The sequence below is a fragment of the Platalea leucorodia genome (assembly GCF_965183815.1).
Source record: "Platalea leucorodia genome assembly, chromosome: W".
In the NCBI taxonomy this organism is placed as follows: domain Eukaryota; kingdom Metazoa; phylum Chordata; class Aves; order Pelecaniformes; family Threskiornithidae; genus Platalea; species Platalea leucorodia.
In genome coordinates, this window is record NC_138859.1 from 31,393,560 (window position 1) to 31,681,917 (window position 288,358).

At 42.6% G+C, this 288,358-nt stretch overlaps 4 pseudogenes across 4 annotated transcripts; 1 reads left to right on the top strand and 3 right to left on the bottom strand.

Annotated features, from left to right (window-relative positions):
• Positions 1–29,593: 29,593 nt before the first annotated feature.
• LOC309601675 (protein hinderin-like) lies at positions 29,594–187,738 on the bottom strand (annotated as a pseudogene). Its single transcript, XR_014230903.1, has 11 exons — positions 187,687–187,738; positions 183,209–183,244; positions 181,382–181,518; positions 177,587–177,681; positions 168,014–168,137; positions 110,926–111,045; positions 83,265–83,952; positions 80,334–80,429; positions 61,876–62,060; positions 54,732–54,840; positions 29,594–29,807 (listed from the first exon to the last, which is right to left on the bottom strand). The product of XR_014230903.1 is annotated as a protein hinderin-like (transcript).
• Positions 187,739–188,116: 378 nt separating this feature from the next.
• Positions 188,117–207,952, top strand: LOC309601667 (tubulin polyglutamylase complex subunit 2-like; annotated as a pseudogene). The gene is made up of 7 exons (XR_014230904.1): positions 188,117–188,232; positions 193,234–193,313; positions 199,731–199,818; positions 201,525–201,656; positions 203,327–203,443; positions 204,955–205,115; positions 206,503–207,952. The product of XR_014230904.1 is annotated as a tubulin polyglutamylase complex subunit 2-like (transcript).
• Positions 207,953–209,749: 1,797 nt separating this feature from the next.
• LOC309601893 (aquaporin-7-like) lies at positions 209,750–219,148 on the bottom strand (annotated as a pseudogene). Its single transcript has 5 exons — positions 219,059–219,148; positions 215,679–215,805; positions 213,244–213,412; positions 210,813–211,089; positions 209,750–209,909 (listed from the first exon to the last, which is right to left on the bottom strand). The product of its transcript is annotated as an aquaporin-7-like (transcript).
• Positions 219,149–257,207: 38,059 nt separating this feature from the next.
• Positions 257,208–262,071, bottom strand: LOC309601923 (phospholipase A2 inhibitor gamma subunit B-like; annotated as a pseudogene). The gene is made up of 4 exons: positions 262,023–262,071; positions 259,683–259,832; positions 259,401–259,541; positions 257,208–257,431 (listed from the first exon to the last, which is right to left on the bottom strand). The product of its transcript is annotated as a phospholipase A2 inhibitor gamma subunit B-like (transcript).
• Positions 262,072–288,358: the final 26,287 nt, after the last annotated feature.

The following is a 288,358-nucleotide window of genomic DNA, read 5'->3' on the forward strand; positions in this document are numbered from 1 at the left end:
ATCGGGACCCATAGACTTATGTACGTTCAGGTTCCTCAGGTGGTCACGAACCTGATCTTCCCTTACAGTGGGAGGACCTCTGCCCCCCGATCCCCGTCAAATGGTCCATTGACTCGGGAGGTGTGAGGAGAGAGGTTGCCAGTGAAGACTGAGGCAAAGAAGTTGTTGAGTACCTCAGCCTTCTCCTCGTCTGTTGTTACCAGCTCGCCAGTACTGCTCATCAGAGGGGGTACGCTTTCTTTGACCTTTCTTTTCTGGTTGACGTACCTGTAGAAGCCCTTCTTATTATTCTTTGCATCCCTCGCCAGGTTCAGCTCCAGCCGAGCCTTGGCCTTCCTGACCCCATCCTTACACAACCGGGCAGTGTCCCTGTACTCTTCCCAGGATACCTGTCCCTGCTTCCACTGCCTGTGCAATCTCTTCTTGCCCTTTAGTTTGACCAACAGGTTATGGCTCAGCCATGCCAGTCTCTTCCCTTCCTTGCCTGATTTCTTGCACCTGGGGATCGAGAGCGCTTGTGCCCTATGGAAAGCATCCTTAAAGATCTGCCAGCTCTGTTCTGCTCCCTTGTCCCTGAGGGCCATTTCCCAGGGGGTCCTGTTGATTAACTCCTTGAAGAGCTGGAAGTTTGCTTTCCTAAAATTCAGGGTCCTGACTATACTCTTCACCTGACCCTTATCTCTCCGGACTGTGAACTCCACCAGTGCGTGATCACTACAGCCGAGGCTGCCTCCAATCCTGACATCACTGATGAGCTCACTTGCATTGGTGACCACCAGGTCCAGTATTGCATCCCCTCTGGTAGGGCTGTCCATTACCTGGCTTAAGAAGTTATCCTCAGTGCATTCCAGCACTCTCCTGGATTGCCTACAGCTCACTGTGCTACTTTCCCAGCAGATGTCGGGGTGGTTGAAGTCTCCCAGCAGGACGAGAGCCTGTGAGCGCAAAGCTTCCTGCAGTTGAAGAAAAAAGGCTTCGTCAATAGGCTCCCCTTGATCAGGCGGCCTGTAGTAGACACCAACCACGAGGTTCCCTTTGTTGCCTCGGTCTCTAATTCTTACCCATAAGCTTTCAACCTGCTCGTGGCTATTCTTTAGAGACAGCTCTTCACACTCTATCCATTTCTTGACATAGAGGGCAATGCCTCCGCCCCTCCTTCCTCGCCTGTCCCTTCTGAACAGCCTGTAGCCTTTGATAGCCACACTCCAGTCATGGGATTTGTCCCACCAAGTTTCAGTGATGGCAACCAGGTCATAACTTTCTAGCAGCATGGTAGCTTCCAGCTCCTCCTGTTTGTTGCCCATGCTGCATGCACTGGTGTAGAGGCACTTCAGCTGGGCTGTCGGCCATGTCACCTTCTTGGAGGAACACCCCTTAATTCCTTTGAGGTATTTCCCTGGTGTTTCCCTGTTGGCTCCTATTACCTCAGAACCCCCTGGCTCATCTCTCTAAGACTTCAATTGTGCTGCAGTGTAGCTGGCACATCTCAGTTCAACAGGCTGAGGGCCCTCACTAGCACCCTGTCCCTCTAACCTTGGTGTGTCATCCCACAGCTTGTCACAGGCAAGCTTGATATTATCCCCTCCCACTCCAAGTCTAATTTAAAGCTCTGTCAATGAGCCCCGCTGGCTCTAGAGCAAAAACCCTCTTCCCCCTTTGAGAAAGGTGAATCCCGTTGGATGCCAGCAAGCCTGGTGCCGTGTAGGCCATCCCATTATTGAAAATCCCAAAATTGTGGCGGTGACATGAGGCACAGAGCCATGTATTAATGGACTGGGCCTGTCTGTTTCTTCCAGTGTCGCTGCCCGCAACTGGAAGGAGAGAAGAAAAAATAACTTGTGCTCCAGATTCCCTTACCAACCGTATAACCTTCATACAGGTCTGCTTTCCTAGTGTGTTGTTATCATTAAAAACACCAAGGGAAGACCTACAGGATATTTTCACTGTCTTTAAAATCCAAACCTGGATCCCAGCTGGATGGTAAGGGAGCCTTCATCCCCAAATCCTTCTCCTCTGTCCTGCTTACAGCACGTGACTTGGCTAGGCCACTCTAGTGTCTTCATCCCAGGAAAACAGGTTTCTCTTCTTGCCATCCTCACCTTGCAGAGCCTTACATCTCCTCTCCTTGGCACTGGCACTGTCGTGGGGACAGGCTGGGCACAGAAGCAGCCTCGATGCAGCGCTCTCCACCTTTTGGCAAATTCCAGTTGGCAATTGGCCATGGGAAAGATGGAAAATGAGCTAAAGGATGTATATTCACTTTCTTCAGTGTGTAAAGGGCTGTGTGCGTTGGGGTGGCAATGGGAGGAGAGAAGGTGAAAGGGGAGTTGGAACTGTGAAGTTTGAAGGTGAAAGAAGTCTTTATATCTGGATTAGTGGAGTCCTGGGGCCTTCAAAAATAGCTGAAATTCCCTTTTTTGAGTAATGGAGAAGTAGTTTGCATTGATCTTAAGAATTTGCTTATAGTTTTCCCTGGAGTTCAATGTACTGGGGAGTGCAAAGCTGACACAGCTCAAAAGTTTTATGAACCTCAGGTAACAGTGTGAAAGGAAATTTTAATAAATATTACATTTATTTAAATTTAATTTTTTCCTTGTTAATAATAAAAGCCAGCCTTGGTCTTCTGGGCTTTTTCTCATATGCCTGCTTAATACAGCAGCCGAATCATGGAATTATTTATATTTTTAACTTCGTTTTCAGTAAATTGTCAGTCATTCACCTTTCAAAAGCATTAAATTCAGAGACGAACAGCAGGGGAGAGGAAGTCTGAAACAAATATTGACTTTCAGGGGTTTGTTTTGCATTTTTTTAAACACAGGTTTAGAAATAGAAGCTGTCGTGGATTATGAGCAAAAGCACAGAGAAAGGAAAAGACATTTGTGCCTATAGATTTCTTCCCATTATAGACCTGCAGCTCTATTTCTGCTTCATTTGCAGGAAGCCACAGCAGTACCAATGGGTAGTGGCCCTTGCTGGCTTAAAGAGGCACTTGGCTGAAAATCTGGGGTCTGGTCATCATTGGGTGAATGGTCTTCCTTACAGAGGATACCTGCTACTAGCCATGGATACTGGTATTGTGAGCAATAGATGAGATCCCAAGGAAAATCCAAGCAAAGGAGGCATGATAGAGTTGAGAAATCCATCAGGATTGCCATATAGTAACCTTTATGTTATGCGAAGACTCCAAAGATTCTTCCTTTTAAGTTCAGCAGCCCAATCAATACCTAAAGATAATGACAGACTCTTGCTACTGGTCTCTCCTGTCCCCTGGGACAGAAGGACTACAGCCAGCTAGCTGTCCCCTTGGGTGCTCTAGAAGCCTTCTGTAGGGTTCTTGCCTTCCTGTGAATGAAGGCACCTCTTCAATCCCCAAGTAACATCTGCGACATCCACCCTCCGCACCAATCTCCCCTGTTACTCCACCCTCTGACCTACCTGAAATCCAAGCCCATGCAGGCTAAAATGCAGCAAGAGAGGCTACCCACAGCCTGTCAGCTACATGGAGAGCAGGCAAATGCCATACATCATGTGTTATGCTCATGACCACTTCAGGGACCACTCTAGTCGGAGCTAAAGACTACAGCAAGAAGAGCCCAGCCTGCAATCTTGGCCATCACAGATCACAACACCGCAGTGAGTCACCTGACAAGTTGGGCTCAACTACAGTTGCACAGTCTTGATTCAAAGACATCAGGAGATGAAATCTCTACCAAGATCTTCAGCAATTTGTTCCCAGAGATAATGACCAACAAAACAGGTGCCTGGATTCCTGTTCATGTCTATTTGTGTTCAGCTCGCAGGCACTGGCCTGTCTTGTGCCTTTCTTTCTCTTTTAGATTAAAATCCTTTTATAGCAGGTGCATACACACAGCAAGTTGCCACTTGAGCTTGTTGATGAGCTGAACAAATTGCTCTCTTGGAAGCATTTTCTCCAGCCCAGATTTGTGTGGGCTTCTGCATCCTCTCCGATTTCTCATTGTCCCTGACAAAGCACGTGTCCCCAAACTGGAAATGGGTTTCTGTTATCTGTATCCTTGTGACTTACACTGAGCTAAAATTAGTCCTGTCCTTTCACCAGTCTCCTTCAAGGTGGCACTAGTTGGTCCCACCACCATACTGAGAATACAGGTCCAGATGAAGGACCTTCCTTTAGGACCTCTCAATCTTCTTCAGAGTCATTGCCTTCCAGAGGGACTCCCACACACCACTGCACACTGGGGGCTGGTCAGCTGGAAAGCAGCTTTGCAGAGAAGGACCCGAGTGTCCTGGTGGACACCAAGTTTACCATGAGCCAGCAATGTGCTGAGATCTGGTGGGGGCAAGTAAAGAAGACAGATCCAGACTCTTCTCAGTGGTGCCAGTGAAAGGACAAGATGCACAAACTGAAATACAGGAAATTCAATTTAAATGTAAGAAAAAGCTTTTTTACTGTGAGGGTGCTAAAACACTGCAACAAGTTGCCCAGAGAGGTTGTGGAGTCTCCATCCTTGGAAATATTCAAAACACAACTGGACGTGGTCCTGAGTAACTTGCTCTGGTTGACCCTATTCTGAGCAGAAGAGGTTGGAGCAGATGATCTCCAGAGATGCCTTCCAACTTCAGCTGTTCTGTGATTCTGCTGTTCACCACTCCATAGCTTCAACCTGTCCTCCTGGTTCCTATTCTGTCTCCCAATTTGATGCCATGAAAATGTATGCTCTACGTGCCTGGACTGCTGATGGACCCAGAGTCCTTTCCACACATTCTCAAGCCATATTAAGCACTCCTCCAAACTTTAGGTTATCTGTACATTTTAGCCAGCAGCACTGTTTTTATTTATTTCCAGACCATTGATGGAAACATTAAATTGCATCTAAGCTATGACTGCCTTCTCAGGAATGCCACAGAAAAGTGCTCATTAAACAGATTTCCTGCTTATAATTTCTGTCCAAGATCTGTCTTTGTGGCCCTTTGCTGGACCCATTGCTTAATCTATTGAATATTAGCACATAAAAACTCCATAGATTTCTAGTCCATATAGTCTCTATGTCCCTTTTCTGTCCATTAACAGCAACAGATGCCTAGGAAATGACTGCAAGAACTGTGACACATCCACCCACCCCCCACATATTCTCCCAGCTTCTGACAGCTGGAGGTTTAGGAGTTCTTGTGGCAGTGGTAGCAACCAAACCATTGTATCCTATGGCCAGCAGTGGACCTGAATTAGTCTATTTCTTTTTAACCTGTTCGCACTTTAGTTGTTCACTGTCACGATGAATTCTCTAACAGGATTGTATGCCCTGAGGAAAACTACTTCTCATCTTTTGTTTTAAACTTGCGTGATATTTTCGCTGGATGTCCTCTCCTCTCTGTGGTATGGGAAGCAGTGAGTCATCTTGCCTTCTTCATGTAATCTCTAGCACTCAAGATTTCATAGCCTTCCATTCAGGCCACCTTGCTGAGACTTGTCAATCACCTTGTGATAGACTTGTTGCCAGGGAAGAGAGTCTGTCCTTCCCACTGCTTCCTCAGAGCTGGCATTAGACTTCTGCAGGTAGACAAGCAGAGCTTCATCCTTTGCAGCCAGGGCTGCCACCCCTCCCCACTGCCTTTCCAGCTCCAGCTGGCCTGAAACCACCTCTCTCTGGGTTGCATCCAGCTGGAACAAAACATTTCCTTTGGAAGCGGGACAAGGAACCTCTGGTTCACAAGGAAACAGGGCCTGGAGCCCTTATAAGCTTCTGCCCTTTGCAAAAAAGCATTCTCCTTCCCTGCTGCCCTCCCCAGGCAGGCAGGCAGCAGCTCACCATGTGAGCAAGCAAGCAAAAGGGGAAACAAAAGTTAAACAGAGGTTAAAGGAATAGGAGAAGAAAAACAGGTGACCCCCTGGGAGTCTGGGGCCGAGTGGCACAAACAGTAGGAGCCCCTGAAAGCCAGCTCATCCATGCACACTGCCCTTGCTGCCTTCCAGTTCCCAGGAGGGGGCCTAATAATTTTTACAAAAGAGCAAACAGCTGAAAAATGCTCATATTTAAAAATATATTGAGAGAATTTGCATGTCGTTCCCTTTTGCGGGGGAATGGCATTTATACACCCGGCGTTTCAGCAGCATCGCATCTCAGAGCACTTTACATAGCAATTAATTACACACTGATAGTGCAGTGACTGTCTACAGGCAACCTCATCAGCCATTATCCACTCAGCAACATCCAGCATACAGCTGTGAATATTTGCATTAGCAGAAAGTCATCTCAGCTGCCATTAGCAAGGTGTGGGAATGTCAGGGAGGATGTTAGGGGTCAGCTCACTCCCCGCTCCTTCCCGAAAAGCCTTTAACAGCTACCATTACAGCTTTCATATTCAAGCTTGTGACCCTTCCCTCATTTCACCCCAGCTTTGGACCAGGGAGATGTCATCAGCTTACAGCACACTGCAGTCCAGATCCTGCACCATAATGCCATCTTTTCTTATAACACAGGAAACACTCTTAGATGGGAGACTTCTGAGATAGCACATAAAAGTGCAAAAACCAAATCTGTACAAGGGATAGCTTTGTCCATAGCCTGTGCAAGTTTCTGTTTCATATCCTTGGTGTAGCTAGCCACAGTGCAGCCCCTATGCCCCAGGATTACTTTCAGCACTTCTCAGATCTCTCCATAAATCACCCTGGAAAGACACTGCACACCTGAATGACCAGCTTCTGACAACTTCCATAGCCTCAATGCTATTGTGAAGTACTTTGCAATGCCAGATTCTCTCCTGAGTCCCTTTTTGCCTTTGCTTTGCCCACACCACAGCAAAACCAGACATGCGACTGCCATCCAGAGATTAGAGGAAGCCTGTCGGCAATGGGAAGAATCCCAGCAGTGCACTGACCTTCAGAGGGGACCTGAGGACAAGAGACTGATAAGCATTACTCACAAAGGACCTGGAGGTATTCTTGCTAGAGCTATAACATAAACTCCCAGGCTACATCTTTACCACCAGAATGAACAGTTGCAAAAATGTCCCTGGACATTAGAACTTGATCTTCTGTATTGTAAAAGTTGTTAAAACACTACCTGGCATGTTTTTGGCACAATCTAACTAGCATTTTCCCAAATGATGCCTAGACACAGCCTGGGAATTAGCACAGACTAGTGCCCATTCTCAGTAGGCAATTTGGATGCAACCCCCCTTTTTTGGAGGGTGAGAGAATTTAATAGTACAGATGCAGGATATCCTGTGCCAGCTGGCCTCTGCACAAGAGAGCAGACCCAGCTACAGGTATAGATGCAGCCTCAGAGTCCTGGACAACATCCAGCCGATGATTGCATCCTCCTCCTTTCAATTCCACCAACCTGAAATGCAAAACAAAGCCACAATGCTTCTAATCTTTAATTGCTGCTGCGTACCATTGAAATGTTTCTGTTTTTTGATCCTGGACAAGGTGATTGAATTTCTGCAAGTTAAGGAGTGTATGAAGTCTTTGGTGTTCCTTTGAAGGGCCACAGGAGATATGATTGCAGCACAAACCACTTGGGTCTCTTTTCTTTCTATCTTGTTTTTGTTTCATGTGTGCTAAAATATTCAAAACAATATTTCATTTTGCAAGACTGGCATGTCTGTCTTGCTGAGCCCACCAAGCCAGCTCTGGTCACCAGAAGACCGCAGAGAACCAACAATCAGAATCATTATTGTCATTTGGCAGATAACAAATCTTATCCAAGCTGGAGATATAAGAACAATCTACAAACCTGTGTCATGGTAGCACAGATCTCTTTCCAGTTTATGATTTATAAGAACACAAGTTGGATGGATGGGAAAAAAAACTAATGGACTTGTGAGGATAAATATGGTCTTCTTACAAGTGCTGTCTTCAGTATGCAAACTCAGCTCTCCAGCTTTGGGCTTCCTCTCACCAAAAGCCAATAAACCAGGGTGCTGGCAGCATGGGGCCATTGCCTGAATGCAGAACAGGTCTCCCTGCTCAACCCTCCTGTCTACTCAGTCCACAGCCTGCACTTGCTGTCCAGGACTGCAGGACCTGTGGCACTAAAGGTGAGCAGACACAAACTCATCCCAGACCTTTTTGCAAAGAGGAGAAGGGAATCAATGTTGCAGTGACTAGAGAGGGGCAAAATTCTTCCAAGTAGCTGGTTTACAGCAAAAGAACAGTCTTTGGAAACAGAATAAGATAAACTCTCTGGGGTTTCCTTTATCTTGTCTTTGCTGCCAGAGGTAATTTCCTGATTTTTAACCCCTCCTTGAGATATGCACAGACACATTTTAATGAGCTTTTGGGAGATAGGGTGCTTATCCCACTCCTTAGGGCAGGCTGGATCCCATTCTGTGCTTGCCTGCTATTAAGTTCATCTGCCTTTAATTACTCACTGGTTTCCTGTGTGACTTCCCAACTTCTTCCCCAAACACACCCCAAACCCTAAACTCCTTCAAAACCCTGGCAACCCACAGAAATTGCTAACTGCCATTTGAGGTTTCAGTGGTGTGTCACTGTTCAGGGAGTTCATTGCAAGCAGTGAAACAAGTCAGGAAAATGAAAAGGATTTTCCTGAAGAGATGGAGGAAATGGGAACAGTAAAGCCCACAGCTATCTGTCCTCAAATCAGATGTCCATGCAGACTTCCCCTGAGCAATCAGCCACCAAGCTTGGCTTGGCAGGACTCACCTTGGCTTGGGGGGTTCACTTCCCACGAGCTCCTGGAACAGTTTCTACAGCCAAAGCAACATTTTTCACGTTAGCACTACAGGAGCTGATATTAGACTTGTGTATTTTCCTGCCCAGGTATTTATATGAGAACAGCTATAGGGAAGTGTGGCTGATCCCCTATCCCTTACCTGCTGGTGGTAGTCCTTTCCACAGTTGTCTTCCAGACAGAGGAGGAGAGCTGAAGCTGCATTTTCTGTGATGTACGGCCATGTACCAAGAAGCAGAGCTGAAAACCACCAGGCAATTTCACAGATTACACTAGAGACCATTTCAGACAAGTCACTGGGCTTGATAATGCTGATTTGCATAGCGGTAAAGCTTCCCCCCGCCACGGGAATTGCCGGGTGGCGTTCTCTGGCCTGCGCAATGCTGGAGGTCAGGCTGCTGATCAGAACAGTCCCATCTGGCCTGAAAAATCTATAAATTCAGATCTGGATGAAATTGGGCAATTTTGGATTTGGATAAGCATTCACTAATTTAAATGAATAAATAATAATATAATAATAAATCATTCATCTCGCTGTCTAGCGTGTGAGTCCCCTTGACGACCTGCAGTTCAGATGCAGCCAAAGTTTGACTACTTCTGCAATTAGAGCCAATGAATTTTAAATGAGGGGGAGGGAGGGGAAAAAAACAAGAGAAATTAAATGATTTGGGGGAACGTTTATTCAAAGTGATTTCCCCCTCCCTGCAGGCCATACAAGGACTGGATGCTAACAAACTTGTCCCACTGCTGGCTCAGGGTAGCGGCACCAGCGAAAGCTTCCATCTCCCACTACGTATAGTCAAGACAAGCAGGACCCATAAACCCAGATAGTCCCAGATCTGCCATGCCAATAGAAAGCTTGCTTCTTCACAGCTAGCTTCACTGGGCTAGACTCAAGAGTCCCTGATTCAATCCCAGGCAACAACGTTGGGCAAGTACATTTCCTTTTGGTTAGTTATTGTTGAAAAGAGCTTTGGGCAGTGATTTACGCTGCTGCAGAAGCTGTAACAAAAGGCCCTTCTCACCAGGCCAATGCAATGCACTGCTCAGATTCAGGCTTTCTCCCATGAGTCAGAGGTAAATTTATGGGCAGTCACCACAATGGAGAGGAGAGGAGACAACAAGCTGGGCTATGCTTATCACGAGCAGCCTCCACACCTGATCTCTCTCTACCAAAAGCTCTCTCTTCATTCCTACTGATGGGCCTTCGCCAGCCACTCGCTGCACCCAAACACCTGGCACTGTTTTATCCTCCTCCTCCTCACCCCCCTGACTGTTATATTCCCTTGATCCATCTCCAAACAAATTCTGTCCTGATTCTCCCTGGTGTGTTTCTGCCCTCCCCAAACCTTAGTATTTTATTTTCTCTCTAAACCAACTCTTGCAACTTTCCCCAGTTTAGGGTCCTCTACTCATTTCATTAACATGCTGTTTACTTCTGCTTGTAGATCATTAGCAACAATATTAAACAACTGGCAATTTTCCCAGGAGGCTGCTATCTCTGGGGTTAATGACTTGTTTTATTTTCCCTCCCTGAGAGAGCAGCAAAAGTGGCAGAGATGGGTGGATGTGGAAAGGCCTGAGCCATGAGCAGAGATTAGAGAGGCGGCTTGCTTGCCTTTACTAGTAAATCTCCCACTCTGCTTTGTCTTTAAACTCCTCGCTCAGGTCCTCCTCTCATGGATGGAAATAAGCCCCTGCCACCCCTTCAGCCCCTCACTGGAGTCAATGAGTCCATATCTAGGACTGAATTTTAGGGCAATCTCTTTCCAGGCTCCTTGTATCACAAATCCCTCCTGCTTTCCAGCTGAAAGCTGAGCCAACAAACTTATTGACTAATTTCAGCCCATTGTCTAACCTGCTCTGGCTCAAGGATTTGCAGGAAAACCCACCTCCACGACTCGGACTCTTGAGGTTTTCATGTCCTTCCTTCAGGCAAATTCCTCCAAGGAACTTTGCAGAGATGCAGGAAAAGTTTAGGTTCAACTCAGGAACTCAGAAATTCTTTTTAGTAATCCAGACCAAGTATGAAATGAACCCAATGCAATCTGAGGAGCGAGGATGAAGCTCAGACAAGGGCGAGGGGGCTTGGTGCCCTGCAACGACTCTTCTGTTGTGAACAGAGCAGAGAACTGGATGCAAATTTTCATTAAATATTCATCCCTTTTCTTTCTAATATGATTTTTTTTTTTTGCCAGGAAAAACTGGAGGGAAGGAGGGGTGGAGGGAAATTGACGCATTCAAAATCTTCCAATATCTGGCAAAAATGTCAACAGAAAAGTCACCAGAAAATCCTAATTCAGACGATTTTGACCATCTCTGATCATGATATTTCCAGTGCTGCCACACTGGCCCCTTGGACTGTTGGCCATCTTCTCTTTGCACACCTAGACTAAAAGTACTATCCACATAGGACTTGCAGGGATCTGCTGTTAAAACCATTCAGCTCCTGTTATCACCGTAATAATTTCCAATGCTAATTCTGAGCCATCTTCAGAACATGATCCTTCTTCGCTCCTTCTCTTTTCAAGATGAGGCTGTTGCCAGCCATCACCACAAAAGGGTTGGAAAACTACTTCTAGCTTCCTCACTCAAGACCAGTTTACACCAGCTTGTTTCTGCTCTAGCATTGCCATAAACCTTTTCTCCTCCCCTCTGCCCACAAGGGTACTTATGGGGAACCACTGGATCCCCTCTTGGCCCCCAGTTAGCTAGGTTAAGCAAGCCAAACTCTTTAGACCTTCTCTACCTGAAGTACTGTGACTCTCAACCCACGGTTCAGCAGATCCTGCCATTAGGAACTGACATGGTGCATTCGAGTGAAATGCCTCTTTTCCCAATTTTGTGCAGCTGCTTCTAAATGTCCCTGTTCTGTTCAAGTAACTCTCCCCCTGATGCGCTGCAATTTCAAACGTGCTTGGCAGTGTTTTTCACTCAAAGGCCTTCCATCAAAGGCCACTCGTGGGGCACAGACCTCTTTTGCAGTGTTTTTGGCATTACTTATAATTTTTCTTCTCCTCCACCTTGCTGCCAGCCTTCCCAACACCTTCTTGGCCAAAGGCATCACACACTATTCCAGATGTGTGGTCCTGTGTCCACCACCCTATGGACACAGACTGCTGCGTCCCAACTTTCAGCAGTTTATGGCTGAGCTGTATGACAGATAGATAGAAGTTGAATTTGCTCTTCAAGTCCACCCCCAGGCACCTAAATATCCTAATGTGGCCTTTTATCTCTGCTCCCCTGCCCACTTGTATTCCTTTAAATTATTCCCAAGCCAAACGTCAAGCTGTAATTCCCTGCTTGTCTTTCCAACCTCCCCAAATCCTTTTGGTTTATTTCCTCTGTCCAAACCAGATCCTCTAGCTCCTCCCAGTTTAGCTTCACCCACACATTTCATTAACATGCTGTTTACTTCCACTTCTAGATGATTAGTGAAGATATTAAATGACTGGCAACCTGCCCAGAGAGACCATTACCTTAGGGGTTGATGACTTGTTTTATGCTTCTTCTCTCAGAGTGGTGAGAGCAGCAGAGATCAGCAAGCCTGGAAGCTCCCAAGTCAGTGGGGGCAAAATCCACATCTCTACATGTTCACATTTTCAGTGCACTGGTGGGTTGGTGCTCTCATCCCATCACCATGCAAAGCCATCGTGTGCCCTGGGAAAGCCCCAAGCAGTGGCCTCTTAACTGGGTGCAAGCAGACATGAAGAAGAGAGATGGGAGATGATAGAGCTACTGTTTCTCAGGGATCTCTGCTCCCCAAAATAGGGGGAAAGAGGGGTAGCAGCTAAACAGAAGCATACAGGACATCCTCTGGTGCTGGTACACAGTGCTCTTAGCACCTGTAACAGGTGGGGAGCAATGCGACAGCATGACGCTTGTAAAACCAGTAAAACTCTACATTTCCTCCTGGCCACACATAAGGGTGGCAGGTTCCCACAGGCTGTGAGCAAGGCGCGTGTTTTAACTCTGACTGAGCTGAAATTGGTTCTTTTGACAAAATACCAACAGGGCACTGAGGTCTACCCGAAAACTGGGGAATTGGGTAAAATTCCTTCATAGAGCCTCTCAGCCTTCACAAGTCCAAATTTCAGGAGGACCAAGAGCTGTCACTTATGTATTGTGGAGGGGATGGTTTTACCAAGCACCCTGGTGGGTCCTAGGACAAACATGGGAGCTGACGCCTGGACCCCTTCCAAGCTGCAACCTGGGATCTCTGCTTCCAGGCCACTTCTCCTCCAGAGGGAAAGACACTTTCCTCTGAAAGAGCTCACCTTCCCAAAGCATTGCCCAGCACAGAAAACCCTCCAGATGGCAACTTACAGCTGGGAAACCTGTTTCTGATGGTCACCTCACTTGATTCAGCAGTCTTTGGAGCCTCTCAGCCTGCAAGATTAATCTGGATTGTCACCAGAGTGTCTCAAAGCAATGATTTTGATCAGCAGCTCTTGAGTACAACAGTGGTTCCAAGCCAGAGCCCTTCCACACATGAGGAGTCATATTTCCACTGGCCAGGCTGCTTCAGTGCAAGGAAGATGCTGGTCACCCTTCCAGAAAGGCACTGTCTTTGGGGGCTTTTAGAAATACAGATCTTACCTGCCTTTTACACTCCTTTAAAGAATGAGATGCAAAGTGATCTCTTCCCCAATGAATAAAATCACTGAATTGAGAAAGGAAATGTACCAGGTGGCTCCCACTCTTTCCCACCTTTAAATAAAGAAAAAAAGAAAGAAAGATAAAAGGCTTTGAGCTGTTCTTCAAAGGCTGTCTGATTTGCTTTGAATAATATAAAATGATGATGGAGGGAAAAAGAGAATATTAAACTCAAGGCTGTAAAAGCTCTGCGCTCATCCTCAGCCACTGAAAAAGATCCACGTACACTTTTCATAAAATAACCACAATGATCCCTTCTTTTCTCTGTAACATCTGGGGGATCAGCGGCAATGCAGAGCTGGGTCCAAACATGGCATGAATAACAAAAGTCAGGGTGCTTCTTCCCAGGAGATGTTTCCTCTCCTGGTTACATCCAAGTGCCCCATGCCTCGCTGTGGGTTTCTCCACCAGCCTCCCCGACATGGACCATCCCTGGGGCAGAGCTCCCAGAGACAGGAGGCCAGATGCAGAGAAGAGGGAAAGGAGAGACACACATAAAGAAGGGGAAAATGAACAAAAAAGTATTTTCTTCTGAGCTCCCCTGAGAAAACTAGTGCAAAGCAGGAAGGAGCTGATTGCTGTCAAGGCCTGCCAGAGCCCAGATAGCTGGCTGCAGTCCCCAGGTGCAAATGTGATAGCCAACAAGCTAAAATCATTAACAGTAATGATTGCCTCTGAAAAGACCCCAACACCTAGGAGGAAAACACAGCGACAGGAGAGGAAGAAAAAAAAATAAAGGGAACAAATGTAATTCCCTCTTAGCATTTCTGCACTCTGCTTTCCATAACCCTCTGATCCCAATAAATACTGCCTCATCTAGTTATGGCTCAGTCCAGCTTTCCCCAGCCACCACTCCTATGAGCATTTCTTCTCCCTTTATTTGCTGGTGGGAGAGCAGAGGGAATGAGGGTGAGGGAGGAGATGGAAATATTTGGTGAAAATAGCCATCACCTTTAGCTGGCTCTTAAGGATGCTAACTGATTAAAAAGGGAGCTTCTAGTTCATGGCTGGATGATCCCAGCCCACACGATAAACAGCTGGGTTGTTTCCACACCCCATGGCATGTGACACAGAGGGAGGGGAAAATCTAGTTTTTTCCAGCAGATCTCTATGATTGCTTTGGAGGCCTTGTAGGTGGTCCTGCACAAGCCCATATCTGCCTATCTGGAGAGCAGATGAGCCCAAAACTCAGCGTATCTCCCCTTATCAACACTGAGCTCCACCAGCCAGAGAGCAGTAGATGCCATTTACATCAATATTCTTGGATCCAAGCTAGGACAGACAATCTGGATGGGTGCACAACCATATAGGTAAAAAGATGGTTGAATGGCTGGGCTTAGAGTGCCACAGTGAAAGCGTCATGCTCCACATGGAAGCCAGTGATAAATGGAGTACTGCAGTGGTCTATTCTGGGACCTGTCCTGTTTCACTTCTTCAGCAATGACTTGGAGGAGGCAACAGACTTTGCAGATAATGTCAGACTAGGGGGACCAGTCCGAGCTAAGCTGAGACAAGAGAGGTTCAGGCTGGATAAATGGAAAAATTTCTTCCCCATTAGGACAGTCAAGCATTGGAGAAGGCTGCTCAGACAGCCTATCCATCCCAGAGCCTGTGTCATCTCCATCCCTGGAGATTTACAGGACCCAGCTGGATAAAGCCTTGAGCAACCTGGTCCAAACTCATAGCTGACCCTGCTTTTAGCAGAAGGTTGGACTAGACACTTCCTGAGGTCTCTCCCAACCTGAATTATCCTGTGATCCAGATCAGATGCTGATACCTCTCCTCCTAGGTAGCCCTCTGGGTCATGCAGCCAGCTTCACCAACCTTGCTCAGCCAGGGCATCTCTGTCCACTCCAACATCCTGATGCTCCTGGGAATGGCTCTTTCCTACTGAGAAATTCTTCTGTGACAACCAAAATTGGGAAGGAGACCATAATTAGTTTGAATGCTCCTCCTGCTCCGTGTCAAAATGAAATGTCCTCAGATTAGCCCCTCATTTGCATAGTCCCCTTTAGCAATTCATGTACCACTCTATGAGAGCTCAAAGAATTTCCTCTTGCTTCTCAACTCCTTACCCTGTCCAGGCGTTCTCTTTTTTCATTGTTCTCTCAAAGCAAACTCCATGTGAGCAGGTGTTGGTCAATCATCAACTGCTTCTACGAGGAAAAGAAAATAACATTAACTTTTAAAAGCAAAACCAACAGTCTTTGGCTCCAGTTTAATTTGTGAGAACATTTATCTGGCACCAAGGTATGGGATTTCATGCTTTATCTTGGTACAGTCCCATGTACCAAGCAGCTGTATCCCATCCAGGGGTAGATGTGCCTGGTGATGAGAAGAGAGAAAATTATGAGGCTGCTCCTAAAGCATATGGCCCAGAGCACACTCTGCACAAGGCAGTGCTAATATTAGGGGGAGGGGAGTACACTCACCCTAAAAATCCCCAATATAATGCAAGGCTACATTTACTATGATTCTCTTTGGACCCATTTGCCTTTTTGCAAACAACAATTCTCTGCAAAGCTGTGGCCAACATTCAGGAACGAGCAATGAAGTGGAGCACCAGGAGCTGTTTGCACCAGCCACTGAGCCCACTGCTAAGCTGCTTTGTGCAGAAGTTGTAGAAATCACATCCCACACTGACATTCACCACCTTGGGGAGCTGGCGGGGAGGACTGGGTTCCCTTCCAAAGATTGTCAGGGCTCAGAAAAGCATTTAGCAAAGCCACACTGAACCTGTTTGGATGCAGTTGGAGTTTGTAAAATGGGGAACCCTTCTTCCAAAATTAATTTCTGGCTTTGGATTCACCTGATGTAAAGAGTATAACTTTTCAGCTCAGAAAACTCTGTGCTGTTCCTCTAGTGAAGGGATGGGAAAGGTCCCCAGTTTCACTGCCGAGGACCAGTAAAATCACCAATTCCCAGGCTGTTCCTGAGTGGTTTCCTCCTGCAGCTCATCTGCCCCATAGAGCATCTCCAAGTGTCCTTCAATACAAAGTCCCAGTCTCAGTCTTGTGCTAGATGAGCATAGTACCAGTTCTTTTCCTCTTATAAAGAAGTGTCCATGGATACTTTACAGATTGTCTCCAAGACATTGAGTCACTCATATCAGATCCCCAGTTTGAAGGGATCTGATTTCCAGAAGAAAACAGAAAGGGGGAAATAAAAAGATAAAAGTAAACAGAAAACTTCTTGTATCTTGAAATGGGAACCAAAAGGTGGAGAAATCCCACACCACCAACTCCATTCAGAAATCTTGGCAAAGGCTGAGACAGACTTCACAGCCAAGTAACTGATGGCAGGGATAAGAATCTGTCAGAAGTGTAGATAGTGCACACATCACCTTGGTATCTAATTAGCTAAAGGAGTCTGAGCCTTCACTCAAAATTAAACTTTTCCCAATGTTCAAAAAAGCTGATTAAACTTTAAAAGAAAAAATTAACAAACAAGAGATCCCAATCAAGGTGATATGGGACAAAACTCGGTCACAACAGCAAACATTTTGGGGCTATTATCTCCAGTTTACCTTCTCTATTGAGATTTCCCATCCCAGATGAAAGACCTGCAATTTTGATTTTTTTAAGAGTATGTCTGGGCATTTGCTCAACCTGTGAAAGCTCCACGGCATCACTGTGGCTCTGTACAGACCAAGATTGACTGTCTCATTTTATAGCGCATCCTGCTTCTTACACACCTTCTATCTCCCCACAAAACAGCTGGGAAGGCAGATATTCCCAGTATAATCACACCCAGTCTCAACATCTCAGGGCTTGTCTACATTAGGTCATTCAGTCTGAATTAAATAAGGTATAATGTAAAATGGATTAGTCAAACCACACCAGCAGCTCCTTGGACACCCTCATTTGATGTCAAAGAGGTCTCTCATCTCTTTCAGTTCATTCCCTAAAATGTAAATTAAAGGGGTCTTACTTCAACTTATCTTAATTCTGAGTGCTGAAACAGGGTCCTGATGCAGTTTAATTAATCCCCTTTAAAAGTGAATTTGAGTTAATTCTCCCATGGGTCTCAAAGTAGACAAGTGCCTAGACATCACTACATGGCTTAATGTTTAGCATGAGATGAAATACAATAGCATCTGCAAAACACTAAGCACTAGTTGAATAGACCAAATGCTTCAGAAGGGAGCCAGAAAAATGTTCATAGCAAAATTTACCAGCCCTTAAATTTAATTACAAATCCAGAACTAAAACTGTGTTCAATGAAAATTTCACTGTGGTGTGTATAGTAGAGATGGGCCTGAGCCAAAAGGTAGCAAAGCAGCAAATTCAGACCTCAGAGATGTGTCTCAGGCTGGGAGCCTGTAGGTTGCTCTGAACATCACAACTGTGTAACAAGACTGAAAAACCTAGACCCAAGCACCTCTTAGCTTGGAGAACTCAAAATCTGTGTCAGACCTGAAGCTCCTCAGCTGAATAAACCTAACTTGCTTTTGCATGAAGTGGAGCCACACTATGAGAAAGTCAGATGAGACTCATCAGCTTTGGCTGCATTTCACATCATCTCTCTGCTTTCCAAAAGAATCAGTTAAATAGCAAAAACTATTCTCTCACCCAAATTCACAATACACCACATCCATTAGTCATGTTGGTTGACATGGGTCTGTACCATTATATATTGACTCACCTATAACTTTGATGGGAAAAGTGTTATTTTTTGTATGCCTGATGTAAGTGAACAGGCGTTCCAGTTTTGCCTGTGTTTGGTCACCAAGGGTGGCCAAAGAATATTTTCAGAGCCGAGGGACCCACTGCAAACCCAGGCGCACTGCCTGCACCCCCATTCCCTCCCACAGGTGCCACCACCAGCTCCGATGGGGATTGCCAGGGCCACTGCAAATTTGAAATTCAGCAGCACCACACGCACAGAGTAGGCAGACAAGTGAGATCTGGCACATACCAACAAATCCACATTGATAAACATTTTTGAACCAGTCCTTGCCAACAAAAATCTGACTTTTCCTGGCTCGCTCTTTTTCTGTCTCTCCAATACCTGCCCACCTCCGACCCAGTGGCCAAATCCACAACACCTTCAGTAACTTTAAGAAAACTCTTTTTCTTTTTTTTTTTTTCTCCCTCTACCCGATCTCATAGGGGTTTGGTTGCCCAGTATCTCTGTTCAGGGAAATTAAAACAAGAAAATGAAAAATCAAAGGCAGGCCCCTCCACCCATGGCAGCCTGTGAGCCTCAGCTGTAGATAACACCAGGCGCTGGGTCACGTGCAGTCCTGTTGTGCAGAAATTGTCTAGCAGAATAGCAAGACTGTCTACATTTATTAAGTGAAATCACTGCCTGTTTTCTGCAGCATTAAAAGTGAGCTGGAATACAATATATTTATTGATCACTACTAAACACACCCTGGACCTTCCTCCAGCTCCCCCTCTCCTGTTTATTCAAGCAGAGCCCAGAGCACACATAGACATCTCCATCCCCAGGATGGGCTGTCCCCTGTCCATGGAGCAGGGGACCAAAAACTGCTGCCCAAACCTCTGTAGTTCATCTCTCAGCAGTGGTGATCTTCCACAGACAGGAACCAGGGAGAGGGAGTCACAGGGCAGGAGAGGGAGAGATGAGCTAGTGATGAGCCTGCTGGGCAGGCAGGACACATCTACTGGAACTGGCAAGGAGAAGGCAATGGGTATTAGACCCCTGGGATTAAAAGGAGAAGCACAAACAAGGAGGAACCAGCAGAGAGGCTGATGGAGGTATCTCCACAGCTTTTCCTGGGCTGAGTATCAGGAGCAAAAGCAGGACTGAGCCAGCTAGCAGCAGAAACAAATGCCAGAAAGGGCACTCAACATTGCACAGGGTGGAGGGGACAGAACAGAGAAGCCCAGATCCAGGCACAGCTCATAAGCCCTGATTACCCCAGCAGTGACTCACACTTTGTTACTGCACCCTGAGGACCCACAGCAGAGAAAGGAGCCCTTGGATTTATTCCCCTTTTCCAATTAGCCTCCTTCCCTTTCCTCCTCTCCCTCCACCCAGCTGGAATCAATCCTCATCCTGGCATTTTAAAGGGCAATGTGCACATTTTATGGCCATCCCCTATAAAACCATTCTACATGATAACATATCCAGCCCTTTATTAGGGATGTTTGGCAAGTTTATTGGCCAGACAATTTTCTGTGCTGACAGATGAGGTCCTGCCATCACTTCTGTGAGCACGCAGGGCCCTCTCCAGTCCCTTCCTTCCCCTCTCCCCAGCCTTCCAGCCTCATAGTGGGGGCAGCCCACAGCCATCCTCCATGCACTGCCAGCCCCATCCCCGGGCAACTGAAGTCCTCGGGTGTCCTACATCTCACCTGCAGTCAGGTAGGGCCACCCCCCCCACTGGAGAGCCAACAGCCTTCAATTACCCCCTGCTGCAGACACATCTACCAAAGACCCATTAACTCTTTAGAGCCAGGGAAATGCTCTTGTCTCCATCCACAGGCATCCTGAGGGGCAGATTTTCACATCACAGCAGGATGGCTCTGCACAACTCCTCATTTCTCTACAGCAAGTCAATGGGGAGCTGGAAGGCTTTTAGGTATCTCAGGAGGGTAATCGCTCTCATTAGATACTAAGGAACCAATTGGCCTTTGCCATTTTGGGCACTGTGATGCTTTTCCCCACTCAACCCCGATACCAAGATCACCACAAACATGAGACCCCATTCCTGCAGCACTCCATGAAAAGATGAAGCAGGCTGGGACACAAGCACTCAGCAGATGTTTACATGGTACAGAGGGGCTCTGCTTTCCAAGAAAGCCACAACTGCGCTGCCAAAGCAGATTTGTCTCAGACCTCAGACGCTGGCATCACCAAGGCTGCCTCTGTGCCCAGCTCCTCCTCCGCCCGCCCATAAGGACCCCTATGAAGCCAGGAGGACGTGATGTAAAGCCAGCCACGTGTTTTATCATCTTGCATTCACAGCCATCCACGTGCATAACAGTGAGTAGCAGGGCCAGCAGAGGTTTAATGAGGGGTCAAGGATTAAAAATGGCAACCGAAATTTATTTAAGTGCTTACCTGGTGCCTCCTCACCACACTTCAGGGGCGCTGGTGGCTGCTGAGGGATCTGTTCCCCGTGCACCATCGAAGCCAGGATGGACAAGGTCCCTGGGAAAGGGCTGCGGTGGGTGCCCAAGGTCAGGAAGAGGAAGGTGACCCCAGGCTGGGAAGCAAACCTCTGGCTCAGGTCCCACTCTGATGAGGCAGCGGTTCAGCAGCTGCCCTCCCAGGTCACAACAGACGGTCCGCATCACCTTTCAGATGTTTCAATCGTGTGTTGCACAGTAAAATGGAGGCAAATATAAGGCTGTGTTGTGATTCCCACCCTGCAAGGAGCTTTCCGCCCAGCTATCAGTTTTGCTCGCTGATCTTGACCTGTTGTCGCTCGTTTAACTCTCGGCCATGCCACCGGGAGCGGCGGTGAGCTCCCCGCACTTGCCAGCCCTCTGCCCAGTGTTGGTTCACATGTCACATTCCCAGGCTGTGTTATTCTTTTAAGTACTGTAAATCTCTCGCTATTATTCTCCCACTTGATATAGTGAGCTGTGTCATTTTGAAAGGAAATACATAACAGTATATTAAAGAAATCATGGATCTCCTCATTCATGTTTAAAACAAATTTATTACAATGTAAGAAAGAAACCCTGAATAGCATGAATTTATTATAATGATTTAAGGCTTCTGGCACTTGACTTTTTTTTTTTTGCTCACCTTTCTCTCCCTTCCACCACCCTAGGCTATGTCTGTTCTGTGAAAGTCAGGCTAATGTGAAATGGATGAAAGCAGCTGTGGCCTTTGCACACAGGTATCATTAAAAAAGAGCGGCTACTCTGCCATCAGACTCAACAAACGCCGCTCTGATATTTCCCTGAAGTGCCTCTAACATACACAGCCCCGCTGCTTTTGGTAGCGGTGTTTTGACTGCAAACCCAGGAACCGAGATGTCTCCAACTTGGCTGCCTCCAACTCTACCATGGTCTCTCAAGTCCGGAGCAAATCCAGGGGTCTCTCCTCTGCAGCACTGGGGACTGTGCGAGACAGCCATGGTCTCAGTCAAGGTATTAAATAACCCTCACCGTAAGGCTGCTGTGTAATTATTCAGATGGGCCAGCATGCCACCTTCCCTCTTCTCAGGGGTCTCCAACTCAGAAAAACCAGAATGCAATGGCTGCTCATGTTTGTCAGGATATGTGTAAAAATACATATTTAGTGGGTTTTTGCAAAACTACAGGGGAACTACGTGCATGAAAAAACTCTATGCATGAACACCCACCCACACCCAGGTGCAGGGATCCCCATGGGTGAGGTAGCGAGTCAGGCCATGTCAAGGGGAGAGCCCACCTGTCCCCCAGGGCTGGATCCCGCTGCATAGGGGCAGTAGGAAGGAAAACGAAACCCCACGCATGGCCATAGCCATCGGTGGGACCGGCAGGGTTTTGGCTGGCACAGAGCTTGCCCCAAGAGCTGTCCGTGGAGCTCAGCAGCTCTTGGGAACAACAGCCTGTGCACATCTGCGTGTGCTAGGAAGCAGTGGGTTTGCTCAGCTGTGTGCACAGCTGGGTGCCACCAGCACCTACCTTGCACAGAAAAAGGCTCACACTTGCTCCCTCTGCATGGACCTTCCCACTGGACAGGTCACCGTGTGGGCAGCAAGAAGGGCTCAGCATCACCAGCTGAACAACCTGGGAGTCCTTCCCAATCAGCCCTGCTCTCAGCAAAGTCTTCAATGGCTTTTTTACTTTATGAAGGTCTAATTTTTTTTCCCTTTACTGTCAGTGTGTCAATTTTTTTCCACAACACGGCTGATTATTTTTTTAAACAAAGTACAGTACCAGTGACATTCTGACAGTGTCAATACAGCCAGAGTACACCCACCTTAGCTTTTCAACATGGGAAGTTAGGGCTGTTAAGAGTCAGACTGACAGCTTTGGTAAATTCAAGTCCTCTGTACAGCAGATGACAAGAAGTTATTAGATACAGACAAGGCTTTCAGGTCACACAGTCCATCTCCCACCATACCTTTTAATTGTCTCTCTTACCCAAGCTATAAATATCTGACTCTTCTCATCTTGTTTCCTCATTATGTCAATTCTAGCAGTCCCTGATCATTTTTATTACTCCTCACTGAAACCCTTCCAATCTGCCAGTAAACTCTCTGGTAATGAGATCCCTGTGCTGAAAGCACTAGTGCAAATAGAGGGGCACCAGACCCACTGATGAGGAGCCATTTCCTCTGCAATTTGGAGATGTCATCGCCTCCTCACCTGCAGCTCAAAAGTCTTCTCATCTGTTTTTGTTGCTATCAGATAGCATCGCCTCATGCTTTGTTCACTCTTCCCCTTCTGAGGGTTTCTGCTGTCTGGGTCTCCCCCATCCCATTAAGCATATGTCTTTCAGATTGTTTTCAAGGTGGCTGAGTTCACAGATGCTGCACCCCCAGGTTCATGCTCCATCCCAAATTGAATCCTGCAATCTTTTTTTTTCTGCTTGGTATTTCTACTTCACATTATTTCTTCTTCCTCAACTCTTCTAAATTTAGCAGGGTCTCCTGGTTTCACTCACAGACTTTCTGCTTCCAAGAAACAGAGCCATGATCTGAAGTGCAATGAGACCAAGTACCCAGCCCAACACCTCCAAACAAGGCTCCTGAAAGTGTCAAAAGGGAAATAAATACTGCACAGATGAGGCCACGCTGTTGTCGCAGTGCAACATCGCACACAGCAACAGCACCTGCTCTAGCATAAACCCTTCAAGATGCATAAATGCTGGAGAAAGTTCAAAAACAGGCCCCCCCAAATCATCCAGGGGCTGGAAAACAGACATTAGGACACAAGGCATAAAGGACCTCATCTTGTAAAAGAGAAGGCTGAACCGGGAATTTATCACTGCGTGTGGGGTACTCACTGTCTGACAACAAGGAAACTTTGCAATCTTGCTTCTGAAGGCACAACTAAGTCCAGCAGCTGGAAATTAAAGTTAGACAAACTCAACCTCAAAATAAGGCAGTTTTGTAGCAGCAAGGATAATTAAACACTGGAAGATTTTGACAAGGTGCTTTTAAAATTTCAGTGCAACTTCCTCGCAGTCAACTCTAGCTTGATAAAGAACCAGCTTTTGTGTCTGTGAATTCATCTTGTCCTTTCCTTCCTTACCAGGTCTAGCAGAGGAGAGGAGTTCCCACATTGTCCTTAATGCTCACGACACTGGACACTTTGTGTTTGGACAGTGGCTTTAATCAAATCCACACTTCAAGGTTTTAAGGTAGTTGCCAGTAAGCAACCAGGAAAGATAGATAACTTTTTCCAATTTTTCACTTTCCTCCTGTCTGCAGACAGGAGACCAGAAAGGATGAACTTATGCTCTAAGACTGGTTATTGAATGCTATGAGTGAATAAAGTGGTTTTTTTCACATATTCAGGATGACTCCTGAATTTAGGAAACTAAGAATTTATGGCTCTCGCTGCAGCTTGTGGATTGGTTTGTCTGCTGGGACCGCCTGGGCATCTCTCACCTCACATATGTCAGGGCCTCATCTGTCAGTGACATCTGAGTTTCTCCAGTTTAGCTCCCCAGTGCCTGAAATGATCCCTTCAAGCCTCAAAATACATGAAGTCTGAGAGCCTTGGCTTCTGTTAGATGGGAATGACTGGCTGATATGCTTCTGCTCTAACAGCTTACAGTTCACAGACAAATTGTTGGTGGATATGTCCAATGCCTTCTGCTGTGGGCACAAATATAAGTCACAGCCCCTCTGAGATGTGGTAGTAAACACACTTCACCAGCAGAACCCAAAGCATGCTGCAGAGGGAGGCAAAGTGGCTTCGCCAGAGCTGGGAATCAAATCCAGTTCCTCCATGTCCCCATCCTCTTGCTGCAGTTGGGATGCAGTAGCATCCCCTGTGAACGACTGTGGGAGTCATCAAGCACCAACACTGACCAGACCAAGTTGGGTTTCTTGTTCTTTTTTAGCTGACTTCTGCTTCCAAACACCCTCCCCAAGGATCACAGCGAAAGCTCTGCTACACAACTATGCCCAAGATGCTCAAGGTAGCCTGTTCTCTCACAGCTACATGAAGCCACAATACTGTAAAACGTTTATTATCACTGTGAGCAGATAAGCCTTCAAGAGATGCAGGGAGAAGCTATGGATCGGGAGAGGCATTTTCCAGAGGAGAGCCACCCAGTCAGAGCAGACTTCTCTGCTTCTGTTGGTTTAAATCACCTCATTCAATATTCTGTGTTGTCTTATATAGCATGCAGTTACGTAAATTTATAAATCATACACTAATTAGCACACAATTTCATAAATTTAGTAATGGTGAAAAAGGAGGTTTCTAACTAACCAGGCTGTGCTCTCTCCCCCTCAAATGGTACAAATTCAAACACCGCCTGGAGGTCGTATTTCAGAAAATCTCTGCTGCAACTTTTGGAGTTTAACCCCAGGCTCATGTGTGCTTTCAAGGGATATCTTTTAGCTATCTCAGGCTCAATCTTTCTCAAGCATAGCTAAGCCCTTTCCTCTCTTTCCTTAACACCAAACCTCCATAGCTCATTGGATCACTGCAAATTTTGTTTTGCTTATTCAGATTCTTGCTATATCCAGTCTCACATTCTTCTGTCATCTAAGTCTACAACACCATCCCTTGCTAGCAATTAAATTCAGTCCATGCCTGGGTTATACCTGGGTTCTACCCTATTAACCTCCTTGTGCTCTGGCCTCCCTGTCTAGCTACTCTAAAGGGGAGCAGCTAAAGTTAGGTCATTTCTTTCTTTCACTCATTTACCAGGTATCCTTTGGACAGTAGTTCCCCAAATGCAGGAACATGATTTGGAAAAGGAGTGGGGAGTCATAAGCCTCTTCTGGGAACTGGCGCTTGAAGACATTTCTCACTCCAGGATATAAGCACAAAAATTCACCTTCATCAACTTACTATATTTTAACAACTCGTCTCTACCTTCTGGCTCAGCTCCACTCAACCTATACCTTCTTTCATCCTTTGGTACAGTTCTCTGTCTTGCATCCTTGTCCTTTCTTGCCTTTACCTCCATCCTTTCTTCCTTACTCTTTAATTCCACCTTTTTGTCCCAAAGCATGGTGCTGGCTCTCCTCTTCTCTTTTGTATTCTGAGACCTCTCCCCCACTTCATGCTCCAAAAGAGGTCTTGCTCCTTTTCACAGCAAAACCTATGTCCTGGAGAGGAAGAGAAGGCTTAAAACAAGTTCCTCGTCTATCTTAGCAAACTGGAGATTCAGAAGATATATGTCATGATGATGTGGAAAGTGGAACATATTGTCAATGGCAGAATTGACATCTGAGCTGGACAAAACAAACCAGGAGATAAGTCAAATAAACAAAAGTCTGGAAGATTAAACAAACCCCCAGATAATTTATTAGATTAAGGCCTCACATACATATATAAATATATGTTCAAGATGGGATTCAACAGTGAGACTGGAGAGGCTAGAAGCGGAAAGGGTGTGATTGCTACAGGTCCACGGCGTGCAAGGTGCACAAAAGCAATGACTACACAAACACTCAGCAAGTATGTGTGTACGAGCCACTCGGGAAGAACACAAAGTGATGGCATGGGTAGGAGCCTTAGCAGAAGTCATGTTACTCCACAAAGCCTCATGTAAAACACAGCCCGACGTGTAGCTGAAGCATATTTAACTGAGAACACTCTGGACAAACAATCTATGGCTGGACTAACTCCCCAGCGGCAGCTTCCTAATATAGGAACTTAAACTCAAAAGGACACTGTCAAGTGATTGCTTTTGCTAGTTTAATTTTTGCATTTCCTCTACTGTTTTAGCAGATGGAAAACAATTCCCCTCCCAGTCCCAACTACTGATTTTGTCCTTTCCTATTTGACAATCATTGATTTTTTTTTCTAAGGCTATAAATGTTTTAATAACTTCAACTTTGTAGTGCCTCATAGAAAAATATCTTTGCTTGCACTGACCGCTAAACACTTTTCCTAATGTACTGCTGATAACTAGAGCAAGAGCCAGCATTATAAAAAAATATTTTTCACAGGGTCTACCAAATTAATAGCTTTTGTTTCTTCGTCCGTATCTCACAGACAGTTAAAACAGGCAGGTCTTTACCCATGGGACATTTCAACCACCTTAATTCCAGAATTCTTGGCTTTGTAAAGGTATGCCTCTCGTGTAGCTCTGACTGATGGACAGCACCTTGAGCATAGAGCCCACAACCCTGACAATGTCCTTTTAAAAAGAGCTACTACCAAAATATAGATTCAAGTCAAAAGTCACTGTCAGGATTAGAATTGTTAATGAACAAAATGGATCATAGGAATCCTAAAGCAGTTAAATACTGGCACCCATAAAGAACCAAAGAACAGAATGCTCCCATGCCGTGTTCTCGACTGGGTACACAAAGGCACCTTTCAAGAGATATACATATATTTTTTGCTGTTTCAAAAGGTCAGTTAGCACTTATTAGAAAAGGCAATTAAAGTTTCAGTCAAACTAGAAAAGAGAAGAGAAGCAATTGGACTGAAATCAGAGAGCTGTTTCTTTATAAATGCCAAATCTTAACAAAAAAAAAACCCCAACAAAACTAAAAAAAAACCCAAAACCAACCCAAAACCCTAAGATCTTTGTGATGGTCATTTCTTCATGGTTTTCCTGCTGCTCCTTATACATTTTTCTCTTCTTTCCCCTCCCTTTCCCTGCCCTCTTAAAGAAGCAGAATACTCAGCCAGCAGAATGAGAAAACCTGTTTCCCCACCTGCTATACTTGGGTCAGGGCACCAAATACATCTTTGGGGCTTTAAGCAGAAACCTGTGCCTTTGCAGGCTCAGGGAGTAGAACAAGAGGGACATTCAACAGCAGACGGACATATTGGAAAGAACTATAATAATACTTCACTGACAGCAGGACAGACTAAGCAGGGCCTTTCCACAGTAGCCATTTTCTGGTCCAGTAATGCTGCTGCCCTCCTTTAAACTCCTCCAAGCAGCTTTTAAAATTCAGCTGGGATGCAAGAAAAGTATGTCACCTAATTTGTGATTAAGACTGGGCCTGAATGAAACAGCTCAGAGTAACCTGAGGTTCATCTTCCCCTTCATTCTCCTTTTGTTTCATTGCTATAAGAGCACGGTGCTGCCAGGGGCGCGTGCTAGATATCCTGCGCTGACGCTCTCATCAGAGATGCACTGCGAGCCTCATATTGCCGAGTCTTGCTAGCTCCTCACAGAGCACCAAGCATTGCACAGGAGCGAGCATGTGGGAGGCAGGCAGCAGCAATACCCCAAGGATCAGTACAGCCACTTGCTGCCATTAAGACAAGCAGGGTTGCCTAAAGAGACTGTCAGAAAAGCTGTACTGGCCCACGAAGTGGTGTTTGGGAGCAAATGGCCTAGAACTTGCTCGTACTGGCTCAATTCTACCTTTCCCTCACTGCAATTTTACTGTGCAAAATGAGCATTTTAGCCTCATATTTCTAGGAACACATGCTGGTGGCTACTGTTACAATAAAATATGACCACTGCATTGTGGAGAAAATGACCATTAATCCTGTAATTTGCAGTCATTTTTACCAATTCAGCACATTTCTTTAAATAACCAAGTACATGCAGTAGATGGAAGTGCATTTAAATAAACTGAAATAGATACAGCATGAATAATTAAAGCTGGAAGGGAAATGTGCATTGCGAGTGGAAATAATTACTGATTTGTCTTATTTACATTGGAGCCTGGATACAGGATCAAAATAGCACAAGTTAGTGAAAATGTCTTAAGACTGTTCTTATACTACCACTACTATATATTTCATCTTGAAAAACACATCAAATAGGTTTTGGACCACTACACTTTCTGACTGTGTTCTGCTATTTCAGGGTTCATAGAATCATAGAATGCTTTGGGATGGAAGGGACCTTTAAAGGTCATCTAGTCCATCCCCCCTGCAATCAGCAGGGACATATACAACTAGATCAGGTTGCTCAGGGCCCCATCCAGCCTGGCCTTGAATGTTTCCAAGGATGGGGCATCTACCACCTCTCCGGGCAACCTGTTCCAGTGTTTCACCACCCTCATCGTGAAAAATTTCTTCCTTATATCTAGTCTGAATCTACCCTCTTTTAGTTTAAAACCATTACCCCTTGTCCTATCACTATTGGCCCTGCTAAAAAGTTTGTCCCCATCTTTCTTATAAGCCCCCTTTAAGTATTGAAAGGCTGCAATAAGGTCTCCCTTGCAGCCTTCTCTTCTCCAGGCTGAACAACCCCAGCTCTTTCAGCCTTTCCTCATAGCAGAGGTGCTCCATCCCTCTGACCATTTTTGTGGCCCTCCTCTGGACCTGCTCCAACAGGTCCATGTCCTTCCTGTGCTGAGGACTCCAGAGCTGGACGCAGTACTCCAGGTGGGGTCTCACCAGAGTAGAGGGGCAGAATCACCTCCCTCGACCTGCTGGCCACGCTTCTTTTGATGCAGCCCAGGATACGGTTAACTTTCTGGGCTGCGAGCGCACACTGTCGGCTCATGTCCAGCTTTTTGTCTATCAGTACCCCCAAGTCCTTCTCCTCAGGGCTGCTCTCAATAGGTTAGGTTACCCAGCACATAAACTCTGTCAAATAGCACTGATTGATTTAAAGAGGAATTTATTTCAAACTGACGCCTAGTACATCAACCTGCAACATCGTCTATTAATGTTACTAGACACTGTATAGTTGAGCTTACGATATACCCCCTAAAAACCCAGCGTGTTAAATATCAGAATGTTGAAGGAAAAAGTAGCTCATAAAATCACTGAAAAAAGTACTAAAATGCTTGTACCTTTATAATATGCCAGGTTTTAAGCAGACTTGTTTAATTAGAAAATAATCTACTTTGAACATGGCAGTTCTTGAATGTTAGGCTGCTTTAGAGCTAAAAATCGATAATGCAATATACTTCCGATATGAGGCTGGCAAAACTGTGACTTCAATCTATTAGAAATGTTGTAGATATTAAAAAAAATTCTATTTTAGAATGATTACTTGGCACATGAAAGGTTTAGGAAAAAAAAGTTAACGCTTTCTGATTGGTCTACCCCAACAACGTTCTTGCACCATGATTACTAAATCCAAAATGAAACTGGATGCTAATTAGCTATGTTTTAGAAGAGGGAAGACAAGCAGTTGTCACTCAAATAATTTAAAAATGGTACTTTAACACAAACAAATCAGCAATAAAAAGGTCCCAAAAATTCTACAGAAGGGCTGTAGACCAACAAGGTGTGTCAAATGAAGAAAATCTCCTCAAGGAGCCATCTCTCCTCTAGCTCATCTGCTCTGCTTCTGGAGCTGCGATGGGTCTGGTACCAAGACGACGGCCTGTGGCTCACATTACGAGGCATATGCATTTTGTTCCTGTCATAAGATTCTCTGCAAAGGTGTCCTGGGGCAGATATCGGACTCATAGCTTCAACCAGGTCAAGAAGACAGGCTTCATACCTACAGAAACACACCAAGAAAACGGAGCTCCATTAAGCATCACAGAATCATGCAGGAATTCAGTCCAGTCTTCCTGCCTTCATAATTCAGACTAGATTTGTCTGATGGGGGCCACCAGCACAGAACGAATTTTGCTGTATGGGTTCCTATGAGGAATACCAACACAGAGGTAGTGAAAAAGAGGCAAGCAAAGCATGGGTGCTCAGGTTATTTTAAGCTGTTTCATTAGCTTTTCCATTTGAGGTGTGTAATGTCTTAGTTGCACTCCGGAGACTGAGGACAGACCTCAGAGATATGACAGCCAAATACACCGAACAGGTACAAGGCAGACCCACACAGGTAATGGTAAAGTGACTTATACACATGCTGCACTTTTTTGAATAGACGTCTACACTTGATTTAGTTTCCCAGGGATTTGAAAACAGCAGGAGACTTTATTGCCACAAACTACACATGCTTCCTGTAAATCTCTATGCACTATATGGAGTCTGTCTAGTGGAAGCACTGAAGGAATATAATCCAAGCAAGGCAATACAAAATCAAAACGTCAGGCACCAAGAGAGAAGGCAGAGGTGCTCAACATTACTCAGGCTGTCCTTTAAGTGTGAGTACAGATGTGGGGGAAGGTTGCAAGCCAATGTTAGCTGGTAATGCACACTGAACAATGGCAGTTACTTCAGACAGAGACTTCTTATTAATATTCACACAAGACAAGACTTGATCTAAATACCAGCACAGAAATGATCATTGCAATATATTTCCTCCTGTTCAATTTTAAATGTCTTAATACCGTTTCCACTGCTTCCCCAAGGAGGCTATTCTACAGTCTAAGAGATATCACTCAAGAGTTTTACCCAAAAGTCCTCTTTGTTCCATCCTGTTAGCATCAATCTGTCTAATGTTCCCAATGCTGAAATAATTCACACATTCATTGACTTACATGCACAGAACATTATTCACAGCATCCAACCTAAGGCATTAGTGTAGCTGGTTGGTTTCCATAGGGTCCCTCTCTTGTAAGCAGAAAGAGTTCATCCATAGGGTGAGGAAACAGCTCAAGCCGTTTCCTGCTTTGAGTCCTGGTGGAAAAGCCTCATTTTTTCCTTTCAGGACAGTGGGAGCCTAGGAAGACTAAGCAACTAAGTCAGACAGCTGGGGTAGGTTCCTCAACTCAGATAGGTTGAAAAACTGTTAAGTACAAATATTCACAACAGTTTATTGATGCGAGATTAGCAGTGGCAAACGTATTGCCCAGAGACAGACTACCACTTGTGCAGTCCAACAGCACCATGCAGCAGCAGCACCAGGTAAAAAGACTTCCTTCCCTAAACTAGCAACGCCACGCAAAATATCCTTCATTAGCTCCAGCAGTGAGTGTTATGTCCCAACCATCATCAGAAAACTAACCATGACAAGGTAACTTGTAGTTATGTCCAAGACACAGAAATACTTCCTCAGTTCAAAGGAGTTAACTGCGGTACTGATGGGTTAATGCTGATGTTAATGGCAACCATTGGAGTTACACTATGATTGCTTGGAAAAGTCATATCTTGTATTACGTTCAATTTTTATTGTTTCTTCCAATCTGATGGTCGCCATTGTTTCTAACACAGTCCGACTCAACATTACTGCCTCACAGGGCTCTCTCCTCTGTTTGACTACCTACAGATTGTTTTATTTTCCTTCAGATGTACTAGCTTGCATTTCACCCAATCAGAACCCCATTTTGCAAATTTCTTTTTCACATTTTAAGCTTGTCTACATGTATTTCTATTATCTGTCTGTTTAAATCACCCCTAATAGCCAAAAATGAGCGAATCAAAACAAAAAAATACAGCTTTAGTTTTGTTTCAATTGGACCATGTAAGTCGTTAACCCTACTCAAATGTGATGCCTTACAGTTAGTTACCCTAACCAAAAATTTCAGAAACACATGGGGGTTTTGGGTAGCCAAGGAAGACCATTTTAGAGAGGCCTGTTGTTTGCATTAGCATTTAGAAAGTACCCTCTAAAAACTGAGGCTCCTTAAAGATATCTCCAACGCAAGATGGAATAAGCCACAGTGATAGTGAGCACTAGCACATAGCTATATTAGACTTTTCACGTAGAGAAAGTTTTGGACTAGGCTCTATATAGATATACACAGATGCTTTGAACCCCAAAGAAACCCAGTTAACACATACACTGGTTTGATTAGCGTCCTGGTTTCAGCTGGGATAGAGTTAATTTTCTTCTTAGTAGCTGGTATAGTGCTGTGTTTTGGGTTGAGGATGAGAATAATGTTGATAACACACTGATGTTTTGTTTCTTGTTAAGTAGTGCTAAGCTGTTGCTAAATAGTTGCTAAGTAGTGCTTACACTGGTCAAGGACTTTTTCAGCTTCCCATGCTCTGCTGGGTGCACGGGGGGGGGGGGGGGGGGGGGGGGGGCTGGGAGGGAGCACAGCCAGGACAGCTGACCCAGACTGGCCAAAGGGCTATTCCATACCATATGACGTCATGCTCAGTATATAAAGCTGGGGGATGAAGAAGGAAGGGGAGGGACAATCGGCGTGAATGGCGTTTGTCTTCCCAAGTAACTGTTACGCGTGGAGCCCTACTTTCCTGGGGATGGCTGAACACCTGCCTGCCGATGGGAAGTAGTGAATGAATTCCTTCTTTTGCTCTGTTTGCGTGCACGGTTTTTGCTTTACCTATTTAACTGTTCTAATTTATTTTACTTCAATTATTAAACTGTTCTTATCTCAACCTGTTATAAGTTACTCTCGCTTAAATTAATTGGAATAGAGAGTTGATTAAACAATAGAAGCAGTTTATTGAATTAAGTAAGCAGCCACAAGCAAAACAGCACTGGGCGGCCGGGGAGTCACAGCTCCGCCTAGGCGCGCGCTCTTCTTACGACGAGTCCTGTTTTTATAGACCGCGGGTTCCGGGACACGTTGGCACATCCTGGTCCGTCTTGCGCATGCGTGGGCTGTTGCTAGGGGGTCGTCTCGAGTCTCCTGGTGGTCGCGAAGAGGAAGGCTGTAATCTTCCTCGGTCTTTTGACTTCTGCATACCTTCTTATCTGGCTTAAGACACAGCATGAGCCGTGAAGCAGGATGTTTGCGGTGGGCCGAGTCCCTCAAAGGATTACACGAGCTTATACTTATCAGGAAGTTAACATGGTTTGTTTGCCTATCCCCGTGTCTCCACTCTGGTTATTGTGAAACCTTGCCCCCCTCGGCAATCTTCCCCAAGTTAAGCAATGAACAAACATTTACAAATTTATCACAAACCCACGAGCTTTCCGACTTTCACCCTTCCGATTCTCTCCCCCATCCCACCGGTGGGGGGAAGTGAGCGAGCGGCTGTGTGGTGCTTAGTTGCTGGCTGGGGTTAAACCACGACAATTAGCCATACTGAAAGGGTTAAAGCCAAGATAGACAAAGCCACTGCCTCAAAATGCCTCCTGAAAGAATTAAAGTCTAGGGGCAAGGAGGATATTTTAAATATCTTAGTCACTTAACTAAACAAAAGAAAGGCCTTTGTGATTTAGGGAGCAGTTAGAATGGTTGTAAGATAAGGGGGCTCCGGGATAATCCCATCCCAGACAACTGGGCCTTGGGAGAACAAATGCACCGAAGACAGGAGGTCACAAAAGAATGACAACAGCCTTGAAGGACACCGTTTACGTGATCCTAGGACTGAGTTTGCGCAGAAGCAAAGGTCAGTCAGCGAACACAGTGAAGAAGACTACGAGCCTTCATCTGAAGACCCCCAAAGACCACCTGAAGACCACCACGGGAGACGACTGCGCATGCGGATCGGACATTTGCATATGTTAATAAGTTCCAGGAAATCTCATGTTTATGTAAATGATTTCTCGAAACCCGGTGAATATGTAGGATTTTATAGTATATAATCTCTGAAAGTCTACCAGATCGGTGGAGCACTTATGGTGGAGAATCCCCAGTGCTGCCCAGCACTGCAATAAAGGATACCTGCTTAATAGTAACTTCGTTGCTATTGAGTTTCATTTCAGGGACTCTCTGAATGCTCCATTTCTCCCTTGGGGAGATTCGGACTGTGAGGAGAAGCATCCGGGAATTTTTGTATCAATACCTAAAACTTCTTTTTAGATTAATCTAGCCTAGCATACAAATGCTTATCTCCTCTGACTGTAGTGCTATCATAAAATTTCAATTTTTCCAGCAGCCACATTCAATCAATCACAGATTAGATAGGGAGAAACCAAACCAGCCAGTGCATTTACAGCAAATGTGCAGGCCCTAGATTTCAGCAGTACCTTTGAGTTAATTTCTTCTACAAGTTTATCTAAGTTTTACAGTGTTTCTGCTATCAGGAAGGCTAAATGATTTGGCAGATTACAAGCACAGCAAATAGCAAAGATTATGTAAAAGACCAGGTGTTGTAAATCAGTCTATTTGACACCACAGTTATATATGCAATAAAGTGAATGAACTCAGCTAACAGAGCACTATCTGATAAAGAGAATACTCCTTGCAGGTATTTAGTGTTTAATCCCATGATAATGGTTTGCCCTGGTTTGTCTAGGCAACATCAGACAACATCTGGCTGGAGGCAACAGAGTAGACCTAGAATGGTTTGAAGCTCGCAAAGACAATTTTCTCCCCATTAATTTCTATCCAAATATTTAAAGAGACACAGTCAGAATCCTTGATACAAAAATTCCCGGATGCTTCTCCTCACAGTCCGAATCTCCCCAAGGGAGAAATGGAGCATTCAGAGAGTCCCTGAAATGAAACTCAATAGCAACGAAGTTACTATTAAGCAGGTATCCTTTTATTGCAGCGCTGGGCAGCACTGGGGATTCTCCACCATAAGTGCGCCACCGATTTGGTGGACTTTCAGAGATTGTATACTATAAAGTCCTACATATTCACAGGATTTCCGAGAAATCATTTACATAAACATGAGATTCCCTGGAACTTATTAACATATGCAAATGTCCGATCCGCATGCGCAGTCGTCTCCCGTGGTGGTCTTCAGGTGGTCTTTGGGGGTCTTCAGATGAAGGCTCGTAGTCGTCTTCACTGTGTTCGCTGATTGACCTTTGCTTCTGCGCAAACTCAGTCCTAGGATCACGTAAACGGTGCCCTTCAAGGCTGTTGTCATTCTTTTGTGACTTCCTATCTTCCGTGCATTTGTTCTCCCAAGGCCCGGTTGTCTGGGATGGGATTATCCCGGAGCCCCCTTATCTTACAACCATTCTAACTGCTCCCTAAATCACAAAGGCCTTTCTTTTGTTTAGTTAAGTGACTAAGATATTTAAAATATCCTCCTTGCCCCTAGACTTTAATTCTTTCAGGAGGCATTTTGAGGCAGTGGCTTTGTCTATCTTGGCTTTAACCCTTTCATGCTCAAATCCTGAAATGCAACTTTCTCTAAAACCAGGATATGTATTCCTTGCACGATCTGAATAAATGCATAAATAAAAACAGGTTTCATCATTATTATTATTAATATCACACTTAATGGCTTCAGTGCAGTCAAAGCTGCAGGATGAGGCACCCAAGAGTTAGAACATTTCAAACAAGAAAACTGATCTGGCAAACTTGGCTTGTGAATACTGAATGCTCTTTTAATGCAAATTAACTGCCAAGGGTGTGCTTGTATTGTTCATACTTCCCAAGGAGAAAAAAATTACCAAATGTTCTGCAGAAGTACCAGCACTGTACATTAAGCCACATACAGAAATTCCTCACGTATAGATGTTCAACCAAGCAACCAAATGTCCCATCAGTGCTAGATGCTTAGACACATTTTCTCTGATGGGTTTTGCCCTCTCAACAGAAGGAAAATGAGGTGGGCAACTGTCCCTTTAAGGATGGTGATAATTCAGTCTGTCTTCACCTTTTTGGTACATTTGCCAGCATGCAGGAAAGTCAATGAGCACCTCCATGACAGACTGGAAAACAATATCTTTTCTAAGCCTGGTTTTGGCACTTCCACAATGTATATTTTTTCATCTAACTTTCATGAGCTTGAAAGTCTGCATGTTTCATCACAGGAGAAGAAAATTTGTAAAGTCTACAAGTTTGGATTAGAAGTCTAACTACTTAGACAGCTAAAGTTTGGTGAAAGTAATCTTATCATAAAGTCTCCAAAAATTCCATCAGGAGAATGAACACAAAGAATTAGTGTACAAAGCGTGTATTTTCCAAAGGCATCTCAAAGTTTCTTAATTCTTAAAGAAAAAGATCAGACTGCAGAATATTTCAAAGCAATTAAAAAAAGATCTGAGCCTTTTATTTAAAATACATCACACAATGTAAAACAATATATTTACACAGTGTCCTCAGCAAGAGCCTCCCAGAGTGCTGTAAAACCCACACCCACATAATAGAGAGCTTACAGTATCAGAGACTTTTAGAGAATTCTCCGAGGCAGTATTCACAGAATCATAACCTAGAGAAGGAAAAGACTTATTTATTAGATCATCCAGCCATCTCCCTGCTGACCAAGAACTATTCCCTACAGTGTGCTTCCTCACATTTGTTGCTAACAATCAGCCTCTCGTTATTCTCCTTGGGAAGTCATTCCACAGCCAAATATATCTCATGCTATCATTACCATTATTACTTATTTATAGGCTACAGTATAACCTAAAGGGCCTTGATCGGGATCAGGGGGACACACTTTACAACCACTTGTAAGAGCAATCCTCTCTCCAAAAGAGCACACAGTCTATATAGATAAGGCAAAGTCCAGGGGGAAAGATATAACATAAAATTAAAGAGATCAGAATAGCATGGCAAGTGCCACAAATGTTCCATGAATTTTTGCTTCGGAGTTTGGTAGGAGGAAAAGGTATATGTTACAAACAATGTTTCTGATTGATAGTCAGCTAGAGATAAACAATGAGGATTTTCTTCCTCCCAGCTTCACGCTATTAGTTATAGCTAAAGATCTGGCACGGTACTGAGAAATCCGTCTCCTTTTTTGGTGCAAATACTCCTTAAGTATTTGAACAACATTACATTTATCCCTTGTGCTCCAGTCTCAGTCAACATTTATCTGAGCCACACGTATTTTAATCTTCTCTCATAAATCAATACCTCTAGCATAGCAACAGATTTTGCCACTCTCCTCTGATCTTTGACAATATCTTTCTAGTAAGCGATCACCCAGAAATGAGCACCACATTCCCCTGGTGAGGTTACACAGAAGCAGAGAGGTGATTAGCTCCCTCCAGCACTCACGCAATGCTTGTCTGTGCGGACTCGGATGACAACAGCCTTTTTGCTGCCGCTTCATCGCTCCGCACATCCCTCTCTCACGTGTGTATTGATACACCACACTGCAACACATCCCTGTATGCTGCAAGACCTACAACGCCAATGAACTCAATGCCTCGTTTTGTAGGGTTACTAACAATTATCACTAAATCTTGTTAAAAAAGGAATCAGAGATTACAGTCTTGGCACAGGAGAATTTGGAGAGAAGCAGCAGAATTGGGTAACAACACCACACCTTTGCTAACTGAAATGAGCCATGCTTGGCAGTGTTATGGGACAACCCTCCATCCTCAGTGTGATAAACAGTAGTAAAGAGCTAAAGAGGACTTGGTCTTGAAAGGGGCTGAGTGCTGCTGGTTTGCCCTTGGCCTTTTGCATACCAAGCACAGCCAGTACACTAAAGGACACTGGATCCAGCAACAGCATCTCAAAAAACTTGTACCCTAAGGCAGGGCTGATGATAAGAGATTTTTCTTCCTCAGTTTTCACCCTGACTTCACCTATGATAGCATCCAACCAGCTGTCATTACTGAAATAAGAGTTACTGCTGCTCTCATTCCTCCTTGCTACACAAACAGGCCATTTTCACTTACCTGGTAGTCAGAAACCAACACCTGCTTTCCTCACCTTTCCCTGCACTCCCGTCTCAATGCTCCCAATCCTCTGTTATCCTACCTCTTTGCTCCTGGTAACTCAGCTTTTTCTATTATTTCCTCATTGGACTTTCACTCAGACCCTGCTGCCATGTTACCAACCTGTCAAATACAACTGAAAGGGCTTCTTCATTGTTTTTGTTTCTGTGTGCTTTTAGTAGCTAAAAAACAACAAAAAAACCACCCAGATATTGTTTCTTTTAAGGTATGGCTGCAGGCAGCTGAATTGGCATAACTGAGGTTGTAATAATTCTGGAAGGGGAGGGTGAACAAAGACATGAGTGTTGGGAAGTAAAGAAACCTTTTAAATCAGATCTGCCAGTGACAGAAGAATAATTTAGAATGAAGTTTTAGTATAAAAGAAAGAAATTACAGAACCACGGAACTACCATGGAGTTTAACAACCACCTCTGCAATCACTCTGTTTGTATTGTCCTTTTCTCCCACACACCCGTTTCTGTCTCATCAAGTCTGAAAGCTCTTCAGATCAGAAAATGAACCTCAGTATATGTACAGCACCCGGGGCCCTGACTTTGCTGTGATATTACATAATAACTTTGCACTTCAGAGCATGCTTAGCTTTTATTCCCTTTAAGCACTCTGTCATCATAGCATATCTTCAGCAAGATTTTCACGCTTTATTGTTCTGGGCCAAAACTAAGCTGTCACCATCTTTTCTGCCATACCTCATCCCCCTACTTCTCCTGCCTTAACAGCCTTTCTTCTCAGTTTTTTGCTCTTACAAGTTTGTCCCTAAGCATCTTTCCCCTCAAAGCAAACTAATTCAAGGAGTCATCTTTAAAATTATGCTTTTTCTTTTATAATGTACTAAAGCCTCTGACAAAGGGTTGCATATGTAAGTCACAGTGCAATTCTGAACCTCCTCTCTGCCAGTCTCAGTGTTGCCCCTTAGTTTTGATTTCTTTTCCACTCTTTTTCCTAGTGTGCTTTTGGCAAAGCTGGGACTACCTTACGCCCTGTACACTGCCTAGAACTTTGTTGGTACTAAATAAGTAGAAAACAAATTTAAGGGGCAGGGCTTAGGAGAAAAAAAAAACCCACCACATACAGCTTGCAAAGTCCATCACCATTTACATGGATTAGCAATCTGTCTTTTTCACAAGCTCAGTCCAAATTCCCAGCCTGCCAGATAATAAATCAACTTTTTGCTTCAATTATACAGTCACTGGGAGATCTGCATAGTTTTAGGTCAAGCACTTATAACCTTTTATGATTCCAAAGTTTCTTACCTTGTCATTTAGTTACTGAACTGTGAGCTTTCATTGACTTTCTAACCATTGTGGCAAGAACTGCTACTAGCTGTGCAAGATTTAAAACCTCATTGAGCAGAGGAGCAAAAATTGGACCACAGTAGTTTTAAGTATATATTGGGGTGGAATCATGACCCTGTGGAAGCCAATAGAAGTTCTGCCATTGGTTCACTGGGGCTGGGTTTCTTCCCAGCCTGCTGCCATCTGTTGTGTCGGGGTGAATAAGTATTGCAAGCTCTCTACTTTACACCCCGGAAATGAGATGCCTCAGTGAATGCTTGGAAATTATTTATTTTACCTTTTTCTTTTCTTTTTTTTTCTATCCTGGTGAAATATTTTACATACAGTCAATTGCCGTACCTAAACACCAACTCTTCCTGTGGATCTGTACGATCCTTCCTCTCCTGCTTGTCAGCTTAATTTCTTCTGCTGTGGCATGGAGTGTTTAATAGCAAAATCTAGCACTCAAATTCTTCTGTTTCTTAATTATCTCTGCCCTGTCAGCTATATCAATGAAAATAAGTTATCGTTAGACAATTCAGATACCAGTAAACACCAAGTTGTGATAATATAGAGTCTTGTATTACTGTCATTATGAAAAAAGCTGTTTCAGGGAGGTCTAAAAAAATTAAATAAGCCCAGCACTTCTAAATGGCCAAAAACCTAAAGATATCATAATTATTCTTCAATATCTTAATCATTCTGTAGAATCATGATCTTGTATAATGGCCATTTTAAATGAAAGGTTTGCTGCTTTGCACAGTTGCCACTTCCTTCTAATTGTGAATTAAAGCATAATTTAGCGTGGCTCTGTGCCAGCATGACTAGAAAAATTTACAGAAACTAACTCTGGTTGAAATAGGGGGGGGGGGGAAAGCAGTTAGATTTCTTTAAGTAACAGAAAATCACTCACCAAGTTGTACTTCAAAACAAAACACTAGAGCTTTAAGTTGACAAACTGACTTGAATTAAACCACATAAAAAAGGGCTTGCATTGTAAATCTTACAGGACAAAAGTGATGGTAGGTTATAATTCTGTTTATTAGCATGCACTTTGGAGAGTTCAGGGCAAGTGTGGATACACACCCATTCCATTTTATGCTGCACATTACTGAAAACACATTCCCTATAAATAATTCATAAATGCATTGTCTGAAATTTCAGATTCCAAAAATAAAACACAGTTTTCAACTTTATGGTTGCTTGGTCTTCAAAACAGAAATAGACAATTGGATGGATGGACTTGGCAAACCTGATAAGAACCCATCAGTTAGAATTACACTCCAGAAGTAAATGCAAACATCTCCCAGCTCCTGATCCCTGGAACAGCAAGGCCATGATGATAGCCCTTGTGCTTGTGCTAGCAGTCCCTTGGTAGGGAACAGGGAGAAAAAGAGAAAGGGCAGAAGTAACCAAGTAGTGAGAAGAAAGTGTTCAGTCAGAGGCTTGATTTTAAAAAGAACATTTATTAGAAAAAACAATGCCTTGCTGTTCTCTGTTCATGAACTGGGTGCATAGCAGGAGAGTTAGGAGAGAAAAGGACGTTTTACAGGATGGTGTGGTAGGGAGCTATTGGGGTTGAAACTACCTAGAAACCCAGAGGAATTAAAATTTGAAGTATAGTAATAGTTAAAATACAGGGAATGGACCTACTTTGCCTTGCAAAAAGCCCAGACTGCACCACAAACATGAGCTCTGCTTGTTGCTCTCAGCTTTTAATTGGTATCACTTCCTTAATGCTAATGGCATAGTAGCTGGCATAAGAGAGGTGAATAGAATCTTGTAGTTCATCTAAAGTCTAATTTCTGCAGGGAGCAGAGTGACCACAACACCCACTGAAGAAACTGAAGTATGCTTCATAGGCTAGAGCGCTTAAGTTTTATATGCTTTGTGATTCTATATCTTGCTGACATTATATATGCAGTTTAGGCTAAGTTTCTTCTTTTTCCTTCATAACATACTCAGAAGCCTTACATCAGATAGCAACTGCTTTTCAGCCAGATTTGCATTCACTTGCTCTGTTCTACTCACTGTCTGTTGAGAGGCACACACAATTTTGGATAGATTATCTAATGAAACCCTTGGTGCCTAGCCCTAACAGAACAGCCCACGATCTCCCTATTGACCAGCTCTTTATTTGAACTCATTCACTTCAATTTGCCCGAGAACAAACATTGCAACTGAGCTCAAATACTTGGCATCCCAACGTATTGATTGCTTGAGTGCAGATCATACGTGAAGAAACAACGCTACCATAAAAATTGTATTCCAGTACCCAACAGCTGTAAAACTTCCTACTCTGCACTTGGTGTGGAAGGGTTGGGACTATCTGTCGCTCCATTCATTTCCAGGTGTGCTGAACTCTCTGGGGTAATCTTTAAATCAGCTGAGATTTCATACATCAAAGATGAGGATACATAATTCAAGAGAAGCCACTGAGATAAAACAGTAGCTGTAAAAAATAGAGCATGGTGGTGGTGCCTGGCTTAGCACGTCAAAGAGGGGCGACTGCTGGCAAGGAGTTGCACGCAGTCAGCACAAGAGCCTGCTGTGTGGCAAAGCAGGTAGAGTAGTTGTAAGCTTCCTAGGGACACAGGCACTGAATGGGCTTGACACTGTTCAAGTACCAAGTTAGAAGGCATCCTACAGAAAAAGCCAGCAGTAAAGCATGGAGTACAATGCGCTCAGGCCTGGTGTCCCTTGGCTGTAGTTATTGCACGCTAAAAACCTCTTTCAAAAACTTTACACAGGTGGTAGGTGTCCCACTGAGATAAATTACCTACTTTCAGTTGCCGAACAGATGGGCAGGGAAGTGAAATTTTAGTTTGTTCATTCCCAGCAGCAACTAGCAAAGATGATCTTGGGCTCTGCAGGATTACTTTTTGATAACCATACACCTGCAAACAGTCCACGTTTCTGTCAGAAACTACATAAGGTCATCATTGATATGCTACAAAATAAGGCAGGGCATTTAATGGCTCAAGAGACTGATGCTAAGTCTCTCATTCCCATATTCTTCTGAATATATTCTAGGCTGAGAGGGGCCAGAAAGTGTACAGAGAGGGACCTCAACAGACAGGAAAAATGGGCCCACAAGAATCTCATAACATTCAACAATGGGAAATGTGAAGTCCTGCACTTGGGGAGGAATAACCCCAGGCACTAGTACATGCCATGGTTGACTGGCTGGAAAGCAGCTTTGCAGAGAAAGACCCGGACACTTGCTGTCCTGGTTGACAAAAAACTGAACATAAGCCAGCAAAGGCCAGCACTGCCAGCAGGCCAAGGGAGGTGATCCTTCCTCTCGACTCAGCACTGGTGGGACACAGCTAGAGTGCTGTGTCCAGTGCTGGACTCTCCAGTATAAGAGAGACATGGACACACTCGAGTGAGTCCAGTGAAGGGCAACAAAGATGATTAAGGAATTGAAGTATCTGACACAAAAGGAACGTCTGAGAGGGCTGGGACTGTTCAGCCTGGAGCAAAGGAGGCTCAGGGTGATCTTATCAACATGTATAATACTTGATTAGGGGAGGAAAGAAGATGGAGCCAAGTTCTTCTTGGTGGTGCCCATTGAAAGGACAAGAGGTAATGAGCACAAACTGAAATACAAGAAATTCCATTCAAATGGAAGGAAAAAAGCTTTTTTATTATGTAGGTGGTTGAACACTGGCACAGGTTGCCCAGAGAGGTTGTGGAGTCTCCATCCTTGGAGACATTAAAAATCTGACAGACACAGTCCTGAGTAGCCTGCTCTAGCTGCCCCTGCTCTAAGCAGGAGCTTGGAGTAATGATCTCCAGAGGTGCCTTCCAACCTCAGCTATTCTGTGACTTCACAGTGGAGTATTTCTCTTCATAAACACATAAAACCTCATGGACAGCATATGACAAAAGGGCAAGGACTGACTAGCAAGGACCGGACTCTGACTTACCCATACAGTACAGGCATGGTGCAACCAGGGAAGCTTAAAATGCCAATGCCTGCAAACCAGGAAGCGCCATTAACCATCCAAACATTAACTAAGGGCTTCAGCCCAGAAAGCTTTGCAACTCACTAAAATCAGATCAGATGCATGGGAAACCTGACAACATATTTAAACAAGGGTTTTCCCTCCCTTCCCCACATACTTTACCAAATCACTTGCATCTATTCATGTACAAATATATCATAGTGTAGTGCACAACCCCATACACATTTTTTTCTTTTTGAATAAGATGGTCATAACCACACTGTAAGAAACTTTTAGTAAAAATATTTTTAGTATCTTCACTTTAAGCTTGCAAATATTTTTCTGGCAGAAATCCCCAGCTAACTTTACAGCAAGACCTCTCAAAGGAAACAGAACTCTTACTTAAAAAAAACAAACAAACCAACCAACCAAAAAAACCCCAAACCAAAACACACTACAAAATGAATGCGACCCAGGGGCTTACCCTTCTATGCAACAACACGAGCAGAGTGCACAGAGACAGTGAAGTCTGCAGGGTGTGAAATTAAAATTTTCACACAGATACAATGAAGTAATGATACAATGTTATAACCTTGGCACAAAAATCTTCTGGTTTGAGTAAAGTCAATGTCATGTGATGTTACGGTTTGTGCACTGGTAGAAATGGTCTGCTGCTAAAAAGTTCGTAACAAAACAGAAGGAGTGAAAACAAGAAAATTGTATGGATAATTACAGTAGGCCTATACATTCTAGTGATCTCGACGTTCCTTAAGATGCTCATCACAGTAGTATCTAGCTGTCACTACAGGCTGAGTTAAGAAAGCACACTTTTCTTTCACGTCTAGAAATCTAGGAGCTTAGATGGCATCAGGAGATAGGAAAAAGAAGATTGAAAGAGATTTGAACTTGGCAAGGAAGGGGGAGAGAGAGGACATCTCTCTTATTAGGTCGGTTTGTTGCTTATGAACGAGGTGGATATGAAAGTTCCAAATTCCAAGCATATGGATAAGAACAGGGATGCACAGAGCAATTAACAGAGTCAAGCAGAAGCTGGGATAAGCAGCAGCTGGAGCACTGTTAAAGTCCTTCTAGGAATTGCTTCACCTGTTACAGTAAAAAGGGAAGGCAGTGCTGGAACAACATAGGCTCCTCAGCAAGGACAAGGTCATCGGAACAAAAGTGGAGCTTGAAAAATTCCTGGCAGATCCACATACAGGGACACAGACACAATTAGAAGAACCTGCCACGTCAGGCTCAAGACTTACAAAGCAAGTTACAAACTGCACCCTTTATACTACAAATATACCTACACAGTGCAACACTGAATTATCAGATAATCTGCACGGAACAGGAAGCATTTTATTTCTAAGAGTATGAAAAAGCCTGAAAACTCATAAATCATAAAGCTGCTTGTACATTATGATGTTTCACAGATACCTGATAGACTGACAGATGTGCACACACTCTACAAAATATATTTATAGATCTGAACTATGGGGGGGGGGGTGTCTGAATTCAGTACTTCTGCTCATCTGAAACCACAATTTCATGATCACAGGCACAGAAGTTACACACACAAGAACTATTGGTAATGTGTTTCCAGTAACCCTTCTGGAAATGTAACAGAAAAAGTCAGTCTAACAGTGCAAATCGTTCCTTACAAGGCGTTTCTCACCCTACTGATCCAAGACGGTACACACAGAGAAACATACAGCTAAATGTGACTTAATAAAATCTTCAAGTCTCCAGCTTATTATTTTTTTTTTTAATTTTTCTCATTTCATTCCAGTGATTTCATTAGGTTAGACTTCTTCATCTTTATTAAAAAATAATCAGAACTGAAATGTTTCAATAAACCCAATTTCTGTTTTAAGTAGTAAAAGATGATTCAATACAGATGAAGCAAAAATGAAAGTTAAAAGTACAATGGCATTAGAGGCTTTGAGAATCTCCTTTAAAAGATTTTAAATACATAAATTATATATTAGTACTCTGGAATGTCTTTGTTTTTTACAGAAAAAAGAACTTTAAAAGCAATTTTTTTCACTATGTTCTCCAGCTGTATGTATCAAAACAAAATCCTTTAAAACTTACGGGTGGGATGAACCAAAGGAAAAATACAACGCTTAAGGCACCACTATTAAAACAGACAGAGCTAACTTTCTATAGGGCAGAAAACAAAGATACAATATTATTTTCAGTAAAAGGTTTAATTTTCCATTATGTTTTCAAATTATTTCCCTCCAACATATCCAGACTAAAGGAAATAACTTCCCCTCCCCCCACACCACCACCAGAGGGCCATAAATGAAGTACCACCTCATAAACAACACAAAATGGATCAAATTATCATACGTGATCCCAAATTACCTAGGAGCTAGAAGCAAGTTGCACTGAGAAATTTAAATGCTAAATATAATCAATATTTACAATGAAATAAATGGTGAAAAAACCCACAAGATACTGTTTTCCTTTAAGGTTATCTAAATGTTGAGGAGAGAACTTCAGTGCTCTAGTCACAGCCCATCACAAAGCCAAACTTAACAATATTCAATAGCATGCATTTTTGAAAAGGAAATTTGGTCTAGGAAGAGAAAAAAGTCACACCTACAGTAAAAATTGGTGCACTCAGCTTGAACAAAGATCTGTAACCAGGGACTACCCCATCAACTCTTTGTTTTCTTCAAATATGTATCAGAAAACTAGAAGGTAAGTTACATGATTCAGGGTTCCCAAAAGTAATGCTGGAAAGCCTACAAAACAAAAACGTATTTAACAGTTCAATAGTCTTTACACTGAAACACTGCCATGACTTTCCTTACCCAAATGTGGAAGATACCTTGGTTATTTTATTATCCTATCCAGGAAAAATCAGGGCCCAAGTCTTCTGTTGTTATATCTTATTGTAATTCCACTTGCGTCAGTGAACAAATTCCAGATATGTAACACTACAAGATTGAGATTTAAGCCCAGATATTGTGTTTTTCCACATCAGAAATGTCTTAACAAGGATGTTAAGAGATGAATGTGTAGTTATTTTAAAATCATTATTACAATCCATATATTATGGATGACTTCAGCTAAAAAGCTGTATAAGTTAGAGAAAACCACAATGACACAGTCTTGGGGTATGTGGAGTTAAGAACACAATAACAAGAAGTCAGGATACGGGCTAACTGGACCTCTGGTCTCTGTCTAAATGTTGCACGCTCTGAATGTGCCATCTCACAATTCTGTCTGATGGCCACCAGTTTCTCCAGTAGACCAGACAATAAAGAATTGTTCCCTATTCGTTGTCTGCATCACTTATGATTTTATGAAATTTTAAGGTATCCTAAACATAGTTACCTCTTTTCCAATCTGAGAAGTCCTAGTCTGTTGGGTTGCTCGTTCCACAAAATCTCTCCCACATCTGAGCAGTGCAATGGACTGTTCAGATGTGACAACCAAAGAGTAACAACATACATTACGTACTTAGATTCAACATCTCTATGGAGCAAAAATTTCCTATAGCAGTCTTTCACTTCAGAAGTGGAAACATAAAAATGAGAAAGTTTGTTAAAAAGAAATTAAAAGGGGCAGTCAAAAGGGTAAAACATTTGCAAATGGCACACATTTGTCTAATAGTCATACTAGGGCTCCAAAAAAGGACACATGACCTATGGAGAAAAACTTCAGAAGGATGAACTGGAGTCATACCAGTTAAGTGGAACAGTAAAGTTCAGTCAGGTCCAAATAAAGAAAATAGCAAAGAACAAACTGATAGTTCAAGAAAAAAAGAAAAAAAAAACCAAAACCACAACCAAAAAATCCCCACAATAAATTCCAGCTAAAGACTAAAGGTTATCCTGCTAAAAGCATAAGGTCTAATAACAAATTACACTTTAAATATATAAAAAATAGGAAGTCTGAATATCTGTTAAAGCCAAGAGGAGATAAAGTTATAAAGGAGCATGTAAGGATGATAAGGCCATAGCAGAAAAGCTCAATGAGCTGACACATATTCACCATGCAGGAACTTAGGAAGTTTCTGAAGCCACAGAGGACACGGTGGAAGACCTGTCTCAAGTTGAAGTGTCGTATACATACATTACAGAACAAATCAACATGAATGAACAATAATAAATTGCTGGGATCAGCTGGTACTCGCTCAAACTTCTGAAGGAGCTCAGGTATGAAATAGCTGAACTATTAACTGTAGCACATAACTAATTGCCTAAAACTGCCTCAGTTCTGGGGCAAATTTAGGGTTTTTTTAAAGTGATCTGGAATGATACAGAAATCTACAAAGGAAGAGGTCTGATGTTTAGAACAAGCAGATTGATAGAAATTATAATAAAGAATCGATAAACTTGACATATCGGCAGAGTCTTTAATATTAAGTCTTAATTCACTGGGGACCTCTACTAGATTTGTAGAATTATTATGCATCTGAAAAAGGAAAATACAGTTTATATAGTCTATCTGGAGTTCCAAAAGCTTTCTAGCAAATCTATCACCAAAGTTGCCATAAACTGAGAGGAAAATCCATTAATGGGTTGATAACTGGTTAAAAGGCAGGAAATAAAGAGAAAACATTAAAATTGGTCTGCTATAAAGTGGCCAGGGAGGTCACCAGTGGAGCCTCACAGAAATCCGTTAGGGCCTGAACTCTTTAATGCATTCATAAGTGGCCTACAGAAAGGATAAATAATGAGACGACATTTGCTGCTGATACTATGCTATTCGTGGTAGCAAAAACAAAAGCTGGAGGTCTTCATTGAGGCAGAGAATTAGAATATCATGAAGGAAAAAAAAAAAAGTACATTAAAAACTGGAAATGGGGCAAATGAAATAGTATAGAGCGCTGGTTAATGTCCTTAAGTGACAGAGAGGCAAGAATTTCTTTTGTAAGTAGGCAACTCATCAGCTGGAAATAATTGAGAAGACAGAGCTGTGTCCGTCTGCTGAGACCATCTCCTGATGCACACTACGTTTGACTAGCAGAGGTGGGAAATGACTGGTGCAAGGCCCTGCTCAGACCTCAGAAACACTGCGGTATCCTGGTCACCTATGTTTGAGTTACAGCATCACCACTTTGTGTCACTTTTTAAAAGGATTCTTTCCAGCTTTCCATCACCACAATTTTTATTAAACATGTTACCACATCCCAAGCTCACATTCCACTGAGGAAGATACTGTATGTTCACAATCATACACATCCGCTCCCTCTCCCAGAGCGTTCGGTACCTAAGCCCTTTGATTTAAAATGCGAGCATTAAAACTGTATTAATAATCAAAGCACGGACCATGCAACACATAGGTTAAACCTGCATTTGCCTCCAATCCGTAATCAAAATATGAATGACAAACAACTTATTTTTAATTCCGCATATCCAGCTAAGGTGAGGGTGGAGGAAGAAAAGATAGTCAAATCAGGTTTTTTGACAAAGGGGCAAAGCACAGCACAGAAGGAACCTGAAAATATTTTTTAAAAAAGTATTTTGAGACTAAGTCTTAGGGACATGGTTTAGAGGTGGACCAGGCAGTTAGGTTAACGGTTGGACTCGATGATCTCAGAGGTCCTTTCCAACTTTAATGATTCTGTGATTCTAAGTTTTCATGCTGTGATTACAAGTGCAAACAGGAATCGCATCCAATGAACCAACATTCAAGATTTAACGTGGTATTTGAGAACCTGCAAAAGCACAGGGGAAAAAAGTAATTAAGATAACAATGAAGATGATGGTAAGAAGCAGACTTAAAGAGTTAAGTCAGCTTCATAATATGATTTGTACTCTATTTTCCTTTGCTTATTATTACTTTCAAACTACAATCAAGTTATTGTCATACCACTGAATGATGGAAACCTTGCCAACTACTTCAAAACTGACACGTTTTCTGTTGCACTGAACGTTCCCAGAAGACGTTACCCCTCATTTTAATACAAAATCCTGTCAGATCCAGAGAGCTAAATAAAAAAAATGTGTAAAGGATATGTAGCTGTAATAGACTTCCCCCAACTAGTCAACTTTGGAATAAAAGATGATCAAAAAAGACTCAAAGATCCAGTGCTAGATTAATGCAAATATCTGCCTGTTTGCAAATGTACTTTTTGATTAAACTAGCACACATCAAGTACAATTAGAAAGGTTATTTATAACTAAGAAATACATAATTCTGCTTTTTAATGAGGGTGACAATTACAGCCAACAGTTGCTAATTATCATTAATCCTTTGGCACTGCAAGTCAGAATTTCCCAATATGATTTTCATTGTCAGCAACAGGCACACCAAAACTGTTATCACAAAGCAGCTATTAGGTAGGCTGCTTTGACACAAATAGATGTTCCTGTTACACACAGTAAAGAAAAAGAAGCTGATGATGTGTTAAATTTGATAACTTCAGATGTAAATACAGAATGTCATTTCAAAATTTACTTGATGTCTACAACATGAAATATAATCAAGGCTTATAATTTTCATGGCTGAACCCAATTCCAAGTTTCCTAAGAGCCAGGCTTCACAGGTGAAATCTGATTTCAACACAAGCTTGAAATCTCCCATTGTTAGATTTGGTTTTGATCCCAGTCCTGGGTTCACATCTGCATTTCATCCCTGAGACTTCAAAGCTTTTAGTGGTCGTAACCAAACAGCGTTGATAAGGAGTAGTGTTTGCCCAGTCTGTACCAGTTTCTGAAGCAAAACTCTGGAGCAAGTACTGAAGATAGGAACGATTACTACTGATTGATTTCCTACTGTAGCATAGCCTTATTGCAAATATTTTTCTTACGTAGAGTATCATGAAAATTTTGGTTCTCAAAAACACTGAATTTTAAATCCTAACTTTCCAAAATTGCTCTAATGTATTTCTATTCATTGGTTAAAAATTTCTCTGTAAAATAAATGCCAAGTCTATAATAACAACTGTTGACCTAATTAAACACTTCTATTTCTGACAGCCACAATCCTCTAAAACAGAGATTATTTAGATTTGCTATGCATGTCTTTCCAAAAGAGAAGTTATCTCTGTTTTAGCCTTTCAGCCACCATCTTTTCAGACAGAAGCACTGGAAAACTCTCTCTTTTCATACTGGTCTTTAACAGGAAGAGAAACCTGGTCCAAACACCATCAGAGGCAAAAGATCATAATGCAGCCAGTAAATAAAGCCTTTAGAAGAGTGCTGAGATGCTCACCATCTGGGTCAGGCAATTGGAGTGGGATCAATGTCAGATATAAGTAAATGAGAAGGCAGAAAAGGAGAATTGTGAGCACTAAGCAAAGAAACCTATAATGCACTTCTTACAAAGTGCTGTAAAATTTACATTTATTTTTTAAGTATGAGAGAGATGGGTTATTTCTACATACAGAGGTGCCCAACTAAAATCAAGATAAGTGATATTAATGTCCTATGGTCAGTATTATTGAACCTCGAAAGCAATAAAGTATGAGTCAATAAATATTACATTTGCAACATAGTTAACATTCTTCTACTGCCTCTGGCACTTATTACACATTGTAACCGCAAGTCTACAATACATTATTCATATTTGGGGTGTCACTGAGTGATGGATTACTGTAAGAGAGGCTGTCCTTTAAATAAATCAACAAATAAAAATGCAAATGTTAACATTTTCAGCCACAACTTTTTCCGTCTTGATCGGGGAATGAAAATTTCACATTATATCGACAGCCAGTAGAGAGAACAATTAACAACCTACACTGTGAATAAGAGAGATTAATTTGCCAACGTCTGGTTTTATCACTTGCATATGGAACTATATAGGACTTTTTGTGCTGCTGGGAGTAGGCAAAACTTGCATCTCCTACCACGTTCAACACCTAACTCACCACCCCACTCCAAACACCCTTTAAATGTTCCTAAGTTAGATCTGGAATGAAAGTTTTCTCCTCCTTGTCCTCCTTTTGAATCATGAATGGTGTCTGATCCTAAGGGGGAAAAAAAAAATCTATTTCTTTGGCACTGCTTGCTTAGACTCTACAGTAGAAAGAACTTCATCATATCATCTTAAGAGCAGAACCATATTTAAGCATCCAACATGCACTGATCTGAAAGACAACTACTGTGTAAGTAAGGCAAAAGCTTAAATCTCATCACTGTCGTATTTCCTAACACTCAGCATAACAGATCTACTCTAGACTATTCCAGTGTGCATTATTAAGTATATAACTCTGCACATTATATTTTACATCAGATATTAATTTACTTAAAAGTCCCTGAATACACATTCACCTGAGATGTGCTAGGCAATTGGGTAAATAGTTTTGTTTTTAAAATGTCCCTAAACACAAATTTACACAATACAATCTTTTTATAAACACTCCAACGGGCTATTGTAGTCTAACAGATAATAATATAGCTTGAATACAGTATTCATATTGCAGGAACTTCTAAATCACTTATTTTAATGGCTACAAGAAACTTCACTCCAAGACAATGCATTCAGCTAGCATTAAAGCTCTGATTTAAAACTGCAACAAGAAAACATAGGCTTAATGCTGAAATCCCAGACTATCACTCAATCCCTTAATTTACCTAACTGTTCTTAAATTCACTTCTTAGATGCCCAAAGTGAAAAATGTTACAGGAGAATTATCTGTTTCCATGGTGAGCAGAACAACCTTTGCCTGTGTCTTTTTAAGTGCTTGATTATCTGCAGTGTTATAGGACTTACTGTGCCAAACTCGACACTACAACTGTTTCTGTGTGGGGAGAGCCTGACAACTGCACCAGGGCTGTGATCAAATTAAATGGTCTTTCACAAGGCACAATTTACAACACTTTTTTTTAAAAAAAGAATAGCTTAATACTTTGATTTAGAGCAGTTTAATTTCTGTTTTGCAACACAACACTTGTTTTGCTGAAATCAGTACCTGATTATACCTAAGGTAAGATCTAGTTCATGTAAAAACTTCTTCATTACTAAATGAAAGCATACAAATGCCACTACCTCCCCTTTCCAGCTCCCTTCCAGCTCACAGCCAAAACCCAGAGTCTTTCTTCTAGGCAAATGACAGTTATGGAAAAGATGTCCTTGGTTACCAAAAAGGTAGCGTTTAAGATAGTCAGAGGAACTATACTTTAGGGGTAAGGAACAAACTCTTCCAAATTTGCCCAGCCCCAACCTTGCCTGTGATTTTTTTTCCAAATGTATTAGCTTTGGTCTAGATAAATAAGCACATGGAGTAGAAAAGCTTTCCAGACCTGCTGTGAACATAATTTCAAGGGTCTCATGCAGGTGTAGACACTTGGCTTAAGAACACTGGATAACCAAACATGCAATGCTTGGCTGTATTATGAAAAACAGTGACAGACATGCATAGAAGCATGATGGGCAAACAAATCCACTATTAGCCCAACTCAGGATGCCGGATAAAGAAATGTTATTTTTCTTTCAGAGATATTACTGAAACCACCTTGTGCACATTCATTCTGCAAGTCTGGTCCTTCTACAGGTCTAGCACTAAGGCTCTCAAAGCACACACCTGTACCTTCTAGGGACACTTAATTCTTGTCCCAGACATGATTCATTCTGAGAGAGAGAGAGAAGAAAGCAGGATTGCAGCATTTTGTCCTCAAGCAGGAGGTAGCTGTAACACACTGAAGCCTCCGGTTGAGCCCTGCCAAGACAGGCTATCAAGCCAAGGCATCTTCTACCTGCCATGCCTGCTTATCCAGCCAGCCCTCCCCAGAAGCTGCGCTAGCACCCTGATGCCTCGTGCTGGCAGGGAGCTTCTGTTGCTTTCCAACACCTTCTCCCTGGCAGGCTTTCCGTTGCTGCTACCGCTGGGTGCCAGGGTTTGTGCTAGTTAAAGCTGGCACAAACATGAGTTGAATCTAGTCCTATAAATTTAAACAGTCAAAAGTAATTAGGTTTACACATACTGCCGAATAAATAAATTTGCTCTTAGGCTAGGGCTTTGTGCTGCAAGTTTCAGACCCGCGCCAACTGTTGTGGTTAAGCTGTTAACTCCCCCCAAATCACAGATTATAACGAACATGCTGACAAACCCTAACTTTAGTGGCACAAAAGCAGAAATAATTCTCAGTATTGATTAATTTAGTTAGTTACTTAAACCTGCAGTCTAAGCTTATAACCATTCAGTGATAAATTGAGACCGACCTGCTGCCCAAGCAGGTTTTTTGATGAAGGATAGGATCAGCTTTAGGTCTCCATAGAAATACTTGTCCATTTACCATTTTTAATTAGAGAAGGCCATGAGTAAGGGAAAGTACAACATGTCTGCTTAAACAGGTCAATTATACTTACAGCACCAATGGAGAGAAAGCAAGCAAGGAAGCGTGGGAGCACCCTAGAAATACAGGATTTTTCAAAATTTGTCATCAACTGGTAAAATAAACCTTTACGGATGACAGATAATCAGACTCCTTTTACTGATCACTTTATCTGATATGATTTCTAACAGCATATTTCAACAAATATTTTACTCCCCTCCATGGAAAAGAATGGACCCATCAATCCTCTTGAATAAAATTCCTTTTTCTGAGCAGTTGTTGTATGATGTGAATAATTGTATTTACTCCTCACTGCTTGAATGGGATCTCAGCTTATCACTATTAGACAGCATCAAACAGTATCTTTACACACTCTTTATCTGATATTACCATCTTGCAAAGGTAACCCATGCTTGTAAGAGAAATGCTTAGGCAATCTTGTGGTTTCTGTTTGTTTAAACATACAGTTACTTGTGGGAAACAGAGCCCAATCTATTTCACTTCTTAAATCCTCCCAGAATTATCATCCCTTCCTTCACAAGAAAAACAAAGTGTTTCCATAGCAAGTAAGTACAAATTTGTCAATATTGATAGTGGTGTTTCACCTATTACATATCACAAGTTCTCTCAGAAGACAGAAATAAACTGCCAGCTGCTGCCAAGAATACAGGGACAAGCATACACTTTCCTAGTCCACTGGGCCAAGAGAAGATTAAATCTGACTCAAGCCCTCTCGTTTGCCAAGAAACATTTAACTGTTCTTATGAACAGTCATACATTCTTGTCATCCCACTGCACAAAGTCATCTAACTAGTGGTGTAAAATACAGCAAATTCATACTTTAATCTGCGTTTACTTTGTTGCTTAACTAAAGATTTTACTATGAGAAAATGTGGGATATGATAAAGAAAAGCAAGGATTGTATGCTGTTTTTCTAGGCACTTACTGCTAGAATTGTAATCCTAAAGAAGGCAAGTTGTTTTTAGACTCGTAAGTCTAACAACAATACTGCTTTCTGTTTCTTCATTGGAACAGAAGTGATAATGCTGCTTTTCCAGTGCATTTAATGCAGATATATAGTATAATCAGGAATTGCTGACTTAATGTGAATTTGTTGCTTGTCATTAAACATAAAATAACTCTGGTACAAAGCATTTTAAAAGAAATTCCATTTGATAAAATATGAGGGGGAAGCGAAATCAGTGGGATTAAAATCTTCAAGTGGATTTAAAACCTAACAGGGGTTAACACCATCCATTCAAATTATTTACAAATGTATTTAATGTGTCAGGACTTGGAACATAAAATACTTTCTGTTCAAAATCTAAGTAAAATTAAAATGATAGAACTTGGCATATTCCTGCTTTTCTTATTCTAACAAGCAATTTAAGGCTTGCTATAAATGTTAAAAGGATATGGCAGTTTTTAGTTTATATTATCCAGCTCATGCTAACATGAAATATCATAGAAATTTAGCCACTTCCCTGCATCTAGGAGAATTTGATGGTTGTGTTTGCAGAATCTTAAACCAGAGATTACCTAGCGGCTTACCATGAAGTGTCATGTTGGATTAGTGATGTGGCTGTGGTTGCAAGGTTTTTGCTGCTGCCTATCAGCAGAGGAGATGTGGCTGCATCCTTCCTAGGTCCTGAAGTTGTCCCTGTGGAATGAAGCGAAGACAAGTCAGACATCAGAGGCTAGTAAGTTTTGGACAGATGTTTCATGATTCTGCATTATTACAGAACACTGGGACTAAAAGTTGCAACATTTTTGGAGTGCCATATATACAGTGAAATGGCAATCAAAGAGCTCATCAGTTGACAGTACTATGCATAGCATGCATTTCAGGATCACGAAGAATCAAATCTGTAGAATAAGTCATACTCTACAGCTTCCATCTTACTGCCCAAAGTTTGGCAGACTTGCACTGTTATCATTTCTTATAGTGGTCCACAGGATTCAGCTTGTTTCACAGATGCAGTTCTCATGACATGCTACAAGATGGTAGTTTTCCAAGTGTAAATATCACTATAACAGTATTTGCTTTCAATAAAATAGAACTGTTAGTCTATTCCTTCTTCCCCCCTCCCAATAACTCTTGAATTACAAAATAATCTAGGTTGAAAGGTGAAGTCTAGAAGTCACGTAGTCCAATCCTCCATTCAAAGCAGGGCCAACAAGATCAGGTTTAAGGCACTTGTCCAGTTAGGTTTTGAATGTCTCCACTGATAGTGAACCTACCTCTCTGGGCAACTTCTCCGGTTCCAGTGTTTGACCACCCTCATAGTGAAAAATGTTTTCTGTATAGCTAATCAGAATTTCCTGAATTGTAACTTTTTCACATTGTCTCTTGCTCTGTTGCTGATGACTTCCAAGAACAGTCTCATTCCCTCTTCTCTACACCCTCTCCTTAGATAGCTGAAGAAAGCAGGAAGATCTGTGCTGAATCATCTCTTCTTAAGGCTGAACACACTCAGCTTTCTCAGCCTCTCCCAGTAGGCCATATGCTCCAGCCCCCTGACTGTCCTGGTTGCCTCTGTTAGACTTCCTACAGTTTGTCAATGTTCTTGCCCTGTGGAGCCCCAAACTGGACATAGCACTCTACAGATACAGTCTCACCAGAGTTGATCAGAGGGGGTGTCACTTCAGCAACCTGATGACCACAATTTTGCTATTATGGCCCAGTATGAGGTTTGGTTAGTCCATCACACAGGCACACTGCTGACTTGTGTTCAACACTTGCTGTTCAGCAGGACACCCAGTTCTTTTCTGGCAAAACTGCTTTCTAGGTTGTCAGCACCCAGTTGGTCCTGTTACATGAAATTGGTCCAACCCAGTTGAAGGAACTGACATTTCCTTTTGTTGAACCTAAACAGGTTTCTGTCAAACCATTTTCCCAGCCTGTCAAGGTCCCTTGAATACTGGGCCCTACCCTCCAGCTTATTGACTGCTTCCCCAGTTGGTGTTGTCTGCAAACTTGCTGAAGGTGCATCCTGTCCCGCTGTCCAGGTTATTATTGTTAAGCAGTTAACCACTAGCAACTAGCTGTCAGCTGGACTGATGACAACCCTTTGAGGCTGGTGGTCCAGCCAATTTTCCACCCATCTTCCACCTTTCACCCACTCACCTGAGAACTGGGTTTTATAGATAGGATTTAGTTAGACAACTTGCATACAGGTAGTCAGAGGTAAGTGGAATAGGCAAATTAGGAGCAATCTGATCTACTACACAAAAGCCCGTGGGTTTGGGCTTTTTTAATCTAGCCTAATTAGCTCTGTCCAACCAACATCACTTAACTAAATAGTAAATATAGGGAAAGCTACAAGTCTCAGCAAAAATTAAAGTCAAATCAGTGTTTAGCTCTTTAAGTAATTCTGTCATGCCTAAATATTTCTCAGCTCTGTGAACAGCAACATTATCTATCATCCATGCTGAAACATGAAGCAACACAACAAGGTTGTAATTCCAGCTTCAGCGCAAAATTTACAGATGTCCAAGGGATTAAGATTATTTAAAATACTGCATTGATTTAAGATGTATACAAATATATACAATATAGTAAACCCGCATGTTTTAAGGTGTATTCTAGGGAGACTAACAAAAAAAATGGGTTCTTATCACCCTGCTATAATGCATTGTGCTTCAGTACCATGCAGTGAAAAAATCTCGCCTAACAAAGAATTAATTATCAGCGAAGGAACTCTTAGAAATATCATGGGGATATATGTTGATTGTGTGTCCCTGGTAACTTGATAGTGTGCCAATCCATGATGAGAAGAGTGGGTATGCATATAAAGACTGGAAGCCTCTTGCTTAGACTTTTGGCTTTATGATCGAATACGAGATACTTACTTAGAAATCATTTCACGTGACAGTGGAATGAGGCAGCTGGATTTTAAGAAACTAATACCAAACTAATAAAAACCTGGTGAGCATGGGAGAATATATTCAATTCCTAATATGAGAAAAGGCTGGCACACTGTCAACATGCTACATTCATAGCAAAGTAGATGTATTTCTCCGAAAAAGAAAATATATGGACTAGGAAGTGGCCAATACAGCCTCAAGGGGACTGTTCAAAGACTGCTTGAAAATATTACCAGGGCTAGAAATGGAAAACAAGAAAAGGAACTAAGTATGAATATACTGAGGCTGTTAGGCTGCACAGACATAAAACAGGGTTAGCAAGAAATCCTGAATAAGTGCATATCTAAACAAAAAAATGTTTAAAAATACATCTTGAAAAAGGCACGCAAGTCAATTGAGGGAAAAGAAACACCAAAGAGCAAGCAGGTCTATGAATATACGAAGAAGATTAAATCAATATTGATCCTAAAATGGCCAAGCTAATAATAATTTTAAAATATACTATGAGAAAAAAGAAAGAAAAGGAATATTGTCAAGTAGGAGATAATGAAGACCATGTTGATGTATAATACCTGCCTATATAAAGCTGATGAAAAGAAATTATCAGGGTGGGAAAAAAAGATACAAATTCTTTAGTCTGAAGGATATATATTTCAGGGCTAAAGGGAATTAGTTAATGAATTTATGAACTGACTGGTAATTATTTATGAATAGTCATAGAGAACTGGGGTGATACAAATGACAGCAAATTAATTAGATTTGCAGGTGTTGGAAGACAGTATGAGACTGGAGACCTTGCAGATGATCTAGAGAAGCAAGAAACATGGAAAAAGAATAGCTACATTCACCCTTGAAAAAAAATAAAGCTCATATATGGTGTGATAATCTAAATCCTGACACCAATGGAGAGAATCTGGAGTAGCAAAGAATAGCAAAAAACAAACTAGATGTAAGCTTGCAAGGCAAGCTACCCCCAAAGCAATTATAGATCTCTTCTAAATGGTAATGTTAAGAATACTATTTTCAATTTGGTTAACTTGGTATAAGAATGATTTAAAGTAGATTAAAGACTCAATTGAGAAAATTCAAATAGCTGTATATTTCTGCTTGAGAAACAGACAACTAAAACATGAAGAAAGTGGGGAAATACAGCAGTCTACATTTTGAAAGTGTAAACACTAAAAACGAAGAAATACAGTTGAGGCTGGTTCAAGCAGCAAGGGATGAAAGCAAGCAAAGGGAAATCTAGGTTGATAATCATGAAAGAAATCTTTATGAATTGAATAATACTAATATTCATAACTTACTTAACATTTATATAGTACTTCACATCTTCAAAGCGTTTCACTAATATTAACTAATTGCTCTATTCAATTGTAGGGAAGAGTCTTCCCTCAAGGGAAGAAGTTCCAGATCCTGAATCCCTAAGAAGCTACATTAGAGAACCTACTGAAAAACAAACACTATACAGAAAAATCAGCCCCTGGAAAAGTACAGATTCTATGAGCTAAAATAATTTTCCTTCTCTGGCTTTTTCTTTTACATATGGAAAGGAAAGCTATGCATGCTATACAATATCATGCAGATGCTATGTCCCCCAAAGAGATACAAAGGGAAAAATAGTTCTTTCTTGGTTTCAATGCAGAGATATTTCAGGAAGGGTGTGAAGGGGAAGACTTTAAACAGAAATGTAGAGAAGTGCCCAATATTGCAGAATGCAATGGATAGAATCTAGTTTAGTTTCCCAGCCCAAAAGCAAAATTTTCCAGGGCAGAAAGGAAGAGAAACACACATTTCTGTACTCCAGTGCTTTTTAACTAGACAAGTTGTTAGACTGAAGTACAAATTGACATAGCTGCTGGTGACACCAATAAAAACAGTTTACTGCTGAAAAGATCTAAGACTTGAGGATTGTTTCATTTGCTTAAAGTTTTGCTAATAAAACTAAAAAAGTTTGGATACAAGACACAAATACCTGCTAAAGCACAGGAATAAAAATTAAGGAGCAAACAGAAATAGGAGACAAAAAGCAACAGTGAGAGAATAAAAGCTGATTGCCTAAGCTGATCCAGTAAGCTTCTACCTTGAAAAGAGAGCAGAAGTGCCCCTTTCACTCCACGAGGTGATGGGACCAGGTTAACAATGCTCTTCTCCCCATTACTAAACATCTGCAGGGAGAAAGGAAAAGTGGGTTTATTAGGAAATCACCCTTTCCAAACTCACTGCACTCACAGTAAGCCAGCAGTCCTGTGGGCAGTAAAGCCTTCCACCATTCAAGCATAGTAATGGTTTCCTGATTAATCATTTTATCTTCTCGGAAAAAAAAAAAAAAACAAACAAAAAACAAACATCTAAGAAGACAAAGGTAGCTGAACAAGACAACATCAAATCTGGTACAACTGCCTATGTTGCTGTGGAGGGACACTATCATGAGTTGCACTGTCCCCCAGATGCACCCACTGTTCCCAGTGGTACAGGGAGATTATACAGTGAGCCCAAAGACCCACATCAACACTGGCACTGCACTAAGGTGTGCTTGGAGAGAGTCTCCATCCTGAAGAATATACAATTTAAACAGACAAGACAGATCAAGGTATGAGAAAAATAAAACTCTGTAGCAATAGGTTAACATCTGTTTAAGTTTTCAGTGGACATGTTTCTGTACACAGTATCCAGCACTGCTGTTTTCTGACCAAAAGGCCACATTAAGGTATGTGGCTAAATAACATGAAGTTTCATGCCTCAAGATGTCATCTTGTTGACTTTATTCCCCTTTCCCATATCACATGGCTTAGCTAGAGCTCAGGTAAATGCACTGCAGTAGAGGGATCACTTCGTATTGACACAACAGGTAGTGAACACTGTCCGAGACAGACCTCCAGGCTTGCCAGCTCAGCACTCTGACACAGTAAGGCAAATACCATATTTTTATAAATTTCACCACAGAAAACAATGTTAGCATCCCTCGTTTTATTTTTACGAGATGCTACATAATTGCTTCCTAATAAAAAAATAATTTCTGAAGCAAAAATCCCAGGTCAGCAACAGATGGGAAGATCCAGCAGAAGCAAGGACAGAGACAGCTAAGTCCAGAGCTAACTAGAATTAAGAAACTTGACATTGTGCCCTGGTGATCCCCAAAGATGGAAAAAACACTTTACAAGTATGTGTGTATGCTTGTTAAAGGAATCCAAACATATAACAGAGGGAAGCCAATTAAAAAGGTACTAAATACAGAAGACTTCAACTTCAGTGATTAGTGCTAGGTAATTAGGCCTTGTGATAAACAAGCCATTCAAATCAGTAACAGACCTGAGGTTGTTCCACAGCTTGAAAGCATTTCTCTGAACTTTATCTGGTATCACAGCAAGTGCCAATGTTTATAAGTTAAATTTTGCCATGCAGCTCTACATCTTCAAAGCTAGCAATCCCAGTGTTTGTGAAAGATACCCACCATCTTCAGACATTATGCTGACCACTACAATCACTAAATCAGCACAGGTGCAGCTCAGTTGCTATATGCAATAGCCAGGTGCAGCTTGTAACTTCTCCTAAGTACTATAAAAATGAAATGAATGAATGAAGAAGAGGCCAAGTTAGATTTTTTTTTTCCCAAATCTATGGAAAATAAATTACTTTTTAGGGACTATCCCTATCCAAGGAACAAAACACATCATTCAACTGTGAAAAATCTCAATTTCATCACTACAGTATTGAGAAGGAGGGGGGAGAAGGAAGAGGAAAAGAGAAGAAAAAAATAATGATAGCTGAAAAAAACATAAAAGAAAACCATCAGTGAAAATTGCCCCTGAAACTTTGCAGAATTGTAACGGCTTTCTCTTGCTTAAATTGATTGGTGTAGCAATGTTATAAAATGACTATTAGGATTCATTGTGCACAGCAGAAAGTGTGAAATGTCAGCAGACTATACAGCAAAAGTAATGGGTCCTGAACCCCTGTTAGTCAAAAATGATTTTGTTTCAAATTAGAAATTGACTTTTTTGGACATAAGCCCTTTACAGGATTCCAATTTTTGTAGCTGTGCCTTGGAAGAGATTAACTTCAGCCACTGTTTGGGTCCAGGCTGATGATACCCTTTTGAAAGTTTCTTCACAGGGACTGCTTTTTAATGTTGGTACGGTATTAACCAATAACACAAGTTATTTGTTCCTTTGAGAACTGCACCACATTTCTTCTCATTTTGCCATTTTCTTTATTTTTATGCAGCAAACTGGCTGACAAGTTAAAATAAATAAGAAAAAAAAAAAGCTAGCTCATAATTGAACCAAAGATTATGTTCAAGGCTTGGCAGTGAAACATCCAAGCTGCTTTTGTTCCCAACCCTTTCTCTTCCTAAGAGAGACTGCTTCTCTGCTCCTTAAGTGGAGGTACTAAGCTAAAAGCAGGATAGATTCTAGCCGTACAGACATCCCTGTGTGGCAAAATATCAGGTTGTGATGGTGGAGCCATTACTTGGGGAGGAAAAGAATGCGAAGAAGATTACATTTCAAGAGCAAGCCCCACTGCACTTATTCTCTCTGCTTGCTAGGAAAGGAAAAAGACTTGTTGAAGTAGCTTTTTGAGATTAAAGAGCTATTTTTTCCCTTCCATCAGGAACACCAGCCAAGAAGATCACTTGCTATTTACAAGGCTTTCTATGCTTTTTATTACTTTAAATGTAGCTACCTTCTCTTGGGTTGTTTTAAGCAAATTGCAGTCCTCTCCCTCTAATTGTGAATTTTACTGATACGCTCCTGAACACACATATACAATTTCTAAATGCCATCAGCACACTCATGGCCCTGCAATACAGCATGCTTCCCCTTACCTTTCCTTGACTTGGTGCCTTCCCTCTTGGTTTGCATCAGTAGGCTTTGCCCATCTTCCAAGTTTGCACCAAAACCAACCATTTTCTTCCCTGAACTGCTCCCACCACTGCTCCCTGGTGTTCTGGAGGTTTTGCTCACTGGAGATGTCCTCAGAAAATAATCTTCATGTTTCAACACCGGTACACTGGGAGGAAAGATCATGCTATTACATGATGCATTCAGCCCTTTTAACACTGCACCCAGCCCTCTCCCCCACTTTCACTCTCCAGAAGCATAACCGTCATGCTGCTGGTTGAGCTCTTGTTGAATCCATTTACAATGCCTGAAAGCAGGATGCCTAAGGATTGAAGAGTTACCAACCTACTTTATCAGAAGTCTTTGGTTATCAGCAGCTGGCAGCACTCTGACAATATTATTTGGAGTTTTGTGGCATTTGGCACATTCCCTAAAGCATTAGGTCCTGGATTTCCTGAGTGGTTAGGACAGGACAAGTGGGATGAAGATACAGAAAGTACTTTGTCCAGCACAGTGGAGCAAGGTTGGAAGAAAGAGTAATTAAAAAAATGCTCACTTTGCTAGGATAAAGGGGAAACAGAGAAGATTATGTGAAGAGAAAACTGGAGTAATGGTTTGCAAAAGGGAAGCAGATCATAGAATCATTTAGAATCATAGAATTGTTTAGGTTGGAAAGGACCCTTAAGATCATAGAATCCAACCATTAACCTAGCACTGCCAAGTCCACCACTAAACCATGTCCCTAAGCACCAAATTTACACATCTTTTAAATACCTCCAGGGATGGTGATACATTGATTAAAGAAGAAAAGGGATGAGAGGAGATGAGACAAAAAGAGGTGAAATGAATGAACAGAGGTACTTGTAAGCAGGATAGAGAATGTATGAGCAAACTGGTGGGAGTATCTGGTGCAGCAGTTTGAGTAGAGTAAGAAAAGAGAAAGCTAACCAGAACCATTATGGTTCAAGATGAACTTCAGCAAAAGATCGTAAACGCTGCACAGATAGTGCCAGGAGGCAAATTTGGTGATGTGGAGCAAGCATGACTTCAGTCTCTGCAGACACAGGCAATCACAAAACATTTTGGGAAGGCAGGAGGCTATGGAGACCCATCTTTCTCCCAGTAAAGACAACCTACTGCTTTCAAATTCTGCTCTCTGGGAAACAACTACTGCTTTAAATGAGGATTCCCAACATGTATACATCATTAGCCCCATCACCATTATAAAAAGCAATTAAAAACATAAAAAAATCTCTGGGTTATCCACATTAAGAAATACAATTCATCCCAAGATTATACTGCTCTACTCGCAATCACGGGAGTGACATACAGCTTTCCTAAGTTAACAGAAGATTAAACAAATCTTTTTCCTGTTTAAGCACCAATTTTACATGGGCAACCCAAAGACTGCCACTGAGTTTGTATTATTTGGGATACAGTTTTGTGGAGGTTGATTCACAAGAATCTTTTACCTAAAACTTACACTACTAAAGTTACTGTACATCTGAGGAAAAAGCAGATATCTGACGTTCCCATCAGAAAATGATAGCTAAATTAAAAGTTTCAAATCAATGTGCTGTATAAGCCATTGTTTAATAGGGCCCACTGCACCTGTTGGACAATTAGTATTACTCCTGTATTATTAATGCAGAACATTTATATAATGGCTTATGACCTGAAATAACTGGCTGAAGTTACTGGCTGAAAACGTCTCTGAATAACCTCCGTTTACTTTAGGGCTTCAAACTGTGTGGCCACTAACAATACTGCAAAGTGTTATTAAAATTTATGGTGGACTAAATTAGTATCTTATTTGAATTATATGAAATTATTAACCTACTAATTCCTGCAACCCAGAGTACAGCAAGAGGTGGGTTTGGACCCTAATAACTGTTTAAAGAGGCTTAAAGGTATAATACTTGACCAGATTTCTCTGATAATACAGGAGTTGATATTCCATTTGCCTGTACTTGAACGATTAACAGCATTTAAAAACACTGAGGTTGTCATTATTTGGATGCTTTCTGAGTTTTTAAAGTACATTTAATTGCAACCTACAGATCTTCTGTGAAGACAGTGACCTTTGGCTTGTAGATGAGGAGGCGATTACTCAACTGGTTCACTGCAATACCTTTTACATGGTGCGGATACCTCTAGAATACCAAGTTCTGGTTTAAATAATGCTATGGCAGAGGCAATTCAAACAGAAACAGACACCAAGAAGAAGTTACAGAAGCTAATTTATGAGGAAATAACAAAAGCAAGTGTATTTGCATTTACAGCTCACTAAACAATTAATTAGAGCCTGGTTCTTTAGTATTTAATAAAAGAAAGCTCACGCTAAAGTTTTGCTCAAGTAAGGACAGAGAGTCCAATCTTAAAATGATAAACAATCTGAGAGGTGTGCAGACCAAGGAGGGAAAGGGATAATGCAGAGATACAAAAATTCAATAATTAACAATGTACCAAACTTAAACAAAGAAAACATAAGGAAAAAAAAAAATCTATTTCAGAACATAGTTACTCATTCAACTCTGGAATAATTAGTAAAATGAATGATGTGACTATTGCAACCTGGAAAATTTAAAACTAACATATGGTCCAAAGGGATCAGTTATGTATAGCTAGAGAGATTAAGCGACAAAACAGGTCCTTCTCTATTTTCAAATCCAGCAATCCATCGTATCACTCAAATGCAGCTTGGTTAGTAGAACTTCCTGCAGGGCACCACAATATCCAATGAATTTTCATGCTATTCCCTGAAACAGAGAAGACTGTCTAAATAATGACCTTATTAACCTACCTAACCTACATACTAAGGCAGGAGTTGTAGAGTAGCGTCGACAGAAAAGTGAGTCTCAGCACTGCTGCCTCCTTATGAATATCGAAGTACATCACCAACAAAGAAAAACACACCTTGAATGTTTTTTTCCATTTTGTCTGAGCCTCATATCGCGATATTCCTGCTGAGCGTGAATAGCAAATTTTAAATGTCATTCAGGACCCATTGAATACTGCTAGTATTTGCATTCCTTAAAAGTAGAAAAACATTAACCTTTTGTTTTATTGAATTAAAATGCCATGAAAATGCTGATGTAGTCTTCAGAGACTGAAATACTTTTACAAAGAAGAATAGCTGTCATTTATTAGACACAAAGAACAATTACTTGATAGGATGCTTTCTGACAAAAAGCAGATTGGTATTCTCATCATAGAAAAGGCATTGTAAAAAAACCCAGCACAGACCTCTGAGACTTGAATAATTTAAAGCTGCATTTGGTGCAATTTGAATTTTTCTTTAGGGAGGCAAAGTTAAATACCTTTAATTTGTTCTAATTATTTCAAATTTGCAGGTTAATTATGGATGATCATTAAATAACAAAAAGGACTATCATCTCCACAGAGTTTTACCTCCTACCCTCTGCATTACTTGATAGATTTTAGTATGCATGAATTAACTTTCTAAATAATCACACGGTTTGACTAAATGGCTCAGTAAAATGAGCTCTGATCCTCAGAATGAGCATTAATGGACATTAGAAAGGCTATTGGGACCCATGTTACTTACATTATAAGTATTTTTAATGAGGTCTTATTTACTAATCTTTATGTACTGTTCAAGTTAGAGCGCCATATAGATACATTATTCTGCTTTAATAGAGGAAAGTCAGTTCTTCAAAATACTAAAACAAATGTCCATTTAGAGCCAACTAAATTCATTTTTAAATTAATGCATGAAAACTCTGATAGAATTTAACTTGTTTTAGCTGCTCAACCTGATGAATCAATCCAACATAATGGTAGCCTTGGTCTGCAAATGGAGTTTTAAAGATCTATTGAATCGCTAAGCAACTCAAGCAGCTAAGACTCTTGCCACAGAGTAGCATTTACTACCAGCATGTGTACACCCATGAGGTTTCATCTCTCCCCTGCTCTGTACCTAGCGCTCATCTGACGGGTTCCCAGTCATCGATACCAAATTTGTATGCTCACCTTTCACTGAACTCTGATCCATGCATTTTTCAGTGCAGATCAGTGGCATCCAGAGAACACGACTACGTTATAACTAGTCAGAAACCCAAAACGCAAGGCAATTCATGCTTCCAGTATATAAGTTCAACAGATGGCTGCCTTAATGGTACCCTACTGCACCCTGTTGAGGCAAGGGCTTGCGAGTTTAACCATTATCAAACTAACAGATTGCTGTGGTAGGTTAGTTCCAAAAGCAAACATGTTGGAATGTTATTTTCCTGTTCTGCAATTTCTGTTTTAAAAATAAAATAATTAGCAGTTCATGTGTGCAATCTGCTGCAATTATACCAGGCCAAGAACACATAACACTTAATGATGCAAAACTGGTGATAAGTAGACAACCCAAGCAATACGTTTTTGTAGTTGGAACCTGTATTGCCATTTCAGATGCAGTTTGACAAACAAGCTGAAAATTGCTTCCCCCCGCCACTTTGGCTGGGAGAGTTTTCAGCCAGATCAGCTTCCAGAGTCAGCTCAGTATAAAGCAGCAGTATCACAAGTGCTGGGACAAAGAAGAAGGTGTCAATATATCACGGGATCTTCTTTTCAACAGGGGTCCAAATTTAGATCAGTTTAAATCAAGTTATCAAACCACACTTTTGAAAACCACCAGTTCCAAAGTGGGACTGTTTGGGAAGTCGGTTGTCTGCATGGCAAATAAAAAAATATTCGCAGGGAGAAAAGGAGGACTGTAGACTTTGGATGAGTGGATCTAAGAAGCAACAACAGTGGTCTCCTGAACAACCACAACTTTTTCAGTCCTCTCAAGTGTACTGTGTTACTCTTTGTAAGCCCCTACTTCCAGAACTACCAAGTGCCACAGATTTTTCAAGTGTTTTTTTCCAACAACGTGTCAGGTAGGGCAGTGTGATTACCCTAATCCGCAAGGCAAAGAAGATGATAAACTGATGCAGTAAAGAAGCTGAGCCCCTGGACAGCAAGCAGGTCAGCAGATGTGGAAGAGAACTGGAACCAACTCCCAAACACTCAACTCGCTAAGAAAAGGAGACACCTGAAATGAGTGCATACACTGTGTATGTCTGCTTAGAGCTAATCACGAGGAAAACCCTGACAACAGAGGTAGAGTTTACAGCCCTCCTTAGCACATCTCCATCTGCAACCTGGAGTCCTCTTCTGAGGGGACACAGCCTGCCCCTTCTTTCCAGCAGAGCTGGGAAGAAACACATCAAGATGTACAAGCTAGCAGAGCAGCACATGGGAAAGAGGAGAGAGATTGGTCCGCTCACTCTTGCTTTGTGTGCAACACCGCAGGATGGCTGAGTAGAGCTGGAAGGGAGGTAAGAGTGTTGCAGGCGAGGAGGAGAAGCACAGCGTGAACTTCAGGGCAATCTCTCATCCTTGAATGCCATCACCCTTCCATTCCTTGCCACAAAACCAATCTGCTCACGTCAGCAGATCAACAACCTTAAAAACGCACTGTTAAAAATCTAAAGCCTATCATACTGAAACATAGAGTGCTTGGAAAAAAAATCTAAGCTTAACATTTTTCCCCTCCATTAAAAAGCAGGAAAAATATCCTATTCTAATATGGACCTTGAAGGCCTAGAGTGAGATTTCGTGGCCCAATTATGAAACCTGGCATTTTGAGGCTTATGTTAGATGCATCAGCATGTTAATGACACTGCTGGGATCTAGTGCATGTTAATAAGAAACAGCTGCTTTCCTTTCTAGAGAGTGTGTTCATTTATAGTTTTGAGATCATAGAATAGTTTGGGTTGGATGAAACCTTTATAGGTCATCTGGTCCAAGCCCCCAGCAATGAGCAGGGACATCTTCAACTAGATCAGGGTGCTCAGAGCCCCATCCAGCCTGGCCTTGAATGTTTCCAAGGATGGGGCATCTACCACCTCTCCGGGCAACCTGTTCCAGTGTTTCACCACCCTCATCATGAAAAAAGTCTTCCTTACATCTATTCTGAATCTACCTTCTTTTAGTTTAAAACCATTACCCCTTGTCCTATTGTTACAGGCCCTGCTAAAAAGTCATCTTTCTTATAAGCCCCCTTTAAGTATTGAAAGGCCGCAATAAGGTCTCCCTGGAGCCTTCTCTTCTCCAGGCTGGACAACCCCAACTCTCTCAGCCTTTCTTCATAGAAGTGTTCCATCCCTCTGATCATTTTTGTGGCCTTCCTCTGGACTCGCTCCAACAGGTCCATGACCTTCAGGACCAAGTCCATCTCCTTTCTCACATATTTTTCTAGGCAAAAGGCAGGAGGGCAGGGACAGGTAGAGGAACACCTCAGCAGTCAGCGAGAGTTCTGAAACTGAAATATAAATATTATCAAATCTGCTTGCAATGAAAGGATTCTTTGTCACAGAAAATAGACAGTAATTGCCTACAATCTACATGTTATTATTCACACAATATATTGCTGGGGAGTGATGCAGAGCATTCATCTCTTACAATCCTCTTCAGGCTCAGCGCCCTCGAATCCAGTAATGCCTGTGGCTGTATCAGGTTTCTCTGTTGTTTTGTTTTTTTTTTTTTCTGTTGAACTGTCTCTCCTGGACCTACTGTGTTTGGTTTACTTTTCTCTCATCTTGGAGGAGTTATACCAGCCACTATGCTAAAAACTTTTCTATATATCAAGCTGTACCAGGGTACAGTAATCCATAGCACGGCTTCTCCAGACCACTCTTTCAGAGACCAGTTCTTTCCCCATTCCCTCAGTGACCGGTGCTCAGATATTTAATTCCACCAGCAAGAATTGAGGCCACATATGCTTTTAATTAACAATGACCTATTAGATCATACCAGCCATAGGTGAAACTCTGGCCTCATTGAATCAATTAGAATACTGCCTTTATCTTCAATGAAGTCAGGACTTCACTTAATATACACAGTTAGAGGTCCATTTGTAGCAAGTACTAAGCTAAATTCCACCTAAAATTATATTCATGCCTTCCCTTTGAAGCCCTGTCCTCATTCTGCTTTAAGTTAGCTATATTCCAACTCCCTACCAGCACCTTTCCCACATATCTTAGTTTTACTAATAAACAGCGAAATGAGCTCTGATCACTTTTCTCTCTTCTCTTCTGAATCCAAAGAAAATTCCAACATAAAGGTTTTCAGACAGTCATAGAGAAATGGCCACAGAAAACAGACTGGCAAAGCTTTAGCAGGACAAAATGCTGTGATTGTGTGTTTGGCCTTTCTTACAGAGCAGAGCAGCTGTCATTCCAGCAAGCAGTGCTGTCAGCCTTCACAAAAGAAAGTCATGTAAATGTTAAGTCATAGGTATAAAAACAATCCTTCAAAACAGTGTCTGTATATCTGAAAAGCCTGCCTAGCTGTCACCAGTGAAAGTACCATAAGGAATGATGCAAAAGCCTGTTTAGGACAAACAAAGTTTTTGAACTAAATCCAAACTTCTCCAGTAGATCAAGCCACGACACTCTCTCCTTCAGAAGGAGAATCACGTGTTCTTCAGGAAAGTGAATGCCTGTCTTAGTGCCTTATCCAGCATCACTATTTGGCTGAGAGCCAGCCCCATTCACAAGGTGCCCATCAAAATGCCATGTGCAAGCTATCACCTGAACAAACATCCCCCTAATTAGATTGCAATTTGGTTGTGATAAAGGCATAGAAGAACAATTCATCATCCCTTCTCAACTTGGCTCACCCAGGACAAAAGACTTTACAGTAGATAGGCTGCACTGCAAAACAGGCTGTGGCTGAGCTGTTGCTGCAGAGATCAGTCTGAGTGTGCAGGTAACCACCTGCTTGGTGCAAGAGTCATTATGTTTTCCTTCACTAAGACTATCGGTACATAAGCACTCTCTCCTCCATAGGAGTTTCCAGACAGGCTGATAGGTGTTGATAACAGGAGCTTTCAGTAAATGAGCAGCAATTGCAAAAGCCCTTTTTCTGATCATGGATCACATCATGGAGCAATCATTTGCTAAGGATAAGTGACAATATAGCAAAGGAGGGACACAATAAGAGTTGAAAAGTAGGTACTCACAGGGTTTCTGGTATGCCCTACTAACAAGGCATTTTGAAGAGATGCCTACTTAGAGCAACAGATATTTAAGATTTCACTCTTGTGTGCAGGTATTATGAAGAGTTACATATGCACAGAAAATAAGAGTTTTGGAGGATCCTGTAGTGCCTATATGCAGACAGAAGAGTTATAAAAGACATAACATCTACAGCTGCTTCTGTTCATTGACAAAGTTACACTTGATAGATGCTAACTTTCAATACTCAGGATACTGGCATGATAAATTATCATCCCTGGTTTCTAAGTAAGGAAATGAAGGACCATAAAGTTACAAACTTCTCACACTGATAGCAGTGAAAATTAATAACCACTAAACTGGGCAAATACACGTACCCCTAAGGATTCTGAGGTGACCTTCTGGGTCACTGACAGCTCTCCTGATATCAGGGAACATGTTGCAGGGAAAGCCTTTCATAAATGCATCAAATTCCATAATAAACACAATTAGAGGTTTTATCTTTCCCATTCTTCTGAGGCTGCTGTCCTTGAATCTTATTTCTCTAATGATTAGGAACCATTACCACCGAAACCAACATGGGAGCACCCTTACAGGACTCATCTTTTTCTATGAAAGTTCTGTCCTCTTATTCTAATCATCTTTATCTGTATCACATGATGATTGAATCATTTTTAAGCACAGATTACTATTATGTTTTAGGGTTATATAGGTCTGTTAGTGTCGAAGACTGTAATGCTTTTCCTATTCCAAAAAGCCATCAGAGGCTCAGTGTGTTGGCATGGGCTCAGTCCAGGTACAAGGCACAGCTCTAACATGATGCCAACATGTCTCCTTGCACCACACTGGATCCCCAGCCAAATACAAACCTGATGTGGTTTTTGATTCTTGTTTTATAGTGATCAAAAACAATGACATGTTAGAATATAGCCAGATCTGCAACTATAAATGTACATGGCATCCTAAATGCTCTCATACTAGGATCTTTTAAAATGGTGTCATACGCTATCCCACTTCTGTTGGAAACACCCCTCCTGATGCATCTTTACACTTCATCAGCCTTTTTTCCATGATTAAATCACATGTGTGACATGGTCACTCTATGATTAAGGAGTATATTAATGATTTACTACTACACTAGTACTCATCTATATTATATTGCTTAGTAAAATGAAAACAATGAGATTGTTTATTGATCTGCTTTTAAAAAAATCTTAAAGCCCAAAAAGAAGTAAATAGAGATGTTAGACTTTGGACTTTACTCAGATTAGTGGATTACCATGCTCAACAGATGTAGATTTGACAAGGTAGCTCTTGGTAAAGGTTTAAAATATCACTTCTGGCCACTTCAATTGCCTTGAATCCACTGAAGTTACATATTTCATAGAGCGTGTTTGATGGCTAGTGACTGAAAAATCAGGTATATAAAATCAGGTATATAAAATCTGTATTGCAAGTGCAATACAGAATTAGACACCTAACTGATGGCATACAGCTCTAAAAACCATGGCCTGGGCCCCACAAAAAACAACACACTGAAGATTTTCTTTCAGTGCATGGATTTTATGTGAATGTAATAGCACCACCAAATATTGACTCAACCAGGATGTTTACGGAACAGATTTAACATTTTTTTGTGCTCTTATATTCAGGAAATAAAGAGACATAATAGAATTGAAACCACACAGAAACCATTGCCTTGTCAAGAGGCATGTATCAGTGAGATACGTATTGGCACGCTCTGATGTCCAGTATCAAGGCAAGGAACAAAAGGGAAGAGATCCTGGCACAAGGCTGTGTGCAGTGAAGCTGTGGGCTCTGCCCAGGAGGCTCTGGGCTGCTGGTTCCCTGCCCCTAGAAACCGAATGTGACAAATAATACACCATGTATTTTCGTTAGTCCAGATACAAACAGCTACTGCTATGGATCTTAGGCCTTGGAAGTCTACCTTTGCACAAGTTTGTTATAACCTGTTTGGAAATGTCTGTCCAGAGCTGTTGCCATCAGTGCCACTCTGACGCTGTGATGTGGGTTTAGAGACTTGCATTATTTGTGTTGCCAAACCATATCAGCCCTACTGAGTCTACAGCCAGTATATAAATTTAGCCCATCTCTGAGAGACATGACTTTGTCAAAAAGAATGCAAGATGTAAATGGAGATTAAAGGAGCACAAAGTTAAAAAGAAAAAAAGGATTAACTACGCATCAATCAAACAGAAGGTCATGTATTACACACAGAGGTGAAGCCTGGTACTATTGACAGAAGACTGAAGATACTTGCATACTGTTTTGTTTCAAACTCCTGTGTGTGCTAGAAGCCATATGTAAACTTTTCTACACAGAAGAGCTGATGATTTGTCACTGCAGGTGATTTACAATACCTCTCTCCCTCAGTCACTGGTGATATCTTTTGATTTAGATTTTAGATTTTAGATTTCTGAAAATCTGAAAAAAACTCAGAAAAAAACTCTGAACTCTAAAAAAAAAGGTCTCAAAGACATAAGATATGATACAGGAATGTTGTAGTCAGAACAGACAGAGGCAGGAGTCACCATGACGTGACTCAGCGGTTCCAAAAGTCAGAACAAGTTAAGGAACGTGGTAGGAGCATGCAGCCAAAAGTTCATGCAACACCCAAAACAACGTGACGTCTCACGTAACTGAAGGAGTAAAGAAGAGAAGGTGGTAGATAAAATAAAAAAAGAAGCAGCTTTGTCACTTTCCGCAGAGCCCTATAGACCAATACAGTAGACAACTGGCCTTCGAAGGAGGGTTTCGGAGAAGCAACAGTGACATGATCTGAATAAGCAGCCAAAATACCCATTTGGAAAACTTATTTTGAAGGAGAAGAATGAATATTGAGCAGTCAAAGAAGACTTTACAGTAGTCAAGGTGCAAGATGAAGGACTAGAGCAAGGGGTGGTGTTTTAACTGTTGACACACTGAAGTCATGTTTTTGCTGCAAAGGAGAAGGAAGCTGCAATAGCTGTCAGCAGCCCAGATGCATATGGAGATGGAGAGTGAACCCAAGGTTATGAGTCTGAGTGACAGGGAGGATGTGGTGTTATCAAAATCAGAAGTTAAGAGAGATTCAGAAGAAAAAGTAAGGAGTTCTGTTTTGGCCAGATTAGGAATGATCTGAAGGCAAAATGTCCAGGATTACATGTCAGGGAGGCAGTCAGATATGCAAGATTATACGGAACAGAGCAGAGGGTTTAAGAGTTATTGGCAGAGAGATGATAGCCAAATCCGTGTAACTGGATGTTGTCATCCAGGGACATAGGTACAGAAATCTCCAGGCAAATCAGAGTGACTAAATCCCTTCCCTGCCACCTCCAAAAGAAATAATTATCTAAAATAGCGCTGCAAAAACATGCATAAAAACCTGTCTCTCCATAAAATCTAAAGATCATACCATTTCTAAAATTAGGGCAACCACTAAATGAAGGTTAACCTGAACAATAACTTTAGCTAAACTTCAGGTCACATGCATTTAATATAATGAGATGAAGAATATGAAAAGGCCATTCATAATGGAATTCATTGAGTTAGGAACGCCATGCTTAGCTGCCTTATAACATATAATTAATGATCCTGTAAAAATCCAGCAGTACAAACTCTCCCAGCTGCACACAGAACTGTTCTTTATGCTGGGTAGGGCAAGCAAGCATCTGCTTCCACAAATACTGCCCTTTGAGAAGCTGAAAAGCTTTTTTTCCCCTGCTCCATCAGGGACCACACTGCCATTTCCATGACATGCTGAGCTTTGAACCGTTACCCAAATCAGACTATAGCATTTGGCAACCCAGTACACATCTGTCACGATAAGACTGGTTATTGGTGAAATGTTAAAGAAAAAGTCATTAACTCCTTTCCATTGCTTCTAATACCCCACCTTCCTCTAGATTATTTATAATCCCCACTAAACCCACCATCTGTTTATAGTCTTTAAACACAACAGAGAAATATATACTGTCTGGAGAGCTGTCTTATACCACTCCCAACCATTTGGTACAACAAAAGATGTTCTCTCTCCATCAAAAGGCTTGATCCCTCCTGAAGCCTTGATGCTCAGATTCAAGGTTAAAGGATTAAGGCCTGAAGCATTGAGTACCAGAGGAAAGGAGGCCAAATATAAAAAGAAACACAACAATCAATCCTCTTCACCGCAGGAGCAGTGTGAAGAACAAATCAGCTGGGCTGAATCTAAAATTTTCTCTGCGTGGCTCTCAAAAATTAGCACTGTTATAAATGTAATGGGTAGTTCTGCAAAACCTCAGCACCCATGCAAAGCCACAGAGTTCAGCTCAACACACCAGTACAGTCTGGAAAGTTTTATGTCAGAATAATTCAGTGGCAAATACACAAAGTCCACTTCAAAGAAAGTGAGAGCTGGAGAGCGAGTGAGAGCACGTGTGCCGTTATCTTTATATGTAGTCTGTATATCTGCAAGTGGCAGAATCTAATATTTACTGGAGTTTGCCTTTTGCTTCAATTCTCTGTGTGCTGAAGTGCAGCCAAGGTCACAAGAGGGGTGGGGGAGTGGGTTTTAGCTTAGTGCAACTGTGATCATGACCAGAACAGCAGGGTACAGAGGATTTCTTGATTAACTTTGTAATACCAATAGCTTTTGTTCTTAGTCCTGCCCCATCAGTTCTGATATAAGCTTTTAAATGGTGTGAAAGTTGCACGGGTGGGTTTAAAATCTCCTAATTTAAAACTACCTTTCAGAACATTTTGTTTTATAAGATTTTTTCAACTTTTCCAACTCACAAATTTCTGGGACATATGAATATCTAGATTAAACATCATCCAAGATCACATATAAAAATAAAAAGTAACAAAATGATATGGCTGAAAAAGTAATCCGCTCCAGTTTATAAAAATAGAATTCAGGTTTTCAAAATTTAATTCAGGCAGTAAACTAACAGTGTCTACATTTTCCTGTAAAGGAGGCATCTGCAAATGACATGCAAAAATGTCTCTTGCTGTCTGCAAGTGTTGGCAAGGAACAAACTCCTTCAGGAGACGCGTGAATTCTAAATATTTCAACCCAAAGAAAAAAAATCTCCGAGCATTTTCAGTTCTGATATGTGGTATTACAGAACTATGCCCATGCTTCTGGCAGGAAATGCAAGTTTTGTGAAAATACCAAAGCGCTCAAGTTTTAGCAAGCCTGTTTTCACTGATTGCCATCCTATGCTTAGCAGTGTTTCGAATAGCAGAGTTCCCGTGCTTTTTGAAGACCTCACCTACAGGTTGGCTCCATCTGCCTATGGACACTACTTATGGTATCTCCTACTTACATCTTATACCTCAAGTCTATCAGTAGGCTTCCTGCTCAAGGTTACTTTGGACTGTAATGGAAAAGATGTAATACTGCTGCATGCAACATACGTGATCATGAGAACAGAATCAGCATAATTCAGGTAAATGTAAGACAGGCAGCTTCAAAACCCTGTCGCAGTTGAAAGTAAACCTGAAAATGAGATCAGTGAAGCAACCAGGTCAGCGGAAATGAACTCCTCACTCCTCAGTCCCTCAGTCCGATAAGGATCACTGCCTACCTTAAAAAAAAAAAAAAAAAAGCATGCATAGATATATGTAAAAAATTGCCACACCCACATTCAGCAATAAGCTTTTAGTAACCACATCAGAACACAAGCCTTCACCCCGCGCAAGAAAACCTACTACCTTCGGAGTCTGCATGTGGCACTAATGAAGCAAAAATGTATATCTGACTATACTCTCCCATTATGTCACAACAGACTCCAGCAGCCATCTGTTAGAGGGATGCTGTGCCTATATATAGCCAGACAACACCATGAGAAAAAGAAAAACTCATATCTGCACCTAATTCAGCATTTGCACTATTGGCAGATCTGCAAGCACTTTTTTTTACTGGCCAAACAAGTGTTCACTCCATAAATATCCTATCTATCTAAAAATGATACAAACTTCAATGTAAAATTATCTGGAATAAGAAAGTAACTTGGGTGTTAAAAGGAGCACTAACAAGTGGGTAAGTGGCTTCCAGATACACAGATTTTATGGGCCATTTGCAAGCACAGCTAATTTCAGCCTGAAAATGTGCCAGTCTGCCAAAACAGCAAATAGATGAAAAAAAATCCCAACAAACTGTATTCAGTACATTCCTAAAAGTTGGCCAAGTACAATATAGATGCACCTCAAGAGACCAAGGACAACTCACAGATTAACTGAAGCCTGTGAGGTCTTGGACAATGAGCCAGTTGTGGTACTAGTGACAGTTTCTCCTCCAGAGGCTCAGGACAAGAGTAACAGGAGGTGACGCATGCCGGCATGAAGAACTGACGAGAAAACTCCAAATAGGAAACAAAATGGGTGCTACCATTCCACCGGTTTTTAAATATCCGTTCCCTTCAAAAATGGGAGCAATGGGGCAGCACAAGTCAGGTCAGAGGTGGCAGAGCCACATGACTGCATGTGATTTTTATTTTATTTTTAAATTAGTTGGAGGGGGGATTGTGTGAACAAACCTGGACAGCAGGGGGAGCTGTGAGACTGTGTTCCTCTGCACATCTATTTAATTGCGTTGAATATTTGGACAAAACCACAGAAGTATGCTTGCACATCACCATAGAAAGATGCCTGCATGTCTAACAAGCCGCAAAAAAAATCGAGTTCATAACAAAGCATTAAACAAGGAGCAAGAGATAATTGTCACCTTCTCTCACAAGATAATAAAAATAGTTACACCATAAACATAAAAATCTTTTAAAAGACCCCTGACAGCATTCCCTCCTGGAACTATCACCATAGCAATGAACATTCTAATAGGGGGAAAGTACTGCTGAATTGTGTTTGATATTTTCAACTAACTAAAAATACAAAGTGGAAAAAATACACACCAGTGATACAGAATGAATCACACAAACATAAGAAGCCTTCAGTGAAATTAAAAGTGGCAAATTCCACCTGCAAATTTTTAATACTCCAGGAAAGAAAACCTTTAACCAGGTAGCATCCACTGAAAGAGTGCCTGCAGATAACTGTAAACCCATCCGATAACTGCTGTATCCAACAATTCCTATTTATAACATTTTGCACAGGTCAGTGTAGAGGTGCAGTGGCAGTATTGTGTGAAATCTGAGGAAAAGGTGCATGTTAGCGAGAAGGCAGTAGAAAGCTGTACCGGCAGAGCCATATAAGAAGCCTAAGAATCAGAAAAGCAGGGAACCTTGTATTTTAAGATTTAGGCACACAGCAGAGCTCTGGGGAGGGGTACTTGCAAAGTAGCAAACCGTATCTTCTCTAGTTGGTGCTATTAAATAGGTCTTATTTCCATGACATTCAGATCCAAAGTTAAGATTAAATAAAGGAGAGAAGAGTGGATTGTTTTAAAATTCCTCTCCCAGATGCAGACATCAGGAGCACACACAAAAGCAGGTGCCGGGTGTACTGATCCTACTGAATACACATGGAGTGGGTACTTGAGCATGTACCAAGCATCTGCATCTGGGAGATGGAAAGCACTTTGTAAAAGGCTGTTTTATGTTAAACAACTACATCAGGTTATGTTTTTATTTTGAATATTTTTAAAGCATCTTGCACACTGGGGCAGACTTGAAAAGAAATTATACAGACAACCAGACAACTTGCCATTAATTGTACAAGTTACTATCTCCATAGCTGAAAACTGGCTGTGGGCTCACTTAGGAGCACTCCAAGCTACTGAAAGCCATCCTCAATAAAACCTGCTCTGACTGCTGCACCTTAGAGAACTGGAGATCCTGCATCTGAAGATTCTTCAGGTCCCACGCGCCAGCCCAACTGCAACCAGGCAAAGGGACAGACACATTTCTTCCCAACAGCTCCTCAACATTCCCAGCAGGGAAGTGACAAATTCAACACTGCAAATTCATAGCGGGACCATCCAAAGAGGCTGAGATGGACAACGCTTGCTCACTTTGATAATGAAAAAACTATAATGGCACATTTAGAACAGAAAATGAAACAGGCATCCATTAGAACATTTGGCTATAGTTTGCAGTAATCCCCAAGGTAAAAGTTTTCCTTTTCACAGACAGCCAGATTATGACCAAAATTTGTATCAGAAATCAAACTCTGTACTGTATTTGCTCGTGGAATCGTTTTTTCCTTTTTCAAGGAGGGAAAAAATTAATCCCTACAGAAGATGACAAGATGCCTTTTAAAGTACATATCTCATTTCTGACTACAATTACCTTTCAATAGCCTGGCACAGCTGCACGCTCCTATTTGCTTTTTGTTTTTCATTAAGGGCTCCTCTATTATTTGTACCCATCCTATGGCATTTATGCCTGGCAGTGATGCACATTCCCTTGCCTATGATTCTTCCCACAGATAGTAGAGAATAAATTGCAATTAGATTTTCGTAACTGTAGATAATTAACTCAAAATGAGCTGTTAATTATAAAAAAAACCTATGTTTTCCAGTTCTTGATTATATTATTTATTTTACTTCTAAACTCCAATACCTCACTTCAGCAAGTTTAGTATTTTAAAGGACTTTCACCATTTCCTTTAAAATACCAGGATATTTTTAAGCTAAGTTTTGCTTATTTGAAGACTGAAATCAAGTTTCATGCTGTGAGGTTTGCTAGAGGAGCTCTCATGTATGAACTGGAAGTCAGAGAGGGCTAGTTTTCCATTAGGGTTCTGATAGCATTTGCTGGAACAAAAACCGTTTGGCAGGTCAATCAAAAAACAATTAATTAAAAAAGCCCCACACACACCCCCCCAAAAAAAACCCCAAACCCAAAAAAGATACTGTTAAAAAAAAGGATGTATTCCTACCAGCTCTTCATCCTTTCTAAGCTCTAGCCGCATGCTTTCTCTCGATACTGAAGAAGACATCACTTACGTATTCAAATGCATAAAAGAGACAAATGGACATGTCTTCCGTAGCCTCTTTCAGCCTTACATTAGAGTAAATTATTTAGGAAGCATTCATCTGGTAACCTTTGCAAAACTGAAGATGGCATATAGGAAGAAAAAATTCCAAGTGTTTTGCTGCCAAACTTTGGAACCAGCTGCCATGGCAACTTGAGACTGCACAAACACATATTAACTTTAAAAAATTATAGTAAATTAAACCAGGGGAATGAAGAGAGGGTGGGGAACCTTTTGAAATCTGGAACTCTCATTTTGTTAACAGCACAGGTTTTCCTCATTTTCCCTGCTAGGCTATGTAGATTTTTGCAGGTTTTTGATAAACTGTTGCCAAGATGCCCTACAGATGTTCTAGGTGACATTTTTCCTCCAAGGGGCTTAATGCTACTGCATCTTAAACATATCATGACTCTCTCTCTCTTTTGTTACAGTGATCAGACTTTGATCACTTCAGTCTGTGAGAAAATGAAACAAAAAAGCATCAGAATACAATGAGGATATGCCAGTAACTCACAGCAGCCAAACACCTGGTTAAGCAATGAAGTGTTCCAAGGAAAATAACTCCTGTTGTTCTGGAGAAAGAAGTCTTATCCCTTTTCAGTGAAGAGGGATCTCAAAAAAATAAAATAAAATCAGTATCACTTGAGGTTAAAAAAAAAAAGTATTGGACCCTTAGTTTATAAATAAATTAACAGTTCTTCCGGTATTCTCATAATGGAGAGAAAAGCTTATTATTTTAAAGTCTACTCTTGTCACTAAAGAAGGGGCCATTCAAAGGACATCTGCTCTTCTTGTCTACCAAACGGGATACTTTGGTCAAAAGAACAGATAAAGCATAGAATAAGAAGCTGTTACTTTATGATAAGCCTGAATCTTCTTCCAGTGGTAACAGGAAATGCGACAGGGTGGGACAGAAAGAAAACGCAATAATGTATTGATTCAAGTTTTAAATAGCATGTAAAATTGAGATAAAGAGCTAAATATTGGCTTAACTCTACTTCCAGTTATTTCAGTGGTAGTTTGCTCTGATCACACTGAAGCAGAGGTGCAACACAACATTGTTTAAAAAAGAAGTAACTGTCACCAATTGTAAAAGATTGTTTCTATCTGTATTTTTTACATATGTATTTTTTACATCAGGTCCAAATCAAGACTAAAGAAATGTTCTGATCTTAATTGAAAAAATAACAAGAACAAAGAACAAAAGCTAAGATTTTGTGAAAACTCCATCTTGCACTGGGCTAGGTTAGTGTCCTTAAGAGATGACACACAAAACCTGAGACCTCTACAGGAAGTCAACCCCTAAACCTTGAGTAATAACAGATCAGCATAAGTATTGATTTGACTCATAAAACACAACAGCCAATGAATTTTACCTTTCCTTCAGAAAAAAACTCTTAATGTGAAACAAACACATGAACAAATACACTTGGTGGCCAACAGCACACTGTCAAGAAGATATACCGACACTGTGAAGTACTCTAAGTATTCACTTCTAAAGTGAAGAGAGAAATTACCTTAGCCCCATGTTGTTGCCGTTCATCATCAGAGCAAGTTTTTCAGGTGCTTCATCAATGGGCACATCTTCTGAACCTGGTACATGGCCTCTAAACCTGAAAAAGCAGAGTTAGCTGGTTTTGCAGCTGGTCAAATCATTACACCAGGAACTCACCACAAAAAGGTGAGCTGTGTGTCTACAGACAGGGCACTTAATCACGTTAAATGCAGAAGCTTTCACAACTGTTTTCACACTTTCAGATACTTTTGTATTGGAAGGCTGACTTATGTCCAGTGCCTTTGCTTCCAAGGGTTTCCATTGGGAAAAAGATTAGAAAAATTTCATTTACTGATTTCCAAGGACCTGCTCCCTTAAGAAAATGGTCACAGTATCTAATAACAAACATCCCTATTGGGCTCAGATTACAGCTCCAGCAGCACCAGAGCTCGAAGTCATTGTGTGTAAACTGCATAAAATGTAGAATTCGTTTGAGATGGTCGTGTTTCCTGAAACTATGGGCCCACAGATGATGCTCCATTTTTAACAGATTACCCCACCTTTTTCTTTCTCTCCAATGATGATAGAAAAGTCAACAATAGAGGTACTTCTCCCTTTTTATTTGCATTAAATTCCTGTTTCCAGGATTTACCCATATTTGTCTACTCTGATGTGGTTGGCATCAGGAGGAGTCACGAACTGCCCCTTTCCCTGCACACACACCATTTTTGATAGCCAAGCAACTATTTCACATAGAGAGAAACTACAAACTGAAAGTACTATGATTGCTTGAGGCTAAATATGGAAATGTGGGATATTAAAATGCAGTTATGATGCAGCATAGCCAAAAAAAGGATCAATTCAAACTTTCGCTAAAAGAACAGAAGCCAATAATTGCAAATAGTCAGACCTTTTACTTGTCATTCAATGACAATACTTTCAGCAGCTCAGAATGGACCTTAACCAGCACTCCACCCATGCAGAAGGACAGACAAAAAAACCCACACTATCTGGAAATGGATTTTTGTTGCATTGTTTTTTTAAACTGCCACAATGTTAAGAGATGAACTAGGTTAGAACCTCCTGACAATGAAGCAAAGGGTATTTGAGCTTAGCTAAACAAATTTTTATTGTTTGTAGTATATAAAATTACCCTGTTATCAAGTGCAAAAGTGAATTATACACCTAGAACTGAAACAGAACTGTGATGCCTAAGAGATTTACCTGTAAATATCAATCATTTAATTCTAAAGAGACTGAATAGTTTTTAAGAGCAAGCATGCTATATTCTAGTTGCTTTTCTTTTAGAGAGAATATGGCAAATGTGCTTTCACCTGCACCTCTGGAAAGAGATCACAAAAATACTGGGTCCTCAGATTGATATATTTTCTTTCATATAATTCTTTTAGGTAACTAGAGCTCTGTAAACCATGAAGTTTTTTTTCAGAAAAAAAAAAAGGCTAAAATAGGCATAATGGCATTAACAAGCACATCATTATAGATATATTTAAGGTCCATTCTTTTCTGGGCTTAAGATGCCTCAAATGCTGAAAAATATCCATTAGAAACAAAAAAAACCACCAAAAAACTCAGTCTGTATGTCCTTCATATTCTACTTGTTTTTCATTAGAGGGATATATGCATAGAATTAAGGTATTTGATGATTAAGAATCCATCTGTTGTTACTTAATTCTCACCTGAAGTCATAATCCTTTGTTTGTGACCTCAGTCATTTTCAACACACACAATTGTGATTGCCTTTAAGACAGGCATTTTTAAAGCCACATAAACAGATTATTTTCAATGTAAGCCACAATCCAAGACAACAAACAAAAGACCACCTAAATTACAGTATTCTCTTTTAGAGTTTGAAAAGTAACCAGGGGGCTGGGATTAAGAAGAGAAAGTGATATATTCCTCCATGGTGGTTATAATACATGAATGTAGGAAGTGGGTCATGTAACGCAGACTCTCATAGGATGCTGTCAGCAGTTGCCATATTAAAACAGTATCGAAATAAGCATCCTTGTGAAACCCTCCTATTGCTTCTTCTAAAAGACTGCTAGATTTTTCCCCATTGCTTTCCCTTCCTAATTCTGAAGTGTTAGTACTCAACTGAGTTACACTGGCTAATTCAACTTGCTTTAACCCACTCCCTTTCACTGTTCCTCTCTGCTCTAGTAACATGATACCAATAAACCAGTTTCTCCCTCTTTTCCAGAGTCCCCATTTATATTGTCAGGAAGGTGTTATCTCACCTTCTGCAACAAGTTCACAAGCCTTTCAAGCTACATTCCATATTTCTATGGTTATTGCCTTTCCCTTCTCCTAGTTTTTAAGCATGTCTTCTGCCTCAGTCTTGGCATTCTCCCTTCCACAAACATCACTGGAAAGAAAATGTCCTTGTTACACAGGACTCCTTTCCTTTTCCATACATATATATGGAAAAATATATATATATTCCATATATATATATATTAAATGATCTCCATTTTTTCTGTAAAACACACATCTTCCGGTCCCTACCTATGAAGGTGCAATACTTCAAAACTGACCTCTCCAAGGAAAGAAGGGGGAATGCCACATCTGTCATCCATGCTCACACTGCTCTCTTACCAAATATCTGTATTCCTTGAAGTGCCCGCACTAAGATCAACCTCTCATTTTCTTCTACTGCTCCTCTTTTCCTACCTAGTCTTTTAGCACTGCTTTTCTTGTGCCTTTCTTTCTACCACATACTGTTTTTCTCTGCTGTTTTCCACAGCTGTCATGCTGTTTCCCAACAGTATATGCTAATATACTAAAAAGTCTCCTCTCCTCTAAATCACTGTTAGAGAGAATTTGTGCCACAGGTATTGCCTATCTTATCAGTTCCATTCTCCCACTTCAACTATTGCCCATGTCTTCATTAGAAATTTTAGATTTTTTTTTAAACTATAAGTCTCAAAATCACCTGTTATAATCCATATGGGATTGGTGTAGTTGCTGTTGTTTTAGGAGCAGTTTTGCTTCTTGCTTATCCAACAAATGTTGGAGTCGTTGCTTTTCAATTTCCAGCTCCATTTTTTGCAGAAGCAGCTTCTGCCTTCTTTCTTCATACAACCTTTTAGCCTGCTCTGTTTCTTTAGGTCCTGAGTCCACGCTGTCATTCAGCCCAGAAACTCGAGAGCACCTAGAATAATCACAGGTTTTGTGAACTGGCCCAGAGTGTCTTCTAGGTACTTGGCTGACAAGGTGGCTCTCTTGCAACTGCTCCCTGAACTCCCTACGTGCCTGCAGGCACAACCGTGACTCACTTGCTGAGAGCATGTGCTCTGAAATTCATTTGCTTTCTGGTCCATCTCCTGAGCTGGTTTTACACGGTGAGGGCTCCTCTGCTTGTCTGGGAAAATCATATTGTTACACTTTCTGTGCAAGCCATTTTCTACTGGATATTTCTTCAGACAATCCTGATGGTTGTAATGGATTTCAGTCCTGTAATTGTGATTATTCCTGCAAGGCTGAGACAATGCAACATGGGCTGGGCTTCCAGCATTTGATACTCTACTGTTCTTATAAAAAGTTTGAGGTCCCCCGATACCCAAGTAGGAACCATCTAGCTCCAAAGATGGTTGTTGGCATGAGCTCTTCTTACCAGATACCTGCAATAAGAGAAACAATTTCCTTTGAATTACCAATATTTATCTTTGCTCGTTAATTTCACTTGGTAAATGTGTTCTCTCAGAAATAGACTTGCTGCATCATGCTGATGGACATACAGCCAAACCCGAGGAAACGTTTATCAGAAGACAGACACAAATCTGCTATCAAATCCACATTTCATTCCATCTACACAAGTGTAATAAATGTAAAACTACTGTCTGCAGGATCCTCAGCATAAAATGAGTCGCTTCAGAGTATCAAGTAGTTGTGAGCATCTAAGGTTACATAAAATCAACTTGAAGAGTGGCAAAACCCACTAAATGTTAATGTTTGAAAATGTTTAATTTTGAATACCGAGCCAAAAAATCCATTCAGCCACTATAAATACTCTTTGATTGGCCATTACACAGAAGGAGATTTGATGTAAAACATTTCACCTTGCACTGAATGGGATATTACTTACCACTGGAAATTTGATGAGAGTTTTTGAAATATCTTTACAGAAACACAGATAAAAACCAACTACTTTCTGTAAAAAATGGTTGAACATTAAAAGCGGTCATTTAAATATAAAACATGTTTAAATTCAGCTATAAATGTAAGTGATTTTTCAATTAAGCTGGGCAAGTGATTATACTCTGATAAAACTCTGAAGAAAGCAAGCAACTGTAATTCTCATTTGTCAAGCCAGTGCAAGTGGTTTTGTTATACTCATGGACATTATGTAACAGACATCAAAATCCTACTTACATCCTGGAGTATCTTTGCACCATGGTTCATCTAGGCAGTTAAGCATTTGAGTTTTTATGCACATCAGAACAGCAGTGAATCAGGCATTCATATTTCTTTTGCTAGACCTGTGCATTAATTTCAATAACATACTGATTTTAAACTCCTCCAGCCTTTGGGACCTTTCACAAAGATCTGATTTTTTTAATTACAGAAGCCAGCTTTGTTAAAGATAACAAAACCACTGCAGTGAAAGTGGTTTAGCAGGGAAATTTGGTATCCACTGATGGAAATAAAAGTATTATTTGCACTCTGGCAATGCTTAAAATAGATAGGTATTGTCCACATAGAGTGGAAGACAGTCAGCAAGCCCCAAAACACTAGAACTGTGAAAACTGAAAAAATTCTGAAGACCCACCTACTACTGTGAGTCTAAAGACACACAAGCATAAGGAATTGGGTAATTTTACAAGATGAATTTAAGAAAGATATTGCCTATGGGACACAAGGAAACCATGACAGACCATGATGGAACAGCTGTGCTTTCCCCTCTGTGGAGCTCTTCTAGGCTTGTTGTACAGTATTTAAAGATACAACTTACTTTAACTGAGGCTTAAACAAACAAACTCAGACTGTTCCTTGCAACATATGGAGTTAATAAGACTTGATCAGATGTGAAACTCTTGCATGGAAACAAGGAGATATTAAAAAATAGTTCAAATAATCTTTAGAAAGGTTTAAAGAGGAAGACGTGGGGAGCTCTACGAAAACTTTACTGCAATCCCAGTAATTTTTGCTCAGGAATTCAGAGCAGAGCTTAAACAAACATCCAGTCCTTAAAACTTCCTACAAACAAACAGCGCACCAGTTTTATGCACACAGCATTATGATCTCTGCAAATTCTTAAATGCAACTTGTGTGCTCTGCAGTGTTAATTCACAGCACTGGCAGAGGAGACACATTTACAGACTGACACCAGCACACAGGGCTTTGTACTGCAAGGGATGAACTAGTAACAGATCAGATCTTACAATCTCGACACAGGGAAGGTCCTGACAGATTTCACTGGTAGCTCTGCATGTACAAAACATGTTTAAAAAATAGCCCAAAATCATTACCTCGAGAAGTCTTGCACTCTGAGGACAAAAGCTAGGGTCCTAGCAAAATACAGCGCTGTTACAGTGAACAGCAAAATTCCTATAGATGTTAACAGGGTCAGAGTTTAACCCATAGCACCTGGGTTTGTAGTTTGTAGCTGAACTATATTTGAATACAGAAAAAGAGACAATGAACTAAAATTGTTCTCCATTGTATCTTGAGAACATTTCTCTAACCTGAGTTTTCAGCTCTGGGGTTTCTTTTGGTGGGGTAGAAATAGAGGGAGGAACATGCAGGTTCAGAACTAGTCCATTATGCTGACCTGAGCATGGACCCTGGAGGAAGCCAAGAACAACGAACAACAACAGCAACCAGAGGAGAAATACAGAGATTTAAAGATATTTAAAGATGAAGCAAAAATTTCTAAATGGACAAATGAGAGGCTACCATACACAGGGACACCTTAAAGAGTACCAAGGGCACATATTAGTGACCTAGCTGATGCACTCACTAAGGTATAGATTCTAAACCTGAAACTCAGTTACCACCGTGCATTGTTGATGTATGGGTCTCATCTGAATAAAGCTTGGCTTTGGGTTTGCAGGTCTATCAACAGTATAAGCACTTGCTCTTGTCAGTAGAATGAGGAGAATATATTATAAATAAGCTCAGGTAGGATATCGGGGCAATAGAAATGCCATTTTAAGAACAATTATTTCAAATGATAGGACTATTTGAAGTGCATTACTAGTGATTAAGGAGCTATTCTTTCCAAGAATCTGTAAGAATTTATCAAGGAGAATGTAAAAAGGTAAAGATTTTAAAGTAAATTAGTAGGATCTACTGAAGTCTATAATTTTTTTCCTTTAAATCATATAATCCTTTATTAAAATCTCTACTATAAGTAACCTAATATCAGTCATTACAAAGTGACCACATAATAGTTCAGCAACTGTCTCTGTCAGTACCTAAGATAAATACAGTAGATAACTCGGAAGGTAAGCTGACCATTTTTCAAGCAAGAAATAAAGCACCATTTTCTGTAGTAATTATGTATAGCTATGATTGCCATATTACACTGAATAAAACAAGTGGTCTCAAATCAAAGAAACTATGTGAATAACAGTCACAAGCCTGTATTTCTCCTGTAAAAATCATCTACTGAACTCAACATACTGAACAGGTGTAGCAAAAAAAAAAAAAAAAAAAAGGATCACATCACAAAAAAGTGAATCGATAGCTGATAGCTGATAGCAGAGGAACACCTATGTTTGTGTTGCCTTCAATTTTTTTTCTCCTCTTTGTTAAGAGGGTTTGAGCTGGGATGCCAGGTACACAATAAACCTGCATTCAAAGTGGCATGTGAGCATTTGCTGGAACTCAGCTTTAAGTGTATATTTTGCATTCATAAACATGCCACCCTTCTCCAGCTACACAAATATTGTAGATAATCTCTAACAAATGCTTCCATTTCAGATCAGCAAACTGGTTTCACTCTGGCCGATAAGACAGTCATTAATAATACAGTGCTCCAAGAAAACTAAAGCGACGTGCCTGTATGTTGAGTCTTGAAAGTCACTGTGAGCAGAATGCCCATTAAGCCCAAACAGTACCTACATATGGCAATGCAATACCTGACCACTAAAATTAAGCAAACATGTTTGCTTTCCAAAACAAAACTATATCGTTCCTGTTTGCACTACAGAAAAATGCCACTATACTATCTTGACAGCATCAGGTCTAACTATTAACATACAATGTGCTATCAACATCATAAAAATGAAAAATCACAATCTTCTGACTTCAATTTTTTACTTCTGCCCTTTATTTTACTGAAGAATCAGTAGTTCAAGACCTAGATAAATATTTCAAAATCTATACTATTTGTGAGCAGAGCAGGTCACTACCATTTCCCAGTGCATTTGGAGTTCATGTGAAATAAGGGCAGAAGAGTGATGAGCTGCATTTTTAACATGGGCATACACAGAAGAGTTGTCTAGCTGATAGAGAATGCGTAATGCAACATCTGCACGGTACACCTTGCCAAAGCCCATCCCAAATAAACGTAGTATATTCTCCCTAGTGCAATTAACTCTCATACTCTGGCAGGTTTTGCTAGAAGATCATCAAGGTAAATTACCTTCCAGCATATGAACTAAATACTTACAGGTGTTATATCATCAGTTATTACTTACAAACTTCTGCATTTAACAAGACATCCAGGCAAATGAATGATCTAATTTATGAATTATTTATAAGAATTTCACAGCATGCTCCTGGCATCATCCATGGCCTTTTCCAGGTCATATGACACCAATTAGAGCTGAATTTTAAATTATTCAGTAACCTGAACTCTCTTGTCATTTAACATATAGATATCAATGCAGTAAACAAGTTAAGTCTAATGGGCCCTGGAGGTTTGTGTTCCCCTGTCCATCAGCAGCAGAGGCTGTATGCTACCACTAGAGTAGAAAATAATACAGTGCAGCAGTCAAAAACATTTGCAAGGTTTTAATAAGTTATTTTGTCTCCATTAGGGATTTTAGTATAACTTACAAGCACTGAATCTAAAACATATTAAAGTCCTTAGCTATGTGCTTTTAAAACAAAATTAGGACATAGCAAAAGAGCAAGTCTGACACTAACCCTAATTTAGGCCCTTAATTTGAAATGTAGTAGAAATTATGGAATAAGCAAGATTTACTATACACAACTCATTACCTTCAGGCTCTCCTACAGTATAGTCAAAAATAGCCCCCTCCCAGCACATATACACCCTGTCTGTAAAGATAAGGCTACACAAAGGGAAATGGAAATGTTAATTTAACAGCTATCAGCTGACAGGTGTACCTTGCACTCCCTTGCAATTGGGTGAAGGGGCCTCCACTATTCTTCTATCCTAACGGCACTGGGGAGACCAGTGCTCTAGAAACCTATCTGGATTCCGGTATCAGCTTCAAGATGTACCACTTCAGGGGAGAGGTTTAAGGACCTTTGTGGCACATTATAAAAAAAAGAGAGGGAATGTAACAGCCTCCGAAGCACAAATTCAATAAATGACGTCTTAAAACCATTGTTTTCCACAATGACTACAGGAAGAACAAGAAGATATCAACAGCAAAGGTACCTGAGATGAACAGCACGATTAGATATCTGATTCTGCCTCAGTGTAAAGTCTGCAAGAAACACACAGCAAGCATGCCACATCCTGGCTCCGAATCAGTTGCCCTCCAACATCTCATGAACCTGTGAGCACGGCTTCATGACTGAAGGGAGGCATACAGACTCCCTATCTAGTGCTGATCTAGCCTAAGAAGTCCAAGACATGTGGTGGAAAACTTTTGAGATTGGGTGCAGCTCAGTACAAGTCTAAACTGTGCCTAGCACCATCTGACTTATTTTTATAGTATCTGTGCCTCAACTTTCTGAATGCTGCTATAATAAACCCCAGACCCACTCCCGCAGATGGTCACTTGCAGACTCCTATCTTGGGGGACCCAGTGACCCCACTCATCCGCACACACATTTCCTTTGCACTCTCACTGCTTTGCAAAGATTAAAAAGTTTCCTGAGCTCTATCCAACAGCAAGAGGAAAACATGGAAAGGGAGATGTTCAGTTTATCCTTTTAAACACTAGCAAGAAGTTCTCTAGCTACTGCTGTCAAGATGAATGCCAAAAAAACAATGATGTTGAGAAAACATCATGCCAAATAAGTAAAAACACACCTATCCAAAATGTCTAGCCAGATTAGGAAGGATAAGGATTTAGATAAAAGAACATAACATTGGATTTTCTGCCCCACAACCTTATCATAGGAGGGGGCTGCAAAAGAGCTTTTTTTTTTTTTTAGAAAACTTTTTAAGAAAAATAGCAGAGAATGGAAAAAAAGACAATTGCCTAATCTCACAGCACACATTTTAAGAACATACAAAAATAGCCGTAAGGGATTTTATTTTGGTTACCAGCCAGATTTAGTTTCATTCCTACGCTGGGCAGCATTTGATTATTTCACATTAAGGGTAGTAACATGTTGGATGATAAGAGGGAAGTTCAGATTGGTTTTCATTAAAGAGTAATATCCACCATGTATTTGGTCCTTCAAGGTAACTTTTTCGAAGTTATTTTAAAAAGCAAACAGTTTTCTACTTGGAATCACAAGTTTAGCATATCAGGGGCTACACATGTTCCCAGTTACTGCCAGTCTCTTCAGAATTCTATCAACAGTTGCTCAAAGTCATGCTTTCATATCTCCAGACACAAGACAAAAGGGCAAATATACCGTGACCCTTCTAAATAGCCCTGATTACTGTGATCAAACAGAAGCCAGATATTTATGTGAATAAGAACATGTAGAGTTTGATGTGTGAAGATTACCACAGGAGTAGACACCGAATCAGCATTTGCCAACATGTACCTCACCATGACAGCAAATATCACCTTTTCCCTGTATTTACAGTAGCAATAACTGTGGTACCCATTGGCCAGTGATTAATTTTAAGTAACAGCCACTGTTCACTCAGAAAGATTACCAGAAAGTTTTACTTCCTTCAGAAGGTGTCTCCTGTAGAGTCCCTGGGGTATGGACATAGGCTTTGAAATACCTTTGCTGCACAAGTAAAGAAAAAAAAATGGATGACATCTTGTCCTGGTTTCAGCTGGGATAGAGTTAATTTTCGTCTTGGTAGCCGGTATGGGGCTGTGTTTTGGGTTTAGGATGAGAACAATGTCGATGATACACTGATGCTTTGGTTCTTGCTAAGTAGTGCTAAGCTGTTGCTAAATAGGTGCTAAGTGGCGCTCACACTGGTCAAGGACTTTTCAGCCTCCCCTGCTCTGCCGGGGGCACAAGAAGCTGGGAGGGGGCACAGCCAGGACAGCTGACCCAGACTGGCCCAAGGGCTATTCCATACCATATGACGTCATGCTCAGTATATAAGCTGGGGGAAGAAGAAGGAAGGGGGGGACATTGGGTATGATGGCGTTTGTCTTCCCAAGTAACCGTTATGTGTGATGGAGCCCTGCTTTCCTGGGGATGGCTGAACACCTGCCTGCCGATGGGAAGCAGTGAATGAATTCCTTGTTTTGCTTTGTTTGCGTGCACGGTTTTTGCTTTGCCTATTTAACTGTTCTAATTTATTTTACTTCAATTATTAAACTGTTCTTATCTCAACCCACGAGTTTTCTCCCTTTTACCCTTCTGATTCTCTCCCCCATCCCACTGGTGGGGAGTGAGCGAGCGGCTGCGTGGTGCTTAGTTGCTGGCTGGGGTAAAACCACGACACATCTAAGAATTAAAAGCATGTTCAGAAGTAGGGACAGTGTTTTGGGGAAAAAAAACAGGAAAGTTATTTAAATAATACAGAAATCCCACAAAAGCAAAACCAGAGAATCTTTTGACTTTAAAAGAGCGGAAAGGTGTGCCCAAGCGAGCACATTCTGTCAGGAGTGTCCTTGCACTAAGAGCCAGCTGGCATTTAGATTCTGCTAATGATCCCATCTCTGGGAAATAATTCATAAAAAGTAAACAGTAATTTTCATGTGCCTGCCCTTTTGATCTTACATTTGTAGGGAGTATCCTGAGGCTAGCTGTGGGCGCCCCGGTGCCTCTGGCTGATTGACCTCTAATCTGCCCCTGAAGTAATGCCAAGGAATGACAAGAGTTGCATGTAAGCAGACATTTCAATGCAATCCCATTAAAGACAGGCTGACTCACTTCATCTTGTCAAAGAAGTTGTTTCATGTAAAAAGAAATAAAAGCTTTTTAGAAGGACTCTCTTGTTTTGTAATGATGCTGTTCTTCAGAACAAAGACTGGAAAAAGACTAACACACCAAAATCTGACTGGTACATAGCTTTACGTTAACTGGCAAAATGCTAGTGCAAGACAGAACAACAGGCAGCCCCATGATTATGTGTTAAATAGTCTCGGTAGCAGAAAATTAAGAAAATCCTCTAGAAGAATCAAATCAGAACCATGGTACTTGACCTCTCCACATTTCAGAAAAGTATATATGCCATTTATTAAGAGAGCAGTTGTCTAAAGGCTTAGACACTGACTGCTCAGTCTCATTAGCTTTGAGATCACAGCTTGCATGCTTTTACCCCACACTAACCCACAGTAAATACAAGACAGCATATATGAGGTAGCTTATGTCTCTGTCACTACGAATGAAGCAAAGAGATAAAATGGCCAGTCCAGAGCAGCTGACATGCAGAAACTTGCTGCCATGCCAAGATGACTAAATTACCAGGAACAAATTTTTTAAATAGGGGAGTGAGGAAACTACAAATTGACCTGCTAGAGTACATAGAAATGGGAGAAAAGACTATTTCTATTGTACAGTAATACTGAGAAAACACGTATACTCCCAATGCACTGAAGTGTACAATGCAACATATAGATGGATGAACTGGTAGATAGGTAGCACTGGAGTTGCTACCAAGGCGTTCGAAAGGCTGAGTCTTCTCTGAATGGTGGCAGAGCTCCATCATGGGCAGATACTACATATATATTATGCTTCCAGTTCCTGCTTCAGTCTTTCCACAGTTAGTTGATATATCTGTTTAATGAGACTGCTGTCAGATTCTCTTGCATTAGAAAGCACACAATTTCTTATCAGAAGTCAACATCTTAGTTTACAGTTACATAGGAAGTCCATCAAAGTGCAAATGGCACTCCACAAATGGAAAGAACGTGAACATTTTTGACTAAGAACACATGTGGCTGGAAGTTTTGTGCAAAATACAACCATCCCTGGAGAAATTCCACCAAAGCAGATTCACAGCATGTTATCTCATAACCTGCTACCTAATCTGACAGTCTCCGCATTGGACAGGTGTCCCCTGAGTGACCTCTGAGCAACAGAGGCAAACTATTTCCCTTGAGTCTGGAAGGCTCAGCTCCCTGAACATAAAAATTCAAGGTCCTCTTGGCATACGGGCTGTGCTTTCAGTGAGAAATGAAATGTTTTCTATTTGGCAGGCTTGCAGTATCTCAAACAGGTACATAAATTAACTAGTGAAAGATTGCAGGAAAAGTTGAATCAAGGAAAAGGAGCAGGCATAGAGCAAATAGCAATCTCTCATTCCCTGGGGGTAAGCCAGCTGTTTCCTTTTGAAGCCCACCATGAAGATGCTCTCTTCAGAATACTCCCACCACACTTGAAATGCCACTGAGGATATTCCAGCAGACCTTCCATCTATGGCTGAGATTCCTTAAGAGCTGAGGTGTGGTGGGTTGATCCTGGCTGGATGCCAGGTGCCCACCAAAGCTGCTCTATCACTCCCCTCCTCAGCTGGACAGGGGAGAGAAAATATAATGAAAGGCTCATGGGTCGAGATAAGGACAGGAAGAGATCGTTCACCAGTTACCGTCACGGGCAAAACAGACTCGACTTGGAGAAATTAGCTTAGCTTATTACGAATCAAATCAGAGTAGGATAATGAGAAATAAAACCAAAATCTTAAAACATCTTCCCCCCATCCCTCCCTTCTTCCCGGGCTCAACTTTGCTCCAGATTTCTCTACCTCCTTTTCCCCCAGCCATGCAGGGGGACGGGAAATGGGGGTTGCAGTCAGTTCATCACACGTTGTCTCTGCCGCTCCTTCCTCCTCAGGGGGAGGACTCCTCACACTCTTGCCCTGCTCCAGCATGGGTCCCTCCCACGGGGTGCAGTCCTTCAGGAACAGACTGCTCCAGCATGGGTCCCCTGTGGGGTCACAAGTCCTGCCAGCAAACCTGCTCCAGCCTGGGCTCCTCTGTCTCCACGGGTCCACAGGTCCTGGCAGGAGCCTGCTCCAGCGCAGGCTTCCCACGGGGTCACAGCCTCCTTTGGGCATCCACCTGCTCTGGAGTGGGGTCCTCCAGGGGCTGCAGGTGGATATCTGCTCCATCATTAACCTCCATGGGCTGCAGGGGGACAGCCTGCCTCACCATGGTCTTCACCATGGGCTGCAGGGGAATCTCTGCTTTGGTGCCTGGAGCACCTCCTCCCCCTGCTTCTTCATTGACCTTGGTGTCTGCAGGGTTGTCTCTCTCACATATTCTCACCCCTCTCTCCGGCTGCAGCTGCGCAGGTTTTTTTTTCCCCTTTCTTAAATATGTTATCCCAGAGGTGCTACCACCATCGCTGATGGGCTCAGCCTTGGCCAGTGGCAGGTCCATCTTGGAGCCGGCTGGCATTGGCTCTATCGGACATGGGGGAAGCTTCTAGCAGCTTCTCACAGAAGCCACCCCTGTAGCTCCCCCCGCTACCAAAACCTTGCACACAAACCCAATACATGAAGTCATTCTGCAGTGGGTTTAGTACTGTTGAAGGTAGCAACAGCTGACAGAGGGAAACGACCTCTGATATATCAAGCTACAAAGATCAACTTCCTCTTGACCCATGGAAATGATCTTTTATAGTCCTGCTTGACACCATAAAGTATAGCAATGGTATCACAGCTATTATTTGCATAAAATGGTCCTAGATGTGGTGTAGAGCAGTTTGACAGTCCATCCTGATGAGTCTCAGCTGCAGAATATTGATATAAAGGCTCTTCTGTAGTTACCATAGGCCATTAGGTTGTCTGAACAGACATCCATCACTACCAGCTTGTGTGAAGGAGAAAATTAAGTTAAAAGGGCATGACCAAGCATAAATTGAAAGGCCCTCCACTACTCCAGGGCAGCAGTGACCTTGTGAGGCAATCGCCTTCACTCTGAGACACTGCAGTCTGGACAGCCAGACCAAGTAAAACCCACCCACAAGTTTGTTAAAGGGAGTTTAGTTTAGAAAAGCTCACAAGTGTCAGCATTTGCAATAGCCTGAAAGGAAATCCTTGCACAAAGATGGGCCTTTGTCATAAGCACACAAAAATATGCAAAAATTAAATGCGTTTATAGTCTTACATTAATAGCAAAACACTATGCCTTGCTTAGAAGCTGAAAAACAGGGGACAGGGAGGGACAGTTTCCAACTATGAACCCCTACAGTACAGTCTCTCCAAGTCAGAATTGAGATGTAGACCTTCCTTTCAATAGAGAACCATTTTTTTATTGTCCTGTGCCAGTCTAAGAGCACTGGCTCTATAGCTATGAGTAAATGTTACATACCTCTTTCGTGCTCTTTCCAATCAGTACCCTAACAGCTGTCCATTTTCCAAAAAATCTGTTCCCCACCTGATAATAATTAATGTAGCAGATATATGACATCCAAAATTTGACATTAATTATTCTCAAGGAGGAAACAAATTTTTGAAGGGAAATTTTTTCCCAGGGAAAACTGTAGAAGTTTATATTTTTATATTTCACCTTTGCTCTGGTTTATCATTCCCCAATTTGTGAACTCAATCTGTATGATAAGTCTGCACAAATGCAGAAAGCAGAAACAGCCCATGATGCCAAAAGGTATGAATTTTGGAAGTTCTGACAAAATTCTAATGCAGAATGGAAGGTTCCTCTATCTGGGTTCCCAGGCCACTTCTTTGGATAGAGTTAGAAAATAAATGTATTCTGAATACCAGGCTTAAGCCTTCCTTATTCCATCTGAAAGAGCTGCACTTCAGCTCTCCTCCTTAAACTCTGGATTCAACAAAGAATACTAATACTTTGAGGCTGAAAATCTCTAAAATGACTCAGTGCCAACTTTAACAGGAGCAGAATTAGGTCAACAGTAAAATTTGCTACCTCCAGGAACAGAGTTGAACCATCCAGTTGAGCACAGAAGAAATTCTAACCGCATGTTTCCATATCTGTAAAGTCCCTTGGGATCTGTAAATAGCAATAAATAAATAAATAAATAAATAAATCCCAAATAACGTTGTAGAGCAAAAAGCTGTATCCTACTGGAGAAGCAAAAAAGAGATTGAGCCTCCCTCATAGTTACATATTAAATGAGTGCATCTTTTCAAATTTCACTAACTTGATGGGAGAGAAGATATGAAGTTGCAAGTATTCAGAAGAACTGAGTGAAAAAAAAAAAGGAAGAAGGGCTAAGAATAATGAAAAGAAGAAAGACAAATCACATTGGTTCAATCAGGTATTTAAAATGGGTTTTCTTTAATTAGCTGAACTGTAATACAAATTAAAACTGAATTTCTTGTTCACAATATATTCATTGGAGGGGATGCAGCTGGCTATTTCCAGAGCAGCAGTTCAAGCTAAAACAGACTCAGTTCTGCAGGACTGAACAGGAGCCAGTTTCCATCCTTCTCAAAAGACCAAAAAGCAACTTGGCAGCAGAGAGTCTGACTGCAAGCTCCATCAGAAATACTTATGAAGCAAGACAAGCCTGTGGCAATTGTGACTGAACTCATTAAAATCACTACAGATTATTTAAAGCCCTCATGTCTGACATTCAGGTCCGTTACTATGCTTTAAATGACTAGGAAAAGAAGCTGTAGACATAAGGCAGAAATGAGGGCTTTAATACCGCAGCTGATCACTAAGTGACCAGTAAAAGGAGTTTGGTGCCACACGGTATTTTTGGCATGAAATGTTAAATGGGATTGATTGTAGAATCTCACTTTGTTTTTGAAATCTTTTGCTTTCTGATGACAGAACTGTTGATGATACAAATGCCCAAGCCCAGGTTTCAGTCTGGATAATGACCAGAAGCAAAGTAATCAGATCTCTTGGATCAGTGTCTGTTTAATGATATGAAATAAGATTAATAGTTTTTGCCATTTCCTAGAATGGTGTTAAATTACAAATTTACAGGGGAGTGGGGGGGAATGTATACTGTATGAAACTCTTAGGAAAGGGCAAAACCAAAGCACAGTTATCATAAGATAAAACCATAAAACAATCACAGCCCTTGGGGGACCAGAAGCTCTGTGCAGCCTCTCATGTGTCAGATCATCATAGGGTGCCTGGCTATTTTATGATATTATCATCTAATGTTAATCTCACCACTAGAATTGCCTGCAATAAAAATGTTACCAACTTTCTAATTTTAATTACTGGGTTCCTGAAGATAACTACTTCAATTCTGTTTTTTTAAAAAAAAAAAAAACAAAAAACAAAAAACAAAAAAACCCACCCAAAAACAACAACAACAACTAAACACTCCCCATGGTTTCTCTGAAGCTGGGAGTACTTCAAATATCAAACTTGTGGATTGGATGACTTTCAATGTCTTTAATTCTGTGATTATTAACTCCTCTCTTCCCTCCTATTTTCACCTAGTCATCCTGACACAGGACAGTATTATATGCATATAGGATAACACAATTTCTTCCATTTCATTTCACAAACTACACCAAAAAATGCTGAATACCTCAAAAGAAATCCATAATGCATCTATAAGTAGGCATTCTTAAAATAATGCAGAAGGGGAAAAATTATTTCTGACTCTGAATCTGAATTCTCTCAGTGCCAGAAGGCACACAAGGCACGAACATCGTTCTTCCACTTCAATCGGTCTGCGGCTGCGTGCTCTGGAGTCAAGGGCCACAGCGCAGTCTTCTGTTGGTTTTTTCCTCAAGACATGACCGATCCAGTTCCATCTCCTCCTCCTCACTTCATTACTGATTTTCTCCATCTCCGAGTTGATGCTCATCGTTTCTGCAACTTTTTTTTTTTTTTTTTCCCGGGAGGAGGTAGTTGGCCTCCTGCCCAACCCCCATGACTTGGAGGGCCAGTGGTTTTTCTGTCAGGGTGGCCTTCCCTTAGGCTGCGTTGGTTTGCGGCACCTTCTTCAATTTTATCCGGTGCACCCTCCAGAGAGGGATCCCCTATCCACCACCCAGGGGACGCGCCTTCTAGCCATGCAGCCCCAGCCGAAGGGAAAAATTATTTCCTAACCTAAAATTGTCAACGTAATGACCTTAGGGTTAGCCAGCAGAAGTGGCAACCACCACTGTAACAACTTGAACAGCAGAAGTCTACAAGCTGATTCCCTGGATGAGGTTTATGTTGAGCAATCTCTTCAGAACCTCCTACTAACTTACCAAAGAGATAATCATCTCAGGTGTTAGTTACATCAACTGGTGTTATAACACACACACTCCCTCCTTGCATTATAATTCTTATACCTGTAAAGCTTTTTTAGCAAATATCTTTCTTCCACTATTTAACGCACAGGCACAAATGACTGCAGAGCCATACAAGCTATTTATCATCATAGGACTCCAAGGGCAGACAACAAATTTTAAAAGGAGATATTGTGCAAAAACCCTTTAGGGAAACAGTTTTCAGGGGCAGTGGGAGGTAGAGTTCCTCAGGAACAAAAAGAAAGTGCAACATTAAATAGGAGAAAAAAAAAACTCAAGCAGGAGAACTCGGGCGATTTCAAGAACCTCCCATTGTATCACAAAGCAGCTCGATCTGGTCCAAAACCACACTCTCACCAGGGACCCCAGTTAACTCATTGATAGTCCACAATTTGGGTCTGACTACGATTTTAATCAAACCTTATTATAATCAAACTAAGGACATACATACATAATGTTACAACAGAGGGATACAGAACAAGTCTCTTACAAGAGTTCTAACATGGTAAAAACCAAATAACTATGTCCTAATCACACTGTCATTGGATATTATCCTACTACTGTAATTTTCTGTAGATGAAACTAGAGAATAAGAACAGTTGAAGAAAATTTAAAGAATAGATTTGTCATGTTACTCACTAGTACAATATAATTTGCTTATACATCAATTATTTTATATATGCATACATAATCTATTGTCTGCATTTCTCTTGTGCTTTTAGCATAAAAATGGTTAGAGAAAAATCTAGATGTGTATTTCTCCTGAGTTCACCAGTTCCTGCTGTTTGTTTCTCACCTGAAGTCATAATCCTGTATTTGACATCATAATAATTTGCACAGCCACCAATTGAGATGTCACAAATGGAGGATTATGGCCAGGTGGGGAATAAGCAGCAGGAACAGATGAACTCTTAAGAAACAAAAATCTTGTTTTCATGCAAATGTCCTTCATAATAGAGAACAAAAGAACAAAGGAAGAAAAATACAATGGAGAGAAAATACTAGAAGCCGTATTGTTTCTAAATACAGCTGCTGATTAACAACTGCATAAATCATTACAAAAATATAACAAAACTTGACATCTGATGATTGAAACCCCCACCACCACCACCACCACGCATACACACAGTTTTCTACTTAACATGAAACCAGCAGAAATACTAGGTGCTTTGAGAGAACTTGTAACCTTTAGAGGTATTTATATACATTATGCCTGAATATTCCCGGCAGTAACTAAGCACTGTTATCCTTGTTCTACAGACGAAAACACTGAGGTCAAGAAATACAAGGGACCTCCCTGAATCCTAGTCACAATCAGATTGCTCTGATTGCTGAAGTCCAGCACACCTGACATATATATAAAAAAATACAAAGCTGAAGTGGCCCAAATTTTAGAGGAAAAGAAACCCCAATATGCAGTCACTGAAAAAAAAAATTAAAAACTGCAATCCAGATCCAAAACAACAGAATCTTTATATGTAAAGTAAAATCCAATCAATCAGTAATGTTGCTGCAAAAAACATCTACCAGAAATTCTTCTGGTTCCGTTTCTAGTCTCTTCTTTTATTCAGCTTTGGGTAAGCAGTGCTAAATTGTAAATTGGTTAAATTGCCACATTCTTGGCACTGCTGCTATACCCATATCAGCAAAATCGGTGTTTCTGCACCAGTCTAATTAATAAATATAAGAAATTCGTTTCTGGAAAGAGTAAAAAACCATGGTGCTCCACGCACTTGTGTTCTGCCTCAGTATTGTCTGTGATGATCCTGAACATATACCATTAAATGTGACAGCATAGATGAGAGCCTACAGCTCAAACAATTCTATCATCTGCCTGTATTCTAGTTCCCATATAGTCTTCTGGACATATCCTGTTTCTGAGCATCTTCTTTAAACCTGTCGCTTTCAGAGTCCAACTGGTAAAAGAATGCTTTGCTCTTGTACAAATTTATGTATTATGTATTAATAAGGCTGAAATTCTGTATTCAGAAAGCAGGTATGGATATTTATGAATAAGCTAACAAAAATTGCTTTACAGAAAATACATTTAAATTCCTCCCTCCATTTTTTAAAAAGGATGACAGGAAGTTTGTTATGCTAGTAACCACTCTGAACCTGCAAAGTGATGTTTAACTGTGTTCATGTGTCTTATTGGTGGCAGTTACCACGCTCACAACTACCTTTTTACAAGAATTAACTTATGTACAGAGAAGTCCCAGACTAACTGAGCTCTCCTTACAGTATCTTATACTCATAACTAGACCAACAATTCATCTTTGCATTTACACAGCATTTTAAATTCACTGAGCTTACATGCTCTAACAAACAGTAGGCATCATCTTCTATTTAAAGAGCAAGAAACTAAGCCAGAAAGCAATTAACTTGATGGCAAGACAGTAACAGAACAGAATTAGATCCCAATTCATCTGCTTGCCAGCCTTCACCTACCCGGTTGACCACAGCAGCAGTCCCAGTAGCACACCTGTATACAGAATTCTCATGGTCAGCACAAGTAATGAAAAATATTAATCAAAACTTGTCCCTTTAATTACATTCCCATGGATAAAATGAAAAACAAAGGCCTAAATATTTAAAGACCTTTCTGCATGTGTGTCTGAACTCTCATTTCCTCAAGTAAAAAGGACTTCCTCCAGGCATACCACTGGCTCTGATTTTACCTGAAGCTTCAGAATCTACACAAAGGACCTAAGATAACATTTCAAAAGGCTGACATCTGTTGATTAACTAGAACATTCAAATTAAAAATAAATAAATTGAAAAAAATATATATCAAACTGGCACTTATTTCTGTGTTAAGATTTAGAAAAAGTAGAAAATAATACAGTTTCACAACCAGAGACAGTATTATATCCAAAGCTTGCTTACATGTATATCAATTCAAGTGTGAATGCTGAACTTGTGCTGGTGTTTCAGCCATAGGTTTGTGTCTTCACCAGGTGCTACATATTGGTTTGAAAAACAAGAGGTTACTTATAAGTCAGTCTGTCTATACATTCACATGATGGTTGCACATGCTCCCAGGCACACAGAACAGGAGGATTTTTGCATTAGCAGTGCTGGTCAGAAGCAAGTCCTTCTCACACATATGGACATGCATGCTGCTACCTGAACAGTACTGTGCATCCCAGGTCCTCTGTTCCTCTCAGCCTCAAAATCTCTAGGGTCTCCAAGGCAGTGTACTCACACTTAATGCAAAAGTTACAGTTCAAAATAACTGTTCTGTCTCCTTCAGTCCCATGCCTGAATGTACACACTCACTACAAGGGACACTATCAAATACTCCAAAACTACAAATCACCAGGAGTCACAGAGTGCCTAACTGAATGAGCACTGAAGGATAAGTATCCAAAAGTAAGAGTTGTGCCAATAAGCTGTATTAACAGTGGAGTGTTGTGCTTTATGTGATGAATGTATAGATCTCAGGAAAAGAAGTGGTCTCCACAGCTGTCACTTGAAATCCAGAAGAGTGACCTCAGTTGCTCACAGACTGTTCTACCTTTGCAGTCTCATGAGCTCATTATTTAATGAGACAAGTTCTCTATTAAAATTTTCATTCTCATTTTCTGTAGCCATGAACATAAATAGTTCCTGACTCAAATTATGTTCTCAATATGACTGTGAGTAAAAGCCTTTCTGCTGAGGTTTAAAAGTGACATTAGCCTGCAAGAGTGGATCCTTGACCTAGCCACAGAAGGCACAAATGTCCTTACTTCTTTGTGAAAAGTCCTCTGTCTGAAGTTTTAGAGCAGAGACATTCATACAGATGCACTGTAAACTTACAGTCTTCAACTAAGGTACTGATGTTCATGACCCAACTCCAGAGAGTAAGAGGAGTTTTTGAAGTTACACACCAGAAAACAGAAGACATTCTGAAAATTTGTTTGGCCTGCTCCAGCCACCAGGATTGCTGCTGCTTACAGAGAGGAGAACAGATGGGGAAAGATGTAACATGGAATCAAATGCATCTATTACAGATTAACTAGAAATTACTTCATTGCAAGGCAAAGACCAACCTCAAGGTAATCCAGACCTCCGAGACAGGACAGAGGACATCATTTGCTTTCCCCTACTCTAAATCTTAGGAAGTAGCTCAGTCAGCCTGAGAAACCACGTATCTGCGTGGTTAGCTTTGACTATTTGGGTTTCAGATTGACAGTTTTCTTGCATAGACAAGAGAAACTCATGTATCCCTGCTTGTGTTGATGATACTATGAATCATCATTGGCACATGATGGTCTTGAATGTCTGCATGGTCTGTTTCTACCCACGCCCCAAGCACTGAAATCATAAGAGCAAATTTCCAAAATGGAGAGAAATGTGTATTACTATACATCTGAAAGTGGGACATTTCAGACATTTTCTGGCATCTGCCTTGAATAGATGGCAGCCAAAAATTGTTATGCAATATTTAACGCATTCACTGGATCAGAGGCAGGTAACCAGGCTGTTCTAAACCATAATCACATGCAACGCGTATGCAGTCTTGCAATAAATGCCGTAGATGCACAGTCTGTGCTGATGCCACCTCACCAGATATATTCTGCTTATATAGGGAAATGAGTCCAGCTGCCTCAAGAACTTTACGAATTTGTCCTATGGTGGATAAAATCCCAGGAGGAGAGTCTTTATAAACTTCAAATGGCAAACTGTGCATCAGAAAAACTTTAAATTTGAACTTTTTACAGCTCAAAATTAAAAACTCAAGCTAAATCTTAGGGTATTCAGAACTAACTCAAACAGATATTTCTGCAGGCAATCATCCTGGTACAGGCAGATAATGAATTCCCACCTTCTTAGCTGAAAGAAAATTACAGCCCTGGCTCTCATGAAAAATCTTTCTGCCATACAAAGACCAACCTATAGTGCCCTGAACTGATAATCACCTGGCTTTTCTTAAAGACACTTCTAATTAAACCACCTGATCAACACATAAAAATGTGTGCTTTGCAAGCAAGAGATGGTAAGCAATTTATCTCTCAATATAATAGTCACTAATATCATGCTATCTGGAATTTAAACTGATGAATAAAGGTATTCAGGTTATGAAGTCCTAGATTAGTCTACAGTTTCTATTCATTTCAATAACAAGAAATAGCAACTCTAATTGCTTCCACTTTAAGAAATAAGGGTCCAGTTGTTGGACTGTTGCTACTGTCCCAGAAGCATTTTTGCTTTTTAACAAAACAGGTTCTCACAGGATGATCTCTCTTTTGAATAGGGTTGGCGAAGAGAGAATACAAAATAGAGTCACAGAAAAATTCAGGTTGGAAGTGAACTCTGCTAGTTATCTGGTCCAAACCTCACCAAAACAAGGCCACCTTCAAAGTTACATTAAGTTGCTTGTTCAGTCTGAAAGTCTCCAGCACTGGTTTTCAACAAGTCAGGAACTTCAGGAATGTAATCTTGATCACAACATACAGGACCTGCCACACTTAGAGGAATCAGTGAAGTCTGTTACCAGGAACTGGTGAATCAAGGAGGTTGGAAGTACACGAGAAACTGATTTTCAAGAGTCTCAACTCAACAGCAGAACCAAAGGGCACATGCATAGGTCAAATGGACTATACAACCGAAAGTGCCAGCATATGAGTAGACAGCTGGGATGTTTGCACTCCTAATGGTTGTCAGATAAACAGGTAACTCCACAAAGTGAAGGGTAGAACAGAAGTTTTCTTCCTCAAGGCCTGTAGCGTAATACAAAATCTTTGACTGCAAGTGCAGCCTTGCATTCACTGAAGAAGCCTTACTCTCACATCAAAGGGAGACTGAGAGGATGCTGATGAGTATGGTCACGATGGTCTCTCCCAAGAGCCACTATGAGGGTTATACTGAAGAAATTGCAATATCTGATCTAAGAGTTTGTAAAGTGCTTCTCAAGGACATGCAGTCCTGCTACAAATTTCTTAAATTCTCATAAATATTTCACAATACTAACAATATAATCAGAAGTCTACAAGGCCAAGAGAATGTTTTGCTGGAAAGGAAGGCACTGTCTTCTTTCCAGATTTATCCCCCAATAGAAAAATACATAGAAGAGATGAATGTTCACCTAAGGAAAAGATGTCCACAGGAGAGACAGTTTTTAAAGCCAAGTGGATGAAACCAAAAAAGGCATCTTCAAAGAAAAGTAAAAGAAAATCAAAAGATCCTAAAGATCCTAGAGACAAGGCTGATTAAAGACAACAGAACAAAGAGACGGTGAACTGGCACAGATCTCAGTTAAGCAGTGAACTGCTCAGACCTCACTTAAGCAGTGAGCTGAGAGTGAAATGCTTATCACCACTAATACAGCATCATTCACAGCATGCAAGTAGACTGGGCTTTTATGTGAGCCAAATGGTTCTAATATGGCACACATTTCCAGGGAACTAAGTGCAGGTAGAGGTCTATTGTGAATGTTAGCAATATGCAGATATTTCAATACTGATGTTTCCTTTTCATTTAAATATTTATGTCCATCTGCACTGTTGTTTGGTGTTAGCATTTTTTGGAAAAGACAGGTAAATTAACTATGACTTAGTAAACTAGAGGTGAAAGGAAAAAACATTATTTTTCTTCATCCTATTACAAGGTAGCCTACTCCAGACCACCCTAAGTTTGAAATATCATCGCTAATCACTTTGAACACCATGAAGAAACACCCAAAACCTGACATTCTCAGTAGAAAACAGAAAGAATGATGACAAAAACATTATCTCCCTTTTACGGATAAGAGAGGCACATAGAGAGACCAGAGGATTTGCCGAAAGTAACACAGGTAAGGCAAGGCTAGTCCCGATATTTACTCATGCTAAAATTCTGTCTCTGTCTGGCCTCGTAAAATTATTCCACTACCCTTGGGTCCACAGTCAAATTAGTTCTTTATTTATTATCCCAGTTCTCAAGTATCTTTCAGATGGGCTCATCCATTGTTCCGGTACAGCTGGGCAAACAAAGTCAATTCTGTCATGCAGGTTTACCTTATAGCATTCAAAACCCTCTGCATGCATGGGATTTTTTTTTTCTTTAAGCAAGCTAAGAATGTGTTTAAAGGCGACCCATGTAGAAAAAAAAAAAAAAAAAAAGAGGAATGGGAAAGTTTGGGGACAATCAGAAAGTAAGGGCTTCTGAAGATTGACTTGTTTCAATATCCTTTTAAAAAAATAATGAATCAAATAAACAATGTTTGAAGCTTTAGTATGTAAACACCCTTATTAAGGCAAAAAATGACACTGATATGGACAAGACTTCTAGTAACTGACATGAAAAGAAAACAAGGCTTTCTAGTCCTTGCAAGAAAAGGCTTCCTCTGGACTTTACTGTGAAATGACATCACAACTGTGTCAATAATTTTTAAGATGAACAAGTGATTAAAGAGAAATAGTAACATAAAAAAAAAAAAGTAAAAAAAAATTAACCTCCCCCCAAAAGTTAATCATCTTAAGATTTTACAGTCTTCCCAAAGCAGACCATGTCTTTCAGTATGCTTGCACAGTGCTTAGTAAACAACAGTACCTCGTTCCTGATGAGGGCCTCTGGCATTACTGAAATAAAAACACCAAACAGGAGACATACAACATAATACACAAGAAAAGGGGAGAGCAGATATCCCATTGAAAATAAATTCTTGATATTCCTTTCTGTCTACAATCCCACCCCATATCTGTGCCATTTCTACACAGGGGGGAAGAACTGAAGCTTAAAACACATACACAAGAATCTATGTAAATCAAGGGAATTAGCAGATGAGTTGGTAATCATCTTCCACAAATAAGAAACAAAAGCTGCCCGCTGTACTTGTAAATTCAAAGATTAACATTTGTAGGCAATGCTGAGACTACAGGAATTATCCTTCTTTTAGGTGAAATAGCTCGAGGATCCCAGACCTGCAGAAACTCAGCCACCTGTCCGCCTTTTGTGACTCAAGTCCTACCCTATGCTGCAAAACATCTACAGATTCATCAGCCAGAGACTTGCCAAAGTAAACTGGATTCTTGCCACTGTTTGAGATGGCAGTGAAGCAGCGACTGAAAGGGTTAAAGCCAAGATAGACACAGTCACTGCATCAAAATGCCTCCTGAAAAGCCTAGGGGCAAGGAGGATATTTAAATATCTTAGTCACTTAACTAAACAAAAGAAAGGCCTTTGTGATTTAGGGAGTAGTTAGAATGGTTGTAAGATAAGGGGGCTCCGGGATAATCCCATCCCAGACAACTGGGCCTTGGGAGAACAAATGCACGGAAGACAGGAGGTCACAAAAGAATGACAACAGCCTTGAAGGGCACCGTTTACGTGATCCTAGGACTGAGTTTGCGCAGAAGCAAAGGTCAATCAGCGAACACAGTGAAGACGACTACGAGCCTTCATCTGAAGACCCCCAAAGACCACCTGAAGATACAGACGACTGCGCATGCGGATCGGACATTTGCATATGTTAATGAGTTCCAGGAAATCTCATGTTTATGTAAATGATTTCTCGGAAATCCTGTGAATATGTAGGACTTTATAGTATATAATCTCTGAAAGTCTACCAAATCAGTGGCGCACTTATGGTGGAGAATCCCCAGTGCTGCCCAGCGCTGCAATAAAGGATACCTGCTTAATAGTAACTTCGTTGCTATTGAGTTTCATTTCAGGGACTCTCTGAATGCTCCGTTTCTCCCTTGGGGAGATTCAGACTGTGAGGAGAAGCATCCGTGAATTTTTGTATCAGACTATAACTAGATCAGACCTGATTACCTAGAACAAGGACAAATTTCTTTACAGCTCTGTGTAAAGCTTCTGAAAATGGCAAAGACTGAACATTTAGGAGCTGCAGAAAGAACTTCCAAAAATCATTTTTGATAGAAGAGTTTTAACTACATTTTACATATGAGTCAACTTTAGTGACCACTTTAATATTCACTTTACAATTAATGCCTCTTTTTATGGGTCAGTAGAAGGTAAACCAATTTCAGTTCAGCTTCTAGGTATTGAATTTTTTATGGTAAGTTATGTACTTAAAGCTCCTATAATGAAACCACAGGCATCATGAGATATTAACCTAGAGTTAATGCTAAGAAGGCCAGTTTGAATAATTCAACTCATGTCACCTTAAGTATCTTTTCAAATGGAATTAACTTTATCTCACAAAAAAAGGAAGCTCCATGTTCCAGTTACTGATTATTGACTCCACAAGAGTTCTGTCTTAAATCATCTCACCACCATCTCTCCAGCAATTTTATTTCACTGCTATCAGAATGCTTCTTTAAATTTTGAGGGCTGACTTTTCGTTCTAAAGAAGCAATATTAGGTAAGAGGAAAACGTGATTTCAGAATTATTGCTACCGTTAGGTGATGCTAAAACAGATGAAAATAAAAGTTATCAAAGTAGCTGCATTAGTTAAATATAGCTAAATTCAGCCACATGCACACAGCTACTGCAGTTGTTTGCCTCCCATACAACTCCACCTCTTTTTGCAACAATGCTATAGATGTTTGGTACTGCTGCAGTTCTCTTGACCTGTTAATTGCCTCATTGTAACACAAAGCCCAGCATTTAAATACTGAAAGGAGATGCTTTCAAATACCTATCTAAACCCAGGGGAAAGTGACAGGTCATGGTCAGCATTATTGTACGGTAAGAATGAGGGAGCCAGACAGGTGAAAAGCAGGTGATGTTAAGATAAAGGTGTAGCATTAGAAATGAATCAAAACAAACAATTAGGAAAAAGAGGGGAAAATGAACAGAAACAAGAAAGAACAGCTCATAACAGGCAGAACAAAGTGCTTCAGTACCAAGTATAACTGTGCAGTCCCATGTTTCTGCAAGACACATGAACATCAGAACAACATCTTACATTGAAGCACAGATGCCCCAGTAACATCAGCAGTCACCTGAAATCGGAAACGCTGATTACCTCTCCTAGACAGTTCAAAGAAGTGAAAACTAGGTAGCAAGCTAGTATCTATTGATTTAAAGCCAGACATATCCAGGATTTCCTTAGCCCAGTCAAAAACAAACAATAGGGAAAAGATTCCCAACGGATCGGGATTCAAACACAACTCAGGAAGACTTCCTTTAGCCTAATATTTAAACAAGGTGACTTTTTTCAAAGTCCAGCTTAAAACAAAAAGAGGGAGAACATAAAAGCTTCAACAGGTGTCGTGGTTTAACCCTAGCTGGCAACTATGCACCACACAGCTGCTCACTCACTCCCCCCACAGTGGGATGGGGGAGAGAATCGGAAGGGTAAAAGGGAGAAAACTCATGGGTTGAGATAAAGACAGTTTAATAGGGAAAGCAAAAGATGCGTGCACAAGCAAAGCAAAAGAAGGAATTCATTCACTACTTCCCATTGAAAGGCAGGTGTTCAGCCATCTCCAGGAAAGCAGGGCTCCATCATGCATAACGGTTACTTGGGAAGACAAACGCCATCGCTCCGAATGTCCCCCCCCTTCCTTCTTCTTCACCCAGCTTTATATGCTGAGCATGACGTCATATGGTATGGAACAGCCCTTTGGTCAGTTGGGGTCAGCTGTTCCAGCTGTGCCCCCTCCAAGCTTCTTGTGCACCCCCAGCCTACTCGCTGGTGGGGTGGGGTGAGAAGCAGAAAAGGCCTTGACTCTGTGTAAGCACTGCTCAGCAGTAACTAAAACATCAGTGTGTTATCAACACTGTTTTCAGCACAAATCCAAAACATAGCCCCATACTAGCTACCGTGAAGAAAATTAACTCTACCCCAGCCAAAACCAGCACAACAGGGCAGAGAGAGCTGGCATGGGCAGCACTCAGACCAGGAGGAAAGTTTTCTGGGTCTGTCCCCCTCCCAATTCTTACCTCCCAAAAAATCCCTCCCTGCCGAGTTCCCCTGTGGCATTCCCCATCGAGGCAGACACCAGAATGCAAGCCCTAGGCCTGCCTGAACTACTGTGTTAAGACAACACCCAAACAGAACAAAAAGAGACCTATCACCGCCCTCAGAGCTCACAGTTCAGGTATTAAGACAAGAGACAAAAAAGACAACAACAAAAAACGTGTGTGAAAATAACACAATAGTCCAACAAGAAGCAGCCCAGTGATTTTTCTTCGGTTTTGATAGCTATCACATGAAGGACTGTGTTAGGGAAAGAACCAATGCAGTGAGGCAGTCCTGCAAATCTCTCCACAGTTTCTGAGCTGTGAGGAGAAACACAGCATTAAGTGCTTGTTTGGAGAGAAAAAAAAAAAGCTAACAATTTATAAAGGCAAATGCATTCAAGGTATAAACAGCTCTATGCCTACCAAGACTGCATAGAAAGAGAAAACTGAAGAGGAAGGCTACAAACATTAGAAATATTTTGCAAGCTATAAGAAAACACAGTTGAAACATGCTTTGACAGGTTTTTATCTATGCCTACAAAGCTTTGCACAGGGCAAGAGGGCTAAGGTAATTTCAGACCTGCTGTGCTGGACCTGTAGACTAGGTAACCATAAATGAAATGTCAAGGCAAGCCTCAATATAATATCAATGAATTTGCATTTGTGGACAAAAGTACCTGTAAGTATAGAGAAAAGAAATAATGGGATCAAAGATAAGCTTGATAGAACTTTGCACATGAAATCAGAAAACAAGTTCAGAGAAGTCTCTGTGTATACATTGATAGAGTGATTAGGAAGACAGAAGAACAAGAGGAGATGAATGTGGATTGCTGTACCATCAGATGCTGATTTAACAGTTAATGGGCTGAAGGTTTCCTATTATCTGCTTTTATACTTTAGCACTGTAGATGTGATTACACCAGATAACTTTATACTAGATACTAACCTAGTATAGTACAAGATATGTGTATTTAAAGCTAAAGGTGAAAGGTTAAGCATGGCAAAACCTGAGACAAGTATTGACATCATCCCAAACACAGCTGCCATGGTGCTGTTGGACTACATGGGCTCCTCTGGACTGTTTTCCACGGAGATCCCCAGCAAGTTGCATATCACAGGCAAGAACACAGGCATCATCCATTCTCAGAGAAAAAGGTTCTTGTTTTGAACTCAACGCCATCACAGAATGGATGGCAGATAAAAATTCAAAAGAATGGAAATGAAATGTTTACAAAGGCTAAAAGCTCAATGTCCAACAACATATTTTACCAAAAAAAAAAAAAAAAGCAAAAACCATCAGCAGGATAAAAAAGAGATTCCTGATGCCGATGAAGTCATAAGTATTGCTACCTGCTTCCTGAACAGAATTAAAATTGCACCCCTTCCTTCACAGGCTCCTGAGAAGTAGGATCTGTCTGTGCAATTTTGTTAGTAGGGAACCACTGAGAGGCCAGAATCAGGCCAACTTCTGGATACTCTGTGCTGATGACTTTACTTCTAGCCCTATTATAAGCCTTTAAGACTCTTCCAGCAAAAGAAAAGAACAAGGGCCCAACCTATAAAAAAGGCATAGTCTTAGGTAGGATAGACTCTGGAGATTCTGCAGATGGAAGCTACTGAAAGAGAATAGCAGGTAAGAACATTAGGTAGAGCACTTGCATAAGTAGCCTTCATTTTCAGGGTATAATCTGCTATCAGCAGGGATGCAAATCAAGTACCTAGCTATCAGAAAAAAAAAACCTCAAGCAACCATGTTTTCAAGTCTTAGGGCATATGCATCTGAGAAACATTTTACCACTTAATTTAACATGTTGTATCTTGAGTCAACATTTTGTGTTTTTAAACTGCATATATAATTATAGGTCTTCTATCAACAACTCAAATCAGATGGGCTACCTTACAGACTTGAGAAAGCACTTATTGACCAAATACATCATCTGTAACGTCCTTTTCAATCATCAAAAGCCACAATGAAAATTTGAATGGCTGTATCTATAGTGATTGCAATTATTTTACTGTTTAACAAACAGGACAGAAAACAGAAGAGCATCTTAACTTTTTCCTTCGCAAAGGCATGGATTCCTATGATTCCTACTCCATTACAACATGGTCAATTAACTTCACCCATTTGATTGACCCAAAACTTGGGGTTTTTTTTGTTTTCCTGCAATCCATGTATTAAGGGAAGGACTCAGGGGAAGCCAATCACAAAACATTATTCGACATTGTATAATGCAAGACAATACACTTAAAGTTGCAGTTCTAGTAAAAGAGAAAAGATGTTTCAAAGATATCATTAAAAAAAGGAGATGGGAGAAAAGAGCTTACCTTCTGCTGCTTTTCCTTGGCAGCACTGAGTTCAGAAAGGGAGAGCGACAGTTTTTCTTGCTGCTCAGCTAGGTACTTCTGATAAAGACTCAAAAGTTCCTGGCATTCTCTGTACTGCTGCTGCAGAGGTGAGACATCAGAAGTTAAGGGAAAAATATGCTTTAGTGATTAGAGTCAAATATATACCAACTTACTCTGTATAAATCTGATTTACATCCATAAAAGTTCAATTTAAAACCAGATACCGTGTGTTTGAGTACTGCCTAATGATGATAAATCTGCCTAGAGATGAATGTTCAAGTACAACCTTCTCTCTACTCAGAGAGTGGAAAAAGAAGAATTGCACCAAGTTCTTTTATCATTGGAAAAGGGACAGCAGCAGGAGGCAGGTGATCACATTGTTTCAGTTGGAACAATTACAACCCTCTGATTTGTATTCAGCAAAGGCAGACACTACCAATGTTTATTATAAATTAAATAAATAAATAGCCAGCCAAGTAAATAAATAGTCCATTTTTAAGCACAGACATGGATTCACAAGCCCACATACACAAATCCAAATCTCTTTGCTTGAGCACCAACGGCTCCAAAACCCCCAGCCACAGATGCAGTGCTACAGGCCTTTCAGAGACCAGCAATGATTTTTGGACAGTAATCTGGAAAAGCAGCAACTGTGGTGTTTGCAAGGATATTAGCAAGCAACAGTGTCCTGCCTTGCTTGCAGCACTGAAATTCCAACAGGAGACAAATCTGCTCTTCACCTGTCATTGTGTAATTCCCTCCCTTGCTCATGTAGCATGGTAAACCATTTATGCTCCCCTTTCTCCCCCCTCACTTTTAATTATGCATGCAGATGGGATAAGGGCTCACTGTCCAAAGAGATTACTCTGAATAAATACTTTAACAACAAGTCACTGCAATTAAGGTAGGGAACAAAAACTTCTTCAGTCTATAAAATGGTGTCGAGTTACAGATTTCCTTAACATTTTTCTGATCTAATCATTGCTTCTGGGCAAATTCACGTTGCAATCATTTTTGCCAATCATGGCTACATAAATAACTCTCTGCTTTTTATTCCCTGTTATAACCCTGAGGTTGTTTGCTTTTTTTTTTTTTCTTCTTCTTCTTCTTGTTCTTTTGGGGGAGGGGAGGCCTTGCCACAGTTTTGTTTGTTTTTTTTTGTTGTTCTTTTCTTTAAATAAAAGGCTACACAGAGAATAAGCAAAACATTTTAGGAAGGAATGGGAGGTTATTAAACCCCAATGTTTAAATCAATCAGGAGAGCTCCTAGAACACCTTTGCTCAGTACCTGGAAATACGGGAGGGTACAAACAATGGTCTAAACAAGCTAATTGCTTTCCAGAGCCAGCCTGCCTGAAGCCTGAGCCGTTTTACATTTCAGTTCATTGCGTCAGAGAGCACCAAAAGGCTGAAGTGATTTGTGGTGGTCTCAGGAGTCCCTGCCAGCTATGATGTATATAAAAGGAATTTTTTATTCCGGTTGTAACTATAGACAGTAATGTTTATAGTAAGTGAACATATTAGCCTGGACGCAGGGCATGAATTTTACTCTAGAAAAAGCCAGTTCATTTATACAGCCTAAGAGTTAAATGTTGGTATTTGAAGACAAATTATAGGGAAATTCATTTAAACCCATGTTATGTGGCAGAATATAAAAACAGACAGTCCTATCTTTATCAATTTTTTACAGCCCTCTTAACTCACTTTGCTTCCAGCAACCCCTTCCCCACAAAACAGATTTTACCCTCTTCTCCCTCCAGCTAGCACACTGCTGGCACAAGGAATGAGTACCCTAAAGGGCCTTGGGGCACACGACTGATGGCTATGCACCTATCTAATATCAGTCCTGCTGAAAAGCTAGGCAAGATTGCCCTCACTCTCAAGCTTAGCACATACATGATGTGCGTGTACCATAAAAGAGATGCCCAAATTGTATTTTACAGACTGCAGAGCCCTTGCTGTGCACATGATGCCACCACCTCTTGCTTGCAGCTGCCAAATTTATTTAAAATACAGCTTAAAACATGACATGCAAAATTAACATTAGGAAAGAATGCAAGCAAATCCTGATTGTCCAAGGGTCAGTTACATGATCATGAATGGGAAGGGAAATAGTTAACATGAGCTTGAATGGCAGCCAAGATATCCCTGAAATTCTTCTAAGATTTGGTCAGCACTGTAACTGTTAAGACTTCCTGTATTAGAAGATTAAAACCTTGTTCATTCACACAATCACTCTACATTAAGCAATGCATTGTTACAGCCACCATAGTCTGAGTCCAAAGCCTTGCTTTGCTTATTAAGTAAACATGAAGCTTCAAATAGGAAAAGAAAAAAAAAATGTTCATTTGTTTAAGACACATGCACAATAGCTCTAAGTACAATAATTCTCCATAATGTGCTCTCCATAAGTGTGGCCAGCAGGTCAAGGGAGGTGCCCCTCTACTCTGCTCTGGTGAGACCCCACCTGGAGTCCTGCGTCCAGCTCTGGGGTCCTCAGCACAGGAAGGACATGGACCTGTTGGAGGGGGTCCAGAGGAGGGCCACAAAAATGATCAGAGGGATGGAGCACCTCTGCTATGAGGAAAGGCTGAAAGAGCTGGGGTTGTTCAGCCTGGAGAAGAGAAGGCTCTGGGGAGACCTTATTGCGGCCTTTCAATACTTAAAGGGGGCTTATAAGAAAGATGGGGATAGTCTTTTTAGCAGGGCCAATAGCAATAGGACAAGGGGTAATGGTTTTAAACTAAAAGAGGGTAGATTCAGACTAGATATAAGGAAGAAATTTTCATGATGAGGGTGGTGAAACACTGGAACGGGTTGCCCGGAGAGGTGGTAGATGCCCCATCCTTGGAAACATTCAAGGCCAGGCTGGATGGGGCCCTGAGCACCCTGATCTAGTTGAAGATGTCCCTGCCACTTGCAGGGGGAATGGACTAGATGACCTTTAACGGTCCCTTCCATACCAAAGCATTCTATGATTCTATGATTCTATGATTTACTGCAGAATATGTTCTTAAGAAAAAAAAGCCTTAATATTAGATCTTACTCTTCCGTTCTATTGAATTTTCACTAAAAGCAGCAAGATAATCTCTTTTTTTCCCCTACAAATTAGCCAGGCAATATACAACACTGCCACAAAAATATTTAAGTCATTCAGATATAACAAGGGCACACATGTACTTTGGCAATACAGTCTCTAGACAAATACATAGGTAATAATATTTTCAGAATCTGCCTTAAAAAAAAGTTATAAGGGTGAAAAAAAAAACCTATAGGACAACAAGTCCTACAGATTTGCATTCCACAGAAAAAGTAACGTGCCTAAATGCTCACATCAGATATTTCTTTATGTGTTCAGGAGCACAAATATTGGATTTACAAGATGTTAGTTACCTGAGAGAAGTGGTACTTGGCATTTCACGGAACGGTAGTTTTATGTCCAAGAAATATGCATTTGAATGTATCTGAATAATACATTTTATGCAGTTTGTTAGTAAAGTATTAAGGTTGTACGGGGGGGGGAACAAAAAAAAAAATCAGAAATGCAAAGGTTAACGTTTCAACAGCCACATTTACATGTCATACTGCAAGTACTATATATTTTATAGAATAAATTAGTTAATTTCATCACTGAACATAAGTCACAGAATTAAGAGTTCATTTATGGCTCTTAAGAGATAATAACCTCAGTGGAGATAGAGTTGGCTTTGAGAAGAGGGACTGCTAGCATGCAGCAGTGTCATGCTTACAGAGGCCAGGAACAGATTTCCAGGGAGAGGGATGTTAGGCAGGGAACAAAGAGCTTTTTCTTAGGGGCGAGGTTTCATGAGAAGGCACAGCCAACCTAATGCTCAGCTGCTGCCAAAGACACACTCGCGCTCACCCCACGGAGTTTCACTCCCTCCATCTGCACCAGCTCTGCAGCTCTCCCAAACTTCTCACTCACCCCAAGAGCTCAAACTGAACCAGCAATGCAAAGGGTCAGTTAAGCGCAAGAGCTGGCACAAAGCGAGCAGAGGGAATAGGCAGCTGGGAGAGGGGGCCACCTCTTCCAGCAGCAGCAACCTGTCTGGTAGGGTCCATCCACCTTACAAAGTCTCAACCCTACTCTCTCCAGCTCCACTCTTAAGCCTCAGGCTTTTAAGTCTGCTCTATGACTACACCAACTACTCCCAGCTTACTCATGGCTGAAATATTTTTAGCCCTCTCAAGTTGAAGTAGGACAGAGCTACAGTTCCTTGTTTCCCCAGAATGTGGGGGGAAAAAAAGGTGGAAGAAAAAGCGCTAATCTCTAGCATACCCACTGACCTCCTGTACTGTTCCCAGTACACTGTTTCCACTGCCTCTTTGACTATAAGTGAAGCCCAGCTTAAAATCTGAAGTGTTTTGGTTTAGAGCATCCAGCAATTTTGTAGAAAGCTTTTGAGTTCTACACATCAGCCTCCACATCCTTCTGTGAGCAATGCTCATGCTACAGCAGTTCAAACACCCACTGGTCTCTTCATCTAGAGTTGAGGTTTTCAATTTTCAGTTGAGGTTGCCAATACCAGTGATTGATACAAAAATTCACGGATGCTTCTCCTCACAGTCCGAATCTCCCCAAGGGAGAAATGGAGCATTCAGAGAGTCCCTGAAATGAAACTCAATAGCAACGAAGTTACTATTAAGCAGGTATCCTTTATTGCAGCGCTGGGCAGCACTGGGGATTCTCCACCATAAGTGCGCCACCGATTTGGTAGACTTTCAGAGATTATATACTATAAAGTCCTACATATTCACAGGATTTCCGAGAAATCATTTACATAAACATGAGATTTCCTGGAACTTATTAATATATGCAAATGTCCGATCCGCATGCGCAGTCGTCTCCCGTGGTGGTCTTCAGGTGGTCTTTGGGGGTCTTCAGATGAAGGCTCGTAGTCTTCTTCGCTGTGTTCGCTGATTGACCTTTGCTTCTGCGCAAACTCAGTCCTAGGATCACGTAAACGGTGCCCTTCAAGGCTGTTGTCATTCTTTTGTGACCTCCTGTCTTCCGTGCATTTGTTCTCCCAAGGCCCAGTTGTCTGAGATGGGATTATCCCGGAGCCCCCTTTTCTTACAACCATTCTAACTGCTCCCTAAATCACAAAGGCCTTTCTTTTGTTTAGTTAAGTGACTAAGATATTTAAAATATCCTCCTTGCCCCTAGACTTTAATTCTTTCAGGAGGCATTTTGATGCAGTGGCTTTGTCTATCTTGGCTTTAACCCTTTCACCAGGCTACTCTACAAGGGCTATTTGCTGAAGTTCTGCCTTTCTCAAATCACTTCTTGTAAAGGCGGGGGGGGGGGGGGGGGGGAAGGTAGAGGACTTTTTCTTTAGAGAGAAGGTTTTTTTAGCCTGTATCATTCAAGAAGAATTGTTTGGTTTTACCTCCCTTTATCTTGAAGAAACAAAAAAGTTAAAGCAGCCTCCAATCACAGGAATTTGAGGCTGGAAAAAAGTTTTCTAGAAACTATTATCAAGGGAGGAGAACACAACTAATGAGATTTTTTTTTTTTTTTTTGCAATTGGACTAATAACAAAAGCCTTGCATTTTCAGAGTGGTTGTGAGAACTCCTCACCTAGTGACTCCTTCTTCAATGGCTTGTCACAAGCATTTTTGGGACAGGCATAAACTCTAGTGTTCCCTTTTTACACATGGAAAAACTGTGGCACAGGGAGCCTTTGGGCATGTCTGTGCACACAGGTGCAGCCCAGCAGTCCCACACTCCACAAGCCAGCTCCTGGACGCAAGTCTTGTAGCTGTAGGGTAAGTTAGCACAGCTCAGGCGCAGCACTAACAGACCAGATTCATCTCGCACTTGATTAGCTTAGAGTGCAAGTTTGCCTGCATTCACCCATGCAGACAAACCCTAAAGACTTCCCAAGCATCAAACAAGATGTCCAGGGATGCCCGATTCCTACAGTCCCTGACTGTAGCTCTGACTTGGACAGTCCTTTCATTCAAGGCTGCATACTCTGATCCACGTCCAGAAGAAAACACAAGAGCTAAATCTCTACCTTCAGCAACAAGATGCTCCAGTCCCATCAGCCCCTATATAGAATGGAAGATTCTCTAGAGACTCAGAGCTATTAGAGATATGCAAAGATGAATAAAGCAAGCAAAGGAAAGAAAAAGTCAAATGGGCACAAGTTAGATTTAAATTTAAATTTAAATAAGACAGCAACAACTTACACTTTGCGGAAGAGATACAAGAAACCTTCAGGGATATGATTTCAGCATATGACAAAGAAAGCTTTTTGACATCTGCAATCATGATCTAGTAGCCAAAAAACTACTTTTTTTTTTAATCCCTGCTTAAGGATGTGCATCTAGAAAGCTGACTAGTTATCATCATATTGGCAGTTTCAACAAAGACCAAACTCTCTTCACTGCCTCAGGTAGTCCCTTCAAGACAAAGACTGTGAAAAACTAGACTGAGAAGGAGACACTGAGGAAGTACCAGACACTAAGTTGCTGAAGCTAGGCTGAGCACTGAAAGGGAGGTCTTCGGTCTCTAAAGAAAAATCTATTCAGATAAGTTGCAGGCAGACCTGAGCTTGTCTGCCTGCCCTCCAACTAGGTGTGTATAAGCCAGACCTATTCAAGGAGCCGTGCACAGCCACAGTAGCACAGCATCAAGCACTTCATGCCTGATCTAATTTACCTTGCTTTTATGTTTCTGTGTTTTTTTTTTTTTAGTTTGGCTGCAACACCAACACTATATCATTTCCAGAATACAGCTGGACTGTGTCTGGCAACTTGAACAATATCAAAGCAAGCTCACATCTATTTAATAGACACACCTCTGCATCTATAACTTTGGCACCTTGTACTACTATGGCATTCCACTGCACTGTTATTCAGTGGCCCAAAAATGCCTTAAAATGCTGCTGCAAGAGTAAGAAAACATTTCACCAAACTCAAGAAAAGGCTAAGACCCAACATAGCTGGGTCTCCAAATAATACTATACCTGTATCTACAATAAGGCTCAAGCTACATTTAAATGTTCATAATACAAGGGAACAGAATTTGCAGAGTCTGCAGAGCCCCAAAGGCCCACGACAGCCTCGTAGCAAACTCTACTACAGGTGCACTCAGTTTGAAGTGGGCCCGCATTTTTCTATGCATAACCTAAGCATATATTTTTCAGTATTTCGACATGAGGCAATGAGGTTTATTTTCTACCTTAATATTTTGCATATCAATAGGAGAAAGATACCATGCCTTTTGGGAAAGAAGCAATATGTATGTCATTCTGATTTCCACCTGCAGGCTCTCTTCTTCCTAACCAAAGAAAGGATTAAAATAATGCAGTTTCAACTACTTACATATGAAAAGTCATATGAATAAAAATAAACTGCTGGTATTAATGAATTAACATCTAAAAGGAATATGTTAATATATAAACCAAGATATTCTAAGCTCTTTCCTTTAGCAATAAACAATTACATACTTCATTGGAAGCTGACCCACATTTAATTTTAAAATACAACTTGTGTTTAATACATATACAGTCCTGCGCTTTGACAATCTCATCTCAGAAAAGCAACAACGGGACTGCATTTTGGAAATCAAACTGTCCAGGCACAGATCAAAGTCAACCCTAACGCATTTCTTCTGCCTTTAAAATTAAGAGAAATAAGTGGCTTGAACCTATGTGAATCATTGTTCTGTGAAAGGGTAAAGACTAGTAACTTCTATGAAGGTTTATTATCTAAACTCTGAAGATGCTGCAAAGACTGAAGGTAATAAAATGTTTTATGAACAACTTCACTTTGCTCATTCTTATATAACTGAATTTACGTGGACTCCTTGGCACAGAACCTGTAGGGAACTTTCTGCACATCTTCTTTTCAATGTATTAAAGAAATCATCCAGTGCGGGTCTCAACCTTATGAGCCTTCAATTTAAAACACAATCTCTTTCTGATCCAAAATCCTCAGGAAGTACATTTCTGAAAACACTATAAAGAAGCAAGTCACGTACAATAAGATAGAGTGATCTCCAATCTGAAGCCCAACAGTTACATTTTAATTTACACTTGAATATTTTAATGTTGTTATCCAGTCAGTAAATTAACTCAAGATGCAAGAATAAAAAGGGAAGATGCATAGGGAAAAAGGTCACAAGGTCCACAAAAGTTAAGAACTTCACTTCTGTTTGAAGCATCAGCATTATGTTGTTGAATGCCACAGCTCTCATATAAAGGAATTACTTAATATATTCCCATTCTGTTTGAAGGGAAATTAAATTTACATTCTTTGGGAATATGGTATTGTAATTAGTTCATGACTTGATTACACTTTGAAGTGAGCCAAGACTGTATATGGCACATACAAATTAGTTAAGTTATGGTTACCTACCTAAATAAAAAGCTACAGAGTTAAGAACAAAGTTAGGGACAAAGCCAGGGCAGTCCTTCGGAGCTTTCAGGAAGCATATGTAAAACATCAAATTCAAATCTAGTCTCTGGACTTACTAATGTCAGGTGGGAACAGAAATAAAAAAATGCAGTTTCCTAAACAGCTGAATGAGGTATTTTCAAAAAATAATCTTTCCATCTCCACCCATACCACCTGTAGGGCAACTGCTAAAATTGATCCAAAAAAAAAAAAAAAAAAAAAAAAGCAGCAATACAAGATTTCCTACCCTGGTTAAATTCTCCAGGATAATTTATTCCTAGTACTTTTAATTTTTTTTAGTTTCTTTTAGAGACAGACTGAGGTTTATATCATCTACCAAGATGCTGTATTCCACCCAGATGATGAAATTCCCAAATTTGCTTTAAACATACTGAAAAATACTGAGATGCACAATATAAATATAGTGCATCTAAAATTGGCCAAACAAAAAGATAGCCAGTATGATTTAAAGAGAGCAAGGAAAGCATTTAAACCTAAAACTAATTCCCAACATAACAAAAGCTCAGAGAAGTCTCCATCATACTTTCAAAATGCAAAAGCAGTTTAGAGTATAGGATTTGATCTTATGTATTGAAAATGCTTTCCACAGGATATGCCAATCAAACTGGACAGCTTATCTGCCGTGTTCTCTGGTTCAAAGGTGGGTAAGGACAAAAATATCACACGTCATCATATGCTAGCAGATATGCCTGGATCAATAAATGCAAATACCATCTCAGAGCTTGCACTGTCCATTCCAAGTGGAAAACACATCTCCAGCCTTATCTTCATTAATACAAACAAAAGGATACTTACAAGCAAACAAAAAAAGAAAATAAAACTTTATTCTGCAGCCTGGCTGTGCTAACAAATTTCTTCTAGTGAAAAGGAGGGAAGAATGCAACACACAAAAGGCAAGTTATGCCACTACACACTGGTGAAAACATGCATTTTCATAATAATGAACATAAGGAATCTAATGACAGAATAACTAAGAACCTGAGTACACAAAATACAGACCCCACAGATCATTGTAACAGGCTACTGGTCCTGGCATGGGCCATAAAAATTTTTTACTTTTGGCTTAAGAACTGCGATGGCAGGAGATATTCCTTCACTGGCAAGAAAGAGTTTGTTCAGAACATACTCACTCCTTTCAGGGGAGCTCTGCCAACGTCTATAGCGACTTTCAGGATTTAAAGATTTCCTTTGGCATTTGCTTACATGGCACAGCTACCCAGCCTCTTCCACTGGAAACTGTTAAGGAACTTGTTACTTATGTATTTGTCTATCAGCCGGTAAATGTATGATACTTTTTTATGGAAAAAAGGAGCCTGAAGATTCAGCCATATACAATTTCTGTGCAAAACAGTCCCAGCATCTGAGAACACCACCACACATTTCATCATGTACGACAGAAAATAATCTCAACCTGTGCTGTGTGAGAATATGAAGCCAAAAGAAGGTATTGCACCTATCAGAATCCACACACAGAGAGTGCTATTTTTTCGTTTTACACATTTAGAGTGCAAAATTAAACAAATAATAGGAACACTGCACAATTTAGCTTTCATTTTCTATGCAATTGCTCATAATTGTAACCACAAAATGATAATATTCTACCATATGTGCATCTGCAAAGCCGACAAAAGCACTGGTCAGCCCCTGCGACAAGAAAAATGGACCTGTCGCTCCACCTAGTGACCTTGCTGGATATTACCGCTCTCCTAACTGAACTTGCAGAGCTCGTCAAATTTTGAGGTTAATTTTGTTACAGAGAGGGATCTAACACATCACTTTGAAACATGAAAATCCACCGTGCAATCCTCCTGCTACACTTCATCCACACAGGCAGTCACAGCTTTACATAAAATACCCATCACTGGAAATACTTGCTGTTTTAGTTGCAGGCCTTTGTGAGAATTAAAAAAAAATCTTTCACAGTAGCCACCGTTATTGTTTACACAAAGCCATTTGTCATATCAATACTACTCGATATTAAAACAGCCATGTTCTTTACGCATTTGACAACAGAGCTCCTGGCAGAAGCCCGAGAAGAGGTAAGGTGCTTTTAGCCTATATGGGAATTGAGGTATCTGAGAAAGGATGCTCAGCCTGTTATGTTTAGACACAGTAAGAGGAGTTATTTAACAGGATAAAAGCGAGCTCAGAGTCAAATGCTGTTGGAAAGGGAATGAAGAGGGAAAAGAGAAATGGAATGTAAAACCTGAACTTACTGAGAGCAGAGCTACAGCACCTCTATCTCAATTAAAGAACATGCATAGTAAATCAAAAAGGTGTCTGCTTTGCAGGGAATGAGAATGTAAGATCACAAAACATCAACTCGTTTTATAACTAAGCTAATGTGGTTTGGTCTCAGTTACTATCAGAATGGGGATCACCTGAGAATATACAATGGTGCCTGTCTTGTTGCTTCCTCGCAGGAAACAATCAATCATCACTCTTAATTTTATATACTTGATGTCTCTCACTGAACCTTTTCCTTACAGCCCTCAAATGGGAATAATGCTGACAGAAAAAAGCAGACTATCCTTCAGTCAAGCTCCCACCACTCTCAGAATGAGAGATTCCTCGTTCAGGTTCATACAGGAAAGGAAACCTAGCTGCTATGAGGAATTCTTTTGTTTACTGCTTCCTCTATCAGTCTGCATCAGGCTTGAGTATTTCAATTTTCTTTTTTCACCCTTTTAAACTAGAACATACTCAGACAGGAGCACATAGATTTTAATCTGACTATCTGCAAATGGTGCAAGTGGCAAGATGAAAAATCTGTAAATGTTGCTGGACCAAAATAGAAAAAAAAAAATACCAGTGAGCCAAGAAATCTTGCCCTTCTTATGGAACTGCCTTTAGTGTTATAGCTAGAACAGCACAGAATGTAAAAATTGCAGATCATTCTAGATAGATAATTTAATTTTTTCTTTTAAAACTATTGCTATTTTGACAGTCTTTCTAACCTTGTTAGAACACAATCTGTTTGCATGCTGTTGACGAGAGAAATGCAATGTTCCTTTTCCTAAAAGGCAGCTGAGGTCAAATCAAACTCCATACAAGCGCACTAATACTAATTTTAAAGGAGGTGTCCCCAACCCCAAAAAAGGAATGTATTCCATTCAGAGTGCTCCAAAGATTTTCTTTTCCATTATGTGCTGTATACATCTCTAATTAGATAAGTACTTCAGAATGACAAAGGCCTCAAAGTTGGTCCTTTCTTGTAAAAACTGGCCTTAAACATGCCAAACTGAAAAGCACTGGTTTCAATGAACTGAAACCAGTGAAGAAAAGATTTAATAACAGCCTCATTATAAGGTTCATTGTTGTAGAACTATTTAAATATACAAGATTAACACATCTTATCTCCCACTTTCACTGAAACCTATTATACCCCTCATTAATACATGCACATTTCTACATCATTTACAGCACTAAGGTCTCAAATAGTATTGTCTGAAACAGGGTGCATTCTGCTGCTCTTCCTGGTGGTAGGCTCTTTTTGCAATAACAGTACTCAAAAATAAGCCTCACAGTTCAAAATGGAAGACATGTCTAGGTAAAGTAAACAGGGCTGTTTAAAACTGAGAGAAATTAAAAATAAAAATAATTTCTTTTGCCAAAACTCCAGATTTAACTTCTTGACTTCTGTTCCCTCACACCCAGACCAAAAGGTGACACATCCACATATTGTAAGACAGGAAAATTCTACCTTCCCAACCTAATGAATAATGATATTCTTTCCTCCTGACAATTTGAGATTTAGAAGTAGATTAAGTGAACCACAGCTCCTCAAATTAAGAGGCATTTTAAAATTCTTCAGATCTGGATCATCAGAGAAGAAAAGGAAGCTGTATGGTACAAACAGTACAACACTGTCCCAGATTACATACATTTGTGTCCGTAGATATACCAGGACAGACCAGAACAATGTACCTTAAATTTTATGAAGGGGAGGGAATCAGATAAGGAAAAACATACATTTTTATGTTCTCAGTAGACCAAAGGGACCAGGTTGGCCCTTATTATTGCACAAACAGGAGAACTGTTATGAGCCAGACAAATACAGGACTCATCAAGACAGAAAATTTCTATTGGAAGCATTTCAGGACAGAGAATATGCACTTGTCCAGCAACTGAACAAACAAATTCAGGTGTTTACAAGCTCTTCTGTACTTCTACCCACCAGGTTCCAGACAAAGAAGGAGATTTTTCAGAGTTCCCCTAAACTGTGGAATTGCTCTTGGCAGGAGACTGTAAACATTTAAAGTTTACATGGAACTCAGATAAACAAATTCATAACAACAAAAAAATCCATCCAGTGCTATCAAACACGGAGAAACATTCTGACTGCATTTTTTAATTACAGGTTTCTGAACATTGGGAGACTTTTGGGGGCAAGTATTACTATTTGCTTATCCTGTCACACTAAAAGATTTTATAGAATAGAGGCCTATAAAAATCAGAGAAATTAGGGGCATTTTCCAGACCAACAGGTCATCAAGGTAACCTGACACCAAGCTATATGGGAATGCCTGTTTCTTACCAACAAGTAGGAAAGGAAAATTAGTGTATGTGAACACCTTGCAAGGGCCCTAGACTAGAAGTGACTGGCTTTCAAAAAGAGGACCATAAATAAAAAAATAAATAAATCTAGAGAGCTACTTTCCTCGCAGAAGTTCAAAACACAAGACAGGAAACTGTTCAGTGAACAGTTCAGTGAACCAGAATACAAGATCCTACAGGTCTCAAGTGATACTTATGCCAAGCCCAAGGCACAGAAGCATGAACATTCAGTGAGGTGTTATTGACAAACATTGTGGAGACCATGGAGGAGCGATAGCCCCCAAAGAATTAACTTTTGAAGTGCAGGATTAATTTAGAAGCCAAGACTGGAGCAGAGCTGCTCAGTATCTCTCCTTAATTTCAACAGATCAAGGAAACACCCATACCTTTTCCATCTATCTCAAATGGAAACTTACTCCTGTGCTAGGAAGCTTCATCACTGCAGTATCTGAATAGCTTACAGGTATCAATGGACTTACTGTCATCATCCTTGTATGTTCACTCTACAAGAAAGGTCACATTTCATAAAGGGGAAGGTGAGCTACAGAGAAGGTACGTGATTTACATAACTTCACAGAAGTCTGTGCAGCGCAAGTAAGAGAATTCATGTGTCTTAGATCTCAGAGTGCTTCCACAACAGCTTGCAATGCTATTATTTCAGGACCATTTTCTGAACCGTTATGCTGGCAATGTAGCTTTGTGGTCAGTCACCTAACAGTCTGATCTCTAGCTAAACCAGAAAAAAAAGGAACCTGCACTTTCTTTTTTTTTTTTTTTTTGACAGTTTTCACCAGTAAGACATTTCATATATTCTTGCCTTCCCCTTCCAAGGATTAAGATGAGAGAGAACTGAAGCAAGATGGGGGCAAAAATTAAAGCAGTAATTGTACCATAACACGCCTGCCTCTGAAGTAAGAAGGAACAGACAGCACCAAAACATCTTCAGATCTGACAGGTTGCTCTGCTACCAATCTGCACTAGCAGGTGAGACGTCACTCCGTGACAAGTATCAGAAATAAAGGAGCTTAATGCAACTGCAAGTGTTTTAAATGATTTCTCTCTATCATGCAACAGGAGACAATAAGCAGTTCTAACAAAACGTGGAAATTTTTCTCCCCTGAGCTGCAAAGCTTTAAAATTGTGTATGCTTGTTCTTTTAATGTCTGCATTTATTAAGGAGCAAAACAACCATGCATCTGAAATGCCAGAGAAATATGGATCCATAAATAATGCCACATTCCTATTGGCGCCTAATCTAAATATTTATGTAGTAATTTACCAGCAAAAGATGCAAACTATTCTTTAAATGTTACGTTGTATTAAAGGTTAACCACATGACATGTTTTATTATGAGGCTCTGAATTATGTTTAAGACAAGTTTTTATTTTCAGTGGAAGTTCTGGTGTTGAAATGGATGGACAGAGGCAAGGAAGTCTAGTCACCTCTCAAAGATGAATGCTGAAGTTCAGACTTCTTCAATATTTTTTCAGTCTACATAGCCATAAGCCATGCAACTCAGCAGCATACTGATTTGAGAGAGTAAGGGCCACCTTCTTCACAACTAAAAGAGCTAGAAATAGATCTATTAGCGAGGCTTGGTTCTTATAGCAAGACTGGTGATGCTGAGTTTCACTTAGAAAAGCAGCCTCTACTGAAATCAGCACGAAATCAAAAAGGCTACGTACACACCCCTAAGAGAAATGTTAAATGTAACAGCAGAACTGCCCCCAGTATAAATACATGCCCTCGGATTTCATAACGTGTTAGATGTAGCCTCATCTTGTCAGTGATGTAATGCTTCTCTGCCCAGTAAATTATGCAGAAATTCGAAATTTGATCCACTCCACACTCAGTTCTACAAAATTCAGCTTCTCTTTTACTTCATATCCTGCTATAGTCATCATCACATATTTATGGTCTTAACTGTTCCTTTTGGTTCCTCCTTGAGCTCTCACCTTCATGCCTTCTGTTCCCAAAACCTTTAATATTAGACATAGTTTCCAACTTATCTTCTATTTTCTCTCTTACACAAGGCTTTCTTTAGAAATATTACTTTGCTGACTTCATTTCCAATTCTCTTGATCTCTGCATGATCTTCCACAGTGAATACTTTCTTTATGTCATCACTTTCCTCAGATGCATGCAAGACCTTTGAAGCTCACTACAGACTCAGCCGTGTAGGAAATGATACAAAGATTTTCTTGTGTTTTGCTTTTTCACTAACAGAGTTGCTTCCATTTACACTACACTGAGTAAGATCCATTCTTGTGTGACTGTGTTGAGCCTATCAGTCTGCCAGAGTTTCCAAGGTTGTAAAATGGAGGGGGGAGGGGGAAACCCCTGCTTAAGTTTAAGTGGTGTTCTAGGAGGTAAATATTTTCCAGTTTGGAGGATAAGAACAAATTGAGCACTATTGCCAATATTACCACTTCCTACCCTGAAACCCTTCTGAGAAGAGAAATTCCCCAGCTCTAAGCACAAGGTATTCACAAATAAACATTAAGACCCTTTTTAAATGTACTCAAATAAGAATATAGACAATAGGAATGGTTAGAAAACACTGCCCAACTTCTTAACATTTCCTTCATGACTGTTAAAGCACATACCTCTAACTCATCAGCAGGAAAGGCTCATTTTTTCCAGATATAGCTAATCAGACAGAGTAACATGAGGAGATCTATTAACGTTTCCTGCTTCAGCGAGACATGAAGTGCAGACTTATTGATGGAATCTGCATTTTTGGTTCTCATTTGTTCTGCTTCAATAAGCTTACCAATCTGAGGTAACATTTTCAGACACTGATATTTTGAACACCATTGGTCTCTGGGACTATCCTTTTTCTCTACCTCACCACATCAAGATCAAAGAAACCTTGGAAAAAAAAATGTAAGAAGCTGGAAGCATAAACGTTCATTCTTAAAGATGCCATAAAACCTTTTATTTCAATGATATACAGAAGTACTCAGAATGTATTACAGCTGATCAATGCAGAAAAGAGGTATAGAATACTACTGAAAACAGACCTTATATGCACACCATACAAATATGTTAAAATATGTAGTTAAATATGTTGTTGAAGTTAAGTAGCTTTCATAGAAAAGAATCATTGCAATTATCAGTGGCAATAGCAAATCCTCTCTGATGCAGATGTTTACTTCCTGTTCCAAGAACTATAGCAGGAAACAACCCTGATTGATAAAAATATTTGTCTAGCACCAGCCATAGTGTTCCTATTTGTTACCCTTAAGTGTATAACCTGTAACAAAAATAGATAGCTTTTTTTTTCCCCCCAGCATAACTCAATGTATTTAAAATATTTAGTCAACAACCAAATGCCTGCTCCCATATTTTGTTACAAGCCTTCTCTGACTACAGTCCCATCTCCTCGGTTTACAACTGGAACACAGAATTAGTCATCTTTAGGAAACAGACAGTATTAGCTTTTCATCACAAAAAGCTCAATTAAAACCCATTTGAGAGAAGCTGAGCCACTACTTTACTGTATTTTTTTCCTTTCCCTGCCTCTTGATAGCTAGTTTGAACCTAAATATCATTAACTGCTGTGAACACTAATATGCAAAGCCTATGTACAGACCTATCTACAGCAAGTGCATCTATCAGTTTTGTTGCATGGGGAAAAAAGGAGAAAAAAAAAAAGGGCATCAACATACAGACACAGTTTCTTCCCAATGCCCACATATCTACTTCTTGCTGATTTCTTTTGGAAAATGGAAGAGGTGAAACTGTCTATTCGATTTCTTAGATTTCACTGTGCACCTTCTATTTCTTAGAACATGGCAAAGACCGTCTCTACACAATATCCCTAGCATTTATAATGCAAAACACTTCATGACACTTCTAGCTCTGGGAGAAGAGAAAACGAAGCATGAAATAAGAAATATACTAGCAGAACAATATTCATTGACACTGGTAAGTCTGTATACTGTTGCACTGGGAAAGTATTAGTATTTGGGGTTCTGGGCCTTTTTTAATATGTTTGCCCAGCTTTTCCAATGTCAATGGTATGTCAGTCCTTGCAGCTTTTCTCATGCAACATGCAACCCAGAAGCCAAATTCATCAAATCATGCTCAAATCCAACAGATTCATATGTTCTCATTCAAATGACAAATATTTTTTTGGCTATCTGAAGTATGAAATTCTCCTCACAGTTCTTCATAAATCCCCTGCCCTTGCAAAAAGATGATCACATTTTTGGAAGAGCCTGAGCCCAAACACAGAACTAGCAATAATCTTTTCTTTCCTAGCAAGAGTCAAGATAACAGATTCACAAACAATAAAGCCATAAATGCAGAACAAAACTCATAAAAGAACATCTTGACTGACCAAAGACTGACCTTAGTTGAAAAAGTTTTAAAAAATTATTCTTTGTTTCTTGTAGTCTGTATTGAAATGGAAAGAAAATGTCACAAAAAAATAATATTCTTAAAGTCCAGTATATACAGGCTATATACAATTTAACCTGTGCTAATTTGGTCAACCTTACACTGATATTGGATAATATGTTCTCGTACTTTTTAATGTACAAATGCTAAAAATCCTGCAGAAACATATATAGGCAATGACAGAACTCTAAAAATAGTCACATCTAACAAGTAAGAGTTGGGCAAACTACAATTAAAAGAAAATGCATTGCAGACAGAATAAATGCTTTTCAGGGCAGACTTCTGAACCTCAGTCCCAAACAGGGAGTGATCCAAATCAGCTGTTTACAGCATGTCCTGATCTGGCATTTGGCAGGACAGTTAGGGGGACTCCACACTACTGTGCCACAGAAAATGTATGGAGGCTGGCACTTCTGCAGCAGGTATCCAAAGCAGAAGCAGATTTACTTACATCAGCTAATCAAGACTGGAATGGACCATATATGGCCACCTAGTGCCTCATGCCACAAATTGAAAGAAGTCTGAAAACCACAACTTGCTTTTCTTTTGGACTATAACCACCAGTACAAACCCCTTCAGATTCCACTTGTACTGCTGCCACCTTCCTAACAGCTCAGGGAAGATATTCCTCTTATTTTCTTTTTCATGGGAAAACCCTTCCATATATTATAGGAAGGGACAACAGCACATAATTTGTGATCAGCACATCATTGGGTGAACTACAGTTAGAAATTTGGCTAGAAGTCATTACAGCTAACCGACAAAGGCTTAAATCTTTTATTACTGATTTGCTTGAATAATACATTAGACTCGCACTAATGTAATAGGCAACTTGGAATATGCAGCTCTGATTTACCAAGGATTCTCTCATCAGGAATTATTTAAAGTAAAAAAGGTATAAAATAAGTGACAAAAAACCAAAGATAAATGTTACAACATTCATTACCACCAGGCCCAGTACAATACTGACAGTGTCATAACTACAGCATTGGGAATTTACACCGTAAACAAGTAATAAACATTTAAAAATCACTCCGTTTATCTCTGCTTTTTTGTTTTCTTTCCCTGGCTTGGGGAAGGAACATTCACACCTGCAGTTTTACCCCCCTTCAAATCTACCTGGACTTTCTTTGAAGGGAGAAGTTGATATTTCACAGCTTCTAAAACATTTTCAAAGCCTACCACTTTGGTCCTAATATATTTCCAAAGTACAAAAGGAACTACCCCAACTACCCTTTACATGCTAAAAAAAAATAATTATAACTACACAATTTAGGACATCAAAAGAATTTTCTCATACTTTGCAGCAACCTTATTTATAGACTGCCACAAATGGACAATAGCATTTTATTCAGTTTCGTTAAGGCAGGAGGGATGGGATACTGCCAGGGGAGACAGCAAAACTAAAAGATGACTTTCAACATCCAATGTAGGTAATACTACATATAGGTGCATTTTTCATTTTGCTTCTAAAAAAAATGATGGGGTCTTACTCATAAGCAGCAGTATTGAAAAAAAGGTGCTTAATGCATTCTTTGCATTAAGGATAGTATACATTTGGTACAAGTGTCTTGTTTCTCGCTACATTAATGAAGATGTTGACTAACCACCCTAAAATAGTCTCATGCCACAAACACCACACACCGCTCATCACAGCTGAGATGCTGACATTTGCTGCAGGGCTAGTACTGCTGCTCTGAATTTAGGCACTTAATCCACCTCTTTTCTAATTTAACTAGAATCTATTCTAGTCTGTAGAACTGCAATCTCAACTGCACAATATGTATATTTTTCCCTTGATTGTGCCTACTTGTTCTTTCAAGGGCATTCCCATTAGGAACAAACACTTCTCCATCCTCTCTTCCCCCTTAAAGCAGAGTGAAAATAATCATATCAAGGGAAACTTATTACTGTTTCCAAATTGCGTCTGGCTCTCAGCAAGCACACTCTCCAGGCAACAGTTTTGCCGCTACATTATGACTAATTTTTTTTTTTCCAGATGACATTTTGTACTAAGTAGGTAGAGGAAGGACAGATATATGTGATTTGGGATAAGACAGAACCTCCTGAGTCAAGTGAAATAGCAGTGCCTCCTCTCACTCTGCACCCTCCTGCAAAGAAATTTCGTTTTTACTCTAGAGAACAATTTCTTAGCACATTGCATCATGCATAAACACAGATCCTTTCACAAATTAATTGAGAAGGATGAAACCTATAGCTTGTTCAAATTTGGAGCTCATGGTTACTTTGTATAACGAAGAAATAAAAGAAAAAAGGGAAAGGGGGAGAACAAAAGAAACCCAAAAAGCAATCATTTGATTTCTGGCTACCTGGACAAAGCACACGTTGTCTAATGCTGCCATCTGCTGTCTACATAAAATGGCAACGCAGCTCTGGCTGTAAAAAACAATTTTCAGGAGTATTATCCAGACTGTTCTCTTCCACAACTAGTATCTCCTGCATCACCATTTTGAAAAAAACAAAACCTCTCCGGTTCCTTTTCAGTTTATATTTATGGCTTTCCACAATCCTTACAAATAGATGTACCAGAGCGTTTTAAATAAACTGTTTCTACTAAGAAAAAAAAAAACAAAAAAACACAACAAAAACCACAAAACCAAGGCACATTCAACAGAATAAAATGCTGTGCATGTGATTTTTAGGGAGTAGATAAAGAGCAATTTTAAAATTAATTCAAACTAAAGCCACTGAGCCTGCTTCAAGATCAATTAACAAAAACACCTCAAAGTCACAGATAATACTGCTGAACAAAAAGAGAAGCTTATCCAAATACATACCAAGGAATTTAGGTATAATTTCTAGCTATTTAAAGAGAACATGCATGAACACGCAAGCCTTACCTACAGAGCCACATGAAATTTAGCAAGATGAAACAACCATTTGAATCAACAGAAAGGGCTTCATATCTTAACAAATTCTTCTGAGTAAAATAAGCAGGGGAAATAGATACTTCTTTAGGGACAGGACAGAGAGAACCCAAGAAGAATTGCACATTAAGAAGAGAGAGCTGTGTATGTCAGAATGCCACTTCAAAACCAGATCAAAGAGAAGTCGGGAGCCAGGTTCGAGCCTTTCATTCATCTGAAAATGTAAGAACAGCAACTCTCAACCTACCTATAAGAAAGGTTATATATTGCCATTCTATCTACTGGCAAGCTTCTGGTCAACAGAACCTGATTCTCATGGGTGACTTCAACTACCCAGACATTTGCTGGAAGAACAATACAGCAGCTCGCATGTCATCCATCAAGTTCCTGGAATGCGTAGGGGACTGTTTCCTCTTACAAATGTTAGATGGGCCAACCAGGAAGGAGGCACTGCTGGACCTGCTATTCACAAGCCAAGAAAACCTGCTGTGTAACATCTCGGTCAGTAACAACCTTGGCTGCAGTGATCACAATATTGTGGAGTTTGGGATCCGGCTGAGCATGCTGAAGGTTAGCACCGAGACAAGGGTTCTAGATTTTAGAAGAGCAAACTTCAGCTCGCTCAGAGCTCAGTTGGGAGGGATTCCGTGGGAAGCTTCCATGGAGGATAAAGGAGCCAGCGAGTGCTGGGAGTTCTTCAAGAATGCTCTCTTGGAAGCACAAAACCAGTTTATCCCCTATAAAAGAAAGGGAAGTAAGCGGAGCAAGAGGCCCCCTTGGCTCAACCACGAGCTCCTGGGTCTGCTTAAAACCAAGAGAGATGCGTACCAGAGATGGAGGAGTGGAAGATTATCCACTGAGAACTACAAGGGCATTGCCAGAGTGTGCAGAGATGCAGTTAGAAAAGCAAAAGCTCAGCTTGAATTGGAACTGGCCAGAGGTGTCAAAAAAACCCAAGAAAGGGTTCTTCAGGTATGTAAGTTGCAAGCGGAAACAGAAGGAAAACATAGGCCCGCTGTTAAACAGTAGAGGTGAATCAGTCACCAACAATGCTGAAAAGGCAGAGGTTCTCAACACTTTCTTCACCTCTGTCTTTACCAACACTGTTGGATCCCAGGCGTTGGGAACGAAAATCCAGGAGGATCCAAACCCAGACCCACCATCAGTGAAGAAGGGATTAGTATGTGAATTATTACAGGAGCTTGACCCCTACAAATCGATGGGCCCTGACGCCATCCACCCGAGGGTGTTGAGAGAGCTGGCTGATGTCATTGCAGGGCCACTCTCTATAATCTTTGAGAAGTCGTGGAGATCGGGGGATGTCCCAGAGGACTGGAGGAAGGCGAATGTTACCCCTATCTACAAGAAGGGCTCAAGGGAGGATCCGGGTAATTATAGGCCCATCAGTCTTACTTCAGTCCCCGGGAAAGTTATGGAACAGATCCTCCTGGGGGCCATCACAAGTCAAATGAAGCACATGACTGGGAAAAGCCAACACGGCTTCACAAAAGGCAGACCGTGCCTGACAAATCTGGTGGCCTTCTATGATAAAGTGACCTGCTCGGTTGACATGGGGCGAGCGGTCAACGTTGTCTACCTGGACTTCTCCAAGGCTTTCGACATGGTTCCCCACGGCCACCTCCTGGAGAAATTGATGTGTTATGGCCTGGACAAGTGGTCTGTGCAGTGGGTGAGGAAATGGCTGGCGGGACGCACCCAAAGGGTGGTGGTAAATAGCTCTTTTTCAAACTGGCAACCCATCGCAAGTGGGGTCCCCCAGGGATCGATATTGGGCCCAACGCTATTCAATATCTTCATAAGTGATCTGGATAACGGGATCAAGTGTAGCCTGATGAAGTTTGCAGATGATGATACCAAATTGAGTGGGGAAGTAGACACTCTGGAAGGGAGAGCCACCCTGCTGGAAGATCTGGATAGGCTGGAAGAGGGGGCTAACAAGAACCTTATGAAGTTTAACAAGAAGACAAGTGTAAGGTCTTGCACCTGGGAAAACACAATCCAGGAGTGCAGCTCAGACTGGGATCCACCTGGCTGGAGAGCAGCTCCGTGGAGAGGGACCTGGGGGTCCTGGTGGACAGGAAGCTCCATATGAGTGAACAGTGTGCTGCTGCGGCCAAGAAGGCCAATAGGATGCTGGGTTGCATCAAAAAGGGCATCACCAGTGGAGATAAAGAAGCCCTTATCCCTCTCTACTCAGCGCTTGTCAGGCCACACCTGGAATACTGTGTACAGTTCTGGTCCCCGTTATACAAAAAAGATGTGGACAGGCTGGAGGGGGTCCAGAGAAGGGCCACCAAGATGATCAAGGGTCTGGGAAGCCTGCCGTATGAGGATAGGCTGAGAGAGCTGGGCTTGTTCAGCCTTGAGAAAAGGAGGCTTAGAGGTGATCTCATCACCATGTACCAGTACTTAAAGGGGAGCTACAAAGAAGATGGAGACTCCCTTTTTACAAGGAGTCACATGGTGAGGACAAGGGGTAACGGGTACAAGTTACTCCCAGGGAGATTCTGATTGGACACGAGAGGGAAATTTTTCACAATGAGAACAGTCAATCATTGGAATAATCTCCCCAGGGAAGTGGTTGACTCCGCTACGCTGAACACGTTTAAGACTCAGCTGGACATGGTGCTGGGCCATCTCGTCTAGACTGTGCTAGAAAGGTTGGACCAGATGATCCTTGAGGTCTCTTCCAACCTGGTATTCTATGATTCTACTGGTAACCCCTATACCGCAGCTCCTACTTGGAAGAGTCTTAGCTTAAGAGCAGGTTCAGAGGTATTATTTAGCCACATCATGCTTAACTGAACGTTACACTATTCTGCATTTCATCAGCCTCCCAAAGGAATTTAACTAGCCACATGCTCTTGTGTTCCTAACCTGAATAACATACTTGCTCCTCACCACATCTCCCCAGGCACCAGTAAGATCCCCTTCCCCATGCAGAGGCGTTTCTGAAAAGCTGGAGCACTCCTCTTGATTCCACAACTCAGGCATGCAACCCTCCCAGATTCACAGCATCCATACCCCTCCTGCTCACAGAAGTGAGAAACAAAAGTCTACAAAACCCACAGCTTGTTAAAGTTTTAGGAAAAGGTACTACAAGCTTGATATGAAATAAGGACTTAGTTAAAAGACAGCTAAGCAGCATCCCAGGCCTATTCTCTAGATGATGCTTAGATCCAACTTTCCACTTTCTGCACAGCACCTTTTCATGTCAAATACAACACAGTTATAAGATAGTTGCTTAAAAATCCTTTTGGCCAACAGAGAGTAACACTTTAGAACAAAAGTCAGAAGAAAGTACTAAGAACTATAACATAGCTGAAGTCTCAAATTTAAAAAATTACTGATGCAGTCAGTTTTACACTGGTGGTGCCACAAAGATTGTCAGGAATGACAACGCTTTGAAGCCACAAAATCCTCTTCGAAGCTTGGCTCCAAGCAACTATCACTTTTAAGTTTCAACTATTCTGTACTGCAATTTTAAGTGAAAGGGCCTGGCAAGCCTGAAGCACTTTGAATAAAATAAATAAATAAATAAATAAATAATCAAAATGGAGACGCTGTCATTTAGCTCCAGCTTCAAAAAATACAAATAATATGACTTATGCCAGGCTTATTTCTTTAACTGTATGGAGAGAAGGACTTTGTAAAGCACATGCAGATTTTTCTAAGTAATTTAAATACTGCAGATACAAAAGGCCATACCGGTGCAATACAGGCCTTTCTAATTCTGATTTCTGTTTCTTATGACTAGCAAGTATCATTGAGCAGATTTAGTTATTTCTTCTTCTAATTCTCCAAAAACAGGGTGACCTTGGTCACTAAAATCCTTCCTTTGGTTAACTGAAACAGAACACTTTTTCCTTATGAACTCTCTGGATCCTTCAATATAGCACGCAGTCCCTGTATCCTCATTCTGGTGCCCCTTCGTTTCCAAAAATATCACAAGTCAGAAGGACAATCAAAATCAAATCACTTTTCCCTCAGCAGGTCTCCATAGCACATTCAGCTTGCTGTGTTTTCCATTGTTTTAAATCCGTAATGTCCTCTTCAATTTGTAAGTTTTTAATTGGAACCACAAGACAAGCAATTGTTCTCCCATTTCTGTAACTCTTGGGGACCCTGTAGTGCTATGGTCTTGTTATTGAGCATTTTATTCCATAGGGTCTGCCAGTTTGATGCAACTGTTTTCACCACCATTTTTTTTGTCACAAGCACTAAACTCAGATTTCTACCATCCTATCCACTCTTTTACTAGAGTCAAACTCAAGTAAACTTTTATCACTGTTCACTGCCTGTATCACTCTGCCTAATTACCTACTGCCTTAGAAATTCAGACAAAATGGAAAGATGGTGCTTGCTTCAAATAATTTACACTTGAATGTAAGCTTTGCAGTAAACTCTCCACCTTGTTCTTCTCCTCATCATGATCATAAAGACAACTGCTGAAGTTTGTATCTTCTCTGAACAAGATTCCCCAACCCTATCCTGAATTAAGTCATTTAAAGGAATCCATTACCTTAATTTGATCTAATGCTCAATCTTGATTGTGTCTGTCTCTCAGCTGTCACTTCTTGGCTTCTCCACCTCTTCCTATCACTTCAGTGCTTTGCTTCTCTACCTTACTACTGACATTATTTTCAGCCATTACTCCCATTGTTCTTTGGACTTCAAAGAGAACCTACATCTGCTTTCAAAGACGTTCTGCATAGGAATTAACATCAGCTTGCCCTCTTCATTAATGGTTACTCCACAATCTCATCTATTAAGTTGCCATTTTTAATTATCTTGATTTGCAAGATCTTTGGATGGCAAATGTACTTGTAAAACACTGTAAATACACATGATAAACACAAAAGCAGAAATACAGTTCCAAGCAAGTCACATTTGAACCAGAAAAATATAAGGCTGCAAAACACCAGTACTTTGAATTAAATTTCGGATGAAACAAGGCAGTAGATCAGAGATCTCCAGTGTGTCATGCTCAATATAGCTCACATTGCTACAATAAGCAGCAAGCAGTGCTCTAGCAGAATATTCCAATTGGCTTTCAAAATAAATCTCAAGTAGGGGGTGTAATAATCAAGTTGGTAAACTCAATTTGAACATGAAACGTATTGATTTCTTCTGTAGCTAATCACCATCATGATTCTAAATTATAAAGATCAGAAATTCTCTTCTCCCTCAATGGATACAGTAAATTGCAAACCAACAACAGCCCATAGAGCTGTAATTGCTATCCTGACAGGATAAAAACGCCTACTTGTCCTATTGTTTTTCTCAGTCCATCTCCTCTCTACCCTTTTGCTCTGCTTGTTTATCTGTTTGTTCACCACAAATGTAAACTTCAGGGCTATAAAAATGAAGAGCCTTTTCCAGATGCTGCCACAGAGCAACAGAGAGGACCACCTTCTCACTCTACAAACAGAGTATTTCCTTGGATGCCTCAAAAATCTGCTCTTTCCTGCAGTAACACATTGCACATTCTCAGCTTAGTTAATAACCAAGATTAATGACTAAAGTATCCCACATATTCTGGTATTACTTCTTTATAAGTTGCACTCCATTTCAACTGAATATCTTCATGCATTGTTAAGCACATCCCCCTTTTTTTTTTTTTTAAAAGCACAGTCATTCCATTTCAAGTTACTCCTAAAATACAGATTTCCCTTGAGAGTTCTGCAACACTTAACTTAGCCAGGAAGATAAGCATCACCAGAGGTATTCACTGAAACTCAGAACTAACAAGATCTATCATAAACATCATTACCCAGTTTGGGGTATTTTGTCACATTTCAGGCCCCAAATTTCACCTCCAGTACCTATTTAAATTCTAAGCCTTTTGATACCATTAATACATACCTACTATACAACTTGCATTATTTTTCCCAACTGTATTAGTCTATGTTTTTTTCCAAATTTAATACTACCATATTATTATCCACTTCTACTCTCTTGGTTCTTAAATGAGGAACTCTGTTTCATTAAGGTAATGTTTCATGGAGGTAATGTTTGTATTATTTGATGTAGAAAGACATGGATAATCTTAACTAAGCATGGCTGACAAGACACCCATGAAAGCAAGCCTTACACATCCTTGTTGGGATTACTGCAATAGAAAGCTAAACTCTGTCTGAAGACAGTATCTGAGTGAAGTACACACAGGACCCAACTTTGGGATGGGAAGAATGGCAGAGCTTTCTTTTTGCTTTTCTAAAAGATACCATCATCCAAAACAATAACATTGAAGCCATTCATTCTGAAAAGAATCTGCCGCATTCAGAGATCAGGACATGCAATATGGGAAATGAGGCTTCAGCAAATAACTGAGATTTGACTCAAAGTAAGGATGGATGCAAATGAAAGTATGACAGGCTGGAGTTTACTAGAAGGTCCTGAACTATGACTGTCATCTTTAATGATTAGACAAAGAATGATAAAGAACATTCTCTGGTAAAGAACTGTCTTGAAAATTATAGGACAAACCAGTATTAAATTCCCTACCGTCACTTATTTTCTTAACAGCCATCTGCAAAGGGAAGGCAAGGTTGAAAAGTATGGAATGTCTTTTTTAAGAGGGATAAGATACCCCTCAGATGGTGCTTATTCTCAACATCTACCACAAGATAGCTTACATCTTCCCGTATTAACCTCAAAACTAATATTTCGGCATAACTGACTACTTAAAACAAAAAAAGCAGCTCCTTTGAACAGAACATCCTGCCTCTAGCATACAACACAGCATTCTCATTCAACCAGTGTAGATGATACTTTTGGGGAAAGAACTATACTTTTAACCAGGGCAACATGAACATTTTTCCCCCCAAGTAATCTCTCACTTCTGGTGCTTTACAGTTTCTATAAGAATAACCTACACAGAAAGGCTGAGGGCATGGGGACTGTCTACTCTCCTGCACCTCTCACTGTTCAGAGAATATCCTTTCATCCTCACCATTTTCACTCTATCGATATTCAGGTGTCACTCCCCCTTCCAAAACAAGATTGGTTGCAACTTTAGCAACTCCAAAGTCTTCAGCAGCTAGATACAGCTTTGGCATTAAAAAACAGAGGGATGCCATTACTTGAAAGGAATCTGTTGAATGTCATTGTCCCCAGCATTTGCACAGATGAACTGCTAACAAAAGAATTCAGGCATATTTTCATTTAAACTCTAAAACATCCCCAAAAGCTCCAATTCTGTGCCAGAAATTTCATCCTCATGGGCTTAAGCAAACACAAAGAAGAGTTCATTTGCATTCTCCATACAAACAAGCTTTAACAACCGGAAGAAAAGGCAGCCCTTCCCTGATGTCAAGGAAAGAGGAATATTGTTCAGATCACTTTTTATCCACAACTGGCTCCCTGCTCACATGATAGCCAGGCCAACTTAATCATTCTTAAGTTTTGATATTGTGAAGAAATCCTGCCGAGAATTTGTTTCCAATTTTAAAAGAGAATTCAAAATTTTCATAACTTTCACCGTCTACATACCCCAAAACCACTACATCTCTCCATTTGCCAAACTGGGACTTACTTCTGCATTTTAGAAGTGCTCCATTAGATCCCTACAATTTAGGTCTTCTGTTAGGCCTGGATCTCACCTAAATCTGCCTGCCAATGGTAGCTCCCCTCTGAGAAGTAAGTAAGGAAAAGTGCCCTAGCATTATCCACCTGGTCAAGTCTCCCACTACATAATTACAGCTCAAACAGAAATCTGTGCACCTCACATCAACCAAGCAGGCTGGGTCATAAACCCCTCCCCGCTGGTACGTAAGTCTTCTCTTTCCTTTCCTTTAAGAAGCAATGCTTCTTAATCATTGCAAAAATACAAAATTGTATCTACAAAGAAAAATTACAAAAGCATACTCTAAATATTTGGAAGATGGAAGGGCAACTCAATAGAGCAGTCATAATCATTAGCAACAAGCCAATCGTTTTATATAGATAGTTTTCCTACGGATTTAGGAATACCATCTTTCTAAAAGAAAAAAACAACAACCAAACAAAAAAACCCCAGAGAAACAGCAAGAGAAAATTAGTTTTTTACTTAATTGATCAAAATTTTAAGGGCAGCTATAGCATTCCAAGAAAGTCTTTGGACACAGCTTGTATGCACTTTCATAATACAGACTGCAACCAAACAACAAAAAACACCTCTTAATAGAAGGAACAAACATGTAATGATTGAAACAAAAAGAAGGCTGACTCTTGCAGACGTGCTCTTGAACACTCTGAAGTAACTTCATTTAAGGAAAGTTACCAAGGATCTCTAGCCAGAAACCAGAAAAGACGTCCCTCATCTTCCTCTGTACTTTAAAATGACTTTCCTCCTGGGAAAGAAAAGTTTCAACATACAGGTATTAAGACATTTTCTCTGATGTAAATTCCTACACCTACTCAGAAAAGCCATGTTGCCAAAGGTGACGGATACCATATTGTACTTACTGTATCTCCGCTAGATAACAAATCAAGTTTGCAATATAAAGTTGTTCAAGAACAAGATAAAATATCAGCATCCACACATCCAAACAGATACGTAACATGGAAATGGCAAAAGACACTGCTTCAATTTTCACCATTTGATTTTGTAGAAATCCTAAAGCTGTCTAAGGAATTAATGTCCATGTGCAGACAAATGGAAAATGCCTAAATGTTCCACAAGGAGATTAAGGCTGAGTCTGAAATGAAAATATAGGAAGACAAAAGCAGCAGTAAGTTGCAAAAACCACTGTCAGATAGGTTCTTGCAAGTAGCAAAAAGATACGGTTTGACACAAGCAGGTTTAATACAACCAAAGCATCTTTAGAACTTAGGGACTTGAAAAAAATACAGAATGGGGAATCCGAAGTTCACTCTTTTTGTGAGCAAAAGGGTGGGTGTTTTTTTTTTTTTTATAGACTACTGCAGGTTGCCCTAATTGGCAGTAAAACTCATCTTCCAATGTTTTTAAATGAAGTCCTAGCCCTTTTGCCTTCAGTAAAGGCAGTTTTCACCCAGAGTCCTTATTATGCAAGCTTAGAAAGTAGACAAAAAACAAAGGAAAACACAAATGCCAGAATGAAGATATCCAAGTGTCCTGGTTTCAGCTGGGATAAAGTTAATTTTCTTCTTAGTAGCTGGTATAGGGCTGTGTTTTGGATTTAGGATGAGAATAATGTTGATAACACACTGATGTTTTGGTTGTTGCCGAGTAGTGCTTACACTGGTCAAGGACTTTTCAGCTTCCCATGCTCTGCCAGGTGCGCAAGAAGCTGGGAGGGAGCATAGCCAGATCACAAAAAAAAGTGATAGCAAAAAATAAATCAATTTGACCTGCATAACCAGGATATAACTGAAAAAAGGTCTATTTTCGGGATGGTCCCAGGGAAATTATTAAAACTAGTTACAGAAATTAAAGATGTGTGAAGGTGCCTTTCTATGATGACAAGCCTAGAATTATTGCCTAGACAAGCAATAATGACAAGCTTAGAATTATAGTTCTAGAATATAAATTCTTGTATATTCTCAAGCATTTCAGTGAGATACACTAAAGTGGTCTCTTTCAAGACATTGAATAGTTTTTCTGTGGCTCTTACAGCAATAATGTAAGGGATGTCAACTTCACTGAAATACATCAAAACCTAAGGCAAAATAAATGCCAAAAATTTAATCCACCATTAAGGTTCACAAGAAGAAAGTAACAAGCAGTGAGGCACACAAAAATTCAGATTTCAGTACAAACATTACTCCAATCATGCCACATATTCTGTATGTTTTACAACATACAGTTAACTAAAAAAAACAAAATAAATTCATGTATAACTGAAAAAGGAAACACATCAAAAATATACAATAAACATATTAACACTGCAAACAAAAAAACCTCCACTGTAAACAGGTCTAAACTTCCAAGAGTGGTTCACTAACAAACCCTCCATTTGGGGCATTTTGGTTCATATTACTGCATATTAAGGTAAACAACCAACTACTCATGCTCAGTCTCACATCTGTCAATTAGCTGTAGTTAACATCTCCATACTTCATGTATCCTGTCCCAAACTTTCAAATGTTCTCTTAAAAGGAATTGAGCATCTGAACTCCTATGGCCTCTAACAAAAGTCATGGCAACCTGGGAAACATAAAGCACAATTTTTCTGCCATCCTATACGCTTTTATAATCAGGAGATGATTGGTTGAATTCTTAAATTGGGAACCTCGACTTAAGCAATGAGATGCATGCAGTGAAGCAGTATAAATCAAGGCCACCTCCATTCCTATACATATGCCATAGCCATAAATGAATGCAGCACACTTTCAGAGAGCGCAGAAATCTTTTGAAAGCCATTGGAAATGATACAAGTCAAACCTTTGAACTATTCAACAGAAACAGTTGCAAATATGCTTCAGACTGGCATTTAAGGGCAAACTTAAAACAAGTTGAAATGTGGCTTTTCTTTTTCCCCAACCAAAGTTTTTTGAAAAAACTCCAGCAAGTTTAGCTTTTAAGACAGAATATGTGTGCCCATCCTTATATATTCACTCCCACTTACTGATCTCTACAATTCCTCTCCTTCTCCCTGCAAAAAAAGCCAAACTCCCATTTGTGATCCGTAGCAATTCAAGCTTGGGAATTCATGAGGCTGACTACCAGCCCAGAGAACAGATGTCTTTAAAGAAAGATAAAGTTGTGCTTGGCATAACAGATCCTCAGCCCATGACTGTTGGTTTCACCTTACTATCATGAATTGCTAATACAATGCAAATAAAAATACACACATGCTGCAACCTGACAATATTTGGTTCACAAATGCACACAATTAAACAGAAACAGCACAGTTACTAGAACATGAGCTTCTGTCATGAGATTGATGTTATTATTTTAGAAGACAATCCCCAATTTTTATTATAGCGGTAGTCATGTAATATGACTTGAAACAGATTCTTATATGCCAATTAACAAGTGAATGGAAGTTTCTTCTATGCCCATAATGTTTATTACAGGATCTCAGTTCTGTTCAAACAAAAGCTTTATACTCTGAATTTTTTGCCTAATTAGGAAAAGATAAAGCTACTTTGCTTATGAAGGATAGATTTGCCATTTGGATGCATTTCTGTAAGACAGGAATGGAAGCTAGAAAAATATAAAATAGTATGAGAACTGCATTACATTCACATAAAGGGTAGTTTAATAATTCAAGGTTTATTTGGAGGCTTGTTTGCAACTGTAGAAAAGGTCAGACCTTATATGAATAAGGTATTAAAGTTTGCACATAAAGTCTAAGGTAAAGATAAGTAACAAGGCTTGTTTACCATCCAGTTGCTCAGAATTGTGCAGAGAGTTAAGATTTTTAAATCAATGCAGTGATAACAATATGGATTACTGAAAAGATTCTGCATAGAGCAGCACACATGCATCAAGAGTTCAACTGGAAATCACAAAATCAGATCACGCAGATTGTGTGAGGGAAGTTTTATTGTTTTAAGAGATGTGTGGCTTTGAATTACACTTAGCATCCTTATCTTAAATTTCTCATTGCTCTTCCTTGCACTTCTTGGACTTAATATTTTACCAGGCAGACTCCCATGCTTTTGCATTAAACATTTCCCACACTGTTTAGTGGCAGTCAGATACAACAAATTAGTAAGTTTGGACCTGGACTGTGCTGTTCGGAAAAATCCTCATTACACCAACATGCATCTACTTTGGGCATTCATAACTGGATGCAGAGATAGATATATCCAAGAGGATGCAGAGAGACATATATCCTGCTGCTCTGGGACTAGTAGCTAAGTATTTGAACACATACCTGTGCATATTCAAATATGTGCATGTTTTCAAGTCTAGCTAGGCTCAAACCAACTCTTACCAAAACACTGTCTCAAACAAGACAGTGTGACACTAAAAATAAAGACTCAAAGTCTGGTATAAGCAGGAACTCGGACATCACTTATTAGTATCCAACAGAAAACAAAAGTATTCCACAGCTGCAGAAACCACAAAAAGCATGTTTCATGAAAAGCAAACTTTGGGCTCATTCAGAAATGGTTCCACATCATCTACTCTACCTTGGAAGGAAAGCAAACATGGAAATTTCTAAGCCTTGAGAAAGAATTATTTCTGTTCTTCTAACCTAAGCTCCACTGATCAAATTCACAGAAGTCTTAGTAGCATAAGTTTAATTTCATTAAACCCTTTTTGCCTCTTGATCTAACAAACAGAAGCGACTGCTTCTCCTGCAAACCCCTACAACCTATCCATACCATCCTCTCAAGTGTCTTCCGGTAGGAAAGACAGCACCAGAGGAGATCATACACTAGCAGAAGGGGCCACAGCACTAGACTGCATCTAGGGAGTTCACCTGCTGGTAGGAATACTTTGACCATTCCCAATATCTCTACCTCTCTTTCAGGTCTGAAGCAAGAGCAGAGGGCCCTACACGCTGGTTCAGCTAACTGCCAAGCTGCTGACCAGATGCATTGAGAACATGGAGTCACCAAGCCCGAGCTTCACCACATCAATGCAGTGCACATACAAAAGAGGTACCTTTAACTGTGGGGAAACATATGGTAGGCATCATCTGTGCAAGCCTCACATTCATCATGAAACATTTAACTAGTCTGCACCTACTTTAACCAATAATCTGCAATTATTTTATCCTATGGTTTCCTTTACTTACTTGCACTTTCACATCAACAAGATTTTGTTCTGTGGTTTAAACATGATTTATACCCTCAATTTAACTTTGATCCATAGATTCTAATAACATCAGTCCATTGTCCAAACGCTGCAAGGGGATATTAAAAAAGTTTAGATGGTCTGGGGAATTTGCCCACCAACGTTAAACACAGAATAAGTGGTTGCCATAATCTTGTTTTAGATAACTGTTTCAGATAAACAAAGTATAACTGTAATGTGTCTGCTCTGAACAAAAAAAAAAAAAAAATTCAAAAACTGTAAGACAATATTGCAAAAACTTGTATTATTAAAACACATAAGAGGTTATAGGTAATTCCAAAGAACTGTTACCCAATTTCAAATTATATAAGAGCAGAAAAACAATCACAAATAAAAATTTTAAGTTTTATGAGTGGCTACTGTCCACAACTCAATGTGAAGCTCTATTGTCTTTGTCCAGACTCTAGCTTGCTTACTAGCTGCAAAATGTTACCCTCAGGAGCTTATGTTAAATTGTTAGCATTTTGAAAATTCAGGCAGCTGGTAATATATATACACACACATATATAAAAAAAAAATAAAATTAACACCATGCCTAATAGGTACCCAAGTTGGTCTTGAACCCTCCTTATTAATGGGTACACTTCTCTGTAGAATAAAGAACGCCCTAAAAATGAAGTGTTGAACAGATGGCTTTTTTAAAATATGATTTAAATATGTGGCACATGCATGACATGCCTTTCCTTGATTTTCCAGAGGCTAATTGTTAAATAAGACTTCTGATGTACTCATAAATGCATGGAATTCAATAATCAGTCAAGTATTTAGACACAAAAGAGAAGTCAGCAGAATTTTATGGATAGACAAAAATCAACTTGCCAAAACTAAAATATCTTCTGTACTAAATACATAGTTAGCACTATGAAAAAAGGTTAGAATAATATAAGTGCTTGTGCACATACTCAGAGATGCAAAGGAAATTGTTTCCATTTCACACCTAAAAGCATAAATATCTTTTGGAATTGCACTATTTCCCTTATAAAATCTAAATATTAATAAGCAAATTGTTTATGAGAAATCTGTTTTTTTTTCCCCTTTAATAGTGAATATACTTCTTTGTCCCAGCAGTCTATTACTTTTTTTTTCAGTTGCCTTTCATCCACCTCTGTATCTTGTGTTTGCCAGTCAGTTCTCCTTTTCTTTGCCAGTGCTCCTTATTCCAAGCACTCTCCCCAGCGTAGTGTCATCAATATTTTGTGAATATACATTCCTGCACACACTGATTCCAAATACAGCAAGCATACATACTCCATACTTGCACATATATCATTAGGAGACTTTCAGGACCTTATCATGTCAAACCATATTAAAGTGACATTTTTTAAGGCTGACATTCCATTTTCTCTAAGCTTGTTTTGAGTAGACGTTTAGTAGAAACCTCACACCATTCGGTATTTTAATCAAGAGAGAAAATTAAGAAAAAGTTAAGTCTGCTATCTAGGAAAAAGATCTATTAGGTCTTATCTGGACTAGAGAAATGTATTCTTCTAAGAATCAATTTAGTCTTTGCAATGCACTCGTAAAATATCACACGTTCACACACAGAAAGCATTGCAGATACTGTTAAAACTAGTTTCATTAACTCTAAATGGTATTTCAGTCAGGCTGCATTAATGCCAGCTAAGTTAAAGGTTTACTGTCATTGTAGCTCATATTATTATCTCAAACAGCCTACCCACCACTTTCCCTACAATATACTCATGGCCTTTGAAATCTGCCCAACTTCACCATTTCTGAGAACTCTGCCAGAAATCTATGGGATAGGTACCCAAACTGCAATGCCTTTCACAAAGCACAAGTGAGGACAGAGCAAACCTGTGACAGCTTGGAAGGCTTATCAGCAGTGGAGACTGCGGAGCTTAATTTGTTGAGTGAGAAACAATTCAAATCCTAGCCTAGAGAAAGGCCTATAGCTATGGCAAAGCTTCCAAACTGGAATGAAAATCTAAATCTAAACTTCAAATTCAGGTTATCTGGGCAAACAACTAGAAGCCAGAGAGAAAGGGAGGCTGTGATCCATCCTCTGTTGGGAAAGAACAGGATGCCTAAAGACCTCTTTCAGGTCTGTTTTTCTAATGTATGCTTCTAATGTAACACTGACCTTTTGTCAAAATCACTTTTCCACCAGAAAAAAGAAAAAAACCCCAACCTGCTGAAACTTAAGAAAATCTTCTCTATTTCAAAGAGGAGGATATTTTCATTTTGCATCAGGTGTTCAGTTGCTTGCTGAGATTTTGTATCATCACATATAGAAATTGTCATGTTTTGCTCATTATAAAAAAAGTCATAATGATATGGCAGTAGCTGAAAGTCTAAAAGGATGACTGATGTTTAGTATTGACATACCATATATGTTGCAATGAAAGACTGACACACTTTTTAAAAAAATAAATAGATCACTTCCATTATATCAGAGCACGATCATCAGGATAGCAAGATCACAACACGCATCTCTCACTATGCTATGAAAGAACATAAAACCAAAACAGGGCATCACGTCTTCGAATTTGTTTGAAATACATTTTAGTGCAACAAAATTGAATTTCAAATGTCCTGGTTTCAGCTGGGATAGAGTTGATTTTTCTTCCTAGTAGGTGGTATAGTGCCGTGTTTTGGATTTAGGATGAGAATAATGTTGATAACACACTGATGTTTTGGTTCTTGCTGAGTAGTGCTTACACCAGTCAAGGACTTTTCAGCTTCCCATGCTCTGCCAGGTGCACAAGAAGCTGGGAGGGGGCACAGCCAGGACAGCTGACCCAGACTGGCCAAAGGGCTATTCCATACCATATGACATCATGCTCAGTATATAAACTGGGGGGAGTTGGCCGGGGGGGAAGCGATCACTGCTCAGGAACGGGCTGGGTATCAGTCAGTGGGTGGTGAGCAATTGTGTCGTGTATCATTTGCTTTGTATATTATTATTGTATTATACTATTATTATTATTATTATTACTACTACTACTACTACCATTCTATTTCATTTTACTTCAATTATTAAACTGTTCTTATCTCAACCCACGAGTTTTCTGACTTTCACCCTTCCAATTCTCTCCCCCACCCCACTGGGGTGGGGGGAGTGAGCGAGCGGCTGTGTGGTGCTTAGTTGCTGACTGGGGTTAAACCATGACAGTCCTTTTTGGCGCCCAACGTGGGGCACAAAGGGTTTGAGATAATAACAGATTAACCAGAGTGTATTAAGGAATTTGTATCTGTTAACAGTTGCTGGTCATAATATTGATTCATCTGTTCTTGGTATTAGTCTACCTGATCTGCACCATGCTCTTGTTTTTGCAGTATGTGTTAAAGATAGGTGTTGGGTATTGCACTTTGCTGTGCTCTGCAGTGATTAGTGATGTTTTGCCTGGGAGATTTGTTATTAAAACACTGACCTTGAGCATTATCTGGTATTTGGGTTCTGTACTGAAGCCATTACTGTACTTCGGGTACCACCTCATGGAGACAATTAGCAATTATACCTCTTCCTCTGAGAGGGTTTTTATGGAGGAAATAATACAGAAAGGCACCTTCGCTGCCTTCTTCTATGATGTTTCCTCCTTCATTACAACAACTTTTTTGTATCTATCTTGAACATCCTTGGGTAGTTAAGATACATCTATTGGTAGTTCTTGGGAATATTGTTTCGGTTTTGTCTAGAGTTAATAAGCAGTTTCAGAATACCATCCAGAGATCTGCTCCAAGGCTGGATAGTTATGAGTGGCAGGGTGCATGGGAGAGTATGGGCAAATGCCTAGGATGGTGGGCCCCTCCAGTGTTTTGGAATTTCACCCCTGAACAAGTGCAGAATCCTGAAAAATTAGTAGAACATTTGGAAAAAGTATGTTGTCACCCTGGCAATTCTAGGGAGACACAAATCACTGCAATGTGCTGGGGCCTGGCCCATGCCTACAGAGCTGTATTAAACACTATTCAGAACCCTCAAGGGGAAGAGAAGGTCTCTGGATCTGACAACAAAACGACTGGCGCTGCAGCTATGCCAGCCCCGGCAACAGACACTGCAGCTACGCCAGCCCCTGTGACGAGTGCTGCCGATACGCCAGCCCCTGTGACGGGCGCTGTGGCTACACCAGAGAACCAACCCGTGCCAGTATCAGTTGCCCCTATACAGAAGAAAAAATACACAAGAAAATCAACTCGTTTAGTAAGGGCTGATGATGAACCAGGGCCATCACAAGAACAGGAGGAGGAAGAGGCAGAACCCACAAATGAGATGGTAACAACCCGATCTCTGTCCCTGAGTGAGCTGCGAGATATGCGAAAAGATTTTAGTCATCGTCCAGGCGAGCACATCATCACCTGGCTGCTCCGATGCTGGGATAACAGGGCCAGTAGCCTGGAATTAGAGGGTAGGGAAGCCAAACAGCTGGGATCCATTTCTAGGGAAGGGGGCATTGACAAAGCCATTGGAAAAGGGGCAAAAGCCCTCAGCCTCTGGAGGCGACTTCTGGCAGCTTTGAAGGAAAGGTATCCCTTCAAGGAAGATGTTATATGTCAGCCAGGCAAGTGGACCACCATGGAGAGAGGCATCCAGTACCTGAGGGAATTAGCCATGCTGGAAGTGATGCATAATGACTTGAACAATGAGCAGTTATCCAAAGATCCAGATGAAGTCCAGTGCACACGACCCATGTGGCGGAAGTTTGTGCGGAGCGCACCATCATCGTATGCAAATTCATTGGCAATAATGACCTGGAAAGATGAAGAGGGACCAACGGTGGATGAATCGGCTGGTCAACTCCGACAATACGAAGAAAGTCTCTCTTCCTCCCTACGGACCTGCATCTCGGCTGTGGAGAAACTGCCTGACGTGCTAGCTGAGAAATTATCCCGGGAGTTCCAGCGATTCAAAGAGGACATGTCCTACTCCTCACCTGTACGGACCAGTATCTCAGCCATCAGGAAAAAGCATCCCTCTCTTCAAGAGAGAAGATATAGTGAATACACACCACGGGCCACCCTGTGGTTTTATCTGCGTGACCATGGAGAGGACATGAGGAAGTGGGATGGAAAATCTACCTCGACCCTAGAGGCACGGGTATGTGAGTTGCAAGGAAAAACAACCACAAAAGGGGGTTCTCCCAGGAAAATTGCTGCTCCAGTTTCCAGTGGGCAGCTCCCTAGACAGAGTAGGAGGGCTGATTTTGCTTCCGATCTCAATAAAGGGGTTTTTGATTCGCATTGACAAGAAGTGAGTAACGAATGCTACGACCAGGACTAGAGGGGCCCTGCCTCCAGCCAGGTGGAGGAAAGGGACAACCGGGTTTACTGGACTGTGTGGATTCGATGGCCTGGCACATCAGCCCCACAGGAGTATAAGGCTTTAGTAGACACCGGTGCACAGTGTACCCTCATGCCATCAAGCTATGAAGGGGCAGAACCCATCTGTATTTCTGGAGTGACAGGGGGATCCCAACAGCTGACTGTATTGGAGGCTGAAGTAAGCTTAACCGGGAAGAAGTGGCAGAAGCACCCCATTGTGACTGGCCCAGAGGCTCTGTGCATCCTTGGCATAGACTACCTCAGGAGAGGGTATTTCAAGGACCCAAAAGGGTACCAGTGGGCTTTTGGTACAGCTGCCTTGCAGATGGAGGAAATTAAACAGCTGTCCACCTTGCCTGGACTCTCAGAGGACCCTTCTGTTGTGGGGTTGCTGAGGGTCAACGAACAACAGATACCAATTGCTACCACAACAGTGCACCGGCGGCATTATTGCACCAACAGAGACTCCCTGATTCCCATCCATAAGCTGATTCGTCAACTGGAGAGCCAAGGAGTGATCAGCAAGACTCGCTCACCTTTTAACAGTCCCATATGGCCAGTGCGAAAGTCTAATGGAGAGTGGAGACTAACAGTAGACTATCGGGGCCTGAATGAAGTCACGCCACCAATGAGCACTGCCATGCCGGACATGCTAGAACTTCAATATGAATTGGAGTCAAAGGCAGCCAAGTGATATGCCACCATTGACATCGCTAATGCGTTTTTCTCAATCCCTTTGGCAGCAGAGTGCAGGCCACAGTTTGCTTTCACTTGGAGGGGGGTCCAGTACACCTGGAATCGACTGCCCCAGGGGTGGAAACACAGCCCCACCATTTGCCATGGACTGATCCAGACTGCACTGGAACAGGGTGGGGCTCTGGAACACCTGCAATACATTGATGACATCATTGTGTGGGGCAACACAGCAGCAGAAGTTTTTGAGAAAGGGAAGAAAATAGTCCAAATCCTTCTGGAGGCCAGCTTTGCCATAAAACAAAGTAAGGTCAAGGGACCTGCACAGGAGATCCAGTTTTTAGGAATGAAATGGCAAGATGGACATCGTCAGATCCCAATGGATGTGATCAACAAAATAACAGCCATGTCTCCACCAACCAGCAAAAAGGAAACAGAAGCTTTCTTGGGCGTTGTGGGTTTTTGGAGAAGGCATATTCCAAATTACAGTCTGATCGTAAGCCCTCTCTATCAAGTGACCCGGAAGAAGAATGATTTCAAATGGGGCCCTGAGCAACGACAAGCCTTTGAACAAATTAAACAGGAGATAGTCCACGCAGTAGCCCTTGGGCCAGTCCAGGCAGGACAAGATGTAAAAAATGTGCTCTACGCCACAACCGGGGAGAACGGCCCTACCTGGAGCCTCTGGCAGAAAGCACCAGGGGAGACTCGAGGTCGACCCCTAGGGTTTTGGAGTCGGGGATACAGAGGATCCGAGGCTGGCTATACTCCAACTGAAAAAGAGATATTGGCAGCATATGAAGGGGTTCGAGCCGCTTCAGAAGTGGTTGGTACTGAAGCACAGCTCCTCCTGGCACCCCGACTGCCAGTGCTGGGCTGGATGTTCAAAGGGAGGGTCCCCTGTACACATCATGCAACTGATGCTACGTGGAGTAAGTGGGTCGCGCTGATCACACAACGGGCCTGAATAGGAAACCCCAGTCGCCCAGGAATTCTGGAAGTGATCATGGACTGGCCAGAAGGCAAAGATTTCGGAATATCGCCAGAGGAGGAGGTGACGCGTGCTGAGGAGGCCCCACTGTATAATAAACTATCAGAAAATGAGAAGCAATATGCCCTGTTCACTGATGGGTCCTGTCGTCTTGTGAGGAAGCATCAGAGGTGGAAAGCTGCTGTATGGAATCCTGTACGACAAGTCGCAGAAACTGCTGAAGGAGAAGGGGAATCGAGTCAGTTTGCAGAGGTGAAAGCCATCCAGCTGGCTTTAGATATTGCTGAACGAAAAAAAGTGGCCAATGCTCTATCTCTATACTGACTCATGGATGGTGGCAAATGCCCTGTGGGGGTGGTTACAGCAATGGAAGCAGAGCAACTGGCAGCGCAGAGGCAAACCCATCTGGGCTGCCACATTGTGGCAAGATATTGCTGCCCGGATAGAGAACCTGGTTGAAAAAGTACGTCACGTAGATGCTCACATACCCAAGAGTCGGGCCACTGAAGAACATCAAAACAATCAGCAGGTGGATCAGGCTGCTAAGATTGAAGTGGCTCAGGTGGGTCTGGATTGGGAACGTAAGGGTGAATTATTTCTAGCTCTGTGGGCCCATGACACCTCAGGCCACCAAGGAAGAGATGCAACATATAGATGGGCTCGTGATCGAGGGGTGGACCTGACCATGGACACTATTGCACAGGTTATCCATGAATGCGAAACATGTGCTGCAATCAAGCAAGCCAAGTGGTTCAAGCCTCTCTGGTATGGAGGACGATGGCTGAAATATCAATATGGGGAGGCCTGGCAGATTGATTATATCACACTCCCACAAACCCGCCAAGGCAAGCGCCATGTGCTTACAATGGTGGAAGCAACCACCGGATGGCTGGAAACATATCCCATGCCCCATGCCACCGCCCGGAACACTATCCTGGGTCTTGAAAAGCAAGTCCTGTGGCGACATGGCACCCCAGAAAGAATTGAGTCAGACAACGGAACTCATTTCCAAAACAACCTCATAGACACCTGGGCCAAAGAGCATGGCACTGAGTGGGTATATCACATCCCCTATCATGCACCAGCCTCCGGGAAAATCGAACGATACAATGGACTGTTAAAGACTACACTGAGAGCAATGGGTGGTGGGACATTCAAACACTGGGATACACATTTAGCAAAGGCCACCTGGTTAGTCAACACTAGGGAATCTGCCAGTCGAGCTGGCCCTGCCCAGTCAAGACTTTTACATACTGTAGAGGGGGATAAAGTCCCTGTAGTGCACCTAAAAAATATGACGGGGAAGACAGTCTGGGTTACTCCTGCCTCAGGCAGAGGTAAACCCATTCGTGGGATTGCTTTTGCTCAAGGACCTGGTTGCACTTGGTGGGTGATGCGGGAGGATGGGGAAGTCCGATGTGTACCTCAAGGGGATTTGATTTTGGGTGAAAATAGCCAATGAACTGAGTTGTATGATGTTAATTGCTATATAATACTGGATGTCATCACTTCAATGATTACTATGTGCCATATCAACAGTATACAGTAAGAATCACCCAAATTAATGAAGAACGAACTTTGAGGAAACCGAACAAAGTGCAGTGGTGATGGAACCAGAACTGGCTTCAGCATGCAACAATCCAACACCACACACCATCTCTCCTGCCCTGAAAGACTGTTATGACAGATGAAGCCCAAAGTCATGGACTAAATGAACTCAACGAACATTTTAGAGGGATAGCCTATAGACTAGGGAAATTATATCTATGTGTGTGTGTATATATATATATAAAAATATATCAAAAGACTGGAAAAGTGGTAGTGATTAATTTTTGAAAGTGTAAGACCTGGTCATGACATATATGGTATGGAATAAGGGGTGGATACTGTCCTGGTTTCAGCTGGGATAGAGTTAATTTTCTTCCTAGTAGCTGGTATAGTGCTGTGTTTTGGATTTAGTATGAGAATAGTGTTGATAACACACTGATGTTTTAGTTGTTCCTAAGTAGTGCTTACACCAGTCAAGGACTTTTCAGCTTCCCATGCTCTGCCAGGTGCACAAGAAGCTGGGAGGGGGCACAGCCAGGACAGCTGACCCAGACTGGCCAAAGGGCTATTCCATACCATATGACATCATGCTCAGCATATAAACTGGGGGGAGTTGGCCGGGGGGGAAGCGATCACTGCTCAGGAACGGGCTGGGTATCAGTCAGTGGGTGGTGAGCAATTGTGTCGTGTATCATTTGCTTTGTATATTATTATTGTATTATACTATTATTATTACTACTACTACTACTACTACTACTACCACCATTCTATTTCATTTTACTTCAATTATTAAACTGTTCTTATCTCAACCCACGAGTTTTCTGACTTTCACCCTTCCAATTCTCTCCCCCACCCCACTGGGGTGGGGGGAGTGAGCGAGCGGCTGTGTGGTGCTTAGTGGCTGGCTGGGGTTAAACCACGACACCTTGCTAGAGGTATACGTATCCAGAAGCAATAGTGTTGGCCTGGCAATTAAATTTAAACATAATCATCACCTGGCAGGCTTAAAAATCATAGTTTAGGATGCCGTCACAGCATGTCAACTATTCCCTCACTGCACCTGCACTGGCACAGGGCAAGATGCAGTCACTGTAAACAACACTACTTTTTGATTTCCTGGTTCCTTCAGCCAGGAGGGTTTGAAAACGTTTTGATAGCCATGATCGTTTTATTCCAATTTATTCTCAATACTTGGGATAAACATCCTTTACCTGGATCATTTTTAAATCACTTCAGTATTTAAACTGTCACATTTGATGCATAATTTGACACCACAGAGTCACAGTTTGAATATTGCAGTTCTATGACTTTTAATTCTGTACTAGTTAATCATATTTTATGTAAAGGTAAAATGTTAATCTTCTGATGTTAAAAATCATCATACTTTACCTTTTTATGGCCACATATTAAAATAAGGATATTTGCCAATTACCTAGAGCCTTCTTTTCAGGATTCAAATGAGAAGTTGACAAGAGGTCAGCTCAGAATCTCTGCAGTACAACAGTCTGCTCTGCACACCAGAGGTGCTCTCTTTAAATCACAGATGAAATTAGCAGGTTCTCACCAATTGCTACCCCACTTTGGTGCATCCTATTTTAATCCTGAGTAAAAGGTTTACCAAAAAGCACTTTACCCCATATTGTTTCCTATAAACTGGTTGCACAAACTATTGCAAGCTCAAAACTGTAATAGAAATACTTCAAAAAGCCAATGGTTCTCTCTGAGATAATGAAACCAAATTTTTTGTTGTTGTTTTAATATTACTACTTCTCGTGACTTAAAATATAGCTCTACACACACCACAAGAATGAGGTCTTAGACTGCAAGCATCTCCCAGCAGGGATTTTTGTCTCTATACTTGTCTGCAAAGCAACTAGCAAATTGTTAATCATCTATAATTAAAGACACCATAAGCCCAGAACCCATCAGAGTATATCTCCAGTTTGCTCACGTGGCCCTTTATGCATAAAATATGCCTTTTCATTTCAGTCCAAGTACCCTTTTCCATCTGGGTGCCTCCTTCAAACCTTCTTCTATGACATGCCCAAGAAGAGAGGCATTTTTTAACATTTATTTTTATATATAAAACACAATGAAAATGACAAATCTGTGTGACACACTTCTCTCAGTCTTTTGCTTGACCCTAACATTTTTGGTTTTATTTAAGATTTTCAGAGATATACAATGTTTGCATTGCTCAAGGCTGAGGGTGTCCATGAAATGCCATAACTAAGCAATGTGCATACATTTAACCTTTCATGTCACACAAAGGCCAGCAAGCAGTACTCCAAATTTTTAAATAGGTAAGTAGGAGAAAAGATAGCAGAGTTGCCCAATGCTACATACAGTAAGTCAGTAAAAGCACAGGACTGAGCTGGAGAGTCACTGAGTTTCCTTGCTCATTCACATGGGTCATGTCTGGCTCATAAGCAACATACTGTACATCTTGATATTTACTTTTTCCTGTGACCACAACTGTATACTGCAGGTTGCACTCATCTGCTCTACCTTTGGCACTCTACGTACAACTGTAAGCAAGTCATCCTAAGATAAAGTTCATACAGAACAAGATGTGACATATTAATTTCATTTTTAAATGGAAGAAAAGCAGTGTGGTGGTGCTGATTCTATTTATTTATTTATTTTTATTCTATCATTTCCACATTCGGAACTGCAATTACTGGCACTATCTCTTAGGTTTTTGATGCTAGGCTTCCACTGTTAACTTCAGTACAAGTATCAGAGCTCTTACATACATATAAAGAATCAAAGCAACACTGATCATACAACAATCACCATCCCCACTTAGTTAGCGAGGGCTCATATACTTCTGCCTGTCTGCAGAATTACAAACCAAAGAAATCTATTTTAAATGTAAAACTAAAAACCTAACAATGTACAATTCCAAATGCACTTCTGCTGACAAGCACCGAGTCTAGCAGCTGAAATTTCTCCCTTCCTGAACCTTCTCTACAGTGATGGTCTGCTGCCAGGAAAGCCAGTCCACGGACCACTGCCTCGTTAGGCAACTTGCTATGTAAGGCTCCATGCCTTACACAAGGCAATCTCAAGGTTACAATCTTTATTTTAACACATCACTACCTTGAATTTTAGAAGAATCTTCCTCCTTCATGCAGAAGATAGTCTCCCACCCTTCATAAAGAAGGTATCTGTTACAACATTTGGAAGTGACTAGTAGAGGTGAAAGCTAAGTTTCATTTCTTACAGATTCTTTAGAATGAAACAAACTATATCTAAAAAGTGCAGATATGCTTTTTTATTTCTTTTGCAGTTCAGGGGAGGGAAAAGAATCTCTGATTTGTATATTAAAGCACAAGCATCTGTCCTACTGATGATATTCTAGGGAAGCACATTAGCATAAAATTTAACAATGTCAAATAAGTGGATGTGAAATAGGGACTGCATAAAGACACTATTTCCAAGCCTGACAAACATCACTGTTTAGAAATGCAAATGAAACCATTATGTTCGATAATTACATGAAAATATGAACAGTTCAGCATGTTTTCCAACCCTGATGGCGGTTAATGGGATGCACGCTTATGTAAATAACTACTATTAAAGCTAATGCTGAAAAAAATGTAATAAATTCATACTAAAGCAACCGATTTAGTATGCTTTTAAACCCCAGCAGTGCTCACTTATTAGAAAGGAGTGCATTCTTATGTTTAGAACTCATTACTGTTATAAGTCACTGCAACTCCATCAATTACCATGTATTAATGAAAATGGGACACATACAAAAAAAATTATTGCCTCTCAGCAGTTTTCTTTAAAGACAAAATATAGGGGTATTACCATCATGGGGCCTTGAGGGAAACTTATCAGCAACATAATCTTTATTGCTACAACTGTATTCCCTGTATTATAACCCTGGGGTATTTTTTGTCCCAAGAAGGGGCTAAGCTTTATGTGAAACTCTTGACATATACGCAATGAAAGTGACCATACTGCCACCAGTAAAAACTTAGCATTTTCACAATTAAAAATGCATTTAAATAAACATATACACACTAGTATGTGAACTGAAAAATGTAGATGTGAAATGAAAAACTACAATTCCTGAAACTAGAACAAGGAGGTGTAACGCGAATAGAATTAAGGATAAAAGGTACAGATGGAAGTCTTCTATGCAGTTCCTGTATCTGGATAAATTCCATCCAGTTTTACACTTACACTTTTAATGACCTCCTAGAGAGCCATGGCATTAAGACTTCAAGGATGCTATTCATTCCTCTTTGGATGTTTTCTCCAATTCCTTGGCATTACTCAAAAAATTCTTAGCCCTGGTTAAACATCACAATTGATAGAGGAAACAAAACCAACACAGTGCTGTTATAGCAATGAATCCCTACAGAATTTAAAAGCTGAGATTTATTGTATGTCTATAACTCTACAACTAACCCACTTTCATTTTCTAAGCAGTCTCTGAAAATGAGATATTAATGTAACATCCACTAGATCCTAAGAAGTTTAGCAAGGCTGAAAATGCTTTTATATTACTTTGCATTGACTGGTAGTTTAAAATTAAGGATGGATTTGAACAACCTTACAACTATGGACAAAGAACTGATGCCAAATGGAGAAGATTCACATAGGACAGTTACCTGTCCAGTCTTAGCTGCTGTAAAACTTCAGTCCAAGATGGCATTCTGCTACTAAAAGTCACAGCACAGACTTGCAACTCATCTGACTATAAAAGCATTGTCAATAAGAACTATGAAACACCAAAACAACAGAAAGGAGAAAAGAAATAGTTTAAGTTTTCATCATGCATGAACAGTGACAAAGTCCACATAGGCCAATGTCCAGTATAATAGACAATGTTAAATTAATGCTATGTTTAAGTGCAATGTACTCTCCACAGCCTAAGGCAAAAATAAACGCTACTGCAGCCTAAAAAACTTGCAGTCTAAAAGCAGGTAGCAAAACTAGCCTTTCAGAGGGCCAGCAGCTGACAGCATACAACAGCAAATGCACACGTGATGACAGTCACTGTGATAAACGTTTGATGGGGGAGTGGTAGAAGAAAAAACACAAAACTATCTGATTGCTTTCACTAAATCTCTGTTGAAAGAGAGTTATGAAGTGTTTTACTATCTAGACCATTAAAACTATTTCATGAGCAAAGGCCACTCTAAGGTTAAAAACAGTAAGACAAATTTGCTCCTGATTAATAATAAAGCCATTCATTTTATTCTTCAAATCTAAAGTAATTACAAGCCAGAGCACAGCAAATGGATTTAGCAGAAGCCATTACGTCAGAAGAATCCTTTAAAGAACAGTAATTTAAAATACTAAACTGAATAATGAACTCTCCTGAACAACAATTATTATGAGATTGATTTATTGAAAGTGTATTTAATCGTGCAAGAAATGTTTAAACTTTCCAAAATAGTTCAGGAAGACAGAGAAACCAATAGCAGAGCCAGCCCAACGTCTTCATTATAGTTGAGAAGCTGAAGCAGATAGAGAATTCATTTAGTTTGGAAGGATAAAGTACATCAATTTCTCTGAATCCACATTTCTAGTCAATTTGTTACAGTACCAGCTTCAACAATTAATGATCTCATTTGCCCATTTGTGCCTCCTTTTAAGAGATCTCAGTCTTTGTTTCCAAATGAGTCAAATGTCATAAAGGAAAATTTAACTCAAAAAAACATCACTTTGAAAGCTCACATGCCTAAAGCCAAATGTTTCAGCAATAGCCACAAAAGCAGGGGCCAAATTCAGTCAGGTAAGTAGCCTAGTCGGTTTAAATGCCTGAAAAAAGAAAGATCTGCCTTTCACCTGAGACACAGCCCTTCTCACCAGCCTGACTTCTACAGAAAATACCTTTTACCTGACCTACTTCAGGTTTTTTCATTATGCTAACTGATGTTGATATACGAGATTGCCATGGCTGAAGCTGCATTTCTAATGACAGGTCTCTCCTGTTAAGTTCAGACAGGGGCAGCTCATCATCATATCCAGTTCCAAGATCCACACCAGATAGTTAGCATAGATAATATCATGTCAGTAAGACTGCAGCTCAGAAACATCAAGCTTCTAGTACCAGGAACAGATCACTGCAGTATAATGTCATGAAACGGAGGAGATGCGAGAATGCTACTAGCTCTCGACACTCACCTCAGTGGGCCTCCAAAATTCTACGCCAGAGCTGCTGGGTGGGAAATTCTTCGCTTCTTCAGTCAGCCACACACAGAACAACGCCATTCCACACTTTACAGTATAAATTACAAAGCAACTCTGCTTCTCTTATCTCACAGCTATACTTCTGTACTGACAGTACCATCTCACCTGCACCACTGAGTGTGAAGTTTTAGGGCAAAAAGCCTATCTAGCTCATATTCTACAGAGGCTGATATTCATAGAATCATAGAATGGTCTGGGTTGGAAGGGTCCTTAAAGATCATCTAGTTCCAACCCCCCTCTGCCATGGGCAGAGACACCTTCCACTAGACCAGGTTGCTCAAAGCCCCATCCAACCTGGCCTTGAATGTTTCCAGGGAGGGGGCAACTTCTCTGGGCAACCTGTGCCAGTGCCTTACCACCCTCATAGTAAAGAACTTCTTCCTTATATCTAATCTAAATCTACCCTCTTTCAGTTTAAAGACATTACCCCTTGTCCTATCGCAACAGGCCCTGCTAAAAAGTCCCTCTCCAGCTTTCTTGTAGGCCCCCTTCAGGTACTGGAAGGCTATTATCTGATGTTGACTGTTTAGATGCTGCCTATTGATTCTGGATAATTTCATAACATGAACAATGTGGCTAGTTTGTGCTCTAAGGCACTAGCTAGGATTAAACATAGAAAGCTGAGCTTTAAATGAATCTCCAGTCATTGATCCATTTGAACACTCAACATTACAGTATGTTTCACTTTGGTTTAGTTTAAAAGTTCATGAAAAATTCAAAATATCTTATTTACCCAATAGTCCTTGACTACATTTAAGAAGTTCTTAAATACATACATTATTTAGCCAATACTGCCGTTACAGAATAGCGTATAACTATTCAGGGACTTTTTAATAAGTTCAGCTTTTATTCAATAGACCATAATGGTTGCTTAGAAACATTTACTAGTAGGACACCTATAACAAAAGTAAGGGAAACACCTTCAAAGAGTGAAGCAGTTGGATAAAATGTAAGAAAGGAGCAAAATATTAATTTTTCATTCTCCTCACATGCCATCAAACAAATTACGATGCACAAAAAGATATATAGTATGCATTCACATATGAAAAATAGGAAGGGAAAAATTTAAAACTATAAGCTGAGGGAGGCAAGTTGAGAAATAAAAGAAAAATTATGATGGCCATTCCAATCCCTCCATTTGTAAATGGTCAGAAACTATACTATCAGGAACTGTACTACAGAAACTATGACAAAAGCCAAAATCATCTTAGACTTAGCCAAAGTTAAACTCTAAAAGTGTTACTGAGTTTTAAATAAATAGCCTGATTTTCAAAAGCACTAGGCAGCACAAGTTTCCTGCAAACGACAAATTTTTCTCCATATAGAAATTTTCTTCTTGCCTTTTATTAATTGGGGGGGGGGCAACAAGGCAGGGATCCAACTTTCATATATACATGCTTAACTATACAGTTAATTTCCATACCCCATTTCTCTATGACACTCTGTGTTGTCATTGTGAGTTCAGACTAACTGTCCTTTTGCAAACAGCAGCCCTGGGGAGGTGCGCGCACACGCACACATATATATCTGTTAAGCAGGACATGAGGACCACACATTCAACAAAGTATATTGCCAAAGGCTTGCTATGCAAGACCTTTTATTTTGTTTCTTCACCTGTGATGACAACTTGGTGGGTTAGATTAAAAAAGGAAAAGAAATAGAAGTGCCTATTTCTCTCCCCATTTTCAGAAAAGCAAATTCAACGTTATAGAGAAAAGTAAGCATGACAGAACAAACAAGTAAATTCTGTACTCTGAAACCTGCTTTTCTATCATTTTATTCTTTGGCATTAAGCAAGTCAGCAACTATTTTTCTTCTGAAAAATAATACTAATTCTACATTAACACAGAAAGATAGGAAAAGGAGAAAACATGTAAATAGCACTAATTTATGAGTATATGCAAGAGTAAAATTTATGAGTATATGCAAGAGTAATGTAATGAACAGTACTATGGCAAAACTAAAAGCATTTTATTAAAGACTCTAGATAATGCTTATAAGAAGCCCATTATTCTTCCAGCAAATGAATAATCTATGTCTCACTAACAATATCAGCAAATGAACTGTTTTAGTCAAATTAATATTCATAAAATCAACTAATTAAGTAGTCCTAAGTTACAATATTAAGGACATATGTAAACAGAGTCTGTAACCATTTTTAAGACTAGCCAAGTAAATCATATGAGATTTTTTGTATGAACTTGGCTGGGTCTTCAAATCAACACATCATGCTCAGTCAGAAAATAATTCCAACAAAAAGCTTAAGTAATCCAGGTACATTCTAAATATAAACCAAAACAGTGGTTTAGTAGGGCTGATGAGTTTAAATTCACAAAAAGAAAAAAATAAGTTTGTAATAAATAGAATCTCTTCTTCCCTTTGCCTCCCTATTCTTTGTCTCCAAAATGATAATTTGAGCATAGCTTAGAATTCAAGAACCAATTTTTTTTTTTTTTTTAAGAAGTTTCCTCTTCCCCAATTAATAAATCTTCACAGAAATGTTAAGGCTGTTTTTGCTTCTTCATTTATGCAACACCATCAAATTTAGATGAAAAAATCCTTAATGGTGATAACAAGAAAAGCTAAAGACCATAACATAATTTCTTTGGGCTTTGAAATAACAGTAGTATTTGTTTCTTAATAATCTCATTATTTTTTTTCTTAAAACATCTATCATGACACTACTGGGGCATCTTACAAAAGATATTTTCCTGTTTCTTAAATTAAATCATATTTGGGACCTAAATTAATAATAGGTGCTTGAAAATATGCCAGAAAAAAAAAAAAAAAGGAAAGTCAGCAGCTTTTCTCTTAACAGCTCCTAGCAGAAGTGGAAGAACAGGCAGCGCAAGTATCCTAAGAGCATAACGTGGTACGCGCTGCTCATCCCTTATTCTGAAAATGCAAATGAAACAATCAAAATAAGAACATTGAAATTGCAAGTCAAACACTCCAAAGGCAATGCCAGAATTTAGATTGCTAGAAGCACTGTTCAGTCACCCAGTATGTATCCATCATGATCTGGGAACACAGAAGCAAAGAGAAGACAAATACTAAGAGCGGATGCTGAGGAAGACATGGAGGTAGGTCACACATGGTGAGCCTTCTCACATGAGCTGAGTCCCAAATTCTGTTTCAAAGTTTGGAGGGTGCTAGAATACACTGAACAGACACATCCCTGCTTTCATCAGCTGTCTCACAATCATCTGACTGATCATAGGCCACCTGTCTCCATCCTGGCTCTTCCTTAACCCTGACTGCTTATCCCAAACACTTTTGAACTTGTCAGTCACAGGCTTTACTTCTTTCACATCAGCCATGCCCAGCCCAAACTCCTTTTCCAAGTATCTCCTTCCAGGCACGTTCTAGTTTTCACTTCCCCAGTACAGCCACCACTTATGTTTTCCCCTCTACCTCCTGCTTAATCTTCCCTTTCAGAAGATAAATTTTTTCCACCACTTTCCCATCCTCATAGCTATAAGACGCTTTCATTGTGGAGGGCATCAAAAGAATGGGAGCACCTGTTACTGGACTTTCCAGTTTGGCCCAATTGGACATATTTTAGCAAGAACAGCAAAAGATGTCATCACAGCACATGTACCTTACATCACTAAGCATCACATCTCCAAAGAACAGCAGCACTAGAACTTTTTAGAAAAAAAGCTATAAGAGTTTATTATAGACAAAATAAAGGTTTGATCCTCTTTTGGTTTTGGAACTGGCTGAAACACTTTAGATTAAGGTTCTTTTGAAAAAAAGTCAGTTTCAAGCAGGAACGTCCTGTGAAAACCTAAGCCAAAACATCTATTTTTGACCAAATTATAAGATAATACGACAGGTCTAACGATACTGCTTTAGGGAAAAGGAGTAGACCAGACAGCTGCTTGAAATCCCTAATTTTCCTTAATTCTGTGATAATAAGTATTTGGTAACCCTGATAACAGGCTGGCCTATTTATGATTCACAGTGTGCTCATCAGGGTTGTCCTATTAACTACATGCCCTAGTAAGAACTACTCAAATTTCAAAGTTTCAACTGCAATGGAAGGATAGAATTGACTTTTAAGTTTGCATGAAATTTTAGTTCTTGTTCCCTACCCATTAACACTGACCAATTCCAAAGCAAATGTAAGCTTAGGTTTGCCATGGTTTAACCCCAGCTAGCAACTAAGCATCACACAGCCGCTCACTCACTTCCCCCCACCGGTGGGATGGGGGAGAGAATCGGAAGGATAAAAGGGAGAAAACTCATGGGTTGAGATAAGAACAGTTTAATAATTGAAGTAAAATAAATTAGAACAGTTAAATAGGCAAAGCAAAAGCTGCGGGCGGGCAAACAAAGGAAAACAAGGAATTCATTCACTATTTCCCATTGGCAGGCAGGTGTTCAGCCATCCCCAGGAAAGCAGGGCTCCATCACACATAACAGTTACTTGGGAAGACAAACGCCATCACGCCAAACGTCCCCCCCTTCCTTCTTCTTCCCCCAGTTTATATACTGGGCATGACATCATATGGTATGGAATAGCCCTTTGGCCAGTCTGGGTCAGCTGTCCTGGCTGTGCCCCCTCCCAGCTTCTTGTGCACCTGGCAGAGCATGGGAAGCTGAAAAGTCTTTGTGATACAAAAATTCCCGGATGCTTCTCCTCACAGTCCGAATCTCCCCAAGGGAGAAATGGAGCATTCAGAGAGTCCCTGAAATGAAACTCAATAGCAACGAAGTTACTATTAAGCAGGTATCCTTTATTGCAGCGCTGGGCAGCACTGGGGATTCTCCACCATAAGTGCGCCACCGATTTGGTAGACTTTCAGAGATTATGAAGTCCTACATATTCACAGGATTTCCGAGAAATTATTTACATAAACATGAGATTTCCTGGAACTTATTAACATATGCAAATGTCCGATCCGCATGCGCAGTCGTCTCCCGTGGTGGTCTTCAGGTGGTCTTTGGGGGTCTTCAGATGAAGGCTCGTAGTCTTCTTCGCTGTGTTCGCTGATTGACCTTTGCTTCTGCGCAAACTCAGTCCTAGGATCACGTAAACGGTGCCCTTCAAGGCTGTTGTCATTCTTTTGTGACCTCCTGTCTTCCGTGCATTTGTTCTCCCAAGGCCCGGTTGTCTGGGATGGGATTATCCCGGAGCCCCCTTATCTTACAACCATTCTAACTGCTCCCTAAATCACAAAGGCCTTTCTTTTGTTTAGTTAAGTGACTAAGATATTTAAAATATCCTCCTTGCCCCTAGACTTTAATTCTTTCAGGAGGCATTTTGAGGCAGTGGCTTTGTCTATCTTGGCTTTAACCCTTTCACTTGACCAGTGTAAGCACTACTTAGCAAGAACTTAGCACTACTTAGCAAGAACCAAAACATCAGTGTGTTATCAACATTATTCTCATCCTAAACCCAAAACACAGCACTATACCAGCTACTAAGAAGAAAATTAACTCTATCCCAGCTGAAACCAGGACAGGTTGCAGACAGGTATTGTTTTGTTAAAACTGGTAACTTAAAGTTTACTTTAAGTAACTCTCCTACACCCCAAAGCTTTTGTCATAGTTCATGAGCAATTAATTCAAATGGATGGGTCCACATTGCTTCTCAAAAAAAAAAAAAAAAAAAAAAACAAACCAAAAAAACAAAAAACAACCACAAAATGAGGAAAAATCTGCCTTTAAAGTAGGGATTTCAAGCACACAAAGCATATCTTTGTTGCAAGAGTCTTAAGAAAAAAAAAAAACAAACAACAAAAAACATGTTGCTAAAAAAAAAACCCAAACACACAAACAACAACACGCTCCCCGTGCTATTCAAATTAAACCTTTACCAGGTTGAAATTACTCTTACTGGATAGCTGCAGTTATATCAGAAACACCAATTTATTATTGTAGGGTAATTTTAAATACTGAGCTAGCTAAAGTAATTTTATGGAGAATAAATTAGCTTTGGGGGAGAAAAAAAAAGTAAGTAAAATTGATTTTACCAGACTTGAAGGTTTTTTTCTTATGGTATTATATCCCTGATATCTTATTTGCAAGTGAATTCTGTACATTTCAGAAGAACTTGAAGAATTTCAAGTTGCTGTACTTGAAAATAGCCAGAATCTGTATTCAACTTTGGCAAGTCATTTCTACCATTGCTTGTCTCTGCAACAAGCTTTAAGATAAAAAATTAACTGATCAGAGGTACGTTGAGGATCTGAATAATTCATGTATGATAGGCAAGTATTGCAGTAGTTAAAATTATATTGTTTTAAATTATAAACTTTTTTTATATTTCTAGGTTTTACAGAGTTTTATGAAGTGTAAAATTGCATGCATTAACCTTCTGCCATGTCTACCAGACTTCTGAAAAAGTATTCATGCTTGTGCAATCTATTTCTAGTAAAGGAAAAAAAAAAAAAAACAAACCCAACAAAAAAAAAACCAAGCCCCCCCCAAACCCAACAAAAAAAAAAAACCCAACAAAAAAACACAAGCAAGCATGCCTACTTCCCAGTAGCCAAATAAACCTCAGATGAATTAGTGAAATCTTTATGTGCATAAATTAAAAAATATTAAACAGGAACATACATCCCACTGTTTGTGTGTTTGGGTTTTTTTTTTAGCAACATGTTTTTTGTTGTTTGTTTTTTTTTTTTCTTAAGACTCTTGCAACAAAGATATGCTTTGTGTGCTTGAAATCCCTACTTTAAAGGCAGATTTTTCCTCATTTTGTGGTTGTTTTTTGTTTTTTTGGTTTGTTTTTTTTTTTTTTTTTTTTTGAGAAGCAATGTGGACCCATCCATTTGAATTAATTGCTCATGAACTATGACAAAAGCTTTGGGGTGTAGGAGAGTTACTTAAAGTAAACTTTAAGTTACCAGTTTTAACAAAACAATACCTGTCTGCAACCTGTCCTGGTTTCAGCTGGGATAGAGTTAATTTTCTTCTTAGTAGCTGGTATAGTGCTGTGTTTTGGGTTTAGGATGAGAATAATGTTGATAACACACTGATGTTTTGGTTCTTGCTAAGTAGTGCTAAGTTCTTGCTAAGTAGTGCTTACACTGGTCAAGTGAAAGGGTTAAAGCCAAGATAGACAAAGCCACTGCCTCAAAATGCCTCCTGAAAGAATTAAAGTCTAGGGGCAAGGAGGATATTTTAAATATCTTAGTCACTTAACTAAACAAAAGAAAGGCCTTTGTGATTTAGGGAGCAGTTAGAATGGTTGTAAGATAAGGGGGCTCCGGGATAATCCCATCCCAGACAACCGGGCCTTGGGAGAACAAATGCACGGAAGACAGGAGGTCACAAAAGAATGACAACAGCCTTGAAGGGCACCGTTTACGTGATCCTAGGACTGAGTTTGCGCAGAAGCAAAGGTCAATCAGCGAACACAGTGAAGAAGACTACGAGCCTTCATCTGAAGACCCCCAAAGACCACCTGAAGACCACCACGGGAGACGACTGCGCATGCGGATCGGACATTTGCATATGTTAATAAGTTCCAGGAAATCTCATGTTTATGTAAATGATTTCTCGGAAATCCTGTGAATATGTAGGACTTCATAATCTCTGAAAGTCTACCAAATCGGTGGCGCACTTATGGTGGAGAATCCCCAGTGCTGCCCAGCGCTGCAATAAAGGATACCTGCTTAATAGTAACTTCGTTGCTATTGAGTTTCATTTCAGGGACTCTCTGAATGCTCCATTTCTCCCTTGGGGAGATTCGGACTGTGAGGAGAAGCATCCGGGAATTTTTGTATCACCACCCACATTCATGAGCTGACTGAATACACAAGACATAATATACAACAATACTGACTTCAGTGAAATCGATGTAAAAGAGCTGTAGTCGCATCTAATGGCTCTTAAATACATCAGATGTAATATTTTCCAGGAACTGCTCCATGCCCAGCTAAGCTTATTGATGTGCATAAGCATACTGATATACAAACAGACCAAATTATTTCTATCAATATAAGTGCTGTTGTGCTACAAGGGATCTTCTGGGTCATCAAGGGCAATCCCCTGACAACAGAGACAACATATCACTGAATTACTTTCATAAGCCAACCAAGCTCCATCATAAAAAAAGCTTTTTTTGTTAAGCCTTCCAGTGCTAAACTGTGGAATATGATTGCTTGAATTTTCAAGAACCCTCCTCTAACTTCATGTTTAAGTTTTCTAACTTCATGTTTAAGTTTGTGGATTTTTTTATCTCAATTTATTTCTGTTCCAACACTGGCCTATAGCTTGAAGAGTCCCTTTTTGTCTCAGCATTGTCTCTCCCCCTATTCACCTTACCACCATCTCGACCTACTTCTATATGGCCAGTCACTATTCATAAGCATATGCACACACACTTTAGTCTCTTCTCAGAAAATAGCTTCTCCAGGCCCCCCATCATCTTAAGTAGCCCTTCTCCACAACTTTTGTCACTAACTTCATTTTTTACTTGAACAAGGGATGACTTGGGACTGAAAAGAGTATTGCACACTAGGTTTCATCAATGCTTTTTAAAATAGCATTAGTATCCTCCCTACTTGAAATACAGCTCCTGATGAATCACATACTATTTGCTTTTGCTGTAGTTGCAGCATTGTCTCTTCTATATCCTACTGTAGTCAACCGCTAGCCTTCTGAGGAATTAAACAAGAAAGCATCAATATCAAAGATTTGGAAGAGAAATGAGCAAGAGCATTTTGTAAAGGTCTCTCACATCACACTGAAGGAAAATTGTAATTCCTGCAACATTGACTTTGCATGTGGTATTCCAGGATTGGGACTAAGCATATGCAGTTTAACAAAAATGGAAGTCACAGCCTGCAAGAAAAGAGAATCAGCTAACTTTATATAAAAAACAAACAAACAAAAGCTACACCAAAACAAGTCTCAACTGGCTAAACCTCCTAGTACATATATACAGTTTAAATGCCTTCAGTGTAAGTTGTCTTTCTGTGGACACAGAGAGCACTGGAATACCATGCAAGTTTTAGACCTCAATTACAACAACCTAACAGGATTAAGTAAAAAAAAAAAAAAAACAAAAAAACAAAACCAAAAAACTATAACCATATTTTAATGCATAAATTCCTTATTGTCATTTTTAGTTGACAAATATCTATTTCATAGCAAAACATCATCATAGGAACAGCTGGATGGCAGTTTTAAGTTCAAATGAACCAGCGTCACATTCTAACAAGTCATCTCTGATTGCTTTTGAATAGCAGCACATGCAGATTTATTCTCTGCCATAAATTAGAACAATTATTTCTCTGTAGTTCACTTTTTATTTCAGACAGTGAGCCCCTACACATATTTTTAAAGGATATCTTTCCTTTCCTTGATGATAAATTCATTCTGTTCCTCTAGCTGTCTGATCTTCTTCTCAAATGACTCCTGTTCAGCTTTCAGCCATTCTTCTGTCACCTCCTTTTCTTTGCTTACCCTGAAAAGAATTTGAGAGAAATAAAATACATGCCCATAACCGCAGTGCCTGACTTCTAACTCCTCCACTTTCCAGGTAAATGGATATCACCCTCTCCACCCTTAAACAGGTTAGTTCCTCATAATGTTTATTTTATTATATTACACTGGAAGATGCATATGACTTTATGCAATACATTATTTTTTCAAAGACACTGGTCTCACTAGAGTACATGCACATTAATGGGCAGCATGGAACAACAAAGTAAGGACCTGAACCCACAATTAGATTTGTGCAGTCTGATTCCCTGCAGCCATAATGAAGACACACCAGGATTTTTACAAACCTAGGGCACATAGACAGATGACTCAAGTGGGAGAGCTTAGCTGCTGAGACAGGAAGGAAGTTGAAAAACTTTTCTGTTTCTTAATCTATAAATTAATCCTTCTTTCACATTTACTGGTCAAATATAAGTCCAGGAAAGGAATCGTTTTTCTTGTTAGTTTTCTCCAAACAAACCAGTTTGTCCTCTTCTGGGGATTTTAAAATATCAAGCTGCAGGAATAAATTTTCCTTTCTGTCTGGGCCATGGCACCCTGTATCTTGCTGCTCAGTGTAAATAACTGGATCAAGATTAAAAGATGACAATATGAGAAAGGTTTACAATGATCATTTATTCTGCACCTCAAGAGCAGGCTGTAAAAACAATTATTCTGGTATCACATAGGCAAGACCACCATTATGCACAGATCCTGTAACTATGCTAAAAAACATGGCTTAGAAATCACAGTTCTATAAAAGCTCTACAAAAATATTAAGTAATGAGCTTAGACTAATAAATATTATTGCTCTGCACTTAGGCAATTTCTGTTGCTAAAGGCTCTTAAAATTCAGTCTTTTATGATGATGACGATGAAACAGCTGCCACAACACAGGTGACAGGAGACCAAAGCAGTACAACTTTCAGAAAACTTCAATTTTAACTTCCTTTAAGTGGAACAATCCTATAGGAAGAGAAAAGGGGGGGGGGGATATAAAATAGTGGACTAAGCCTTCCACTTGTCCCATCAGACTCATTGGCATTCCTAACAGAGAACTCCATTCAGGGACTGAGCCATCCATTTGACATCATGACATTTCCCTTAAGAGGGCATGGATTTGTTTTGATATTCCAGTGGAAAAAACATAAATACCACAATTGGGTCACCCCCCTGGGGTGAACTATAGACAGGCAGCATTCCCCAACTCTAAGATCAACCCACAGCCCTTCCCACAACAGCTCGAGGAGACTGCATGAAGTTGGAAGCAATTAATAATACTGAAATTCACACCTTTTCTCTACAAACCTGGAGGGAGAAAAATAACATATAACATATAGCATATAATCAAATTCTGTAAATTAGAGCAGTTTGAAAGCTTGGAACAAACTATTAATTGGAAAGTTTCTAAATTACACAAAAAAGACATGAATTTAGCATAAAAACATTCCACTATTCATATGTCCATGGTCTCATTTACAATCCTGTCCCCAGCAGTGTTCATCAACTCATTCCTAGGCCCCTTTCCCTCCACTCAAAGGCTGTCAAAAGGAGTGTGCACACATCAGAAAATAAACAATGAAAAGGGAACCAGCTGTATTAACTCTGGATCCATCCCAACACCTATGTACTCCTTAGTTAAGCAGGCAACAAACTTTTGAAAACTATCTACCATACATCCTTGCTCCTTGATGCAGTTACAACTACAGTACATATGCCACAGGCTGCAGACCCAGGCTTTTGCATCTAACCACGAGTTTGTTTTCTCTGAATCTAGAGCAATCAGATAAGTGACTACAGCATATATGACCTTCCTTCACATAATCAGTGAAAGATGCAAGAATGTTTCCTGTTCCTTAGGGGGGGGGGGAGTAGAGAACAGAGAATAAAAACCATCAATGAGAAAAAGACAATGAAGACAGCAATGACCATGTAGATGAAAGACAGGAAGGAAACAAAAACAGAGAAAGAAAAAAAAAAAAAAAAAGATCAGAAGAGAGGACAAGCATCATTTCCAGGGCACTATAAAAGGGAAGAAGCTTGCTTACTAACTGCAGGAGTGATACTACATTAGAAAAAGGTTCAGGACAACTGAAACACTGGGCCATGCTGGCACCTAAGAATATTAAAATCAAACAACAGCATAAGAAAATAAGATAAGGTAAGAAAGACCAGAGCACTAGAGAAATTAGACTAAACCTAGCAGGTTTAGATTCTGTGATTTGCTGCTTATATCAGTCTGCATCACATTCGCGTGCTATGTTTGTATTTAACATAGATCACAGCAAGCTGTCATACTCCCAGACATATGAACATATTGTGCTACATATCTTATGCAGTAAATGACTGAGAACAGTAAGGGATCTTAGAAGAAACATGGCAGTATGTGTTTATGTATCACAAAGCAGGAGACAGCCCATAAAGGGCAGGTGAGATATAGAAGACAGTTACTCACAGGAGGTGGCAAAAGGAAGTTAAAGGAATACAAGAATGTATGGGTTTATGTCACATCCTACATATAGCTCAGTGAGATTTTTTTTTATATACTTATTTCTTTGCCTTCTGGAAGTAGAGAACAGATGATTTTTAGCAGAACTAGGAAGGACTTCACTGATGCCAAACAGAAACATTACAAGGCTCATAATGCTCCTCAAAAGGATTTTCACCCGCTTTTCATCCGCTCGTGCTCAGAAAAGAGCAGTGAAAGAATGAAGGCACCGCAACTACAATGGGCACAACTGCTCCATTGGGCAATGCACTGGTGTCTAGCTCCATTATCATTGTTTCCAGGAAGAGAGGACTGACAGCTGAGAGCGAAGATGACAAATCAGTAGAACTATTCCTGCTGTTCTGCATCTGCAACATTTCCTTGCATGCAATTTACATTCACCTATCTTGTGTCATAGGATACACACCATCTTTGTTCAAGATTTGCTTTAAATTCAACACTTCAAAGCTTATGTAATTCTAGATGCATCTAAATAAAGATTTTAATTTTATTTTACAGGAGCCTCTGAAGGAAAAGAAAAAATCATAATGCAGATATAGTGACAAAAAACCCTCCTAGGACATCAGCCTTAGGGTTCAAATTAATTCATAATTCACCAGTTCCAATTATTATGGTGTGTTCCCAAGTCCACTGCTGATACTAGTAGTTCTGTCTGATCTGAAGAAGGAATTGATCAACAAGTTTGCTGATGACACTGACTCATTCCACTGAGTAAGCAGGATTGATGCTCTCCAGGTGGAATTTTTGAAGCACTGCACAGGTCAACAGCACTTCAAGTTTTATTTGTCTAATGAAAAACTGGCATGCACAAGGAAGAGCCATGATAATACTCACATCAACACTACACCAGGGACAAAACTCAAAAGAACTCTTCCTGACTGAAGGCACTTACAATCTTTACAAAAGAAAAGAGCTGAAAAAGCAAATTAAAAATAGTGTTTTCTACTTTTTAAAAATGTTAGAAAAAAAATTGACCTTTTACCAAGAGAAATCTGAATGCATTAAGTTCTGTGGCTGAGCAAGTTAAGACAGAAGACAAAATAAGCAAAAAGCAGACACACAGACACTTGGAAACTTCATTGATCAGTCCTATACTCGTTGGGAACATTTATCTTTTAGGGAACACTCACCTGATACTAGCCTGCCAACTAGCTAGCAAAGATGAAAATATTTTGGTGACCATTCTCGAAAACCACAGGTTTTACATTCCAAGCAAAGAATGGCATCTGGAACAGGCAAGACCACAGGGGGAGGAAAAATGAAGCAAGGACCAAGATAAGGGCATCATGCAGAGCCCAGCACATGCAGAATCCATGGAATTAAATCAGGTATTCCAAGTGAAAGATGCACTCCAAAAAGATGAAACAAGAACTTTTCATGCCAGAGTTGATCACAACATGCCTCTGGCAGAACTGAGCAACAAAGTAACTTTTAATACCAGCACTGCAGGAAGAGAGAATGGCAGCATTTTTTGTCTAAGGACACTGTTCACAAATCTGATACATTTTACTCAAGTATCATGGGCAGTTTGTATGAATTAAACAAAAAAACCCCAACAATCCCAAAACAAAATTTATCCATTGTGCAGCAGTTTCAATTATATGATATGCAACTTGCAAAATAATACAAAACTAGATCTCACAGCATGAATTTATAGCTACAAATGACTTTTTAAGCACAAAAGGTAAGTGTGATTGGTGATACAATAATCCTAGGCATGGCTTTACCTATCAACAAGAAGTAATTTTCAGACAAGCTTAGGGATATCTCATTTGCAGTCTCACTGCCTGACCAATTAAGAGAACTGCAACACAATATTGTCTCCTAAAGTAGCACATAAAAAAAAGAAGAAAAGATCTTGACATTGAAGTTAAAGCCAGGTAACAATTTGGTTAAATATGAGGTAGTATAACCCAGGAGAGAAGGGAAACCAAGAGGCCAAACACTGCAGATTTGTAATACGGGCTTCCACAGGCAAGTTGTCCTTCAACGATCCTCAGTGCTGGAAGAAAAACACTTAAACAGCAAATATATGCTACAATAGTTTTACTGTCCTCCTTTGTAATGGTTTCCAGTTCTATAACCAAATTAACCTTCTGTTTTGATTCCCATTTTCACCTTTTGTTGGAAAAAATTCAATTTTAGTTGGCCAATTTCATCTTCATATCGGGATAAAAAGTCCACATAGAGCAATGCCAGTAGAAAAGACTAGCATCCCAGACTGCCAGCACCCTACAAAGGATTTAGGAATCCAAGGTCTTGGGAAAAAGGAAGCACTTTCTCAATAAGGAACAAAGGGCTGTCTGAAGGCTGTTTTACTAGCTGCTGGGTACAAGTCTTTCTGGGCATGCCAGTGGTCTTTGCCAGAAAGACACTAATCTGATAGCAAAACCCATCTTGTATCTCATTTGAAAAAGGCAATCACTCCCTCCCTTGGGTGGATAAGGGCATTATGATACCTTTCTACCTAAATTGCTTTCGAAAATTTGTTTGCAAAAACAAACATGAAAAAAAGCTAGCTCCCCGTTATCTTATCTAAAGAAAGAAAGAATACAAAGCAGTTAGATAGCAATTCTCACCCCTAAAAACAAAAATTAAACTTTCATGAACCGTTCTATGTCACTTAGTCAATGCCTCTGTTCACTCAAAAGCAAATTGCATATGTGAGCTGTACAGGCATATGTGAACTGTGCAGGCAGGGAATAAGTATTTCTGATGTAGACGTCATAGTAGGAGCCAGAAAGTCACAGTACTATGGCTATATATCAGTTAGGAGTGAGGTGAATGCTTGCAAGCACGCACTCACTCTCTCTGCAAAGAAAGCTACAACCCTCTCCATTCAGCCAAATGCTGAGACAGAGCTTTCAAAATCTGCATATCACTTAAAATATTTCACTCCAGAATAGAATCATAAAATTGTTAAGGTTGGAAAAGACCTCTGAGATCATCGAGTCCAACTGTTAACCTAACTGCCAGGTCCACCTCTAAACCATGCCCCTAAGCACCACATCCACACGTTTTTTGAACACTTCCAGGGACTGTGATTGCACCACTTCCCTGGGCAGTCCATTCCAATGCCTAACCACTCTCTCTGTGAAGAAATTTTTCCTAATATCTAATCTAAACCTCCCCTGGCACAACTTGAAGCCATTTCCTCTCATCCTGTTGCTTGCTACCTGGGAGAAGAGACCAACCCCCACCTCGCTACAACCTCCTTTCAGGTAGTTGTAGAGAGCAATAAGGTCTCCCCTCAGCCTCCTCTTCTCCAGACTAAACAATACTTTGTAACCCTTTTCAGTATGGTGTCTAGCAAATCCTTAATACTCAACAGTCAACTGGCTAGGTCCCAGGGGACCTTGTGCTGCTCCCTCTTAGAAGAGGCTTGTCCTGGTTTCAGCTGGGATAGAGTTAATTTTCTTCCTAGTAGCTGGTATAGTGCTGTGTTTTGGATTTAGGATGAGAATAATGTTGATAACACACTGATGTTTTGGTTCTTGCTAAGTAGTGCTTATTAGGACTTTTCAGCTTCCCATGCTCTGCCAGGTGCATGAGAAGCTGGGAGGGAGCATAGCCAGGACAGCTGACCCAGACTGGCCAAAGGGCTATTCCATACCGTATGACATCATGCTCAGCATATAAACTGGGGGGAGTTGGCCAGGGGGCAGCAATCGCTGCTCGGGGACGTGCTGGGCATTGGTCAGTGGGTAGTAAGCAATTATATAGTGTATCACTTACTTTGTATATTATTATTGTATTATATTATTACTACTACTACCATTCTATTTCATTTTACTTCAATTATTAAACTGTTCTTATCTCAACCCATGAGTTTTCTGACTTTCACCCTTCCAATTCTCTCCCCCATCCCACTGGGGTGGGGGGAGTGAGTGAGCAGCTGTGTGGTGCTTAGTTGCTGGCTGGGGTTAAACCACAACAAGGCTAATGTGTCCTGACATTGGCGCAGAGCATGAGGGTAGGAATCTTTCAGTGTCTTCACCGTGTCACTGCTCATTTCATTACATAAGCTGATGACTGCTTCAGGAGTAGCCTGCAGTAATGAAAGCTCAGAGAAAGTCTTTTTTGCCTCTTAAAAGGACTCTGCTTATAGAGAGAGCTAAAATTTTGCTCTTACTGTGCCTGCCACTTTCACCACCATGCCAGCATCACCTTGCTGAAAACACGAAGGTGCCATGCTGGTTGTTTTTGAAAATAATGGCTGATCACACTCAAGAATTTCCCATTTATTCACAAAGCACTTTGGCATTCATAGGCATGACTCATTCTACTCAGAAATTCCTTTACAAAAACAATTTGAAAAGAATCTGCTGACACAATAAAAAAAATTCAAATTTTAAACTTTGGATCCAGTTTGCCTCTCTCTTTTCACCTGAAGAGAGAAGATAGACTGGATATGTTCAAAGAAAGGCAAAATAATGGTTAGATTTACAGGTGGCAGCACAGAGCAAAACCTAAGATTATTTAGCCTAGAAAGGAGGATTAGAAAGGATACAGGCGAGTCCTTTCTTTCGACCCTTTCTCAAAATTCAATTTCATAAAGTCCCTAACAGCTAACGTGATGTCAGCCACTGGAATCCCCAGCAGCAGAGCATTACAGCCCAGTAATTGATTTTCTCAAAGGAAAGGAAAATAATATAGCCAGCATTAGAATTTACTCACACCAAGACAGTCTCTCCCTGCAGCATATTAGCTAATGCATAGGTACACATCTTCCCAATGTTCAAAAGTGGGAAGGGAATGAGAGTTGGAGGAAGAGAATTAAGAATAGGAAGAGAAAGAAAAGTACGTTAGCTCTCCTTCAGCAGTCGCAAAAGTCAGGGGAAAGACCAATATCCTGAACTGCTCAAGCAAGACTTGGTTGAAATTCAAGCCCCAGGAGTTAATCATATTTTGCTACTGGTTTCCACACAGACAGAATTTTACCACTTTAAAACTGTCTTCATGCAGATGGGTATTGACCAATCTATTTCTGTTCACCATCCTGCAATAAATGTGCAAGAATTAGTCCCAACTACCATCATTTTCATTCATAAATAGTAGCAAAATAAAGACCAGCGAAGTATGGCTCTGGTCAAGTGAGATCTTTATTATTCCAATTATTTACTGCAGGGCAGTCTTCCTGGAAAACTTTCAGCATTCTGCTGGTTCTTTTTCTTCTCTGAAATAGCAAAGAACGTTCTCCCGCATGTAAAAACCCTCCATCATTGCACAACTAGGGATGAAAATTATGGAGAGTTTTAAAAAAAGTGATGAGGTAAGCATAATCAAAGTTCAACTTCCCTATTACTCTGCAAAGGACTTTTAATTACATCCAATAAAAATATGATTAGGTTTAAAAATAAAAGAGAACTAAGTATAAAATAACAGTGTTCCACTAATTTTACGTTTCAAAAGTAACGTTGCTGCACCTTCTATTTTTCTTCAAAGAAATGTCAGGCAGAAATATCAAACTGTCCTCAGGGAAAAATCACAGCATCTGAGATTTAAGAAGAATCCCGTGCTCAAATGAGTTAGTGTACTACTATTCACCAGGGAGCAGTGTATTATGAGGAACAATGTAATAAAAGACTTTTTTTAATATTAGAATATACCTCTATATATCAACAGTGGCAACAGTGTTCGAATACCTCCAACATCTGACAATTTGTAACCACGCTTCCCAGCAATCTACTCTTTATGACAGCCTTAACTAGACATTTTCTAACACATGAGGTAGGATAAAATAGAGTTGCAATCATGAAGAACTTCAAAAATTACTGAAATACTGTATAGCAAGAAATCCTATATTGGCACAAATTATTAGCAGGCAAAATGGTTCACTGGATGAGGATAATCGGAGAGAAAATATTCCTAGCTGCACCAGAGACTTACTGCATGACCTTGAGCAAGTAACTTAATTTCTCTGCCCAAATTTTCCTATATAAAAAGGACAGTAATGCTTGCCAATTATTGCACAGACATGTGAAATCTATGGCAAAAAAGCATTTAATTAATACCTAAGAACTTGCATTTTGTTCTAGAAAACCTTTGCCTTTATAAATTCTTAGTATGGACACCAACTTTTAGCCCAAAGGACCCAAGATCATATCACAAGACTTTCCCCTCTGATGTTGTCTGAAAGCCTGCCAAGGTCATGTGTTCCTTCTCAATTTTACAGCCGCTATGTAAGAAGCAGATTTCCAGAGATTCTGAAGTGTTAGGGACACAGAGGGGGAGAAAAATCTCCTCACTCAAATTCAACTTATTTTTCACATCATTTATCTTCGTGAACGCAACTAGCACTGGAATGAAACTTAGAAAAAACCTTTTGCTAAAGCTGAGAAACTTGCACTATTTCTGCCTCTCCTTTCAAATAGGGGGAACCTGAAGAAATTAATCAAAGCAAAAGAAAGTTTGGCTAGTAAGTTAAAATTACACTGGACTCTTTATTGCTCTCACTGGACTCTTTATTGCTCTACATGTGCAAACACAGGCAAATATTGATTAACATGTTTCAGCCACAAGATCACCAATCCACCTTTAACATGGCATTCCATATAAAAGCTTACCCCTGAACAAATAAGCACTACAAAGTTTCATATCAACAAAGTTTGTCATTTCCAAAAGACAACGTGTTTATTTAAAGCACATGATACAAGCAGCAAACAAAACCCTAGCCCTGAGACTAGGCTTATATGGATGAACTACTGCAGGTCACAAAACTTTGGCTCTTGTTTTCAATATGTTTAGGGGATTTTGGGTCAGGAAGCAAGGAAAAAATGATCAGGCTGCTTCATTGTCATACCTCTTCCAGCAAGAAAAATTACCTTATGCAAATATTCAGTTCCATAATGCATTGCCTGATGTTGATTAGAGGAATGACTCTCCTTAAACATAATGCATTTTCAGGTGATGCTTATTCTTACTTGGCAAGTTCTTTAATTAAGTTTGCAATGCGTCTCTTGTCCTCAGGACACAAATCCTTTAAAGAAGCACTCTTCATTCCTCCTTCATTAGTGACCTGAAAATTTAAAGTAACATTTTAGAAAGTACTCTTTTAAGGAGAACAAATATTTCCTAAGATACTAAAAGCATTTCAAGACCTAATAATTAGAACTTGAAAGTAGACAAATTCCAACTGGAAATAAAATACATGTTTTTTTAAAATGTAAGTAGAGTTCAGTGAAACAAATTACCAAATTGTGGAGAATTCTTTTAAGAGACTTGTAATTCAAATGCAAGCTGCTAGCTTCAATACTAAACATGTTGGGTAAAGTTTTAAGACACACACTATTCGTTGATTCATACTAGATAAAGGGCAGTAGGTTCTCATGACTTGGAAATCTAATGCAGCAATATCCAAATCCAAGTTCAAACTTTATTATATTAGGATCCTAAAATAAAGAGTAAGAAAAGTATACAAAAGCATACAAAACAGCAAAAAAGGTATGCAATATATCATTAGTAGATGCTAAGTCCTTATTTCAAAGGATTTTTTTAATATACAGAAAAGTACACACCCTTTCATGTATCACTATCGTTTGTTTTTAGTCACTTATTTGCCACCTTCGTACTTACTACTCCTCCTCAAAACAAACCTTTAACGTACTTCAGTTCTTTTAATGCATTCATTTATCACACAGAGAACTGCAGTATTTGCTATCAACGTCCACCAGAGGGCATATTGCTGTTCGTGTTTGCAACAGTCCCTTGTATTACTGAGGTTACTGGCATTACCTATTTTGGGTGTTTCCAAGCAGGAAACAGTTCTAAGTTCTAAATTTTTTTTATTTATCAAAAACTTCTGTCATCAGTGACTCAGTTCTCCAGTGCTAGCAATAAGCACAAAATAAGAATCCCAAGATGAAAGCAACAATAAAAGCTATACTATTCTGTCCAAGATTTTAGCAAGTTTAAATATTTCCACCTAATCTGACTTATTTATTTTCAGTTTAGGCTTTTACAAACCTACAAATATTACAAACCTCCCTGAGCGCATACAGTGCTTAACATGAGATACAAGAATGCTACCAAATGCCTTGCAGTTTGGCCAAGTTAACACAATACAGCACAGAACACCCTCTTAGCATACAAAGCAAACACGGGGTTTCTCTCCCCTCATTAGCAGTAACGGCAGCTGACCTACACACATCAGAGAGGAAGCGCCCCCTTCCATTCTTAGCTAATTGCTTCTTGAACAGTGGCTTGAAACAATTAAAGGACTATGTCACTTTTGAAAGAGGTGATGATTTTATACAGACTCACCTTATACCCACCTGACCCTTCAGTACACTCTTAGTTTAACTTCAATGTATTTTCCTTGGGGGGGGGGAAGGAAGAGTTTCACAAGGCAAATTAGACTTCAGGGCTTTTCAAGGGGACATTTGATTTCACAGTTTCCTTCCCAAAACATATGCTATTTACAGTCATACAAATGAAAAGAGAATGTCTTTAACTTAACTGAATTTAACTTCAACTAAACATATAGTTGAAGGATTTCCATTTCTCATGCTAAAAATGTCTGAAAATTATTTTTTTTTTTTTTAGCAGCTAGATGATGGAACTTCTTTAAGAAAAATAAGAAGTTACAGGACATTTTCCACTCAAAAAAAAAAAAAAAAAAGGAGGCAGAAGCTTGATCACGTTAGTGAAGGAGATTTTAACAGAAGGTACCTCAAGCTATTACCCAAACCAAACCTATGTACATACTGTCAGACAAACATTTGTGGGATGAAGAGGAAAATCTGAACAGTTAGTCTGTGCTAACTGTTGGCACACAAAAAATTCTCAAAGGCAGGCTTGTACCATATGTCAAAATGAAGTTGTGGAATTATGCACAGCAACAGCTCCACCATCAAAACAAGATGATAAATGAGATACAGGCCAAGACTATACAGTCTCCTTTTTCCAAATTTCTGTGCTTTCTACACAGCTCAGGGTAGAACACAGTTTCGTAACTCAGTATTTTCTGGGTGAAATGTACTACATAAATGGAGGATTCTCTCACTTTATAAACAGCACCTTGGAAGATGACAATCTGCATGAGAGGAGCAGACAACTTCTGTCAAACAGGAAGTAGGAAGATGGGAAATTTTGGTCAAGACCAGTATAGCAAACCACTGATTTATTAAAAGTACCAGAAAAGCTCCAGAGCTAGCAATTATCTTCAAAGTTAGAGCACAAAGTTTCCATGAGGATTTGGCAAGGTAAGAGAAAAACAGAAGGTTAAAAAAGAGAAAAAGCTTTGAACCCATTTTATTGTCAATATTATAAAAGCACATTTGGGTCTCAAATCAAGATTTGGCGTATTAGGCATTGTATAAAAAGAACAAAGCCTATTTCTACCCCAACAGCTCTCACAAAGAAAAAGGAGTAAAAATTCTCTAAACAATGCAAAGTAATGCAAATACCACACAATACAACAAAACAGATTTTAAAGTGACATATGAAGGCATCTATAAGGCAGCAGGCTTGTAGATACTTATGAAGAGATACTTCTACATAGAGATTCTGCATAATGGGGGCTATTTATGAAATGTCTCTGCATGTCACTTAACAGCATCATTTGCAAAGTGGAGGTACATACTAGCCTCCTAAAAGCAAGTAGTGATAAACAGAGAAATGGAAAGGGACAAGCCCAGGATGGGCCTTAAAAACAAATACTAGTTATTAGAGTGTCATTCTGAAGGATTTGAAGGGCAATGACACTGTCAAAACAATGAGAATTAAGCGATCTGTCTTCACATCAGAGTTTTGAACATACATGTGAGGCACACAGCATTTACTCAGCACATAGAAGACACAGAGAAGGACATCTTAGCCCAGACAAAGAACAAGATTTAACTGCATGATAATACAACAGTGATTCAGAAGCAGTCAAAAGTTTTAGATCCTGCCTCTAAGTGGGAAGATACCAAACCCTAGTGACTTACAGACTTGCCCAAGATGACTACTAGGCAAGAGACAATGATACTGAAATGACTTACATAGTCACTGTACTATACAAATAACATTAGAAAAATGGCATCTCTCAACAGATTTCTGAATATCACAAGACCTATCAGAATAAAGAATAACCTTCCAAAGGAAAGCCCACTGCTTTGAAATTTCTAATGCAATAAACTGTAGGAAAAGTGTCACCTATTGTCACAGGAGTAGACCAAACAATACGAACCAGAGCCAAAGATACCGTCAACTGACAAAGCTACTCCTACTACTCAGATGCATTTGTAACTTTTACTATCAAAAACAGAAAGTGATTTTACCCTACTAACATGAGCAGCCACAGCAAAAAGGTCTCTGAAAAGAATTTTACAAGTCTTATTTCTAAGCGATATGACTAGAGCAATGGAACTGAATAGACTGAAACACAGCTTCTTGCATGTTTGGCTAGTAACATACAGATTAGGGGCTACTCAAAGCTACACTCACCTTCTCTCTGTACACACACATAGAAATATATATAATCTGTTTTGCATAGCCCCAGTTACATACCACTTACAGAAATTAGCATGTTCAGTCTTTGTTCTCTTTAGGTGGGCAAGCGATCTCAGTGAAAAAGTAATTTTTGCCAGCAAGCCACCATGTAAGTGGGCAAAAAGTGTAAGAGATGATTGCAAAAATAAGAGTACTCTAAAACTGTTTAGAAGTTTTCAACCTAAAGATTTTCTGCCATTTTTCTACTACGTGCACTCTTAAGAGCAAGAAAAATTTGCCCTTACCTGCTGCCCTGTCAGATCTCCTGTGCTTCTAAGAGGATCCATGGAAACAGAAGCAACAGCCGCAAGCACCTTTAGCTCAGTTTCACCTTTTTGATATTTTGGCAAATACCTTGTTCTTAAATTTCCTTTTGTAGACACTCCCGTAGATGAAAGATAAGCAGAACACACAGATTATAAAGTGAAAAGGGACCCTTCTCTTGCCTCCTACAACAGGACTTCCACAAAGGCATCCTTGCCTTAGCAGCTCTTTTTGAAAAGAATGAGCATTTCAGGTATATGTTTGCAGTTCCCCCCAGCCTCTCACTCCATGCAAAATTTTATTAAGATGAACATATCAGCAGAAAAAGAGGTGCACGGCACTGAAGTGCACCCAGTCACACGAACATCAAAGTAAATTCTGAAACACACATGCTGTCTTTTGACTGAGGTTCAATGCAAAAAACCTGTGTTTAAGATGCAAAAGCATAAAATTGAGCTTCTGCTTTGACACTCAAAGACAATGAGGAACCAAGCAGCAGTAATGCTGTTAAAAGTGCCACTCATATGATAAAATATAACTTTTTTCTGTTATACAGCCAACCTACTGATTGCTCTGGCTAACTGTTCCTTTCAGGACCAGGCATATAAGTAAGGTAACACTGCAGTGCACACTCCACAGATCATCTGTAAAAAGCTTTCTGCCATAATTAGAATTAGTTCACCCCTACCAACAGTAACAACATTAAAGCACTGAAAATCCTGGTGCTGCAATTATAAAGTGCCAACACTGACACTAACACTAAAACCTCCCATGGCCAGATAAAAGCCAATAGCTTGTTGGTACTGCCTCGAGGTTTGAGTTTTGACTGTTCAGAAGTGCAAAAAGTTTTGAACAAAAAATATTGATTTTATACTAAAAGACAGATCACATTTATTTGGGTAATGAATTGCAGAAGTGTGCCAGCAATTCAAGTGAAAGAACTAAATCATAAGCTTTAACATCTCCATGCTTGTACACAAGGGAAAACAATGTTTCTGAAATTCTCTTCCAAGGAAGTGGAAGAATATTTCCCAGAATGAATCCATTTCCATCATTTAGGATCACTGCTTTCTTTCCAGGGCAGAGAGTACAACGATCTGACATCACCTGGCTTGAACTATGCTAGCTACAAAACACACGCAGAGATTTTTAATAGAGTTGTTTGGCCAGTAGTTTTGAAGGGTAACCATGCTACTCCAAACCTAGAGAGTAGGATTCCTCAAAATTTATAACTACTGGCCATGCTCCGGACATATACACAATTTTACTAGAGTTAATCATCCCCAGATATGTTTTCAGGACCTGGTATCACTGTAAAAGCTGTGTTTGAAAACAATTAGAAAATTCTGAAGGGGGACTAAGAACACCCATCTTTTCCACAGGGATGTACACAAGCATGCACTCAGTAAATCAAGGTCAAGAGAACTAATAATTTTTTTTTTTTATTTTTATTTACACAATTAATCTTCATTTTAATTGTTCTCTTCAAAATTTACAAAAGGCCTGAACTTTTTAAGCTTCAACATTCTTTGGAGACCACATTAAAAATACAGCTTACCTTATAGATTGGATAAAACTATGCTGTAACTGCAATAGAAACAACTCCCCTGAAACTGTTCATTTTATACCATATGCTTATCTAAGCAGCAGAGCATAAATCCTCTGCTATAATCCTGTATGTCCCATTACAACTTGTGATGACTCTGTACCTTACACACTTAAATACACAAACCATGTACCTGAAAAGATATTGCAAAGTTTAGCATTCACAGGAAAAACCTTTGTTTACAGCTATCAGAAGGTCATACTTGAAACAGATACCATTGGCTGTTCTTCATCAGAAACTGCATGTGGCTTTGTTAAAGGTAATAAACAAAGAGAGAACAAGCTTGGCCCTTTAAACAAAGCTATAAAAATAAGTATTTTGGCTCTTAATTTTAAAAGACTGTTAATAAGAAAACAAACTGGCAACACTTTGGGAGCACCAAAAGCAAGAAAAACTTGACTGGAAAAAACAAACAACACACAGATTGCTAAAACAGAAAGCATTACTCGTTCTTCACTGTGCATTAACTTTCAGCCTGTAAAGATTATCTTAGAGGTAACCTTCACAAAAGATCCCAAGACCAGCCCCAGTTGCAAGTGCAATTACTAAGATAATGAAGTAATAATATTTATTTAAATTAGAGCAGGTTATCATTATATAAGGAACCTCTTGATATGTAGGGAAGACAAATTCCAAAATAGTGTATATTCATACTGCGATGAAATACATTTTGTACAATATATTCTAAGAAACATAAATGAGGATAAATGCAAAAGGTTTCAAAGGAAGTTGGTCATTCTCATCTGATTATCACATGATGAGTAACAGATGAAAGCCTGAGGACTGATTTTATTTAAGATCAAGATTTGTTCTGAAGTACTTTAAAAAAAAAAAAAGCTATTTCAAGAACTTTCAAATTACCTAGGGCTTTAATTATTAATTACTTAGCTGCAGAAAATGCTTAAAAATCACCAGGTGCCACATTACTTGTGCTATGTTAGCAGTCACTGAACTTGAATCCTCACCTCCTAGAAGTCACTAAAAATAGGATTCAACACAATTCAGGAAAGGGTGTAAACTATAGTGTCTTCCTTAAAGCAACAGTTTCATTTAGCCGAACATAAAGATTTTTATTCCCACATAAGTAACTAGCATTATACTAAAGTGAAAAAGAAAAGCACAGGGCACAAAATTCTGCTTCACTATCTTTTGTTTATACCCCTTCACTTTCCTCAACCTTCTAAGGTGGGCCAATTAACTCAATTACCTAATTTCTGTACTGTTTACAGATAAATGCATTTAAGGTTTTGCAGTTATCTTCATACAATAGTCAAACTGTGAAAATATTTCAATTAACCTATACAAACTCTTACCTTAACTAAAATTTTATTTTAATAGTACCATCTCAAAAATTAATTTAATAAATTACCACATGGTGGAGAAAGTTAGCAACAGCCTAGAAGCTTCCCCCTGTGGACAGCAACTTCAAATTCAATCAAATACCTACTATCCATCACACAACTGGTACTTGGCACACTGGAAGGGCTTGATCACAGGCTCACTTGTGATCTTGTTGATCCACTTTATCACTTGTAAACAATTATCACTCATCAGTCTCACACCAGTTTGAGATTATGTTCACTTATTACTACTGTCAAAGCCATCTCTCTACAAATGCTGAAAGTACTTTTGTTCTCACCTGTAAGCTGCAGCCTGCTATCTCTAGCTGTCACAACACATTGTGGGGTCATGCCATGAACCAGGTGAGGAAGCTGAATAAACTCTGAAAGTAAAGCACTGTGTCCTCTCTTTCCAAAAAGCACCAAGGTAGATCAAAAGTCCAAGTCTGGATCACAGCCCAGCCCAAACAGCTGTGTCAGCACAACTATGACAGCAACCTGCAGGACACCGAAGAGAGTATCTTCAACTCATACTACTACAGGAAAGAACAAATTTCAGCACAGGCAATTGCTTTCTCAACTGACATATGGTTAATCTGTGTGCCAACAGATGGCTATAGGAAATAAAACAGATTTGCCTAAACAACATTCGGCTTTTGAAGTTTGCCTCCAGTATTGGCGCTGTTGTGGATAAGATACCTAGTAGCAGGATGAAAAAAATAGTCAAAGCTGTTGCTGTTACTCCCCCCAGCTACCAGGACCACTCTCCCGTGAAGGTTTGCAGCCTAGTGTATTAGAATAAACCAAAGTCAGATGAGGTTACCTTAATCAGCTGGACTAAAAATTGCAGTGACTTGGGAGCTGATTCATAAACAGGTCCAACGTCCTTGTCTCAGAGTGAAAGACTGGGGACAGTATCAGCATCAACCATTTAACATCCACTGCCACGTGCAAGACTCCCAATATGGTGACTATACACATTAGAAACTTTGTACCACCACAGCTAATGTTCAAGGCAACAGTCATCACAAGCATCGGAGAAACTGAACATCTTATGATGCTGTATGGCTCCACCAAAGCAAGCAACAGTGCATCTGCCTTGCTATGCTGTATCTATTCAGCAATTATAGAGAGAAGTTCAGTTTTCCAAAGCTATTAAATCAACATTACCAAATCTCCCAAATTCCCCGCCCCCCCCCCCCTTTTTGAAAGCATCCGCTATTATTTGCTCCTGTGCCATATGCATTTCTGGGTATTTAAACTTTTCCAAGATCAGAGGCAACACTACCTACTTGCAAAAACATGCAAAATGGAAATGGTTGTCAGGAAGAGCCTCGTTCCTTGGACTATCACGCTGCATGAAGCCACTGCTGGGCTCAAGAAACCATACTTAGTCATGGGAAACAACCTGTCACCCCAGTAGTTAATTGATACAAATACAGTATCATTGTAACTGCATCAACACTTCCACAACTGAACAGAGTAGTGACAGCGTGGCAACAAATCTGATATGTGACTACCAACCTTCACCTTATCAGTCACAGAGAAAGTTGCAGGCAATATTATTTTTTTTTTTTTACACAAATGGGAAATCATAACAATGTGCTCCCTAAACAGTCCATTGGATGGTTGGCCCATTTCGTTTGCACATCGTTTGCCAGTGGGTGTGCAATCAAACACAAATACAAGAGCGTACACACATACTCTTCTTTTCAATCACTTCTAGCTGATGCTGGAATCCCACTCTCAGTGTGAGCAACAGCAATGCCTCAAGTCCCTCATACTTACAGCTAAATTGTCAGCTCCTAATTTTCCACCAGGCCAGACTGCCAGTTCCACCCTAATACCTTCAAGTAGCTGAGCCTCTAACTCAGCCACATGAGCCCAAACATCAATGCTAACTCCTGGTTCTCTGAACCATGGAAGCACATCTCTCTCTAGCCAGGCTTTTACAGGCTGAATCCCCAACACCACAACCACCACCTACTCCATCTACATGCCCAGCCCCATGTAGTCTGTCCTGGTTTCAGCTGGGATAGAGTTAATTTTCTTCTTGGTAGCTGGTATGGGGTTGTGTTTGGGTTTAGGATGAGAACCATGTCGAGGATACACTGACGTTTTGTTCTTGCTAAGTAGTTGCTAAGTGGCGCTCACAGTGGTAAAGGACTTTTCAGCTGCCCATGCTCTGCCAGGTGCACAAGAAGCTGGGAGGGGGCACAGCCAGGACAGCTGACCCAGGCTGGCCAAAGGGCTATTCCACGCCATGTGACGTCATGCTCAGTATATAAACTGGGGGAGTTAACTGGTGGAAGGGCAATGATTGCTGCTTGGGGGACATGCTGGGCATCTGTTGGCAGGTGGTGAGCAATTGTAGAGTGTATCGCTTGCTTTGTATTACTATTGTACTATTATTACTTGATATTATTATTATTACTACTGTTCTATTTTTTATTTTACTTCAGTTATTAAACTGTTCTTATCTCAACCCACAAGTTTTCTCCCTTTTACCCTTCTGATTCTCTTCCCCCATCCCACTGGTGGGGAGTGAGCGAGCGGCTGCGTGGTGCTTAGTTGCTGGCTGGGGTTAAACCACGACATAGTCTCCCACAACTGGAGCTTGCACGTCTTCTGTAGACGAAGCCACAACAGCCTCCCACTTGTCCCTCACAGATAGAGCCCTCCAGCCTCCAGGTCCCCCAAGGGCTCACCCTAAATGTTATGCCTGTAGTCAAGCTTCGATGCCAGTTGCAAAAGACACATCTTTTTTCTTGCTGCCTGTTCAGTCTCTAGCCTCAGTTTCTCTCTGTTGATTCCTTTGCAAGTTTCTATAACCTGAACCCAGTTCCCCCATTTCCGACATACTTACCTCCCCCAGGATTTCATAGCTAGGTCACACAGAAGGTGGACACCCAACCCAATCCTCCCTCCTCTTGCAGGCCATCTTTGCTTTTAAACCCCACATAACTCTCCATTCCCTGCACACAGGCACATGCCCAACCTCTCTCCCCAGGCCGAGCTCCCCCACACTCACCAGCGGAGCCCCCAAGACCCCCTGTACCACGACCACAAAACCCCACTCATCCCACAGCCCCGCATCGGCTCCAGCCTTTTCTACGCCAAAACTCCAACGCAGACGCCCCCATCGCCTGCCCTGACAGGCCGCCCCCCGCCAGCGCCGCGCCGCCCCCCACCAGCACCCTCCCGCCCCGCTCCCCGGGCCCGGGCCCGGGCCCGGGCCCTGGCACTCCCCTCCCGCCAAGAGGCCGGCCGTCCAAGCCCCCTCACCACGGCAAACCCCCGGGGCGGAGGCCCCGCCCCCCCCCGCCCTACAGAAGGATACTGTCCTGACTCTAGTAAACGCCTCTGCCCAGCCCGGCAGCCACCTCCGCCATCTTGAAACAACCGCCACTCCCAGAGTGCCCCCCATCGCCCCCCCAGCGCTCGCCGTCTATTGGCTGCCCGCGCCGGCTTCACCTTGCCACTGCCGGGGGGCCACCGGGCGCTGCCGGCAGACGGAAGAGAGGTGTATGCTGGGAGTCGTAGTCCTCCGAGCGCAGGTTGACGAAGGGACTGCACTCCCGCGGAACTACCACTCCCGTCAGGCCGCTTCACGCTTCCCGCCCGCCATAGGCTGGACCGAGGCATTGGCCGGGAGAACTACTACTCCCAGAGCACCTCGCGGAGCAGCCGCGGCTACAGGGTGGGAGGAAGGATAAAAGGGGTTATGCCCACCTTCCTGCGTATGTCCTTATCGGTCTCGTTTGTGTACTGGGATATTGATGACGAGGGAAGCTGGGCAGGGGCCTGCGGAGGATGGAGGAGAAGCCCTCCACCAGTATCAAACTCTACCTGGACAAGCTCACCCTGGGGGTCATACGGATACTGGGTGAGTGGCGGTGTGAGAGAACACCTTGGGCCTGAGAGTAGGTTGGGGGCACCGGGGTGGGATGGTCACTTGGTTGTCATGGAAACCGCCTGGGGGCGGGAAGGGGTCCCTCCTTCAGCGCTGGCCGGCAGCGCTTGCAGCAGCGGTGGGGCCGGGCTGGGTCTGGCAGGGCAGGGCCCGGCCGTGGCTGCCTGTGCCAGCCCTGTAGCCGGGAACTGTTGGGCAATGCCGGGTGCAAGACTCGGGCGCCTGCAGCGTTGGGAGCCACGGTACTGCTGGTTGAATCAACGGCAGAAATCCTGAATCTCGACTTAAGAGAGCCCTACAGTTTCAAAAAAATCAAAGAAAGAGAAAGTGGTGTTTTATTCAAAATCGTGCATAATTTTTAGCCTCTGTTGTAACATAGGGTTGGCAGGTAGCGTGCCCAATGGAAGTGATACAAAAATTCCCGGATGCTTCTCCTCACAGTCCGAATCTCCCCAAGGGAGAAATGGAGCATTCAGAGAGTCCCTGAAATGAAACTCAATAGCAACGAAGTTACTATTAAGCAGGTATCCTTTATTGCAGCGCTGGGCAGCACTGGGGATTCTCCACCATAAGTGCGCCACCGATTTGGTGGACTTTCAGAGAAATCATTTACATAAACATGAGATTTCCTGGAACTTATTAACATATGCAAATGTCCGATCCGCATGCGCAGTCGTCTGTATCTTCAGGTGGTCTTTGGGGGTCTTCAGATGAAGGCTCGTAGTCTTCTTCACTGTGTTCGCTGATTGACCTTTGCTTCTGCGCAAACTCAGTCCTAGGATCACGTAAATGTTGTCCTTCAAGGCTATTGTTGCCATTCTTCTGTGTCTTCCTATTTCATGGTTCCGTGCATCTGTTCTCCCAAGGCCGTTGTTTGTAACGAGATTATCCCGGAGCCCCCCTTATCTTGTAACTGTTCTTCTAGCTACTCCCTAAATCACATCAAACCATAAGGTATTCACAACATCCTTAAATCACACCAGGGTGTCTTGTGATCTAATTAAGTGACTAAGGTATTTACAATATCTTTCTTGCTCTTGTGGTTTTTAACCCTTTCAGAAGGAGTTCAGTGTGGTGCAGTGTTCTGTCAGAAGACTAATCTGTGAATCTGCTCAGGATCAGCTCCCCATAAATACTCCCCCTGCAGCTTGTTCCCATACCCTGGGACTTTTTCCACAACATGCCCTGCTTGCTAGCTCTGTATTTTGCTCAGATCTTGAGCCTTCTTGCATCCTTGCAGTTCCCTTTGAAGTTCAGCAGGAATGCAAGGCATTCAGCATCTAAAAGTAAGGCTTCTCAAACAAAACTTTACTCATGGCAGTAGAATCACAAGAATTGGTGAAAGTATTTGCATGTATAAAGGATTTCAGCATCAGACCTTTCATCTGTCAGCAGCTTGGGGCACAGAACTGTCATATTTCTATGGCTGGAAAGCAATACATCTATCCCGAGCCCTGCGTACGACAACATTACAAATTGCAGTTCCAGAACTTCTTCCTATGAATTTTAAAGCCAAAAGTGACCACTGTAATTACCTCACCTAGCCGCTGTATTACAGGACAGCGAGCTTCATCTGGTAACCTAAGTGTATTGCTAATTGCACATGTTTTTAGATAGCTGCTCAGAGAGATGAGATTAAAAGATCAGGGCAAAATTCTTGCTGTGGGTTTCAGTGAGGACAGGATTTCCATCCTCAATCTCTGTTCAGCGTTCTCTTACTGACTTATTGTTGGACTTCTTGGGGTTGGTTTTTTTTTTTTTTTTGGTTTGGTTTTTTGTTTTCCAGTTGTGAGGTCAGGATAACATTATCATTCTACTCTGTGAAAGCATTAAAAAGGTGAAACTACTGATGATCAACCATCATGGCAAATGCTTCTTTGAAGTAGCTCTTTTTAAAAAATTACTACCCACGTCTTCACCACCGAGGCTCAGATGTATGAGATCTGCATGATGTTAACTATGTCCAAAAGTCATGTTGCCTTATAAACTGTTTTGGGTAGGTGTGTTATTTACACCAGCAAGACATGGCAATGTAGGTTTGGCTCTGAAAGTCCTGTAGCATCCCTTTCGCACGGAAGGTGTTTCCTGGTTTGTGTTTGGGGTTTTTTGTTTTTCTGTCTGTATCTCTGACAACTTGTACTGTGCAGTATAGCAATGATGTGCACCACAGTCCATTGCAGTGATGTTTTACTCTGGTTCTTTTCTCCATTTCTCCACTCCTTCTGGGAATTTTGTGCATTTTTTCCCAATGAAGTAGTCCAAAGCATGTAAATTGTGCCACCATATTAATTAGAATTGCTGAACTAATTGGGAAACACTATCAATCTGTTCAGTGTTTGTTTCCTTCAAATAACAAAGGGTATCTCATTCAGAAAGATGCCTTACTCAGTAGTTTGCAGCACTAGAAACTATCTCATTTTAAATCTTCTTTTGGGAAGTCTCATGAAGCCAGTAGATACTTTTCTGCCTACCATAACATAAAAGCAGTAATAGGCTTTTAACTCTGTTGAGTTTGTGAAATATTTTTTCAGGAGATAGAAATGATCATGTAATGAAACTCAACATATTCCTTTTAAGCAAGAAAATTTTGCACGTACAGTATATGGGAGCTTGAGGCCCAATTTTCCAATACCTTTATGAACAAATGTTCATGGCACCATTTAAACCCCCCCCCCTTAAACAAGTTCTATATATGAGGTTTGGGGGTGGTGGTGTGTGTGTTGGTTTTTTTAATTTGTAGTCTCTGTGGAAGTCTTCCAGATGGAGGAAATAAAGAAGCCACCTAGGATAGACAAAAGATATAGGATAAAGCTTCACTAGTTCAGGAGACTCCTCCCTATTAACTATTCTGAATCAAGATCACAATAAACTCTGACCTATTTTTAGGACATTTCATCTGGAAGCTTCTAAAAATGCTTTGCAGTATTAATCAGAGTCGATGTAATGGTCTGACACAAAGCTGAAGCAGGAAATCACAGCATTATCAGTCCTTACAGTACTGCTAATACTGCCTATAAGTTGGATAAACTCTCAGCATCTTTTTAAAATGTCCGAATAGTCACATTCTTATCTAATAAAGACTGCAAATAGTGAAGTATGGTCCTGCTCTGGGCAGTCCAGAACTGCTAACACCTCCCATTCAGATTTAGTTGTGAGCAAAAGCAACCCATGGCAGACAACTTCTTTTCCTCATTAATGTTTAATGGAGCTCCCATCCATACCTACACACATCTGTTAAACGTGGCCTTCAGTTTACCCACAGGATATTTTTAATATAACATTCAGGCTTTTAGAGGGAATTTTTCTTTCTTTTGATCTTGGATTTGGTTCAGACCTCTTTAGAAGGTGCAGTTCTTTTGTTCCTAGATATCTTCTTTGACTGATACAGTATTTAATCTTCAGTCATCCCAGCTGAGCCATTGTGCATGATGAATTAAACATCCCTGCTGTTTTCTTTGATCACAGAAATAACAATTACTCTGTTATTATAATCTCTTAACTTGTCATAAGGCCTGCATAACTTAGATGGAAAAGACCGGTTAGATCATTGATTCCACGCACTTCTTTAGAAGCAGAATACATATGGACAGCTTATATTTGAGCAAGAGCCAGATTCCCCCCGCCTTGCACCCACCTATCTGAAGTGAAACTTGGCAAAACATCAGTGTCTTCTATATGTTGGGGCCCTGCATTGGCCAGAAAGATTACCTAGGTGACCTACTGTGATCTTATTTTTTTCTTTTTTTTTTTTTTTTTTTTTTTTTTTTTTTCTGTCTTTAACTTGGAGTTTGTTTTTCTGGTGCTATGTTTTGACTTTTAAATTATCTGACAATGTAACAATCAATACTTCCAATTAAAGTAAAGTTTAGACTTCCTGAAACTGAGTGCTGCTCTTCCACCAGTAGAACAGACAAGGGCAACACCTTTGCTAGAATTAAAAGCCCAGCACTGGAGATGATAAAAACCAAACCAAAGCTCTCTGGTGCCTGCCTTTCCTGTCTAGTGCACTGTGTATGTTTTACCAGAAAGCAATTATAATGTGTGTGACTGCTTTGGGAGCCAATACTTTCACAGCAGAGCCAGTCTTGAAAGCCCTGCATAGTGATCACTTCTACTCCACAGCCCTGTGTGCCAGGCTTGCAATTCCCACAAGTTAGTAGTCTTTCTGGACCTGATCCAAAGTGAATGAAGTCAGTGGGAACTATTTCAGTTGGCTGTAGATGAAGTAAAACATTATAAAATAAGCGCAAGGGAGACTGTTCTGCCATCACATGCTTGCAAGGATAGCACCATGTAGATTAGTATCTTGCATTTATATAGCATTCTTTCCCATAAAATACTCGGATGATTTTTTTTATAAATTATGAGCTCAGTGCTTGTTACAAATTTGTATGTGTCCAGCTGGGATTCCAGAGAACTGATGTTTGCTCATGCAGGTCCCTTTGGCAGGATCAGATTCTGTGTCTGTTTAAATCCACTGAATCCAGCGCTGAAGCGTGCCTGACTTTGTGGAATATGGTTGTTAGCAATTCACAGCAACACTGCACGACATCTGGTGTCAAGCTGAGAATGTCCTACCCAACTGAAACCACAGGGCATGCTTACAAAGAAAGATTAATCTCTCTTTTAGAGTTTGCCCAGAAACCCATGGTTGATTTTTTCCATGAATCCTCTGCAAGAGATCATGCCTTGAATACAAAATGTGTGCGTGTGTGTATATATATATATATATATATATATTTATCTGTAAAAACCATCAAAGGATGGAATCATGTGCAGCACTAGGCATTCTCATGCCAAGACATGCTGAGTACAGTTACACACAAAGAAAGCAACTGCTCAGTCACCAGTACAATGCTTGCAGTCATTAATGACTTTTCCCCAGCTGTCAATCAGGTTAACTTGCAAAATTGTCTGGCTCTCAGTGCTTGGTGTCACCCATGCCAGCTGCAAACATGCTCCTCTTCCTTTTAGAGACTTCTCCAGGAGTTGCTGAGGTGATGTTTGTGGAAAAGGAGCCAGCTGAATGCCACACAATCATTTCATGGGAGCAAGTGAGTATTTTTGTGATAATACTGCAGTGAGGTCAGTCTGAATGTGCAGCAGCCCATGGAGAATGTCAAATGCAATGGTTACCTTATGTTTGTTTGTGAGACAGCCTGTTACCAAGTTTGATGCACAGTGGAGCCTAAACAGACTTTTTTTTTTTTTTTAATTGGATATTACTCTGTCTTTTAGGCTATCACATGCATCTGATCTGTTAGAGAAACTTCATCAGTGTGGGTATATTCAGAATGACAACTCTAAGAAAAAAATCACATAACTGTAGTAGGCAGCAACAGTGGTGACTCAGTGGAGAACAAACATTGTTCTGACTCAGGTCTGAAACCATTTTCCAACTCCCTTTTAAACAAAATGAAGAAGCTCTTTATTATTCATGACCATTAAAGGTAAAGGCCTCAAGCTGGAAAAATACCACTGAGCCACCCAGTTCGTTCCAGTTATCTATTTCTCTTTTCAGTCTCAGCTATTCACCTCCATTTCTCATAGCCCATCCTTACACCTCCTCTTTGGCTAACCAACCCAATCTTTTGGCCAAGGCATGTCCCATTGCCTGTTCTAGAAGACTATGCTACCTTGACTCCACTGACCTTGCTGCATCAGAGTGTGTGATTAGAGGGCTCCTGAATACTGTTGTGTGACTCTGCTGGGCAGAGATGGCATTTTTGGTCCCCTTTTGGAATATACATGTGTTTATCAATCCCATGACCATGGGGGAATAACTGCTTTCTAGGTATCACTCATATCTAGGGAAGGGACAGTAGAAGCTGACTGGCCTTTGGAAAGGGGCATAGCAGAGGATGGAGTTAGTGAATCATCCTCCCTCTGCTCCAACCCTGGCTATGCCCTAACACACATGTTCCCAGAGACTGCACTTGTTACCACTGCATAAAATAACTTCCCTTTTGATGACACCTTGCTGTTTACAGTTTTTCCTAAACAGCAGGGAAAAATCTTGCACTAGTTTTGGTAACGCCCTATCCCAATTAGTGATATTTATCAAGAATTTATAAATCCAGGTCAGAATGTATGTGCTGTAAACCTGTGTTATTTACTGAAACTTGTACAGTAGCCAGCAACTGTGGTCAGGCAGAAATGTCTGGTTTTTCAGGTTCGTGTGAACAGATTCCTGATTTCCTGTAGCTGTTGTTCAGGTGTCAGATTAACTGGGCTGGAAAGTCTGAGGCACCCTGACTGTGAGCCAGCTCAGGTCTGGGAGCAGCAGAGTGACATTCACTCATTCTTCTGTTGAGTGGAGAGGACTGCTTCTCCTGAACACCATATTGCTCTCATTTTCAGGTGCTGCTACTCCTCCGAACTAAATTGGGTTTGTTTCAAAATTGAGCTATTCTTGTAAAGCCAAACTTTGAAATGCTGTAGCCAAAGCACTTCGCTCCAAAGATGTCAAAACAAACTTCAGCTCCCACCCCACCCTAGTGATGGACTAAGTTAATTGTGGAAGTAAATGGTGAAAATTAAGTGGATACAGTTGAGCTGGACTGCTAATGGTGAAGGACTTCGCTATCTATTTCTTTGCTTTTGGTTCCAGTTGCATTGACAAAACCTGAAATCTCCCTTCTCAAATTAAGTTAACTATTTTCTTTTTCCTTTTTTTCTTGAGCTTTGGGGATGAAGCCTGATATCTAAAACAGTCCACACAACTGCAGTATGTCCTGCAGTGATGATTAAGTGTAAAGCACTCAGCACCTCACAAGGCCCTTCCAGGATGAACTTGCACCTCACTTTTCCTCAAACTCATCCTGCTTGAATTTGAATACAAGTTTATGTGTACCCAATGTTCACTTTTATCACTGTTTGTTTTTGTTGTGTGTGTTTGTTTGTTTGTTTTTTGTAGCCACTAGGTGGCAATACTTATGCATGTAACCATTTCTCTGTAGTTGAGATTTTAACAAGATCTTGTCACAGTCTATATTTTTAACTCCCCTCTACGTCTTTGGCTATGAAAGCATTTGTAGGGCTTTTTATGTGATGTAGGGAAAACTGGTCAAACTATTCCCAAAATTACATTCTTTTTCCCCAAAAAACCTCTCTCTTCATTGAGACTCACCAAATAAAAGCCCTATTCTTAAGATTTTTTTTTAACATTTTTTTTCTAGAAGCAATTTTTCCAGTCCTATTTCAGTTTTGCAATGGAAAGGTATTTCTGCTGAGAGAAAATCTATGGTATTCAGAAACTCTTAAAAGAAAATCAACCTTTTTTTTAATTATGAATGATTAAAATTATATTCTAATAATGCTGGCAATATGCATTTTTTTTCTCTATCAGCTGTGTTTTTTTAAATTGGGCTGTGCCTGATTTGTGCTAATATTTAACTGGATACTATGGTGGAAGTTTTAAAATCTTAGATCAGCTTGTTGAATGTCCATTAGCTGCCATGAGGCTTTGCAGGGGAAGGTGAGCTTCATGACAGGAGACAGTGCAGTAAGACAGTAGGAGAGCAGAAGAGATTTTTTCCAAGGCTTTCTGTAGAGGCAGAAAGAGCTGTTAAGTCTTACACTTCAGGAAATCAAACCTGAAATCAATCTTGAATATTTTATTGGAAAATAGTACACTCGCAAAAATATTTAAGGTATATGATTGTCAAGTGTTTACATGGGTAGCATTGCTTCCCCAAAACTTTCAAGCAGTTCAAAATAGTTTAATAAAAACAGATAATTTTTTCACCTTTCCTGATATTTAGACCTACCAAGATGTTATCTTTTCCCCAAGAAAGTAAGACAAGCAATAGAAGGGGGAGTAGAGACAGAGTTACTGGGTCACTGGAAAACCAGTGCTAATAACTGTATATTGTCCTGTGAACCCATTCCCACTCCTAAAATTAGGCTGGCAACTGCCCTACTCCACTCCATGTGCAGTTTTTTAAAAGTAGGTGTTATACTAAAATATTGCGAGGTGGCACTCTGGTATCTGCAGTGACAATGTCTGAACCACGCTTTCTTTTTGCCTCAACCAGAAGAGAAATACGTCAGTCATGTAATTGTTTTGGTTTTCAAAAAATAGAAATTGCATTCTGTTAGGGGGAGCACCATGGTGGGCCAAGCAAAATGAAGGGGGTCATTTTGCCTGTTCCTCTAATTGGCTTGTTAGCAGTGTCTGAACTGCCCCTGGCTGGCTGTAAGCAATCCCTACCCATTGTGTTGCTGGAGCATTGATATTCTACAACTCCACATGGGAAATTTGTTGTTTCTCCTTATGCGCTTTGTCTACAAAGATTTATTTTTCTGTAATAAAACCATAAAAAAGCCCTCAAGCAGTCTGATGCTTTCCTGTTGTGGACTGTCTTAGGCTGCCAGACAATTTAGAAACTCTTTCTGCATCTAAATCTCAGTGGGAACTGTGGTGGTGGCTTCTGGCTATTCTAGAAGTCTTCCTCATTGCTTCTACCATCTTTTTTTTTTTTTGACTCGAAAGCATGCATGCAGGCATGTGCATCCACAAGGGTCCTTCTTGCCATCCTCCTTGTAATGTCCTCCCTCAGCATTAGGCAAGCCTGCCATGCCTGATCCCCAGGAGCATAGGATCTGCCCATCTTGAACCTGCCTTGTAGCCCTGACCGTGGGAGAGGTGGGGAGTGGATCCAGCAGAACCAGTGCATGAGGAAAGGTGTATTTCTTCCAGCTGCATAATGGGGGAGAGGCTGGAGTACTTCTGGGAGGTGGATAGTGTTTCTGACACAGTGTTCCCCTTCTGTGGAGCCTTATAATATGCTGATTTAAAAAAATGGCTATACAGCACTGTCCTCAAGAGAATTGCCAAATCCTGTTCTCTGCCACAGGGGACAGGTCTACCCCAGCCCCATGCCTTTCGGGGCAGGAAATCTAAGCAAGGTAGTCTCCTGGGAGCTTCCCCCCCCCCCCGATCAGATTTATAAAAGGTGCAACAAGAATGTCTCAGTATGTTCCATAAATTAACATCTTCTGCATTCACTAACAGCTAGGGCAGACCAGTCATGAAACAGCATGACATTAGTGAGAGAGAAAGGTGGCTGCTGATGTGCTCTGCTATGTGGAAGCCCTGAGAAGTGACATAAATCCCTTCCTTCTCTCCCTGGAAGTTGGATAAAACTCATTCAGTATTTTTAGAGCAGTCTCTCTAGAGCAATATGCTTTGATTGCTGTCCATTTCTTTAGTATATTTTCTTAGGAGGCATTGTTACAACAGTGCTTTAAGTGAATTGCCATATGTCAGTGTTTTAGCTCTGGATCCAGTGCTGATCAGGTCTTGGCAGCAAGACTACCTTGGTTCTAATATTCTTCTCTTTCCTCAATGGATTGTGCTTTCTTGGGAGACTATTTGGGGATATTATGGACAATAAACAAAAGAAACAGACCTCACACACCATATTGGGCACTTGGGATATTTTGTTTTATGAACTGATGAGTGTAACCAGATGACTGGAGTGAAAACAGCTGCTTGCCAGGGTTGTGGCTAAGCCACTTCTGGCACGTTATTAGGAATATTGTATTTTATGGGGCTGGAGATCACAATCCTGGAAACTTCCAGTTGAGCAGGGGGAGTGCAGAGCTTGAGAAGCCATTTTTGATATGTAGTAGTAGCTTGTTTCTCCGGCTCTGCTGTCAGAAGGCCACTGTTTTGAAGTCATAGGATCATGTGGCTAAGCGTAATATGACAGATTAGTCAATCCTTTCTGTCAGATGGGAGAGGTGGATATTAGTGAAGCTTTCTATATAGACCCCTTTTCCTATAGACCCCAGATTTGCTCTGGTACAGCATTTTCCACCCATGTATTTTGCACCATCATTTGTAAAGTCATGCAAAGGGACATGGTTAGGAGAATCCTAAAATAAAGTGAGGAGGGCAGCCATTTGAAGAAACATGCACATGTTGATCTTTCTATCCAGAAAAAGAGGATTCGGAGCAGAAGGCCTATCCAGATGTGATTTTTTTCCTTGTCTTAATCAGCTATGTTTGTTAAATTGGGCTGTGCCCAGTTTGTGCTAGTATTTAACTGGATACTATGGTGGAAGTTTTAAAATCTTAGATTTTTGTCATCCCAATGGATCCGGTTTTCCTGCTTAGAAGAGAACACCCAGTCAAGAGAGCTGTTACTATATATATTTTTACTGCTGGGGTAGATTAGTTAAAATTGGGGGGTTGAAATAGACTGAAAGTGCTGTGTAAACATTTATACTCTTCTGAGGCTTTGTAGCAGGTCTATCATATTTTCTTTCTTCATAGTTTTAAACCTAGTCACTGTGCTTGCAGCTACAGCTTGAAATCAGAAGTGGTGAAAGCGCAGCATGAAATTATAAATATTTAGGACTGAGAAGAACCCACAGAAGAAGGTGTGTTTGTTAAAGGCATTTGAAGAACTTCAGATATGTCCATGTGGTTTAGTAATCTCCTGAAACTTATCAGCAGGCTCTTATCAAAGGACGATAGATTTTTCTCAAAACAAAGTTTCTACAGTTTTCTGACAGGCTTCTGTACTGTTTCATTTTGTGTTCTTGACACATCAACAGGAATGGAGGGTCACTGGTCTGCAGCCAGTCCTGTCACCAGGAGCAGTGCCTGCAATTGCCTATAGCTCTTTGGGCTTCTTATTGTTCTGAGGATTAAGCCTTTATCCTTCCTTCCTCATATTTGTTGCTTAGCCAAAGAGTCTAAGTTAAGAAAGGCTCCTTCCACAACCAAGACAGGTATAGGAGAAGGGTCCTGGTTCTTAGAAGCACTCTCAGCAGCTCATTGGAGTTGCTTCTTTCACTGTTGGCTCAGAAGGAAGCAGGCTTAGGAGCCCCAGCCAAACACTGAAGTTTGGTGGGATGAAGCCAGACCAGCAGGTTTGTGAGACTGACTATGTATATTTGCACGCATATATATATTTGCACACATATTGTTTGTTAAGTGAAATGTCAAACCTGCTTGACTATGTGCAACTATTGAGTCTATGCTTCTCTCACCTACTTGGAACTGAAATCCCTCAGAAGAAGAGTCCTTGTGCTAATATTATACATGCTTTAGTGGAACCAGGTAGGTTTAGTCCGATTTCACTTAAATCAAAACTCTACTCTTGTAAGCTGTATATATGAAAAAGCCGATTGTTCTTATATATGTGATCTTGGAGTGGCTGTTAGTGTCAAAGGATGATATGTCATCTCAGTTGGGGAACAATCCTGTAATAATCTTGTGATGACTGACTGCTCATTGTGAAATTTTCCCAAGTCATCTTTGTTAATACAGTAGCACAGACCCAAGAAATATGCAGTTTTCTCTCAAGGTTTTAGCATGAGATATTTGAGCTGATTTGAGTCATCCTGGAGTTGAGCAAAACATTTGGTGGCAAATATTTCTGTACCAACATTCAGTTGTTCTTTGGGTTTGAGGCACGTTCTGCATTTTCCCATAACGCTTTGATTGTGATTTGCAGAAAAACTCCTGCACATTGCCAGAGGATTTAAAGAACTTCTGTCTGATGACCGATGGCTTCCAGATGATCTGGAGTGTGAAGACCGATGGTGAGTCCATGTATTCCTCTCCACCGATACCCTCATTTCATTGCAGCCAGTCTTTCCTTTGCAGAATCTCTTTAATTTCAAAGTTACTTTCTGCACGGTCAATACACATCTGTCAGCATCCTCCATTAGTCTGAGCAAAAGCACATGCACCAAGTCATTCTGAATGAAAAATTAGCACTATTCCTTAACTCGCAAAAAAATGAAGTAGTTTGTTTCTGCTAGGCAGCTTAATCAGTGACTACAGAAAACTGACCTCTGAATTAATAAGTGAGTCCAGTTCTGCATGGGATCGTAGACTATTTTAGAGATGTCCTGGTGAGGAAAAAAATATGACTGCACATCAGAGGTTCCTTCCTGATGCAACAGGGCAAAGCCTATTGCTTGCATGTGCTGGACTTCCACAGAAGAGATGTGTACACTGAACGCTGGCTAGAAACCAAACATGTCTTCATGATATAAATACCATTCTGTAATATACTGGCCATCTGTTGACACTCAAATTTAGGTATGTAGTTTAAATCTCGTACCTAGACTCCCTCTGTAGTTCATGGAGAGAGAAGCAGCTCTAGCACATTATCCTATCATAAACCAGTAGGAAGAGTCACCCTCTGATAATGTCTCTTTCTCATTAAAAAGTATATGTATGTGCCAGAGCCTGATTCTGCTTTCCGCCAGCTAAAGTCCATTCACTGGAGTTATTTCTGGAGTCAGTGTTGAAAGTGAGAACAGGACCAAGCTTTATTGTCCATCCTTGTTTGGCAAGAATCAGGTGGTTTGTTCACTCTGCACTGCAGCCCTGCAACTGTTATCCTGGCTCTTGTTGCCTTCAAGTGAGGTTGTCAAATTGGGCTGTGGACACTGCTTGCTTCTGGAGATGGGTGTCAAATACAGGGTTTTCCTCAGGAAGTGGAATTTCATTTCGGAGACAGTTGACATCAGGGCTCTAGCACCTGCACTGAGTCCCATCGTGTTTCAAGTGGGATTTAGTGTGTTGTGACCTCTGAAGAGTCTTGTTTTCAGGGCACACAAGTGCACAGAGACCAAGGCAGCTCACATAACTGTCTTGTTTGAGCAAGCATCCAGTAGTGCCTTCTGAGGCCCTTCACACTGGCACATGGCTGAACAGGGTGCTTGTTGACTTGATGTCTGGTAACAGTATTAGTCCTCAGAAGGAGAGACAAGTGACAAGTCCTCAAGCATTCATTCAGGAATGCCCACATGTTGACACGCTGATAAAATCCTGTGTTGGAGTGGGAACCAAGAGGATGCACCCTGAGCAGGTACATGGGGTGGAAGAGGACGAGCTGCCCAATAAGCTGTGAATGGGTGGGGTGGTTTCTGGTAGGAAGGATAGCAGCAGAGAAAAGAGTTTTGAGGAGGTGGCTATAACTAGCCAGGATTTTTAATAGCCAGTTTCACAGGACTGGGCTAACAGCTGCAGCACAGGCTTAGCCAGCAGTGTAATTCTCATACCTGCACAGCTCTGAGATGGTGTCGCATCACCTGTAAGTGTGATTCTGTGTTTGAAAAAGCGTAATTTTTGCTCCTGCAGAGTCTGACTTGGTTAAGTGTCCAGGCCTGCTGGGTATACCCATCTCTTCTCCCCCTCTGTGTTTTAGAAGAGGTTGAGTTGATGTGTAGAGGAAAAGAAATACCTCCTATGCTTTTCTGACACTGGATGTGATTAATGATCAGTCTTATTGCAGATACCCCAATGCCCTTGGACTCCATGGTGATTAATAGTGTCTCGAAGCTATGCCAGCTTGGGGATTACTCTATGTACACTCTGCCTAATGCACCAACTCTCGCTGACCTGGAAGATGACACAGACGAGGAAGGTAAGGTCCTGTTAACAGGCTAGAAAATGTGCTCTGTCTCATCCCTTTTGTTCTGTTAGGGTAATGTTAGGATATAGCACATGAATATAGCAACAGAAAAGGTCACTCCCAGTAGATGGGGTTTTCTTTGTCTTCTGGGCCGGATCTACTATATGTCCTATTAGTCCCCTACAGCCTTGAGAGTACAGTAGACCTGTATGCTGTGAATCTCATGGGGATTGTTAATGCTGCCAGTTGCTAGTATTATTTGCATACTCTTTTAACAGCCTGGCAGCCCTGTTCTGCCTTTTCCCTATTTAAATTTTTAACTGAAGTTTCCTCCAGTGATTCAGCTCCTAAAGTCTTTTGTGTGCTTATGGTGTTACATGAACAAAAGATAACAGTTTTTGTCTTGGTAGTGAACAGACAGCTGGATATGCTCTTTGGAATTGGAAAAATAACTCTGGTAAATACATGTAAGTGTGAGGTGGCACTAGAAAACGTGTGTTTCCAGACTGCCTAAAAATGCTGGGCATCCTGCAGTTTGGAGAGAAAAAGAAGAAAAAAAGCCCACTCTCTTTCTTGGAGTTCTTACAGTCTAACAAGACTGGAAGAAGTAAGAAGATAAGAACAGAGCTAGGTGTCATGCTGACTCCTTAAAAAATTGCTATTTGATTTCGGTCTTATCTCTGAATCTCTATAGCTCTTGTAGCTTCTAAATGTGGCTGAAAGTTTCTTTTTGCACATTCCAGCTTGGCTGCAGTCCTGATCTTCTAGCCATTGTAATGAAATGGGCCAAATTCTGCTTCCATTTAGCCAGTCAGACCTCCACTGATGCACTTATAAGGTACACTGAGAAAAAGTTACATCCTCACCAGTGTTCTCATCCTGACTTTCATGGAAAGCTCTTCTGAAGAGTACAGCTCTTGTGTCCCCCTTCTTCCTCAGCAGCATTAGAATTCAAAAGGATATTCTGCAAGAACTTGCAGCTACATGATCCCAAAATGGTCCTGTAGAAAGGCTATGTGGTGGTTGTGGGTCAGAAGTTGGACATGAGTCAGAACGTGTGGCTGTTGAGAAGGACGCTGATGTCACGCTGGAATGTGTGAGGAAATGTCTCCAAGTTCATCAAAGTCTTCTGTCAAGAGAAAAAGAATAAACTGTTCCCCCTGTCCTCCTTAGAAAAAAAGAAAGTAGGGCAAAAAAAGAGATGGTGGGTAGAACAGAAGTAATGGGCTTCAATTGCAGCAAGGAAGATTCAGGATCCACATGAGGAAAACTTCGAAGTGATAACGATGGATTTGGGTTGACTGTCTGGAGATTGTGGCATCTCCAACACTGGAGGACTTTAAGAAAAGATTAAACAAACACCTCTCAGGAGTGACATCTGTAAAGCTGATCCTGCTTTATGCCAGGGAAGGACTAGAGGGCAGCTTGATGTCTTTTTTCAGCCATCAGATTTTGACTCTGGTTTGTTTTCCTACTGGAGATTAAAATTTTTCTCACTTTTTTTTTTTTTTTTTTTTTTTAACACAGGGAACTTAATCCTTTCCAAGAAGTATAAATATAATAGTTTGATTTAGTTCTTCTTCAGCTATTTATTAATAAGTATCAAATAGGTTGACTCTTTGCAGCTGAGTCACAGTCAGTTTTCCAAACATGTTTCATGAAGATTTTTTTTCTGTTTTCAGGTAATGGAGACAAACCAGAGAAGCCACACTTTGATTCTCGTAGTCTTATCTTTGATGAATTAGACCCATGCAATGGGAATGGGAAAGTTTGTCTTGTTTATAAGCACGCTAAACCAGGTAAGACTGAAAAGAGCGAAGTTAGCCATCTCTTGTGGATTGTACCTGGAGGCCACATGCATAGAATCATCTTACATTTCTGATCTTCTTTGCAATTTGTAGATGAACATTTACTGGGACGTCCTGTCTCCACTGAAGTCAGGAGCTAAACCTTACAGAGATTTAACTGGAGCTAACATTTGCCTTCCTTTTAATGTTTGAATCTGAGTTATAACTTATGATTTCTGCATGCATAGCATACTTGCATACTGAAACAGGAAAGCATTCACGTATGACCTACAGACAATCATGTTGAAATAATGCAGAAGGCTAGAGCTCAGTCATTGACATACCTCTGGTTACTTGCATGTCTCGGAACAGTTCCCTTACATTTTGATGAGAAAGGGTGTAATGCTGCTTAGAAGCAAAGGGTAGATGGTGAAAAAGGTTCTTAGCTGATTGAGACAGACTTAGACTGGTTCTTCCACCTTGTGCATGGATGCAGAGCTTCCAGGTACTAACTAGGTTCAAATTTGGCAGGAAGGGTTGAACAAGAGAGTGAAAGATATGAGCTGAGCTGTTCCTTCTGACAGATACACAGAAAGCTGCTATCAGTCAGGGATTACTGAAATACCTGAGTCACTTGTACAGTAATTGTCATCTGACATAGTGCACAGGTCACTAGGTGTATGTGTATACCTGTATGTTCACTGTGTGGGGATGTGCAATTGTGATATACTTATTGTTAAGAAAACCCTTTGATTGTTATCTTGTGTCTTTCATTGGGTGTGACTACAACTCCCAAGGCAGAAACTTCTTACCTGTCCTCTTGCCTTCCAGTCTTAGTGATTTCAGCACATGCAGTGGATAACCTGGGCAAGGGGAGGGAGCATTGTTTACAGGTATTGATGTCAGCACAGGGGACAGGCAGTGTGTTTAATTGACAATATTCAGTGTATCAATTTCCCAAGTAAAATTACTTCTTTTTATGCTCCAAAGGATGTCACCAGCAGAGAAATATTTGATCACTGTGGAAAGATTTTGTAAAATGTGTTTTTGTTGGCAGCACACACTCCCATGACTTCCAGACTCTGGACTCTATTCAGTAATCCAGATGACTGACAATCAGTTAGTTGCTTTTTACTTTGTGGGGTAGATAAATGTTTGCCATAATTGTACTTTGAACTTACACTACAAAGTTGCTGATGTCCAAGCATGTTCCATGTAGAACATCAGTCCCAGGTTGGGAAGGAATAGCACTGCATCCATTTTACGGTGGGGAAAATTAATATAATGGCTATCGCACGAGTATTTTTAGTAAGGCTGGGAACAGAATCAAGTCCTCTTCAGTCCCCATCCTCTAACCGTTAAACCACATTGCCTCTGGATAATCATCTATGTTAGTCAGAGATGCTGCGTTTTAGAAGCTGCAGCCTTTCTGATAAGTATGTTGTGTCTCCCACCTGACAATGGCCAGGGGTTGATCTTATCACTGCAAAGCAACAGTATAATTTGTGTTTGTTTTGTTCTAGTTGTCTCCTGAGACATAGATATATGGTTCCTGGACAGAGCTCTCTATTGGCATTTCCTCACCAAAACCTTCATAGCCTACTACCGCCTTCTCATTACCCACCTGGGTCTCCCACAGTGGCAGTACGCCTTCACCAGCTATGGGGTCAGCCCCCAGGCCAAGGTAGGACAGCAGGATCCAGCTCATCAGTATTTCGCATAAGTATAGACTGGAAAAACATCTTCCCACCTTTTGACAAGCAGTCTATAGGCTCAAGTGGGCCTCCCTAGTGAGCCATGGAAGGGGCCATGAGTCTTTCCCCTATAGCGTGTTAACAGTCATTTGTTTGTGTTAGTGAATTCACTAACGTTGTGATAACCCTGCTTTTCTCACCCAAGTTGGGCTCTACCTTTGACCTCTAATAGCAGGTAGTGGAACCCCAATTATTTCTTTGCTTTCTTGACTCTGAAGCCAACCTCCACTTCCATGACTGCTGGCAAGTGAGGAGATGTAAAGCTGTTCATTCCCACAGCTATGTAATTTGGCTCTTTGTATTTCTTGTGTCTTCCCTGTTATACTGTGCTGTACTTTATCAGTCAAGGCTATGTACATGGTACTCTAGCATGTGCCTGTGCTCTGCCTTTCTGTAACTTTCCTGCTAGAATATTTTATTATGTTTGGTATATTCACAAACCTTAGTGAAATCATTCATGTATTCCCTAATCATTTGCAGCCTCTGTTAGTTAAAATCTTCCTAGTGTGTTAACCATTATCATTTGAAAGGTCTTCAAGGGTGGTATATTAAAGCTGTTTTCCATTAAGCAGTACATGAATAGATTGCCATCTACATTTTGGTATTGATCTTTTGTTTATCTTGTTCAACACTTTGCTGATGGTTTCTGTGGGATTTGTAATACCATAACCCCTACAGTTTTATTTCCTGACTTTGTCAATGGAAAACTGATAGGAAAAACACTGAGAGATGAGAACTGCAGGGCATAACACTGTGGTGGCATCTGGGAACAAAAAAAAAAATCGTTGTAGTCACTTCTAGGTGTAAAATCGGGCCAAAGAGAAACAAACACAAAATCCTTTGTGTAAAGAGTTAAAAAACCTGCATTATTGTATATGTGAAGAGAGGGAGGGAGGCTGTATTTTGAGAAGTTGAACTAGTTTGGTTCCAGTTTATAAGCACTTTTAAATTCCAAGGTTTTTTAATCTTTTCTGCTTCTCTGAATCTAAATAAATGTGGTTTAGTTTCATCCCCTCCCTTTGCTTTTCCTCCTGTGGTTTAAATCAGGAGTTGCTCCTGATAGAAGTTACACTGCAGGAAAGGTAGTGTTAGGTTTGTGTCTGGTTCTCCTCTTAATGTGGGGCAGTTCCAGGACTGTAGCTGTAGCTGTGCCTTGTGTATCCTTATCACAAGGCACTCTGCACACTCCTGTAAACTGCAAACTGATAAGTGGTGTATGATTAAAATCAGGTCTCAGGGGTGAGGGGGAACAGGGTGGAAATGTCTAATTGCAGTTTGATTTTTAACCTCTTCCTTCCCCACCATCCTGCCTTTCAGCAATGGTTTAACATGTATAAACCCATAACCATTAACACAGCTTTCCTCTCTGAAGAAGCTGATTCCTTTGTGAACAAGCTGGACCCCAATAAGGTATTTAAAAGCAAGAACAAAACTCCAGTGATCAAAAAGAAACCACCCTCCCAGCCAGCAGGCTCTCAAGAGTCACACAAGCATGACCTCCTCCAAGACATCCTCACTAGCTGGGAATTCTTCAAGGAAATGAGACCCCCAGATCTGACCCTGGACAGCATTTGCAATAAGCTTTGATATTCTCTGATGCAGAGTCTCAGTGGTTCAGATCAAGTTCTTGTGCATGAATAGATGTGCCCATGGAAAACACATTGCAGCATTTGCATGAAATATAGCCACAATGTACTTTGACATGGGAGGGATGTAGTTCCTGGAGACTCTGAGAAAAAAAACTCGAGACATTGATTTTATTCCCTTCTGCTACTGGCAGCATGTACTTTTCAGAGGGCATGAAGAAGCCCTTGATGTCACTGCTCTATAAGGAAGCTTTCGTTCCTGTGCAACTACAGCAGTGAAATGAAAGCAAATGTAAGTCACCATTACTTCAATAGACCCATGCTGAAATACAGCGTATGAAGATATTTCTGCCATCTCCTTTGAAAGAAACCTGTCCTGACCTTGCATGCTATGGGAGCAGGCTGGAACTCACTGAACAAAGAAGTATCTTCTGCTTCAGACAGAATCAAACTCCACACTTCCCTGTGCTCCTTTCAACTTCTGCTCCGAGATTCATGGTACAAAGGGACCTGGGGCTTCCATGTCTCTGCATTGGCCTAGTCGCTTGCTCTACGGCCCAGGCAACTTTTTGGCCTTTGTGCCATATCTTTTTGGATAGTGATGTCTGTGTGATGTCCTTCCCAATAAGCCTGAAGACAGCCAGAAGCTGCAACATCCCTCATTGCCTCTGCTTTCTCCTCTTGTGGGAACTGCTGAGCCAGGGAAGGTCAGTGGTGTTAAGAGTAAGAGTCCCACAAGCCAGGAGGACCCCTTGGTTTGTCACACATTCATTTGCAAAGTTGACCATTCAAACAGCCTTTGTCACTTTTCAGTTGAAGCTACTGAGATCCTACAGCCTTAGAAGCCTCTGATGCTGTTTTCTATACTGTTAAGTTTTCAGGTTAGAACTGCATTTTAACCCATTCACTGGTGGTTTTCAGTTACATCTGATTGTTTCCATTACTTTACTATGCCATTCTGTCTTCTTAGATGTGCTGGAAACACATGGTAGCAGCCAACACATTTTGTGCCTAAGCAGGGAAATCAAAGTCACCATCTTCAAATAAGCATTGATTATTTAAACAGCATCATCTTTTATTTATGAAAAAGTCACATAATTACATAAGGCAAACCTACCTCACAGGGGTGTTGTGAGGCTTTCACGAGTATTTGTATGGAATTCAGAAAGACAAAGCCACCCTGTAAGTGCTTGCTTAATAGTATTTTAATAAAGATTTGAATATTTTCCTCCAGAGTGATTGGGTATTTGAAGATGCTTTTGGGAAGCACATGCACAAGGGTGTATGGTAAGAGCAGGGAGCAGGCTGGATTGTTTGGGTTTGGTTTGTTTTTTTTTTTTAATGCAACGGAAAATCTCTCACTGAGAAGGGATGGGTTACAGTGTCTTTTAGCTAATCCCATCTTGTGCTACTCTGAAGTTCCCAGTTTAGTTCACATAGACCAGAATACTCAGCTGTGTGACAACTTTTCCACTTGTGTCCTGCACTCACTGTTCAAAATCTCTGCAGCCATCGGCCCCAGCTCTGGCCTGCTTTGCTGGCTTCCAGCACTGCCCAGGACCCACCCTCAAGTGCAGTTGCTGCATTGCCTGGCAGCTGCCCTCTGCCACCCCCAAATGAGAGAAAATCCTCTAATGCTCTTCAGCCCTCTTAAGCCGATGTGCGTCTTGTGCCAGGTGAAGATCTGCTGTAGCTGCTCTACTAATACAAGGTCAGCTCTAATGAGGAAGCAGGGATGTCAGTACCCACCACCCCACCCCATACCACAGTAATACATTAGTAATCCTTTTGATAGTGAGATGTAAATGATCATTAAAGCCAGTAAATGCCATTTTCTGGAATTCTGTGCAGTAGTGATGTTCTATCGCTTCCTACTCTTGGAGATCCCTGTGTTGTGTGTTCATGGTACCCAGCCCTGGGACTGCAGTCACATGCTTGACATACATACCATACTTGCTTAAGCACTTTCTAGAAAAATTAAGACTGTTGTCACCCCCCTAGGAACAGGCAGCTTCTGATACGGTTTTATTTTTAATCCAATGATACCTCAAACTTATAAGGCTGTTGCAGGCCCACTTCCTCATTCAGATGGAGGTGGCAGAATTCCTGCAGGAGCAGGGCAGCCTCTTCCCACATTTCTCATGCATTCAGAGTGGAGAAAAGGGGATTTTGTTGTTGTTGTTGTTTGAGCATTCTGCCACAGAAGTTGTCTGAATCCTTTCATATGGTGGTAGTTAAAATCTAACCTGTCAGTAACACACATGGTTCCATGATGCCAACGTGTTCCAGCAGAGCTGTGCCAGGATTCAGGAGACCCTGTAGTTTAGTTCACTAATTTTTTTGGTGCTTCCTGAATGTTCAGATCAAAAAGCAAAAAACAAAACCAAGCATGAAAAAAAAAAAACCAGGTTCAGGCTTCTATTTCAGACTGTCCTTGCTCTTTTCTTCTCTGTGCTCTGCCAAACTAGGTGTTTGTTAGGGTGGCAGATTAGCAAATGGAAGCAAGCCTAGGCCCCTGATCCATCAGTGTAGTATCTACCTCTTACCAAAGAATATTCCAGACCAAAATGTCTTTAATTAATTAAGTTGTTTCTGCCACTGTTGGATCCTGTATTTTGATTTCTGTGAACATACAGGTATCTGGACTCTTGCAGCTCTGCTTTGCTTTTCTCCAGGATGTGATGATTTTTTTTTTTTTGGTAGATTTTTACACAAGGAGATTGAATAATTTCCTCAGGTCACAGACAGGTCTAGCCCTACCCGGGTCTGCCCAGTGTCTCAGAGACCCAGTTTGTCTGGTTAAGCAGAGTAGGTTTATTGAAGACTAGTCCCTCATTTCTCCACCTGCAGGGTAGAGAAACGGTGTGCTCTGGCAGCATCATTGCACGTGCCCTTATCCACTTGGTTACCCTTTGGCTGTCAGTCCATACGTCCACATAGGCTTTGCTGTCAGGCCCTTTCCTCAGAGCATGTGGCCATCACAGCGTAGAAGTCTCCACCACTGGCTGTCCTTTCTCATTTCCACTTTCCGGAACAGGTTGGTTGTAAAAATCAATGAAGAGTTTGTGGATTAAAACACCAGCAAGACTTCCCAGAATCGGAACTGTGAGTGGGACCCACCACCAGTGACGTCCAGCCCTAAAATGAAACGCAGAAGAGGCAGCCAGTGAGCCAGATGAACCGCTGCCCTGCTGCCGCATGGCGCAGGGTGAGGTGAGCTGAGTCTGCTGGAGTAGGAGTGAGCTGTGTGAGCAGAGGTGTCTAGTCCCACTTCACATACTGGGCCCTACAACTGGCTTATACAAATTCACTATCCACCAGCATAATTGCTGGAGGGAGGGTCATTTTCCTCATCGGCCTGGGAAAGTGGCTCTGCACTGTCTGCAGGTTTCTTGTTCTCCTACAGAAATAGTCTGATCCTGATGAGTGTGACTGTCAGACAGACACCCCCCACACACACACACCCCCACACACCTTTTCCCTCCCCATTTCTAATAACATCTGTACCTCCTATACCAAGCTCTCAAAGATATTTTCTGGAAATTTAATGAAAATGGACAGCCAGGACAGGAGACTCTGCTAATGCCCTCACCATGGGAAAAGCCATAGCATGGCACCATCTTACTAGATAGGGGAAGGCAGGGTTTTAACTCCAGATTCAGACATCTAAATTTAGGAGAGCTATACAGCAATCCAGCTCTAAGTACCTGCTTTCAGGTAAGCTGAATCACTCTCTGGCTCTCCAGGCACTGCAATAACAAGCTACATCTCCAGCTAACAGGTAGCCAATTTGGTGCACAAATTGAGGTATCTGAATGTCAAGATGAATCCCATGCCGGAGAATTAGCGTACCCCAAATTTTGTGTACATAATGCACAGGGCTCCTCTACGCACAACCCTTGTTCTCTGAGAATGGAGAACACACTCTGCAGCAATACCATCACTTGGTCCAAAGAAAAAGGCTTCATCACCATTTTATCTTGGGCTTATATCTCCTCTTCTTGCGAGCTGAGTAATGTAAAAGCAAAACAGGTCACTCACGTGAAGACATCCATTCCCCAGCCAGCAATTGCCATGAAGACCCTGGGGAGCAGGTCCCGAGAGGGGTTTATGGCGTAGCCTGTGTTCATCCCCATCCCCAGGCCGATGCCCAGGACCAGAATACCCATGAGCAGGGCCTGCATGCCTTTCAGGGCTCCGTTGTTTTTCTCGTCGTGGATGATCAGAATGCCCAGAAGCAGCATCACTGTCACCATAAACTGCAAGAGCAGGAAAGGGGAAACAGGTCAGGAGAGAGAATGGAGAAGGCAGAAGGATCCTGCTCAGCAGAGAGGAAGAGACTTCTCAGAATGGAAGAGCAGGTGGGATTCATGGTCTGATCAAGTCAGGGAGGACCCCAATGTTATTCCCTCCTCACAGGTGGACTGAAGAAGAGTCTTGACTCATTTCCCAGCAAAAACGTCTCCACCTCATCACCAAAAATGCTCTGATAAAATAACTGATACGAACTTCTCAGCACTGTCCTCTCTCTCCACCTTTCAAGTTAGGGACATGGGTTATTTTAAGTACATTTTGTCTAACAGAGGCAGAGCCATAACAAACTGCTAACAAGACAAATCTGATCCTCCCTAGAGGAAGTGATGTTTTATATAGCCTGTTGCATTAGCCCTTTCAGAACTAAAAGCAGATACCAGATTCTCATCTGGGAAACTGAATCTCCCATCTGTGACAGTACGTAGCTGGCATTTGTAGATCTGCAGTGCCTAAGATGTCAGGAACTGTGGTTTGAATAGAGGTGATGACTCCTGTCTCTTTCTGCTTCAGAAAATGCAGCTGGAGAGCCTTGGACTGCTTGCAGAGATGCCAGCAAAAGCAGAAACTCTGCAGCTCTTGGCAATGCACTGTCACTGTCATTTACTTTCTTGTGCAGCAAGGACACTGCATGCTCCACAGGAGGCTGAGTGATCAGGTCCCCACCTGTAGGCTCTCCAGCTCTCACCATCCTCCTCATCATGCCCAGGCAAGAGTTTTGTCAGCTCAGAGACAAAAGCACAGTCTTCCTCAGATTTGAATTGGAAGTGAATCTTCCTTCTCCAGTGTCCCAGTGCTCTATGTCCGCTGAAGCATCTCCTTCCTATTTCTGGGCATCTGGACATCGTGTTGTATGCTGGGAATCAACTGTACGCAGTCTGAATTGGACTGTTCAAACCCTAGAGGTTCAATTCAGACAGGCCGTGTTCATGTGAAGATGGTCTCAGGCCCTCTGTGCCAGTGAGGGGCAGCCAGCAGAGCTGCCTGGGAGCGTGGAGCGGGCATAGGATCCAAAAAGGGGAAGAACAGTTCAGGGAACTGCCCAGAGCCCAAAGGAGATGGTTCCTGATAAAGCTCAGCTTCTCACTTCCCACTGCTTGGGCTGCATGCAGGGAAGGTGTCTGGAGGGCACTTGGACCAAGCTGCAGAGCAGCCTGCAGGCGTTGTTACCCTTTAGGCTTGCTCAGCCACCAAGGTGCCTTGGATCCTACCTGTCAGGCACCTGCCTGGATGGTGGGCTCCTTGGAGTAGAGGTTGTGATTGTGTCTGCGCGTGTAGAGCTGTGAGTCCTCTGTAGCAGACCTGCAGTAGCACCTGTTACCACCCACCTAGATGCTCTGTATGACTACACCAAGGGGAACTTTACAGTGACAGGACCAACTGCCACGGCGTCAATCTTCTCCACTTACCCCACTCCCTATGTATCCTTGCTGGGGGCTTCTTCACAGAGGTCAGTGGTGTGCTAGGAGAAATGGGAATTATGGGAGTTAGCACAGAGTTCATCCTACATGGCACGTACACAAGTCCACCCGTTGCAGCCAGCATGGACACCAAGGGGAAGAGAGGCAATGGGAGATATGGGTATACACACCCCTCACAGGCATGATCTCACTGATATCTGTTACCCGCAGACTTTGCTCTGCAGTTGCTTCCTTATGCCTACCAGCTCCCTGTCTGTGCTCCAGGAGCCTGGGGCAGGCTGGATGCTCTGGATGCACTGAAGGCCTCCATCCCTCTGCCCCTTGGAGACTGAGACATGCTGGCTGGTGGGTCCTCTGCTCACAACTCAAACCCACAGATGACTGCTGTCCTGTTTTCCACAGACCAGCAGAGTCCCCCCAGAGCTCCAGTTGTACCTAATACATGGTAGTCCATCTAACTCAAGCCCTTGCAGACCCTGAAACAAAATGCCGACAAAATGCAGCTACTAGCCTTGAGTTGAGGACAGATTTTGGCAGTGGGAATGCCCTGAGCAAAAGGAGCTGCCTTCTCCAGGAACTACACATCCTTCCCAGAGATATCTGGGCCCTGCTCTGTCCTTGAGCTATGAAGGTCTGTCCCACAAGCCAGGAGCTCGCCCTCCTCACCCAGACATCATGCTGGGTACTGTAAAAGGAAATATTTTTGATGAACTGTGAGTTAAGACTGAAATGGTGCCCACAGCAACCCCTGTGATAAAGACACAACCATACCATAGTAGAGGCCAAAGACTATGGCTGCTGCCATAAAGGAGCCCAGGAACTGGCCAATTAGATAAGCTGGGAGCTTTCTTCAGGGGAGGTTTCCTAAAATGCAGTGTGTGAGGGTGATGGCAGCATTCAGATGAGCTTCTGCAAAATCACAGCAAAAGAGAGTGACCTTAACCCTGATGCAGCTGTTTTGGAGCATGCCCTACGCCCCACAGTAACCACCCAGACCTTGCTCCAGAACACCAGGACTCTCCCAGGGCAGGGTCTCCCTCCTGCACAGACTCAAAACTGACCCGTTTTCCCTGGGCAGCTGAATGATTCAGGGCAGAGAGCTCCTAGCCTTAGTCCTCTAAAAATTAGACAACCTCTGCTTTATTCTCTGTAAACCACAGGCTGCCTCAGTCATCTCACCTGTCACACACCTCTCTTGGCATGGCATGAGTTTCCCTCTGTATGAGTTTCTCTTTGTTCAACTTAAACGGAGCCCAGAACTTAGACTCATCACCGGCCTTTTATATGGCTACAGGTAGATGAGGCAAATATTATCCTAATCAATCACAAGGCCTTCTGAAAACATCTGATAGACAAGGAGGGCCTCATCCTGGCAGAGCTGAGCACCCCAGCTGATGGGAGCTGCGGGCCCTTAGCACATCTGGCAGGCAAGGCGTGAGACAGTGGGGAAACAAACTGCAAAATCAACCACTGATGCCCCATAGCTTCATGTCTGCAAAGTAAATCCTACACAGGGCTATCAGCAGGGACTCAGATTAGCTCTTAGATGTCACTGCATTGAGAAGGGGTTACCAGGATGGTCAATCCTGGCCAGATCATGGTTGCTCCCACTAGTGTGGAGCAGATCCTGTCCTTCCCTCGCAGAGTTTGTAATCTTGGACTGCATTTCCTTATATCTTTTAGTATGCGGCTTTCATACAGTGCAAGACCAGTTTTCCCTGTTTGAGGGGACACTTTCTGTGGAGGAGGTTGGTATCACAATGGTGCTTTTGGAGAAAGACTAAGTGGATCCAGGTTGGGTGCCCTCAGTGCAAACCACATTTGTTCTCCAGGCCTCATCTCCCCATGAGTCCAAAGGAAATATTTGCTTTTTCCTGCCTAGTAGGTGTAAACTTGCTCCAACCTTAGTGGCCTTTTCCTACTCCAGACTCAGAAAGGGGTAAGAGCCAGACACACATCATCTCATCAAAGTACAGGACAGAGTGAAGTGAAAGTGCATGTGCCACCTGCTACAGTCCCACAACCACAACTTAAATGGAGGGAGACCTCTTTTTCTTCAATCCTCTGATCCTTTGCAGGCATGACCAGACATTTCAGAGATCACAAGAAACATCTTGTGACACAAATGAAGCCAAATCACAATGCCAAGAAGCCCTGAAGCTGGCTCCAGAGCCAGCCTGTTGCTGGCTGAGCTGAGACCCTTCCTCCCACCTCCCAGCCCTCAGCAGATCAGCTCCATCTCAAATGTCAGCTGAGACTGCAGGGACCTACTTTCCTCAGCCCACTTTCCCCAGGATGTCTCCACCAGCTCCAAAAGGACAGGGAGACCAAGAGCTGACTGCTTGCATGGAAAAATTTTCATTTCCAAGCCAGCCCCAGCCTTGGACATCTCTCTGCTCCAACAGTTCAAGAGACAGGACTTGCTTTAATTTTCTGCCCACTAGAGCCCTTAATCTCTTTTCTTGGTGCAAATGAATGCAGAAATTGCACAAGGCAAAGGTAATGCTCTGTCATGTGAGAGATACCACCCCATTGCCCTGAAACACCACCTCCTGAGTTCGCGTGGGGTGTGTGCGCATGGGTGTGGATGATAAGGTGAAAAATTGCATACCATTCCTTGTTGCAACATCAGCAGTAAGCTCTCCTTTGCAATAAATTATTTACTTCCCCATGGGTCAGATCGGCAGCATGTTTTCAGAGCTCCTTGTCTCCTTGGGCCATGATGGCATATCCCAAGCGCCTAATGGGGGCACTGCTGAAACTTGGCTCCACTGACCACAACAGGAGGGGATGGCTGAACCTCCGCCGCTCTCCCTGTCCTACTTGCCCTTGTCTCAGCTCAGGACACGCGTTTGGGGTCAGCATACTGTAAGTATGCTGTGCCTGCCTTGTCCCCTGCTTCTCCTGACCTTGCTGCGCCATCGCAACTCCTTGGCTTGACCTCAGACCTGCCTCCCCCCTGTGGACTTGGCTGTGATCACTGGGTCACAAGGCTGACCCTGGTTACGGTCACTAGACCTGCTCTGCTCTTCTTGCTTGGGGACCCTAGGACTGCCTTTTTCTTCTGGTGAGGGCACTGCCATCACCCGCCCCTCCGCAGCCCACTCCTGCTGCCTCTGACACATGTGGCCTTTATGGGACATAGAGATGTCCTACACTCAAGCGTCCTGCTCACCAGAGATTCCTCCAGGCGCATGGCTACCCAAGGTAACACCAATGCCAAATCCCAAATTGATGCTCAGATGCTGCCCAAAGTCTCCTCTTCCTAATACCACTTGTGCCACAGAAGACAAGCCAAAGACCTAGTGCATGGAAAAAGAAAGAGAGAAAGGAGTGTTAAAAGTAGTGTTATTGCTGTGGTGGACTGAGCTTCTTTTTGCTACTTTTTCTGCAATACTAATAAACTCCCAAAGACAGGAAGACTCTAAGGTACCCATGGTCAGGAGATGAAGTGAGAATGACCCTCCTCTGCAAAAATTGAATGGCTAACTGGATTATTCCTCATTGGTGACCATCACACCAAACCAGACACTCTGGTCTGGGTTGGGTACAAGGGAGACAAACCCCAGACACCCACACTGAGGTCCTGGGCTCGATTGGGATCACTCACACAGCCATGGTAAGGGCATCTGCACCTGAAGCCAGGGACATGAGCCAGGGCAGCACCACCACAGACCGCCTGGAGGCGATGCCCAAGCCGGAAGAAGGAGGGTGGGCAAATTATCGTTGTCTTTCTTTTCCTGGTGTGCAATTTATTGACTAAAAATGTAGTTTGGGGAGCACATAGCTATTTGCCAAACTTGACTCTAATTTTGGTAACTTATTCCAGCAAAAAACAAGGAAGGAAATTCTGATTTGGTTTTTCCTTTCAACACATATACTTTCAGTTTTAAAACAGCCAAAGTTTCAATATTTTTTTAGTGACTAAAGGGGAACCGGGAAAAAAAAATAGAAAGAAATGTAAACACTCTCCAGCAGGAAAAGACATATTCAAGAAATTGCTCTGTCCTGAAAGTAAATTCTATTTCACTTTTTTAATGTGGTCAGAGCGTGGAAAAATCAGTTCTTTGCACAGCTCTTTTACACTGAAATCTGGAAAAGGACAAAGCTTCTCTTGAGGTCTCTGCCTCGCAAATCACTTAGGGCTTGGAGAGTGTATCCTGTTCCTTGGCCTGCACCAATGTTTATCCAGGGTGACATGTCCCTCCAAGACAAAAAAGTCAGTATGTTCTCCAGCATCTAAACTTCTGCTCTGGCCTGTCCTGTTTTGACTCAGATCTTTACTGGCTGCTCTGCCTGGATCCAAATTTTGTCTCATGCATCTGCTCTCCCTCTTCCCTTTCAGACATCATCAAAATCCCCTGTTCCCCAGAAACACTGTTCTTATCTCTCTTGTATACACAGACCACAGCCTGTGCTCTGCACAGTGCTACAGCCTGTGTGGTATGAGCCCTTCTCTCAGTCTGCCTCAGCAAAAGCCCCAAAAAGCAGTGTCTGGGTTGTCCCCCAGCATCTGCAATAAAAACCTACTCATCTCTGAGCTTTTCCAAAGCCACATCCAAGAGAAGCCAAATGCATAAAGCATGGGTTTTGCAGGACAGTGCGCAGGTGCAGAGAGAGGGGTGCAGGGCAGGAGATATGGCTGTTGCAGCTGAACAGCACTACCCTCAAAAAAACCACAGGACAATCCAGAGAATATGTTTTTCAGCACAGATCCAAACCTCTGGTCTCTTCCTCTATTCTCACAGTCCCAAAATAGCCTTTTTTTTTTCCTTACTCCTTGTGCTGTTTACTCCCGCTGCCTGGTTCCCTCCTTTATGAACATTGCCTATCTGTTAAAGCAAGAGGCCCTGGCTGAGTGCTATCATCCAAATAACAGCCATCCAGGCATCCTGGAGATGGATCCAGCACATTCCCGGTTGCAGTAAGGGCCAGGGGGCTGCTAAAGAGTTGGATGCTGGATGCTACGTTTGGATGCTGGATGCTATGTTCGGATGCTGGATGCTGTTTGCGGCCAGCCCTTGATGGGGGTCTGTGTGCAGTGTCCCTTCCCCTACTCTATTCCCTCGTGGGGATCAGTGAGGGAAGAGCCAACATGAGTTGCAGGCTCCAAAATCTGCCTTGGACTGTCACAGTGCAGAGAAAAGTCTCCTTCTCATGCTGCTTCCCAGAGGCAGCCCTGGCAGGACACCCCTGAACTTGATCTTTATCACCTGGAAACTTCCACCACCAAAACACAAAGGGAATGGAAAAGGAAAATTGTTTGTTCAGGTCCTGCCGAGGAGTCACAGATGTCTGTACTCTGACTTCGAATGCATGCAAAACTACCTGTGTAGTAAGGAGTGAACTTCAAGGAGCTGGATGTGCAATAAGATGTGATAAAAAGCAAGCATCCTTTGCACATGCAGTTGTTGCCCTTGAAAATAAGCACCTTTATCTGTACAGACAGCTGTGTCAAAAGGTCCCCATGCTCACACAAATCTTATCTTCCTCCAGCGCAACTCCAACTATGAGTTATTTGGATTATCCCCAGCCCTTCCATGCCAGCCTCTGTCCAGTCCAAAGTGTCTCTCTCAGCCCAGCAGCGCTTGCAAGCTAAGTCCAGGTGTAGTAAGTTGGCACAGACAGCTATTGGACCTTTTCAGAGGGAGGATCTCATTTTGCTATGTTGGTCCAACACACGAAGGCTCTGGTCCCAGTGGGCACCTCACCCCCACCAGGGATCAATTCTGACTGCAAAGCCTTCCTTACCCTCTCCCCAAACACCTCTGAAGCAGCCCGAGAGTTCAAAACCACTTCGCTTTTCCTGCGTGAAACAGATCCCTCAGGCAAGGGGGGAGTTTCTGTATGATTTGGCTAAGCACTATTCATTTGCCAGCGTAAGAAAACCAAAAGCGAAATCCTGGCATGCTTTACACCCAGTAATTACGTTTTCTAATGGTGGGTTGTGGTTCTGGAGAGTTTCACAGGTGTTCATTACCCTGGCAACCCCAAGAGGAAGACGGATGAATGCTGTTCTCATTTCACAGAGGCTGCCAGTGGTAGAGGAGTCAGGGCCTGCTCCCCAAAACTGTGCAGGACCCCCCAACCACACCATTGCCTCTGGCACAGCAGGAAGAAAAGCCTCAATTCACTGCATGGGATCTTTCAGGGGGTTTGGCACAAGCATTGCATTGCCCCATCTGACCAGACACTGCTCTTTGGTTTCATTCCCAGACTCTTCCTCATTTTTCTCCTAGAAGAGAACTCAAACAGCGGCTCATCCTCACCTGCTTCACCATCTCCCAGTGCCCACCTCCCACCCTCCGCATTGCTTTTTTCCTCCAGAAGGTTTTTGACAGATGGTCTACCTGATGGGAAGCTGCCGCCCCACCAGAGCAGAGGGGTGAGCAGTAGCAACTAGCTGCTGAGCAACCCTGAGGATGTGGTAGGAAACCACTGACCTTACAAATTGCTGCTGCAAATGCTTACCCTCTCACCCGCCCTGCACACACACACACACACACGCACACGCACATGCACAGACACGCATGTCTGGGCCTATCTCCTCCTTACCATGAGGATGAACATCCCCAGCGCTTCTGCCAGCAGCTCCCTGACAGTGCCACTACGAATTGTGAGTGCCTTCTGAAACTTCTCCAGCATTTTGCTCTCCAGCTCCAACCTGCAGCCGCGGGAGCTCCTGTTGTGACAGCACACTTCATTGTGCTGAGCTAAGTTGCCCTTTGAAACTTGGCACCCTCCCTTCACCCCCAGACACCTTCATTCATTTGGTTAACAATGAACAAGCCAATAAAGTAGCAGCTAGCTTCAAAGTCTTCCCACACACACACATGCCATCCTTTTAAAACTATATGGTAAGGATGCAATACTTCTGCTACCAGGGCATTGCAAATGCTGTGCCTCTGCCCAGGAGCAGCCTATCTCCAGAGTGGTGGAACTGTAAATAGCCTTGGTGTGCTCCTTAAACCTGTCTTTCTCCATAGCCCTTTCCACAGGAACTGAACAGGAATTTTGGCTGTGCTCTGCATTGTAACCCACTGGCTGGTGGTTTGGTGTCATTTTTTTTTTTTAACAGGTGGGATTAGGACCATTTGCCTGTGCTTTGCAGGACTATTTGGACGCCCAGCCTGCGGTGAGGATGCTCTGCCTGGAGCTGGTGTGCACTGCTGTCTGCAGCTGGGAAGAGTATAATGCCTTGAGCATTGCTTCAGGTTGAATATTTGCTCTTGCTGAATGCACCTGTGTCCGCAGCTCCCATCACACTAGTGGAGAGCCTCCCTGCTACCACCCCGGTCTGTCCTCTCATGTAGGGCAAGGAGAGACCAGTCTCAGCAATGGTCCCCAGAGACCTTCAATCTCATCTGGCTTCCAGAGCAGAGCCCTCACTGTCCTGATTCCTCCTCCATCATCCTGATTCCCTCTGCTTATCTCCCTGCTCACCAAGTGTTCTTACCTCTCCACTGTGAAAAGGTTTTAATACCTTTGCTTAATCACTGAAAAACTTACTTAAACCCTCAAGATCTTGAACACTCAAGACCTTTTTCTGCGAGCCTTGTCTGGTTCTTTGCTGGTTTTCTTCACCTTCCTCTCAACCTGCTGCAGCTTCTCAGTGTGGCTCTGGAGGGGACATGGTGCACAGCTCTGGAGAGGTTACCAGCAGCTGCACCGATGGGGACATAGCGCTCTGCTCATGCTGTCCCTGGTGTTGCCTCCCTCTGCACTACTGCGTTGCAAAAGTTCATGAGCTTTTCTTTCACCCACAGGACACTGAGCAGCTGTATGGAAGAACCTGGGAAGCCGATTCTCCTCTCTGCTCCACAGATTATTATCTAGCTTGTGGCAGGGAAGGGTTTTATGGACTGGGGTAAGCCGTCCTCCAGCGACAGATTAGCTATTGACCTCAGTGAACGCCTGGCTAAATATGCAGTAATTTACTAGTCTGTCTCTGATACTAAGGACCATCTAATCATGACAGATGATAATCACGCTGCTGGCAAGGGTGTTCCTATAGCATATTTCTAGGTGGGAAGGTTTTTTTGTCATATGAGTCTGTAAGCCATGCTGTGGCACAGAAAAAGTGGCTGATAAATCTTTCCAGGTCACTTCATTCTCTGCCATGCAAATGATTATTGGTGGAGCACACAAACACGGGCCCTGAAGCACCAGGTCAGGGTGGTGGCAAGAGCCTCAAGTTTCTTCTGGACATGGTAATTTCCAGCTGACATGTAAAGCTGAGGTCCTGTCATCAGCGTGTGTTGGAGATCTCACAGCCTTTCTCAGATGGACGAGGTGTGAGTGGGTCAGTATCCCCCCACAACTGGACCTACAACTTCATTTTTCACTCCTAGATCTCAGGGAGCCTTCCAAGTGGATTCCTCCCCTGTGGGCAAACAAGAAAGTTGCTATGTCTCTGAAAGGCTTTGTCTCCTGCATTCAAGCATTAACTATAGGCATCTCCATATTCTAATTTGGGCTGAAAAATGGACAAGTATTTTCTGGGAACACTGGGCTTTCATGGACTTGCAGTCTTCTCAGGGAAAAAGACAATCTCAGTTTGCAATAGAAATCTTTGGTTTGGTGATAATATTTGCAGCGTAATCCCTGATTACCACCAAATTCCCTAAAACTCCAGCATGCTTCTAGGATGGCATCGTGGATCACTGGATGTGCCTTGTGCCGCTGCTTGTCCTTTTACAGATCGTTCCACAAGATGGCACTGAGACATTAATTTTTCCTTAAAAGTGTTCAGATGGGTTCCTCTGTTGGCTGCTGAAAATGTGAGAACCCTTCAGTTTTAGGGTTCGTCCCAGCATTTTTATACATTAAAGAAAGGTGATCTGCCAATGTTCAAGGAGTGCAACAACAACAAAACACACCTTTCTATGAGCACCACTGCTCTGACAGCATACAAAACTGAAATGTGTGAGCCTGCGCCTGTCACCCTCCACTTTATAAGTAGCAGAGAAAAACAGGCAGCTCCAAAGGGCAGTTCATCCCCACGTAAAATAAGCATCTGAGGCCAGACCTATGAGTCACACTGGATGCTGGCAGTTTCCCTCCAGTGTCTGCACTGGGACGTGGAGTGATCGGCTCCAATGTGCACACCCACATGGAGGTACCTACCACCAGGTGAGCTAGACTGCCCTTCCTCCCTGCATCCAGATGTGGTGATCTTGAGCAAGTGCAAACAACCATGTGAGTCAGCCAAGGGCTGGAATGCGAAGATCTGCCAGTTGCCCAATATGACCTGTTGTCGTACTCAAGCCCATGCCAGAGCAGAGCTCTGAAGGGATTGTGGCCCAATGATAAGTCCATGCTGCAGCAGGTACACCTTGGAGCATCTGTGGCTGTGCATGAAGTCATGCTGGAGCACCTCAAAGCGTGTGGCCATGGATAAGTCCATGACAGAGCAGGTACGCCCCTGGAGGGATTGCAGTCATGGGTAAAGCCATGTTGGAGCAGGTTTACTTCTGAAGGGACTGTGGCTGTGGGTAAGGCCACGCTGGAGCAGGTATATCTCTGAAGGCATTGTGGCCCATGGAGAAGGCCACACTGGAACAGGTGCACCTCAAAGCGACTGTGGCTGTGGATAAATCTATGCCGCAGCAGGTAAACCCCTGGAGAGACTGTGGCTCATAGATAAGGCTCCACTTGGAGCAGGTAAACCCCTAAGGGACTGCAGTCTGTGGATAAGTCCAAGCTGGAGCACGGGCAAGGGGAGGAGTTCATTGCAGTGTTAAACCCAATGGTCTGGTCCAAAGGGGCCAGGGGTGGAGATTGTAATGGAAATACCTTTAAATTGTTTTAACTCGGGATCTGAGTTGCACGTTATGGGAATTACTATAGCAGGAACCACCGGAACCCATGGAGGACAAGCCTTACAAGAAGCAGTGCAAGTGCAGCAGTGACCCGACCTGAGCTGGCTTTGGTGCCCAATAACTCCATGCAACACACCACCTCTCCTGTCCTGAGTGACCACCATCACAGATGGAGCCCAAAGTCATGGACTAAATGAACTCAGTGGACATTTTGTGGACATTTGTGGACATTTATGGACATTTCACAGACATTTCACAGGGGTGGGCCCTAGACTAAGGGAATGATACCTGTGTATTGCATCAAAGAATGGGAAGGGGGGTGGTGGTTAATGAGGATGTATTGGATAATGTGGGACCTGAGCATGACGTAAATGGTATGGCATAAGGGGTGGATACTGTCCTGGTTTTGGCTGGGATAGAGTTAATTATCTTCTTATTAGCTGGTATAGTGTTGTGTTTTGGGTTTAGGATGAGAACAATGTCGATAACACACTGATGTTTTGGTTCTTGCTAAGTTGTTGCTAAGTAGTTGCTAAGTAGTGCTTACACTTCCCATGCTCTGCCAGGTGCACAAGAAGCTGGGAGGGGGCACAGCCAGGACAGCTGACCCAGACTGGCCAAAGGGCTATTCCATACCATATGATGTCATGCTCAGCATATAAAGCTGGGGGAAGAAGAAGACGTTCGGCGTGATGGCGTTTGTCTTCCCAAGTAACTGTTACGTGTGATGGAGCCCTGATTTCCTGGGGATGGCTGAACACCTGTCTGCAAATGGGAAGTAGTGCATGAATTCCTGCTTTGCTTTGCTTGCATGCACAGCTTTTGCTTTACCTATTAAACTGTCTTTATCTCAACCCACGAGTTTTCTCTCTTTTACCCTTCCAATTCTCTCCCCCATCCCACAGTGAGGGGAGTGAGCTAGTGGTTGTGTGGTGCTTAGTTGCTGGCTGGGGTTAAACCACGACACCTGTTCATACATGCATGGCTTCACTTACCTGCAGGGCTGATGAGGTTCTCTGGGGCCACCAAATACAGTCCCCTACTAGTGTAAGCAGCTGCACCACAACCCTTTTGTGACCAGGCCAGTCTCCATTTCAGGTGTAAGTGCTTTTTGCCCCAACTCCTCCTGCTGGAAGCCTGTTACCAGAACTTGCTGCTCTGGAGATTAGAGACTTTCTTCTAATTTCCAGCCAAATTCTCAAAGCCATTTGTTCATGTGCCAGCATTACCCCATCACAGTCATGAGTTAACTCATTTCTTACAGGTGCTATCCCATAAAGTTTTAGAATAATAGAATCATAGAATACCAGGTTGGAAGAGACCTCAAGGATCAACTGGTCCAACCTTTCTAGCACAATCTAGACGAGATGGCCCAGCACCCTGTCCAGCTGAGTCTTAAACGTGTTCAGCGTAGTGGAGTCAACCACTTCCCTGGGGAGGTTATTCCAATGATTGACTGTTCTCACTGTGAAAAATTTCCCTCTCTAGTCCAATCGGAATCTCCCTGGGAGTAACTTGTACCCGTTACCCCTTGTCCTCACCATGTGACTCCTTGTAAAAAGGGAGTCTCCATCTTCTTTGTAGCTCCCCTTTAAGTACTGGTACATGGTGATGAGATCACCTTTAAGCCTCCTTTTCTCAAGGCTGAACAAACCCAGCTCTCTCAGCCTATCCTCATACGGCAGGCTTCCCAGACCCTTGATCATCTTGGTGGCCCTTCTCTGGACCCCCTCCAGCCTGTCCACATCTTCTTTTTTGTATAACGGGGACCAGAACTGTACACAGTATTCCAGGTGTGGCCTGACAAGCGCTGAGTAGAGAGGGATAATGACTTCTTTATCTCCACTGGTGATGCCCTTTTTGATGCAACCCAGCATCCTATTGGCCTTCTTGGCCGCAACAGCACACTGTTCACTCATATGGAGCTTCCTGTCCACCAGGACCCCCAGGTCCCTCTCCACGGAGCTGCTCTCCAGCCAGGTGGATCCCAGTCTGAGCTGCACTCCTGGATTGTGTTTTCCCAGGTGCAAGACCTTACACTTGTCCCTGTTAAACTTCATAAGGTTCCTGTTAGCCCCCTCTTCCAGCCTATCCAGATCTTCCTGCAGGGGGGCTCTCCCTTCCAGAGTGTCTACTTCCCCACTCAATTTGGTGTCATCTGCAAACTTCATCAGGCTACACTTGATCCTGTTATCCAGTATCTCCACAACTTCTCAAAGATTATAGAGAGTGGCCCTGCAATGACATCAGCCAGCTCTCTCAACACCCTCGGGTGGATGGCGTCAGGGCCCATCGATTTGTAGGGGTCAAGCTCCTGTAATAATTCACATACTAATCCCTTCTTCACTGATGGTGGGTCTGGGTTTGGATCCTCCTGGATTTTCGTTCCCAACGCCTGGGATCCAACAGTGTTGGTAAAGACAGAGGTGAAGAAAGTGTTGAGAACCTCTGCCTTTTCAGCATTGTTGGTGACTGATTCACCTCTACTGTTTAACAGCGGGCCTATGTTTTCCTTCTGTTTCCGCTTGCAACTTACATACCTGAAGAACCCTTTCTTGGGTTTTTTTGACACCTCTGGCCAGTTCCAATTCAAGCTGAGCTTTTGCTTTTCTAACTGCATCTCTGCACACTCTGGCAATGCCCTTGTAGTTCTCAGTGGATAATCTTCCACTCCTCCATCTCTGGTACGCATCTCTCTTGGTTTTAAGCAGACCCAGGAGCTCGTGGTTGAGCCAAGGGGGCCTCTTGCTCCGCTTACTTCCCTTTCTTTTATAGAGGATAAACTGGTTTTGTGCTTCCAAGAGAGCATTCTTGAAGAACTCCCAGCACTCGCTAGAGCTCCTTTATCCTCCATGGAAGCTTCCCACGGAATCCCTCCCAACTGAGCTCTGAGCGAGCTGAAGTTTGCTCTTCTAAAATCTAGAACCCTTGTCTCGGTGCTAACCTTCAGCATGCTCAGCCGGATCCCAAACTCCACAATATTGTGATCACTGCAGCCAAGGTTGTTACTGACCGACATATTACAAAGCAGGTTTTCTTGGCTTGTGAATAGCAGGTCCAGCAGTGCCTCCTTCCTGGTTGGCCCATCTAACATTTGTAAGAGGAAACAGTCCCCTACGCATTCCAGGAACTTGATGGATGACATGCGAGCTGCTGTATTGTTCTTCCAGCAAATGTCTGGGTAGTTGAAGTCACCCATGAGAATCAGGTTCTGTTGACCAGAAGCTTGCCTTAGTGTCCCAAATATTGCTTCATCGGCTTTATCGTCATGGTTTGGAGGTCGGTAGCAGATGCCCACTGTAAGGTCCTGCTTGGAGACGACCCCTCTGATTTTAACCCAGAGGCATTCAATAGAGCACTCATCACAATCACCGTAGTTGACTTCGATACCTTCGAGGTTTTCCTTAATATAGAGTGCGACTCCTCCACCTCTTTTCCCCTGCCTGTCTTTGCGAAACAGCCTATAACCCTCCATCGTGATTCCCCAGTCATGTGAGTTGTCCCACCATGTCTCAGTTACTCCTATGATATCCTATATAACCTTCTGACTGGGCACGGAGCTCCAGTTCCTCCTGTTTGTTTCCCAGACTGTGTGCATTTGTATACATACACTTGAGGTGGTTGCTCCTCTGGTACACATCTTGGGAGACAGCTAAGGAACATTTGTCGCCGCTCTGGTTGGCCTGACTTACTCCCCAGTTGGATGTGGTGTCATGAGCATTTCTGTTTTGGACCCCACCCCCCGAGTCCTTCAGTTTAAAGCCCGCCTCACCAAGTTAGCCAGCCTGTTGCTGAAGATCCCCTTGCCCCTTCTAGACAGATGGATTCCATCCCTCCCTAGCATGTTATAGTCATCAAAGAATGCCTCATTGTCGTAAAAGCCAAAACCCTCACGACGGCACCAGCCACGTAGCCAGGAGTTGATATGCATTATGCGCCTATTTCTGGTTACCCCCTTCCCTCAAACTGGCAAGATGGAAGAAAAGATAACTTGGGCACCAATGTTTTTCACTTGCACCTCCAGGGCTTGAAAGTCTTCCTTGATTTTACCCAGGTTTCGGCTTTCAGTGTCGTTCATGCCTACATGAAATAGTAACAACGGATAGTTTTCCTATAAGGTTTGTTAGAAGAACGTTAGCTGCTTACACTTAGCTTTGCACTGCCTCCTGATGTTTACCTTGACTTGCTCACAGGTTGAAATTTCACTCAACATTGACCCTACAACAATTTTACCGTGTTTTGCACTGCACATTAAGCAACCACCTGCTAAACCAAACCCATTTCTTCCCTAAGGCAGGTGCGCTTTCAGCACTAGTAGTAAGGGCCTCAGTTTGGAGAGGAAAATTCTGGCACAGTCAAGGCCCACTAACTGTACTGGTGTTGATACCCATGGTACTGAAGAGCCAGGGGAACAACCCCCCTGGGGCCTGCTAGAGCATCCCTGGGAAGGATGAGTGCCCAGGGACTCCGGGGCAGTCATGCTTTTGCAAGGAATAACTTGTCTCACTCAGTTTGACAGTGCACGTTTCCTCTGCACCCAGGAGCTCATTTATCTCTTAATTGTGCTAATCAACATCTGGAACGTTGCCACTCCATTAGCTTCAGCCCTGCTGGTGGAGCATTAACTTCTCCCCAGAGGCTGAGAGGAGCATGAGCAGACAGCACAGAAGAGGAGGCCCTCACCATGGATGAGGACAGCTTGCTCCTCCATCAGACCAAATGAACATGGCACTGAGACATCTCCAGGCCCCTTTAGGAAGCAAGGCCAGATCAGAGAGACCAGTACAGCACTGGTATGACCTTAGCAGTCCAGGACAGACCCCACTTGATGTACTCTAGAGCACCCACACCCCATGGTCTCACATCTAACGCACATCTAATACGTCTATCTCACATCTAATAGGTCTGTCTCCTCCTCTCCTTTACGGATGCCAGGTACCGAGCGAGTCGCAGACACTCCAGATATTTGTCTCTCAGCAGATGGCTTTGCTCTCCGTACTGTTACCCAACTCCCCATTTCCAGGACACCATCCTCCACAGCCTTTCAGTTCACCCTGCACACCATCTCCCCTTGCCCTGAAGCCAGCCAAAGGCGCATCACCCGCACCTGCTCCTTTCCAGTGAAACTGGGCTAGGTCTTACCATGCTGGGCAGAAGTGGGAGCTGGAGGGACCAACAGAGGGATGTGGCAGCACGATGGTGGGATCCTGCTCCGGTCCACAGCCCTTCACTTCACTCCCCAGGGGCGTGGTGCCTCCCTGCCCCAGACTGCTAAAGCTCACTCAGCCGGAGGTAATCCATGAGGTGGTGGTGTCAGCAGGAGGGGAATTAAATGGCTTTTGTTGGTCATTAGGGGGAGAGCAGGGCTGTCCAGGAAAGGGTCACCTGGGGTGGTGCTGGACCCATTGTTGGGCAACAGAGCAGAGGGTGCCTGGGCCCTCCCCACCCCAGCCAGGGACCTACCAACCCCATGTTGGGCCACCCTCCCCTTCTGCCCTCCATCTGGCTTTCCAGACAGAATCGGGTCATTTTTATACGCAGCAAAGCGTGATGGTTTTGAGGCACCTCGCTGGCTTCCATCTGGGCAAAGCCCTGGAAAGTCTCCCCCATGCACGGGTATAGGGCAATTAATGGAGAGAGAAACAGAGGCACAGGGGCACCTCAAGAGACTTGGGGTACCTGTGGGATTTCTTGTTCTCCTGACCTGCTGGTCAGGGATGTAGTGGGGAATGGGGGATGACAGCAGATGAGGAGCTGGCAGGACCTTGGTGGAAATCCCAGAGCCAGGCTCCCACTGTACCCCTGTGTGTGGGAGCATTCCCTGCCTTCCCCGGGACCCCAATGCAGGGCTCCCCCAGACCCAGGTAGAGAGCAGTGGGCTCTGCAGGTGCAAACGCTCCCACCAAGCTTTGAGCCGCCTGCTCAGGTCTGCTTTCAATCCACAGATAAGGCGAAAGCTGGGGAAACCACAGGACTCACAGGACATCGTCACCCTGGAGATAAGAGGAGCCAGGCTTTCTCCTGGAGGAGTGTGAACATCTGCACTCTGAAAGGAGAGATTAAAGGGGAAAAGCTGCAGGCTGGGGGGGAGACAATGGGTGAGCTCAATGAGGTCCTGAAGTTGCAGAGTCTGGTGGAGCCAGCATGCTGATCTGAACGTTTCCCTGCCTCTGACCGCACCCAAAAGACAGCACAGCGTGGCTGTGTCCTCCCCTCAGGACGCAATGAGTTTGCTCTTACAAATGGCGCCACCAACAAAACCCCTCATGCTTCAGTTCATGCCTTCTCCTCTGCCTCATCCTTCCTCCAGATGCTCCAGCCCAGCATCCTCCTAAGCAGCACCAAAAAGGCACGAGCCTGTGTTAACAGACCCAAAAAGCAAAACCAGAGCAGGGGGCGATGACACGAACACAGCCATGCCTGCTCTGTCTGCGCTGCTAGAGCAAGGCTGAGCCAATAGTTAACGCAGTCCTTCACAGCCACCAGATGTTTGAGGGTGGGCTGCATCCATACAGGCCACTCTCATAAACGATACCTATAAACCCTTCAAGAGATGATGTTAAACCCATAGGCGGACCATCTTCACTGCTAGCTCTGATACAGATATTTTGTGGGGTAAGGAACCAACTGGTGACACTAATCATTGCCCATATGTATAATCAGTGAATTACCCAAACCCCAGCTGTCAGCCACATGACCGTGTTCTCTCATATCACACCTGCCACGGGGTGTCCAAAGAGCATCCAGCGGCTGGCATGACTCACACCGGTGGTGAGCAATGACTGCCGCGTGGGATTTGTCCTTGCCCTCTCCACAAGGGAGGGAAAGGCCAGGATGCAGGCAGCTGGGTCAGCTTTCTCAGAGCCAATCGACCCCAGCTCAGAGGGCTGCTGCTGGCGCAGATGTGAAGGAATCTGAAGGAAACCCCCGACAAGCTCCCGCTATCGCGGTGGGGAGGAGATGCCACAGATTCCTTGCAGACACATGCGCAAATCCCCTTGGAAGCTGCCCAGCCTCTACCAGGCCCCCAAGGAGCCCTACAGGCATTTCAGTGGGGGTGTAGATTTGCTCCAGCATGGGCCAGACCCCGTCACCCTCATGCCCCCCCAGCCCCTTTGGCTTCTCCTGTGCTGTTCTGGGAGACAGGAAAGAGGGCCAGGTACAGTGGATCTGGATGGCTCCCTGGTCATTCCCATCCTATCAGTTCCTACGTGAAAAGCCATTGACCCAGAGAAACCTACAGAAGCTGAAAATCCATCTGTTGGTGTCGCCTGAACAAGAGGCAGTTTTCCTTGCTCATGTAGTTTCCCAGCACAAGTCCTGCATGACAGAAGTGGCAACTTCACAAATCAGCCCATATTAAGCAAAGCACCAACATGCAGTTTATTTCCCAAAGCACAGGGCACCACACATCAACCATCACTGGCAATACAGATGTTCCTAACCCATGTCAAATACTAAATATTTTCACTGGTCTTTATTGTCCCTATGTTTGTTTTTACACAGACACACAAACACATTCATCCATATCAAGCATTTTCTAGTGAAGAAGTAACTAACTGTTGCATACCACCTTTTCAATTTTGACTTCATAGGAACCTTCTCAGGGTCAAAATATCAATTTATAATCTCATGAGAATGGCAGAGGTTCTGTCCTCCGCTCCCAATGTGAACCGGTTAAAGCTCTCTGGAATCGCCTCAGGGTGTATTTGCACAGGACCTGATGCAATGGGCCTCTTATCACAACACAGCCTCCAGGCTCTGCCACAAGAGCAACATATACACAAATCACAACAGGTCTGTGAGGATATAGATACCCATTTTTGCACCTGAAATGTTTCTGCATGTGTCAAACTACAGCATTAGGCACAGCAAGTGCCTGGTTGGAGCTCTCATCTACAGGAGCAGCCACTCCAATTGGTAGAGTCTACCAGGAAATGTGTTGCTTTGCTCACCTGGCTTTGCTCACACTGAGTCTACTGAACAATAAGCTCAAACTGCTTTTCATGCACTGGGGTATGTAGTTCATCTCTAGAAGTCCTTGACACAGGATGCTGTGGGTGCTAAAAAGGGATCTAAAGATGGTTATACAAATTCATGGAGGTAAAAATCCACCAATGGCTATTAAACATGGACACCCCTCTATCACAAGTGGTCCCTGAGCTGTGAATTGTTGGAGATTTTAAAATATTTCTGGGGAAATACATTTATTCTGTTCACACACTCTTCTCCCATCACACCTAGGATCTCCTCCATGGATCCAACCTGCCTCAGTGACCACTGCCTGGCTGACTGTGGTGTCCAGTGAAATAAGAGTCCACCACTTCAGTCACAGGAACAGACTAGCAGCCTTTACTAGCATGTTCTTGAATTGCTCAGTTGTCCTGAGATGACATGAGAACACTTGAAATATATTCCCAGCTCTGCTGCTCACCAGTGTGAGTCCTGAGCAGCCACTCCTCCTCCCTGCCCCATCCACAGGGAGTGAACATGACACCTCATTCAGAAGCAGCTTGGGGTGGGCAGAGGAGACATTTGCAACTGCTCATAGCATGATGCGTGATCCTTGCTAAAGCACCTGCCCCAGTTTAGTGCTGGAAGTGCCATCAACTCCTGGGTCATCCTAAGTCATCCACCTCCTCGTTGCTCTCTCCTCCTCTGTGCAATGCAGATAGTGACCTCTCTCAGTCCCAGGACAGCCAAGGACATATGTCTCAGCTTCCACTTCACCACTGGTGAGGCCAGTGGTCAGAAGAGCCAGTATGAGCATCATTCACATGCACAACAGGTCAAGCCAGCAGAATGGCTCCCTCTGCTCACCAGAGCACTTACTGTAATGCCCACAGCAGTGCAGCAATTCAGTGGCATTTTAGATACAACAAAAGCTTCAGAAGAGGGAGATCATCTATTGCACTGTGATGGAGTCTCCCTTCTCCTTCCCCCCAGGAGCTGGAGGAAGCCACATCATATGTGTCATTTAAAAGCAGACTAGAAGCAAAAGGCACTTGAAAACTCGCCATGGGGAACAATCGTGCCCTGCTTTAGGGCAGTAAATAACTGACTTTTTGTCTTGTTCATCTCATATTTTATTGCCTCTGCTGTTTGTACAGTACTTCACAGAAGAAAGTGAGCTAATGGAGCAGAGATCCTGCTTGCCGCTCTCCTGCCCCCTCCCCTGCGCAGGCACCATCTCCCCTCCTGCACTTGTCTTTTCTGCACAGCCCCATGAGACAGAAGCTTTGGATGCGGCACCACCACACCACGGTCACACAACACTGTCAGCAAGGGCTTGGGGGAGAAAAAGCAGTGCCAGAGCCGTGGGAGTATTCCAGGACCTCCGCCAGGCTCCCTCCACTGTACTCAGGGTGAGGGCTCGCACCTTCCTCCCTCCTGGTCAGTCTGGTCCCTGGTCAACGTGCAAGCTGTGGTCTGGGGAAAGGAGTCTCAGAGCAGGGCCTCACTCCCTTGCAAGTGCCATGGTGTTTGCCATGTCCCATCCAACCACCCATTCCCTTATGCTGGTGGTGCCTGGAAATTTAGGACGTGAACAAAAGCCCCTGAACTCACAAGACCTCTCTTAAGCCCACACCAGCAACCACCTTAGAAGAAGCAAAGGGAAAAAACCTTACGACCAACAATTTTGTCGGATACAGCATGTTTGTTGTATGTAGCCACAGGGTGGTGATGGATAGATGCCTAGCTTTGGATAAGTTCCAGTTAGTTGTTATTTCTGTTGTACAATTACCTCATGTTTTTTGGACTCCAACTTGTTTGGAAGCACCGCCAAAATAATCCATCACAAATGCCTTGTACCCATAGGCAACGGCCTGATGGAAGACATCCTGCCCTGATCAACATCTGTGCAGAGTGAGATATGAGCCAACAGCGACAAAAACATGTTTTGTTCTAGGTTGTCAGCACCGAGGAAAAAAACATGTTCATAATTTGCATTTGTTGATTCACACTTGCTAACAGGATAACAAGATCAATCAACACAGATAAATGGAGGTTAATAAATCATAATCACCTTCAAGTTCTCAACAGACTGACCCTAATCTGTAAGGCAGGGTCAAAGTCCAGTGTTCTGTCTACATGTCTATATTAGCTAACTCATAAGAGACAACATAAACTCAATACCCATCTGTTTCTTGGAATGAAGATATATCCTTTGGTGAAAGCAGCCATGAATTTCTCCCTGCCTGCTGACAACCCAGAACCTGGAAGAAACTGCAAATCCTATGGAAGCGTCCTACAGAGTCAGCTGGTGTGTTGCCTTGGATGACCACAAGTCAAATATATAACAAAGACAGTGCTCCCATGCCCAGTGTCCCACCCAACCAGCTGTCTGTCTGCAAGGAGCGCACCCCTCCCCAGATGCTGTCACCACTTGCTGTAGCACTCAGCTTTGATCAGAGGTTTTCCTTTCAAGTGCTGACCCGTCCTGCCGGATCAGTCCTGTTTAGCTTTCAGCACCTGATAGGATTGTAAGCCGAGGCAAACGTAAGCAAAGGATAGAAACAGCGGATAGAGATCTAGAATAGGCAGTTACACATACAGCAATGTTATGTTATGCACAAAGGTGTGTGAAATATGTTTGAGAAATAAAAAAAAATCTGAATAGCTAGGAGAGTTGCTCAGAGTCCGGGATATTATCAGATCTGGAAAAATGCCATGTGAATGAGTCACTGGAGCATCAGTCAATGGCTATGTACAGAAAATGCCACAAAATTGGCTGTTGTATTCCCTCTCCAGCATTCATACAGTATGATTTCATGGTTTCCATAAACGATTGACTAAAATGTGCCATGGGCCACTTTCTTGCATTATAGTTATCTATCTGCCCTGCTACCCTGTTCCAGTATAATCCCTACTCACACCCTCCTCCCCTTTAATAAAATGTGTTTTAATAAAACATCTTTTTCAGATCATCATTGGAGAGCAAATGAAGGCCCTTTGAAAAATGTTTTGCATATTCTTTCCACAGCTGCTCTCCAACCAGCCTGCTGGCACAGTTGTGGGGTAGCCTGATGCCAAGGAGGGACACCAAATGTGACTGATCCAGCAAATTTATATATACCCCGTTCCTTCAGGAGCTGGATCAGAGTACCTCAGCTCCGCAGCATTTAGGACCAGCACAACTTAATAGCTGGAGATCTGCAGATCAAGACAGGAGTCTTGCTGCCAGCAACAGGTCCCAGGGCACAGAGTGCTTGTAAATCAGAGATGGTGCCTTCAGCCCCAGCTAGAAGCTGACAGCCAGACTGCAGAGATCCCACAGCATTGATATCATGCATTATATGTGCAACAGCTCAACATGCAGGTCTTGGCTGCCCCTCTAGTGCAGGATGGGTCCCTGCTCTGAGCTCTGTCCTGGGCTGGCCTCAGGCAGGCAAGGCCCTTCACAGCAGGGCAGCTTTCAGCTCAGCTCCCATTTCAACAACCCTGAATGGGCAGGGGTAAAAAAAGGAGGCTAGGACAAAAAAAGGGGAGCCAAGGGGGAAAGGCTGGGAAGTAGGAGGCCCCGACTCACTTTGATACAGCTCGTGCAGCAGGGCAATGGGAGGCAAAAGCACAGGGCCACACGTGGTGGTTCCCAGACCCTCTGCTCTGTGCTGGGAGCTGTAGGTCATACCAGACTGCTTTTGCTTTGAGTCTCACAGAAAGATGGGTGGGAAGGATCAACAGGGAGAGGTGCTGCCTGCCACTGTTGCACTTTGGGTGGCATAGGTGAGGTGATGCCTCCTATGCTGCCCCTCAGAATTGTTGTTTCCACCATGCGTGTATTTGGGGGGTCCAGGACAGAGCCCACCCTCCCACAGGTGCTAGGCCCAGAAGCAGTCCCATGCCTGCGGCCCACTCTGGGAGAGGCAGCAAGGGCAGGTCTGTTCTCTCAGGCTGCACGCAGCAATGTCTCACAAAACTGGAGGTGCACTCCTCCATCAGCATGCAGGGTCTTCTGGCCAATGCAGGGAAGATCAGCTCCTGGCCAAGCTCCTGGCTCCGGGACCCTCTTCATGACTCCAGAGGGGGGTGCTCGGTGTCAGCATGCCTCCACACCACATTTATTTTCCAGGCAGCTGCTCGAAATGGCTTTAAATGACTGCATAACAGCCAGTTTCACATGCAAATGTGGACATGGGCAATCTAAATGCCAACCTGTCTAGCCCTAAATTTAAAACCCCCTTGTGCCATGGGGACTTGGCCACTCACTCAGTCACCCTAACCATCCATGCCTTACTGTTAATCAGAGCACATCACGCCTCGTTAGCCTTGTGTCATGGCAGCTTCCCAGCTCAAGACCTGCGTCATGTACATCTGACACTGACTGGGAAACCAGACCATGTCCAGAGGCAAAGATGGGGACAACATTTCACATATATAAGACATCCGCAAAGACTGCCTCACCGTTTGCGAGGCAGAACCAGTCTGCTGGCACTAGGAAATGTTTAGACAAGTATGACTGGAAAGTGCCTTGGTGTTACTTGCACAGATTTCCTGTGTATTTTGTGTTTGAGTCTGAGCCACAAAAAGAAACACACAAAGTAGATGTGTTTACACACACAAACACAGTGCAGTGAAGGAGCAATCACTCTATGACTGAGATACTTTTACCTGCCTGAATAATAAATACATCCTTCGTTCTCTCTACTACTGTAAAGGCAGTTGATGGAGAATCCATATATGGACAGAGGATCTGCCTTCTATCTCCCTGTTGCCCTTTTCAAATTGGTTGTAACAAGCTCTCTGGAACAAGGACTGACTCTCCTAATGCATTTGTGTAGGTCTGGCACAGTCAGGCAGACCCTAGAGGTACTGCTGTAATAACCATCTGTGCCAACGTGAATTGTAGCAAGGAGGATGCACAAAGAGATTTTTGCATCTATTACAAACCGGTGAGCATATGCCCCATGAACTCTGTGTGTTAGCACACCAGAGGAGCCACAATATACCCTAGGAAATATGTTTTGCTGCTGCGGCTTTGGGTGCTGGAAGAAGAGTCCCATGTGGCTCTCTGCTGGCATGTACTGTCCCCTCGAAGTGCTGCTGCGGGATCCCATAAAGTGATGCCCATCAAGTGTGGTTTTCAGGCTCCAGCCAAGTGCCAGCCCAGCTCTCACGGAGCCAAACTCAAATCAGCTTTGGGCACCTGTGAGTCCAAGCATGCCATGTCCATTTCCAGCTCCAAGCCTTGCACAGCTGATGAGCAGTGCCACTCACCTTGCTTTGTGTTTGCACTAGCTTCTGTTTATGATTAGGAAAGGCAGATCAACCCTACATGCCATGTGGGATTGTCCGGGAAATGAATCCATGCTGGGCTCCTGCAGCACACTCTGACTTGCCACCAAGTCCCCATGCTTTAATCCTTGGAGCACTCAGAGACTCAGATGTACCAGGATCTTCTCTATCTGTCCAGCCCAGTTGAGTGTCATATAGATATGACTCACAAGCTGAGCCAGACCCCATGTTGCCCAACTTCAGTCCTATTCTGTCCCAGTGAAAGACAGATCCTCTACTCATTCACCAGCACAGAATCATAGAATCATAGAATGCTTTGGGATGGAAGGGACCTTTAAAGGTCATCTAGTCCATCCCCCCTGCAATCAGCAGGGACATCTACAACTAGATCAGGTTGCTCAGAGCCCCATCCAGCCTGTCCTTGAATGTTTCCAAGGATGGGGCATCTACCACCTCTCTGGGCAACCTGTTCCAGTGTTTCACCACCCTCATAGTGAATAATTTCTTCCTTATATCTAGTCTGAATCTACCCTCTTTTAGTTTAAAACCATTACCCCTTGTCCTATCACTATTGGCCCTGCTAAAAAGACTATCCCCATCTTTCTTATAAGCCCCCTTTAAGTACTGAAAGGCTGCAATAAGGTCTCCCCAGAGCCTTCTCTTCTCCAGGCTGGACAACCCCAGCTCTTTCAGCCTTTCCTCATAGCAGAGGTGCTCCATCCCTCTGATCATTTTTGTGGCCCTCCTCTGGACCCTCTCCAACAGGTCCATGTCCTTCCTGTGCTGAGGACCCCAGAGCTGGACGCAGTACTCCAGGTGGGGTCTCACCAGAGCAGAGTAGAGGGGCAGAATCACCTCCCTCGACCTGCTGGCCACGCTTCTTTTGATGCAGCCCAGGATACGGTTAATTTTCTGGGCTGCAAGAGCACATTGCTGGCTCATGGCCAGCTTTTCGTCTATCAGTACCCCCAAGTCCTTCTCCTCAGGGCTGCTCTCAATCCCTTCATCCCCCAGCCTGTATTGATACCAGGGATTGCCCCGACCCAGGTGCAGGACCTTGCACTTGGCCTTGTTGAACCTCATGAGGTTCACACAGGCCCATTTCTCCAGCCTGTCCAGGTCCCTCTTGATGGCATCCTGTCCCTCAGGCATGTCAACTGCACCACTCAGCTTGGTGTCATCTGCAAACTTGCTGAGGGTGCACTCGATCCCACTATGTCATTGATGAAGATATTGAACAGCACTGGCCCCAGTACGGACCCCTGAGGGACACCACTCGTCACTGATCTCCATCTGGACATTGAGCCATTGACCACTACCCTCTGGATGTGACCATCCAGCCAGTTTGCTATCCACTGAACAGTCCGCCCATCAAATCCATATCCTTCCAATTTAGAGAGGAGGATATTGTGGGGGACCATGTCAAAGGCCTTACAGAAGTCCAGAGAGATGACATCCATAGCTCTTCCCTCGTCCACTGATGTAGTCACTCCATCATAGAAGGCCACTAGGTTGGTCAGGCAGGACTTGCCCTTGGTGAAACCATGCTGGCTGTCTCAAATCACCTCCCTGTCCTCCATGTGCCTTAGCACAGCTTCTAGGAGGATCTGTTCCATGATCTTCCCAGGCACAGAGGTGAGGCTGACAGGTCGGTAGGTCCCAGGGTCCTCCTTTCTACCCTTTTTAAAAATGGGTGCAATGTTTCCCTTTTTCCAGTCCCCAGGGACTTCACCTGACTGCCATGACTTTTCAAATATCATGGAGAGTGACTTAGCAACTACATCAGCCAATTCCCTCAGGACTCTGGGATGCATCTCATCGGGACCCATAGACTTATGTACGTTCAGGTTCCTCAGGTGGTCACGAACCTGATCTTCCCTTACAGTGGGAGGACCTCTGCCCTCCCGATCCCCATCAAATGGTCCATTGACTCGGGAGGTGTGAGGAGAGAGGTTGCCAGTGAAGACTGAGGCAAAGAAGTTGTTGAGTACCTCAGCCTTCTCCTCGTCTGTTGTTACCAGCTCGCCAGTACTGCTCATCAGAGGGGGTACGCTTTCTTTGACCTTTCTTTTCTGGTTGACGTACCTGTAGAAGCCCTTCTTATTATTCTTTGCATCCCTCGCCAGGTTCAGCTCCAGCCGAGCCTTGGCCTTCCTGACCCCATCCTTACACAACCGGGCAGTGTCCCTGTACTCTTCCCAGGATACCTGTCCCTTCTTCCACTGCCTGTGCAATCTCTTCTTGCCCTTTAGTTTGACCCACAGGTCATGGCTCAGCCATGCCAGCCTCTTCCCTTCCTTGCCCAATTTCTTGCACCTGGGGATCGAGAGCGCTTGTGCCCTATGGAAAGTGTCCTTGAAGGCGTGCCAGCTCTGTTCTGCTCCCTTGTCCCTGAGGGCCATTTCCCAGGGGGTCCTGTTGATTAACTCCTTGAAGAGCTGGAAGTTTGCTTTCCTAAAATTCAGGGTCCTGACTATACTCTTCACCTGACCCTTACCTCTCTGGACTGTGAACTCTACCAGTGCGTGATCACTGCAGCCAAGTCTGCCTCCAATCCTGACATCACTGATGAGCTCACTTGCATTGGTGACCACCAGGTCCAGTATTGCATCCCCTCTGGTAGGGCTATCTATTACCTGGCTTAGGAAATTGTCCTCCATGCACTCCAGGAGTCTCCTAGATTGCCTACTGCCTGCCGTGTTACTTTCTGTCCTGGTTTCAGCTAGGATAGCGTTGATTTTTCTTCCTAGTAGCTGGTATAGTGCTGTGTTTTGGATTTAGGATGAGAATAGTGTTGATAACACACTGATGTTTTAGTTGTTGCTGAGTAGTGCTTACACTGGTCAAGGACTTTTCAGCTTCCCATGCTCGGCCTGGTTCACAAGAAGCTGGGAGGGGGCACAGCCAGGGGGGCTGACCCAGACTGGCCAAAGGGCTATTCCATACCGTATGACAACATGCTCAGTATATAAACTGGGGGGAGTTGGCCGGGGGGCAGCGATCGCTGCTCGGGGACATGCTGGGCATTGATCGGCGGGTGGTGAGCAATTGTATAGTGTATCACTTGCTTTGTATAGTATTATTGTATTATTATATTATTATTATTATTATTACTATTACTACTATTCTATTTCATTTTACTTCAATTATTAAACTGTTCTTATCTCAACCCATGAGTTTTCTGACTTTCACCCTTCCAATTCTCTCCCCCATCCCCTGGGGTGGGGGGAGTGAGCGAGCGGCTGTGTGGTGCTTAGTTGCTGGCTGGGGTTAAACCACGACACTTTCCCAGCAGATGTCAGGGTGGTTGAAATCCCCCAGCAGGACAAGAGCCTGTGAGCATGAAGCTTCCTGTAGTTGAAGAAAAAAGGCTTCATCAATAGGCTCCCCTTGATCAGGTGGCCTGTAGTAGACCCCTCAAATGAGTATCATCCCAGCTGTTCATGTTTACAGACCATTCCTGAGTATCATGAGATGTTCCTGAGATCATGATATTAACCTGGTTAAATTGGATGAAATAGTTCAGTAGAGGGTGGACCAGCAAACTCATGGACAGCTCCATGACCTTCATAGTTGGTGGTGACCTGAACAGGAAAGATCAGCAGCCTCCTCTGGCTGGCCAAGGAGAGACGCGCAGTACAGAGGGTACTGGAGAGAGGTTTGGAAACCAGATCCTGAATCCCATCTGGGTCTGTCAGATGCCCCTCTTGACAACCAGGAGAGCAGATGATTCTGGAGATCTTTTGCCTATCATCGAACATGCTCCTGTGCACCCCCCAAGCTGTCTTCAGGAGCTCTCCAGCGTGGTTTGCCCATTTTGTCAGTCCTGGTGTTGTCAGACCCTATCACCTACTCCTATATATTGCAATGAACCATCACCTCCTGTTGCTGAACAGATCACAAAGAAACATGAATTAACTCGAGCAGCGAGACGGTCACCTACACTCCTCGTAGAGTCTGAGCCCAGTGCCTCCAAATCTGAATTTTGCTCTTCCCGATTCAGAAACTGCCACTAATATTTGCTGTTGCTCCCACTGGAGCAAACGATGTGCTAGTGAGGGAAGGAGCCTTCCTTTCCCTGCCTCAAATGTACCACTCTGAGCCATTACGCCCAAAATAATGCTTAGATGGACATGGGCAGGCTTGACCATGGTAGGCTCCCTCTGAGGCTTGGGCTGCTATGAGCAACAGCATCAGCTGCCGCCGCATTTCCAGAGAGCAGCAAATCACCTTCGCTCCCTGTTTTCAAAGGTCTTGGTAGCAGGAGCCCAAACTACCTAAAAGAGCCTGTGGCATCAGGATCAAGGCTGCCCTTGACAGTGCCTCTCCTTTGGCTCCTTTGAACCGTAATGATGAACTCTGTCCCTTTGTGTAGGAGGAAGAGTCTGTGTGGGGCCAGCCACATGCTAGGGAGCAAAATTTCCCCAGAGCTAAAAGCCATCATAAACCTCTCTACCTTCTGGTCTACTTTCATGAGCATAAAAGGAGAGCTCTACGTGTGTATCTGCATGTGCATTTCTGTGCAAAAGCAAGGAAGAAACTGAGTTGGTGCAATGAGGATTTCAAACAAAACAATTTAATTACACATATTTTCCCCCCATGAGCAGGATGAGAACTAAACATGTAACAGCTGTTACTTAATGCATTCCTAGATAGCACACAGATATTATGCTGATAAGCACCACTTAAGAACCAAGATAGCAAAGGAGAGGAAGAGAAGTAATGATGTTAGTTACGCAGAGAGCAGGTCAGATCTTAGTATGACTTTAAAACAACCTAGTTTCCATCCCTCCATTTATCAGAGCATTTACAGTAATGCATATAGCACTGAAGCATTTTAATAGCATTTTAGAGGCAGTAAAAGCTTCAGAAAGGTGACATTCATTACACTGATGTACAGACGCCCCTGGAAACTGGAGAGAGCCACATCACATAGACCCTTTAAAACCTGACTTGAAAAAATACCCTTTGAAAACCAAATGTTGGTATGGATCCTGTGCTGGTTGAGGGTCTGGATAAAACCAAATAAATTACACCTGTTTCAAGTCTTCGGCTTTCACCAGAGCACAGCTTACCAGGGGAAAGGCATGAGCAAAACGAAGAGTGACCACCCCTGCTTCCCACACACTGGCCTCTTCCAGTACACCACGACAATGCCTCCCATGCTGGGCTCGTCCCTTATTCCCAGCTCCAAGAGGTGGCAGCAGCACTCCTGCCTTCAGGAAACCGCTCCTGTGTGGGACTGGCATTCTCTCCTGCCCTGGGAACAGAAGGACTGACACCCTGGGGAAAAGCAAGTGCACACCTACCTGCTCAGACACACTCAGCATCTCTAAGCTGAACCACCAGTTGCAGTGGGCCTAGCACTGTATACAAGCATAGTAAAAGGCACAGGGAAGGTGTATTAAAAAAAAATAATTTATTTTCATCATCTGGCTTATTTTTTCATGTTAATGGAGGGGGGAAAACTCTTTCTGGGATTGAAATGAGCCTTGAATCTCTACTCATCATTCCCAAGAGGAAGCTTGCCAGCATTGCTTATTACAAACACCTTTGCAGAAATATCATCAGCTGCATTGATTCTCTCCAGACATCTCTGAGATTAAAGGTTGAAGACAAAGTCACAAATGTATGTCAGAGAAAGAAGAAAGAAAAGAGAAAGGAATATAGTTCTTGTCCCAAAGACGGTACAACCTCAACAGACCAAACGTGATGGGAAAAAAAATTAAGAGAACCAGGAATAGACAAAAGCTCCTTGCATCCTGGGACAAAAAAACATCCCATCAGTTCTCAGTACAACCCTGTAGTGGTGAGACTCACCTGAGAAAATTAGCAATGATGTGCATGTCAGTAGGTGCAGTTTCTGCCCTACCCATGAGTGACACCGTTGATGTCATCTCCATTACACTGCTGGGACGGGGGAGAGGAGCAACACTAAAATGACCATTTATGAACACAGATCTCATAGACTCACCTGACAGGGTCCTGTGGTCCCTATGCATGACAGCATCTCGTGTTTGGGGACCTCCTCTCGCAACCACAGGATACAACAATATTTGAAGGTCTATATCTGTCAAGGTAGCCCAGTAAATACAATTTTTGAAATTGTTAGTGAAAGACCACAGGCTTTGGCATCTCAGGATGTCTCCAGGCTTATCTGGACCTGAGCTGGTGTTAGTTTACTTTAACAATTGCTAGTGGTCAAGTAACTTCTGTATAACCTGTTCTAGCTTTATCTCTGTGATACCATATATGGTAAAATGACAGATGTAGATAGTCACTGCATAACAAGAAGTAGCCCTTCAACTTGCCAGATGTCAACTGGGAATACCACATGGCTGGTACAAGCAGGTCCAGAAGATTCTTAAAGCATCTGGATGATACCTTATTGATACAAGTTCTAAGGGAACCAACCAGGAAAGGTGCCTTCCTCGATTTGCTGCTTACTAACAGAGAGGGTCTCGTGGGTGAAGTAGCAATTGGTGGCTGCCTTGGCCACAGCGACCACGAAGCAGTCACATTTAAAATCTATGGTAACAGGAGGAAAACTGCCAGCAGGACCTCAACTCTGGATATGAGGAGAGCTGACTTGAGGCTGCTCAGGGAACTACTTAGTAAGGTCCCCTGGGAAAAAGCTTTTGAAGGTGCTGGGGTCCATCGGTGCTGGTCACTTTTTAAGTACCACCTCCTAAGAGCACAGGAACAGGCAATTCCAAAATGTCGGAAGTCAAGCAGGCGAGGTAGAAGGCCAGCTTGGCTGAGTAGGGATCTTCTTCTAGAACTAAGATGAAAAAAGAAAATGTATAGCCAGTGGAAGCAAGGTCAGGCCACATGGGAGGACTACAGGGATGCTGTTCGCCACTGTAGGGAGGAAATACGCATGGCCAAAGCTCAACTAGAGATGAAGCTGTCCAGTACTGTGAAGGACAAATAAAAGGGCCTTTAAAAGATGTAAATAGCAAAAGGCGGGCCAGAAATAACATTGGCCCATTACTTGACAAGCACGGTCACCTCACAAACAGGGACATAGACAAAGCAGAGACGTTTAATGATTTCTTTGCCTCGGTCTTCAACACCGATGATGGGCTCTGGGGGTCCCAGAGCCCTGGGCTAGAGAACCATGACTGCGAGAACGACAAACTCCCAACCAACCCCGAACTTGTGCAGGATTTGCTGCTCCAGCTGGATCCCTATAAGTCAATGGGGCCCAATGGGATTCATCCGAGGGTACTGAAAGAGCTGGTTGATGTCATAGCGAGACCTCTCTCAATGATTTTTCAGTGCTCTTGGGAATCTGGGGAGGTCCCAGTTGACTGGAAGCTGGCAAACGTTGTCCCAGTCTTCAAGAAGGGCAACAGGGATGACCCTGGTAACTACAGGCCTGTCAGTCTCACCTCTGTGCCTGGCAAAATGACGGAGAAGATTATTCTGGGAGTTATTGAAAAACACCTGAAAGACAACGCAGTCATTGGTCCCAGCCAGCACAGGTTCACGAGGGGAAAGTCCTGCTTGACAAACTTGATTTCCTTCTATGGCAAGGTTACCCACCTAGTTGACCAAGGGAAGCCAGTCGATGTAATCTTTTTGGACTTCAGTAAAGCCTTCGATACTGTCTCTCACAGTATCCTCCTGGACAAAATGTCCAGCATACAGCTGGATAAACACAGAATGCAATGGGTGTGCAATTGGCTGATGGGTCGGGCTCAAAGGGTTATAGTAAATGGGGTTACATCGGGCTGGCGACCAGTCGCTAGCGGGGTTCCACAGGGATCCATCTTGGGGCCAGTGTTCTTCAATATCTTCATAAATGACTTAGATGCAGGACTGGATGGTTTGTTATCAAAGTTTGCCAATGACACAAAATTGGGAGGAGCTGTTGACACTCTCGAGGGCAGAGAGGCCCTGCAGAGAGATCTGGACAAATTAGAGCGCTGTGCAATCACCAACCGTATGAAGTTTAACAAGGGCAAGTGCCGGGTTTTGCACCTGGGACATGGCAACCTTGGATGTACATACAGACTGGGGAACGAGAGGCTGGAGAGCAGCCCCGCGGAGAGGGATCTGGGGGTTCTGGTCGACGGCAAGTTGAACATGAGCCAACAGTGTGCCCTGGCAGCCAAGAGGGCCAACCGTGTCCTGGGGTGCGTCAAGCACTGTATTGCTAGCCGGTCGAGGGAGGTGATTGTCCCACTCTACTCTGCACTGGTGCGGCCTCATCTTGAGGACTGTGTGCAGTTTTGGGCACCACAGTAAAAAAAGGATACAAAGCTACTAGAGAGTGTCCAGAGGAGAGCCGCGAAGATGGTGAAGGGTTTAGAGGGGAAGCCATACGAGGAGCAGCTGAAGTCACTTGGTCTGTTCAGCCTGGAGAAGAGGAGACTGAGGGGAGGCCTCATCACGGTCTACAGCTTCCTCACAAGGGAAGGAGGAGGGGCAGGTACTGATCTCTTCTCCCTGATGACCAACAATAGGACCTGAGGGAACAGCAGGAAGATATGCCAGGGGAGGTTTAGATTGGACATTAGGAAAAGGTTCTTCACCCAGAGGGTGGTGGAGCACTGGAACAGGCTCCCCTGGGAGGTAGTCATGGTGCCAAGCCTGACAATGTTTAAGAGGCATTTGGACAATGCCCTCAGACGTATGGTGTGATTTTTGGGGTTGTCCTATGCAGGGACAGGAGTTGGACTCGATGATCCTTGTGGGTCCCTTCCAACTCAGGACATTCTATGATTCTATGATTCTATGTTAATTGAGGCTAGGGGAAGATGTTGTGCAACTTTCAAACTTTACCTGGAAACCCCCGAGAAGGAAAGAGAGTGTGATGAGAAAAAACATAAAAATAGCCCCAAGCAGACTCCAGGCCTGAGGAGGAAGGGACCTCCACCATGAATATTGTGCTTCTCCCAGTGAACAACTCAGGACACTGATGACTCACAGAGACAGCCTACCACCTCTCTGCTTGAGAAGGCCAGTGCCACCAACCACAAGACTCGGAAGGACATCAGAAGGTGAGGATAGCATTGGAGAAGAGGATTAGATATTAGTAAGTTTTCTTTTATAACAGTTTTAAGATTATTATTTTTAATGAGGCTTTTCTGTATTAATCTGGATTATAAGTGTTAGTATTATTGCAACTGGATGAATAATAACTTTATTATGTCTTGATTAGGTTAAGATTTTTAATTAAGCTTTTGGCTCTGTATGAATATAATGTGTTCATCTTCACCCATAACAATATTTTAAGTAAGTAAGTAAGTGTAGCACAAGAGAAGCTGTCAGAAACCCAGTACTCATTGCCAGGCACTAACAGAGCTGATAAAGCCTCTCCAGACAGTGACTTCAAAGACATGAGTGAACCCTACACAAATCCTTCCCCTCAAAGTCTATCTTGCCCATTTTACCTGTTTGAGGATGCATAGGACAACTGTTACTCTCACAACAGCCACCAGACTCCAGATACCTGTTGGCATCAGGAGCCAAAATTTCAGTCAACCGCCTAGGTAGTAAGAGCTGCAGAGCTGCAGCTATTCAAAATGCTCCTGCTGGGCCTTTTCCAGGCATCACCTTAAACAAATATATCACCTACTCCCAGCTTGTGCCCACACATATACATGTACCCCCATCACTTCTTTGGCTGTCAGTTTAGCCCTTAATTTATCCAAATTGATCTTTTTCACAAACTCTTATTCCTCTCAAAGAGCTGTGAGCTGAAATAACTGGTGAGGAAGGGATCACTTACACCCAGAGCAGTGCACAGGTTCGCCATCTTTGACCCACCTACAGTTGGTTCAGGTTTAGAGTCCTTCTTTGAGAAGGTAATTCTGACTGAAGAATTCCAGGTGTGGCTGGAAACACCTCTCCAACAAGAGCCACAGCTTGGAAAGGAGAGAAACATGTTTCTCACTGCTATGCTCATCACATTATCCTCAGGTGTTTCCTGATCTCTGCTCTAACTCTGCAACCTCCCTGTCTGTGCAAGGGTCAGGCTGAGCATCACCAAAAACACCTGAAAAGCCCAAAAAGTGTCACAGAAGCCTCCTCATCTCCCAAAACTTGCTGCCACCATCCAGGCAGAGGTAGAAACCACGGTGACATGTCACCCATGCAAGAAGCCCAGCTGATAAGTAGCAACAGAGACAAGAATAGCCTGAAATGATTCTTGTTAGAAGCTGTGGAGACTTGAATCGACCCAGATTTTACTGTCAAGCTGACCCAACAAAGTTACTTAGTTTAAATTTCCCTATGCCAAACTTCTGCTGAAATAAATTTTTACCCAAGAAAAATGTTCAGTCTGAGAGCATTTCACTTTCTGATAGGAAAGTGTAGTGTGGGAATTCAAAACTTTTCAACCACCCTTGCTTTAAAACATAATTTTCAGCCTTCTCCTCCACTCTTCACAGGGTGGTTCACCACTGTTTGTAGAGTACAGTGTTCTTCACTGAGATGTGCAACAATAGAAAGTGTCACTTGGGTTGGGGTTTATTATTTCAGATTTTTTGGGGGTTCTCTTCCTATGACTTCCAGTCATCTCTACCATATATAACAGCCTCCAAAGACTATTCCTGATTTCCCAAGAACAAGGAGAAAACAATTCCAGCCTCTCCTTTCTAAAATAGTCAGGGGGGAATGGGAATATGGGGAAGGAAAAGTGGGAGGGGTATCTTTGTTAGAGGTCCACAACAGACAGACTGCAAGAAAATGGAGACATCCTGCTGGTTTCAGACTCATCTTCGATGTAGGAGAAAGCAACCAAGAAAGTCAAGAAAGACGTAAACGCCCATATGTTTCTACCTATTTCCACAAATCAGATTAAAAAACCTAGATTTTTAAAAAACTAAACTTGCAATAAAATCATAAGATTTGGTCAAACAATACTCTGCCCCCAACTGATCCATTGAGCTTTGATGGTTTCTAAGGTCCCTCCCAGTCACAATAGTACATTGTGACTTGAGATAACCCTCTGAAGTTGTAAGAGACTGAAGTGTTAAGAACAATTGTCTCAAAGCTTGCTTGTGTGTGTTTATCTGATAAGACCGGACAGCAGACCACTCTTTTGCCTGACAAGACCCGAGGGCAGACCATTCTTTGGCTTATCAAGTACCACTAGCTTGCAAGGAAACTTGTGCAAACTTGCTGAAGCAGCAGGCCATTCTTTGGCTTATCAGGCACCACCAGGAATAGGACACCAACTGGTATCCGGGTCAGGCCGCTTGCCCACCAGCAATATATATTGTGTGATTAGATGTGCATGTGTTGGGTACGTGATGTTGCCCTGGGTAACCAAATGGAAACAAGAGGGCAAACTCCCTCTCCAACACCAGATAAAAGACGGCACAACGAAACCTGAGTGTGGCCATCCACCACTGAAAAACTGAAGACTGAGGACCAACAGGACGCCGCTGGATCCATGGTGGTGACTATCCTTTGCTTCTCTCTCTGAATGCTTGCTTAATTTCCTCCTAATATTTCCTGCATTTCCTATCGCTTTACTCTTTTATATTTACCCAATAAAATGTCTGATTGGCGGCATATGACCTCGTTTGTGTCTTAATTTTGCTCTTGGGATCATTACAAACCTTCCCCGAGCCTGACAATCAGACCAGGACTTAACAGAAGTTTTTCTGGAAATATCCTCTCATCCCCATCACATCTTCTAGCAAGCAGCCCAGAGGAAGAGTCTCTTTTGGTCAGCAGGTGCATCAAAACCTATTTTATTTGCTTAAGCTGAAGGCCATGCAAAACAGCAATATGACCCATTCCCACTGGATGTACATTCAACTCCTAGTACTGTCCTCTTACCTTTATGTCCTGCCCAGGACTTCCCCCAGTCTGATCCACAATGTCCAACAGACCTGAGGATTGCAAAGCAAATTCACCTGCTGTGCAAGGAATATAGCTGCATGCCTTCTGCTGACACACTGCACCATGCCCTCAATAGGAAACAAGTGGAATCTCCCAAGGGTGTGCAGCAACGTCTGGGTAGACCCAAATGAAGCAAATAAAGGAAAATAATTTCCCAGCTGCCCAGTATCCAGAGCTGGAGCAGATTTCTCAAACTGATCAATTGTCATTCAGGCACAAAAGCAGCAGTCAGATATTCAAAATAGCTCAGCATCCGATGCCAAGAAGGGTCATAATGTTAACCTTTCAAAATGTGTCCACTGTCCTCTTGCTAATCCTCTGGTTTTCCGCCCATCTCGCAGTTTGCAGTGCATGTGGATAAGCAATGATTCCAATAGGAGCCAGAGATGACAGCAAAAGGAGATGGGGGATCAGCTCCAATAGTGGAGGGGACATTTACAACACGTCTGTGGAAGCCAGCTTCCTCCCCTGCCTCCACTCTTCCTATGAATTCATTACAGCTCCTGCCAAGCATCAGCTTCTCCAGTTTTATGGCTTTTCTCTGTGGTCTATGACCACTTTTGGCACCGTGCTGCATGCACTGAATGCAGCATCTAAGAATTCAGAGCTGACGGAGCTGCTAAGGACACGGGAATTATGTCTGGAAAGTGAGAAGAAAAGGAAACTATTCCTAGCCTTGTGGGGAAAAGACACTATTAAAAATAAGTTGTTCTGTGACCGGTGGAGTTAATAAGGTGTGCTTTCCTACAGTTCCTCCTCCAATCTCCTCCACCATGATACTCCCAGCTCCTTCCAGAATCTGGTACTAGTTTGGCTGGAGATCTGGGTTCTGTGCTGTGGCTGGCTGGCTTGGAGCTATACCTGCGTTGCTTTATTAGCCAGGATATAAGTGCTCCTCGGCCAACAGGCAGCAGCGCCACAGGGTATATTGTATATTGTGCTGAACATTGCCTTTGGCTTGTGGAGAGGGAGCAGGGAGCAGCAATAACATGGATCTTTCTGCTCTATCCAGCTGCCAGTTTTCACAAAACTGTGAGAAAATTCAAATCTTGGAGATCTTTTACTAGATGAAAAATATGGTAGAAATCATACTATGGGTTCAAAAGCTTTTTGGGGACATAGTGGGGGAAGGGGAAACAAATAGAGGGGAAAGAGTAAATGCAAAGCTTCATTTCTCTAGGTAATTAGGTTTAAAAATACTGGCAAATGGCACTACTGTGGACTTTACACACTAATTTAGCACAGGATAGCCTGCAGATATCAATAGGAATCCATTAGGGATACAGTGCAAGTGTGAGGATGCTTGCTCCATCCTGTAAAAGATCTGCTGGGTTCATTAAAGTCCCTTTCAAGCTAATTTTAAGCAAGTGTGAGTAATTACCAGAAAGGCCAAAGAGGGAGAAAGAAAAAAGAAATGCAGTAATAAAATCTAGGCTGAAAGCATCTAACTGGCTGCTCCTAAGCAGGAAAAGGACATGGCTGAGAGAAATAGAAATCCCCTTGCTCATGAGTAACCGAGTGGGCACTGGGTTGGGGAATTTATCTCCACGAGGGGCCAAGAGATCGCAGCCTCACTGGAGGTGTAGTGTGACTCCATTTGAGAGCCCACCTGGTCCCCTGGGAACTCTGGTTTCCCTGGCCGACAGCTCTCTGGAGAAGCTCCAGAGAAAACCAGTGAATCCAGAGGAATTGCAACTTGCAGCACTGCAAAAGGGTGTGATTTTTGATGATTCCTGAGGTCCCTCCATCTCTATTTTTCTGGGTTACTATGGTTTTTCCTGAAGGTGTTGAACATTTGTCTTTTGAAAAGCAACTCTGTGAAGTGCTGGAAGAGGAGACAGGCAAAATGATGTCAGAAAGCTGCACTCCCTGCATCTGCTACAGTTACCATTACAGTCTTTTGCTGCACCGATCCAGGGCACGATAAGAAAAAGCAGAATAAGAATAGGGAAGGGACCTTTAGCTAAGGCACGTGGCATCAAGATTTGCCAGCTGCCTAGTTCCCATAGCATTCTCCTGGAGAAGCTGGCTGCTCACGGCTTGGATAAGTGCACTCTCCACTGGGTTAAAAACTGGCTGGACGGCCGAGCCCAGAGAGTGGTGGTGAATGGAGTCAAATCCAGTTGGCGGCCGGTCACAAGTGGTGTTCCCCAGGGCTCAGTACTGGGGCCGGTCCTGTTCGGTATCTTCATTGATGATCTGGATGAGGGGATCGAGTGCACCCTCAGTAAGTTTGCAGATGACACCAAGCTGGGTGGAAGTGTTGATCTGCTGGAGGGTAGGAAGGCCCTACAGAGGGACCTGGACAGGCTGGATCGTTGGGCTGGGGCCAACTGTATGAGGTTCAACAAGGCTAAGTGCCGGGTCCTGCACTTGGGTCACAACAACCCCATGCAATGCTACAGGCTTGGGGAGGAGTGGCTGGAGAGCTGCCTGGCGGAAAAGGACCTGGGGGTGTTGGTCGACAGCCGCCTGAACATGAGCCAGCAGTGTGCTCAGGTGGCCAAGAAGGCCAATGGCATCCTGGCTTGTATCAGGAATAGTGTGGCCAGCAGGACCAGGGAGGTGATCGTCCCCCTGTACTCGGCACTGCTGAGGCCACATCTTGAGTGCTGTGTTCCGTTCTGGGCCCCTCACTACAAGAAGGACATTGAGGTGCTGGAGCGTGTCCAAAGAAGGGCAACAAAGCTGGTGAAGGGTCTAGAGCACAAGTCTTATGAGGAGCGGCTGAGGGACCTGGGGTTGTTTAGCCTGGAGAAGAGGAGGCTGAGGGGAGACCTTATTGCTCTCTACAGCTACCTGAAAGGAGGATGTAGCGAGGTGGGGGTCAGTCTCTTCTCCCTAGTAACAAGCAATAGGACAAGAGGAAATGGCCTCAAGCTGCACCAGGGGAAGTTTACCTTGGATATCAGGAAAAACTTCTTCACCGAAAGGGTGGTCAAGCATTGGAACAGGCTGCCCAGGGAAGTGGTGGAGTCTCCATCCCTGGAGGTATTTAAAAGACGGGTAGACATGGTGCTTGAGGACATGGTTTAGTGGTGGACTTGGCAGTGACAGGTTAATGGTTGGACTCCATGATCTTAAGGGTCTTATCCAACCTTAACGATTCTGTGATTCTATGACTGGAGAACATTTTGCTGCTGGAAAAAGACTTTTCCAGAGCATGAACTTTGTTTGACAGTATCAACTAGAAGCAGTTCTGTTTGCACTCCATTTGGCAAGCCTGAGAGCAGGTATCATTAACTATGCAGTTTCTCCAGTCTTGTGACCTATTGCAGCCACACAAAAACTTGAAAGCTAGTTTCATTCTTTCAGGAAACCCCAAAACATTACACTTTTTGGACTTGGCAGTGATAGGTTAATGGTTGGACTCGATGATCTTAAGGGTCTTTTCCAACCTTAACAATTCTATGATTCTATGATTCTATGATTCTAGTCCACATCAGAAAATATTCTGCCTGCCAGGCTGATTTTTTTTTTTGAAATTTTGATTTTTTTCCATATTTATGTCATGCATTTGCCCCTGCCAGTGAATTTTATTCCAGTTATTTTGCTCATTTTCATTTCTGTCACTGAGGCCTATCTACATAATAGCTAGGAGGTGAATAGTACAGTTCAGGGCATCAAAGCTCAATTTCTTTCTTTGAATTTCCTCGTGGGCCTCCTGTCTTGATGAAGAACTCCAGCCGTTATTGAAACCCAAAAGCCAAAATGCAGGGGGAAAAGGTGAATCTGGTGCCAACCTATGTCCTCCCAGAGAATCCTCCTTGAGAAAGCTGTATTCCTTGTTGCAGTCAGCTAAAAACCACATGGGTAGGGAGGTGCTGACACAAACCAGGATGAGAAACAGAGGGATGAACCTTCCCATAGAGGTGCCAACAATAACAGAAGAAAAGCATCTTTTCAGAAAAAAAAAGAAACTTTTCTATTTTTCTCTTCCCTGTTTCTCTTAGAGGTATCCTGCCCATTATTTCCCCACGTTGAGCTGCCAGACAGCTCTCATTTCAATTAGAAACCCTACGCCAGCATAACTGCCTGGATTTTAAACCAGCCCTCCTCGCTCTGGCTCTTTCCCATTGGATGTGTTGAGGCATCGGAGAGCTGAAAAGCCGAGCTGATGTGGATTTGGTGGTTTTGTGACAGTGCAGTTCAGCCACGGAGGGTTTGCTCCAGAGCTGAGACTGTGGCAGCAGGATCTCTAGATGCAGGGGAACAAAGAGCCTGTGCCAGAAATAGCTGCAGTGCTCCAGAAGGCCCCGCAGACTGCCAGGCAGACACCATCTTCCTGTAAATTACAAAAAAGGGAGCATTGAGCAGTTCCTCATGTGCCCCAGATGGGCTGCGGAGAGAGGAACTGCCATGACCAGGGTGCCAGGGTGGGTGGAGGTGGGGAAGAGGATGGATATGTACTGGGAATGTGCCTCACAGAGCCCAGTAACTTCTGATCCCCCCTCTTCTGCTGCTCAGGACTAGCCTGAACAGCATGGGAGTCTCCCTCTGGACAGTCTGGGACATGAAACACCGGGAGCAAGAATAATTCTTCATGAAAAATGAGTGAGAAAGACATATGCGAGATGCACAATTGGGTCTGGTCCAGACTGGTTCGGTTTTCTGCAGGGACTGAACTTCAGCCATCTGGATGTAAACCAGGAGTTTCCACAGCTATCTGTCACGGCTTACCCTTTAACCTTTCCCACTAGGCGATGTGAACAGAGCCCACAGGCAGGAGTTTCTACACAAAACTGGAGGGAAGAGAAGCTGGAAATGGGGAATGACGCTGGTTAATGACTTGGTAACACTTGAATGATGTTGGTTAATGACCAGGTCTCCTTCTACTGTACATTGCTTTTATATTTCCTGCAGGTCATTAGTGTCCTAAGCACCACGTGCTTTCAGTCTGGGGCCATTCATGGCACATGGTACTTGTTAGTAGTTTTGGCAGCTTATAGCAACTCTGGTGCGTAATTTGCATTATGGTCAGTTCCTGTAATCTAACAAATCTCGTAATACTATAATGACTTTCTTATAGCACCCCTCTTGCAAATATTGAGGATCTCAGCTCCCATTTAGGAAAAAAGAGTTTTCCACGCTCGTGTCTGCAAATTTCTTGAGTGAACCATAAAGGTTTGAGGCCACAAGGCAGATAAATCAAGCCACAGCTACAGTCTTAGACCAAGGAGACTGAGTCACACTTCGCAAAAACTTCTGGCCAGCAACGCTGTGTATCAGACCACTGTCACTGTATGTGAGTACTAGGCCATGGACTCAGCAACACAGTAAAGAAAAAGCAGGGGGGAAATCAATCAATTAAAATGTCTTAAATCCATCATTTTATAGACATATTGTAAGGGAACTTAACCACATATTAAAAGCCTGAGTTCTTAAGCATACCCTGAGCCTCACACTGCTACTATAGGTTAGCATCCTGCAACACTACCTGCTAAAGCTCCCACCTCTCCAGAGGGGAATCAGCTCCTACAGCTTGAACAAGCTCCTCTACTGAATCCGAGCTTCCAGCCAGACATTTTGCATAGGCTGCATCAACCCCTTTAGATCCAAAAAACCCTATGAGATGGGTCCTCATTTGGGGGCCACAACAGGCTTTGTAGTTTCCTAGTTGTAACCTCACAGCTCCCTTCAACCTGCACAGAGCCCAATACCTGCAACCAGCTACTCTTTTGGAAATCAGCTGCCAATAGTTTTCATGTTTTCTCTGGCAAGCCACACCATCCCAAGAGGTCTCCAGCAGAAACCTGCTTGGAAAACATGCGCTATGATCTGATATGCCCTACCTGATTCTTCTGAAGCAGAAAATCTGAATTCGTCACTGCAACAACACAGGTTTCTGGGCAGGAGGCCCAAGAGCTTGTTCCCTGGAGACAAAATCAGACATGAGGTGTGACCATGGGAGGCAGTGAACTGTGTAAGGAAACTTTCCCTTCCTGTGATCTGCAATGTCCTAAAACAGAACGACTGTGTCTCCAGTGGCAGCAACCAAGTATCCAGTCCCAGCACTGACTTGCACATCAGCTCTCATCCTAATAATTTGTAATTCTTAGAGGTATGGTTACTTGGAGTGATTTGTTAGGTGATTCCAAGATCACCAAGATTTTATTTCCATTCACTCATCTGCATGAGAGCTCTGATGAGTCTGAACAAGATGGTCTACCACAGTTCGGATATGTATAGGGAGGGAGAGATGCTTCTTCCATGTGACAGCAATAGAGATGGGGATCAAATGCTGTTCTTCGCAATAGGCAGTCCAGAGAAGAGCAAATATGTGTGAAAGTTTGGGAACAGCAGGTTTTCATCCAGTAGAGATGTCCAAGGAGTTAGGAGATGAGACCATGCAGCTTTTGACACAAGGTCAGCCTATTCCTTAGTGCAGTGGGTTATGGAGCATTTGCTCTCTGTGCTCCACAGGGTAAAGGTAAAATATGTTCTCCAAGGAAAAGACAGGACCCTGGGGATGGGATCCTCTCCACCTAACATTGTGTGTCTACAATGGAGGTGCCTCTGTCAGTAGTGGGCCTCTCAGTACAAATGGGAACCTGCAGTGTGATTAGAACTGGAGAACCTGATCTCCAAGGGCTGTATTGACTCAGTCACCCCAGGAGTTTGATGACATGCTCAGATGGAGACACCTACCCATTGCAGAAGCCCACATTTGGTCAGGTGGCCGCAGTCCTGCTGTCCTTTCCTGAAAGAGGTGGGAAAATTTGTTTAATCTCTGGTATGCAGCAGGACACGTTCTTCCTGTCTGCAAGAAAGATTGCTTATTCACTCACTGTTTGTCTTCATTTTGCCTTTGAAGAAGTGTAATCCCCAAAAGACCTACTGGACCTGCTGGCCCAGGGTGCTGGACAAACTTCCTTATAAGAGCCCTGGTCATTATATAAAAGAAACACAGCAACAACTTTGCATTCCTTTGCAAATACAACCCCAGGCCATGCTCTGGCCAGATAAACTGTGTCCCAGTGTCCAGAGCTCCTGGTGTGAAATTGCTGGGGGCAGGAACGCTTCCCAAAAAGTGGAAGGAAAACCATTCCCAGCTCCAGATATGCTGGGGAGAAGGAGCTAAGGGGTTTTAGTATCTGATAAGAACTGCCTTGCACGGTGCGTGGCTGCACAGACACACAGCCCCTTCTCACCAGCTTCTCCTGCCCTGCTCCTCCCCAGTCCACCCACAGAGCTCAGGGCTGTGTCCACCAAATGACAGCTCAAATTCTCACCTTCCCTCACCCTACAAAATCACCAGCCTGTTGAGAACGGCAGGAGATGGCTAATTTTACACTGTCTGGGGAGAGAAGACAAGGGTCTGAGTCCTCTTTGCTATGCAAAGGGGGAGATCAAAGCTGTTGTTGACATGGTCGGTATTGCAGGTAAGGAAGGCAGCATCCAGACATCCAGGGCTGTGAGCATCTGTATCTCGCATGCCTGGTAGCTGAAGCGTCTGCAAGATCTAAGGGAGGATCTGGTATTTACATGTCTGCGTGCGTGTCTGTGTGGGAGTAGGGTTTGTATATATTATAAGGAGATACTGCAGATGGAAACAACACAGTTTGGTGTCTAAGGCCTGGTTCAAAGTCCATTAAAATCAACAGGAGTCATTCCATTTACTGTGATGGGCTTTGGCCACATCTCTCCTTGCCCCTCCCTAACATGCCTATGAGCTCAAGGCTGCTCCCTGCTGCATATCCTCAATTAAACCCTGCAAGCAATGGGGCTTCCCATGTTCACCACGGTGGCTGTTTCATAGGGAATCACTGGAGATGCCCAGGGTTCTCACCCTGCAGATACTTAGAAGCAAGTGTTGCTCATTCATCACTCCTTGCTCATTGTTTGATTTGGTTTTGTAAATTGGCTCCACCAGGTTTTTTTTCCATCTTTTGTGTTGCTTTTGAACACACTCCAGAATCAGATGAGGTCAAAGTGGAACAAACAGAAAGTGAAGGGTTGAGCCATCAAAGCGGATTGAGATCTGCCACAGACAGTAAGGTAATGTTCTGCATGAACGTGCAGGAGATGTGTTCAGAGATAATGTACTTGTATAGATAGATAGAGATTTTTTTTAATTCCAGGGTGTTATCAGATCTGGAAAAATGCTGAACAAGTGGGTCGCTGCAGTATCAGTCTATTGCTACACCATGAAGGGGGAGCTGTATTCCCTAACATACACACTGTAATTGCACAGCCTCTGCAAATAATTAACTGAGCCTAACCAGACTCTTTTCCCTGCATTAAATCTGTATTATCAGTTCACTCCAAAAATTAATTTTCACTCTCAGACCCACACCCCTTTATTATAATAGATAATGTGAAATTCTCTCCCAAATAATTTGGTGGGAATACTAGGAAGAAAGGTGTTTCAGCCTGTTTGGGTAGAAGAGAAAGTCTGGGGAAGACAGAAATTACAAGAACATTCAGTCCCCACGCTGCAAGTTAAAAGCTGATCACATATATATTCATGTGTACATACGTAGGCATAGTCATCTCACTACTGCCACACATTATGGTCTGGTTTCAGCAGCCAAGGCTTTCCATAGTGCTTTCTGCCACAGCACTGAACTAGGAGATAAAACTGCATTGCTTCATCACTGTAACTCCATGTCCAAAACACTGCACACTTGCACTGTGAGCCAGGGCTATTAAGGATAGACACAATCATGAACTTTGCTTAGTAATCCTGTAGTCTGCTCCAAAAACGGGCCACTCATTTGGGAATGGATGCGTAGTGAAACATTGAAGTTTGCTAACACCCCTCCTACACTCTATACCCCAGCATCTCCCAGAGCTCCCACTGCTTTATCCTTTTGCCCACGGCCCATACTACCTCCCAGGTATGGCAATGCTGCCTGATGTGCTGTTTTTCTTCAATGCCTTTGTGTGGGAGCATCCTGAGGAGACCCATTAGGGTAGGCTGTGGCTGGAGCAGAATAGCCAGGTGATGGTGAATGTGGAAGAGGGGAGGCTATACCAGCTACGGGTGTAGCTTTGCCAACAGAAGGGAAATAGGCATTGGGCTAAAGCTTCCCATTATTTGGACTCCCAGCAGTCTGTCACCATAGAAAACTGCCTATTTTATGAAATTAAACCTTCCTAAGTTAAATATTTATTCCAGATAATCATGAAACCTAAGATAGAATGGGAGAGTATCTGGTAAGACAAGAAGAACAATCACAAGGAGAAAGGCTCTTGCCAGAGGCAGTTTGCTTGTAGCAAAGGGTTGCTGACTCTTCTCTGAAATGGAGACTACTTCAGGGCTGCCCAGAGGCCACAAGAAGCCCTCTGAGCTGAGGGACTCCTCCTACCATGGACAAATAGGATACAAGGGAGGGGAAAAAGGGGCAAGCTACCTCTCTAATCCGAGTGAACCTCTCAGGAACTCACCTCCAGTCCTTTTCAGAGCCTGGAAAAGTGGCTTTGAAACTTATCACTTATCCTGAGATAGTAGATGTAGACTCTAAGGCTGTCTTGAGAGCTCCCATTGCCTATCCAGTGTATGGGCACCTCATGCAGTCTCCCCTGGTCCCAGTGTGGACAAAGCACTCGGAGAACGTAACATGAACCCAACCACAATTGAACCTATGAAGCTTTAAGTCAGAGTAAATCAATGAGGAAACAAAAGAAGTGTAAGTACTGTCTTTATTCTGTGAAATTATAAAAGAAGAAGAGCTAATCTGAAAACAAACTCCACACACAGGAGAAGCCACAGCAAACAGGACTCGGTGCAAACCACTGCTGTAGCTTGTCATGGGCTTTACTTAACCCAGTACTAGAGAGAGTCAGAAAAGTACCTTCCCCAAGATGAATCCTGACAGGACAGGGAGGAAGAAGGTGTCTGGAGGGGCAAACCCAGAACTCACTCTGGCCAAAGCAGAAGCTGGTTTGCATTGGAACCGCCTTAACTTTATGTCCATCATCCCCAGATTGTTTTTTCCATCTCCTACAATACTGCATTCAGAAATGGTGGTGCAACCCTTCATGGCGGCTTTCAGAGACAGTCCACCTACACAGGAGAGGAAGTACATGCCATGCATCAGGGGAACCAGTCTCCATAGCTATTCCCTCCCTGGCCAATGAGGTCCCCATTTCCACCCCAAGAACTGGCCATTCCTTACGTCCAGTTGGCTCCAAACCCACCAACCCATTCCTGTCTGTTCCCATCCCCTGAATGAATTTGAAGCAGCAAGATCACCTTGGTTGACTTGAAATACAAAGGGTTTAGGGTTTGTCTTCTCTTTCTTTCTGCTGAATAAAGATGATTTTTTTAAAATCTAAACATTTTAAATTTAAAAATTGAAAAGCTTTTAAATAGTTTTCTTTCTCTCATTTCAAGATTCTTCTGTTCAAGCCTTGCCTAGCTTCCTAAAGAAACCAGGACTGTGTGACAGTACTCCAGGTGTTCATTGTCTCCTCCTCTCTCTGGCCCTCTCATGGCATTTGAATTGGATGACTCACTCTCAGCCAAATTTGACATGGGGGTGAGAAGTCTCAAAGACATTACAGGCTGAGCCATTTATTCGGCCAAGTCCATTCTCTAAGGCCTTACAGGATTTAGCCAAACCAATAAAGAAACCTGCTCGCATGCCCACTGAGGGAGAGCCTGAAACCTGAACTTGTCCTTTACCAACACTGGAGCATCTACCTGAGAAGGTGCTAGGTGCCTAACTCCCCATTCAGATATTCTTGCTCCTGTTGCTTGCTTTTGTTCACACTGTTTGTGTTTCTCTGCTGCATAGGCTATAGAGGTCTGGAATATTCTGCTGGATATTCTTATCTCAAATACAAATAACATATAAGGGCATTTCATTAGTTCCTCATCTTCCTTTGCTCCCCTACACTGCTGTTTCCTCTGCACAGCTCATCATCACACCGCACAGGTCTCCTCTATTTACAGTGGCCAATCAATCAAGGCAAGACAAGTTAGGAGCATTTTGTGTTTCAGTGCTACACTGAATTAATTGCACCACTCTATTTCCATTGCTATGACTAAGAAAATGCTTGTTTTCCTTCATGTTGTCTCTGTGAAACACCTTCTAATTCAGGGTTTGGACAACATAGCTATAAAGTGTATAGAAAAGACCTTCAGGCATCATATCATCACCTGGCAATATTATCAACTCAGAGAAGCTTCAACCATAACCATACACAAGATAATTTTTTTCCAGTCTGCTTCTACAGCAGGTGCCACTGCCCTTAATTTCCATGTTATTTTTCCTGCCTGCTGGAGCACAGGTGGGACTGCCATGAAACATGGAAGTCTCTTTACCTGTGGCAGGGGAGGAAAGGGGAGTGACCAGGGAGCTTGCTGTCTACTTTCCTCTCTCTAATTACAGCTCCTGAGGTGGGAAAAAGATTTCTGTAGGAGAGCGTTACGTGCTGCTGGTGACTCCAGCTGTTCAAAGGCTGGAGTTCCCTCACAGGGAAGATCTTTGAATACCCCAAAGGCTCAGCTGCAGCGTTCATGGGGAGGGACCTGTCCCTGGCTCTCTAGGAGCAGAGGCATCACTACAACAAACAGTGTCTCATCCCCAGAGGCCGGTGTCATCTCATGAGAAAGCCAATGGCTCTGTATTAGTTTCACCTGAACCTCCACTAAGTAGGCAATGGGCTTAGCTCCAGATTCATCCTCATGCATCCTAGCTAGGGCCAGCAGGTTCAGGGTCTTGATCAGATTTATTACATGCCCATGTATCAGATTGCTTCAGGAGTCCAGTTCTGTTCTTGACCTCAGTTATGCCATGCTATGAGGAATCCCAACAGTTATCTGTGCATGATGGGGAAGGAGGAAGAAAAAAAACCACCACTGCCCTTTTATCAGCTTTAAGCATGTTCCCTTTCAGTTCCGTGTCTCTTCCTCTTTTTTTCCTTCACGTTTTTTGCCCATTTTTATTTCTCTGTGATGCTTCATCTTAGACTAGTTTCACCCATTTAACCAAAAAGATGAAAGACAGACCCAAATAAAAAGCAGTTACCAGAATTCACTAACCCAGCAAGGTCAACACACTGGGTTTCAGATCCAGCGCAGTTTACAATTTCGTTACCACACTGAAAGGAGTCCACGCTGTAGCAGGCGGGACACTGGTATCCATTATCCATGTTGTCCTCTGGTGGCACTGGAAGGAAAGAGATGGGCTGTAATTAGTTTTAATGAGGGAAGGAGAGGAATGAGCTAGGTGATGGCTTAGCCTGGAAAGCCTCACCTCAGGTCGGGGCAGACAGAGAGGAGACAGGGTGTAAGGAAAAAGGGAGCTTACGTGAGACAGAGATTGTTCGACAGTTGTCGCCCGTACAGCAAGCCAAGTGGCTCCTTTCTTTTACCTTCCCGTAGTTCATGGTGATAGGGCAAAGCTAGCAGATGTTGGATGACAGGCAGGACTTAATGGACGAAGGGATTACAGTTCCCCCTGTAATGAAGTGGAAGGCAGCACCAAGTCATTAACCACAAGGTAACTCCCTTCCCCTCCCATTAGTTCCTACAGCAGCAACTGCTAAGCAGCCATCCTGGGTCTTGAGAAGGGTCTGGGGACAGCGGAGCCACCCCAAAAGCAGCACCAGTGATCCTGGTGATCCCCTCAGAGGAACAAGGGTGCCATTACATCCTAGACACTAGTGAGGAATTTCTCCTTCTCCACGTTGTACTTAAAGGAAGGAGGAGAGCACGACTCCTCACAGCCAGCTGGCCTTGTTGCAGATGTTCACCTTAGCCAGAATGCCCCAGCCACAGAGCTTATGGGGTGACCCACGCTTCTTCATGCACAGTCCACAGAGCACAGAGTCTATCGCAGCCACAAGCATCCTGACACAGGCAAGTCTAGTCTTTCCCATGAACCAAACCCAAAAGGTGCAACAGGGGGGCAGATCAGTTACATTGCAGTCTACTGAGGCCCCATCAGCGCTGTGAGGAGGAAAGGTGGCTTTGCACAAGCAGAGGGAAGACATACACTGGAGCTGCCAGCACCAAAGCTGGTAGGATATGAGATAACCTCCAGTCTAAAAGCCAACAGTCGCATTACTGAAGCTGGGCGATGACTGAGGCCGTGCCACTAACACAACTGAGTGTGCAGTTGTGTCAGGGCTCAGCACCCATCTTTGGCTTATCAACCATGGGAACATGGTGATAGCTCAGCCCTGGTGGTGCCACCAGGCTGCTTGGTGTCCCCTTCCCTGCTCGAGGAGGGGAGTCAGATGCAGGCCAGTTTCTCCCTCCACCCATGGCCAGTGCACCCTCAGTGCTAGATGCCAACAGCCTTGTGTCCCTCACGGTCCAGCCTCTCGACCCAACTACTCACCTTAGCCAGAATTAAAAGCCAATGCCTCCTCCCAGTATGCTGCCTAGGTCCTCCCCTCCACAACTAAGAACCAAGCCCTCCCAGTAGGAAACTGCTGCTTGAGATAGAGGAATAAAGAGCTTTTCTCATCCCAGACCATCCTGAACTCTGGGTCCTCTATCAGTGAAAAGGAAAATGAACAGCTTATCCAAGGACTCACCATAAGGCCAGTGAAGGGCCTCCCCAGAAGGAAGGTCCCTGGGGAAAGAAGGACACGTTCCTGGGTAGCAGTCATGAGGGATCTCACTTCCCCTTTCATCGATGTTTTGCTTCAGCATTTTATCAGCACTTTTCACATTCCTCTTCCTTTATTTTCCCTGTTTCATTGCTCAATTTGTGGGTTCTTTTTTCTTATTTCTATTATTATTTATTCTAATATGAACTTGAATTTGGGCAAATGAGAGGAAGCCATTTTGGGATAGCATTTTACATTTTAACCACCAACACTCAGCCAGCTTCCCTTGTCTCCTGTATGATGATGTTTGCTTGATTTTCCTGGAGTTGCTAAGGAAAGCATCCCCATCCGTCCTGGCAGGCATTCAGGTGTCCCTGGATTCCCAGGCCCCAAATCCTCTCTTTGCAGTGAACAGGGGCACCTAAAGGTCTGGGGATCAAGGATCTTAGAAAGGAATAAAGTGTTTATCAACAGAGGACAAACAGCATGTCTTCCCTGACACACACTCATTGGGACCCAAGGGTCCAGCATGTAGATTAAGAGGTCCGGGGCATGTGTCAGTTCCCTAAACCCAGGTGCCATCTAAGGCACCTTGCAGTGGCTGTGACATCTACATGGGGTGGCAGGTATGACACGACCTCCAAGACACCAGTGCTCTTCTGGAGCAGAGCTGAAGGACAGCTGAAATGACATATAATGTCTAAAATGTCACACGACCCTGGACGTGAGCAAAATAAATGAGCCCCTAAGTTTGTGGTAAATGGTGGCTGGAGATCGATTCAGCCAACCAAAGGTCTGTCTGCCTCAGAGTAACCTGAATCACTCCTGTGACTGTCCCAGCTGTATCACCAGTGACCACCGCGGGAGCTTGCTTAGACAGCCAGTTCACATTGTAAATGCCTACACCTTCATCTGCATGTTGGCTCATAGCACCAAAGATCCCCTGAGACCGGTCACTCCTCTGCAGTGCAAATCCCCCTGGATGAGAGGTTCCTATGGCTCAGACGGCAGGAATGGCCCCACGCATGGAGCACCCATTCCCAGACCACTTCCATGTCTCACAGCCCCACATGTCCCAGTGGAAAACTCACCTGGGTCCAGGAAAGCCAGGAAGAAGCTGAGGCCAAGGGACACTTCCATGCTGATGGGATATAAGCACAAGAAGCTGCCAAGTGTTATTGAACACAGCACTTTGTGCCACAAGGGCTTTATAAACTGGAGGGAAGGGTATGCAGCCTGTGAGGAAAGACTGGCTTTCCTGGGGTCTATCAGGTATGTCTCTGGTGCAGACTTTGTTTGAACAACATTCAGCCTCTGCCATACATATGAATGACGGAGAAGAAACCATTTGAACAGCCCTGTTGTGCTCTCACCATTAGGCTCAAAGAAGCAAAGTGTAGCAAGAGCCAGCCAGGAATTTTCCTCTTAGCAGAGTTTTTGCTGGCTGGTTTCCCATCTGCCTTCCCATCAGACAGTCAGGAGCTCTCATACCCTGAGTACAGCAGCAAAGCAGGGAGCTTCCTCTCCAAGCTGGCATGCAGCTTCTGTTTGCAAAATAATTGCCAATGCACACCTTGGAGCAGGCTCAGTCAAGGGTTCTTGGGGTTGAATATGTCAGAGCTGCAAAGCGGATCCTCCAGCATGCAGGTTTTGATATAAAACACTTGGAAGTTGATAAGAAAGTCTGTGGGTCTGCAGACACAGAAAGGGAGATGGGTGGATGTGGCTGTCTCTGGTGATTTTAATTTCATGCCCTTTCATTTAAGATGATTACTGAAGTGCCTGGGGGATTTTCCCTGAATGACATGACTGCACTAGCCCCACTGAGTTATATTGAACTCACCTGTTTCCCACCTCTCATGGAGGGAGGGTGTGAAACTGCAGCCTTTTCATGTGCATTTTGAGATGAAACCAAGCATAGCAAGGAGGAGCCATAATCCGCAGCAATAAGACTTATGAGAGAAGGTGGAAACAATAAAGGTGCTCAGGGGACACCCAGTCATATCACATATATCTGCAAAAACAAGGGCTGGATAGGAAAAATTATCACAGGAGGCTTACATGAGGCATTGGGGGAATTTTCTAACTGTGACATTAGTGAAGCTGATTGCCTAGGAAGGTGTGGATCCTCCATCCTGGGTGGCTTGGAAAAACAGGCTAGACAAATACTTATTAGGGAATTATTTAAGTTGATAGGATCCTGCTCCAGGGCTGAGAGATGGATTAGATGCTCTCTCTCAAGATCCTTTCTAAATTGGTTCCTATACTTTAATTTCTTGGTGCGCATGAAGTGCCTGTCTTCTGTAGCATGTCCGTGTTTCCAGAAGCAGAGGAGGGCGATAATACGATAGTCACACTCTACAGGGAGGTGAGGCAGAGGCTGGGGAGGTGAGAGAAATTTGTGAGGCGAGAAAAGTTAGAAATCCAAACCTGAAAATAGAATTGGCAGGAAGGTGAGAAGAGGGGGATATGTTCAAAAGAAAGATGTTCAGCAGAAGAAAGATGCCCGTCTAGGCTAAAGCATGGACAAAAATCATATGTGAATTTGTCATGCAGGTTTGTGGCAGAAAATGCCAGTGGATTTCATAGAATCATAGAATCATTTAGGTTGGAAAAGACCCTTAAGATCATCAAGTTCAACCGTTAACCTATCACTACCAAGTCCACCACTAAACCATGTCCTTAAGCACCACATCTACACATCTTTTAAATACCTCCAGGGATAGGGACTCAATTGCTTCCCTGGGCAGCCTGTTCCAGTGTTTGACAACCCTTTCTGTGAAGAAGTTTTTCCTAATATCCAACCTAAACCTCCCCTGGTGCAACTTGAGCTGTTTTCTCTCGTCCTAAGAGCCCAAACATAAAGATATGTCATTAAAGCATGAAGCTAATGAATTAGGTTTACATCACAGCTGAAGAACCCAGGTCAGAAAGCTCTGGAAAAAGTAAGAAAAGTGGCAAAGGTGTGACAAAGAAAGGAAAATATAGAAAGGGCTGGGGGTGCACAGCTTGTGTAGGAGATGCCGGGGAAAAGCCTTATACAGACTTAACTGGGGTTGAAATGGAAGGAGGTGCTCAAGGAAGAATGACAATGATGGCTTTAAGAAAGAAGTGAGATCAGAGCTAAGGATAAACCCTCCGATGGTGAGATCAGCTGGGGCTGGGATGAGCACCCTGTTCCTGTGATGAAACACTTGAGAACTAGTCAGAAGGACAGAGTGTGCCTGGGTCGAGGGCGAAGCCAACACAGCCCTGGGACTGGGCAAGTGCACCGCAGCTGCCAGCCCTCATCCCTCACAGTTACTGCAGCTCCAAGGGATGGCAGCACCATGAAGAAAGCTCCCCTCTCAGCAGCTGGGAAGCCAGCAAAGCACTTTCTTGCAATGGCTGACAAAAACAAGAACCCAGGCAGAAGCCTTTGCAATGCTCAGCTCATAGGCACAGCTCACATTGGCAATCTAAATCCAATTTATGTGTCTCACTAAATGCCTCATTTGCAGATATCCTGGTCTGCAGACACCCTTTGAGGAAATGGCCATATTTATTTGAGATTCACTGGAGGTCACTAACTCTGTGAAACCACATCTGACTCAGGAAGCCCAACACTGAAGTAGCTGAGGCTGGCAGAGTAGCATGGATACAGGAATATCATACATGTTTGCTCTGTTCCTCCTCTTCCTCAGGGCTCCGCTTACATCCACTGTTTTGTGGTTTGGGTTTGGTTTTTTTTTTTTTTCCAGGCTCTTACCCCCAGCAGAGCATGGATACTGCATCCTGTAGCCAACTCTAGGGAAAAGCATCTCTTGAGTAAGGGTCAGCCACCCACCAGCTGCAGCAGCAGCTCGATGGGGTTGGGGTGGCTGAAGAGGAGCAGAGCAGCCCCCATTGTGCCTGCTGCCACTGCTTGTAGCTGAGCAGAGAGGGGGAGCAGGTGAGGCTCAAATCAAAGCAGAGACCTGAGGAAGAATATGGTCACATGCATGCTCCAGGTCATGGATGATATAGTCAGATGCACATCACCATGTCAGGTTGAAGCCCTGTACACAGGGTCCTTGCATGGCCTGGGTGCTCATCTGGGTCCAGAGGGTCACCCAGGCTGGTGGCAACCACAGCAGTACTGTCTCCCACTGTCCCCACGTTACCAGGACACAGCTCCAGAACCAGGCTGGAGGGGCCATCATGCCATAATAGCCATCTTTAACCACAACGTGCCTCTTTTTCTTCTTCTATTAGAGGACAGTCCTGACACTTAAGCCTCACTAGGCTCACATTTGGGCTACACTAACACAGGACTGCCTGTGGCTGCAGGACCCTGTACACTCCTAACAGCTCTAACACCACCAGTAAGAGAGAACAAGTCTAACAGCGTCCCAAAAGCCCAGGCATAGCTTCTGTGGGAGCAATAGAGCAAAGGTATGTCCCTTATCTCCCTTTACCCACAGTGCAAGAGGACAGAGCCACAACATGTTGGGACATTTCAACAGTGAAGTCATCCACAGCCCATAAAAAAGCTGTAGAAGAAGAATCAACCCACCCATTTTCTGAGCTGATTCCTTGTTCTCCAGAACAGAGATTGACAAAACCTGCCAATCTGGTTAACCAGGCAAGGAAACATAAGACAGAAACCCTAACCCCACCATGCAGGGATTAGCATACCTGTCCCAAAGGGTGAAAGCAGGAGGAGTCTTACTGCTTGCTTGCTGGCTACAGGCTGAAGAAGCTTTTGATGGTCATTTGTTTCAGCTGTGATTGCACAAATTAATAAACCAGCCAGGTGGTGGGAGGTCAGTATAAATCTAATTGCCACTCTTGATTAGGATCTTTCCAACAGCCCACAAGGCCCCTCCTCAGCTATGTTCCCATTGCAGTGCTTCACCACCTAACCCCAGGCCAGAGAGGAAGGGATTTATTGTCTCTCCCCACCTATTGCTGATTTGGGCTCAGTGCTTGAAACAGGAGCTGGGGGGGAGGACTGGTGGCACCCAGATAGTTCAAAGGAGCAAAGCTATCCCTGCTGCCTACATGGGAGCTCACAGTCCTGAGGGTTTGTCAGCAAGGAAGTTAGTGAGTGCCTGGAAGAGCAGCATGCCTGTAATAGGGTGCTAATTGACACACATTAATTTCCTGTGAGGACTCCTCCATGCACAGCTGTGTATTTACCTTGAAAGTGATGCTGCTGTTACTAATGGAGCACCAGCAATGCAGCAAGGGGGAACCACACCCCAAAATGGAGCTCAGGCAGAGACTTACAGGGGGCTGTGATAGCAATGGGCTCCACTGGGGTAAAGGGGGGTCTCCAACAGTGTGGTGCCACTGCTGGCTCCAAGGTAGCTACACTGAGCCCTATCCTTGCTCCTGTCCCCAGCCATGGGCTCCCTCCTACCTCCAGCCAGTGCTGGACCTGCCCTGCCTGAAAACACCCTTAAGGGGTTAGTTTCCAGCCAGGTCAGTCCCTTCAGGGGAGAGCTCCTGTCGGCAAAGGTTTTGGGAAGAGAAGCTGAAGGCTGGAAATAATGTAAATGTAATAACATAAAACTGCTGTTTAAATGTTTTCTTCTGTGGCTAAAAAAGATGGTATTTAACATGTTATCACACATATACAACACCACCATAGTGAAAATACAATCAAATAACTGACTATTATCAAATTATGTAACTTCATTTTTCAAGAGATCAAGACATTTAAAGGGATGTTTTATTTTACCTTTGATCCTACACCATTTATGGCAATGATGACATTAACACTGATGAATTTTTGGTACCTTGGCCAGCATATACCTTTTCAATTGAAATAATTGCCAGGGAATCCAGCTGCTTTTCAGGCATCCTGGAATGAAGATAGATTTGCATGCATGTTAGCATGTTGAACGAAGTTTCTTTTCTGGCATTGATGATCAGCAATGTCATCTTCAAGCAATCAAGACAACGGCAACTACTTAATCTACTGGTAGATGATGTAAAAAGTAAGTCCTTATTAGATATTCACAGTCCTTATTAGACATTCATATTTCAACCTCCTCTTCAGTGATTTGCTCCAACATGTGACTGACTTTTAGTTAACATTTGCCAGCAGCAGAGTTTGTTTGCTAAGAGAGTTCCAGGCTGGCAGCTGAGGCATATCAGTTTACCAGTTTTAACTGGTCCATTAAGATAAAGCCAATGCTAGCATGGGCTGGTGTCAATAGACAACGAATGTATAAGAGGAGGGCCACTCTTTTAATACAATATTAATATCCATGCATTTTACTTATTGTTAATGGCAGTGGTTAGGACCCTCAAAATGCAATAGAAATTCAGCATTTCAGGGATCGCTTCTAAGTGGGCACTCAAGTAATGTGTGTCTGCTCTTGTCCCTTGGAGAACCAGCCTGACCTCAGGTCTCTGGTAACCTGACTTAACGTGCCTGAAAGTCTCTGTCTCTTCTAAATGGTTTGCTACTTTCTATAAAAAGAGCTCCCCCTTCCATACAGCTGAAGCTTGAGGTTGGTGATGAAGGTCCCAAGTCCTGGGAGGCACAAGTGGCTGCCTTTTGTGTCACACTGGAATTTGTGAAGGAAGCAATGAAGAGAACGGGAATTTATAAGCTTCCTTTAAAAGCCTAATTTTGTGGGCAAAAAAAGGAGCCAGCCAAAGCCAACCTGGAGATGAGGCATCCATGGCTTGCAGGTGCTAGGCTGATCTGAGGGATTTTGGAGGACAAAGATTCATTCAGTTCTTTACTCACCCACTCCTTCCCTCTGGCTATCCACTGCTCCCATCTGGGCATCTCTGGCATAGGAGGCCTCCTTAAAACATACTACAAGATACTTGGAAACAGGAGATGTGTAATGGGTAAAGAAGGGATTCATTTTTGCCCTTGATTACGTTTATTCTTAAAAATATGATTTTATCACTTTCCCACCCTCTCTTCCCATTCAGTCAGTTACTAACCAAGTCCCACCAGCAGGAAAAAAGATCTTATCATGAAAAGTAGTAGTCATGGCTGAGTAAGACCTGCCTTGGAAATGGGCAGATGCAGCCAAATCAGAAAAATGAAAAATAAATTTGTTACCAACAGGCCCAAGACAAAAGGCTAGGCTGTGGCTACAAACTCTCCCCATGGTGGGAAGTATTTGCATGCAGATATTTCTTTGAAACATCACACAGATGCAGCAGCTCTGTTTATGCTGGAGGTCTTTGAAGCCTGAATATCCAGACAACCTCATTTACCACCTTTTCTTAAATTGAAGCGATCTGGAACTGACTGAACCCTCATTACAATTTTTGGCATCCCATCTCTGAGACGTGAGACCTCACTCCATCAATGCCATTCTCTTTTGTTGCAGGATTTTTCCTGTGTGCGCAAAGCACACGTCATTTCTAATGAGCCCAGGTGTTGTGTGCTTATCAGTGCCAGCTTCTGCCTCCTCTTTCCAGTCCCTTATTGTGAAGCATGACACATTGCATAAGAAAGAGCCTGGAAAGCCATGCCCTGCAGCACCAAGAGACATGCTCCCAGCTTTCCAAATGATGTTCATCTTTCCCATCACTTTCCAATCCAACATTATTCATTGTGTGATAAGCATCATAAAATAAAGGTATTCCCAGATGAGTGTGTCACACAGCACTAAGAAGAGCGCATTTGCTAAAAACCTGCATTGGTTTGGGCAGATTTTCTAGTCAACAGTCACTTTCAGAAAGCAAAAGCTGTTGTTGTGTTTGCCTGGTTGTTTTTAAGAGCTGAAGAAAACATATTCTTTGTTCTTGCATTTTCTTACACATTCATGAGGAAATGCATCCATTGCCCAAGGTAGGGTGGGCCCCCAGGCAAAACAACTGTTTGACAAGCTGTAATACTGTGGGATGTTCAAATATTACAGCAAACATCAGATAAATACCCAGGAACAGCAAACAATGAATAGCAGGGGGAGAGATCCAAGCAAACCTCCACAGTACCCAGCGTGGAGACACCTGCAGTAGCTCAGCACAAGCTGGTACAGCTTGTGGCACAGCACCATGTGGAGATGTCAGCTCAGGTCCTGCAAGAAGGTTAGGTGGGGGGGTGCTGTGCTGACCTCCAGGATCCAGAGCAAAGGGTGCTGCCCTGCAACCATGTGGAGATGCTCACACAGCAGCCTCCCATCTGGTTACACCAGTGATCGGGGGTCAGAAACCAGTGGCAGCTGCTGGTGGCCGGTGTCCAGAGCTGTGTATGAAACAAGACAAATTACTTTGTCATTGTTTGCCCTCAACTGGGCAGATTGGAAAGAACCAGGCAGAAGCAATGAGCAGAAAAAGATGAGTGACATTGCAAGGGACAATCAAACTCTTCCATGGATGCCATGCTCCTACCTACTCAGCCCAAAAGGACGTGAACCAGAGTTTCTCACTCCCTAACAAACACCCTGGTTGTGGGGATAAAAACCATTCTGGCAAGGAGCTCTCTCCAGGATAATATATGATAATAAATACATTTTCACACACAGGCCCTCACTCTGCTACACCAACCAAAAAGCAACTGGTTTCAGCAAGTCAGGAGACTAGGCTACAAGATGTCTTGGGGTCCTTTGCAAACTGTTTGTTTATATGAAATCAAAGTTTTACAACAAGGATTGTCCCAATAAAAAAGTTTCTTAACAGATCAGTGACATAGATGCAAACAAAATCCCCCCAAACATGGTCTTTAATCAGTCTGCCCCGCATCTTCAAACCTGGGATATTATAAATATACCTGATAGGGGTGATATACTGATAAATGGATGGGGTTTGTGTGTCTTTTAGGCCTCAAGGAATCATCTGGGAAACCACAAGATTTTAATGAGCCTGCCCCAGAGACATTAGGTTTTATGGAAACAGATTAAAAGATTTTTACTTAACAACTTAATCATGCAGTATAATGAGTAAATAAAAAATAATGCCATACAGATAAGACATGGGAAATTCCAGTGCTAGTGATATGAAATGTATGGAAATGATAATTAGGTGGCTACAGAATGAAAATAAAAACAAATGTGGGAGAAGAAAGGTAGATATGTAAAACAGGGATTATAAGATTATTAAAAGACTAGGGCAGTTCCATATTAGAGCAAAAAGTCCTCCCTAACATAACTTTTTTCAAGAAAGTTTTTATCTTCATATTTGAACTTTTTCATGAACATAGAGTGAAAGATTGAAGTATACAACTGGGATCCAGATCTCTGCATTGTCTTAATCAGTTCTTTAAAATATCTATATAAAGTCATCAAATATGACCATCACATTTTATCTCAGTTTGAGGAAAGCCAAAATTACATTCACTGGTTACATGGAAAACCATAGTGCGAGGCTGACACAAAACAAAAACTGTGGCACGCTGTTACTGCCTCCTGGGAAAGGCTCTAGGGCAGATTTGGGGGCTACAGGAGGGAACGTATTGCCAGGAAGAACCTTGGTGAGACCATGGGAGCAATATTCCTCCTCTCCATGACAGGACCTTCTCAAAGTCACAATCCCAGGGAAGACCTGCTGACAATGCACAGATGTCCAACATCTCTTGGGCCACGCCTGGATGAGAGCAAGCCAATATGCAACTAATGGAAAGACTGCTCTTTCTATTCTTTCTCTTCATTAACCAAACTGATGAAACTAGGAAGTAATGTCTTTTGGATCTAGAGAGAGATTCAGTTTCACTTCAAAGGAGTGTTTTAACACTTTCTCCTTTTTAAAGTTTTGACCGATTGTGAAGTGAAACAATTCTTTCTTAAAATAGCCTCCAAAACATTACCTTCTCATCTGTCTTGTCCGATGCCACTCCAGCGTATACCAGCTCTACATTTCTTCATGAATGGAAAACACATTTCTCCCCTGGGACTTCTACCTGATGCCCATGACAACTCATGTACTAGAAAGTCTGCAGCAAGCAGTGGGAAGCTCTGAGCAAGCGCTCTGAAAAGCAGAATATATTGGCCCTCCAGGCTCCCTTGGTGGAAAGGCAGAGGCCATCCAGGTCTGTCTCCTAGTGACATGTAACCAAACCCTAAAAGTGTGTAGAGTAAAGGCAAACAAGGAAAAACGTAATGAAGGAGGTTCAGCTTCTGTCTTCAGCCTGGGGATACAGACAATTAAGAGAAAGGAATTACATGTGCTGGGCAAAGGGGATTGGTGTATTATCCCTTTTCTCTTGCAAAAGGAAATGTTCACTGGAGGAAAAGATGAGCTTCAACAGGGCAGTCGCACACACCTCACGGGATGATGGCACTTTGGGAGTTGTGGCCATGGACAGAGTGTTAGAAATTATCATCATGACCCTCTTGCTGGGCAGATCAGGGAACATGATTGGTGCAGACCAGCCAACCAAAGACAGGCCATTGAGTGGCCCAACACTGCAGATCCAGTAGTTGAGCTTGTGCTGTGGGGCACAGCTCAGATCATCAGGTCAGGGAGCAATTTCTGAGGACTTGTCTCTGATTAGACTGAACACTGAGAAATGCTGCTTTTCTCATTCCCACTTGCCTGCCTGATTCAAACACAGGAGTTCAGTTTAATACAAGTGGGCAAAAAGCTCAGAAAATGTTGTCATGAAGCACCACTGCTTTGTGATCTGTTAATTACGGGTGCATCTGCACTTTGAAGGAGTAGTCTGAATACAGTTGCATCCTTAGAAAAGAGTATGACATCAGTAGCGAAAAATTTGCACATGCAGCTCCATGTGCAGAGGCAAAAGAGGATGCAAACAAAGATGAAAGTGAAGATGAAGCTGGGGCTTTGAGAAGGACTTACATACTCTTCCTATCAGACATCCCAAAACCAAATGGAGAAATAGATGAAGCATAGACTCTGCATACCCCAGCAATGAGATCTGGACTCCCAAACCCTGTCAGTTTTGTGGCTGAAGATCAAGGGAGGTGCTCAGTTTTGGGGACAGCACAGTGATGGAGATGGTATGGGAACCCGAACAGAGTCTTTGAGATAGATACCAACATTTGAGCCCTATCTGCTACATGCTCCCTTCGAGATGCTATACTAAGTTGCTGTTATGGGTTTGCTGTAGTTCCTGTGTCAGCTCTGACAGCAACATAAGGATTTTTCAGATACTGCATGCAGGACATTTCAAATGGCACCTAAATGCATGGGTCTTAGTTTGCAAGCTGAATCCCATCTGAGGAGCCTGTGCATTGCATTATCCCTGGAGGCCCTACAATGTTCCCTGTATCAGGTGATCCAAACTTACTTATTAAACCCACAGATTCACAAGATTGTCCCCATGACAATCCCATTGCAGTGACAACCCCACGTGGCAGGGTTAGAAACGGCAAGAAGTCTCTCCTGCTCTAAAAGCAATGCGCAAATGAGGCAAGACACATGGCATCATGCTATGGTTGCTCCAGCTACTCTGATCTAAACACACCTGTTGTTATACCACCTGTTGCTAAGGGAATAGCTTTTGTGTTCCACATGGGTTTCAGCCATCAAGACCTGCTATTTATGAACCAGGAGGAAAATAGCTGTGGAAATACAGGTCTTGACCTGTAGGAAAGATCCTAATCAAGAGTGGCAATTAGATTTATACTGACCTCCCACCACCTGGCTGGTTTATTAATTTGTGCAATCACAGCTGAAACAAATGACCATCAAAAGCTTCTTCAGCCTGTAGCCAGCAAGCAAGCAGTAAGACTCCTCCTGCTTTCACCCTTTGGGACAGGTATGCTAATCCCTGCATGGTGGGGTTAGGGTTTCTGTCTTATGTTTCCTTGCCTGGTTAACCAGATTGGCAGGTTTTGTCAATCTCTGTTCTGGAGAACAAGGAATCAGCTCAGAAAATGGGTGGGTTGATTCTTCTTCTACAGCTTTTTTATGGGCTGTGGATGACTTCACTGTTGAAATGTCCCAACATGTTGTGGCTCTGTCCTCTTGCACTGTGGGTAAAGGGAGATAAGGGACATACCTTTGCTCTATTGCTCCCACAGAAGCTATGCCTGGGCTTTTGGGACGCTGTTAGACTTGTTCTCTCTTACTGGTGGTGTTAGAGCTGTTAGGAGTGTACAGGGTCCTGCAGCCACAGGCAGTCCTGTGTTAGTGTAGCCCAAATGTGAGCCTAGTGAGGCTTAAGTGTCAGGACTGTCCTCTAATAGAAGAAGAAAAAGAGGCACGTTGTGGTTAAAGATGGCTGTTATGGCATGATGGCCCCTCCAGCCTCTTGTCTGTGCCAAGGAATAGATATTTCCTGCCATACTGGCCTGTCAGAGCTGAGTTATTCTTGAGGATGGAGCTGGGTAAGCAGAAAACCAGTGCCTTCTCCATATGCATCCAAGGGTTCAAGAGGGCTCCTAGTACCAGAAAAAGAAGCTGTAGCCACATGAAGCAAAGCTCTGGCACAGCAAAAGTTGACACTGATGGCAGAAATGTGTTCCAAGGATTACCTCTGACCTGGCAGGCTTTGTTCTGGATCAGACCCAGCACGGTCTGTACTACACTGTCTCTAGCTCAAATCAGATGTCATCTGACTGCACTAAGCCCATATAGTATCACACCATGGCAGTTAAGCCAAGATCACCACTTCCTTCTCCCATATTGTCTGCTCTGTGTGTCCTCCTCCATCTCCTCCTACTTCCTCCTCCTTCTTCTCCCTTGCGCCACTGCCAGTGCTCTTGTGCTCCCCTGGCAAGGCAGTTCAGGGAGCAGATCCATCTAACACTCACCCAGCAATGAAGAGGGCAATATGGTCAGGCCATGTGGCTAAGCTGGCAGGGACAGAGAGGAAAAGGTGGCAGCAGCCCATGTTTGGCTTGGCTGACATTGGCAGGGAACCACACACTAACTCTGTCTTCAATGTAGTGTGTGTGCTTTGTCAGGCATGTATGAAAACATACCTGCTGCCTAAAGTCTGTATTATGCATCCTGGCTAATTGAATTTAAATTTATTCAGGACTCAAACCTGTTTTGGTTCAAATCCGTGTTGTGACATGACCCAGCAGTATACAGACCTGGTACTTAGGGTTACGGAAGCACAAGCCCCATCTCTGTCATTCACGCAGTCCCTGGCTCTTTTGCTGGGACATTTTGCAGGGTCCCAGGTTCATTTTTTGGGATGTGGGCACACCTCCATCGTGGACAGAACAACTCAGTGGCCCTCCTGCAAAGGAAGCTAAGAAATTAATTCCTCATCACATGGGGCTGAACTGAGGTCACTCAATACTTGGAAACTCAAATATGTCATAGGATTCTTATGACATCCCCATTCCAGGAATGAACTGGTGATTCCGATTTCCTAGACTTTCCTATGCCCTGGGCTGCCCAGAGTTCGACTTTCTATACGTTCAAAGCTGAGAACATGATACTTAAGCTTGTCACCAATAACACAATGTGCATAGAACATGGGATTCCCCTCCTCTGCTGGACTGATGTCCATACCAAGAGGAAAAAGGCTCTTCCTTCTCCTTTTGCTCATCACCATGTACCCATAGTGTCACAGCCAAAGGAAACTGCTTCTTCCTCTTACAGACTGTAAAGGAATAAACCACAACCCTCTGCAGACAGAGGAACTGGTTTCCACGAGGGAAGATGAATAAAATCTGCATAAAACCAAAGCCAGGATTAAAACACAGTAATCCTGGACAATAGGCCAGTGCCTACTGATCCAAAGCGCCTTTGGCCCTAAAGGAAATGGCTGTTTAATTAATGTCACTAGAAGGGAGGCATGTGCATGGCTCGTATGTGCTTTCTGCCAAGGCTACAGTTGGCAAGAGCACAATTTGCCAAGAGCAGCCTGCTGGCAAAGCCCCATGTTTTCCGCAGCCTAGAAGCACATGTCTCTCCTCGTTTCAGAGATACCTTCCACCACCAGCGGCTGCTCCTGCCATTTCGAGAGCCCCCGCCCAGGCACACTAACCCCTCCAGAGTTAGCCTCTGCTTCTACTAGGAAAGGGAGCTGAGTCCCTTACGCAATATTTAACAAGCCCTCAAAGCCAGAGATACTTTTGTCCCCGTTTCAGCCTAGAGCATGGATGCAAGACTCGACTAGCCCAGAACTTTAACAAGGCATCACCAAGATGAATCATTACTACCAAGTTATGTGATTACTTAACATTCTGTATGCATAACTGGATGAAACCAGATCTCTCCCCTCTCTTCTTTCTCCTTTGTCCAATCTCCCAAATTATCTTCATCTATTGAAGCCAAGATCCTTTCAGTACCTCCAGCTTGCCAGGGAGAGCTGCCCCAGCTTGCTAGCTGAATTATAACACACCCTCCAAATAAGACTCTGGCTCAGAAATCGCTTAAGTGAGAATATCCCTTAACTGCATAACAAGGAAAGCACAGTTGGATGAGTAATTGATTCAATTTGGATTGGAATGGAAAAAACCTAATTGAGTCCTACTCTAAGTTTTCTCCTCCTGTACTTGCACAGACTGCAGCAGGTCTGTTCTCGGGGCTCAGAGATGAGTTGAAGGCTCTGGGCTAACTTTCCTGCAGAGGTTGACTGGCTCAGGGTCACCACCTGGGATTCACAAGCAGCTATTCTCTTATTGCTAACATAGAGTTGAGAGAGGGAACCCCGGGGCTGCACGGGTGGAAAGGAGGTAGTTCTTCTGCTTGGGGACTTATCTGAAGGGCTGTTTTGCAGTGGGATGATGCTCAGACTTTCAGGACTTGACTATAAGCTGTAAGGTTGGGAATAACCCCAAGGCACAGCTTAGACATGATTTTTGGAAAGGAGAGGGGGTTCCTGTCAACTGAGGAAAGGGATGACCAACAGGGAGCCAGGTGCCTCACAAGGGAGAAAATGGGAGGATGTCAGCACTGCAAGAAAGTTGAGGAGATCTCCAATTTTATGTTCAGTAGTGGAATTGTAGTGGTACAATTCTTCACACCAAAGATAAGGGAAGGTAAGCTGCATCCCTCTGTGCCTCCATGCAGCACTCAGAGTAGCTAAAAGCAAAGATGGGAACCCAGTATGGAGCAGCTGTTGCTGCCCTCTTGCCCTGCGCCTTGACTTATCTGGGTCTATAGGATCTCTGACAAATCTTTCACTAAATGCACATGCAGCACCTGGCACAGAGGAACATAGAGTCCAGCAAGGCTGCCAATTTATTAAGAAAAAAAATAAACATAGCTGATATGATCTCAAAGAATGCAGAGCAGAGAGAGCAAACCTCTGCCAGGGCAGGGACCTTTCCTTCTGCACTTCAAGGGAGATCTTCAGCAAAACCAACCCATTTCAGTTTTCTTAATGTGTGGGGAGGATGGACTGTACAGGAATATGCAATACAGGAGCAAGTGTCAGCTTAGCCATGTCTAAGACAGGACAGATCTTCTTGTCCCTCTGACATGCCTATCCCCAGCTATTCTAGCAGTATTTCTGCTTTTCCTCTGCAGATAACATGTTTGAATACTTTAAGATGGACACAGGATATAAATGGTGTCAGCTCTGTAATGCAGAGAGTCTGCACCAATAGTCACATTACAAAAGTGTTGTATGCTCACATTATTGCTGCCCTCCCACCAGTGATGGCAAGCAGAATACCTTCCTTTTTCCCTAGGAGGGACAGCAAGCACATGGAAACAAAAGTCCATGGTCCATATAACACCTACCAACAAGGTCTGGAGAGAACACAGGGGTCTCCTTCATGAGGTTTGTGAAGAGTTTTGCAGACAAAATTGTGGCATCCCTCATGGCACCATCCACATTGTAATCCTTCATGACATCACCCTTCTAGAAGAAGAACAACCCAAGGTTTCTTTCCATACGTTCAGGCTGGCACAGCTTGGAGCGGCAAATTGGTTCAGCACTTCCTTGGGCAGGGGAGGAGGGCTTTTCCCCAAACATTGATTCTCAATGGATTTCCATCTCTGCTTCTTAATCTTCTTTCTGTGCACTCTTGATTCCTACCACTCACCTACCCTGGGGACATTCACTTGAGTGTTGCCACTCTATTAAATGTGAATTGAATTAGGCAGGAGGCAATTATCTGTGCTGGACTTTCCCAGGGTGTCAGAGCTAACATCTTCAGCAATATCTGATGAGATCTTTACAGACCACAAGCGACACAGACATCATTTAAAATGATGATGCTTCCCACACTGCTCCTTAATATGCTTTTGGGACACTGCACTGCAGAGTTAAGTCAGAGGGAAGAGTTAAATCACACCCCTCTTCACAAAGCAATTGGGATTTTCTTTGAGATTTCTTTTGAGTGCAGGTCTGCTGCTATGGCTTTTTATTCAGAGGTGGCTGAAAAATAGTCCTTTGGCATGAGCCATGTTTGGTGTGCAAACTGAGCACCCACGTTAGCATGCTGCTGAGTCTGTAGGGAAGGATCCACCATCAGTGCAGGTATTGGTGAAGGATATTCCTGCCCTACCCTGACCTTACCATGATATCTTACTATATTGTCAATGCCCGGCTGAATATGAGCCAACAATGTGCTCTCATCACAAATTAGGTAAACCACATACTGGGCTACCTTAGGACAGTTGTGACAAGCAGATCGAGTTACTGTCTCCGCTGTTGGGCCCCCAGTTCAAAGGGGGCATCAAGAAACTGGAGAAGGAGCAGAGGAGGGCTGCCAAGATCAGGAGACAGAGCACATGTCCAAGAAGCAGAGACTGAGGGAGCTGGGATTGTTTAGTCTGGTGAAGAGGAGGCTGAAGGCGAGATCTAGTAGCAGCCAACAACTAGTTGAAGGGCAACTACAAAGACAGTGCAGACCAGCTCTTCTCAGCAGGGGCGGGTGATATAACAAGGGGCAACAAACTGGAGTTTGGGAGGTTCAGGGTGGACATGAGGAAAAGCTTTTTAGGTGGGAGGGAGGGCCAGCCCTGGGTCAGGTCACCAGAGATATCTCCATACTTGGAGCTTTTCAAGACACAGGTAAACAAAGCCACAGCCAGCCTGATTGAGTGTTGGGGATAGCCCAGCTAGTTGGAGCAGGAGGTTGGAGGGCAGATCTCCAGAGACCTCTTTGGACCAAAGCTCCTGTGGTACAGCAGTCCTCCCATCAGCTTTGTCAGCTTTCTGTGGGGCCACACAAGGGGTCAGGAAACTGCTTTAGTTAAAAAATAAGCCAGAAAATAATGATTTGTTTCAGACAGATCTATTCTAAGAGTTCCCATGCCAGACTGGGAACAGAGATGAGTGGTCTGTGGCAGATGGTGTCCAGGTTGCCATCACTACCAACAAAACATATACAGGACCACTGGTAATCTAAGATACAATCATCTGTCTCAGAGAAGTTTATTTTGGGATTAACACAGATTTGTAGCTTCCTAACTGAAGTAGTCTCATGTCCCTGTAGAATATGAATGAAGGACTGCAGCCCTCAAAACCTAGGTTAGGGGATCAGTCTCCCTCAGCCAAATCATCCTCAACTTACTGCTTGTCAGTCTCAATCCAGAGCTTGTAGTGAGCCACGTGTGTGGGTACATGTGGGAGAACAAGAGTCCTGCCTCACCATACGATAACGATTCAGCATAAGTAATTTCACAGGGAAAAGACTGCCTCCTAATCAAGTCAGTAATGAAAGAGGTCATTTGTGGGGAGAGGGAGCAAGATTTGAATCTGAACAGAACTTCACATTGAGTTTGGGTATAAAAGGAAGATAAATATTGAAATGTGCATTTGCTCCCATGAAGGGCAATTTAAGGCTGCAGAGTTTGCATAAGAAAGTGCAGCAGGACAGGTAGAGAGATGGGTCCTGGGCTAGCTGTGTGATGCACAGCAAGAATTGACATGCAGGCCAGCCTTAGGATGACTAGTACAAAGCGTTTTCTCTTATTCTTCCCTTCTTCCAGCATTTCAACTCTTCTGTTTGTTTTGCTTTCATAGACAAATTCTTTGTTTACTTTTCTTTAGCTTGTCTGGCATTGCAGTTCTTGTTGAATTAATTGCCACTCTAAGAAGACAATACCAACGGATGTGATAACACTCTCTCCTGCCCATGATATTACAATACTTCAGGAAACTAAAGGGTTATAGGCTGTACTTCACTCACCTGCACGGATCACGCTAGGGATAGGTAATGGAGAGGGCATGTGAAAAAGACATGTTAGCCAGGAAAGCTCTTTGCAATGCAGCAGGGCAGTAGGGAGAGCCTCTGAGGTCCCCCAGTGTCCTGGTTTCAGCTGGGATAGAGTTAATTTTCGTCTTGGTAGCCGGTATGGGGGCTGTGTTTTGGGTTTAGGATGAGAACAATGTCGATGAAACACTGATGCTTTGGTTCTTGCTAAGTAGTGCTAAGCTGTCTCTGAATAGGTGCTAAGTGGCGCTCACACTGGTCAAGGACTCTTTCAGCTTCCCATGCTCTCCCGGGTGCACGAGAAGCTGGGAGGGGGCACAGCCAGGGGGGAGGGCTGACCCAGACTGGCCCAAGGGCTATTCCATACCATATGACGTCATGCTCAGTATATAAGCTGGGGGAAGAAGAAGGAAGGGGGGGACATTGGGTATGATGGCGTTTGTCTTCCCAAGTAACCGTTACGCGTGATGGAGCCCTGCTTTCCTGGGGATGGCTGAACACCTGCCTGCCAATGGGAAGTAGTGAATGAATTCCTTGTTTTGTTTTGTTTGCGTGCACGGTTTTTGCTTTGCCTATTTAACTGTTCTAATTTATTTTACTTCAATTATTAAACTGTTCTTATCTCAACCCACGAGTTTTCTCCCTTTTACCCTTCTGATTCTCTCCCCCATCCCACTGGTGGGGAGTGAGCGAGCGGCTGCGTGGTGCTTAGTTGCTGGCTGGGGTTAAACCACGACACCCAGGAAGGCTGTAATGTGAGTCTTACAGTGCCTGTGACCTGCAGTGGCTCTGACTTCATTTGGAACACCATCAAGGTACAAAATGTGGGTTTCTGGTCTCACACCCTTCCTCAGCTTAAGCCAATTACTCTTCTTTTTTCTTCCTTTTGAATAATGGTGTTGCCTAACCCAGGAATAGTGGATTGTTTGTAGGCGTTGTGAGTCCACAGCCAAAGAGATGGTCACAAATAATGTCTTGACAGATGGGACAGGCTGGGGCCACACAGTTATTGCAGCTCACCACAACTCATTAAGCTGTAATATCTTGGTTGCTACTGTTCATGTGCCCATAGTCCAGGGTATACCAAGAGGGAAAGGAGAATCAGGAAATCTGTATTCTCATCACGTCCCAAGTCCACTACCAGACCAAAAGCATAAGCAAACAGCAACAAATGCTGCACTATACAGTGTTAATAACTGCTCCAGAAATATTTTTCCAAGCTAGATTCCCAAGGAACGAGTGTGTGAGCAGGGCTGGAAGAGCAAAAGTCAGTGGTGAATAAATGGTGTCATACAAGTTCAGCAAAGCCTTCGCATGGTAGCACCCATCCTGGCTGAACTTTCAAGGACCTTGACACCCATCGTGTCAAGGACTGAGCACAGAGCTGGAAGGATCTATCAGACATTGGGGTGATGGGGGGCTATTGCAGTCACCAGGATGTGTGATCACTTCCTCCAGCTGGTCAGACTCCATGTGGGAAGCCATCAGTCGTCACCACAAAGGGGTTGGCTCCCAACCCTGGGTAGCCCAAGTAGCTGGTGCCATCGCCTGCTGGTTTTCAAACATGTGCCTTCATCTTTTATCCCATGCTCCTCACTCCTGGGGGAATTTCCTCAAAAAAGACCTTCTGGAAACCTCACACCCCTGTCCCTCACCTCCTTGCACCCCTCTGTGTTAAAACCACCATTTATCAGGCTGATCCTTAAGGTCTCACTCCCTTCTGCCCCATGGGTCTTCATCCAGCTGTTGGTTCTTGTCTGATATTGGCTGTAAACACTATGAAAGAGGCATGCGTGCTTAAGCGCTGTGAGGCACAGGGAAGTCCACATCCACGATTAGGTCACTTATTCTCTATTATGGCAACAGAGAGGAGGAGGCAGGGAAGAAATGCACAAACACTATGGAAACAGGCTCTGGAGGAATCCCAAAGCCTCCCTGGTTGTAGAGCCAATGTCTACTAGTACAGACAGTCAACGTTTTTGTTCAAATCGCTTTTCAGCCAAATGTGGCCTTCTTAGGAAATAGGAAACTTCTGCAAAAAGCTTAACTACACCTACATCTCTGGGTCTCAGTGCAGAGGGAGCCAGGTGATGCCCCCCAGGGACAGTCACGTTAGGCAAACCACTGACTCCTGCTAGCTTCCATTTCTGGCTCACATAGCCTCCTACCAAGCTATGCTGGGACACAGACAAGGCTGGAAGACACCATGTGAATCATCTCATAGTTGTCTCTGGTCCAGGCTCTGTATGTCACATTCATTTTCTACAAGACACTGGAACTGTAGCAGCTGATTGATAGACAAAAAATGCTCAAGCACCAGAGACGGAGCTGCTCCAAGAGGAAACCTGTCCAGCCCAAAGGGCAAAGAATAAGAGGTGAAAGAAAGTGAAAAACCAGAGGGTGAAGGGGGGGGTGGCAGAGCACAAAGGAATAGCTGTCTCCTTACATCAGAGCTCCCCATCCTCACTGAACCATGGCCACAACTGTCAGCCAGTAACTAACCATAGGCATCACTGTGTTCTCCCTTCTAGATCATGCATGCATCTTGTTACAGACCTGAGAAGGTCTTTTGGCCAAATTACCCTTGAGTTGTTGAGTGAGGGACACACCTGAGGGTGTTGCCCAAGCACCTGGAGCAGGAAGCCACAGGTTTTGTACCTTGGGCAGAAAGATTGAGCACCCTGGAGCTGCAGCTCTGCAGGCCATGGACTGAGGCATCCAGTAATGGGAAAAGTAGTATGGAATAAGCACACACCACCACCTCAAGAAAAGTCTTTTTCTACTATAATTTTAGCTGAGAAAGCAATGTGGTTTATACCCATGGCTTTTGCTTACCTTGAAGGCTTCTGTACTCTAACGTTAACCATATGTTAGCATAAATACTATCTAAATTAAAGGTTTGTGTTACCCCAGCTGCACTCAAATGCCTTGGACAACAAGCCCAGGAGAGTGACCCATCAACTCCACAACTTCAAGTCCCTCAGGTGAGCATCACAGCAGGGCTCAGATGAAGAAGCAGCAGCAAGAAAATCACTTTCCTTCCCCACTCTGGGGCTTTGTTTCACTTCAGCCTCCCCAGAGAGTTGGTCCCTTCCCAGTGTGATCTCTGCTGTGCCCTGATGACATGATTGTATTTGCTTCATATCTGGAGAGGATCCATGTGATTCACCCACAGTTCCTCCAGTTTTGATCCTTGTCCTCATTGCTCATTTTTGTTTTTTCACGAGAGAGAAAATAACGAAGATGACTGACAAACACGCAAGATAAGGAGTCTGCTCCATGGTCACCAAGTGCCAAGGATACAGGCTCGGGCATCTAACAGCACTGAGTGGTGGGCAGGTGGGTGCAATGCTGTGCCTGGATCTTACAACAGCATCTTCCACGAGCCAACTCTACTCCCTGGAACAGCACACATTTTCCTTTGAAACCATAAAGACCAATGTAATTTTCTTCTCCTTCCCAGAAATGAGTAACAGCATCACAGACATTTTCTGGGCTGACTTACAGCAGCGAGTCAAGGTTTGGTGTTTGGGCCTGGTTTGCCCAAGGGGGAAAATGATACCCTGAAACAGCCAGAAGGCTTTGGGGACTGGAAGGGTTTGGTGCAGAGCAGAGGACCAGGCTATTCAGCATAGATCCTTGCTTTTGTGGCTAAAAGTAAAGTCCTTAACTAATAAAATGAATAGAAGTCAGCCAGCAGTTTTAATTTGCAGAGCTGCTGAGAAGCTGCCATCATTAAATTTTCTTTCTTTTTTCCCCCTTTACTATCCTCCCTTTTTTTCTTTTTTCTTTTATTTATTTTTTCTTTAAATAAATAAGTGTATTTCCACAAAGGGGAAAATAAGCAAGAACTGAGCTGCAGCAGTCAGCAGCTGAATATGGAGAGGATTGTGTCTAACCAGATGGGAGCCCTGTGCAAGAACAGCCTGCTTAGCCAAAACGGCTTTCCTCTCTGAAAAGCCCTGTCATCTTTTCATCAATTTTCATCAATTCCATTTTAAACAGGACAAGCTTTGAAAGCCAAGATTGTTTCCAAAAATTACATATATGTATCTCTCTATATATCTATCTTTCACAACTCTAGGATCCTGTTATCACAGGTGACTGCTTCCCAATACCATCCTAGGGGACTTATACAAGCATGATGTGATTACTTGGTCTTGCCAGTTCTCCATGACTTTAGGAGGTCCAGTGTCCCTGACTGAAAATGAGCTTTTCTGTGCACAGCAGAGATCTGTTTTCTGATGGCTTGCATGCATATGGAGTCTCTGTCATCCAATAGATGTCATGCTTACTAATATCCCCCTCAGTGGGGTCAATAACACCATCTCAGTTCTCTATCCAGCCAGAGACTTTTATGAAATTTGTAGGAATTCATCACTCCTGCTGTGTCTGCCACTCTTCCATGTTTGCCTGCAATGGGCCAAGTGGTTCAAAGGTGTTGGGAACAGACAGATACACATACTCACCCTCTCGCATACCCAGACTGCATGATCACATAGTCCTGGTCTCCTGGGGAAACCAGACAGAAGCGGATAATCATCTCCTCATTGTATGTCTCCAAGAGTAAAATTATCCCCTGCAGAAGAGATCACTTCTTGTGTGGGTAGATTTCCCTGCCTGCGGAGTGCTCATACACTAAAAACATGAGATGAAGAGTACCATGTGAGCTCTGGATCCAAGACAGAGGCGAAGCTTGTTTTGAAGCTGATATAGCTTGTTTGCATGCAGATCACTCTAGAAGATTTTACCTGGATTTCCTTTGAAGAAGCTAAACAAAACCTCATAGGAAAAATTACTGAGAATTGTCTGCTTATCTACCTGGTTTACAGCTGATATTGCAAGGTATAGCCAAGAGCTCATCTGCAACCCAAACCTTCCCCCAGAGACACCTCTCTGCCCGAAGGTCGGCATGGGACATCTGTGATGCAAGAAGGGAAAAAAATGGAGACCAAAGCTACTAGCAAGGGTATACATCATGAAAGAAGATCCCCCCCTCTTTTCATTCATTTCCTTGTTCATGTTTTCTCCTGGCTTTGAAGTGGAGTTTCTCAGTGAAGTGCTTCATGATGCTCCCAAACATGCACAAGGGAAAGAGGGTAAGGAAAGAAAAGGAGATGATACAGGAGAAAATAACAGAGGGTTTCCAACCTGCAAGTCCTCTCGAAGGACCCTGAGAGCCTCCTGCTGCTGTGCTTATACACGTACAATACTTCTAGGCATGGTGACGGGGAGACAGATCTTCAGCGGGAATAAATGAGTTGTTAGAAAGTGGTCTAGGGGCTGAGGGAACGTGGGAAACGTGTTAGGAAATAAAGATACTAGCACAAGAGCAGAAGCTCCTTCCAAAACACTGGGAGGGTGCAAAGTGACCGAGCTGCACACCAAGGGTGGAGAAACAACAGCCCAAGGACATCGGGTGAAGGAGGTCTGGTCCAAGCTCACATGGTGCCCCAGGCAAGGTCATGGCATGGTACATGTGTGGAGCAAAGGCAGGGACAGGCAGGCATCAGGGGACAGGAACTCACCTGCCTCCGTCCCTTCATCTGCCTCCACCACGGAAAAGTCCCTCATGCTCCCCTGCCCGGTGAAATTCCCATTGACGCAGGCTTCAACAGTAGAGGAAGAGGAAGGAGGAGGGAAGGATTTGGACAGATTTGCTCAAAGCTCAGCTGAAATGGCTGAAATGAATTGCACTGGGTGGGAGGCGAGGAGACAGTGAGGACCCCCTCAGAGAGGAAGGTTTGGGCACGGTGGGAGGTGAAGCCTGGTCAAGGTCAGAGACCATGACGGGAGAGGAGCAGGTGGAGGAACGGAGCCTGAAGGGTCCATGGGACAGCACACAGGCTGTGTCCCTGATCCCCTGCCATGGCTCTTTCCTCTAGTGACCAGCTCCTGGCTCAGCGTCCTTGAGGGCTGAGCACAGTTCCCACATGTTTAGAGCATAGGCTACCATAAAACTGCGTTACCTTGGCTCAGGAAAAAGCTCTCAATACCCCTGCTCCCTTTGTAGCTTACTTTCCTCCCAAGGGCTGACAGAGCTGCAAACATTTCCTCCTCAAAAATGAAAGGAAGAAGCCGTGAAGAGACCAAGCCCTGAAGGGAAATAATAAAAACAAAGCCATGACAGCATCACCTCTTTGATAAAACACTGGGAATATTTTATGAGAGCTCCTCAGAGAAATGTGGCTGGCCACTATCCTGGAGCAAGAGCTCCCAGATCCCCTGTGCCCCCAAATTCCCAGCTTGCTTCATCAGGGCTGGTCCTCCCCCCCCCCATGACCCACAAGTATAAATGGGGCTGGGGGGCTTTGCTAGGACCAAGGGGGGAGGAGAGGAAAAAACACTGAAGAGGAGGAAGAGGAAGAGTGTCTTAATGAAAGAGAGGAGCAGAACAAAACCTGAAGACAAATTAATCTCAGAGATGCCAAAACGCAGAAAAGGCGCATAAAAGGGCTGAATGGAGAAGAGGAAGGGAAAATACCGAGCCATTTAACCAAAATGATTGAATAGCAAATGTTGCATACAGGCTGTCTCCATCAGCACGTGACACTATCATCTTCAGCGTACACCTTCTTCCCGCCTGCCCAGGGGCAGGGTGGTGCTGCTCTCTCTACTTTAAAGGCACACAAAGGCTTGTGCCCAGACCAGCAAAGGGTCTCAGGTGTGGGAAAGCTCTGCATCTCTGCTCCTAACTTCCAGGCACCTGGCATGCACACTGCAGGAGAGACACAAGTGCCCTATAGCACAAATAGGGAGAGCCACCCCTCCCAAAGCCAGCTCCCATCTCCTGCAATCAAGGGTGGTCCCTGAGAGTTTCCATCCTGTGTTATTCTCCCCTTGGTTATAGATACAAAACATAACTTTTTTCCTTGGTTCTACACTTCAGGATAGACCCGAGCACCCTGTTTTTTATTATTTGTTTAAATCCAGCCGCTCTCACTGAGAGTGGGATTCAAAGCTTTAAAGTCACTGAACTAAAATCAAGCAGAACTGTTGCTGCCCTCACCCATCAGGGCCAGGGTCTCCCTTGCTTTGCTGCTTTCCGTCCCATGGATTTACCTTCCAGTAAGCTCAGCCTCAAAAGGAGGGAAGGTGGGAGACCACATCACCCAGACAAGAGCCTTGCACTTGAGGCAATTAGGGATCCCACAGCCCTTCACAGGACCACTTAGCTTATGAATCTCAGCAGGGCTGATACAAAAGCCAAGTTCTTCTGGCTGGGGAGCCTCCAGATGTGCTGGAGCAGCATTGCTGCTCCTAGAGGTCAGGGAGCAGCTGAGCTGGGATTTACTAGGTTGTGGCTCTCTTGTGGACTAGGTGCTAGTACTTCTGTTCCCCTGGCTCAGGGGAGGTTTAGCAGTGTGGCTTCCTCTCTCCCATCATTTTCTGTCCTCCTGAAGGGCCAATACAGCTGTAAACATTTCCTGAGTGAGCACAAGGTGAATGAGAGGAAAGGACTCAGATATGCAACAATTTGGCTGGAGATTACCTAAAGCAATGCAACAAGAAAGGGAAAGCAAAGTTAAAGGGCAACAGAAACTGCCCTTCTGTGCTGGGTGGAGTTCAGAGGTTGTGAGTGAGCCCAGGAGGTTTAAGTGAAAATGTAATTGTTTCAGGGACTGAGCTAACACCAGCCAAGACACAAAATTCAACTATTACAAGTTGTCCCAATGACTCATACCTGAGAGGTGAGTGTTACTTAGATATTAGCCATTCAAATTAGTTACCCATGCTCTGGGTTTGAGGCTCCTGGCCAGGGACAGGGTGCAGTTGTAATAAGAGCCTGACGTGAAATGACATGTTTGTATGACTGACGCCTGAGTGTGCTCGGTTCAGATAAGACAGGGAAACCAGCCTGCCTCTTTGACTCAAACTACGTCTCTTTTAGCTCCAATAGCTCAGGCTGAGCCTTAGATGCTGCCTCTGGCAAGGAATGTCCACCTGGGGCCATTTCCCAGTGATGGGAGCCAGAAACCTGAGCATCTGGGGTGTTCCCTTCAAGGTTGTCCAGAAAGGTGTTGCTGTACTCTCAAGTACAACTTTTAGAACAGTTGAAGATCTCCTGGGACAAGCCAAGCCTGCCTGGCAGGGAAGTTGTCTTCCAGCGAGAAAATTAGAGAAAGAAAAGTGTTAATTATGAGACAACATCAGTGTTTCTTCTTGGGACAGTTGCCCCTCCCAGTATAAACCAACAATCTCCTTTCAGTTAGCATGTAAATGCAGTGTTACTCCAGCTCCTCAAGAGAGCGGGTTTCAACCAACTCTGTCACAACTCAAACCAAACCAAGAAGAGTATCTGGGAGCTCAAAAGCCACCTCGTCCATGTGGTTTTTATTTCTCCCTGTTGCAGCTTTCCTAAAGAGGGTAGGGAGGTCTAAGTGGCTCATTGCCACAGGATGTCCCCAGGGCAAAAAGTAAGAATGGATCAAAAAAAGACCTCAGGGCAAATGTATTCAAGGATGCTTACTAATTTCCATGTTCTTGACGCAACCTCCAGCTAAGAAAGGTTCTGTCATGCAGTTCACCAGACATGGAGAAAGTACAACCAAAGGAGAGATCACACCACGCTTGTCCTACTTCCTACTTCCTAGGACCTGGGAGCGGTGGCCCACTGTGACTGCACCGGGCTGCAGGAGCTGGGGGTGAAATTTTATGTCCTGGCTGCATCCTCTAAACCCACAGACAGCAATGGAGAAGTTAGCAAGCCAGAGCTGCAGCCAGCAAGCACAGACAGCTCAGGCACCAAGGGGGAAAGCTGAGCATGAGGGGAGAAACTGCAGCAACTGAAGGGCAGCCACCTCCTCCCACATAGGAGTGGGGATGAGGGGGAGGCTGGTCTCCAAGACAGGGTCCCCTGCAAGAAGGACTGTTTTAAGAAGGCACCTGAAATTCCCAGTGCGACCAATGAGTGATGGGGGGATTAGAAGAAATCCCACAACAATTTAGACTCCCACACCACTTGCACCCAGGTTTACCAAGATACTTTGTGTGAGTGCAGATATCCACTCAGTGGGATTTGCAAGCACATCTAAAGGGATAGAGCCACATTCCCATAGGCTCCACAGGTGCAGAAATCTGTTTGGTGCTATTTTCCACTTGCTTCTCCACAGGTATTGCGGACGTACCACTGGGTACCTTTCCTGGTAAGGGAAAGGATCCAAAATTGGTTCTGTCTTCCCATTCATGTTTATGTAACTTTTTAGTAAGTGTTGTTTATGTTGGATTTCATAACCTGCATAATTCCATGTCATAAAGTTTCTCGGGTGTCTGTATATCTCATTCAATGCCCACTCTGTGCAGCTGGCTTTACTTTCAAAATACCAAACACCTCTGTACGCCTACCATTTGTAAAAAAGAACCCAAACAAACAAACAAACAAACAAAAAAACCCCAAACCCAAGGGATACAGGTACTGCAGGGCTGCCTGAAACTATGGCAAATATGGGATCAAG